Source organism: Dromiciops gliroides, chromosome 5 (assembly GCF_019393635.1).
Source record: "Dromiciops gliroides isolate mDroGli1 chromosome 5, mDroGli1.pri, whole genome shotgun sequence".
Lineage (NCBI taxonomy): Eukaryota > Metazoa > Chordata > Mammalia > Microbiotheria > Microbiotheriidae > Dromiciops > Dromiciops gliroides.
The window spans coordinates 173,750,522-174,038,879 of NC_057865.1; the positions used below are offsets into that span (position 1 = coordinate 173,750,522).

The window sequence follows — 288,358 nt, forward strand, 5'->3', positions numbered from 1 at the left end:
ATGGTTTTGATTTCATAATACAGTGTTAATTCTAGGAGTATTGTGCTCCCATATTCTGAGTTGTTTGTTTTTGTTATTTTTTCTCAACTGATTATTTGATCAAACTCTTTAAAGCATTTCCCTGGCAAATTGTTTGCCATGGCAAGTGTAAATTGATTCTAGAAGTATTATTTTTGATAAGCATATTCCAAAAAAAAAAAAAGAGGGGAACATTTGTAAAAGTTTTCTTTTTTCAGAAAAAAGTTTTCTTTGATATTCTGTTGTGCTTTAACTTGTATTTAAATATGTTCTGATTTTTCACAAAAGTAATTGTATACTAAGTGCAAAAAAGGGGTATTATTTGAAATTGTTGCATAATTATATATTGTGTTCTGAGTCAAGATGTATTCACATTTTTTGCAATCATTTATTATCCTCAATTTTTAAATCCATATGAGACTTGGATTATGGGAACTTATCATTTAAGACATTAATTGCCTTTATTCTGAGTTATCAGATGCCAGTTGGCCAAGATGCCATCCAATCACAAGAGGAATACATGCAAAGAGCAGACATTGAACTGTTACATGAGGGGAGACATGCACGAAGTTAAGGTATGGCCGAGGGAACGGCTTTTGACAAATGTTGAGGTTGGATTCTCTTGGTTTAATATTTATTTTATTTTTCCCCACAATATTGTACAGATGGCTGGAAGTATTCATCCCACCCATCTCACTTCTACACCTGGCTTCTATGCTCCCTCCTATATGCCTGATGCCATGGACATCTCAATCCCATGCATCTGATTAAGTCTGACTCAGTTTCTTCCAATATGTTCGGTGGCTTGGACATATATTCCATCCACCTATTTTAAGCCTGGCATACTGTATGAGCAGTACATATTGCTCAAGTGTGGGAATGCTCATATCCCATCATTTCTCTGTTCTTTTATGGTAACCCCCATAATTATCTCAGGTGTCATGATAAATACAGTGTTGAATTTGGCCTTGACACCTGTTACCAATTATATTAGATTTTTTAATTTCTCATAATGGCATGAGGATAATTAGGCAGATGATGCAAAAAGTGATGAAACAAAGATAAAAAAATTATTATTAATAATTAATATCGCAGCAATTGTCTTCTCAATTACCCTCCATAAGGGGGGGACTATAGTAATATTATAATTTTAAAGAATGGTTCAATTTTTGTTTTATTATATGTTTCATGTGTAACAACTAAGATTATGAATTCCCTTAGACATGTTTTTGAGAACTTTCATTGTTTGATTTGATTATTGACAAAGCTATTTTAAAGTTGTGTTAAGCTCGATTTTGTAGGAAATTTTCCTGGCTGATTACCAGCATCCACACATCAACCCCTGAAAAGACTTCCATTCCACGACTACACCTAGAGGACATCTGAGAAAAGACTTTCAGAGATTTTAAATGAACAGTTTTGATTTGTTGTTGTTATTGGTTTTTTCTCTTTCTGTTATAATATACACCATCTGTAACATGTATTCTCTGCAGAGGCCCTCCCTTTGCAAGACTAATGTCAAAGCGTCGGTTCATGAGGACAAAAAATCGCCCCTCTGGACAAAACTTTCCTCTCTTCCTTGTCTATATTGTTGTTCACATATTATTAGTTAGCAATAGTTATTATATTGTTTTTACTGTTCCATCAAGGAAACATTTTGTTTCTTGAGGAACAACAGGGGGGACTGTAACGATTGGAATGACGGCACCTGCTGGATACTTACTGTAGAAGAGTTCTGCCCATGAAGCGAAGGTCTTTGAGGGCAAGACCAGGAGTCTTTTCTTTGGGAGGAAGTGACGCGGACTAGTGGGAGGAGGAAGGAAGAGACTGGCGCTGAGTCTGGGTCTCTTTCCTGAGGACGCTGGCGGAGAAGGGAGCTAGAAATGTGCTCTCCCTTTAATAGATAGGAATCTAGGCCTTTCTCTCTCTCTTTACCAAATTCTTATTCTCCTTAATAAATGCTTAAAAGTCTAACTCTTGCTAAAGCTTGTAATTGATTGGCGACCACTCATTAGATATTTTAGACAGACTAGCAAGAATTTTAGCCCTTAACATTGGGAAGTCACTTCAGCTGTCTACACTTATGTTTCCTTACCTGTAAAATGAGGGTTTGAAGAAGATGGCCTCTGAATTCACTGCTTGCACCAAATATGATCCTGTACAATCTGTGGCCTTGTGTCTATAATGCCAATACGTACATGTATTTTGTTGTTTAATCATTTTTCAGTCATATCTGACTCTTCTTGACTCTGTTTGGGGTTTTCTTGGCAGAAAGTAGTGGCTTGCCTTTTCCTTCTCCAGATCTTTTTAAAAATGAAAAACTGAGGCAAACAAAGTTAAGTGACTCGCCCAGAGTTACACAGCTAGTAAGTATCTGAGATTAGTTTTGAGTGTCTGAGACTTACTTTCTGGCTTTAGGCCCAGCACTCTATCTACTGTACCATCTAGTTGCCCCAATGAATGAATAGAAGGGGCAATATCTAAATTGGTGATTTATACCAGGCACTCCATTTTTAGTTGGTAGCTCAGAAGTATGTCTGTGGATAAAATAATCTGGAAAAAAGATGTGGCAATGCCAAAAGCATATCCGTATCAGCTTAATATAGACTGGTAACAAAGATCATGTGTCATTCTTTTTAGTGTTATTTATATCTACTTGACCAGAACAGGTCTTTTAGAACGAGGACAACCTTTCCTAGGTCAGTACTTTAGAAAGACTATAAAATTCTGTATATTTCAACTTGCCTTTTTCCATATTTTTCATCAGTCATCAAATGCTTCTAATTTTATACTATCTTTTCATGTTGTGATTTCTCAAACTGTGCTTTATCTCAGCTGGCTTTTTATTATAGGAGCCATTTAATGGTCCTCAAGTCTACCTCCAAATCTCAGTATCCAGTAGGTTCTCATCCTGCGGTTTTGTTTTTATTCTCATTAGTTTCAATTTCAGAGGAAAGTCTTAAGAGGAAAGGAGTTTGGAAAGAAAATAAACATCACATAAGAAAATTCTTGAATTTTCATTTTGACATTTCTGGTCACAGAAATAGCTAAAGGTCAAAGGTCATCTCCCTAAGAAGTATTCTTTCTCTCAAGGATGTGAAAACCCTCCGATTCTTATTTTTTGGGGTTTGGATCTTATTTTCAGAAAGTTTTTTGTTCTTTTACTAAATCTGATTTTCTTACCCTACACCAGCCTTGTACATAAAAGGGAATTTCTGTGGCCTTGTTCCCAGATTGGAATGTACCCTCTTTGGAATTCTAGGAGTCCCTCTATACCATATTATCTAAACTTTTGTTCTTTTGTTTGTTTTTTGTAAAAATAAACATTTGTTTTGTAAAAACAGTAAGGTCTTATCTAAACATATTTATTAGTCATGTACTACATCTGTAGCACTGCACTAAAGGCTCCTAAGGGCCTTACAATCTAACTTGAAAGCCAAGACTAATAAATTCGAAGAGTTATATAATGATACCATGGGTATCACAAAATAAATTATAGTAATGATAATAATTATTATAGTAGTCAACATTTATATAGTTCTTTAAAACTTGCAAAACACTATACAAATATTATTTCATTTGGGTGCTATTATTATTATTCCCATTTTACAGATGAAGAAATTGGGGCAGAGAGAAGTTAAGGGACTTGCCCAAGGTTACACAGCTAGTAGTGTCAGAGGCTGGATTTAAATTCACTTTTTCCTAAATTCAAGTCTAGATCCCTGTCCACAGTACCACCTGGCTACCAAAACACAAATGCTTCTCTGATTCTAGCTGGCTTTACTGAGAATATCCATTAAATTTAATGTAATTTAATTTAAAAAAAACTTTTACTAGGGGCAGCTAGGTGGCCCAGTGGATAAAGCACTGGCCCTGGATTCAGGAGGACCTGAGTTCAAATCCAGCCTCAGATACTTGACACTTACGAGCTGTGTGACCCTGGGAAAGTCACTTAACCCTCATTGCCCTACAAAACAAACAAACAAACAAAAACTTTTACTAGTATGTGTAAAACACTGAGCCCTAGGAATTCTTTAATGGATCTATAATGTCATGATGGGATCATTCCCTCCAATCATGCCTTTTTATCCTTTGTGATCCTGGGGATATAAAAATGAAAAATTCCATAGTTTTTGTCCTCAAGAAGTTTGCAGACTAAAGAGGGAATGAGAAATAAATAGATAAATGAATTGAAGATTGAGGAGGGAGAAATCTCTTCTAATCAAGAGGATAATCAAAGCTGACATTTAATCACTTAGAAGGATTGAAATTGCTTTAAATACACAATCTCTTTGATCTTCCCAACCCTCCCATAAAGTAACTACTGCAAGTATTATTTTACCCATGATGAAGCTGGTGCCCTAGTAGGCCAACCCCCTAGTAGGTTAGGTTCAATTTTGGAACAAAATGAAAGACTCCTAGGTAATTCAGGAGCTAACAAAAGGAGATTTACTTAACCATAGAAAGAGAGGAACAAAGACTCCTAGAGTTGATTTAGCTGGAAGAGTTCCCTAGAGCTAGTTCCTCATGGCATTTTTGGATTTAGGCGAGGAGGAAGTGATATCAACAGCTTGAACCTTTAATGCCCTGAGACAAACAAATTTCCAAGATGTATGAGCATAGAATCTTTTAAGGAAAGACCTAGCCTAACTTGCATGGGGGGAAGGGTTAGGGTATTACTCCTGCCACAGTCAGTGACTTGGCCAATGTCAAAGCTAGTGTCCAAGGTAGCATTAGGGGGCCTAGTGTTTCTTAACTCCACATCCAAAATTCTTTCTGTTTTACCATTTAAATTCTGAGGTCACGGAAGGATTCTTGATGGGGATGACACCTGACTTGGGCCTTGAAGAAAGAAAAAATATTTTAATACATAGATATACAAAGAGACCAGTGTAGTTAGCAAATTTTATCTTGTTATATTTTAATATAAAGTTTTTCTTTCATTTGATCATAAATCAGGATTATAAAATATTTGAAAATAAAATGCAGTCCTGAGGTTCAACTCTATGCATTGTTAGATTATGAATCCATCAAAGAATTTCCAGGCCTTGGAATTAGAAAGATTATATATAAGTAAAATTTAGAGAAGAGCTAGTTTAAATCAGTAAAACATAAACCTTAACGGCAACGGGAGTTTGGAAAGAAAATAAACACCACATAAGAAAATTCTTGAATTTTCATTTTGACATTTCTGGTCACAGAAACAGCCAAAGGGCAAAGGTCATCTCTCAAAGAAGCATTCTTTCTCTCAAGGACTTTAAAACCCTTAGATCCTTGTTTTCTTGGGTCTAGATCTTATTTTCAAAAAGGTTTTTTTTTCCCTTTACTAGATCTGATTTTCTTACCTTAGACCAGTCTTATACATAAAAGGGAACTTTGTAACTATTAAGATTTCATCCACTTTTTTGCATCTTCCAAAAACCTATAGAACCTATGATTTCCTGTTCTAAGATCACTGGACTACACTGCATGTAGCCTGATTTAAGGTGTTTGTCCTTCATTATAGCACATCACGAGGTAAAACTAAACAAAACTTCAATTTTGCCAGGTAATAGTGAATTTTTTCTCTTAGACTGACAAAGCAGGTGCTTAGATCCATCACAAATACCTCTTAAAAAACAAAGACCTATGATATATGATCATTGTAGTACCTCCAAAAAAAATTTCTTGAACAGAACCATAAGGACAGATTTGTAATAGAATGATTTAAACCAGCTACTCAATAAGATACGTTTTTTTTTCTTTCAGAAAAAAAAATTAAACAAAAACAAGATGTAACTTGGACTTTTTTAAAGCAATTAGAGTTTTCCAATTGCCAGTCACTTGAGCCTCCATAAAAAAAAAAAAAACAACATAATAAATCTACTCAAAAACATCCACACACAAAAAAGCAGTCCCCTGTGGCTAGATGGCATGGTAGATAGAGTGCTTGGCCTGGACTCAGGGAAACCAGAGTTCAAATCTGACCTCAGACACTTACAATCTATGTGACACTGTACATGTCACTTAACTTCTGTTTGCCTCGTTTTCCTCTTCATTAAAATGGGAATAATAATAGCACCTACTTCCAAGGGTTGTTGTGAAGATAAAATGATATATTAGGTATAAAGCACCATACCTGGAACATGTTTGGCACTTAATAAATGCTCAGGACCATAAACTTTTTTTTTTTGCAGGGCAATGAGGGTTAAGTGACTTGCCCAGAGTCACACAGCTAGTAACTGTCAAGTGTTTGAGGCTGGATTTGAACTCAGGTCCTCCTGAATCCAGGGCTGGTGCTTTATCCACCATGCCACCTAGCTGCCCCAGGACCATAATCTTTTGAGTCGCAACCTATCCATTGATCAACAGATATTCATTAAACTCTTGTTATATGCCAAGCACCATACTAGGATGGTGAGGATACAAAGGTGAAAGCTACCCTCAAGAAGCTTACATTCTATCAGAGAAAATAACATGTAGATATATAAATAAATGCAATATATACACAAAATAAATCCAAGGTAATTTGGGAGTGTTGAGAGGGATCATTACCACCTAGAAGTACCATCACTCATCACCTTGGAGATCAGGATAGACCTGATGTATGCTGGGACAGTCAAGCTTTAAAGGAAGTCATTTTAAGAAGTAGAGGGAGGAAGAAATGCATTCCAAGCTTGGGCAACAACCTGTGTGAAAGGAGAACTGGGCAATGGAATGTTGTGTATGACATGCTGCAAAGACAGGTTGTCTGACCCATACAGTATACCAAGAAGAGAAATATGTAAGAAGCCCAGAAATGTAGGCTTTGAATAGGAGTTTATAATTGATCCTAGAATTGATAGTGACCTACTGACATTGATTGAGCAAGAAAGTGACATAGAATACCACTCTGCTACTTATGTGTGACAGAGGTGTCAAACTCCCCACCACCCCCAAACTCCAGAGTGGACCTGAACCAGATTAAAATGTAACTGGGAAATATTTAACAAAATAAAAACACAATGCAACCTAGTGTTGATTTGTGCTTTCCTAAGTCAATATGCAGCCACTAGAGACTTCTTTCTATTTGAGTTTGACATCACTAGTGGGGAGGATGAGTTGGAGAGGAGAGAGACTCAGAGAACGGAGACAAATTAGAAGGCTATTACAATTATGCAAGTGAGAGGTGATAAAGGCCTGATCTAAATTAAAGGGGCAGTCACAGGAGTGGAGAGGAGGAGATAGATACCAGAGAAGTTGTGGAAGATACAAAGATGTGAAAGAAGAATCAGCAAGACTTGACAACTGAGAAGATTTGTGAGATAAGAAAGAATGAGTTGAGGATGACTCAATTCTGGAAAGATGTTAGTGCCTTCAGCAAAAATAGTGAAGTTCAAAATAGGGGTGGTTTGGAGGGAAAGATAATGATTAAGAAACTAGTCCCAAGTTTAATTTCAGCTACTCTCATCATTCCACTCTCCTATGATCAAGTATTTTCTTCTCCTTTTAAATGTTCTTTTAACATCTCTGACATGTCCTCATGTTGAACTATAAGCCCCATATAACTATACTTTGCTATGAAAAAGCACAATAAATGAAAATAAATCAACACATTGGCCATACCTAAAAATGTTTGCTTCATTTTACACCCATAGTCTACCACCTCTCTGTTGAGACTGAAGGCATGCTCCACAGTTGGCCATCTCAAATTGTCATTGATCAGTCAACAAGCAAATACTACAAGAGACATTGAAGAGTGAAATGCAAAAGTGAGATGGTCCTTACACTCAAGGAGCTGACATTTTACTGGAGATCACTCTATCCCAGCATATCCTAAACATGTCTTCCTTTACATTGTGGTCATCATGTAAATTATTCTCCTAGTTCTGCTTTTTCTATGCTATATCAGTTCATACAAGTCTTCCTAAGTTCCTACTAAGTTTTCACATTCACCGTTTCTTATATATTATATATCACAATTTTGTTCAGTCATTTTCTAAGCTAGTATGTTCACTTTTCTTTGCTATTACTTGGAGGGTGGAGCCATAAACTCTTCCATTTTAGGAAGAGAACAGGATTGATATCTCCTCATTTCCCACCTGTCTGCACTCATTTAATACTTCTTTGACTTTCTCACCATGACCCCACATCAGGTTCCTTCCCTCCCCACTTTTCATATTTGTTTTGCATGTTGTCTACCCCCATTAGGTTTTAAGTTCCCTGAGAGCAAGGACTGGTGTTTTTTTTTTTTTTTGTATTTGTATCCACAGTGCTTAGCACAGTGTCTGACACATAGTAGACGCTTAACAGTTGTTTATTGAATATTATTGTTTACTGAATATTGAATTCTTTGCTACTAGAAAGTAGCAAAGTAGCTACTAGAAAGGTAACCTTGTTACCTTTGTCAATTTTATGGTGTTAAAATGAAACCATAAAGTGTTTAATTTGCATTTCTCTTATTATTAGTCCTTTGGAGCATTCTTTCATATGCTTCTTTATATCTTAAAATAAATTTATCTGATCATACCATTTAAAAATATTTCAATTAGGAAATGGTTCTTGTTTGTATTACTTATAATCCCCATAAATCTTAGATATTAGACTTCTATCAGAGACATATATCTTGAAGTTTTTTCCCAAATTCTCTTTTAATTGATTTTTTGTTGATTTTACTTGTACAAATTTTTTTCAATTTTATATAATCACAATGATGTGGGATTTTATTTGTGATCTATCAACCAATCAGCAAATATTTATTAAACTCCTTCTACATGCCAAGAACTCTGTTCTCCCTTAGTCATACTTTTGCAAGATACTATCTTCCATTTTCATTTACTTGTTTATGGTCTTTATTCTTCAGGTTATATATCCATTTGAAGATATCTGTGGTATATGGTGAAAGTCAATGATCTAACCAAACTTCTGCCAAATTGCTTTCCAGTTTTCCCCAAAGATTTTCATCAAATACAGAGCCCTCTCCCTGGTGTTCTTGGTGTCCATGAGTCAATCATTCACTAGATTACTGTGCACAGTTGCTTCAGGATTTTGTTTATCTAGTCTGATATCAATTATATGAAAAAAAGTTTGATGATTCTTGCATTAGGTTGAAAATTGATAATGTTAGGCCCCCTTAATTCCCATTTCTTTTCATTATTTTCCTTGAGATTTTTTACCTTTTTTTCTTCTAGATGAATTTTATTATTATTTTTGACCATTCCTATAAATTGGTTGGCATAGTACTAAATCTACACATTAATTTAGGTAGTATTGGTTTTTTTACTGTGTTGATGTGGCCCAACCAAGAATGGTGAATAGCTATTTGCCTTCTTTTGATATTTAGAGTCTTTAGAATGGCAATTGTATTCATATAAATTCTGAGTGTAAATTCTTGATAGATTGGATCCCAGGCATTTTATAGTAATGTTGAATAGAATTTCTTTTTCTCTCTCTCCCTGCTTGATTTTGTCAGTAATAGAAAAGCTGATAATTTGTGTAGGTTCATTGCTGATTTTTTTTTTCACAGAATCTTTAGGATTACCTAAACCAATCTGAAAACAAACTTGTTTCCATCATTGTCTATGTTTATATAACAAAGGGATGGGCCAGTGAGTCTAATGCTTATTAACATGAGCAGCTTGGTCTGCTGCAATCCCTAAATATACTTCAGAGCAGGCACAAGTACTATATTTGATCTGATTACCACATGAAGAAGGAAATAATTTTGACCGGCTGCTGAGCCAGAATAGAGAATGAATTCAAAAGGCATTAACTAGCCAAGGAATTTTTTGTTCTCTCCCACATAACTGTATTTGAGCGAAGAGTGTTGTAAGCCTCCAGGTGAGAGGAAACCCATCTAGGCTTCTACTGTTTGGACAATTAGTGCATGGCCCTGCTGTTACTTTTGCCTGTGGTATCTATTCTTTCCTGATTTTAGGTAAGAGTATTGGAGATTTTTATGCCTTGTGAGCTTCAAAAGACCAGGAGAGTGAGCCAACACAATTTCTGTGACAGTGATCTAGGCTGTTGTTATCTACTAAAAACCCTAATTCTGAGGTGCTATTACAGCCCACAGGAACAGGAGCCAAGCTCCATGGAAGGTGAGACAGGGACTCATCCCAGGAGTTATACTGAATTTGGTAGGACAAATGGTTCATAAAAATTGCATTATGTGTGAGCCCACTCTTCCCAGGGACAGAGACGGGATAGAGGAGAATGTCTCCCCTGGGTATTGAGGAGAAATGCTTTGTAATTTCTGTTTTTCCCATGTCTCTTCTGTTAATAACCTTTTGTTAAAGCTAAGTGATTATAATTGATTAAATGATACTGGAGCACTAATAACTTCATAATTACATAATCTTCTCCTCTTATACCCCAAGTAAGATAAATAGTAAGTTTCCCCTCCTCTTCCTCTTCATTCCTCTCCTAGAGCATTCCTTCCCCCAACATTTTTTCTTCTTATCTCTTAAAACAAAAACAAATCAAAACAAAATGCACCCAAAGCGCAGAGTTTGCTTTTTGTTGTTGTTGTTAGTGTTCCCTGTGTGATACTCAAAAGAGGGTAAAATTCTGAAGGAACAATAGTCTCTTCTTCAATTAGGATATAAATACTTGAAAGTCATTTGAAGCTGCTCAAACATTACTTTTTTGTGTTTCTCTTATCTCTCACATTTGTGTTTCAAAGATTTTACTAGATTTGGCCTTCTCAATGGTAATTCTTGGAAGTCATTGATATTATCAAAGATCCATGTTTTTTTTCCTTTTAGGATTATATTCAATACTGATGGACACATTGTTCTTGATCATAGACCTTTTTCTTTTTTCTTTTGGAATATCTTTATCAAAGTTGTCTTTCTGCCTTTCTCATAATCTCCATGTGAACCTGTCTGTGGTTCCTTGGTATATGAACTCTTCCAGTCTGTTTATAGGGTTTTTTCCTGTTGACCTATAATCTCTGGAGGGTAGCAATCATTACATGGTGGGGGACAGGGATTAAATTGTCTTTAAAGTGGTGACAGTTGAATTCTATTTTCACTTTACCCTCTAGTTCCTATAGGTCATGGCAGTTTTCTTTTATAATTTCTTGAAATACATATCCAGGGTTATAGGTGTTTTGTTTTATTTTTTGCTGTGTCATGGTTTTTGATGATTTTTTAAAATTATCATTCCGCATACTATTTTCTATGTCAATTGTTTTTTTATAACATTTTTATCATATTTTTTTAAATCTTCAACTTTTTGTCTTTGTTCTATATTTCTTTTTTGTGTCTTTTTTGGTCTCTGTTTTTCTATGTATTCATTAATTAAGCCAACTCCAATTTTCTTTAGAATCAAACATAAACTCTCATTCTTTTGCATTTAAATACAGTTTAAATGACCCTTTCCTACTTTCCCAGTCTTTTCACTCATTACTTGTCTCCTTACAGTCTGGTCTAGCCATACTTGCCTAATTGGTTTTTCTCTCTGTTCTAGACCAGGACTGACTCAAGATGGTTCAGGTTCAAGACTGGAATTAAATAATATATTTTAAAAACATCTAGCAGTTTAAAAAAGGTTGCCTTAATAATAACACAGAAGGGATATTTGGCAAGGATATGGCACTGACTCATTTGGGTAAGGCTTCCCTGACTCGGCATTTGCCATTTTACCACCAGTAAGAAACACACGTCAAGTCTGAGAGAGGAACTCCTGGCTCTTGTTGTACTTGATTTTGAACTTAGGCAACCAGGAAGGATAGCAATGGTTCAGGCCTTAGTCCCCTTGACCCTAATCATACAGGACAATCCAGTTCCCTTCTCCCCCACTTAGAGAAATCATTATTAATAACCAATTAATATCAGAGGATCCGAGGGTTTTTTCCCTTTCTATTTCCTCTACTAGGTCAAAGCAGCCTCTGAAGGACTGGGCTGATAATGAAATTGGGTTAGAATTCTCCTCAATCTTGGGTGAGACCCCACCCAACTGGGACACAAGTGGCTTGGGTGGAGGTATATCCCTTTGTCTAGATTGCAAGGGGAGGGGGGAGTCCTGGGTAGAGATAAGTAAGAGTAGCATAATCAATGTCATGTCCCCCAGACCCTCATTATAATATTCATTCTCTCATTAATTCTTTGTTTTTTGGTTTTGGTTTTTGTTTTTGTTTTTGTCCAGCAATGGGGGTTAAGTGACTTGCCCAGGATCACACAGCTAGTAAGTGTCAAGTATCTGAGGCCGGATTTGAACTCAGGTCCTCCTGAATCCAGGGCCAGTGCTTTATCCACTGTGCCACCTACCTGCCCCATCTCATTAACTGTTAACCAATCTGACTTGATTTCCCCATTCTGGGAACACCCACTCCTCAAAGGGTATTTAAACTCTCAGCAGCACCCAAAGTTCAAATTTGGTTTATGAGAGAAAACCACAGATGATCATTTTATTAATCATTTGCTAACTATAGAAGTTATGTCTCTTGGACTTTTCATTCATCACACTGCCTTTAAGGCACTTACATTCTAATGGGCAGACAATATTTGCATGTATTAGTGAAAGCAAAGTTCACATAACCTAAAAAGGAAGGCTCTGGAAGCTGAAGGATGGGGGGAATGGGAACCCTCACCTGAAGAATGTGGTGCTTCAGCTGTGTCTTAGAGAAGCCAGGAAGTCAAAGAGGTAGAAGTGAGGAGGAAAATCATTCCAGGAATTTTTTTCTTTGTATTTCCAGCACTTAGCACAGTGCTCAACACAGAGTAAGAGCTTAATAAATATGTTTAGATTGATTAGCTGCTTGATTGCTCTAATGTTTATTCTCTTTCCAAGTTTTTCCTTAAGAGTTCTAATTTTATTCTTCCTATCTTGCTTCAACTCTTCATTGCTTTCAGTGTCTTCCATCCATTTTTGGAGTCTTTGTGGCAATCCATTCTTTTATTGTCTAGGTCTACTTGTAATGATTGTAGCATGATTTTCTTCTGCTGAGATTTTATCCTGGATTTTCTTAAGCCATGGTAGTTGTTTATTGTATTAGGAAGTTTTTGCTTTCTGATTGTTCATTTCTGCCCCCTAGAGATGGATGTTGCCCCTGTCCTGCTATTCCTTTCAAACCTGTCTTGGGTCTGCCTTGTTCTTATGATCATTTTACTGTTTCAGGGTGGGGATTGAGCTACAGGCAATCTAGCCAGTAGTCATGGTCTGAGATACTACAGTTTCTCAGTAGTAGAGATTATCCTCCTATAAGGGGTAGCTAAAGGCCTGTCACCCTATTTCTGGTATTCTCTCATAGTCCTAAATGGTTAAGCTGAGCTGGGGTCATGGTAATCTCCAATCTCTGAATGAATGCTTGGTGCAATTCTGCGTTGTCATGCTCTGCCAGGCCCAGTCTCTGACTCCTCCAGCAGTCTTGGATAGTGTGGCCCCTACCATAGGCCTGAAATAGGGCACTGATGTTGAATTGGTCCTTAATATCTGACACAATATTAGATAGAGTAACCCAGGCCCTGCCCCTTGATACAACCTTGTATGGGTTGGAGAAATCTAGACTGTTTCCTGAATTGGAACCCTGATACAGGAATCCTATTTTCTGCATTCTGTAATATCACTCAGTCCTAGATAACGCTATGGAAGGGAGTATAAGGACCTCTCAGTAATGACTCTATGTTGTGGCTTGCAATTTTATGATTTTTAATTGTGTATGGTTTTGATTTTGTTTAGTTGTTTTGGTTGTGTCTGATTCTTCATAATGTCATTTGGTATTTTCTTGGCAAAGATAGTGGAGAAGATTTTTCATTTTCTTCAGATGAGGAAACTGAGGCAAACAGGGTTAAGTGACTTGTCCAGGGTCAAACAGCTAGTAAGTGTCCAAGGCCAAATTTGAACTCAAGTCTTTCTGACTCCAGGTCTGGCCCTCTATTCACTATACCACCTAGGTGCCCTTCGTGAGAGTTACCTTATTTATATTTCTTAGCTCATTTTCCTATAAAATCTCTACTTTCTTTGGTACAACTTTCCCTTTTTTCCATTGTTCTTGAGGTGGTTCTGGAGGGTGCTGGAACCTTTCATGTCATCTGTGTTCTCCCTTCTTCAAAATGAATTGTTTGAAGCTCATCTATTTCAGTAAATGAAGAAGTAGCAAACAGCACAAGCTGATGATGATAGCTTCTAAGCAGACAAGGATTATATGGTGATTTGCAATATATTCTCTGAAAGTTAGTCACCCTTGTTTTATTACAAATCAATGCAAATTATGTCCAAAATATTATCTTACTAAATACCTTGTAATCTTAGAAACATCATTCTATGTATTTCATTCTTCCCAGTTAGATCTATAAGCTCCCTGTGGGTAAACCAATCAAAAAATAATTATTAAGTCTGATTTTATTATTATTTATTATTATGTTATGAATTTATTAAGTTCCCACTTTGTGCCAAGCACCACAATAGATGCTGGGGATAGAAAGATAAAAATGAAAGTCAAGGCAACAAACATTGTTAAGCATTTGCTATGTGCCAGGCACTGTGCTTGGCACTAAAGAAAATCAGAGCCAGGAAAGGAATAAAGGTTGGCCAGCCTGAGGCCCTCCCCAAAATGGCGATCCCTGAGAGAAATTCACCAATGGACAAAGGGTGATAGCATGGCAGAAGCATGCTCCTAAAAGAGGAATATATGAAGTCTTTTTGTCCTTGACCTCCCTGGGCTATCTGCTAAACAAGGGACTCTGTGGGTCAAAGGTTGTGGACAATATAGTCATTCTCTTTGCTTTTCCATAGTGGAGCAATTCACAGTTCCACTAATTCACAGTATACCTATCTTTCAAAACCCTTCCAATGTTGATTATTGCCCTCTTTGGTCATCTTTGCCAACTGGTCATCTTTGCCAAGGTGTGAGGTGAATCTTCAAAGCTACTTTGGTTTACATTTTTCAAAATTATGAGTGATTTGAATCATTCTTTCATATGGTGGTTAATAGTTTGGGTTTTTTTTCTTTTGAGAAGTTTATTCATATCCTTAAACCATTTATCTATTGGGGAATGGCTTTTGGTCTCATTTATTTCCATTGTCTATACATATTTGATACCAGACCAGTATGAAAACATCGACTTTAGTTAGGTCTTTGAACAAGTCCACCTTTCTGGAATCTTTTAATTACTCTAAATCAAGGCAAATATATCTGCCTTCCTTCAAAAAAGAACAGTGGAAAAATGTTCTAAAAACTCAAAGGACTCTAAAAATGCCAAAAGTGATCAAGAAACATTACCAATAACTGCATTTTCTAAAATAATATATTGGAGAAAATATTTCTTTTTAACAGATGAAGTTATTGTGTGTGGTTTTTTTCCCCTTCATAATATGGAAAACCTGTTGAGAATGTTCCTCCTGTTAACAGTGCTCCAGGGATGTTTATTTAATGAATGGCAGGCCAGTTTTTGCTGTAGGGCTTCAACATCTGTCTCTGGAGACCATCATTTCTAACTTTCAAGGGGCTGCTTCAACATTTAAGTCTCTAAGATATGTAACCCTGGAAGGAGAGGGAGAAAAAATATCTCTCTTTTTCTTTTTCAATATATAAAGTTAAAATACAGAATTTTATTCAAATCTCGGTATGAGATACAGCCTCTAGAAAAATTTTGGATGCTTCTTTTCTGTTAGTCAGTACACATTTATTAATCACCTACTATGAGCTAGGTACTGTGGTAAGTGTTGAAGATACAAAAAGAGGTAAAAGACAGTTCCTGCCCTCTAGGAGCTCACAATCTAATCAGAGAGGCAACAAGCAAACAAATACAAAAAACTACATATAGGATAAATAGGAAATAGGAGATGGAAGGTTCTAGAATTAAGAGGTGTTAGAAAATGTTTCCTGTGGAAGTTAGGATTTTAGTCGGGACTTAAAGGAAGCCAGGAAAGACAGTAGATGGAGATGAAAAGGGAGAGCATCCCAGACATGGGGGACAGCTAGAGAAAATGCCTGGAGTAGGGGCAGCTAGGTGGCACAGTGGATAGAGCACTGGCCCTGGATTCAGTAGGACCTGAGTTCAAATCCGGCCTCAGACACTTTACATACTTACTAGCTGTGTGACCCTGGGCAAGTCACTTAACCCCAATTGCCTCACCAAAAAAAAAAAAAAAGAAAAAAAAGAAAAGAAAGAGAAAAAAAGAAAATGCCTAGAGCCAAGAGAAGGAGTGTCTTATTCCTGAAATAGCATGGATGCCAGTGTCATTGAATCAAAGAGTACATGGCAGGTGTCAGAAGTCTGGAAAGGTGGGAGGCAGCAGGTTATGAATGACTTTGAACACAAGGATATTGTATTTGATCCTGGGGGCAAAAAAGAGCCACCAGAGTTCATTGATTAGTGGAGTCACATGTTCAGATCTATGCTTTAGGAAAATCACTTTGGTCGGTGAATGGAAGATAGACTGGCGTGGAGAGAGACATGAGCTAGGCAGACTCCCCAGAAGGTTATTGCAATCATCCAGGTGTGTGGTGATGTACTAGAGTGGTGGCTGTGTCAAAAGAGAGGGCATCTTTATGAGAGATGTTCCAAAGGTAAACTCAATACATTTTAGCAGCAGATTGGATGTGGAGGGTGAAAAGGAATGAGAATGTGAGAATGACACCTAGGTTTTGAACCTGAGAGACTAGAAGGATGGTGTCACCTCTTACAGTATCAGGGAACATTGAAGTTGAGAGGGTTAGTGAATAAAGCACCAGCCCTAGGTCCAGGAGGACCTGAGTTCAAATCCAGCCTCAGACAATTGATACTTACTAGCTGTGTGACCCTGGGCAAGTCACTTAACCCTCATTGCCCTGCCAAAAAAAAAAAATGTCAAGAGAGTTTAGGGTAAAAGATAATGAGTTCAGTTTTGGAAATGTTGAGTTTAAGATATCAACTGGACATCCAGTTCAAAATGTCTAAAAAATAGTTGGAGGTGCAAGATTGGGAAGTCAGTAGAGAGTTTGGGACAATATATAGATCTGAGAATCATCAGCATAAGGATGATAATTAAATCCATGGAAGCTGATGAGATCACCAGTACGGACTGATGAGTTTACAGACCAGTGAAGTAGTATAGAGGGAGAAGAGAAGAGTGGCCAATGTTCCACCCATCTAATCTATTGACTTAATTGGAATTTCTTTTTTTTAATTCTACCCTGGTTCATTGGGTGTCTGAGCAGATGCTGCCTTCCACCATTGTCTTGCCAACTATGAGTGGCTTGTTTACTTAGAAAATGGCCACATTTCAAGGTGGCTTCCTCAAGGGGATCTGGTAAATGTGTCTACTTGATTGTTTGGGGGCATTTCCTACTTCTACCTCTTCTTATCAGCTTTTTAGTGTTTCCAACTCTTACATGATTCCAGTAAGGAGGTCAAGTGCTATTCTGACCCGTAAAATTCCCCCAAGCTACACCAGTCTCACAGAAAATGGCCTCTTGGGGGTAAAGGGGCAGCAGATCTGACATCATCTCCAAATGGCATTAGAGACATGCTTGTAGGCCAGTTTCAAAAATAAGATGACATCTTACACTTGTGATTCTGAATTCCAAGCTTCATGAGCCAGAGAAAATGTCCTCCAATGGCCTCTAAAAACTCGAACTTGTAGGATACCCAGCTATTAGGTCATAAACAAGAATTATTTCACCTACTACTGAAAAAATATACAATAGGTGCTCAACAGCTCAGAGTCTGTAGGACAGAAAAAGGGAAAGAGTGAAACAGAACATGACTGAAAGCTCACAGTATGTTTACAATGTCAGTAGAATCTAACTGCCCATATTTGGTCCCCTCCAGGAAATGCCATTTCCTCTTCCAGGAAACAAAAGTGCCTCCACTTCTGAGTAGCAACAGTTCCTACCCACTATGAGTACTCTCACATCGCCTTATGAATATTATTCATGTCAAGCCATGAGAAAATATGAAACACAGAAGCAGAAGCATTCTTGGAGGTAGGTGGAGTAAGGGAGGAGGAGGTTGGTGGTCAGAGGCTTAGGATGCTGAAGTTGAGTCTAGGACTCACTTAAAAACGACCCAAAGGAGAACTATAAGAGATATTGAAAGATGATAGCTTGTATATGAGAACTAAAATCCCCTGCAGCTCAAAAAACACCACCACCCTTTTGGAATGATTAAGTTAAAAGCATATGATCATCTCTCTGGCCCCAAATGTGGTCTACTCTTCCCAAAGTTCTGTCACTGATATAGTAATAGGGATACGGACTGAATCTGAAATTTTATTACTGCTAGAAAGACAGGAAGACCTGGGTTTAAGACCTGCCTCTGACACATTATGGCTGTGTGACACTGAGCAAGTTATTTAACTTGTCAGTGCTTTGGGCCACTATCTGAGACCATTCATAAACCCACTGAAAAATCCTATTGTAGGGCAGCTAGGTGACACAGTAGATAGAGTGCCAGGTCTGAAGTCAGAAAGACATCTTCCTGAGTTCAAATCTGGCCTCAGAAACTTACTAGCTATTTGACCCAGAGCAAGTCACTTTACCCTCATATTTTTATGTTTTATGGTTTATCTGCTTCATTTAAAGAGGGAGAAGTATTAGAATTGTTGTCAGTTCTGTGTGGCCATGAACAACTCTCAACTTCTCCAAGCCTCACTATTTTTATTTGTATAACTTTTTTTTTTTTAGTGAGGCAATTGGGGTTAAGTGACTTGCCCAGGGTCACACAGCTAGTAAGTGTTAAGTGTCTGAGGCCAGATTTGAACTCAGGTACTCCTGAATCCAGGGCCGGTGCTCTATCCACTGCGCCATCTAGCTGCCCCATTTGTATAACTTTTTAAAGAAGAGGAGAAGGGTTCGAACAAATGATCTTTGATGCCTTCTAGTTTTAAATTCTATGATTTTCTAATTCTAGATTCCAAAGTTCAATAACTTCGCAACCTGCATATTCAAGGTGGATAGAATTCAGGACTTGGATTCAGGAAGAATTCCGTTCAAATCTTGACTCAGACACTTAGTAGTTGTGTGACCTTGGGTAAGTCACTGTAACCTGTCTTCAATTTCCTCATCTTTCAGTGGAGCTAATAATAGCTAGCACCTGGGGTCAAAGGAGATAATATATGTAAAGCATCTTGCAAATCTTAACATGATCTACAAATGCTAGCTATTAACATTATAACAATATAACCTGTGTTCGCTCTCAAAGGGGACATTATTATTTTTGTTTCTCAGATTAGTCTAAGTACATTTATTGCTTAAAAAAGTCAAAAAACATGAAGTTCCTCTATTATGGTGCTTCAAAAAAATCCATTTTATATAACAAATACGCAGAAATACTACCTCCTGAATCAAATAATACAATAATTTTATTGCTACATACAAAATTACTCCTCATTTGATGTTCTTGTTAAAGCTGTTCAGTCGTAAAGTTAACAAGTCAACGGTTGAAGAAGCAATAGGATCCAAACAAAGGTGCTAAAAAGAATTCCACACTGTCGGTAAATAATAAACTCTACAAAGAAGATGCATCCAAGATATCATCCTTAAGCAAAGGATGACAGGCAATCAAAAGCAGAGTGTTGCGATGGGAGGAGAGGTGGGGGCTGGGTTTAGGGTCAGAAAACCTGGGCTTAAATCCTGCCTCTTCAATTTACTAATTGTGAAACTCTGGGAAAGTCATTTCACTTGTAGCGCTAGATTAGATGACCTCTGAGGTCCCTTGGAGCTTTAAATCTATGATCCTACGATTTATTCCTTGAATAGTGACTCATTTAAAAAAGAAATTCTTCATAGCTCTAGAAAGGGTCTAACATCACCCCTCAGAGATAGCAAGTTTTCTGTCAGACCTTAAGCCTTCAAACTGCTATTAAGTGTCTTTTCGTGTAAAAATTGCATTGATTATGAAGAACATCTGGTGTAAGATTTGGGCTGAAAGCTCCGCCTTTGACATGTTTTAGTCCGACCTCCTTATATTACACGTGAGGAAATTGAACTTCACGGGTTAAAAGACATGTTCAAGTCACTCAGGTAGCTAGTGACAGAGCCCAGATTTGAACCTCGTTATAAACAAAGCCCCACTTGTTTTTCACCAGTGTCATGAACTGCATTTCCTATCTCACCCCATCCTACCTCCAAACCCCTTGCTAAGTTGATCTAAATCTGTCGTGGGTTTTGTTTTGTTTTGTTTTGTTTTGTTTTGTTTTGTTTTGTTTTGTTTTGTTTTGTTTTGTTTTGTTTTACGCCTATAACATCCCTGGCAGGGAGAGAGCAATACACAGAGCGTGAAGAAAAGACGGAGTGGGAGAAAGGGGGCTGTCAGGGGGAAAAGTCACTGAATACTTGAAAAGAGGAAAGAGTTTGTAGCCCGTTTTCTGGAGGTCCTCAAACCCTACCCTTTCTGTTCTTAGGAAGACGAGGATCCCAGCTGGAACTGGAGAGGATCTCAGGGTCCAGGGGGGATGTGGAGACAGTGGTAACTCCCAATCCTACGACCTCCCTCCCCTCAGCCTCAGAGGCGGTGCGCGCAGCCCACACAGAGCGCAGCAAGCTTTGCTTGCGCCCGAGCTGCCACTCTGGGCTTGGCCGCCGGGGGAGCAGCATTGAGCTTGTTGTGGGTCCCCTCCTGGAAGGGCGCACCAGACGCGGCGTTCAGACGGGCTCCCCTAGAGCGCACCAAGGAAGACGCGCAGCTGTCCAGCAGCCGGACACCTAAGAGGACAGGTCTCCAGCGCACTCCAGCTCTCCGCTAGCCAGCCCGAGCAGGTGAGAGCACTCTTTCCCTGGAGAAGCGAGGCATAGGGGAGAGTAGAGAGGCGCCGTGGCTCCAACTTTTCTGTCAGAGTAGAAGGTGGTTGGTGAGGCTGGGGAGTGGCGAGGCCGTGAGGGCTCTGCGCTGTCCTGTGCGCCCTGCTGGCTGGTCGGTTAGCTGAATCCTGGGGACTGGCTTTGGAAAAAGCTTTAGGGGCCTGAAAGAGTGTAAGGGGAAGGGGGGGGGGGGGGGGGGGGGGGGAAGGGTGGAGGCAAACGCGAAGAAGCCTTTGAAACCTTCCAGGAAGAGGGTTGAGGGTCTGAAAGAAGCAGGAGTGAGAACGAAATTGAAAAATAAAAGGGGAGGGGGGTAGAAAACACCCTTTTGCTTCTTTTTGATAGTTGCACAGGATGCTGCTTACATATATTGGGGGTAGGGGGGAAGCTTGGGTTTAGAGTCAGAAAACCTGGGATTAAATCCTAACTCTTCAATTTAGTAATTGTGAACTCTGGGAAAGTCATTTCACTTGTAGGGATCGTCTCCTCTTCCCTCTTATCCTCCCCAATGTCTCATTCAGCTTGCATCATCTATCCATTTAGTGTGGTTGGTTATGTCCTGGAGGAGTTGTGCAAATCCTTTAAAAGTATTTGTGAGAAGAGGAGAGGGGAATAAAATTCAGATACACTTCGTTCTGTCAGAATTCATTGGGGCAGCCAACACTCCTTTACCACAACTACCCTTCCCCCTCTAAACCAAATTAATTTCCGTCTCAACTGGTAAACTCTGGTGGCGGTGTGAGGCGGGGTCTTTGAAAACATTACAACCCAGCCAGGTTGCCTACTCAGAGATGCAACCAATGTCACTGTTTTTAAGCCTGGGTTGTTGAATATTTAGAAAATGAGCCTGTTTCTACACATGCAGGATCACATTTTGAGCCTAGAAGATTAGGAGATAATAAAAATAAGCCTTTGAGATTCTACAGTGGAGGCTGTCTTGGTCCCATTCGAAGGATGACATGTTGTGGTCATTTTCCTGGGAAACAGTCTCACCAGGAGGTATCTGCAAGGACGTAGCCCCACCAGCACTGTCGTCTTGTCCCCACAGAAGCTGAGTCAGCTAACAGTTATGGGGCTAAGAGATTATTTAGGAATGTCACTAACTGAAGAGGAGAATTGAGGCTGAGGCAAGGAAATAGCTAAAGGAAAGGCAGGGAAGGAAGGAATTTTACCAATGTATGTTGAGGAAGAGAAATTGAGAGTTAATTATTGTAATAATGTCCTTTAAAATGTCCTTGATTGCATAAGCGATATAAAAAGAGAATTACATTCAGTTTTTCTGTCCCATATCTATCTAATGATTTACAATGCCCCCCAGACTGTTACTTTTCTAACTACTTAGCAAGATGCAACTTATTTGACATTTTACTGTCTTTCTGCTCCTCAGTTTCAGAGATGGTCCTTATGCTATATTTCCTTAACTATTCTGTTAGTGTCAAGCGTAGAACAGTTTTTACACTCTAGTCTTAGTGATTGAGAAGCCTCCCTGAAGGAAGCTGGGGGTATAGTAGCCACCTATATTGCTACCTTTCCTCAGTTCTCCAGAAGTCAACTATTAATGGCAGAGGGGTGGCTGGGGGGAGGTATCAATAGGGAATATTTTGCAGACCAACCTCATCACTTTGCAGAAATTATTGGGTCACTCTAAGCTTTAAGATGGTACCTATTCACTTTGTTCTGATGATTTCTTTGTTTCCTCAGCACTTAACACAGTACCTGGCACATAGTAAATCCTTAGTAAGTGTTAACTGACTGACTATGAAGTCAAGAGGGTGCCGTGAATGCCCTGTACCAGCCCATTGTGATACCCCATTGTACTGAAGTTTGCTACTCCACCATGGTCCTCTATATTCTCCAAATGTTGTTTTTTAAAAGTTGATATATTTCATCTTTAAATTACTTTTATTTCTAAATATACCCTTCCTCTATATCTTAACCATTATAACTAAGATTTTTTTAAAGAAAAATTTTATACATAGTACAGCAAAATCAACCTACACATTAGTGGAGTCTGAAAATATACTGTATTGTTAAGTGGTTTCATTTGTGCTTTACTCTGTGAACTGATTTGGGGTTTTCTTGGCAAAGATACTGGAGTGGTTTGCCATTTCCTTCTCAAACTCATTTTACACATAAGGAAACTGAGGCAAACAGGGTGAAGTGACTTGCCCAGGTCACACAGCTAAGAAATGTCTGTTGTTGTTCCTTCATTCTCAAAGAGGACCATGACATGAAGAGGTGATGTCATGATTTGCAGTGAGTTGGATTTAAATGAGGGAAGGCTGTACAAGGTTACCATCCTCTCTCTCTCTCCTCCAGAGCCATCTGGGTTCAGTGACAAGATATATTTATACACTGGACAACTGGAGATGGCCCTGGATGTTTAAGGCAATTGGGGTTAAGTAATTTGCCTAGGGTCGAATAGGTAGTAAGTTGTCTGACGTGAGATTTGAGCTCAGGTCCTCCCAGTTTCAGGGCCAGCACTCTATCTACTGCACCACAAAGCTGCACCAGAGTATCTGAGGCCAGATTTGAACCCATGAAAATGAGTCTTCCTGATTCCAAACCCAGTGCCCTTTCCACCGCATCACCTAGCTACACCCTACCTCTGCAAAGAAAGGAAGGAGGTACATTATCATCTCAATTATTCTCTAGGACCAAACTTTTTGCAAAACTTAACTCTAGTATAATTTTCCAAGTCTACTGCATATGCAGAATCTACCATTGTAAAATGCTATATCAAACAGGATGGAGGGTAATATTTGTTGTTATCGTAACCAATTACATTTAGGGTTATTCACAGCTGTTTTAAAGTCTCTAGTTTCCACTGATCCCCACATTTTAGTTCTATTGTTTTCAAGCAGGTGTTTACTGCCAATTTATCTTGTTCATCCTTTTATTTTGCTGATTTTGTGCTCAGCCATTTAAAGACAGGATGGAAAAGTTTTCAGAGACCTTAACAAAAAACCTCAGCTGTGAAGCTCCTCCTTCAAGTTTGTAATTATGCTTTGCGTTGAGGATTTTTTTTTGTCTTGAAAACATTTATCTGAGATATAAACAGTAACTCAGGCTTGTTCCTCCCTTTGATTTGCTTCAGACAAGCTATAGTTTTTCTACCTATTTTCAAACTGAGAAATCGTCCAGGGTGACTTAGGGGATATTTTTCTGTTGCCATTTTCATTTCCATCCCATTATTTTCAGATAGCAATTTTTACAAGGCACCAAACAGGTCATGTTTTTTAATCCTACTCCTCCATAGGATTACATATTTGGATCTGGAGAGGATATCAAAGGGAATTTAGCCCAACTCCTTCATTATACCAATGAAAACTGATGCCCACATCATCTAAAAGGATCTTCTGGAGTCTAAGAAACACTAGCATCATTTTGGAATGGGTGAAGGTGAAGCACATGATTTTTTTCTAGGGCTCCCAATGTGGTCTACCTTTCTCAATTTCCTACCATTCATATAAGGAAGAGGGTTAGGGACAGAAATAAAGACTGAAACTGCAGTTTCCTTACTATAGAGAGCTAGCCTTAAAGCCAGGAAGACCTGGGTTCCTGTCCTGTCTTTGACACACACTGGTTGCATGGTCCTGGGCAAGTTATTTACCCTGTTTGTGTTCTAGACATCTCCTTTTCCACCCACCGTAAGTCACCCTAACAAACCAGAAGATAAATGACTTGCCTGTCTAGGTAATGAGCACCAGGAGTAGTGTTTGAACCCAGGACCTATTGTTTCCAGAGTCAGTGCTCGAACCTTTGATTATCTGTGCAGAAAGGAGCCTCTAAGTGGCACAGTAGATAGAGCACTGACCCTGGAGGCAGGAGCATCTGAGTTCAAATCTGGCTTCTGACATTTGACACTTACTAGCTTTGTGACCCTGGGCAAGTGACTTAACCCCAATTACCTCAAACATCTGAGACCATATCTAGTTGTCCTGGTTTACATCTTGCCACTGGACCCAGATGGCTCTGGAGGAGAGAGTGAAGTTGGTGACTTTGCACAGCCCTCCCTCACTTAAATCCAATTCACTGCAAGTCATGACTTCACTTCCCCAATGTCCTTCAATAATGAAGGACAAACAACAATCTATGCAGAAAGCAGATCCCCTCTTTCTTATGAGTGTGTGCGCGCGCATTCTCTCTCTCTCTCTCTCTCTCTCTCTCTCTCTCTCTCTCTCTCTCTCTCTCTCTCTCTCTCTCCCTCCCTCCCCCCTCCATGTGACTTCAATTCCTATATCTCCTTTATTAGTGTTGTTAAAGTACATACCTTTAAATTCTTTTCATCCGGATCAAGTATTTGCAGACAACCCCTGCCCCCATCTCACTTTTTCTGGCCCTATCTTCTATGAGGGTTCAATATTCTCCTTCGCTACTGCTAATATTAGAAGGTCAAATCCTTCCTTACTGAGCAATGAAGCAGTTGTTTTCCCTAAAATCCCCTATGGATGTGGTCCAAGGTCTGAAGCTTAGGGTACAAGTCTGTAACTGGGATTCAAGAAAGCTAGATGTTTTGATCCTAAAAGCATTCCTTAAGCAAAACAATTGACATGATATTTCACGAGAAACTTTTTTATAGTAGAATATTCCTGCTTTTAAATTAAGGATTAATATCCTCTGGTTTAAAACTCGTCCTGTATATCTGAAAGGGTATATTTGTAAAGACTTCTCTAAAAGCTTTTCACTACATTAGTCAGTCTGAGATGACAACCCCTTAACTGAAGCTTTATTTGGCTGCAGGTGACTTCTCCATTGTTGTGGTCAACTTTTCAGTTCTTTTATTTCCAACAATTTCCACCAAATGCATTTTAGAGTGTGGTTTTACTATGAAAATTGAGAAGACAACTGCAGGCAGGCAGGCAGTATGTGGTTCCACATTTATTTTCTCTTGGTTTTGCCCAGAACCTAATCTATAGTTGAAAACAAGGAAAACTGCTTCTTCATTTAAGGCCATGAAAATCACAGTCTTTCTTCCTGCATCTTTCATTTAAAAATCTAAACTCTCCCAGTTAGAATGTCCTTGATTACATGAGTGATATACAAAGAGAATCACATCCAGTTTTTCTGTCCCATATCTATACAGCGATTTACAAGAACAACAAATGGCTGTGGTAGGGGAAAAAAAAGAAAAGAAAAGAAATGCTGAGTTGGCAGGGAGACTTAAGAGATGCTAATTTACACTGAAATCTCTCTTGCTTTGTTTAAGGAGCTGATTCTTTATTTCATGCGAATGAGTGACGACAGAACTATAGGGTGATAAGGAAAATGGGGGTGGGGGAAGGCCATAGGCATTTATAGACTGTGACATAAGGGGAAGAGCCAAAGATAATGCTTACCTTAGAGTGGGCTGGCAGCTCATGAAATGCTTTTTTACATATAAAAACCTGAATGCCCAACTCCAGTCCCAAGGCAGGCATCTCTAATTTGAGTAAACAGAGACTTCCCACTGCTCAGTTTGTATATGCATCCTCCCCCAGCCCAGTCAGAGTTGATCTTAGAAATATTAGAGTCAGAAGGGCTCTTGGAAATCTTTCAGTCAAATCCTCTAATATTACAGTTGAAAGTGTCGAAAGCCCAGAAAGGTTAAATAATTTGTTTAAAGGCACAGAGTCAGTTATTGGCAGAGGCGGCATTAAAATTCCCACCTCCTAACCCCTACTCTTGTGGCCTTTCTACCACATCAGCTGCCTTGGGTTCCTATTATTGCCTGGGGCTTTGATTCTCACCAGTCACAGACTGTGAACCTTCTTACCAGAGCCCGTGTTAGATCCTTCCAAGCTGGGTTGGGAGCAAGAACTTACTAAAGTCTAGTTGATCTGGGATATTCTCCTTGGTAATTAACTGGCAGGATTTGGTTTAAGTAAACCAAATATATAAAGATCTGGATTTACAAAGTAGATAAGTTAGGAGGAGTTTAAAATGAATAAATGGTAGGATTCCTCTCCATATACATTTCTCTAGTTGTTTGATGGTAAACTTCCAGAGGGTAGGTACCAAGCCTGTTTGACCTTCATGCGGTGGTCATTTCAATGAAAGGTAAATTGGGGTTTCCTGCATTATCATTTATGTTTTTATTCTAGTTCTTAGTTATAAGAGTAGTTCCTATTTACAGACTTGGGAATCCAGAAGTAGGAGCACAGGCTTCAAGATTGCAATCATTTGAAAGGGGAGTTATCAGAGTCTTCAACTGACAATATACATTACTGATTGTGGTAGAAGTGCTGCCCCTTGATCTGGAAAATTCATGTCAAAAATTTTGGCCCTCCCTTCATACCAGAGAAGTCATCTGAATTTTTTCTTTTTCTTTTTTGGAGTGTTTATAGTACCTTATTATAAAAAAGTGGGTTAATATTATACAACGCTATACATATATTTTATGCATTTCTTAGTTTTTAAACTTTCTTTGTGTTTCATCCACTGACCTTCACATGTCATCTTCAGCTTCTGCAAAACTCCCCAAACAATTCCCATTTAACTTCTTATGCGTACCCATGATATATGAAAATAGCGATGAGAAAAATCATGATGTGGAAGGGATAATTGTACAAGCTCATAAACTTGCTGAAGTTTAGTTGCTTGATTTACTAATAGTTTGTAGGTCTGGTCTGCACAGGGAAAGGACAAAGGAGAAGAAGTATGCTGATGTTACCTATTTGGATACTAGTGACAGTACATGGAAAAACATTTATTCAAGACCTATGTACCATGTGTTAGACACTATCCCTAAGACAGAATCAGCAAACCGTTGAAAATCCAGTGGTCTCTTAACTGTTAGTACAGTAATGCCTGTATTTAGGCTTATTCCCAAAGAGATTTTTTTAAAAAGAGAGAAAAACTTTGGACCTAGAATCAGGAAAGCTGGAATTGAAATCAAGCACCTGGTCTCAGACACTTACTAGCTGTGTGACCCTGGGCAAGTCACTTACCCTCTGCCTCAGTTTCCTGGTCTGTAAAATGGGGATATTATTATAGCACCTAGTGTCCAAGGATAAAATGAGATAATATTTGTAAGGTGTTCTGTAAACCCTAAAGTGCAATATAAATATTAGCTATTATTATTGTTACTTTAGGTACAAAAATATTTATAGCAGCTCTGTGACAAAGAACTGGAAACTAAAAAGGTAACCATCCATTGTAGAATAGATGAACAAATTATGTGCTATATATTAATGTAATGGAATACTTATTGTGTCATAAGAAATGATGAAAGGGATAAGAGAAATCTAGCAAGTCCTGTATGAACTGATGCAGAGTGAAGTAGGCAGAACCAGTAGAACAATTTACATCATAATAGCATTGTAAAGACAAACACCTTAGATGAACTTAAAGAACTCTCAACCATTGGTTATGACCAACCGTGATTCCAGAGGAGTGATGTTATGTTATCCTAGTGATGGATTCAAGATACAGAATGAAATGGGTATTTTTGGATATGGACAATTTGAGAATTTGTTTTGTTTGACTCTTTGTATTCATTGTAAATTTTGTCATTGTTTCTAAGGAGGTAGTAGGGAGAGAAAATAAATGTTTGTTAATCAAAAAATAAAATTAAAAAAAATGTTAAAGAAAAAAAACATAGTGGTATGCACAAATACTGGGCTTTTATATACTACATGAGGACTATGATAGTCAACAAGGATTTATTAAGTATGTTATGATCCAGATACTGTGGTAGGTAATGGCAGTAGAAAGACAAAAATGAAACCATTCTTTGCCTTAAAATGTTTGCATTCTATTGGAGAGAAACAACACCTAGAAACACATGTGAGAAATACAAGATTATTGGCTTTTTGTTTTTGTTTTGGCCATGGGGAACAGATGGGGGGCATGGAGAAAGCACTGCCAGCTATGGGGTATGAAGAGTCACATTAAAAAGGATTCTGAGAGGTAGAAGCAAGGATAGAGTGCATTCCAAGCAAAGGGTATGACCAGTAAATGTTCAAATATAAAAGATGGAAAGTTATGGATGAAGCATAACAAGGTAAGTTTGGTCATACCATAGAGTATGTAAACAGGAGAAATGTATGATAAAGCTGGAAAGGTATGTTGGGGCCAGGTTGTAACTGGATCTTCAAGGTAACAGAGAAACAATGCAGGTTATTAAAATAGGGAAGTGATATGGTCAGACCTGTACTATACAAAAAATTCAATTAGGCTGGTTGAGTATATATTTATGTGATTTGCTAAAAGTTCAAGAGAAATAATTTCTGGGTAATTTAATCATTTTATTATTAATGCCAGAATGTTTATTAATAAAAGGATAGTCATTTGGAAATCTCTCATGTAGACCAAAGACCCCCTCATGGTGGTGGGCTCACAGTTTATATGCCCTTGAAAGAGTGGGTGTTCTTGAGGATGGCAGTCAACTCTAATTGGTTAACAATGAGAGTGAACATTTTAATAGAAGATAGGCTACATTACAATGAGGGACTTGGGATACATGACTTGGATCACCCAAGTTTTGGTCAAAGAGACATTAATTTCCATATCACCTGTCTTACAAAAGGGAGAAACCACATTTTCCCAGACCTGTCTGAGCAAACACAATGAACAGCAATGCGCCCATTAGACTAAACTAGGAATTTCTTATCCTGTCTTTCATTACATCTCAGCCATCCTGAGTGAGTAAATCTTTGAGAGATTTCCCACACTGGTTGCATTCTGGATGAGAATATAGAAATGAGGGGAAAACCTGGTCCTAATTCAACAATTAGTTATTAATACAAGAGAGGAATAATCATTTCTCTCACTCTAAGTACTAAGTATATGCCTTATAAATAACTAACCAAGAAAAATTGTATCAGGAGAGTTCTGTACGGAAAGCAAACGGGTATGTGGTTAGTATTACTAGTATATCAACCCCAAACAGCTTGGATAAGGAAGGTATGGTAGATAGAGTACACGTCCTGGAATCAAGAAGACTCATCTTCCTGAGTTAAAATCTGGCCTCAGACACTTATCAGCTATGTGAACCTAGCCAAGTCACTTGCCTCAGTTTTCTCAACTGTAAAATGAGCTGGAGAAGGAAATCGCAAACTACTCCAGTATCTTTGCCAGGAAAAGCCCAAATGGGGTCATGAAGAGTCAGATATGACTGAACACCTGGACAACAACAATATACTCTTCCTCAGAAAACAAACTGAAAGAATGACCTTATTTTCAGGTAGAGGTTCATCTTCACTGTGCATTCTGAGACAATTAAGACAATGCTTTTTATTCTTTTCCATTTTGTGGCTGGCCTCTTTATATATATACAAAAACCATATCATGTTAGATCTGCATTTGCTTGAGCTTCTATAGTTTCTCCCAAAACTGATTTCCTATGTAGTGCATACTGTCTGTAACACTTCTTTGTAGGCCCAGTCATGGACCTCAGCCTACAAAAGGGTGCTGTTATTTATAAGTCAGTGGCTTGGAGAATATGAAACCATTTTCCCATGGAAACAGTATCATAAATAGAGGTTACAGTCCCAGTCATGCTATAAAAGCCTATTTGGCTTAAAATGTAGTTGAGGAGTAGTACTATTATTTCAATTGTCAATTGTTCAATAAGTATGTATTAAACATGTACACACTGGGACGATATTGTTGGAGATCCACAAACAGTAATGGAAAAACTCCCTGACCTTACAGAGCCCATAATCTATTAGGGAGACTCCTTCCTCCCTCTTCCCTCCTCCCTCTTCTGTCCCCTTTCCCCTCTCCTTCCTCTCCCTCTCCTCCCTCCCTTTCCTCTCCCCCTTTTTCTCCTGTCTATCTCCTCTCTCCTGTCTCTCCTTCCCCCTCTCTCTCCCTCTTTCCCCCTTCCTCCCTCCCTCCCTCCCCCCCATCCATATATGCACACATGCAAAAAATAGGGATTGAACCTCTGATTTCATTAGCATTGGAGGAAATTCCTGGTACTTTCTTTTCAATTTGCACTTAAAGACTTGCCTTCTGTAGTGATATTTTAAGCTTGGGGAAAGGCCATGGAGTCAGTATGTGTCAGAAGTGGGACATGAACTGTCTATGTGAAGAACAGCTCTATCCATCACACCAAAGCAATTTGTGGAAGGAGGGGCATAATCTCAATGACATACAACCAGTATTAATAACAATTTCTAATTCATTCATTTTGGACTCTTTATAATGACAGGATTCTGGACTTGGGGTTTGGGTTTTGTTTTGTTTTGTTAGGTGGGGCAGTTGGGGGTTAAGTGACTTGCCCAAGGTCACACAGCTAGTGTCTGAGGCCAGATGTGAACTCAGGTCCTCCTGAATCCAGGGCCAGTGCTCTATCCACTGTGCCACCTAGCTGCCCTTAGACTACAGGGTTTTAAGTTCTAGTTCTGCCATTTGCTAGCTCTTTTTTAAAACTTTAGGTCATTCACTTTATCTCTCAAAATCTCAAATTTCTCCTCTTTAAAGTCAGGGGAAAGGATGAATTAGGAGATCTCCATGGTCCCTTCCAATATTGACAATCTATGATTCCCATCTTTAAGATTATACCCTCGTCCATCCTTCCCTCCCTTCCACTCCACCTCCTTTAAAGAAGAAAGAGAAACAAAAATCTTGCAACAAAAAACATATATACCTTTAAAAATTATTACTAATTATTGTCCCTTACATTCTTTCATATCTCCAGAGATCTGAAATTTCAGCACTGAGAGTGTGGAGAGGTTATATATCTTCTGAGGTATTGAAGAACAATGCAATAAACAATGAGTCAGAAGTAATTGCAAAAAATTATTTTTATGCATTATAGGGCAAAATGCCTTCATGAATTGTTGTGTCCAAAAAAACCTTTTCACCAATTGACCAGCCTCCAAGCGAGGGGCCTCTTCAAACTCAGGCTGGTTCCCTGATGATAGGTATATAGTTCATCCCTAGGTCCCTCCTGAAGACATTTCCAAATGATGAAGCAACTAGATGGCACAGTGAATAGAGAGCTGGTGCTGGAGTGAGAAAGACCAGAGTTCAAATTTGACCTCAGACACTTATGAGCTGTCTGACCCTGGGCAAGTCACTTAACCACTGTTTGCCTCCGTTTCCCCATCTACAAAATGTGGATAGTAATAGTACATACCTCCTGGGGTTGTAATGATTAGCCCAGTGCCTGAAACATAGTAAGTGCATATAAATGTTAGCTATCAGCTAATCTGCCCAAGGCTGTAGTATGCAGACAAAGCCTTTAAGAACTCAGAGCCACTTTCATGCCCCAATGATGTTAATAGTATTCAGAATTATATAAGAAGTATTCTAGTTTCTGAAACAAATTGTTTCCTAAGAAGAAGAAATTTTTTTCCAAAGCAGTTATTTATTTATATGTTTTTGTTTTTAAAATAGCCTGCATTTCTCCCTGTGTCCCTTCCCATAATCCTTCCCAGAGAACCAGCCCTCATAATGAAGAATTTTTTTAAAGAAGAGAAAGAAATTCAGCAAAACCAGCTGTTACTTTAAAAAAGCCTGACCTATAAAATATTCCACAACTGTGGCCATCCATCTCTACAAAGGCATGAGGACAATGGGGCCGAGTAGGGTAGAGGTATCAAGGTAACTTCTGCCTCTTCTTGAGGGCCAAACCTGACATTATCATTTTGCAGCATTCCATTTTCATTATTTTGTTGCTCTTATTTGTTCCATTGATGTTATGGTCACTGCACATGTTGTCTAATTGACTCTGCTTGCTTCTCTTTGCATGAATTAATATGTCTTTTCATACCTCTCGATATTTATCATGTTTGTTATTTTTCACAGCATAATATTCCATTACACTTATGTGTCACATTTTGTTTAGTCATTATATCTATTTTGTTTCCAGTTCTTGGCTACTAGGACGTTTGTTGAATGAATCAAGATGGATGGATGGATGGATGGATGGATGGATGGATGGATGGATGGATGGATGGATGGATGGATGGATGGATGGATGATGATAGATAGGTGATAGATACATAGATAGATGATAGATATACAGATGATAGTGTGTCATGTGAAATATTGGGAGGACCAGCCCTTTTCTGTCAAGATTATTGGGGAACTTGGCCGGGGTTTCTAATATATTGTTACTTATAAATTAGAGGCTATTGCACCAGTTTTTTGCAGCAAGCATTTATTATTAATTTGACCACGTGGCTGAAGAACTTCCCCACTAGTAATACACCCAACATGGAGTCCCAGGAAGGGGCCTGGGGAGAGCCAGCCCTGAGTAAGAGAAGTGTGTAAGAGTATAAGAGAGTAAGAGAGTGACCCTCTTGTCTCCAGGGATTTTTATCTTCTCTCAGGTAGAGGAGGATCACCACACACTGATCTAAGTTGATTGGTTAGCATCATTCAACTCCACTGATTGACATGACTTTGGGAGTAGTCAAGGTGAGTTTTCTTCTCCTGAGTAGTCAGAAAGGTCTGTCTACATTCCTTTTGTTAAGCTGCAAGCTTTAGGAAAGAGGAGAGAGCAGCTTATGGATTTCTCCTAGAAAACTATTATTAATAATAATTTTCTCACATTAGATGATAGATGATAGATACATAGACAGATGATGGATAGATGGATATAGATTTGTTTATATGCACATATACACCATATGTATGTATGAATGAAAAAGCTTTTATTAAACACTTATGCAGTGTGCTAAACACTGGAAATACAGATTAACAAAACAAGACGTTCCCTTCCTGCTTTCAAGAAACTCATGTTCTGATTAGAGCAACCATGGTTCATAGTTGAATGGTTCAGCTGCAAGCCAAATGGAGTTTTCTGTAGTGTTATTTCCATTCCTAAAAACATCCCTGTTTCTGATGTTGAGCCCTTCAACAGTAGCAAGGATTTGGTGCCTACAAAATGAGTGCAAAATGAAATAGCTAAATAGGAACCATGTTTCCATTTTGTGGTGTTCTTCTGCAAAGGTGAATAGTGATTTAGAGTAGAATTGGGCATAGGGATCAAATCCATAATTTCATTGGTATAGAGAAATCCACTCTACCAGTTCATGCTGAAGCCTCCTTTGACTTGAGAGTTGCCTAGAACAGTATGATTTGAGAGTTGACTTGCCTAGGATCACACATCCAGTACACATCAGAACAAGACTTGAAATGTCGTCATGGACTCAAACGCCAGCTCTCTATCTCCTATCCCATGCTGCCACAAAATAAATCTGATGATAATTCAGAATAAATAAGACAATGTCTTTTACATCTATGAAAATGATGAACAGCTATCTGATTTGTATCTGAGGCAAGGCTACAAAATTCCTGATCCTCCATCCTCAAGGATGTTTTTTCTATGACCTTCCCCCTATTGCACCTCTTGAAGAACTTTTCAGGTAAACTCAAGCACTCCAATGAGCCATTGCCTTCATTTTTATTACCTACTCGCATTTGGAGAGCAAATGCCATACAGTGAATATAGCCCTGGGTTTGGGGTGGGTTAGACCTGGGTTCAAAGGGCGTCCTCTGACACTTGCTGACTACAGAAAGTATTTCTCTCTCTCAACTTCAGGAAAGCCTCTAAGCCAGGAGTTCTTAAGCAGTTTTATGTCAGGTACCCATTCAGCAAGCTGGAAAAATCTAGGACACTTGTCAGAAAGATTTTTAAATATACAGAGTATAAAATAAGAGTACAATGGAAACCATTATAGTGAAATATGTTATTGAGATATTTTTTAAGTTCACAGACTCCTAGCTCAGAAGACCTGCTAAAGACAGCCCCTGAATATATAAGGAGAGGGAATTCTCAAGATCAGAGGAGTTTCCTTGACCTATCTTGAAGTAACTAAATTATGTGGTGAGTTATTTGGATAGGGGTGACGGGCAGTGGGAAGAGAGTCCATTTTACGATTAGAGAAACAGAGAGTAGAGAATTCACAACTTACACAATTCTACCTAGTGGCGTAGTGGTCAAGGTAGTGAAGAGCCCTGTTGTGAGCTCAAGGAAATGTTAAATGTTTACCAAAGTATACTTAACTTCTTCTACTTCAGTTTTCTTCTCTTATTTTTGAAAAAAAGGGTTTTTAATGATATCCCTTCCTTATCAATGGGCTTCAAGATCCATATAATATTTATAGAACACTTGAATTCTTTGGACAAGAGTACTCAAGGATAAAGAAAAGTGTCTGAGACAGGAAGAAATTTAATTGTTTAATATAATATATCTACAATTCAGAATTCAGCAGTCACTATATAACACTGAGCTAATATTAGATCATTTTATTAAGAGAGAAAAAAACAAGAACAACTAGATTAAAAAATCATAAACAGTGATCTCTAGATGAGAAGCTAACTGGAAATAGCATCAAGAAATAGGCACAGTGGAAGCTGGACCCAAACTGAGGTCTCTGGGCTGGCATAGGACACTGGACTTGGAGTCAAAAAGAACTGGTGTCAAATCCTGCCTCAGATAGTTACTAGCTGTTTGACCCTAGGAAAGTCACTTATGCTCTCTGTAGCAAAATAGAGGTGTTAGATTCTGTGCCTCTAAGGATCTTTCAAGCTTCAAATCTGTGGTAGAATTCTTTCCACTACACTGAAATTCTTGTGTTATTCCAACAGAGTTGATAGAATAGCAGCCAACTATGAAAAAGAGACTGCAAGAATCTATTAAAGTGTTCGTTAATCAAAGGGGAAGCTACAAATGTGCTCTGTATAGGCCTGGCATGCATGTATTTAGATATATCAAATCAATGATCTTTTCCATTGACAAACTGTTCCAGATTTTCCGGCACCACATCTAGCCAGAGATGAAGATATTTTTCAAATCATTTAGCCAGTCATAACACTGCATCCAGGAGAACAAGTCAGATTTGTGAAAGAGAAATTGCAATCCTCTTTAGCAGAAAAATCTTCTGAATCAAGAAGAAAAAGATCTATTCATTTAGTCAGTACTTTTCTAAAGAGGCAACTCTGGTATAGTGGAAAGAACACCAGATTTGAAGTCACAAGATCTGGATTCCAAAGGGTTCTAAAACTGTTCACCCCCTTTGACCCAGCAATACCACTGCTAGCTCTGTATCCCAAAAAGATCAAAGGAAAAGGAAAGGGACCTACATGTATAAAAAATATTCATAGCAGCTCTATTTGTGGTGGCAAAAAATTGAAAATTAAAGGAATGTCCAATTGGAAATGCTCAATTGGAGAATGGCTAAATGCATGGTACATAAATATAATGGAATATTATTGTTCTATGGGAAATAATGAGCAGAACGAGAACATTGTTCACAGGAACTGCAATATTGTAATGAAGATCAACTGTAAAAGACTTAGCTACTCTGATTAATACTAGTGATCCAAGACAATTCCAAAGGACCCATAATGAAAAATACTATCAAAGTCTAGAGAGAAATCCAATGAATTCTGAGTGCAGATTGAAGCATATTTTTCCCACTTTCCTTATATTTCTTGCTTTTTGTTGTTTGGTGGGTTTGGGTTTGGGGGTGGGGTGGGGTTTTGTTTTTTGTATTTTTGTTTTTTGGTAACATGGTAAACATGTTCATGCCCTGCCTCTGCTTAAAGTATCACAAAGGAATCACAAATTCCAGTCTGGAAAACTCAAATTCAAATTGATTCTTAATTACTCAAACCAAATCCCATTTCAAATTTATTTCATACCCAACAGATTGAATTTAATTTTAAAAAATAGAATAGGGGCAGTTAGGTGGCACAGTGGATAAAGCACTGGCCCTGGATTCAGGGAGGGCCTGAGTTCAAATCCGACCTTAGACACTTGAAACTTACTACCTGTGTGACTTGGGCAAGTCACGTTAACTCTCACTGCCCAGCGCAAAAAAAAAAAAAAAATATTAGAGATGCTTCTTCATTGTAAAGCTACCTACAATAGACCAAGTAATCTCTCAATTAAAATTCTCCAGAAATCAGCTCAAAACTACCTTTTGTTTATTTTAATAATAGTAGGTTGCTTATAATGCTTTGCAATGTGATATATATGCACATGCATAGTTATGTATACGTGTCTATATATTCTCATTTTATCCTCTTTATTCTTTTTATTGTGTGTTAAATAATATCATAATTCTTATCTGCATTTTACAAATGTTTTCCCCATCCATTCTCCAATAAGACTATCTTCAAAGTACTAGATTTCTTTCCCTTATTGTTTTAAGATCTAATTCCAGGAAAATCTTACTGATTTTATTGGCTTAGGGCTCAAATATTGAATTTGTATCTCTCAAACTCAGTTGGACAGCTAGGTAGCACAGTGGATACAGCACCAAGCCTGGAGTCAGGAAGACCTGAGTTCAAATATAGCATCAGACATTTATTAGCTGTGACCTTGGGCAAATCATTTTACCTGGTTTGCCTCAGTTTCCTTTTCTGTCAAATGAGCTGGAGAAGGAAATGGCAAACCACTTCAGTATCTTTGCCAAAAAAAAAAACAAACAAATTCTTTCACAAAGAATCAGACATAACTGAAACAACTAAAAAACAACAAGAAGAACAAAATTCAGACATAAAATTCCCTCAAATGGAAAAAGAAAAAGATTATAACCACACTGAAAGAAAATATTATGGTTAACAAATAGAATTTACTATTCCTTCATTCAATAAACATTTATTAAGCATCTGCTTTTTGCAGAATACTGTGCTAAATCCTGGGAGAGACATGAAATTTTGAATGACTACCTATGCCAATATGGCATTTATATTCTAGTAGGGAGATAAGCCACAGATAGCTATAATACAAAGGATTATATAGATAAGTGCATTATTGAGTTTTGAAATAAAGTGCTATCTATCTAAGGACTGAAGAGGAGGGTCATGAACAAAAGATGAGGTGAGCAAATACTTCACAGAAGAAGTAGTATTTGAATTGTGCTTTAAAGGGTAGCTAGGATTCATAAAGCAAAAAAAGAAAAGAATGACCTTCCATATATGTCAGACAGCATAATCAAATGAATGGAAACAAGCTAGTGTGTGTGGCCCATTTGAATAAAGAATAGACAAGTCTGGTGGGTCATAGAGAATTGGAAGGAAAACAATTTGGAGTATGACTAGAATAAGAAATCAGCACCAGATTCTCTAGGCCCATAAATTTCATTCATTCATTCATTCATTCATTCAAGCATTTATATTAAGTACCTTACTAGAAGCAGTGCTAGGCACTGGGTATAAAAAGACAAAAATGAAAATCTCTGCCCTCAAGACAAAAAGCAAGACAAAGGAGTTTGAACTTTATTATAGAAGGTGGGGGCAAGAAGAAGATTTTGGTTTTTCCTTTATCAAGCATTTATTGAGTGACAAGTGTGTGGTTAGCCCTGTACAAGGTACGTTAGGCATATAAAATAAATAAGACATGATCCTTTACTCCAAGGAACTTAAAAGCAAACTGAAGAGATAGATGTACCATATACACATGAAACAATTCACCCTTCATAAAGCAACATGCCACAGAGTATTTGAGCAGAAAAGTGATATGACAAGATCTACGTATAAGAAAGATTATTCTGACAGCAGCTTATAGGACAAATTGCAGGGGGAAGAGGTAATGACAGTGGAAAGAGACAGATGGGGGAGGTGTGGAGCCGGAATCCAACAGGCCTCATAGTTGATCGCATATGAAAGATGAAGGAGAGAAAAGAGTCCAAGATAACTCCAATGTTGTGGATTTGGTAATATGCTTGGCTTTAGACATATGCTTTTTAGATAGCAATGGATACATCCTGAAGTCAGTTGGAAATATGGATCTGAAACTCAAAAGAGAGGTCAGGGCTATAGGTGCAGATTGGAAATCATTCTTTATAGAAGTGCTGGTTGAATTCATGGGTGTGAATGAAATTGCCAAGAAAGAGAATATAAAGAGAGAAGACTGCAAGGACAAACCCTGAAAGAAATATATCTTAAGGTAATAGAAAAAGGAAAAGAAGTCAATAAAAAACAATTGAATTTGACAATTAGGAGGTCATCGGTGACTTTTGTGAGGGTAGATTGAGTCAGGTGGGTAGAATCCGGATTTAGGGCACAATGAGTAGTGAGGAAATAGAAGCATTGTATCTAGGCAGATTTTCCAGTTGAGAAATTTAGAAGCAATATGGAGGAAGTAAAAGGAAATAGTGGGGGAAAAAAAGTTGGATGGGACCTCAGAGATCATGTAGTCCAATCCATATTTGACCATTCCTTGAAGGAGTTTAGCAAAGGAGAATTTACTCCCAAGCACATTCCACTTTGCATTAGTTTTGCTAGAAAGCTTTTTCCTTACTTCAAGTCTAAATCTCCCCTTTTTCAATTTCCACCTATTGCCTCATGTGGCCAAAAAGAAATCTGACCCTTCTTCCATATGGCATTGTTTTAAGTATAGGAAAGTTAGAATGTCCCTTCCTAAGCCTTCTCTTCTCCAGGCTTAACATCCTTAGCTCCTCCAACTGGTCCTTAGACTTTATTTGGCCCTGATCAGACCATCTCTGGAGTATTCAGTTCTGGTCATTACCTTTTAGGAAGTGGGATAGAGAACAAAGGGAGATAGATTAACTTTAGTGAACAGTGGGGATATCTCTTGTGTAACAAGTAGGAAGGAAGTGGTGATGCTGAGTTTGGAGAGGAAATGGAGTAAAAGAACTGTCAGATGGCCTCGAACTTTTTAGTAAAGTAGGAGGCAAAGCCACTGATATAAGTGCAGAGGTTGGGGAAGAGGAGAAAAAGAAACTTTGGAACAGACATTGAAGGGAATGAGATAGAGGGGTCAATTAGGGTAGAACTGAAGAGCACTTTGCAGGCAGCTAGGTGGTACAATGGGTAGATCTCCAGGCCTAGAGTCAGGAAGACAATCTTCTTGAGTTCAAATCTTGCTTCAGAAACTTATTAGCTGTGTGACCCTGGGCAAGTCACCTAAGCCTGTATGTCTCAATTTCTCCATCTATAAAATGAGTTGGAGAAGGAAATGGCTAACCACTCCAATATCTTTGCCAAGAAAACCCCAAATGGGATCACAAAGAGTTGGACATGACTGAACAACACTTGTCAAGCGGTAGTAAGAATCTATGTGAAGTTATGTAAGAGATATGGACTGGACAAAGTTGGCTCAGCTTTGTGAATTTGTTGTTGTTAATGTTGTTAACACTCAGCAGCCTTGGAATAGAGGGAGAGAAACTGTGTTTGTGGTTATACAAAAATAAGTATGTGATGGATGAGAATTCCTTCCAAATTATGAGTTCTCCAAATGAAGATTAGCCATTCTCCTAAAAGATTTCTCTAATCTTCATTCTGTATCTATAAGCCTTCATCTTAAGTTGAAATACTCATCTACTTTCTTTAATCTTATATTATCAGGTTTTATTTCACAAGTGCCTGGTTTTGGTTTTTTGTTTTGTTTTGCTTTGTGTGTAGTGGGGGAGGAGAGATGAGGGGATGGGTGTGAGTATGTGTGTATATGGGAGGTAACCAAAAAGGCAACATGTAATTGATAGAGAGCTAGCCTTGGAACCAGGAAGCCTTGAAAAAAATGTTTGTCTTCTGGGTCATCTTAGGTAAATCATCTCAAGCTCTCAGTTTTCTAAGCAACTCTCTAAGACTATATAGCCTGCAAAGAAAATGCCAACCTGCACCAGTGAAGGAACGTACCTAATTTGAGAGTTTCCTATATCAATTAAATCACAGATTCAAGCCCTAGCCCTATTTGGTCTAACCAGTGTTCTGGGAGTTCTATCTCTTGTAGGGTTTTTGCATGACTCACTTCCATATGTTTAGTAAATGTTACTGTAATTAGTCTTATGTGCCTGTTTGCTTCCTCTTACATTGGAATGACGATCTCTACACAGCTGTGTGAAGACAGATTTTTTTTTCAAAAGCTTTCAGACAAATCCAAAGCTGTTTATAAGTATACTTTTTTTTAAAAAAAAAAAAGGCCAGGATGAGAATAAGAAAATAATCTAGTTGGAAAATGCTTTGTGAATCTGAAGGATTTTAACTACAATGTAATTTCCTTGAAATTTTCAAAGTAGCTTAACCACAGTGGGTCCATCACACAGCTCAGAAATTTAACTTTAGGACTTGAGGTCAGGTCTTGAGTAATCACAGAAGTTTAGGGCTGGAAGGGTCATCCAGTCGAATGCCTTCATTTTACAGATGAGGAAATAAGGTATGTTGAGAAAATGAATGATCAGAAAAAGGAGACAACCAGACAGAAGTGAGGATGGACAATAATAGATCTCCTTCTGGAAGGGCTCAGGGGCCATCTACTCTAATTTTACTGATCTGCTCTGGAGAATCTATGGAAGAACATGGATAAGAATCTCAAAGGAGAAGGTGTGGCTTGGTCAAAATGCACACCGATGGAGGGAATACAGACATTGAAATTACATATGCATTGAACTACATATGCACAAACTTTTACTAGCTATGTGACCCTGGGCAAGTCACTTAGCTTTGTTTGCCTCAGTTTCCTCATGTGTAAAATGAGCTGGAGGAGAAAATGCCAAACCGCTTCAGTATCTTTGCCAAGAAAACCCCAAATGGGATCACAGAGAGTCATACATGACTAAAACAATTTGACAGTAACTAAGCTCATGAATAATATTTATAAAACACTTTTTAAACCTTAAAATCCTGCGTAAATGCTAACTATTATTAGTTGGTCATTCAGTAAACATTTATTAAATTCTTGCTGTGTGTCAGTCAATGGGGAGAAAGAGAAAGGCAAAAGATAATCACTGCTCTCAAGAAACTCACAATGTAATAATTACTATTACTATTACTTATTAAGTTCTATTTTCTTATTAAATATGAATAACACTGAGGCCTTTCTAAACTGGGATTTTTCCCAGGATAGACTATACATCTGCCATAATTAAAATAAAATAAAATGTTTGGTAAATTCATAAATGGGGAGAAGAGTAAAGTAGATTCTTGGATTATATGGTACCTGTAAAGTTTCAGTGAAGGGAAAGGAATTGAAATAATAATTCACATTTTTTGGAAATCAAAGGAATGCCCATCAATTGGGGAATGGCTAAACAAGCTGTGGTATATGATTATAATGGAATATTATTGTGTTATAAGAAATGACAAGTAGTATGACTTCAGAAAGGCATGGAAAGACTTGTATGAACTGATGTATAGTGAAGAGAGCAGAATCAAGAGAACATTGTGCACAGAGAGACCAATATTGTTTGATGAACTGTTAATGACCTAACTATTCTCAGCAATACAAAGAACTTTTGATGAAACATGCTATTCACCTCCAAGGAAAGAATGGATATTGATGGAATGTCACATGCTATTTTTCACAAATATACAAAATGACTAATATGGTAATGTTTTACATAATTGCACATGTATAACCTACTATCTAATTTCTTACCACCTCAGGGAAGAGAAAGGGAGGGGAGGGAGGAGAGATAGAAATTGGAACCCTAAAACTATAAATAAAATGTTTATTACTTCAAAAATTAATAATAATTCACATTTTATTAATGTTTTATATTTTACAAAATGCTTTCTTCAAACCTATGAGAGAGTACAATTATCATTATATCCATTTTACATATAAGGAAAATATCTCAAAGACAGTGAGTGATTTGCCCATTTACCATTTATGAACAGGGACTTGAAGCTACCAGTTCTCCCAATTGAAAATTCCAGCACTCTTCCTACAGTACCTTACTGACTCAATGAACAAAGCAGGAAATGGAGACCTGACCAGAAAATAGTAATCCTTACTCTACCGCCTTGAAAGCTAAAGAGGACAATCTTCACTTATTCCATATTTTTTATCCATGAAATATGCTGCATCTGTGTGTTGGTTCTTAAAGTTTTCATCAGTCAATTAACAAGTCCCTTGATAAAGTCCCTAGAGAACACCAGGCACTGTGTTAACTGCCAGAGATACAAATATAAAAAATGAAACCCCTGCTCTCAGGTAGTTACATTCAAACAAATTTACATAGCAGACAGTGGACATAATGCACAATCCTTACAATATTTCCAGTTAGCTACAGGATTTGGAGCACTCAAATGTCATCCTCTGGTGCTCATTCATAATGGTCTGTACCTCATTCATAATAATCTACATTCCTATTGATGGTTTCTTTGAAGGAGGTGGGATACCATTTTCTCCGTTCTGGTGTCACCTCAGGTGACACAAGGTCCTAGGAATTAGAGCTGAAAAGAACATCAGAACTCACTTGGGACAACAGCTTCCTTTATAAAAATTAGGGTATGAAGGACTAGGGAGAAGAGACCTGCAAGTCTCATGAGTTGATTAACTTAGCTATGATTTTTCAGTTGCTGACCCAGTATGTGAACCCAAGTCCTCTTACTCCAAATCCACTATTGTTATACCATCTCCTTCTGTTCAGCAGTCTGATTCAAACGATCAGTTTACTCATCTAGTGAGGTTATGTTGTCTGAAGTGGCTGTTTCTAAAAATAGCCTTGTATATTCATCTTTTTAAAGTAAGGGGTTTCACCAAAAAGATATGCAAACAAACAAAAGTTCTGCCTTCTTCCAGGAAGATGATATTAACAGATCCCACTGAAGAGTTGAAAAGTGTAGCATTCACTATACGAGAGTAAAGTGATTTACTCTAGTTGCACATGGTTTTCCTTTACAATGAAAGGAAATGTTGTTGAGAGACAGGAAAATATCAGATTAGTTCTCGCCGTAAGCAGGTCCCAAATGTTGGGATCTTCTGCTCTGACCAGCACTGACAGTAGTATCTAGGGTCATAGGGGAGTTCTGCCTCATTCTTCAGCAGTATACAGCGGATGTGGGCTTCGTTGATGCCTTCTATCTCTGCTTTAAAGGGCACTAAGGGAAGTGACAGTCAGCAACCACAGAATTCACATTAAACCCCATCTCAGTCTTTATAGCATTACAGCCATCCCTCATAAATGGGACAACCAACCTTTTTCAGTCAAAAGTTTGTGGCAACCAACCTTTACTCTGCTGATCCAAATTTTATCCATCTTTCAAGTCCCAGTTCAAGATGCCAAGCTCTTTAACGTACTCAGAAATGCTAATTGTGCTCTGAGTAATCACACCCCTTGGCACTTGATTAGATACAGTTCTCCATAATGTGATGGTATTATTAATGTCCATTCAACGAGACTATACATTCCTTTAGGGCAGAGAACATGTTTTAAATAAATGATCATAGAGTTTTATTTTAACACTGTATAGGTAGATTTATAGAGTATTTGAGCTGGAAGGGATCTTTGTGATTGTCTATTCTGATCCCCTCATTTTACATAGGAGAAAACTGAGTACCAGGGAGGTGAAGAAACTTGCCCCAAATCACGCATGAGTTACTGTAGGAGTTCTTCACCTTTTTTGCATCATGGACCTTTTGTATAGCCTTGTGAAGCCCTACAGACCCCTTCCTAGAAGAATGTTTTAAAATCCTTAAAATAAAATACATAGAATTACAAAGGAAGCCAGTTATGTGGAAGTACAGCTATGAAACTATTTTTTAAAATATGTTCACGGTATCTCAATTTAAGAATTCTTGGGTTAGTGAAATAGCTGGGACTAGAATTTGGTTCCTCCTGGTTCCTAATCCCAATATTCTTTCTGTTCAAAAGCCAAATTTGCTTCTTTGTCCATCCCCATGGTGCCTATTCGACCAGTTCAATAAAGAAACTAGGATCTGGAGCAAGATGATATGAATTTCAATCCTGGCTCTTCGCACTTGGACATTTCAGTTGTCCTCTTGGGTCTCAGTTTTATCATTTAAAGGCGGGGGGGGGGGGGCCGGGAAAGCTTACTAAGTGCTTGCTATCTGCAAAGCACAGTGCTAAGAGCAGAGGGTAAAAATAGAAAAGGAAGATAGTCCCTGTTCTCAAGAAGCTCACATTCTAACAAAGGAGACAACACCTATGTGGGTTTTAGCTGCAAGTCAGATGGAAAGACCTCATGGTCCCCAGTGTACCAGAGCAAAGCAGGTGGTAATGGCTTGTCTTTTTGTCATTTCCACTGATAAAATCATTTCAGTTTCTGATGTTGAACCATTTGACAGTGCTAAGGACTTTGGTGGCAAGACTTTTTCCCCCCTGGGTTTTCAGTAGCTTTACCTGTAGTAACTGCAGGAGCAGTTGCCAGGTTGAATATCCACAATGGTTGCTTCCCAGGATCATGGCTCTGGGCACTAGGCTGGCAGCACTGCTTTTCCCAAGGCTCCAGGATTCAGGGCTTTCTCCATAAGAGTCTAAGGGGAGATGGTGGTAAACATGGTGGTGGTTTGACTTGACTGACACATGCTTCCTCCTGTCTTCTTCCCAGGGTGCCTTGCTGCTTCAACTATTATATAAAATGAGGAGACTGAAATAGAAAAGGCCTTAAAGGTCTCCTCCAGCTCTGAATCAATAATCCTATGATCTTTGACCTTAAGATTTTACTCATCATTATTATGATTTCAGTGCTAGCTTGTCTTGGGATCATGGTCTCAAAAACTCCCTTTGTACCTGTGATTCCCCTTGTACCTGCTGAGGCAAAAATCCCCTTCCCATGTTACTACTCCCCACTCGACTTATATCCCCAACCAACTCTACTTTGGCCCCAGCTTTCTTCATCTGCACCCATTGGAACTCACCCTCTATCATCAAGCAACTCCCCCTCATCTACAGCTCTTCCTCTCACAATCTTAACATCTTCTTGACCCCAAGGAGACCTGACTTTCTGTAGAAGACATTTCATATTATATCAAGTCCTAGACTTAAAGTGGAAAGGGATCTCAAAGGTCCCCTCATCACATCTCTCCCCAAGTCATGAATTCTATCTACAACGTCACACTAAATGTTCTTCTTCTTCTTTTTTTTAGTGAGGCAATTGGGGTTAAGTGACTTGCCCAGGGTCACACAGCTAGTAGGTATTAAGTGTCTGAGGCCAGATTTGAACTCAGGTACTCCTGACTCCAGGGCCAGTGCTCTATCCACTGCGCCATCTAGCTGCCCCACCAAATGTTCTTCTTGAACAAAACTTACTATCCCCAGAGGCAGCCCGTTTTTATTTTTGGACGGTCCTTTTATTAGGAAGTTTTCTCTTATATCAGCAATTCTTGATTTCTTTCCTTCTTTCTTTCTTTCTTTCTTTCTTTCTTTCTTTCTTTCTTTCTTTCTTTCTTTCTTTCTTTCTTTCTTTAAGTGAGGCAATTGGGGTTAAGTGACTTGCCCAGGGTCACACAGCCAGTAAGTGTTAAGTGTTTGAGGCCAGATTTGAACTCAGGTACTCCTGACTCCAAGGCCGGTGCTCTATCCACTGCGCCACCTAGCTGCACCTCTTATATCAGCAATTCTTTTTTTTTTTAATTTTTTTTTTTTTTGCAGGCAATGGGGATTAAGTGACTTGCCCAGGGTCACACAGCTAGTAAGTGTCAAGTGTCTGAGGCCGGATTTGAACTCAGGTACTCTTGAATCCAGGGTCGGTGCTTTAACTACTGCATCATCTAGCTGCCCTTTTAAATATTTCCCAATTACATTTTTTTTTGGTGAGGCAATTGGGGTTAAGTGACTTGCCTAGGATCACAGAGCTAGTAATTGTTAAGTGTCTGAGGCTGGATTTGAACTCAGTTCCTCCTGAATCCAGGGCCAGTGCTCTATCCACTGCACCACCTAGCTGCCCCCTTATATCAGCAATTCTTAACCTGGGGTCCACAGACCTCCATAAACTTATATGTGAACAAATTGCATCTTTGTTTCCATATAATTCATTTTTTTGGTAATCCTTTGTATTTTGTTTTATGCATCTTAAAGCATTATTCTGAGAAGGGGGCCTTTAGTCTTCACCAGACTTCCAAAATAGTCCATTACACAAAAAAAGTTAAGAATCCCTGCCTTATGTTGAAACAAAGTTAGCCCTCTTCCACGTTAGTCAACTAAATATTTAAAGAAAGCTATCATATTCTCCCCGAAGTCTTTTCTTCTCCAAGCTATATAAACAAACCAAGTGGTTTCAGTATCTCCTTGGATATAACATGTTTTCTACCCACCTTACCTGATGTCCTTTGTATATGTTCCAGTTTTTCAATGTACCTTCTAAAATGTGGTATACAGTCCTGGACACAGTACTACAGATGTGGTCCACATAGAAGAGAACACCTACTAATTATCTTCCTTGCTCTGGACCCTGTACCTCTGTTAATGAAGCCTTAGTCCATAAGAACCTGCTTTGATGCCTGGTTGTGGTCTAGAGGTGATTCTAGGTTCTTGAAGGCACATACCTCCCCACTCTCATCAATACCAGATGATGCCCTTCCACCCACTGACCTCTTCCACCCCTTCCCCCATACTGACACAAGAGAAGTAGACATTCATGTATCCCACTACTATTTTTAAAATACCCTCCTGGGAGCAGCTAGGTGGCACAGTGAATAAAGCACTGGCCCTGGATTCTTGAGGACCTGAATTCAAATCCGGCCTCAGACACTTGATACTTACTAGCTGTGTGACCCTGGGCAAGTCATTTAACCTTCATTGCCCCACAAAACAAAACAAAACAACCCTCTTTCTACCACCATGCAACAACCTATTCCCCTTTGATGTTCATTACATCTATGTTGACCTGTCATCATTGAAACCATCTTCTAGCCTATGGGTCAATCTCTCCTTTCCCAAGGAGCTCAGAAACTATTTTACACTCTTCCTTTTAACCCACATTCCTGCTACCATAACAAGGGACTCTATTGATGTCCCTTCAAACACCCTGGCTGCCCATTTCATCAACCTCTTCAGTTCCTATGACCTTTACTTTCATTCCACCTAAGCCACCCACAGGGATCTTATCATCACCCATTAATGTTCTACTTTAATGGCTCTGAATTCTGAAGTTTCCCTTTCATCATAACCCTCTGACATTTCTCTCTACTTCACTCCTAAATCTATTTTTTTTCCTTCCTGTGTGTTCAAGTCACTCTCCCTCCCTGTTCTCCCAATCATCCCTATTCATTCTATGTTTTTCTTCATTCTCTCTCTCCTTTGACATTTTATTAAAATATACCCCATGCATACATGCATACCTCCATTCTAGTCCTCTTCATCCCAGAATCCTTCCTTTCACAAATATTTCTACCTTCCTTTCTTTACCTAGACCCACCATGAACTTTAAAAAGACTCAGCAGAACAAGCTTCTCGATGTTCCCTTCTTCCCTGACTTTCTTAGCAACTTTTCCCTCCCTTTCCCAACTCCTGGACTGACATCTTACCCATGCTCACCCCGCATGTGAAGGAACCCGGAATTCCTGCTCTACTTGCTCCCTCAGGGCAAATTCTTCTTTCCCCATTTGTGAGCTGAGGGCTTCCAGGCCCTCCACCCTTTGAATTGGACATGCCTGCTAATACCTCTTGTGTATAATGAGTTCTGTTTTGGATACATTGAGTTTAAAGCATTTGTGACTTAGCCACTTTGACTTCAATACATTAGTATCTCAAGGACATGTTTTCATCACTATGAAAACACCAAAGATAATTAAACAACTCCTGGGAGTTGGGTTTTGAATGAGTTGACATATTCAGTTTCCAAAGAATCTTACATTTGAAGTAGATATATAAAGAATAGAATATGGCTGGAGCAAAAGGCAACGAAACATATCTATACCCTCATGGCAGAGAGATAGTGGACTACTAAGACAGAATATCACATATCTTGTTACACAGAGTCTCCGTATTAGATTTTTTTCTGTTAAGTTGTTTTTCACAAGAGAGGTTCAGTGTGCAGGGGCGCATGGGAAAAAACTGTAATGTAAAGATCGTATTTATAAGCCGTTTTGAAAAGAATGGAATATAGATTATTGAAATGCTTATAACAGCAACCATCCAGTCCAGGTATAGGTATGATCAAGGAAATAAAATTCCTTTGTGTTTAGCCAGCCTAAGGAATACCTGTTGAATTCCTGATGGATTTTTGTTTGTTTGTTTGGTTGGTTGGTTTTGGTTTTGGTTTTCTTTTTCTTTGTATTCCCAGGACTTAGCACCATGTAGGCAAATAGTATGCACTTGGTATGGTTGACTGACTCCTAGAGTTCATTTGTTTGAATGTTTCTTTATAGTAAAACATGGATAGTGTTACCATTTGCCCCTAGCATCAGTAGCCACCCCATTCCATGAAAGAGACATAGAAGGAAATTTAGGCAACAGCTAGATATATCTGGGGGTAGCTGGGTGGCACAATGGATAAGAATACTGGACCTGGAGTCAGGAAGACCAGATTTCAAATGTGACCTCAAACACTAACTACGTATGTGACCCTGGGTAAATCACTTAACCTCTGCCTGCATAAAACTAAAGAAGGAAATGGCAAATGACTGGTATCTTCACCAAGTCCATGGGGGTCACAAAGAGTCAGACACAACTAAACAACAACAATAACAACAGAAATGTATGACTCCAAGATGAAATTCTTGGCTTCCATTTTCATCGGAACACTAGCTGAGAAAAAAGCAATATTGTCTTTGCTTTTTAAAAACAATTTTTTTTAACTTTAAAAATAAAAAGCAAAGAATACATGGGGGTGCCCCAAGTCTGCTAGAAAAAAATTGTGTTGTAATGTTATGCAATATTTTTAAATTATATAAATTAAAATTTTGTATATCAAATGATGTTTCAAGGTCCTTACATTGGTTCTCCACCTACAGCAACCCACTAATTAATTCTTTGGGGATATTCATATCTAGCCTCTAATTTTGCTATTGGTCAACTTGGACTTTTGCACAGGTTATTTGTTTTTCTAATTAAAAACAGGAGACATTTGTATAGTAGAAAATCTGTCCTTCAATTGGCAATTGTTCAAATAGGTTAGAAATTATACAATGCAATATTGATTCACACAAATTCCTAGTGAAGAACTAGACTAAACATCAAATGTAAACTTCTTGAAGACAGGGACTTCTTTCAGGTTTTGTTTTCTTTATTTTGGATCTAGTGTGTCTCATTCATAGTAAACACAGAATTCATATTTGTGGAATTGAATTGAAATACTCTTGTCATTAATGTGGTATTTCATGCTTCCAAACAACTTCTTAAAATTTCTTACCTTTACTTCTTCTTGTTATCCATACATAGTTATCTTATATGTGTGGGTGTATTTTGTTTGTACATTTTTTTTGCATGTTGTCTCCCTATTAGATTGTAAGTTCTTGAGGGCAGGGAATGTGTTTGCTTTTCTTTGTCTCCCTAGCACTTACCACACAGGGCATAGCACATAGAAGGTGCGTAATAAATGCCAATTGACAACTCATAATTAACCTATCTATGAAAGGACAAAGAAAATGCCTCCATCTATACAGTGTGCTTACATACTAAAAAGGTCTTCCTTGCAAGAAAGTCAAAGCCAATATTAATAATAAGGTAATAGATTTATAAACTTTGTATAACACATTCATAAACACATAACATATTAAATATATGCTAAGGTATAATTCACTTATAACTTCAGGGTTACAAAGCACTTTTACATACATTTATCTCATGTAATCTTCACCATAAATCTGTGAGGAAGGTTGAACAAATATGATTGGTAGTTTTACAGATGACAAAACTGAGGCTCAGCAATCTTTCTAAGGCAGCATTTCTCAAACTTTTGGTGTCAGGACCCCTGACACCATCCACCAAAGAGTTGTTATATGGATTGCATGTATGAGTATTTACCATATTCAAAATTAAAACATTTTAGTATTATTAGAAAAGTAATTTTTATCTTGTGGATACCCTGTGAGGGTCTTCAGCATCCCCAAGGGTCCTGTATTACCCTTTGAGATCCCCAAGAGTACTGGATCAACCTTTGAGAACCACACAACTGTTAGTAAATAGTTGAGCTGGGATTTCAAACCAGGCCTTCTGATCATAAAGATATTAAACAGGTTTAGGCTTTCCATGCAATTATTGTCAATTAGTATTGATAACCACTTTATGGTTCTGCATAACTTGATTCCAGGTACTCTCTGAACATCCTCTTTCCTGCTTTAGAACTGTGGCATATACTGTTTTCTCCTGCTTGTCTTTCTTACCTCCAGCCATCTAAATCCTACCTATCCATTAAGGCCCAAATTAAGTCTCACTTTTTCCAGGAAGCTATCTGTCCAATGGTATTTCTTTCTTTTCTCTCCTTCCTTCCTTCCTTCCTTCCTTTCTTTCTTTCTGGCAGTGAGGGTTAAGTGACTTGCCCAGAGTCACACAGCAGTAAGTGTGAAGTGTCTGAGGCCGGATTTGAACTCAGGTTCTCCTGAATCCAGGGCTGTTGCTGTTCCACCTAACTGCCCCCAATGGGATTTCTTAATAAATGTATATTAATTGATTGATTTCTCTCTCCTCTGAACTCCACGGCAATTCTATTCAACAAGCCTTGTCTTAAGTTCTGTTGATACAAGACAGTTCCCTGCCCTCACAGAGCCTGATTCTATTGATGTCTATTTACTTGTTATCATGTATCCCTATGTATTTCCATTTATTTTCTCTTGATTGTATATATTGTTTTCCCAACTATATTCTATATTTATTAGTTGTCCCCACATGCCTTACATAGTGACTGACATGGAGTAGTAGGTACTCAAAATATATCTGAATGAATAATTAATTTTAGCTCTTTTATAGTTTTCAGGTAAATAGCCTAGTTGATTGGAAAGGGGCTTGAGCTGATAACTTTTAGATCAACCTGGAATTCATTGGCACTATACAAATATGTAGCTTAATCTCTCTGTATGTCAATCTCTTCCTTCTTCCCCTCCCCACCAAATTGAAAAATTAAGGGGAATAAACCTGTCTTCAAGGCACTCAGAGAAATGTGAATTAATTATTTCTTCCAGGCAAGTCTTCCAAGGGGACTGAATGTTTATCTGATAGATTAAGGCACTGAATTGGGTTGCATAATTCAGATGAAAAAACAAAGTTTACTACTAAATTATCCTCATTGGTTATCTGCTTTTGGTCTTGACCAATTAAAGCTAAGCACTGTGAAATTATAGTTTAACTTCTTGGAAGGAAGGAAGGAAGGAAGGAAGGAAGGAAGGAAGGAAGGAAGGAAGGAAGGAAGGAAGGAAGGAAGGAAGGAAGGAAGGAAGGAAGGAAGAAAGAATTATTTAGACATTACAAGATTAGAATGAGATAATAGTATATAAGATGACAATAGACACATTGGCACTAATGAGGAACCTTAATTAAGACATTAATTTGCAGCTTTGAAAAAGACAAAGAATCCTTTGAGACTATGAGGAAAATGGGGTATTATCTTGCTTTTAAAGGGACTGGCCAGAAAACAAAATTCCAAATGCCTCAACTTTCTTTTATCCACGCCCCTATCATTGATTTTCTGTGTAGTCTCTGACAAAGAATGAGCTATTAGGGCAATAATTCAAAGTCCTGTCAACTATGAGTCAGAATATCTGAGTTCTGGTTTTGTCACTGCCACGAATGAGCTGTATGATTTTGGCTTCTATTTCCTTATCTGCATATTGAGCCGGGATAGATAATCTTTTCCAATTCTAAAATTCTGTGATCCATATGTTTCCCCCATTGGTAAGACATATATAATGAAAGAAGCTACACATACATGTCTATTTTGTACATCAAGCTGTGATGTAATTTAATCAGTATAAAAAAGTTCAAGGGTAGGAATGCCAACAATTTGGTGAAGTATGATTTTAGGTTTATTCTTCTTTCACACTGGGAAAGTAACAAGATAAGCTGGTTAAATAGAAATAATCCCCAATTTCAATCATGTTCCTACCTAAGTACCTCCTAGAGAGAAAATCAGACTATTAAACTTGTGTATATTTCTTATTTATAAACTTATTTTAAGTAATAGTTTTCCCCCCAGTTGACTTATTCAAATGTATTGCTTATTTCTTTCCCCCCAAAAAATTGATATATATTTTGGAAGTTAATATTGGAGTTCTAGAAAAAACCTCAGTTGGTGGCCATGTAGTTCAATTTCTTCATTTTGTAGTTAAAACTGAGGCACAAGTGACTTGGACCTCAGTGACTTTCCCAGGATCACATAAACATCAAAAAGTAAAATTTAAACCCAGGTCCTTTGAATCCAGAGCCTGTCCACTGTGACACTCAGTCTCCTGGGGTAAAAAAAAAAAAAAAAAAAAGGAAGGAGTGTTTCTTTTTGCTCCATTCAACTCAAACCTTTAGTAATTGTATCACTAAATATCTATTAATCAACAAGCATTTTTAATTACCTACTATGTGCCAACTGCTGAGGATACAACACAAAAATGCAAGTCCTTAGCCTGAAAAGACATTCTACTGGGGGCAGGGGAGGGAATACAAAATATTCACAGATAAGTAAGTTTAAGATATATTCAAATAAGTACATAGCAATTTGAGGAATTGGGGAGAACTATTAACTGCAAGAATCAGGAATGGCCTATTGAAGGAGGTGGAGCTTGAGCTGAACCTTGAAAGGAGACGTGGGTTCCAAGAGGTATAAGTAAGAACAGAGAGCATCCCATATATGGGGATTAGTAAGTGACCAGTTGGGCTGGAACAGAGTATATTTGGTGAGTAGGAAAGGATGGGTACCATGGGGTAATTTGGGGGGTAAATCTGGAAAAATAGTATGGAGCCAGATGAAGAAGGTTTTAAATACCAAACAGAGGAATTTCTATTTGTTTGGTTATATAGACAATGGAAAGTTATTGAAGCTTCTTGGGCATGAGTGACAATGTCAGTTCTGTGCTTTTGGAATGTCAATTTGGCAGCTGTACAGAGGATGGATTGGAGAGGAGGAGGGGAGACTAGATTCAGGGAGACCAATTAGGTAGTGATTGTAAAAATCTAGGTCAGAGGTGATGAGGACTTGAACTAAAGTGGCTGTGGTGTGAGCAGAGAGAAAGAGGTTATTTGAGAAGAACTGTTGAACAGGTAAACTCCACAAAACTTGACAACTGATTGGATGGGATTGGGGGGAAGGAGGTGGAGCAGAGCAAAGCATAATTCTTGCAGAAATACCTCAGAAAACTGGGAAGACAAGAAGGAAAATGGACAGGTACAAAATTGATGATAATCAATAACCATTTATCAAGTACTTACTATGGGTTGGGCACCACACTAAGTGCCAAGGATACAAAAAGAGAAAAGACAGTTCCTGCCCCCAAGTAAGGACATTGTTGTAATCGTCATGATTATGATGCTTAACTTGACCCTTCAACAAAAGGTATTAATGACTTAACCTTCTGCTGTGTCTCATCACAGCGCTCTGCAGAATTCACATTATTGACTTAAAATATTAAACCAGTATTACTTAGAAGAACAAAAATGGTCATAGCCATCTTAATGCCTGTCTCTCCTAGGAGATGCACAAATTCTGCCAGTTAATTTGAATTAGTGATCAGCTTTTGGGGATGGGGTGTATATATAATGTATGTATAGGTACACATATATGCATATATACATGTACACCTGTATATATTTACATACATAGATATATGATGTATAAAATGTATATTGCAGTGGATAGAGCACTGGCCCTGGATTCAGGAGGACCTGAGTTCAAATCCAGCCTCAGACACTTGACACATACTAGCTGTGTGACACTGGGCAAGTCACTTAACCCCAATTGCCTCACCAAAAAAAAAAAAATGTATAGTCTTACATAAAACACAGGAATAGAATCATACAATCATAGAGTTGGAAGGGACCTTAGAAATAATCTGGTTTAGTAGTTTAGTAGAAGGTGTCATGATTTAAGAAATAGAAAAGAATGAAGTATGAGGCAGCTAGGTAAGACATGTATAGAATGTGTGGAAATTTATTTTGTTTTGGGGATCCTACCTTTGGGCTGAGATGAGAAAGCCTTAGGCCCTCTGGTTTTTCATCCACTTCAGCTGAGCCAAAAAGCCCCATGAGCTGAGACGCCAGGTCAGACATCTGGGAGGGAAAAGCCCCAGCTCCCTCCACCCTGAGAGAATCTACCCCAGAGATCCCTGGCTCGTCCAGGCCAGGCTCTGGCGTAGCCCCTGCCGAGGTCCCAAGCACACAGCAGGGGTCACGGGCCCCTGGAGCCCTGGGTATGGTACCCACAAGACACTTGAGCATCCCCCCCTCCCTGGCCCTGGCCACAGCACTAGGGTGGCTAGCAGATTAGCTTGGTGTGTGGGGGGGTGCAGGAAGCCTCAAGATTTGAGTGGAGAGAAGGAAGATATATATACCTGGGTGTTAGACTGCGAGGGGGGGCTAACAAGATTAAGGGAATGGAGAAGGACACAGGAGAAGGCTAAAGGACTAGAGCAAGAAGCAGATGTACAGGGCTTGGGAGGGGCCAGAAGATTAAGAGAACAAAAGGACACTGGAGCACTAGGAGAACAGAAGGAGAGGTCGATGAGAGAGAAACACAGGGGTTCATCAGTGGCAGTACAGAGAGGAAAGTTAGATGCAGGGCTATCCACAAAGTGAAAGGGACTTGGAGTTAGAAGAAAGGAGCTGAGCAGTGAAAATGGAACATACCCTAAGGCAAGAGGCAGCAAGGGCCCTTATTAAAAGCAGATAGGTTGTATAATTTGCATTTCTTAACCCTTATCTCTTACATTTATTTTTATAAATAATCTCTGCTTTGATTATTTAGTTAAGAGGCTTCTTAATCTTTTGTTTATCAATTTGGGAGCAGTGTGGAGAAATTTTTAAACAGCCCATATTAAAATAATAGCAGTCAGATAGCCATTTAGTCAAAAGTCCCAGATTAAGTACCCCAGTCAGATTAGGCCCCCCAAATTAGGCCCAACAAGTCAAAATATTTCTACAAATGCAAGGCTTGGAGTCAGAAAAACCTGAGTTCAAAGCTTGCCTCAGATAGTGACTAGCAGTGTGACACTAGGTTAACTCAGCCTCAGTTTTTTCATCTGGGGGATGATAATAACAGCACCAATCTCGTAGGGTTGTTGTAAGGATCAAATGAGATAATGTAAAAAGTGCTATATAAATACTAGCTATTATAATTTTGTCTATGTTCAGTCATGCTCTACTCTTCATGACCCCACTTAGGGTTTTCTTGGCCAAGATACTTGGAGTGGTTTGCCATTTCCTTCTCATTTTACAGATGAAGAAACTGAGACAAACACGGTTAAGTGATTTACCCAGAATCACACAGCTAATAAGAGTCTTAGGCCAGATTTAAACTCAGGAAAATGAATCTTCCTGACTCTTTACCCAGCATTCTATCTACTGCACCACAATAATTGCCTCAACTATTATTAGCTAATCTATATCAGAATTCATTCTGTGAAGCCATTTAAACATTCCCTCAGCTACATTGTTATGATTCATCCAAGAACATCTCCCCTAAGTTAACAAATTACTTAAGCCTAACCCCTAACTGTGGAAATTGTTAGTGGAGTTGTTATTTAGAGGTTTTATCACTTGAACAGGAAAAAAATGAAAAGTCATATTTTATGAAGTTATATAAAGACGGCTAGCCTTTTTCATTTTATAATCCTGTAAGATTTGTTGCCAGATACCCTAAGGGGTCTTCTCTTCCCAAGACAAAGAGATTGGACACTGCCTATTGAAATACCCAATAGTTACACAATGTAGAGGTAAAATCTGGCTACTACCATCCCTAAGAGAGGAATTACTGTGGACAGCCTACCCTACCATAAACTTTTCCAACTGACCCCGTCCTGAAGTGGTAGATCCACTCAAAGAAACTCAGTTACACTGAAAGAATATTCTCTTTTGGAGTACAATCATCCCTTCCATATCCAGGAGTGCCTAACCCCTTTGATAAGGAAAATCTGCATAAAAAATTTTGGCCCTTCATACCAGAGAAAAAGTCTGATTTTTTTCTTCTTTTATGGCATATTTACAGTACCTTATTGCAAAATTGGGGGGTAAATATTTGGTCATGGGCTCTGTGTCATCTGCTGGCCTTTGGGTGTCATCTGCAGCTTCTGCAAAACTTTCCCCCAAAATTCCCATTTAATTTCTTATGCCAACCCATGAATTATCAAAACCACGATGGAAAAAAGTAAAGATGCAGAAGGGATGACTGTATACTAATTTAGTTCCCATTGAGAACAGTGGAATAATCAAACAGACATTGTGCCAAGCCCTGTGTTGGGCACTGAAGACATTAAGAATAGAAACAACTTGTACACAGATATACAGTAACTATAAGGGATTGGACCAGGGATTTCATTGACATAGGAAAGTTCTAGGTGAGGAAATGCTACCAAGGCAGATCATCACTTTCTCTTCAATTTCTAGTCTGAGAGTTACCTGGGTCACCAGGAGGTTAGGTGATTTCTTCCTAGAATCACCCAACCAGGAGGTCAGAGCCAGCATAGGTCTTCCTAATTTTGAGGCCAACTCTCAATGCACTCCACAAGTGGTGTCAAACTCAAATAGAAGTGGGGCTAGAAGGATCTCTGTTGGCTACATGTTGACTTAGAAAAACACCTATTAACATTACCTATTTTGTATTATATTTTTTTAAATTTCGTCAAATATTTCCCAATTACATTTTAGAACTGAACTCAGTGTTGTGGCACTATATCGTGCAGCCTATGTATATATCTAAAGTATATGCAAATGACTTTGTGTATAATTGATGATACATTATTTGCCTTCTTAATAGGTGGGGCAGGAGAGGAGAGAATTTGGAGTTCAAAAAAATTTTTAATGTTAAAAAAAATTGTGTATGTTATTGGATTTAACAAAATAAATTTTTTTAAATGTTAATTATATGCAAAATAAATGGAGAACAAGGAAGGCTGTTGTAAATAGACTACTAACATATTAAGAGTTGATTTGGGGGCAGCTAGGTGGCACAGTGGAGAGAGCACTGGCCCTGGAGTCAGGAGTACCTGGGTTCAAATCCGGCCTCAGACACTTAACACTTACTAGCTGTGTGACCCTGGGCAAGTCACTTAACCCCAATTGCCTCACCAAAAAAAAAAAAAAAAAAAAGTTGATTTGTTTGAGACAAGCATGAGTGTGCTTTGGGCCTATCAGGAGGCTTCATTGTTGTTTTTGAAAAAATGTAACCACAAAACCAGCATTACTATCTAACCTCTTAGATTGTTCAAGGTGTTGAGATGATGGATGCAGTCTCATTCTAAAAAGTCAAATCAGTCACTCTTTCTACTTCACATTTTTCTCTTCTTTTCTCTTTTTCTTCTTCCTTCTTTCTTTTTTGTTTTTTGTTCTTTTCCACTTGTTACAGAGGAAGGAGCTCCTCAGGGCTCCTACAGAAAGTCACAGGAAGCCGGAGCTTGCTGACTACAGGGTGTTAGGTATTTTCAAATGCCGAGGCTCCACCTGTGTGATTTTTTAAAAATTCTCTTTTTAAAAGCAAACCCAGCAGGAAGTGTGCTAACCAATTACTGAGTGTACAGAAATACAGGAACTGCTGGGCTAACGAACATGACTTCAAAGGGGATGAGCTGAAGAGCCATCTAGCTCACAGCCAGGCCATCCTGACTTGGAGGATGGCAGCAGTTAAAAGGCACCATTGAACCATTGAACTATTCCTTGCCTAGATGAGGCCTTCTAAATGAGTTAAAGGTCAGCGGGTTGAGATCACTTTTTTTTCCCCCAGTAGCTTTGTTGCCTGACAAAGGGCAGAGGAATAAAAACAAAGTGGGAACATTCATCATTTTTCCTTTTTTTAAAAAAATAGAAACAATAAAATGATAGGACTTTGATTTTTACTTGGTACCAAATGCAATTGGGTTTTGCTCCATTTAATCCTAAGAACAATCCTACCAGGTATATTGCAGCTGGCACTCCAACTCCTAAGTGAAGCTTTTTCTGCTCCCCTTGGTGTATGCTTACCAGCTTCAGAGTCCTTCCTCTTTGACCATGCCCATGAACATGTACATGCACATGCATGCACACTTGCACACACATGCACATGCTCACATACACATACATACATATATACACACATATTTGGATGTAAATGGATAGAACAGCTTTTTAAATCTCTGTGCCTCAGCTTACCCATCTGTAAAATAAGAGTGTAAGGTCTCATCTGACTCTAAGTCCATGGTCCTATGAATATAAACTTATAAAGATGAAGCATAGTTTTATTTCTTTATGTCCTAAACACCTAGCATAGACTCCAGCATATGACAGGCCCTCAAGAAATGCTTGTGATTAAACTGATTGATTTCTAGTTGAGGAATCTGTGGCAGCAAAGAATGAATCTTAAGCTCTCACATCAAGGCAGTGTTGAGTTGATCTCCTCCCTACATCTGTGTTGTGGACTTACTACCAAAACTTGGTTACTTCCTAGCATCTTAGGTGAGAGACAAGATAGGCTGGCTGTGTGCCAAGCCAGCTGCTGAAATATTACTCAAAGTATACTGTTGCCCTTAGAATTAGAGCTATTGATTCTAACATGTTTCTACTATCTCATTGGGCCTTTTATGAATACTCATTAGCATTAGCTATAGTACTGGGTATAACTGACACATGCTAGGAAGCAATCATGCAACCACATAGAGTGTTAGGGCTAGAAGGGAGACCAAAGATACCAACCTTCTTATTTCACAGATAAGGAAACTGAGGCCTGGGGCGATCAAATGACTTATACATGGTCACACAACTAATTAATAATTGAGTCATAACTGAGATTCAGGCCTCATTCCTCCCCTCGTGCTTTTTACAATATTCTAACATATTATAATTCATTGATAGGTCTAAAGATAACAATAAAACCAGAAATCAGTAGTTGAGATAAATGATTGTTTGGAGGGACCTAGGTGACACAGATGAGGACCTGAGGCAAATAGGGGTTAAGTGACATGCACAGGGTCACACAGTTAGTGTCTATGGCCATATTTGGAATCAGATCTTCTTTCTTGACTCCAGGCTTCATGCTCTATCTACTGCTGGACCTAGCTGCCCCCAATGTGTTATATAAACACTGGTTATTGTTATTGTTGTTATTGCTGTTGTTACCACTAGGGCAGCTAAGTGGAATAGTGGATGGTATTACCTGAGTCAGGAAGACTCATCTTCCTGATTTAAATCTGGTCTCAGACACTTACTAGCGTGTGACCCTGAGCAAGTCACTTAACCCTATTTACTTCAGTTTCCTCATCTGTTAAATAACCTTGAGAAGGAAATGGCAAACCACTGTAGTATCTTTGCCAAGAAAATCTCAAATGGAGTCACAAAGAATCAGATATGACTAAACAAAATTATTACTACTATTATTGTTTTTAGCCAAAATTAACTGAATACTTTTCTTTTTTACTAAATTTTATTTTTAATTTCTGCAATGACAAGCATTTCCATAACAGAGTATAATTTTAAAAAGACGATTGCACATGAAACGGTGAATCTATTATGTACACCTTGCTATTCCTTTTAAATATATAATAGTTATCATGTAAGTTTCTTTTTTTTCCCCCTTCTTTTCCCTTTTGGGATAAGAATTCATTATTTGATAAAAACAAAATTGTTCAGAAAACTGGGAAGCAGTATGGCAGAAATCGGGCATAGACCAATATCTTACACCATTTACCAAGATAAGGTAAAATGGATCCATGATCAGGATATAAAGAGATGTAAATTAGATCCGAAGGTCCATGAGACATATGACCTATCAGACTTACGGATAGGTGAACAATTTATGAATGAATAAGAGAGAGTGGAGTGAAGTATAAAGCAGACAATTTCAGTTACATTAAATTAAGGTTTTATACAAATAAAACAAATTTAGCCAAGTTCAGAAGGAAAACACAAAATTGGGGCAGGGGGCAGATTTTATAGATGGTTTCTAAGATCAGGTCTCATATGTCAAATATATAAAGAACTTTGTAAAATATATAAGAATACGAGTCATTTCCCGATTGATAAATGGTCAGCAGATATGAAAAGGCAGCTCAGTTAACAATGTATAGTTATATGAAAAAAAAAGTTCTAAATCATTATTGATTAGAGAAATGCAAATTAATTAAAACAACCTTGAAATAATAACTATTCATAATAACTCATCTTTTGCTTTTCTCACAAAACTATTCTGAGGTGAGTAGTACAATATTTACTATCTTTATTTTACAGAGGATGAAACTGAAGCTAAGAACAGTCAAGTGACTTGTACATGGTAACAGTTAGTTAATGTCAGAGGCACAGTCTGCTGACTCTATGCCAATTCATCTATTCCTTCATCCATTCAACAAATATCTCCTGAGTGTAAGGTATGGTGATGTAGCAGAGCTGTGCTGGGACTAGTCTTATCTTCTTGAAAGCTGATTGTTAAATTTTCAGTGTGAGTATGTACAGTTCAAAAATCAGCAAATGCTACAAATCAGGGTTTTATTTATTATATTGCAGATTATCTTGATTTAAAGTGATGGAGAAAATATTAGTAATCTGGGTAAAATTTCACAATGTGTTTTGTATTAAGTGTGTGTGTGTGTATTTCAATCAACCCACATTTATTATTAAGTGCTTACTATATGCTAAGTGCTGGGTATACAAAGGTAAGCAAAATACAATACCTGCCATCACAGAGTTTACAATCTAATGAAGAAGCAGTTGTTAAACATTTACTAGTCCTAGTAGGCACTATAGGAGTTACAAAGTACACCTGTCTGAATTGCATAGGAGAAAGAAGGCTAGATTTGAAATCAGAGCATTTGAATCACCTGCTGTCCAATCTACTACCTAGTGACCTGCTCATGGTCACTTAAATTAGCTGGGCCTCTGTTTTTTCTAAAATAAAGGAATTGGACTGGATCACCTCTAAGATCGCTTCTAGCTCTAAACCTATAGTCCAACAGTACAGCAGTTTGAAATTGAGTAGTACAAGACATTCCCAATTTACCAATGGGGAAAGATTTTTTAAATTTGTTAACTATAGTGGTTAAACTCCTGGGAAAAGGGGCAACTAGGTGGCAAAGTGGATAGAGCACCAGCCCTGGATTCAGGAGGACCTGAGTTCAAATCTGGCCTCAGACATTTAACACTTACTAGCTGTGTGACCCTGGGCAAGTCACTTAACCCCAATTGCCTCACACCAAAAAAAAAAAAAATTCATGGGAAAGTCCACAAAAAGGTTATGTAATCTATAACATCCCTGATGTTTATACCTAATAGAAATTGCCAGCCTTTAACAATGAAGATTATGAGGATCAAACGAGAATATGATTGAAATGGATTGAACAATATAATGTGCTCTTTAAATGCAATGTGTTGTCACAGGAAGAAAGTGCATTTGGACTTAAAAAGTATGGCTTTGAGTCCTAGGGTGCCTACTTGCTCTGTATTAGACCTTAGCTGAATCAATGAAATTCTCTAGGCCTCCTTTTCTTCACCTACAAAATAAGGAGGTTAGATTAGATAAATGTTAAGTCCCCTTTTTGTGCTAAGTTTTCATGAATGTCTTACTGATAAGTAGGGACAGGGACTAGACTTCTGATTTCATTGACAATGGAAACCCCTGGGTGAGGAAATGCCTTCTACATTGTGATGCTCCTCTGAAACTCGGTCTTTTTCTTGTTGTTCTGTCATGTTTCAGTTTTGTGTATGACTCTTCATGACCCCATTTGGGGTTTTCTTGGCAGAGATACTGGAGTAGTTTAACATTTCCTTCTCCAACTCATTTTATAGATGAGGAAACTGAGGCAAACAGGGTTTAGTGACTTGCCCAGGGTCACACAGCTAGTAAGTGCCTGAGGGAAGAATTGAATTTAGGAAGATGGCCAACACTCTATCCATTGTGCCATTTAAATGCCTTAGAGAGTTGAGGTTAAGTGACTTGCCTAGGGTCACACAGCCAGTGAGGATTTAAACTTAGGTCTTCCTGGCCTAAAGGTTGCTCTCTATCCACTGTCAGACTGCCTCTCTTGAGCATATAGTTATAATTATATGATGAACAATATCTAGAAAACTGTGGCTCCAAGAGGTTAAGTGATTGGTCATAGGGACATTCAGTGGTAGAACCAGTAATTGAATGGCAATGTCATAAATGACATTTAGAGAGCCCTTTAATGTACATAAAGCCCTTTCCCCGCAATGCAATGATGTTCCCACTGCTTCCCTTGGCCTGTTACCACTGGCCTTATAAGACTCCCGGTACAGTCCTGCAGTGCACGGTGTGACATGTGGCAGGAAATGAGACATGACTTCTTTGAAGAACCAACATTTTCCCCTAGGTTTCTACATTTGAAATTCAAATCTATCTGATTACTTGGAAAAGAGATCCAATTCCTATAACAGTGGGACTGAAGAGGGAAGAAATAGGGACAAACCTTGTGCCCTAAAAAACCTACACCATTCTCTTAAAACCTGCCCACTTTCCACCCCCACCTCTTAAAATTTTCATGAGTCCTTTTGAGCAGGAACTGTTTTATTCTTTGTGTTTATATTCCCACTGGCCCAATGACAAGGCCTGGTATAAACTAGGTACCTACTAAAAGGCTTATTGATTGATTGAAGTCATATAGGAATATGGGCTAATTGTAGAGGGAGTCTTGGTCCTGAAACCTTCAACCTTTTCTTGGTCTCTCAGATGATAAATTCCAGTTCTCTCTGCCATTCTTCACGAAGAGATGTGCTAATCCAGACATTTTCTGTCCATCAGCAGTCTGTTATTTTGCATATTCAGTTAACCATTCCTTTGTGAACCGAATGTTTCTGTTTTTCTTGCTGAGGGATTGCTTAAAAATTAGTTAATTTATGTGCAAATCATTATTCATCATCAGAAAGAAGGGAGTTTATTTGTTAGAGCAGTAATTCAGAATTGTGTGGCCTATTCTGCTATTAGTTTACCTATGGATTATAGATGGTCATTAAATATGCCATTATTTCATTTTACAAATGGTGAAATTGAGGAAACATTAATCACCTCAATTTAATCATGAAGTAGAGGCAAGACAAAGTATTTTAAGAATAAATATGGGGAATGTCTGTCTATTTAGCCTACAATTTAGGTGTCTTCCAACTGAGGTTATAGCCTACCAGCCTAGCTAATATAATCCAGTAAGCAAATTTACATTAACTTAGAGCTTCTGAGAAAACTGGGAGGAGTGAAGATATGACTTATGACTTTAGGGGAAGCTACAAGGAAGGTTTAGGAAAAGGAGTAATGGTAGACCGTGATGTCCTTGTACTGGTAGCATACCTGTAAAAGTCCAAATACCCATTCCATACTGGTTCTCAATGGATGCATGGGTTTCAGAAGTTAGTTTACTTTTCCTAATTGAGTAATGTATTGACAGAGGCAAGTGCATTTTTTCTGACAGACCAAGAAGATCAGATCAGATCCATTGTTAATTACAAATGCCGCAGTAAAAAATGTAAAGACCCTGGAGAGCTTCAGTTGAAGTCATTAGGTTAATTCAGAATAGATTGACAAAAGCTTTAAGTAGTTGGTGTCAATTTTGTAAGGATGCTTTCCCAGGTTTCTGAAACCTGAGAGCTTGAGGAAGATTGTTTTGCCAATAATTTCCTTGAAAAAAAGCTCTTGAGGTCTTGTCTTCTAATAAAGATGGCTTTTTAAAAGCCAATTTCTTTGCAAGTAATCAAATAATTAAACAGTATGTTTACATGGCCTTCATAGCCTGTAGATGATTGAACTAAATAACCATGGTTTTTTAAAAAATGATGCTAATGAGGCCAAGGTTAATGGATTCAACAACTTTAGTCACATTACAGAGCAGTTAGCTTTGTTCTGTTACATGGTAATAGCCTGCCCTGCTCACCTCCACCAGCCATTTCATATCTTTGTACTTCTGGCCACAGGGAACAAGTGAGAGAGAGTATGATTAGGTTTGGTCAAATCCACAACTCATTACTAAAGAAAAGAAACAATCTCAAGCATATGCCCTGCCCAAGTCAGTGGCATCAACATCATATTGAAAAGGGAGAACATTTTATTCTCTCTCCTTTTTTTAAGTTTCATTTCTATTTATCAAAATTTTGACAAACCTCTATTCTTCTAAACTTTCAACATAAAAAATTTTGCTGTATGTTAGTCTTAATCTTTTTTTTTTGTTTGTTTTTTGTTTTTTGTTTTTTTTGTGGGGCAATGGGGGTTAAGTGACTTGCCCAGGGTCACACAGCTGCTAAGTGTCAAGTATCTGAGGCCGGATTTGAACTCAGGTGCTCCTGAATCCAGGGTCGGTGCTTTAACCACTGTGTCATCTAGCTGCCCCTTTAAATATTTCCCAATTACATTTTTTTTTGGTGAGGCAATTGGGGTTAAGTGACTTGCCTAGGATCACAGAGCTAGTAATTGTTAAGTATCTGAGGCTGGATTTGAACTCAGGTCCTCCTGAATCCAGGGCCAGTGCTTTATCCACTGCGCCACCTAGCCACCCCCAGTCTTAATCTTTTTTAACATTCATTTTTTAAAATTTATGGAATACAACATTTCTATTACATAGTATAATAAAAAAGATGATTTGTGAAAGTGCAAATCTGTTATTTCCTACTTGCTAGTCTTTTTAAATATGTAATAGTTATCATGTAAATATTTTTCTTCCCTCCCCCCACCCTAGAGATGGCTACCATTAGACATACATAAAATTATTCTATACAAATTTCTATCAGTTTCTCTCTGGATGCAGATAGCATCTTTCTTCATATTCCCTTTATAGTTAATTTGGATATTTACAACAATCAAAATGACTTATTTGCTCAAAGTCATTCTTTAAAAAGTATTGCTGTTACTATATGCAGTGATCTCTTGGTTCCGCTCATTTCTCTCTTCATCATTTCATACAAGTCTATCCATGTTTGATTGAACAAGTTGTGGTATATGATTGTGATGGGCTTGGCCTTAATAAAAATGATCTATTTCCAAAATTGCCGCAGGTCCTAAAACAAAGTATTAAATGTGGGGGGAAAATCCACTTCAACATGATGTGATATCAAAAGCATTCAAATGCAAATTCAATATATGTGTTATTCAATAATATTTTGTGCTTCTCTAGCACTCTTTTAGCCTTGCTGATCTTCTTTCATAACTAAAATCTCATTTTATGTCCTTGGACATAAATATGTCTATATGTCTCTGGGCAAATCATTTAGTCTCAAAAACACTTTTGACGTGATGGAAAGCCATCCTGAAAGGCCTTCTATTATGCCTCATGGAGGAGAACCTGAGCTCTGGAAGGCTTTATACCAATGGAACACAATCTTTGGTGAGGTTTTCAGCACAGGACTAATGATGAGCTTCTACATGTCTGCTTCACAAAGACCAGACTGGCTAATTTATATTGTTCTTTCATTTCCCAATTGATATCTACTTTGTAAAAAAAAAAAAATGAAATAGCTACAGTTAAGAAATATCAGATATAATTCAATTTGAGTAATTTTAAATCCGGTGGGCAAATAAATATGTCTGTGATAGATCTCTTTGTGAACTGGGATAAAATCTAGCCTGAACAGATAACATAGGGCAGTTGATAGAGGGTACACCTTGGAGTAAAGAAGCCCCAGATTCAAGTTTTACACCTAGCTATGTGACCCTGAGCTAGTCACCTAATCTCTTGGTGAGTAGGAAACTCTTCAAATCTCAAGACTCTAAATGACAGATGAGCAGCTGGATCTGAATTAGTGGAAGAGAGAATTTCCACATCAAGGAGATCTCCACAAAGATAAAAATCACAGGTCTCAAAGAGACACAAAATCCACAAGAAATTATCAGACCTTATTTTAGCCATTCATTTCAGCCTCCTCTCTCCTGATAATCTTCCAAAAGAAAATGACTGGTAGATGTTTCTGTGCTCATTCTGCCTGTCATATCATTGAGAAGCAGCAACAAGCCATGAATGAGCCCCAAATGGGCAAACTGAAGTAGAAGGAGATGGATCGGGCTGGAAAAATCTACAAACTAGGTGGCCATTGCCTGAATTATAAAAAACTGATTGACCTCCCAAGAACCCTTGTGGTGAACTATGCCACAGACATAGTGATGATAGCAGCAATTTACATTTGTACTGATTTTTACACTGATCTTATTTTATCTTCATAACAACCTTGTATTGTGTAGGCATCACAAGTATACATTATTGTTTTCCATTTTATAGCTGGGGGACAGAGTTGTGGTACAATGAAATCAGGAAAAGTCCTTGATTTTTAGTCTCAAGGCCGTAGTTCAAAACTGCTACTTACCACCTATATGATTTTGGAAAAATGAAGGCAGTGTTGCTGAGTGGTTCAAGCAGTAGACTTCAAGTCAGCTGACCTACCATCACAGTCTTCCTAAGAAACTTGTGAAATGTTCAAACATCTTCATTTTTCAGAGCCTAAAATGAGGTTAATAACATCTATGTCATCTACCTCATTATAAGAAAAGTGCTTTCCAAATCATAAAGTTCTATATAAAGATGAGTTGTTATTCTTATTTCACTGAGCTCTCATCTGCAAAATGAGAAGGTTGGGCTAGGTAATTTATTTATAATTTTTTCAGTGCTTTAAATGATTTGTCCATTATCAAATGTACAAAAAGCTGTAGAGCCAGGAAGTTATGCCAGATCTCCTTGGGATTCAGTTTTGTTGTTTGTTGTTGTTCAGGCTTTAGGTGTAAGGCAGTTTTCTAAAGCTTTATTTCAATTTAAACAATTTTTTTCTTCAAGCATGGGTGCTCGATTTTGCTGAACCTAACTTGAAATTATTAGTCATTCAGCTTTGTGAATCAGATCTTACTTTCCAAAAACCATTTCCTGTGTGTTTCTCCTGCATTTGCCCTCAATTAGCAGGTCATTTAGCAGTAAAGTCTAGGATTGCAAGCAGTTTTTAACAAATCTTCCACTGATGTCTTCAATGGTCGGAAAGAATGTGACATACTTAGTCATTCGGCTTGGGTCCATGGGGTAATTATAAAGACATAAAATAGAATTGTCTTATGTCCCTCATAAGATTTTTTTTTCACAGAACTTATATACAATTTTAATTTCAACACAAACATTTAAGGAAGAGGACAGCATTAGGGACTATGTGTCAGGAAATATAACACTACCCATTTCTACCACAAATGATTACAGAGTTGATGTCCTCTAAGCTCCAAGAAAACTCACTACTCTTTCCATTTGTACCCAGTGATGGTATAGTTGTAATGATCATAGTCAGATAATTTATTTCTTTCTTCTATAGGACTACTTTCCTTACTCAGCTCTAACCTCTGATTTAACATATTCCCCTGTCAAAGCTCCTCTCTGCTAAGCAGATTTCTTTTTTTTTTAGTAATAAACATTTTAATTTATTGTTTTGAGTTCCAATTTTTATTCCTCCTTTCTTCCCTCCCCCTCCCCCTTTCTGAGGCAGTAAGCAATCAGATACAGGTTATACATGTACAATTATGTAAAACATTACCTTATTAGTCATTTCGTACAAGAGAACTTGAATAAAAGAAAAAATGAAAGAAAGTGAAAAATAGCATGCTTCAGTCTCTGTTCCATCAGTATCAGTTCTTTCTTTAGAGGTGGTTAGCATGTTTCATCAGTAGTCCTTTGGGATTGTCCTGGATCATCGCATTGTTGAGAATAGTTAAGTCATTCACAGTTCTTCATCAAACAATATTGCTGTCTCTGTGTACAATGTTCCCTTGGTTCTGCTCACTTCACTATACATCAGTTCATATGAGTCTCTCTAGGTTTTTCTGAAATCATCCTGCTTGCCATTTCTTATAGCACAATAATATTCCATCACTATCATATACCACAGCTTGTTTAGACATTCCCCAATTGATGGGCATTCCTTTGATTTCCAATTCTTAGCCACCACAAAAAGAGCTGCTATAAATATTTTTGTACAAATAGGTCCTTTTCTCTTTTTGGGGATGAAACAGATTTCTTAGGGAAGCTTACAGTAAAGAAGAATCAGCAGACATCCATCCAATCAAAAATTATTTATTAATCACCTACTACGTGCCAGGCATTGTACTAAGTGCTGAGGGTATAACTGCAGTGACTGAAACAAAAGTCAGGTAGAAATGAAGGTACTCAATAGGGATTCATTTGCTCCATTAAGAGGGCAAATAAACCCTGACCTGGACATAGCCCTAAGTTGGACAGTCGCTTATGGAGTAAACCCCCCAGATTGTCAAAAAAAGAGTTCATGGTCAAGGGGCAGCTAGGTGGCACAGTAGATAAAGCACTACCCCTGGATTCAGGAGGATCTGAGTTCAAATCCAGCCTCAGACACTTGACACTTACTAGCTGTGTGACCCTGAGTAAGTCACTTAACCCTCATTGTCCTGAAAGAAAAAAAAAATAGTTCATGGTCATACTGTAAAAGAGTAGATGTCCTCTCCTCTGCTCATTCCAGGCTCTTCTTTTTTCCTATCCTTCTAATGCAACCCTGATAGTCCCATTCCTTATGATAGATACATGGATGGACACATGGATGGGTGGATGGATGGATAGGATAAACCGACATGTGAGGGGGGTGAGAGGGGGGAGGGGGAGAGAGAGAGAGATCTAGAAACCATCATAGATTTAAAACTGAAAGGGACCTTAAAAACAATTGAGCCCAAATTCCTCCCATTTTTCAGAGGCCTCATACTTGTTTGAAGGCAGGTGGCAAGAAATGATGTTTTTGCTTTTCTTTGTATCCCCAGTGCTTAGCACAATATGTGGCACATGTTAAACACTTAATAAACACTTGTTCATTGGTTGGTTGATTGAAGGTCATTATTATCAGCCATAGTAACCCAAGTCCATCTCTCCCTATGGGCCAAGACTTTTAGGCTAGTAGATGGGCATTTTCAAAGAAGAGAATCATTCAGCAGGTTTTTAACTTTTGAAAGTGAAATCATCTCATTCTTTTGTGCTTAACATTTCTCTCTCTCTCTCTCTCTCTCTCTCTCTCTCTCTCTATATATATATATATATATATATATATATATATATATGTGTGTGTGTGTGTGTGTGTGTGTGCATATACATATATATATATATATATATATATAATTGAATCTTGTTACTTTCTCTCCTGAGCCTCCTACACCATTTCCTCCTTCCAAATTCTCCCTCCTTCCAAGAAACCCACAACTAAACATCATCTGGCAGGTACCACCATTTCCTTGGCCATGCAGAGTACTGTGATTATAGTTTCACTTCAATTCTTAAAGACTAGGAGGGAATAAACGAGGGAAATATTGGGAAAGCCCCTCAAAGGTTTGAGAAGCCATATCGCTCTAATTTTTCACTTTGCTACACAGAGATCACTCCTCTGATTAAAAAACTTCAATGTCTGCCACCTTGACATTTTCAACCTTGGATACTTTCATGAAAATGACCCTTCGTAGGAGACTTTTTTGGTGGGTGGGGCAATGAAGGTTAAGTGACTTGCCCAAGGTCACACAGCTACTAGGGGTGAAGCATCTGAGGTCACATTTGAACTCAGGTCCTCCTGAATCCAGGTCTGGTGCTTTATCCACTGAGCCACCAGGAGGCTTTCTAAGGAAACAAAGTTGGCTGCCCATTCTCTTTCTTTTTTTTTTGGTAAGGCAATTGGGGTTAAGTGACTCACCCAAGGTCACACAGCTAGTAAGTGTCACGTGTCTGAGGTTGGATTTGAACTCAGGTCCTCCTGAATCTAGGGCTGGTGCTTTATCCACTGCACCACCTAGCTGCCCCTCCCATTCTCTGTCTTGAAGAATCAAATCAAGTCAACAAGGGTCTATTAGGCTTTTATTATGTTAGAACTTACATTCTAATAGAGGAAATAATATGTAAATAAGAATGATATGTAAAGTAATTTATACTGAATAGGTAGAAGATAATCCCAGAGGGTCAAGTACTAACACCTGGGTATTGGGAATGGCCAGAAAAGGAAATCATTTAGAAGGTGGGATTTGAGCCCTTTTGAAGGAAGCTTAGGAAATCCAAGCAGTGGGGTTGAGAAGGGAGAACATTCCAGGCATGAGGAACAGCCAGTGCTAAGACGTGAAGATGAGAGGTGGATGGAGTAGCAACCTAATCATAGCTGGATCATAAAGTCCCTGAAGACTCCATGTGCAGTGCAGGAAGACAAGAAAAGTAGAAAGGGAAGGTGTTTATGAAGAACTTTCAATTGCCCAACAAAGGAGTTTCTATTTGATCCTGAAGGTAATAAGTCAGGAGACACTGAAATCTGTGGAGGAGTCTGGGATGAGGGGCCTCTGCTGGACAGACACAGAAGAGTAGAAAGCTGATTAAGTGTCATCATTTGCAACTTGCTTGTGGATTTTGAATGAAAGGATGTTTGGAACATCTGTGTTATGCTTTTGTTTTCAAGATCGAAATCATAAAAGCCACCCCTAGAAGGTGTTTTTTTTTTTCAGAATACAAAATTAGTAACATGATAGTAGCAGGAAAATGACATAACTCTTCGTTCTTCTATTTATAGATACCTCCCATCCCACAATAATAGCAGCAAGGTATCATAGGATGCAAATGATCATTCATTTTACAAGATTCTGTTACTTAAAGTGTCACAATTGGTTAGGCAGTTTTAACATTGGTGTTATTAGATACCTGTCAACTCTGATTAGATTATTTTTATTTTAGTCACCATTTAAAAAAAAAGGAGTTGGGATGTTGAAAAAATAAGCGAGTTGTTGTATGGCATTTGAAAGGATTTTTCCTATAGAAAAAGTCTTGTCAATGGTGATTAGTTTTCAAGGTCAGTGTAAAAAAGCCTATTTGTCCCATCATTTAACTGGAACGTTGTGCCCAAGGTTTTGGCCAAGATTCCTGAGCTCCTTCTCATCCACTCAAGTGCCAAAAATAATAGCAAAATTAAACTATCTTTTGCACAGAAATCCCCATGGGGGAAATTTTTTCTAGAAAATTATAGACCAATATCATTAATTAACATGTCATAATAATGTTAAATATGAGCAATGAAGTCACAGTAATATGTTAAATAATTAATCTTTATGATTAGGCTTAATTTATACCAGGAAGGCAAGGATGGTTCAATAAAGAAAACTACAAACATAATAAATCATGTCAATAAAAAATAACAAAAAGATAAAAAATAGCTTTTGACCAAATAGGATTCTTGCAAATGTTTAAAAAAAACAAACGTAAAAAGTAGTGGAATTAAAGTACTTGTCCTTACTATAGGATTAGTTGTAATTGAGAAATACCTAAAAATTTCCCATTCAGATTGGGAATTTTAAAAAGGATACAGTCTCCATTATGTTTTAACATGGTGTTAGAAATGCGTAGCTAGGGGCAGCTAGGTGGTTCATTGGATAGAGCACTGGCCCTGAATTCAGGAGAACCCCAGTTCAAATCTGGCCTCAGACACTTAACAATTACTAGCTGTGTGACCCTGGGCAAGTCACTTAACCCCAATTGCCTCATCAAAAAAAAAAAAAAAGAAATGCATAGCTAATGCTTGCTAAGAATGCAAAACTGTTTATAATTGTAGATGATGTGATTGTTTATTTAAAGAATACCAGTATAACAAGAGGGAAAAAAATGAGTCAAGATAATTAATAGAGTTTCGGTAAAGCATCAGGAAAAAAAATAAATCTATATTTAAAAATCAACTTTTCTATTTATTACCAATAAAAACCAAAAGGAAAAGCTAGTAAAAAAAAAAAAGAAATTCCATTTAAGATAACAAAATACATTCAATATCTTAGGCTTAATCTACCAAGATATGTATAAAAGCAACCACAAAACACTTTTACAGACATACAAGAAGAAATTTTCAAGATATGTTCATCACTACTCTCCATCAATAGAGTAGACCTGATAATTTTGTCTAATTATTCTACAGACAGAGCTGGGATAATCCAATTTCCAAAGGGATAATTTGTAGTAATACTATGCCTGGGTGATGAAAAATAATAAATAATACCACAACATCATATTCTACAATAAATCCAAAGTATATAGTCTGAGTATTAAAAATCATACTGGAAAATTAAAAGAGGGGCAGGTCATTTACATTTGATGACTATGGATAGGATGTGAATTCTTAATAAAACAAGGAATAGAGATGATTACGAAGGGCAAAATGAATAATTTTGATTATGTGAAATTAAAAAGCTTTTGTCCAAACAAAATTAATACATCTGGAGTAAGAAAGAAAGTGGTTGGGGCAGCTAGGTGGCTCAGTGGATAAAGCACTAGCCCTGGCTTCAAGAGGACCTGAGTTCAAATTCAGCCTCAGACACTTGAAACTTACTAGCTGTGTGACCCAGGGCAAGTCACTTAACCCTCATTGCCCTGCAAAAAAAAAAAAAGAAAAAGTGGTTGACTAGGGGGAATGTCTTTGTATCACATGTTCATACAGATAAAAGTTTGTATAGCTAAGATAACAATTTGCAAATGATATGATTGTTTACATAAAGAGACCCAGAGTAATAAGGATAATTAACAGCTTCAGTAAAGTAGTAGGATACTAAATAATTTTTTAATATTTTTTTAAACCTTGAGTCAATAACAATTAATAAAAATATTTAAGATCAAAAGCCATTCCCAGATAGACAAATGGTCACTGAAAATGAACAGACTTCTCAAAAGAATCGCAAATTATAAATAACCACATGAAAGAATGCTCCAAATAGTTAATAATAAGAAATTTCACCTCACACCCCGCAAATTAATAAAGATGACAAAAATGTTGGAGGCATTGTGGAGAGACAAGCACACTAATGCATTGTTGGTGGAACTATAAATTAGTATAGCCATTCTAGGTAGCAATTTGGAATTAGGAAAAGTGACTAAAATATCCCAGAGATTCCATTGGTAGGCATATACTCCAAGGAGATCACTGACAAAAAAGACTCAGTTTACACCAAAATATTTTAGATGCCCATCTTTTGGGAGATGGCTAAACAAAGTGTAGTACATAAGTGTAATGGATTATTATTGTCCAGTAAGAAAAGATGGATATGATGAATTCAAAGAAGTATGGAAGGATTTTCATGAAAACTTTCATGAGCTGTGACAAAGTAAATTTTGCAGAGCCAAGAAAACTATATATACAATGACTGCAATGATGGAAATGGAAAGAATAACAACTGTAAAACAATAAAAAATGAAGTTCTCAAATTATAAAGAACAAACTTGGCCTCAAAGAAAAGATATGAGAAGATACTTTCTCCCGTTTCTATTCAGCATTGAGGATTCCCATGAGTGTAGAACATTGTATATAATGTCAGATTATTTTTTTGATGGATTGATTGATTTTGCTGATTTTTTTTCTTCCTTCCTCTCTTTTTTAAGGGGTGGCTCTCTGGAAGAGGAAGGGAAGAAAGCACAGAGGGAAATCTGGGCAATATCATAACAAAAAATCTAGAGGGAAAAGGCAGGAGAAAAATACTACAGCAATTATGCGATATTTTAGTATGGGTACAAGAAGGTTAGTCTGGCAATCTAAACACCAGTTGAAGCATTTTTAATAGGGAAAAGTGTGTCCCATGGGACATGAGGAAAAGGAAATATGAAGGCTCTATACATCCTCCCCATCTGGTCATAGAGTCTTAGGTTGTCGTAGCTGGAAACTTTCATTGTGTAGATGTGGAAATTGAGGTCAAGACAAGTTAAATTACTTCCCTGAGGTCACATAGTTAAGGCTAGTTTCTCTTTGAGATGAAGACTAATCACAACCCTATCCATGGGTTCCAAATGGTCCTGTGCCATTATAAATCTCCAGAGACAATCATTATTTTCCCCCTACCATTCAGAACCATGCCTTTCTTTGGGGATTCAGAGGAAAGCTACTCTTTCTTACCCCTTTGCACCTCTGGCTCCCTCTGGCAGAACTGAAATAAGATACACCCCTGGGTCTGGTTGGTGAGTTTACTGTTTTCTTCCCTAACCCCTCCCCCGCAATTCTCATCTGATTCTTACCAAAGTTGGCAATCTGGTATTTATATAAACAACTGGGTGACACAGTGGGTACCAGCCTCTCACACTTACAGATAGCATGACCTGGGACAAGTCATTTAACCTTTGTCTGACTCAGCATCCATATCTGTAAAATGGGAATAACAATAAGACCTACCTCCTAGGGTTGTTGTGAGGTGTAAAGGGCTAAAATTCTAGCTATACTATCTAAAATCTAATGAGTGGTCACCAATAAATTATAAGCTTTAGCAAGAGTATTTAAGTGTTTAAGTATTTATTAAAGAGCATTAGGATCAGAGAGAAAGATAAAAATCTAACTGTTTCTAAGAGACCCCATCATTCGGCCCACCATGGTGAGGTCAGGAACAAAAAGGGAAAAAAACCCTTTGCCAGCATCTCCTTCCTACTTCACTTCCTCCTCCCAGAAATGGGAGGCACCTCAAGTTGATTGACTTTGATAGACAGTACCCACGAGCAAATGTCACTTCCTGACGCCAAGGAACTGACCTCATGAGGGAGCTTTCCTACAATAGCTCTCCAGCAGGTGGCGTCATTCCAATCGTTACAGGGGATAAAATGAGATAGTATTTGTAAAGTGCTTTGCAAATCTTTAAGTGCTATATAAATACTAGTTGTTGTTATTAAAGGCTTACAAAACAATTCACATGCATTATCATTTTTTATCTTTCTGACAATTCTAAGATAGACTCTATAAGTTCTGAGAGAAGATATAACTTACCCATGGTCACATAGCTAGGGGGTGTCAGTGGTAGGTCTTTCCTAACTTCCTAATTCAATCCTTTTTCTACTTTACCATACTTCTTCGATCAATATCATAATATCATATTTTAATTGTGCAATAACATCAAAAATCCAGATATAATAAGGGATGATTTATTTCATCATAAGCTCTAGACCTCCTTAAAACATTTTAGATTCAAACCGTATTTGGAAGAGATAATAAAGGCATGTTACCTGAAATATCAAGTTAGCTAAAGGGAGAGGTAAATTGAATGAAAAGCCTTCACTTCTTTCTATCTCTGTAAATTATAAAACTATATAGGGGCAACTAGGTGGCACAGTGGATAAAGCACCTGCCCTTGATTCAGGAGGACCTGAGTTCAAATCCAGCCTCAGACACTTGACACTAGCTGTGTGACCCTGGGCAAGTCACTTAATCCTCATTGCCCCACAAAAACAAACAAAAAACCCCTATGTAAATGTAGATTATTGGGAGTACTATTAGTAGATTAATCATTGCTAATTATTTAATAAGAGAAAGCACTTATATAGCACTTTAAGATTTGTAAAACACTTTACAAATTCCTTATTTGCATATCATATCAACCTTGTGAGATAGGTGTTCTTGTTATCCCCATTTTACAGATGAAGAAACTGAGGCCAAGAGAGGTTAAATAATTTGTCCAGGAGTACACAACAAGTAAGTGTTTGAGGCAGAATTTGAACTTGGGTCTCCAAGTTCTTCAGGTCCAATGCTCTATTGTACTACCTAGAAGCACAACCAACTAGAATGATGGGATGACTCTAATAAGATGAATTTTAATAGGAACAAAATGTAAGGTCCAACTCTTTTAACTGAAGTTAAAAAGATTAGCTTCAAAGATCAAAGAATTTTAGTGGAATGTGGTTATATAATATTTAATTATAATCATATAGTAAAATAATGAGAATTCGTAATAACCAACACCAGAACATGATAGCTCCTAAGAATCAGATTTCCTATCAATCAAATGATCAGTCAGCAAATACTTATTAAGCATTTCCTATGTGCCAGGCAGCATTCTAGGTGCTGGAGATACAGAATGAAAATCATAATAGTCCCTACCTTCAACACTGTTGTGGGGGGGGGGGGTACCTATGTACATATGAGCATAAACAAAATAAATGCAAGGTTACTGTGGTGGGAGACACTGACAACTGGGAGCATCAGGAGAGACCTTGGGTTGGAGATTGTTTTGAGCTGAACTTTGAAGGATTCTAAGAAGCAGAAATGAGGAAGGAGTGCATTACAAACAAAAGGGACAGACAGCTTGTTCAAAGGCATGTAGGTGGGAAGCGGAATGTTGTATGTGAGGAACAGTTGAAGTGAACCACAGTTTTTAGGGAAATGATATATAATAAACTTGTTGGACCCAGGCTTTAAATGCCAAATGAAGGGGTAGAGCCCGGGACCCAACTGAACTCTCTCTACATTCCCCTACAAACAATTCTAAAATAATGCTCTAACTAAATGTTGGAGTGACAGAACCAACTAAAGGCCAGAGGGCAATACTTTTCTAGCCAAAAGACAACTTTGGAGGTGTACAGGAAAGGTCTGTAACACCAGGGTGGGCACAGGCATGGGGCACAGCAGGAGTAGCAATAGTGGGTCTTGGAGGCAACTAGGACAAACAGCTTTTGGAGTTCTCAGCCAAGAGATGGGCTGGTATGGAGGACTGACACCTGGTCAAAAGGAAATTACAGGGAACGCTTTGCTGGCATTGGGTGCAGCTGGAACTGATTGGCAACTCTATTGACAATAAGAAGTTCTGCATCACCACTCCAAAGTGTAGAGGAGGGTTTGTGGTTAGTCACAAGGGAGCAGAGGCATTGGAGCATACCTGGAAAGCAACACCACCTTGAAAGCATCAAAAACTTTCAGAATCCCAGAACTAGCTCTGAAAACAGGAGCATCAAAAAGCCTGAAGCTTGACACAATGGCTCTCCACCTCCAGATAAGCAGAACTTAACTTTTACATAAAGTTCAAAATGGAGAAATAGGCTGGGAAAACAAACAAACAAAAAAAGAACTTGACCATAAAAAGCTACTATGGTGTCAAGGAAGGCCAAGACATAAACTTAGAAAAGACAACAATGTGAAAACAGCTACTAGCAAAGTCTCAAAGAAAAATGCTAATTAAGACCAAGGAAGAGTTAAAGAAAGAGATGAGTGGTAGCAGAAAAATTAGAGAAATAAATGACTAATGCAAGAAAATTGTGAAAAGAGAATTGAAGTAAAAGAGGCACAAAAAATACTGAAGAAAATATCATCTTAAAAATAGAATTGGACTAATGTTTCTTTTTTTTTTAAGGCATAGATCTTCATGGAAGAAAAGAACTTTAAACGTAGAATAGGCCAAATGGAAAAGGAAGTATAAAAATTTCTCTGAAGAAAGGAATTTTTTTAAAAAGAATTGGCCAAGGAAAAAAAGGTACAAAACCCCACTGCAGAAAATAATCCCTTAAAAATCAGAATTGGGCAAATGGAAACTAATGACTCTAAGAGACTTTAAGAAACAATAAAGTCCAAAATATGAAAAAATAGAAGAAAATGTGAAATATCTCATTGAAAAAAACAATTGGTCTGTAAAATAGATTGAGAGATAATGAAAGGATTATTTGGATCTATTATGTTTCAGCCAAAGTGATGATTTTAGACAAAGCAAAAGCAAAATTAGATCTAATTGAAAGAGACAATCAGAAAAACTGCATTTTGACAAAAGTTACCATAGATAATGAAATAATATCAAAAAATTTTACAAGTTTCTCTGATAAAGGCCTCATTTCTCAAATACATAGGGAACTGAATAAAATTTGCAAAAAATAAAAAATAAGAGCCATTCCCCAAGTTATTTGGTCAAAGGATATGGACAAGCAGTTTTCAGAAGGAGACATCAAAGCTATCTATGGTCATCTGAAAAAAAGTGATCTAAATCACTGTTGATCAGAAAAAGGAAAATTAAAACACCTCTGGGGTACCATTTCACACCTATCAGAAATGACAGATGATGAAGGGGATGGGGGGAAATAGATATGCTAATGTAATGTGGAGTAGTAAACTGATTTAATTATTCTGAAGAGCAATCTGGAACTGTGTCCAAAGTGCTATAGAACTGTGTATTTCCTTTGATCCAGCAATACCACTATTAGGCCTATACCTCAAAGAGAGAAAAGAAAAAAGAAAAGGAACTATAAGTACAAAAAATATTTATAGCAGCTCTTTTTCTGGTGGGAAAGAATTGGAAATTGAGGGGATGTTCATCAATTGAAGAATGGCTGATGTGTCAAGATTTTGGAATGTGGTAGATAAGGGGATTTTAGCAGATACTCAAAGGCCCACCTGGAGATTAATCTAAACTGATTGAATTAAGTGAGAGTGATTGACTGCTGATTAGCCTAGTTCCTGTTAACTAGATTGTAAGCACATCTGTCTGGCCCTTAAGAGGGTATTGTTCTCAGAAACTTAAAAACTTTGAACTTTATATTGAGACCACCTTCCAGGTCCAATGAACCAATGAATTTGAATGACGCTAGCCAATCAGTTTGAAGAACCTCCCATTTCTGGGAGGAGAACACGAAGTAGGAAGCAGATGCTGGCTGAGGGTTGAGGTCCTCTTTTGGGTTGGAGACATAGGTGTGGTGGGAGTACTTCACGTGGGCTGGTAGGAAAGCTAGGATTTCCATGCTATAAGAAATCTGTTCTCAATATTTCTCTCTTTTACTATCTTTTAATAAACCCTTAAAAAAACCTAAGCTCATTTATCATTGATTTTGGCCAGTTTCCCCCCAAAACTGGGGGGGACAGATTAGAACCCACATTTAGAATTTTAAAAATACATACTGAACAAGTTGTAACATATGATTGTGATGGAGTACTATTGTGCTATAAGAAATGACAAAGGGCAAGACCTATATGAACTGATGCAAAGTGAAGTGAGAATAACCGAAAGATCACTGTGCACAGCAGCACCAGTGTTGTAATAATCACCAACTGTAATACTCTGATCAATACAGTGGTCCGAGACAATTCTAAAGGGCTCATGTTGAAAAAACACTATCCGCCTCCAAAGACAACTGATGAATAGTGCAAATTGGAGTTTAATTTTCTTTCTCTTCCTTTCTCTTCCTCTCTCCCTCTTCTCCCTCTCCCTCCCCCCTCTCTCTTTCTTTTTGAATGTGTTTTGCATGATTTCACATGCTATATTGTTTGCCTTCTCAGTGTGTGGGGGAGGGGTAGGAGGAAAAGAATCTGGAAATCAAAATTTAAAAAGAATGTTTCAAAATAAATATTTAAATAAAAAATAAGTGCCAAATGGAGGCATTTGTATTTTGCCCTAGAGGTGATAAAGTATCACTGGAGTTAATAGAATAGAGAAGTGACATGGTCAGACATGCACTTTAAGAATATCACTTCAGGGGCAGCTGGGTGGTGCAGTGGATAGAGCACTGGCCCTGGATTCAGTAGGACATGAGTTCAAATCCAGCCTCAGACACTTGACACTTACTAGCTGTGTGACCGTGGGCAAGTCACTTAACCCCAATTGCCTCACCAAAAAAAAAAAAAAAAAAAGGAATATCACTTCAAAAGCAGTGTAAAGGATGGATAAATAAGGAGAGAAACTGATGGCACAAGCCCTAACTAAATATTAGTCTTTGTGTTAGAAGTGCTTTCATACATATGTGAAATTATTCTATTCCATTCACTTGTTAATTTGACAAAAAAAAAATTCTTAAATATGTCAAGAAAACAGTGGTAAGAATTAGAGGAGGTATAATTTTTTTTTTTTGGCGGGGCAATGGGGGTTAAGTGACTTGCCCAGAGTCACACAGCTAGTAAGTGTCAAGTGTCTGAGGCCGGATTTGAACTCAGGTACTCCTGACTCCAGGGTCAGTGCTCTATCCACTGCGCCACGTAGCTGCCCCCGAGGAGGTATAATTTTTAAGCAAAACAGTATTCCTCCCCCTCATGGAGTTTATAATCCAAGCCAGTGGTATAAGAAAGAAACATCACATAAGCACAATATAAAATATTACATAATGAGTGCCTTAGGTGTAAAGCAATGTTACTTGTGGTCTGAGAAATAAGACAATTACCAATTATGTTTAAGGGAAAGCTTCTCATAAGAAGTGATGTTCAAATGAGGCTTTAGCAGCTATATATTCAGAGAAAAGGGGAATCCAGTTTGACCAAATCTAGTACAGAGTATTTATAATGAAATCAAGATAATTCTAAAAAGGTGAGTTGTTCCAGACTTTGTAGAACCTTGAATGCTGGGGGGAATTGTTTGGGCACCATTGTGGAGAAGATGTAGATCCACTCATGAATTTTGAGAAGACTGTCATGAATAAAGATGAGTCTGTCAGCAATGTGAAGTATGCATTGGAGTGGCGAGTGGGGCAGAAAGATCTCTGAAAGAACTACTACAATAGATCAAGGAGGTGGCATGGAGGTCCTACATTAGGTTGGTGGCCATAGGGATAGAGTATAAGGAACAGTTTGAGGTTTTAAAGGAGGAAAAGCTGTGCAATAGTCACGGTGTAGAATAGCAAAGGCAGCCAATTAGAATAGAGCAAAAGGATAATAGAACAGCAGCATTGGCCCAGTCAAATTTATACATCATAAATTTGTAGTGGGTGAAATCAGTTAATTAATTACTCCAATGATGTGATGCTCCAGAGTGAAATCAGATTTGGGTGGTTACTCAACAATGATTAGCAAGTACTGATGAGAGGATGCAAGAAAGGGAATGGAATTCTAGCTACTAGCTCTAGTAGATCTTGAGATCAAAGCTAAGTATAGGAGGGGGGAAAAGCTATCATGAAAGTGAAATCCCAAGAAAATAGCATTGGGTTAAAGGAATGGCTGAACTGGAGATGGTGAAGAAGAAATTTAGTAAGTGGAAGAGATAAAGAGATAGGAATTTGTGGTCAGAGAAGGAAATTTAACTCCAGGATCAATCAATCATCAAACATTTATTAAGAACTTACTCAGGCCAACTACAAAGAACCTATGAAGCAAGGTGCTAACCACCTCCAGAGAAAGAACTGATAAATGGAAGTATTTGTGGTGTGGTTTTACATACATTTATAAATCTGTGTCAAATAGTGGTCTTCTCTGGTGCAGAGTAGAGAGGAAAGGAGGGAGACAGCTGAGAACTTTAAATGTAGCCAAAAAATAATTTTATTTAAAAAAAGAACTCTCTCTGAACCAGACACTGTGCTGGGCACTGGGATACAAATACAAAGAATGAAAAATCATGATTCTCAACAAGCTTACAAGATTCATCCTTGACTCTTTCCTCTCCACTATATCCAGTTAGTTGCCAAGTCCCATAAGGTCTATTTCTGCCACATCTCTCACATACATGCCCTTCTCTTTATTCTCATAGCCAATGCACTGATTCAGGCCTTTGATACTTCTTGCTTGGGCTATTTCAATAGCCTCTTTTTTTTTTTTTTTTTTTTTTTGCTGGGCAATGGGGGTTAAGTGACTTGCCCAGGGTCACACAGCTAGTAAGTGTCAAGCGTCTGAGGCCGGATTTGAACTCAGTTCCTCCTGAATCCAGGGCTGGTGCTTTATCCACTGAGTCACCTACCTGCCCCTCAATAGCCTCTTAATTACTTCCCCTACTTCCTGTCTCTCTTTTCTCTAATCCATCTTCCCCAAATTTATTAAAATATTATGCCTAAAGCATAGGTCTGACGATAGTGCTCCCTGGTTTGAGAACCTTTAATGGCTCCTATTAGTTATAGAATGATATATTTGATTGACTTAATTGAACCTCCAAGGTCATTCTATCCATTCCACTCATTTTATAGCTAAGGATATTCATGTCCAGGTTGCTCAATTGACTTGGTTTGTGATCCTATATATAAGTATCAGCTTTGAGATCTGAATACTAATGTTTCAACTTGCCATTTAACACTCATCTTACTATGATTTCAGTCTTCCTTTCCAGACTCATTCTTTTTGTACCCATTCACACATTAAGGTTCTGAACACCTGTATAAGTAACCAAGAATTTGTGAAATCGTCAGTCACAGTGTTGTGCTACATCCAGCTCCTACTGCCTTGGGACAGATGAGTGTTAAATTTTCAATGTTAGCATTTACACCTCAAATTGACAAATACTATAAATCAGAGCTTGATTTGTTGTCTGTTGATTGTCTAGACTTAGAAAAGTGATGGAGAAAATGTTAATAATGCTAATTAAAATTTTAAAAATGTGTCATACATAGTGGTGGCTGGGGGGAACCAGTTATTAAACATTTACCAGTGCACCCTTGGTTAGTCACCTCCAGCAAAACCATACCCTGATGTCTCATCATGGCCTGGAAGTGATCCTGGGTTCCCAAAGTCTTTGGCAGCAGAACATAAGCTCTGGCAGGTCCTACAGGACTGGAAGGCTTTCAACATGCCCTCCAGTGATCATCTGTGTCAGTCATCTGATCATCCTTTATAAGCCCCTACCAGATGGTTGGCCACCAGCTAAAGATTTTTTTTTCCAGTATACCAGCTAATTAAACCATCTAAGACAGAGTTGTTCTGATACACAGGCAAAGCATCTTGCATGTATTATTGCCATTTGGGCCTTTAACAATTATGTGAGGTAGGTCCTACTGTTATCTCTATTATACAGATGAAACTGGGTGGCATCTGTATTGATAAAATCTCCAATAAGATTATCTTTCCCTTTAGATTATGGGTTCTGGGATCTGTGAGTTTGGTTTTTTATATTTTTATAACTATTTCAATGTCATTGGTTTCCTTTGCAATCCTACATATTTTCTACAATTAGAAGCATTATTTTGAGGAGTCCATAAATCCTACCAGATTTGTAAAGTCAGTCAGGGTGGCAGGTAAGTCAAACTGCCACCACCACTACCTTGACCACCATTTTCCCTCAGATGCTAATGGACACCATCCAGGACTCTGAATCCAGTAACCTTGGGATAGCAATGCTTCCATCCCAACATTGGCAACCATCATCTATATAGAGATGCAGCCTTACTGCTATTCCTAAGGGTATTACAGTCACATCTATTGAACACCTAGAAAAGAAATTTCTCAAAGTCTTTGGCAGTCTGATGTTTCAGCATCAGAAACTGGTTTGATTTTATCAGTGAAAATTACTTTAAAGAAGAGGCATGACCATCTGATTTGCTGTTTCACCCTAATGATATTGGGTTGTTTTCACCTGACTTGAAGCTACAGGTTGCCACATGTGTTGTCTCACTTATTAGAATATGAGCTTCATGAAAGTAGAGGCCACCCTATTTTTCTGTTTGGATCCCCAGTGACTAGCCTGGGGCTTTGCACACAGTAAGCTCTTACTAAATGTTTTATTTGTGTAGTCATTCAAAGGAGCCAAGGACACACACAAAAAAATTGAGTCTCTACTTTAGATATTAATTTCTAGAGAAATAAATTTTCACATATATTTTTCTCTGTTTAATTCTTGATGATGTTGAGTATATAAGAATCGATGTTTGGGATTCCTTTCAACTAAAAAGGGAGTTCTAAAAACTTAAATTTTTTATTAAAATATTTGTCTTCAAATAGAAATAAAAGATTTTTAATTTAAGATGCAAAACCTCAAAGATAGAAAAGTCAGTATCATATCAAAATACCATTTGTACGAGCTACCTCACAAAGCTATTTTGAGAAAAGGACTTTATAAAACCATTTATAAATGTACTATTATATAGTCATCATCTTCCAAGTCCTAGAACGGTTTTGATCATTGTAGGTCAAGGAAGTGTCCCAGCTAATGTGCTCACAGTTGTCCAAGTATAATGTCCATCATCAAAAAGTATTTATTATTAACCAGTTTCCAAAGCAAAATGAAGAGACAAGGTCTTTTCCTTCTCAAATCTCAAACTGCCCATCAGATCCAATGCCATAGCTAGATATTGCAAGAAGGCAAAGAGACAACTACTAAAGTATGAGACAGATAAATAAATGAGATTAATAAAATGTTTATCCAGTGATCAAGGAATGGTATCAATGATTCTGGTGAACGGATGGATGAGCGATGGTTAAACTCCAGAGATAGAACTGGGGGTCAAGTAAGTCAGCCAATTAAAGTTGAGAAGAGGAGGGGCGATGATATCAGAAACTTGCTCCCATGCAGAGCAACTTAATACCTTGGTAACCCTAGATGTTCCCTACTATTCTAAGGCCAGGATTTCCCCATGTCAATCATGAAATAAGATTGCCCAATTAGGAGCACATCATGAAATGGCAAACTGCAGTTTGGCTAAAGGTCACTGTAATAAAACGACCTACAAATAAATGACTGCTTCAGTATTTGAGTCTGTTTCAAGGATTTATTAATGAAACACATCTCCTCAAAATCCCTAATGTGGCAAACTGTCCAGCCAAAGATGAGGGTTCTGCTCCCCATGGTTTGTCTTGAGTTGTGGAGTAATGACCTACCTGATGAAAATACTGTATCTAGAATTGGTGTAATTTTCCCTTAAGGAATAGAGTGAAGAATCTCTTTGGATTTATTTCACCTACAAGAATGGTAAGTAGCTAAGCAGTCGCTGAAGGATTTATGGGCTTAGGAGCTGAATGAATACCAAACCCTAGAAATCATAGGACTAGTAATTCAACCAAAGCCCACACTTACATACATTTCCTACTTCAGCAAAAGCCCTCTAAATTTGTAGAATATGCTGATTGCCAAGCAGCCTTGGAATCATCAGGAGGACCTGGACTCAAGTGCAGCCTCTGAGTGGTACTGACTATGTGACCTTGGAAGACTCAGTTAACTTCCCAGTTCTTCCAGGTGGCTCTCAAAGAGTATATGCTACTTATTTCAGGGTATTACTAATGGAAGTGGCATCCCCTGCCAGTAGCCACTTCTTTCTTGCTCTATGGATAATGATACTATTTAAGTAGCCTTTGAATTAGAGGGCAACTGGTGACAATTCCCAGTTTATAGCATTTGTGTCTTACAATTAACCCAGGAAGGAGAGTACATAATGCAAGTAATAATAATTAGCATTTGCACGGCACTTTTAGGGGCAGTTCAGTGGTACAGTGGATAGAGACTCCAGATCTGGAGTCAGGACGACTCCTCTTTCTGGGTTCAAATCTGGCCTTAGACTAGCTGTGTAGAGAAATTACTTAACTCTGTTTGTCTCAGTTTCCTCATTTGTAAAATAAACTGGGGAAGGAAATGGCAAACCATTCCAGTATCTCTGCCAAGAAAACCCCAAATGGGCTCATGAAGAGTTGTACATGACTGAAAACAAGTTGAGGACTTTTTGGTTTGCAAAGCACTTCACAAATATTATCTTATTTGATCCTCACAACAACCATGGAAGGTAGGTACCAATATCCTCATTTTACAAATGAGGAGACTGAGGAAGATAGAGGTTAAGTGACTTGTATAGGGTCACACAGCTAGTGTCTAAGGCAGAATTTGAACCTTGGTCTTCTGACTCTAGGCCCCAGTTCTCTAGACGATGGGCCACCTAGGTGCCTCTTATTTCATTCTCATGCTCCTAATGATGAAACTGATATACAGAGGTTAAGTCACTAGTACAGAGTCACACAGGTAGTATGTATTAAGGGATGTGATTGAAACCCAAGTCTTATGATTGCAGGTACTGAACATTTTAGGAGCATGGTAGAAAGAGTCCATGACTTGGATTTAACCTCACTCAGATTCAGTTTCATCTTTAGCAAAATGGGGCTAATTGGATTGTGGTAAAGATCAAATGAGCTTAAAAAAAAGTTTAAATTTTTTTTTTAAAAGATCAAATGAGCTGACCCATGGAAGACCCCTTACCAATGTTAAAGGGCTATAGAGATGTTAGCTCTTAGCTACCATTTTTCATGATCATGTAGGCCCTTATCTCTTTTGCTGTTAAGAAAAGGCAAGAGAATCTCTTTGTTAAATTGTCTTTGGAGTACCCAAGTTTCTAGTTATTGTTCCCCTATTTATAATCCTAAAATATGATTACTCTCAATCTTCTCCATTTACATGAAGATGGAAGGTAAGTTGAATGGGCAGCTATGATTGTCTTTGACTATCATGAGAGTTGAGGAAAGGTTTCCTTGGAAAGCACACATTGGGTCAAGTCCAGAAGCATTTATCAAGTCCCTACTATGTTCCAGGCATTGTCAAGCACTGGAGATACAAAGAAAGGAGGGAGAGCATCTGAGGCATGGGGGATACCCAGTGAGTCAGGAGGTGGGGGTCTCGAGTGTAAAATAGCAAGGAGGTCGGAGTCACTGGCTCATAGAGTATGTGGATGTAAGATGACTGAAAAGGCCTGGAGGAGGGGGAGGAAGGGCAGATTATTATGGGACAAATTAGAGGACACATTTCCGGAGGAAAGAGAAAGAGAGTGACTTTTTCCCATTAAACAGCCAATGATTATTTTAAGTATAGATATAAAAGGACAAGGCAGCTAGGTGATGCAGTGGATAGAGAACCGGGCCTAGAGTCAGGAAGACACCTCTTCCTGAGTTAAAATCTGGCCTCAGAGAGTAGCTGCGTGACCCTGGGCAAGTCACAACCCTTTTTTGCCTCAGTTCCTCATCTGTCAAATGAGCTGGAGAAGGAAATGGCAAACAACTCCAGTATCTTTGCCAAGAAAACCCCAAATGGGCTCATGAAGGACATGACTGAAAATAGAAGAAGGGCCAGACTGGATAGATAGAGAAGAACCAGACAGAAATAAATGCACTCAACTGATATGCAAGGCCCAGATTGGTCAAAGTTAAAAGAAATCATGTGTCTTGACAGGGTCATGCAGGGAGGTATTTCGAGATTTGGGATTGTTAGAATATTTTTAATGACTAACTTAATTTGAGGGGGCTAATCTGACTGGAGGACTAATCCAGGGACTGTTGACTATTTGGCTATCTGACTTCGTTAATTTAATGTGGGCCATTTATAAAGTTCCACCACACTGCTCCCAGACTGATAGACTAAAGATTAAGAAGCCTCTTAACCAAATAATCAAAGCAGAGTTTATTTATGAGATACTATTTCAAATTAGGAATACAGGGAAATAACGTGTACAACCTGACTGCTTTCCTGTGGTCTCTTTGCACTGCGTCTCTTTCGTCTCTCTTTCTTTCCCACCTGCTGCTCTTCGAACTTCTTGAATACAATAAGGGCCTTAGCCGCCTCCGGCCTCAGGGCACGTTACACTTTCCCTGGTTTGTATTAAGGCCTGTAACCTTGTCAGACCCAGCTCTCCTTTTCTGAACCGAACTCTCCTCCGTCCGGGCTCCCCTCTAGTCAGCTTCTCTCCTAGTCCGTCCCCCTCCTTTTTTTAGTCCGTCTCCTTCCTCTAGTCCATCCTGGCTCCTTCTTTTTCTAGTCCGTCTCCCTCTACTCTCCTTCCTTGCTCTAGTCAGCCGTCCTTCTCTAGTCAGCCTTCCTCCGTTCCCCCCCTCCTAACTCTCAGGTCTATATATACCTTTTCTTCTCTCCACTCAAATCTCAGGGCTTCCTTCGCCCCCACAGACCAAGCTAATCCACCAGCCAGAGCTGCGGCTGGGGGCGGGGGGGGGGGGGGTGCGCTCCAAGTTTCACGTGCCTCAGCACAGGCTATCCGGGATCCGCTCAGGTCAGAGGGAGCTGGGGGCTTTTTTCCCCCCAGCTGTCTGACCTGGGGTCTTGTATAGCCCACAGGGCTTTTTCACTCAACTGAAGCTGAGGAGGAGGGGGAGAGACCCTGAGGGCCTAAGACTTTCTAATCTCAGCCTAAAGGTAGGGTCCCCAAATCAAAATAAATTTCCACAGGATCGAATTCCTGGGAGTCCATGTACTAATCCATAGCCATGCACTAATCCAAACAACATTTGTATAATTGATTTATATCCATGGGAGAGGAATATTTTTGGTTACTTAGCATCTATGAAACTTTTGATGATCCTTGGACTCTTATGATATCTTCTACTGTCAGATATTTCAAGTGATTTTTAAGTATATCACATTGTCCATTAAGAAATTCCATTTTATGTGAAAAAGTCCAAACATTGTGGAGAACAATTTGGAACTATGCCCAAAGGGCTAAAGAACTGTTCATACCCTTTGATCCAGCAATACCACTGCTAGCTTTATATCCCAAAGACATCCCCCAAAAGAGAAAAAGATCTAGTTGTACAAAAATATTTATAGCAGCTCTTTCTGTGGTTACTAAGAATTGGAAATCAAAAGAATGCCCATCAATTAAGGAATGGCTAAACAAGCTGTGGTATATGATGGTGATAGAATATTATTGTGCTGTAAGAAATGACAAACAGGATGATTTCAGAAAGGCCTGGAAAGACTTGTATGAACTCATGTATAGTGAAGAGAGCAGAACCAGGAGAACATTGTACACAGAGACAGCAATACTGTTTGATGAAGAACTGTGAATGACTTAACCATTGTCAGCAGTACAATGATCCGAGACAATCCCAAAGGACTAATGATGAAGCATACTATCCACCTCCAAAGAAAGAACTGATATTGATGGAACACGGACTGAAGCATGCTATTTTTCACTTTCTTTTTTTTTCTTTATCCAAGTTTTATTGTATAAAATGACCAGTATGCTAATGTTTTACATAACTGCACATGTATAACCCATATCTGATTGCTTACCACCTCAGGGAGGGTGAAGAGAAGGAGGGATAAAATTTGGAACTCAAAACTATACATTAAAATGTTTATTATTTTTTTAAAAATTTAAAAGAGTTGGTAAGAAAGTATTTCCAATATGATATGAATGAGTGGCATAATACATAGGACATGGCACCTCATGTCAGGAAGATCTGGGTTCAGATCTCTTCTCAGACACTATGTAACACCTGGGCAAGTCACTTTAACTTCTGTCTGCCTTAGTCTCCTCATGTGTAAAATGGGAATAATAATCATAGCACCTAAACCCCCCAGGGTTGTTGTGACAGTAAAAATGAAATATTTGCAAATCTCAAAGAGCTATATAAAAGCTAGCTATGATTAGTCACTGAATGGCTGGAACCCATTCTACCAAGTACATAAATAGGTCATGCAAAAATGATGTGGTATCATGTTTACATGTCTATTTCAAGTCAGCAGGCAACTTCCTAAATTCATTTCTTTCTTGCTGTCTGTTTCCTGAGTATATACTCAAACACTGACTGAAGAAAGAAATGACATGGCAATAATCAACACCCCAAGTAGTTCAACCATTGAAATACTGCTTTTGTCATGGGCAGTCATAATCCCATGAGATTATTGTCCCCACTCGGTGAAAATTGTCCTTTCTGATGCATCCCAGTAACCTGAATAACAGGTTAGACAAAGAAATACTAGCCCCCAGCTGTGTGTGGTATTGTGGCTTTGTGTTAGACCAACAAAATATGTTTTGCAGAAGGGGAAATAAGAAGAAATTGCCTGCTCAGATGGATTATCAGCCCTATTTGGCTCTGGCTGTCAATGATAAGGCACTGGTCACCATGCGGGTAGGAATAAGTTTGAGAACTCTGAAAGAGTCTTTGTCCTTTGTCTTTGCTCAAGGAGCCGCTATGTCGCCTTTTCTTCGAATTGGTTTGTCCAACTTTGACAGTGGGCCCTATCAGCCGTGTCAGGGAGAAGTGGTCAGCCCTTATTGTGCTGTGCTCGTCAAGGAATCTATTGAATCAGGTAAGCAACTGGGGTAGCTTATTAGGGGAAGGGAGGAAGAGGAGGTGGCTCTGGTGCTGGAGGGCTCTTGAGGCCAACTTTGGGGCATGAAACTAGAGGTGATGTCAGAGTTCAACTCGCCCAACTCCTTCCTTTTGCAGATGGGGAAACCAAGGCACAGAGATGTAAAATCATAACAGAAATCATCCAATTAATTAGTAGCGTACTCAGAACTAGAAATCAAGTCATACAACTCTTGGTCTAGGCTCTCTTTGTTATAAATTCTCTTTCTGCCTTGAAACCTCCATGCCACTGTCTACACAAAGACAAAAAGAGAATGTGGTAGATGGAAATTCTATTGGAGAAGTAGGAGAGGACCTGCCATTTTTTTGTTTGTTTGGCGGGCAATGGGGGTTAAGTGACTTGCCCAGGGTCACACAGCTAGTAAGTGTTAAGTGTCTGAGGCTGGATTTGAACTCAGGTCCTCCTGAATCCAGGGCCAGCGCTTTAACCACTGTGCCATCTAGCTGCCCCAGGACTTGCCATTTTTAGAAAAAAAGTTGAAGTGAGATTGGACACCTAAATTATCTGGTCTGACTGTTTGCCAAACAAATTTATTTCCTTCTTCCTGAGTAGAATGTGTGACTGTAGGAAGATCTATAAAGAAAGAACCTTTACTTCTCTGGATGTCACTCAATCTCCCTGGCCTCAGTTTCCTCACCTGTAAAATAAGAAGGATTAGACAGCCTCTGAGGTCACTCTCAATTCTAAATTCGTATTCCTCTATCAAATGTCTAACTTCTGACAAAATAAAAAATAATTTTGCATGACCTGAGCCTCGTGTGTGTGTGTGTGTGTGTGTGTGTGTGTGTGTGTGTAACATGATCATGACTTAAGATTCCTTTTGTAAGCACAATCAATCAAAAAGTATTTATTAAGCACCTACTGAGTGCAAGAACTGTGCTAAGTACTGGGGATCCAAGTACAAACAAGGAAACAAATTCTGTTCCCAAGAAACCTACATTCTAACTGAAGAATACAATGTAAAGAATGCTGTTTACTTAGTTATATGAAACCTGAGTTCTCTTCGTCAGCACATCTATCAGTCTGTATTCCCATTAGATCTTTGCTACCCTCCCGTTAGGTCTTTGCTACCCTCGTTTCAAATCTAAATCTTCTGTTGTTTTGAGCCAGAAAGGAGAGGCCGCATGCCATAGTGGAAAGAACATTGACTTTGGAATATGAAACAGCCCAGGTTTGAATTTCAGCCCCTACCCTTTACTGTTTCTGTGACCTGGGGCAAGTCAGGGAGAATCTGGACCTCAGATTCCTTGTTTATAAAATGAAGGTTTTGAAATATAACATCCCTGAGGTCCCTTCCAATGCTACATCCCATGAACTTTAATCCTAAACCCTTCCCAGACTATCTTCCTTTCATTATTCCACTGATTTTATTTCTCACATCAGCAAAGTGTGATTTGGGGAGATTACTCTGCCAAGAACTCACTGATGTCAGCCTACAATAAATCTTTCATGATTCTACAACAGAATCACAAATTGAGAACTCAAGGGAGCTTTAGAGGCCATTTAGTCTGATCCCCTTGTTTTATAGATGGGGATACTGAGGCTCCCAGAGGTTAAGAGATTAGTTTAAAATCACACAGTAGAGACAGAATTTGAACTCATTACTTACTCCAAATCCATCGCTCTTTAGACTGGGAGTCAATGTGATTCTACTTTAAACTTTGAGTTTGGTAAACACTAGCTAGTATGTCCTAGACTGGTTTCCCTAGGTGCAAATTCTAGGAAGGCTTTGTTTTCTTCTCTGCTCCAAAATTAAAAGTTTCTTGCTTCACAGAGGCCTGCATTGTTGCAGTCACTCTCAAGCCACCCAAACTGAAGGGAATGGATCATTGGCCATTGCTTGCCTGTGTTCTCAGCTGAGTTTTCTTCTGGCCTGGTCTTTGATAGGACCACCAGAAATGAGTATATAGCTGCTCCTAAATGAAAACTTTTCAGATGTCACTGAAGTCTTTCAAATGTAAAATGCCTGCCTTTTTCAAATCAGCTTTTGACCTAATGGGCCTCCTGGATCTAGTTCCCTTTATAACCACAGGTCTCACTGACATTTGCCTTCCAGGGGGAGTTCTCCTTGGCTGAGTGTTTGAACTTGGTCTAATCAGTGGTGTGGATCAAAGGACCTTGTTAGAAAAACAAAGGAAATTTTACTTTTTTGAAAGGTTAACCTGTGGAATTGTTAAAGGCCCTTTTTCTTTTCAAAGACCTAGTACAAGATTGCACTGAGATTAAAGTGATACCCCCAGGCCTCAAGACACATCAGGCTATGGGACCATACTTTCCATGATAGGTCAGGTCCTGGCAGGGAAGAGGTTGACTGAAGAGTCCCAGGAAAGGATAGGACAGTAGAGGTCAAGCTGGTATTTAGGCTCTAAGAGTATGAGACTTCAAAAATAGTGGTTGGTGTTAGATATTTTTATAAAATGAATGCGTACAAAACTCTGGTTGGCAGTGTTTTTGTTGGTGGTGTTATTTTTATGGTGAATGGTTTGAAAAGAGAGAAGAAGTAGAAGGCAATAAAAGCCAAAAGCTTATATTAGTACTGAGGACTTCGAAGTGGAAAAGGCCTTCCTCAGAGGTCATCTAGTCCGTTGGTGTCAAACTCAAATGGAAAAGGAGAAGGGGGTGGGGATTTAATCCTGCAGGCCACATAGTGACTTAGAGCCACATATTAACACTATTTATGTTCTATTGTGGAGCAACTAGTTGGCTCAGTTGATAGAGCACTGGGCTTGGAATCAGGAAGACTCATATTCGTGAGTTCACATCCAGACCCTACACTTACCAGCTTTGTGATCCTGGTAAAGTCACTTCACCCTGTTTGGCTCAGTTTCTTCTTCTGTAAAACAAGTTGGAGAAGGACATGGCAAACTATTTTATTATCTTTGCCAAGAAAACTCCAAATAGGGTCATGGAGAGTCAGACATAACTGAAATGACTCAACAACAACAATAATATGTTCTATTGTATTTTTATTAATTTTGTTAACTATTTCCCAATTACATCTTAATCTGATTAGGCTGTACTGGGAGTGTAAAGGGCCACCAACCTATTTGACATCTCTGACGTCTAACTACTTTGTCATGTTACAAATAAAGGAAACTGAGGTTAAATGACTTGCCCAAGGTCATACAGGGCCAATCCTATTTCCTGCCTATCAATAAAGGTAGCCTTGAATATCAGCTTAAAATAACACAGGTAAAACTAAACTACTTGCCAACTCATAAAACACCTCCTTTTTGTTCTACACTTAAAAGTATTGTGGCTTATGCATCTTATGGCTCTGTGTGTCCACAGGAGTAGAATAAATCCTATAAATCATAGTTTCCATTTTTACTGAAACTCATATCCACCCCACATTGGAGAGGCACTATGGTGTAGTAGATGGTGAAATGGAAAAGGAGTTCACACCCCATCTCAGGCACTTATTGACTAGTGACTGGGGCAAGTCTCTTCATCTCCATGGACTTTGTCTCCAAGGGTCTCAGTTTCCTCATCTGTAGAATGGGAGAGTTTGCCTTAATGTCCTCCAAGTTCCTTTCTAGCTCTAGATCTATGATCTGATTCACCAGTTATTTCTTGATCTAGGTGCAAGGCACAGTCCTCTCCTGTTGAGCTTTTAAAGTCCTTCCTGACCTCCCTTCACTCTTTCTTTTGAGCCTTTTTTTGTGCATGTCTCTCCTTCACAAATTCTCCAGGCTAGGGGCAGCTAGGTGGTGCAGTGAATAGAGCACCAGCCCTGGAGACGGCAAGACTTGAGTTCAAATTTGGCCTCAAACACTTACTAGCTGTGTGACCCTGGGCAAATCACTTCATTCCAATTGCCTCCAAACCCCTCCCCCCCACAAAAAAACAAATTCTAGATGCTGGACAGATTGGCCTGCATACTCTTACCAGTACATGACATTCCATTTCCCATGACTTTGTCCCCAATGTCTAGTCTAGAAAGGTACTTTGTTTCCCTCTTTTCCTCTCACAGCTTAGATAAACATTCCATAGGTGGCCCATCCTCATGTTCTCAACTCCTGCGTGGAAATTACTTTGCATAGATTCTAGTTTTTCTTTTTTCTTTTTTTTTTTTTAGTGAGGCAATTGGGGTTAAGTGACTTGCCCTGGGCCACACAGCTAGTAAGTGTTAAGTGTCTGAGGCCGGATTTGAACTCGGGTACTCCTGACTCCAGGGCCGGTGCTCTACCCACTGCGCCACCTGGCTGCCCCGATTTTAGTTTTTCTATGAAAAGGCAGGTTGTTTTCTCCAAGGAGAATGTGAGCTGCTTGAGGACAGGAATTGTTTCAGTTTTGTCTCTATATTCTTAGAACCTAGCACATAATAGGAATTTAATAAACACTTGCTGGATTGAATCACTATGGAGGATACTTGGATCCTATCCTCCAGAACTTTATATTTAAGTAGTTTGTTTTTAGGCCTTGAGTCTGTCCTACCAAGGAGGATCTTTATCTTTGGTTTTCTTGGCTCCTTTGAAGGATTTAATTTGTCATTTTTATTTGCTTTAAGTGAGAAATCTCCACTAAATCTTTTCCAATGCCTCATCATGATAAAAAGCCCTAGATTCTTAAAGGTCATATGGACAGCTGGATGCCACAGTGTGGATAGAGTACTGGCCCTGGAGTCATGAGGACCTGAATTTAAATCTGGCCTCAGACACTTACTAGCTGTGTAACCCTGGATAAGTCGCTTCACCCTGTTTGCTTCAGTTTTTTTTTTTTCCTTTTTTTTTTTTTTTTTTTAGTGAGGCAATTGGGGTTAAGTGACTTGCCCAGGGTCACACAGCTAGTAAGTGTTAAGTGTCTGAGGCCAGATTTGAACTCAGGTACTCCTGAATCCAGGGCCGGTGCTCTATCCACTGCGCCACCTAGCTGCCCCACAGTTTTCTCATCTATAAAATGAGCTGGAGAAGGAAATGGCAAACCTCTCCAGTATCTCTGCCAAGAAAACCCCAAACAGGATCACAAAGAGTCAAAAATCACTGAAACAAGTAAATAATCACAAAAGCAGAGCACAAATTCTGGAAGACTGGGGAATCCTAGTAGGACGAGCTGAAAAGGCTTTGAGTATAGGCGGGAGAAGGAGAAGGGAGCAAGCATTTATTGAGTACTTATAATATACCAGGCACTATAGTAAATGCTTTGCTATTATTATCTCATTTGATCTTCACGACTACCCTCCAAGGTAGGTACTATAATTATCCCCATTTTGGTGGGGGGGAAGGGGTTGGGGGTTTTTTTTGGTGAGGTAATTGGGGTTAAGTGACTTGCCCAGGGTCACACAGCTAGTAAGTGTTAAGTTTCTGAGGTCAGACTTAAACTCAGGTCCTCCTGAATCCAGGGCCGGTGCTCTATCTACTGCGCCACCTAGCCGCCCCCGATTATCCCCATTTTACAGTTTAAGAAACTAAAACAAAAGTTAAGCAATTTGCCCAGGGTCACATAGCTGGTAAATGTCTATGGCTTGATTTGAACTCAGATCCCACAACTCCAAGCTATCTCCATGCTTTAACTACTGCATCACCTACTGACAGAGCCTTTGTCTTTTATACAAGGACCAGCATAGATAAATTCAGGTAGATTTCTCACCTGAAGATTGTCTGGGAGGTGACAAATTCATGGAGAATGCCAGTCGAGGCTTAGAAGGACTGCATTTTGCCCTAGTGGAAAAACTCTAATATGTACATAATGAAATTAGAGATCCTTGAAGGACTGATATGTTGACTCGAAATCAACATTTAAATATTGATTTCATTTTCTCCTTCTATGAAGGAGAAAGAGGAAGTACTGGGAAATATCCAGAGTAAATGAAAGATATTTGCAAACAATGCAATATTGTGAGATCTATCTTTCAATTATATTGTAGGAATTTGGAACTCAACATTTTTTTTAAATGAATGCTCAAAAAATAGATAAAGTATGTTGTAGGACATGTTTCCAAGGAACAATAGTTTTAGGTAGCTAATCCCATCTGAGTTTTATTCTTTAATAGACGCTATCACCCAGGGTTATACTTGCTAAGTGAAATTTTCCCTGGATTTGGACCGCCATCTTAAAAGTAATCCAATAGCCCTCTCTCTACTAATTTTACCCACTTCAACTATCACTGTGCTGAAGTGCCATGCAGTATAGCAAAGGTTGGATGGCAGTTGTGTATAGAAGTGTTCTTATCCAAGGAAGGTATACTCCTAAAGATGTTGCCTGGAGATGGTGTAGTCAACACAGATTGTAGAATAGTTTTACAATTTACTCATTGTAAAAGACTTTTTTAAAGCCACAATAAAAGAGTGCTTATGTTGGACTCAAAAGTATGCTGCTCTGTCTTTCAAACGGATACATAATCTTTTTTTCGATTAGTCATTCTTCCTCAGGTGTCAGTGAGCTGGGTCAGCCACATGGTCTCCCTATTACACATCAGGAAACCGAAACCAAAAAAGCTTCAGTAATATATTCTAGGTCACAAGTCAAGTAATTGGTTGAATGGGAATTACTTTGCCAGTAGCTATAACAATATTTCAGGCCGGGTCTTTATACAGGGTGGGCCAAAAGTCACAAAGGGTTTTCGATATCAATTTTTTGTTTTTATTTTTGTTTTTTTGTTTTTAGTTTACAATACCATAGCATCATATGCAGTACATATAGGAAGTAAATTTACATCACATGAGAAAAATCAGATCTTGTAACTGGGGGCAAATAAAGAAAAATAATTTTCAAAAAGTTATTAAAACACTGTGACTTTCGGCCCCCAGTGTACCAAAGGGAAAGCAATCTGCTGATAATTCTGCATACAGGAAAGGCAATCCAATCCATATAATATAGAAAGAAAAATAGATTTCAAGATTTTTTTTGAGAGGCAATTAGGGGTTAAGTGACTTGCCCAGGGTCACACAGCCAGTAAGTGTTAAGTGTCTGAGGCCAGCTTTGAACTCAGGTCCTCCTGACTCCAGGGTCGGTGCTTTATCCACTGCGCCACCTAGCTGCCCCAGATTTCAAGATTTTTATGGCTAGAATCATCCAAATTGATAATTCAGATGAACAGCTTTACTGTAGATCTGATACTTGACTGCATGCTGCCCTATGGGTTAATCTTGTCTCGATGAGGTGTTTCAAACCAACTGTTATACTGATCTAGTGTAAGGGAATAATGTGTAAATATCTCTCTTTTCATAGAAAATGGGCAAATCTACGTCCAGAAGAAGCCTACCATGTACCCACCCTGGGACAGTACTTTTGACGCTCACATCAATAAGGGGAGAGTGATGCAAATCATAGTGAAGGGGAAAAACATCGACCTGATATCTGAAACTACCATAGAACTCTACTCATTGGCAGAGAGATGCAAGAAAAACAACGGAAAGACAGAAATCTGGGTAAATGTATTGTGTATATAAAGTCAGTCAGTTAAGCATTTATTAAACTCCTACTGTTTATTAAGTGCTGGGGATACAAAGACAATTCCTACTTTAATAGGCTTTTGATAGACTCACAGTCTATTAGGGAGGACAACATGAAAACACCTGCACATAAGTGTGCACGTGTGTGTATGTGTGTGACTGAGAGAGAGAGAGAGAGAGAGAGAGAGAGAGAGAATGAATGAATGAATGGATGGATGGATGAATGGATGGGAATAAATTTGAGTTAATCAACAGGGGAAGGCACCAGCATTAAGGGTAATGTTAAATTTTCATACTGGGAACACTAACATTGTTATTACTGGGATGTGGTGATCTCTATCTTGTAGAAGTTCATTGAGATCCAAAATGTCTGTTGTCTCATCAAAAGATAAGATGGTACTGGCTCTGGTTGGGGAGGGAAAGCATTAGTATAGTTTAAATGTGATTTCTTAGCCATAAATATGAAGTAAGGATAAACAGGTATGGTATAGAACAGGAAAACATAAAAGCTTGAAAATGTGATGTGTATCAGCTGGGGTTGGATTTTGCTCAAAAGGAAAGCAGCACACCAAAGACTGTGCCCTAGAAAGAGTCCTGGATTTGGAGTCTGAGCATCTGAGTTCTGATCCCACCGGTCACTTTGTACCTGTGTGACTTTGAAGAAGTTATGTCCCTTCTCTAGTCATCAGTTTACTCATCTGTAAAAGTAGGGACTGTACTATTTGAATGCTAAGGTCCCTTTCAGCTCCAAATCTATGATTCTATGAAGTTGGTTTAGAACGTGCTGCCACTTCCTCAATCATTTATATTATCTAGCTGGAACTTTTTCTTTTTGTTTTATTTGGGGCACTTAGGACCTCTTTTTTTAAAGGGGTGGAGATGGGAATAGATCAGGGTCAAGTGAAGTAGAGAAATAAAGGATGGAAAAAGAAGGTAGCTTTTTAGATTCACTTTTACCTAATCTTTTTATGTCTACCCCTAACTAATTAACCATTCCACCATTCATTCCATGATCCTGTAATTATTTCAGCTAATTTCCAGTGTTTGTCCAGCAGCCCCAAATGGGATCACAAAGAGTCAGAAATGACTAAACTAATGATATTCAATTTTTTTTGTTTTGTTTTTCTTTGGTTTTGTTTTTGCAGGGCAATGGGGGTTAAGTGACTTGCCGAGGGTCACACAGCTAGTGTCAAGTGTCTGAGGTCAAATTTGAACTCAGGTCCTCCTGAATCCAGAACTGGTGCTTTATCCACTGCGCCACCTAGCTGACCCCCAGATATTCAATTTATTCCAGATGTTTATGCCAGATGTTTTATACACATCTCTTCTATACTGATTTTTATGTTTTAATTAAATGTATATACATTGATATAATACTTTAAATAATCTTTCTTTATTGTTTACAAAAAGAGCCTTTTTTATGCTGCACATTAGGCATAAGAACCAGAGAGAGAGGGTCTTCTTTCATTAGCACATTAATGTAATGAGTTTGTCAGATTATCCAATTGTCATCATGGGAGGCAGGGCGAAGTAGAGCCTAAGGAAAAGAGGGAGGAATCAGAACTGAACTGAGGTCAGAGGATTTACATGGCAGCAGCAAATACAAAAGTGAGGGAGAAAGTAGTGCCCAAACAGGGACAAAGACTAAGGAGGGCAAGCCTAAATGAGGTGTATATGTTAACTTCTGTGCTTGAAGCAGTTGGGAAGGAAAAGCCAGTAAATATGAGATCTAAAAATGTATTTTACTTGCTTCCTAACTCTGTCTTTGCTGATAATTTATATTATACATTGGGAATTTCAAGAACTGTATACCTTGTTATGTTCAGTTCTTCATGTAACCAATTATGTGGTTTGTTATCTTTTCCAACTTTGTCCTGCATGGCAATTTTTTTAAAAAGTATTGTTTAAGCTCAGTGACTCCCTATTACCTCTAGAATTAAGAACAAACCCCTGTGCTGTTTAAAGCCCTTGACAATCTAACTGCAGCCTATTTTTTTAGTCTTGTTTATTACACATTATTCCCCTTCATTCACTCTTTGATTCAGCCAAACTGGTCTACCTAGTGTTTCTCAGACAGGACATTCCATCTCCAAGCCTTTGTGTAGGCTATCCTATAATCCTGGAATTTACTCCTCACCTCAGCCTTCTAGAATCTGTAGCTTCCCTCAAAGCTCAACTCAAGCACCACCTCCTACTTGAGACCTTTTATGATCCCCCAAATTACTAGTTCTTCATACACATACCCCAAGAAACATTACCTTGTATTTACTTTGTATATAATTTGTAGATACTTCTATGTGTACCTCTTGTTTTCTCTAATAGAATGTTAGCTTCCTGAGGGAAGGGACTGTTTGATATTTGTTTTGTGCACTCCAATGCATAGCACAGTACCTGATACATAGCAGACTCTTAAAAAATGCCTATTGATTTATTGGTGTCATTTCTCTGTAATAGTGAAAATTAGTTTCTTAAAACTAATTTTCATTGCTATTTTCTCTTGGCTTTTCTTGGAATCATAAATTTGTGTTCCTTTTCTCAAGTTTCTCATTTGCCTATAAGCCTTCAACTGTCTCTTCCTTTCTAAACATCAAACCCAGTCTCTTTACAAGTTACTTGACCTTTTGTACCAAAACCCTACCTTTTATGCAGTAACAAAAATTGATTCCATGTATAATTCATTAAAATATAATGCAATGTTTTTCTTTTTAAATTTTCTTATTCTAAACTTAACAAACACCTAATACAATGAGCATGTTCATATACAATGTAGAACAGAAGGAAAGGGGGCTTGCACATAAAACTGTGAATTTTTATTATGTAGATTTTGCTCTTCAAGTACATAATGAATTTGATGTGCAACTTTCAAAGCCTCCTTGATTGTATGTAATTCCTTCTGGCTTTCCTTCTGTTCTCTCATGGGGTGAGGGGGGGGGAGAAGAGGGAGTGAAAATCAATGTCCCTTCTCCCACCTTCTCCCCAATAATGCATTTTTTCCAGGGAATAACCCACTTAGTGAGGTGTTCAAAGAATACTGTTTTTACCACTTTATTTTTATATCATACTCATAAGCATAAACTTCATCATTTAGAATTTAATATATATTTACTGAGATCCACTAGATACAAGTCATTATTTTCCCATTTTGGTATATGTTTCTGTTTTGTTTTCTGTCAGTGTACACCTGATACAGGCAGTTAGGTGGCCCAGTGGATAGAGTACCAGCCCTGAAGTCAGGCGGACCTGAAATCAAATCTGATCTCAGACACTAACTATATGAACCTGGGCAAGTCACTTAACCCTGTTTGCCTCAGTTTCTTCATCTGTAAAATGAGCTGGAAAAGGAAATGGCAAACCACTCCAGTATCTTTGCCAAGAAAACTCTAAATGGGGTCACAGAGTCGAACACAACTGAAATGACTCAACAACAACAAAACCCCTAATAACCTGGTCCAAAGAGTGAGTTTCAGCATCCTCAATATACAGACACTTATTCTTTTACATCCTCAACAATCTAGTCTAGGCCAGACTTCCATATCCTAAAAAGAGCATTGTCCTCCCATTTTCCTTATGCTACTAACAACTCAACTCTTAACTGTGATCATGAACTAAGACCTTCAACATATATTTTTTAAATTTCTTATGTCAGACGTATTATTAGAATAATGATACAATCTGGTTCCTTTTTGTCTTTGCTCTGACAAAATAATCTTCCTTAAGCATGAATGTGACTATGCTTAGGAATTTTCAGTGGTTCCCTTTGCCTCTCTCATAAAGTACAAACTACTCAGCCCGGCATTTAAAGTTTTCCATAATCTGACTCCATCCTACCTTTCTAGTGTTACTTCTTATTTTCCCCATGTCTCACACTCTTATAAACAAACTGGAACACTAGCTCTTCCCGGAACTTGGCATTCCATCTCCTGGCTCTGTGTTTGAATAGGCTGTCCGCCATGCTGCCTCATTTTAGTCTCTTAGAATCCTGAGCTTCCTGGTTGCAATTCTTTTGCTAAGCCTTCCCTAACCTTCCTGGTGATTAACATTCTCTCCCTTCTACAGATTGCCTCCTATTGCTGTTAGACTATGAGCTCCTTGAGAAGAAAGACTGTCTTTTGCCCATTTTTATATCCCCAGCACTTAACATGGTACCTGGCACAAGGAGGCACTTGATAAATGTTTATTGGCTATTTACTTGTCTTTTCACCCGATGTATACCAAAATAGAACACAAACTCTAGGAGGGTGGGAACAGTTTCATTTTTTGCCTTTTTATCTCAAGTGTCTAGCATAATTTATACATGGTTGATGCTTAATAAATGTTTGTTTGGATTTTCCAATTATTTATTTATTTTTAAGAGCCTTTTAAAAAAAATTCCGAATTCTCTTCTTACCCCACCCATTGAAAAGACAGACAATGTAATCAATTATACATGTGAAGTCATGCAAAACATATTTCCATATATGCCATTAAATGTTTGTTGAACTGACTTTAATGATTTCCTTCATTTTCCCTAGAAGTATGTATATATATATATATATATATATATATATATAAGTACTGTATGCTAGATCATTGCATCATTTCCTTGTGGGAATTGTTTCATCATCTCCTGGACCGATCTAACTTAAAATGTTCCCTATTAGATCACCTGGTCCTGTGTCAAGGAGGTTCTTTTGATTCTTTGACAACTTTCCTTTGCCCATTTAATACCCTTTCTGTCTGGAATGGTCAACCATGGTGAAAGAAGTTGAGTTTATCTACTTACAAGGTCAGAATTTATCTGTCCTCATGCCCTTTCCTTTGGCCTAAAGAATAAAAACTAAAATGTGCGCCCTTTACCTAGTCCTTCCATTATGACCAGGATCTGACCTGTTAGTACACATCAAATAAAAACTTTAAAAAAATCCGAGTCAGGACGAAGCCAGCCACTGTGAACCTCTCTTAAAAACCTGGTATACTTTTCCGCTTCCCCCTTCCTTTTAAATTTTAACTTCCAAAAAAAGAGCTGTGAATTTTGAGGTGTTCTAAGTATCATTGGTGAGAGGGCTGACTTTGAGGCCGTTGCTACTTCTGATGGTGATAATGAATAGAGAGGATGTAGAAAACTGAAAAGTCTTCCTCCCAGAGTCCAGTCACTCGCTACAAATAACCAATCTTTACTGCCAGAGAACTTTAAAATGCTTAGCCCAAAGTTCTCCTCTCACTGTCTGACTGATCTTTCTTTCTTTTTCTCAACCAGTTAGAGCTGAAACCTCAAGGCCGCATGCTAATGAATGCAAGATACTTTCTGGAAATGAGTGGCAAGTGACATTTTTTCCTTACTTATTTGGGGGTGAAAAGGGCATGTCTTTTCAGAGATGTGCCCTTTTAATATCACTATAATGGTGGAAAAGGATGGGGGTAGTAATGGAAATGAGGAAACATTTCACATTGTTGACATCTCCCTCTGTATAAATGGACTAGAGATAGTTTTATTCTCATTCTTTCTTTTCAAACTCTAGGTAAACAAAGCTTTTCATTCAGTTTCTGAGTGTGGTTTTGAATCCAATTCTAATTCAAAAGGAATTAATACACATGTGTATACTAGCAAGTAGGATAATAATATATCATCAACAACAGCAACAGTCATAGCAGCTAGCATTTATGTACCACCTACTACGTGCCAGACACTATATTACGCACTTTACAATTGTTATCTCATTTGATCCTCACGGCAACCATGGGTGGTGGGTGCTATTATTATCCCCATTGTACAGATGAGGAAACTGAGGCAGACAGAGGTCCAAGGACTTGTCCAAGGTCACACAGCTAGTAAGTCTGTTCCTAATTCTAGACCTACTGCTCTCTCTACTCCATATCCAATGCTCTATTCACTGTACCACCTAAATGCCTCTTTCATACCACAACAATTCACAAAACAGCCTAAAAATATAGCTGGATTAGGATTTGCTTCAATGCAGGATGTAGCCATGTGACTGAAATCACACAGCCCAGAACTGGTTAAAAGTATGGGTTTATAGTAAGTATGTATGAAGACACAGTGAATATGTGGATGTACATGTCATATGGATGAAAGTAACATGACATAACATCTGAATTTATTTCTAAGCAACATTGATCATCAGGAGTATGGTGAAAGAGCTCTAGATTCAGAGGCATAGGGCCTGAGTTGAAATCATGTTTCTGCTCCTACCTGTGTGACTATGTGTATCATTTCTTCATCTGTAAAATGGGGGGGGGAGTAGGAGTGGATTAGGTGATCTCTAAAGAGCCTTCTGACTCTAAATTTATGATCTATGTATAACAGAAAATGTTCTGAACTAGGAAAAATCCTGCTCTACCACTAACTAGCTGTGTGACCTTGGGCAAGTCTTCTCACTATTCAGTTCCTCACCAAATGACATAGGTGTTAGATTAGACCAAGGGTTCCTAATGTGACACCCACAGACCTTTTCTGTGGCTACATTCAGGGGATCTTTGAACTTAGGCAGGAAAAAGAATCTTATCTTGATTTTCAATGATCCCTTATTTCCCTTGTATTCCTATGTCAATTATTTTGTACATTTAAATACATCATTCTGAGTGGGGGTCCATAGGCTACACCAGATTACCAAAGGGGTCCATGACACAGAAAAGGTTAAGGACCCCAGAATTAGACCATTTTAAAGCTTCTCTTCCAGCGCTGTAATTCTGTGTCTACCACCATATCAAGTATAGTACTAATCATGTTCTATTTAAGAAGCAAAAAAAAAAAAAATCAAATGCTATCCTGAGTTTAAACTACATGTGTAAAAAGAGGCTTGTATCATGAAAGTCATATTTACATATGCATTGTTTCTGTAGCATGTGGTTATTTTCTTATGCATGCATATTTATACTGAGTACTCGAATTAACTACTGCACTCATAATATCCTAAACCTAGAAATATATAAAAGAGTATTCCTATGGTAATCAGATGTCACTTAGCCATAATTTCTTTCTTTCCTTCCTTCCTTCCTTCCTTCCTTCCTTCCTTCTTTCCTTCTTTCTTTCTTTCTTGGTCAAAGACAAAGGAAAATTGAATTTAGGCAGGTCTTGAATAGGGCATCTAGGTAGTGCAGTGGATAGTATACTGGCCCTGGAGTCAGGAGGACCTGAGACACTAGCCTCAGATACTTACTAGCTGTGTGACCCTAGGCAAGTCACTTAACCACCCTCCCCCACACCCTTCCCTCCTCCCTACCTCAGACCAGAGTCAGGAGGACCTGAGAGACATAAGGGCAGCTAAGTGGCACAGTGGATACAGTGCTGGGCCTGGAGTCAGGAAGACATTTTTCTGACTTCAAATCTGGCCTCAGACACTTACTAGCTGTGTGACCCTGGCCGAGTCACTTAACCCTATTTGCCTTAGCTCTTCATCTGTAAAAGGAAATGACAAACCACTCCAGTATCCTTGCCAAGAAAACCCCAAATGGGGTCATAAAGAGTTGGATACTACTCAAATGACTAAACAATAACAGTGACAAAGCTATCAAATATTCTGGATTCAGAATTGGTTCAAAGCAGCTAAGTGGCAAAGTAGATTAAGAGTAGATCCTGGAGGGGCAGCTAGGTGGCACAGTGGATAGAGCACTGACTCTGAATTCAGGAGGACCTGAGTTCAAATCTGTCCTTAGACACTTGACACTTACTAGCTGTGTGACCCTGCGCAAGTCACTTAACCCTCATTGCCCCACAAAAAGAAGAAGAAGAAGAATAGAGCCTGGAGCCCGAAAGACCTGAGCTCAAATCCAGCCTCAGATACTTAACAGCTGGGCAAATCACTTAACCTCTTCAGCTTCAGTTTCCTCAGCTGTAAAACTGAAATAATAATAGCACCTACCTTGCAAGGTTGTTGTGAGAATCAAATGAAATAATTGTAAAGAACATAGCACACACACAAAAAGAACTTAGCACAGTGTTTACCATATAGTATGAACTATATAAATAATAATTATTATTGAATAAATAAAAATACTTATGAAAAATAATTTAAGGCTTTCTATCTTTTTAGGTTAAAGATAAATAACATATAATTATAATGTTTTTAATATATTTTATTACATATATTGATTTGAGGAATCAGAAAACATTTTCCATAAATATAAAGAAATTTCAGTTACTGGCCTAACATACTAATGTACATATATGTGTATTTTAAAAGAATCTTTTTCAAATATAAGAAAAACTACACTGTTATCACCACTTCTTTCAAAATGTAACATTATGTAAATTGAGAAATGATTTGAATGCGAGTTATTTTAGGAAAGAATTTAGATTTCTCTTTTAAGAAACACCTTCATGAATATTCATACTGCTACTGTGGAATTTGAATTTGTCATTTGAACAGAGGAACAAATGCAGGTGAGAAGGGGAGGGGAAAAAAACAAAGTTCTAGCTTAATTATATATGCCCAGTAACATTTTCAAAGTAAATTTTTATTATTTTTTTTTCTCGTGTAGACATAGAGAGGCAGTAGAGATTTGTAGAGTGCTAAAGTCAGGGAGACAAGAATCCAAATCCTGCTTTTCACACTTCAACTATGTGATCATGAGGAAGACACTTATCAAGCTCCCTAGGTGGAGAGAGTTTTCACACAGATAAAATTACAAGTCATATATTGATGCTAATGTAGGATCTGCATCCCCAAGGCCATAGTTAGTGGTTTTTCACCCATATTTTCAACACATACTAATTTACCATGTGATGCTAAAAATGGATGGCAGAGGGTGCTTGGTATGAAGTATTTATTGCAGTGCTAGGCACTGTGGAAGTTACAAAGAAGTTTTTCACATAGTACCTTCCTCCTGCCTTTGAAATGTAATCGTCCCCTACTGCTAGATCCTGAGTTCTTGTCTTTTCCTCTCTCTGGGGTCTTCCCACTGGTAATCTCATCTACTCCTACAGTTTCAGCTACCCTTTTCATATGTATGACTTTAAAATCTTTATCTCTAGCCCTGATAACTCTCAAGATCCACACCTAAATTTGCCATCTGCCTCTAAACCTAAATGTTTCATCAGAATCTCCAAATAAACATTCTGAGTTTACCTAATTTATCACCTCCCTCTACCTCTTGCCTTCCTTATTCATATTAATGAAATCAACTTTCTCCCAATCACCAGCTCATATCTTGGAATAGTTTTTTGATTCCTTCCTCAGCATCAACCCTCATATGTTGATGTGTGATTTCAATGGTGTGGATACCAAATCCTACCAGTTCTGTCTCAACAATACCTCTCAAATCCAGCCTCTCCTGTTTACTACCCTATTTTGAGTCTTTAATACCCTTCCTCTAGACCATTTTTATAGCCTTCTAACCAGTTTCCTTGCCTTCAATATATCCTTCACGATAAGATCAGATCCATCTTCCTAATGCACAGCTCTATTAGTCATTTCACTGCTTAAAAAACTTTCTGATGGTTCTTGAGTGATGTATGGCTTTCTTAGCCAAGCATTGAAAACCTTCTAAAACCTGGCCCCCATCTATCTGGCTCAGTCTCACTGCATACTACTTGTCAGAAATGTTATCCCTTTTCTTATAACTATCTTATACACTAGTCTTACTCAATTTTTAATTATAATCATTTGGGTATATATCCTCTCCCTTACTGAAGTTTAAGATCCTTAGAGGTAAGGATATATTTCCTTCTTCATCTTAAGTGCTGAGAGAGAAACAAACATTGTAAATAAATGAATGATTGAATGGAAAAGCATTTATTAAGTATCCATTATAGACAGCTAGGTGGTGCAGTGGATAGAGCACTGGGCTAGGAATCAGGAAGACTCATTTTCATGAATTCAAATCTAGCCTCAGACACTTAGCAGCTGTGTGACCCTGGGTAAGTCACTTAACCCTGTTTGCCTCAGTTTCCTCATCTGTAAAATGAGCTAAAGAAGGAAAATGCCAAACCACTCCAGTATCCTTGCCAAGAAAACACTAAATGGGGTCATGAAGAGTCAGACATGACTGACACAATTCAACATGTACAAAGAGTGTACTGGACTAACCACTGGGGATACAAATAGAAAATGTAATAGAGTCCCTGATGTCAGGGTGCTAGCTCCTTGGATGATGTAGGGAATCAATCACTGTTTGCTAAATTGAAGCATAAGAGGTGTTCCCTGCCCTCAGGTAGCTTATACTCTTGTGAGCAAGTTGGGAGGAGGGAGACAAATAACATAATTAAAACAAATAAGTAGCTGTGTGACCCTGGGCAAGTCACTTAAGCCGAATTGCCTCACCAAAACAAAAAACAAAAAACAAACAACAAAAAAAAGTATTGAGCAGTATAATACTGACCATAACTATAAATGGAGCTCAGAGACCAAAGAGGGCATTGTGGATTGTAGAAATTCATTTGGGAAATGGGATTTAAACTATGTTTTCAAGAATGAGCAGAGTGTTTTTAGGCAGAGGGGATAAATGTGGTAGATGTACAGTATCCAGTGAGGATATTGATCCTCTGGACCCTGTTGGGGAGTAAAAAGAAGACAGACCCAGTGGAGAAAAGTGTTAGAGAAACTTCTGAGCCAAGCAAAGGACTCTGAGCCTGATGCAGAAGGCAAGGGGAAACAATTCATGAGTTCTGAGTAGAGGTATGATGTAATTAAAACTTTGTTTTAGCAAGTTGGTCTGCCATCACTGTCAAGGTTAGAGCAGAGAATGGAAATATTGGAGATAGAGAGACCAACTACAAGACTGTTAAACTCATTTAGGAGTGAAGTGATGAGAGCCAGGACTTTTTTGATGGCAAGAGAAATGGAAATCTGAAAGCATATAGCAAGACTTGGTGACAGGTGGTTGTTGTTCATGTGTGTCCAACTCTTTGTGACCGTGTATGGGATTTTCTTGGCAGAGATGCTAAAGTGGTTTGTCATTTCCTTCTCCAGTAGAATAAAACAAATAGAACTTAAGTGATTTGTCCAAGGTGACATAGCTAGTGAGTATCTGAGCCTGGATTTGAACTCACATCTTCCAAATTTCAGACCCCAGCATAGTATCCATTGAGCCACCTATGACAGGTTATCCATAGGCAATAAAGGAAAAGTGAGAGTCAAAAAGGACTACAAGATTTCCAGCTTGAGGGCAGAGCAATACCACTGACAAAAGTTAAATAGCTAGAGAAAGAAGTCAGTTTCAAGAGAAGAGGAATTTAATTCGTGAAACATTGAACATGGAATGAAATGACACCACATCCATACCTACAAAGAGCCATTTCCTTTGGAGGACTTAAGCTCTCCCACTCTCATCTCAAAGGACATGAAGTCTCTGCTTTTTCTTTCTCCCTAATCCTTCTAGACCACTGCTCTGCTGCCAATACTCTGTCTTCTCTAAAGTCCATGCCTTCTCCTATCACCCTCTCCACATCTTCCTTGCCAGCAACTTTCCCCCACTATGACACATATGGAAGCTTCTCTACCCTGACTCATGCTACCCACCTTGGTTTTCAACATTAGCATTCATATGAATGGTCCATCCGGCGTCTTGACCTCACAGTCCTTTGTTCTTCTAGGTGCCAGTGACCTTCATCACTGTGCCATATTAGCTAACTACAACCACATTTATACTTTGTCATAACTTGATTTTCAATGTCAGACTCAGAATTCACCCTTTCTGACCACAACCTCCTTGCCTTAGAACAGTTCTCATACTTCTCGACCTCTCTCAACCTCTCTCAACCTTACTCTTTGTCCTCATCACAGTCTCCTGTTACTTAAGACCTCCAACTTCACCCTTCATAATGTCAATTGATTCTTACCTAATTGCAATCATTTCAGTGTTGTCCTCACTAGGAACATATGTTCCCCGGCCACCTTGACCCTCGACTGTGTCTGTTGTGCCCAACCATAGTGCTAAAGATGTGCCCCACCGTTTTGTCCATTGCTAGAAAAAGTCACAAACCTGTGCTGAATGGGATCACTACCAACATGAGCCCTCTCTGGTGCTTAAAAATCCTTTTATTCATCTCCAATTAACCCACTAACATGTTCTTCATAGTGGTCCTTCCAAACATATTCCATTCCCCTCCAAACCCTCCACTCCTTGTTTCCTTATTCTTGGCAGATGGCCTCACATCCTGAAACAATCAAGACCTACTTCACCTACCCTTTCTGCCTCAAAAATCTTTCATTCCTCCTTACTCTGCACCTCTAAATATCTTCTCAGTTTCTTCATGTGCAAAATGGAAATAATGATACCCAGCCTGCAATACTTACAAAGGTTTCATCAGGATTGGTGCTTCTCAAGCCTTAATGTCAGATGTTTTATTATTATTATTATTATTTTCTATTCCTTCCTGACTCCAATGTCTTCTATCTTTTTCAAGGGCCAAGTTGTTTTTTTTCCCACCCCTTGTTTCCATCTTTCTCACTGCCTCCCACCTTGCTCTATTGTCTTTTCCCTGGGCCTTCAGTTTTTCCTTTTCCCCTGGCTTTCTCTTCTCTTTATATATACTTAAATATGCTTAGGTATCCTCTATGCTGGGGGGGGGGGGGGCGGTAAGCCTTGCTTTGAATCTTTTACATCTGTAGCCAACATCCTATATCTCCTTCTGCTACACTCCCAAAAGTATAGTCTGCTTTTTGCCACCATGCACTTCTTAACTCTCTGTAATCTAGTGTCCATCCTATTGAAATTCATTTCTCCAAAGTCACTGATGATCTTCTGATACCTAAATCCATTTGCCTCTGTTTCCTCTGCCTTTATGCAACTTTTGATACTGTTAAGAACACCCATCTTCCTGAAATCCTCCAACAGCTTCCAGGATATGATATTCAAGATATCATCCTACCTCTCTGGCTATTTCTTCTTTCTCCTCCATTGGCCCCACTTCCTCCCCTCGTGCCCTAAACATGAGCAAACCCCATTTCTAGGAATTCTCCTTATCTACTGCCTTATATTGGTAGTTATCTATTATGTGAGCTCCATCTCCTTAAGGGCCGGGACCATCTTTGTGTCCCACTGCAACAATGGCCACAGTGTTTTGCATCTATATGGTAGGCACTAAATAACTCTCTGTTGACTCGCTGATTCATTGAAACACGGGTAATAAGAAAGGCCTAGAGGTGTCATTTTGGAGTCATTCATGTGAAAGTTGAGTCTCTGAAAGTGGATGAGCTCATGATCATTACCATGACTAATAGATAACAATCCTGAAAAATACAGGAAAGTTGCTATTTAAGTAAACAGACATATTAAGAAAGAAGGATGTGGAAAGCATAGTGAAGAACAAAGACATACATTTCCAGGACACACATGTACTGTTTAACAATAGATGCAAATTATTTTTTTTACAGAAGTATAGGCAGGATGCTTATGGTGAGTCATTTCTATTCATACTACTGAGTTCATATGTTTCTATTTATTTCTACCCAAAAAGAATAGATCTAAATATTAAATCTCTCTATACTAGCCCAACACAAGCTATAACTGTATCTGTATTATGCCACAATTAAGCAAATGACCCTTCATCTTGAACCCCACATCCACAAATTCTGGTTCATTTTCAGCTCCAACCCAAACACAAATGTACAGGTTGCTCATAGTCTGAGATTATAGTAAATCAGTCAGTAAACTTTTATTAAGTGCCTACTAGGTATCAGGCACTGTGAAAAGCACTGGGGATACAAAGAAAGACAAAAGACAATTGATGCCATCAAAAAGCTCCCAGTCTAATGGGGAAGGCAACATGCAAACAACTGTGTACAAACAAACTATGTACAGGATAAATTGGGAATAATCAACAGAGGGAAGGCACTAGAATTAAGAGAATTTGAAGAATCCCTCCCCCATAATACACACACACACACACACACACACACACACACACACACACACACACACACGCTTACACAGGAGCACATACCTACTCCCACCACCATCATTACTTCTCTTTCCTGGTTGAGAACCACAAGGTTTACCTAGGAAACTAGAGCAGTCCAGGGAAAATAAGGAAGTTTATGTATGCTCTGGACTACCTGAACCTTCCATTTATGTGAAGGTTCTGAGGTTGATGGGAAATACTGTTTTCTGGGATATTCACACAATAGCATAAAAGACTGATCAGACAAAACTTTTCCTTAACTATAGTGGAAGCAACTTAATTTAAATATTTATTTACCAAACCCTTTCCTTTGGTGAAAAGCTGTCAGCCCAGCTCTGATGAACCTTTGCTCATCATCATTGACTTTTCCTTTTTCTCCCTTTTTCTCTTTCTGCAGATGCTAAAGACCCAAGTACATTTGACACAGAAGGCTTCTTTACCTTGCACCACCGCCGGGGAGCTATAAAACAAGCCAAAGTTCACCATGTCAAGTGTCATGAGTTCACTGCCACCTTTTTCCCCCAGCCCACTTTCTGCTCTGTCTGCCATGAATTTGTCTGGTAAAATTATTTGGGTATTTCAACCTTTGGGTTGGCCATCTTACTGTGTTCCCTTCACCCCACCTATATAGAGAACATGGAAGGCATGGAGTGATCTGTGTAGCTTAGGAGACTTCCAACTGCTTCAATGGAATCACAATGGAATGCAGAAAATATCATGGGCTAATCTTCACCAAACCTTTTTGGTGATGTTGGTTTGCAGAAGACAAAGGCTAGGTCTATGAGTTGTAGGCTTATGAGTTATAAGAATTGTTAAGGGTGTGGAGCTGGATACAAGGGAACAGGTATCTCAATTACAAGCATATTTTTGCATTGAAACCATAAATGCCCCATCCCCACAATTCAAACTTACCAAAGCTGACATTTGCATTAATCAGCCTTTCCCCACTGGAACTAAGAGAAAGAAATGTTTAAAAGACTCTTAAGTGCCCTTTCGGTATTCAATTGTTTCAGTCATGTCCGACTCTTTGTGAACCTATTTGGGGTTTTCTTAGCAAAGGTCCCTCTTGGCAAGGATACTGGAGTGGTTTGCCATTTTCTTCTTCTCCAGCTCATTTTACAGATGAGGAATTGAGACAAACAGGGTTATATGACTTACTGAGGCTCACACAGCTAGGAAGTGTCTAAGGCCAGATTTGAACTCAGGAAGATGAGTCTTCCTGATTCCAAGGCCAGTGCTTTATCCACTGCACAACCTATCTGCCCCAAATGCCCTTTCAGTCCTCAAACAGATATTGGTTTGAGCCTCATTGACTTCATAGGAAAAACTATGGTAGAACAGAAACTAGAATTTACTCCCATATCTTTGAGTCTTAGTACCTTCACATGTAAAAAGATTACATTCTTCTCCTTTGTGGCACTAAGGTCATTAATGACATGAATGTGAAGAATGAAGTCAATAGGTATAACCCAAAGGTTGAATAGGTTCTACCAGTAGATCAGTAGTCGTTGGTCAGTTTTCCTCTACTCACAGGGATCGTAGATTTAAAGATGGGAAGGTCCTAAGTGATCAACCGATCAGACCTCATTTTTAGACTTAAGTAAACTAAGGCTCACTGAGCTTAATTCACTTACCCAAGATCACATGGGCAGCAAATGCCAGAGCAGGGATTTGAACCTAAGGTCAGACTTCTGATTTCAAATCCAGTGCTCTTTCCACTATTCCATAATGCCTTGTGCAATTAAGTGAGTATCTCCATTTCTCAGCAAACATCCTAAATCATTTTTGGAAGTGGGGAGGGAAGCAAATGTCATCAGTGGACAGAGCTTCTCTTCTAGAAACTCCCTCTACCAATATAGATCAAAGACTCACCTGAAATTAGAATCTTAGAGAATTTCCTGGAATTCTGAAACATGAAATGACTGATTCTGAGTCACATTCACTAGCTTGGGTCAGAGGAAGGGCTTGAAACCAAGTATTCTTGACTCACAGGTCACCTCCCTGTTTTCTATATTCTGTTCCCTCACTTGATGACACTCTCCCTTAACTCTCTTTCTTTTAATCATAAACATTCCCAGGGTACTGAATCAGTCTAGGTACCTTGGAGAGTTACATGCTCATGAAGTAAATGTAAATCATTTCATAGTTAACCTACCTTTGACATGTCTGAGACAGGTAGTACAACATATTAGCCTGGAAGGTGACAATTTGCTATGAGGATCTGGAAATGAAGAACAGCTAGGAGGCACAGTGGATAGAGTGCCAGGCTTAGAGTCATCTTCCTGGGTTCAAATCTGGCCTCAGACACTTCCTAGCTGTGTGACCCTGGGCAAGTCACTTAATCCTGTTTTCTCAGTTTCCTCATCTGTAAAATAAGCTGGAGAAGGAAATGGCAAACCACTCCAGTGTCCTTGCCAAGACGCAAAAAAAGTGTTAGACATGACTGAAACAACTAAATATTCCTCAGATATCCCTTTCTGCTTTCTCGCTTTTACTTTGTTCAGACCTTTCAATTTCTACTTGGTTGTCTAGACGATGATTAAGCAAACTGTAGCACCCCACAACCACCAGATTCTTCAGTTATTTAATTCCCCAAACAATAACTAGCATTCCCCCCCCCAAATACCATGTTGACAGTTGCTCACCAGTCAAATGATGTATCTGATAAATAGCTAATCTGCATTTTGGGATAGTAAGAAACAAATTGAGAGACTCTGTGTGTGTGTGTGTGTGTGTGTGTTTTGTGTGTGGGGAGACTTGAACTGATGCAACTGGGAAATGTTTAAATAAAATGTGGCTCTGGCAGTATTCTTGGCATCCAATATAAACTACTTTGTGTTTTATTGCAGGGGGCTTAACAAGCAAGGGTATCAGTGCCGACGTAAGTAAGGAAACTTTATGTCTTGTCTCCCTCTTTCTTTCTTTTTTGTTTATTTCTGACCTCTTTTGGTACTTATGCAGTATTTCTTTTTCTTCTTAGAATGTAATGCAGCAATTCACAAGAAATGCATCGATAAAGTTATAGCCAAGTGTACGGGATCAGCTGTCAACAGCAGAGAAACAATGGTGTGTATTTTGATTTGTAGCAACCCTGAGTTTGTTGCCAATTTAGGGATCTAGAGTCAGAAGAAATGAGCTGGAATCCCATTTCTCCCACTTATTAGCTGAGAGATCCTGGGTGAAGCACTTAAAGTCAAGGTGAGGATGGTAAAAAGATCAAAGAATACAATTAACAACAAGAAAAAGAATAAAAATTAATTAATAGCTTTTAATCAATCCACCAGTCAGTAAACTTGTATTGAAACCTACTATATGCCAAGCATTGAGCTAAGCAATGAGGATACAAAAGAGGCAAAAGATAGTCCCTGCCCTCAAGGAACTTACAATCTTATGGGGAAGACAACTATGTAAACAAATATATACAAAGCAAGTTATATACAAAATAAATAGGAAATAATCAACAAAGGGGAGGCACTAGAATTAAGGAGGGTTAAAGAAGATTTCCTGAGAGGGATTTTAATTGGGGTTTAAAAGAAGTCAGGGAGGTTAGTAGGTAGAGAGGAGGGAGAATATTCCAGAGAAAATGCCTAGAAGCTTCATTAAGTTCATGAAACATCCAGGAGGCCAGTGTCATTGAATCTATGAATATGTGCCATGGAGTAAGGCATAAGCAGACTGGGAAGCTAGTAGGGGCCTAGGTCATGAAGGGCTTTGAATGCCAAGTGGAGCATTTTATAATTAGGGAGGCACTTGAGATTTAGGAAAATCACTTTAGTGACTGAATGGAGAATGGATTACAGTGGGGAGAGATTCCAGGTAGGCAGACCCACCAGCAGGCTATTGCAGCATTTAAGGGATGAGATGATGAGGATCTACACTAGAGCAATGGCAGTGTTAGAGGAAGGAAGGGACTGTATTTGAGAAATATTACACGACAGTACAATCAACAGGTTTTGGCCACAGCTTGGATATTGGGTGGAGGGAGTGGAGTAAGAGATAATGAGGTGTTGAGGATAACTCCTAGGTTGTGAGCCTGAGGAACTGGTAGAATGGTATTGTCCTATATAGTAATAGGGAAGATGTGAGGCAAGACAGGGAATGGTTTAGGGGAAAGGCAATTAAGTTTAAAATTAAGTTATTAAATTAATTATTAAGTTTAAAATGGCTACTACTGAACATCCATTTTGAGATTTCTGAAAGGCAATTGGAGATGTAAGATTGGAGATCAGCAGAGAGATCGAGGCAGGAAAGGTAGATTTGAGAATCATCAACACAGAGATGGAAATTAAATCCAAGCGGGGTTGATGAGATCACCAAGTGAAGTGGTATAGAGGGAGAAGAGATAGAGGGTCCAGGAACAAACCCTGAGTGTCACCCAAGGTTAGAGGGTATGATCTGGATGAGGATCCAGCAAAGGAGACTGAGGAGTAGTGATCAGATAGATAGGAAGAAAACCAGGAGAGAAGAAAGTATCAAGAAGAGGGTGATCCCTGGTGTCAAAAGCTTCAGTCATAAAGAATTTTAAGATTTACAAAGTACTTTACACGTATTCTGCTGCTCCTTCAACTGATTGATACAAAGCATTTTACAAATTGATAACTGCAGGGTGGCTAGGTGGCACTGTGGATAAAGCACTGGCCCTGGATTCAGAAGGACCTGAGTTCAAATCCAACTTCAGACACTTGACACTTACCAGCTGTGTGACCTGAGCAAGTCACTTAACCCTCATTGCCCTGCAAAAACAAAACAAAACCAACAAAAAAAAAAACCCAATTGATAACTGTAATGAGAATGTAAAATAGTACTATACTATCCTAATAAACCATTCCTCCTACCCCTATCCCCAAAAAGACACTTTTGTGGTGAATTTTAGAACCTCTTTTGAGGCACCATCTCTGGAGCCAGTCAGCCAATAAACATTTATTGTCTACTGTATACCAGGCATTGTGCTAAGTGCTGAGGATGCATACAAAGAAAAGCAAAAGATAGTCCCTTTTCTCAAGGGGATCATGATCGAGTAAAGGAGACAGCATGCAAACAACTAGGTATAAAGAAGATAAATACAGGATAAATAGGAAATGATTAATTGTAGAATTAAGAAGGATCAGGCTTTCCTGTAGAAAGGGGGACTTTAGTTGGTACTTTAAGGAAGCCAGGAGGCAAAGATAAGGAGGGAGAAGCATTCCAGACATGGGGAGAGAGAAACTTATAGAGGGAAGAGGAAACATCTATAGAATAAAAAAGCATAGTGAAAATTGTGCATTGTAGCTAGAAATGAATGGAAGAAGGGGCAGCTAGGTGGCACAGTAGATAGAGCACCACCGGCCCTGGAGTCAGGAGTACCCGAGTTCAAATCTGGCCTCAGACACTTAACACTTACTAGCTGTGTGATCCTGCGCAAGTCACTTAACCCTAATTGCCTCACTTAAAAAAAAAAAGAAAAAGAAAAATGCTATCATATCCCCACCTGTTTTTTTCTTGGGTTTGCCACTTAACAAAGAGGTTTGGCAGTGTTCATCTTTCATGGATTCTCTGTTGTAAGATGGTGAGAAGTGACTGCTCCGCTCTTAGCAAATACGAAGTGATATTGCAAATACTAAATTGAAATCTAACCACACTGTGGTACTTTGCTAGCCCTCTGGAAAGTTAGGCATTTCAGTGACCCCATATGTTTGTTTCATTTTAGTTCCACAAGGAGAGATTTAAAATCGATATGCCCCATAGATTTAAAGTCTACAATTACAAGAGCCCAACTTTCTGTGAACACTGTGGAACCCTACTTTGGGGACTGGCAAAACAAGGGTTAAAGTGTGATGGTGAGTATAACCCCAAATAAGGGACATATATCTATGAAACACAGAGGGAAAAGTGAAGGGAAATGCATTGTTTTCAGGGGAGGGATGATTCAAAGGGGTATAGCTTATGGGGAGAGGAATAGAAAAGTGGGGCAAGAAGGGTGGGCAAACGTTGAGAAAACTAAGAAATCAAATTTGCAAATGTGCAAATTTGCAAATGTGCAAAAGTGATGCTTTGTAATTGGATATCTTCCAAGGTTGTACTCATTGGTGTTCTCTTATTACCATAAACCCCACACCTCCACCTCTCCTGTATTTGAATAGGACAGGAAGCAAAGATGACTCAATAACCAGTGAATACCCAATTGCCCTCTGCTAGCCTCAAGCCTAGGGTAAAGTTGGAAGGTATCTTTTATTCATCCCTAACTCCTCCTCCAATTTCATTCCCCCCACATCTGGTCAGTTGCCAAATTTTGTCCCTTTATAACATCTCCAGGTCCGAGTTGAGAATCTAGCTTCAGACTATGAAGGAGAGGTGCCAAATACATTTCCTTTGGAGTAAAGGGAATGTGTCCAACCCTCATTTGTTTCTCTGTTTCACTATGAGAAGGAAAGAAAAAAAACCTCTTAAAGCCTCTTTAATCAAAATACAAAAGAGCAGAACTGGTGGATCTTTCTTCCTTTACAAAATTAGAGAACTAAAAAGTATCCTTTGGCTACTAACAGTACTAGCATTCCCCCACTTCTGACTTAACTTCATAAAAGGATTACAATATTCCCACCAGTCATTAGTGCAGCAAAGCATGCCCTGAAATGCTCTCTCCTTGGTACCAAAACTTCACTGTAATTGCTGCCCTAGAGCAAAAAGGATGGGATACACAGGTTACTCTTTTTTTTCCGGGGCAGTGAGGGTTAAGTGACTTGCCCAGGGTCACACAGCTAGTGTCAAGTGTCTGAAATCAGATTTGAACTCAGATCCTCCTGAATCCAGAGCTGGTGCTTTATCCACTGCACCACCTAGCTGCCCCTTACACAGGTTACTCTTAGCACTGATGCTTGTACCTTGGAATCATCAAGGTGTGGTAAGATGCTCATAAAAGGTGTTTCCTTCCACCAGAGCTTTTTTTAACTTTTATTTTTAGAACCCACTCTTTTCAGCTTATTTATTTGTTCCCTTGGAACCCTGAATTTAAACTTACATCAGTGTCCAATATAACCCATTTGTTTCTCTTCGATGAATCAATTGTGGTAATTGATCTAAGATATCACAATTATTTTTTAGCAGTTTCCTTGATTTTTCCTCTTGTGCCTCCATGATACACATACACAGCATTTGCTGGGCTTCTAAGCAAAGACTTCCTCCCTATCTCAGGATCCCTCCTTCTCTAGGCCTTGGAGAGCAAGCACACATTTCTAAGAGCTCAGAATCTCTAGAAGAATTCCTTCATATTGTTTCATAGATCACATGACCAACTTCCTTCTGTTCTTTTTTGACAACATTCTTTCTTTACCAGTTCCATTCTTTTCTTTCTCCCTTCACCTTTCCCTCCTTTTCCACCTCCCCTTTCTTATACTGATCCTTCCCCTTTTTCTTTCCCCTCCCCTATCCCCTCCCTTTCTTCCCTTTCTTTCTCTATTTCTCCCCTCCCCCCTTTTATCCCTGGAGTCCTTTCCTACTGTGTTCTCTCACCTCTTTCCTCCCCCTCTACATTCAATTTGCCTCACCTCCTTATGCCCTTGTTCTATTCTCCAGTTGCCCTAAACCCTTTCCGCGTCATCTTTTTCTCCCTTTTCTCTCTACTCCCATTTCTCCCTATTTTGACCTATAATCACCCCCATCTTCTCATATACTGTCTCTATTTTTACCTATTCTTCTCTTCTTTTTTTTCTGCATTTCCCATGAAAATAATCCCAAAGAGGGATCTTATACGCAAGCACAAACCCAAACACCATCTGCTGGGTTAGTAGCAAAGCCCCGAGCCGTCATTATGGTCGATAGGATTGCCTTTCTTTATAACAGTGTTCTAGCTAGACACAGGCATAGATCTGTCCACTGCTATAAAGAGTGTGGAGAAATATTCATCAGTGTGGCCCTAATACCTGCGACTCTCCTGCTGTGTGTCTTTGGGCCACAGGGCATAGGCTAGAGAGTGTAAATGGTACCACGCGAGCCATAACCTCCATAGACGACTCAAGCGTAAGTCCTGCTGACAGTGCAGAATCCAAGAGGGGTAAAGCCACCATCCACAGCAGTATCTTTGTTTTTGAGAGGGTGATTTTTACATGGATATTTGATTTCATTTTCCTGATTATGTACTATGAGTAGACAAGGATTTTTGTTTTATTTTGTTTTTTTGTTAAAACATTTTTGATCTCGTAAAAAAAAATATATATATACATATATATGGGACATACATATATATGTACATATTGCTTCACTTTATTCAAACACATACATATGTATTTATTGTATGCATTTGAATGGGAGACATGATAAATGCACCATTTTCCAAATGTTCTCTTGTTCAAGACAGTGAAATCTTTAAGCCTCTGGATGGGCAGATCCAATTCCATTACAACAAGTCCCATGGGGGTTGTTCATATTTTTTGTTGTTGAATTATGATTTTGTTGTATTAAATATTACTTTAAACAAATAGGTTTTTCCATTGAGAAAATGAATCCTTTTGAAAGACTTTTTTTAAAAAGACTTAAAAAAAATCTCCTCAGTGCAGGGATTAACAAGGGTATCTGTTTCATCAATGATGAAGAACATTACCCACCTCCTGACAGAGACCTGATGAACTGAATGTGCAGAATGAGACACACTTTTTTGGACAGGGACAATATAGGAACATGTGTTGCTTGACTACACTTACTTCTTACAAAGGTTTTCTTTTTCTCTTCCCCTAGGGGTCAGGGAAAAAAAGGTAGGGAGAAAAAAAATAAATGCTTAGTAACTGAAAAAAGTTAGTTTTTAAAAAAGTTAAATGACTAGGTTCTCATATGGTCCTTGGAAATCCTTTTTGTTATATGGAGTATTTTTTTATTCTTTGGGGGGGGCAATGAGGGTCTAGTGACTTGCCCAGGGTCACACAGTAAGTGTCAAGTGTCTGAGGCCAGATTTGAACTCAGGTCCTGCTGAATCCAGGGCCACTGTACCACCTAACTGCCCCAGAGAATTTTTTTTCATAATAGTGAGTTGTCTTTTAAGAAAAAAAAAAGAGAGAATTCTATCTATATGAGACTATATTCTACCACATAAGGTTAATTTTGTCACTCCATTCTCTTAATAAAAATAGATACCCTTGTTCAAAAATGGCCACTCAGGCCTTGAAGGTGAGGTTTCAGAGTAGGGTGCACAAAACATAGATAACATCAATCTCAGACTTTGATTAGAGAATTAGAAATCACAGAGAATTATAGAATTTTAATCAAGAAGAGACCTGAGAGGTCATCTTGGTAAGCTCCCTTTATTTTAGGAATGAAGAAAATGAGATCTCCAGAGGAAAAATGGCTTGCCTGAGTGTGCAAAAGTGATACCTGGCAGTAGAATCAGCCCAGGTTCCTAATTCCTAGGTTATTGCTTACTGACATTTTTGTAGATTCTTAAAGTTTGCAAAGGCCATTACATACATGATCTCATTTGAGCCACTTAACAACCTTGTGAGGTAGGCATTTCAGGTCTTATACATATTTTACAGATGAGGAAACTAAAGCCCCTGGAGGTTAAGTGACTTGGTCATTAACACATAGTTACTAAGTCTCAGCTGGGTTGCAAAGTAGATGGAGCACCAGGCCTAGAGTCAGGAAGACCTGAGTTCAAATCTTGCCTCAGACACTTACTATGATCCTGTGATCCTGGGCAAGTCACTTAACCGTGTTTGCCTCAGTATCCTCATCTGTAAAATGAGCTGGAAAAGGAAATGGCAAACCATTCATGAATCTCTTTCAAACAAACCCCCAAATGGGGTCACAAAGAGTTAGACATGACTGAAATGACTGAATAACAGCTAACTACATTAAGTCTCAGAGGTGGGACTTCAACCCAGGTCTACTTGACCCCTGGTCCTCTACACTATCCTCTATGCCAAGTAAAAGAATAAAATAATGGCTTTGTTGTTTGAAAAAAAAAAGAGAGATTTAAGAGGCACCATATATGGCTGTAGATTTCCACTTCATTGACTCACTTCTATGCCTTCCATTATTTTGCTCTCAGAAATCCCTGCAGTGCATGAAGTAAGTCCAGAGATGTCTCATTTGTCTATGGCTTTATCCTAAATTTGATCTTAGAAATTGACCTTTACTGGGGGCAGCTAGGTGGTGCAGTGGATAAATTACTGGCCCTGGATTCAGGAGGACCTGAGTTCAAATCCGACTTCAGACACTTGACACTTACTAGCTGTGTGACCCTGGGCAAGTCACTTAACCCTCATTGCCCCACCCCACCCCCCAAAAAAAGACCTTTACCAGCTATACTGGGGGAAAGGAAGTTTAAAAAAATAATATGCTAAGAGGGTTTTTTTTTTTTAGAAAAAAGTTAGTTTATTCAGCACTTGTATATAGGGTTATAGATTCAGAACTAGAAGGGACCTCATGGTTCAGCTAGTCAAATCCTCTTATTGTAAACAAGAGGAAACTGAGGCCAGAAAGTAGCTTGTGGAAAGTTACACAGGTAAGACCAGAGCTGAGATCAAAACTCTGGCTGGGTGACTCCAAGTTCAGCACTCTTAAAAGGCAGGATTTGAACCTCTATCCTTTGTCTCCAAATTTTGCACTCCCTAGAAGCTTCCCAAGCTCCCAACTCTTCTAAGAAAGTACTGTCTGGTTAATTTTGTGTACTTCATTGCAAAGCTGCCTAAAAGTGATAGCCCATAGGGCCTATGCAAAATGCAGCCCAAGACTGAATATAATGAACATTTCCAGTATTCAAAGAGTTTGTGTTTCTGTTATTTGTTGTTAAATCTAATCCAATAAAAACAGTTTAACCACCCTCAAATCCATCTTGGACACAAATAGTTCTAAAATAGATGGATGGATGGGGAAAAAGGAAAAAAGAAATGTAATTCAAAGTCTAGAAACATGACAGCTAGTCCTTCAGGGGGGTATTACTCATCTCACTACTCTATTACTTTCTTCCTTTCAGCATGTGGCATGAACGTTCACCACCGATGCCAAACAAAGGTGGCCAACCTTTGTGGGGTCAACCAGAAACTGATGGCTGAAGCTCTGGCAATGATTGAAAGCACCCAACAGGTAGGAAAGGCTCTTTACATTCAATGAATTCACTTCGAATGAAATCAAATTAGAGAAGTATTTAACCAGTAGGGGCCTTGTAGCCACTGCTGTGCTAAGGACAAAAAAAAAAAAAAGAAGTCCACAATATGTTCCAAAGATCCTTGTAGTCTCATTTGGAAGGCCTATCACAAGTGAGAAAAAAATGCATTTGAGTGTTTTCATATTTCTTCAGCATTTTAAATGCATGATTGCATCTATGTGGGTATTCACGCTACCAACATAGATTACCACCTCTCAGTGCCCTACGATCAGTCAATCAATTAAGAAGCATCTATTGAGTGCCTGGGGCACTGGGTTAGGAGACAAAACAAAACATTCATTGCTTTCAAGGAGTACAGGTTACAGTGGAAAGGGGGGAAAAGATGACAACCTCACGGCTTGAGCAGCAGGAAGGGAGAGAAAGGCCTTTTGAAAGAGGTGACATTTGAATTCAGTTTCAAAGGGAGGTAATTTAAAGAGGCAGAGGTGAGGAAAAAGGAGATACCAGGCATGGGGAATAACTCAGGTAAAGGCTCAGAGATGGGAAATGGAGTATCATGTAGGTAGTCTCCATGACTTTCTAGGGCCAAAAAAAATTAATCTCTCAGTGGTGAGGCTCTCTGAACTTGGGATTGTCTTTGACAATAGATACAGCCTAAGCTTATACACAGAAGCCCTTCAGCTCTGCCTAGGACCTGAAACAACTTTTACTTCACTGCTATCATCAAGTCCCCAGAGTTACCTCCATGTTGTGATAAACTGAGTGTAACTTTAATGGAGGAAATTGAATGATATTTTATTAATTTAATACACACCCAAAATACCATATATTTGAAATGGGTTGTATTCTGTAGTATGTTTTTTTTCTATTCAATATGCACCTTTTTTCTCCCTTTAAATAATCCTGGAATCTCTGCTTTAGTTCACATCAATTTGAAAACACTTCAGATTTTGTATGTTATACCCTTGGTGTTCTCCTCGTGACCACATAACATTCATTTATATTATCTAGAGATTCTTGTCCTTTCAAGCCCTTTGGTGTGAATCTCAGTTCATGTATTGTCAAAGGATGGAGCCGATCCATTAGTGGTGTTTCTTCTTTTTTGAGTAGCACACTAAGGCTGCCTGACTTGATAAAAGCTATTTATTTAGGGACTCAATCCATATCTAGGGATATCCCTGAACTGTTGTAGGTGTTGGTCCAGGCCCCACTAGTCTTTTCTTTCTTGGCTTTGCTAAATGTTGCTGCCCCCACCCCATATGTGTCTTACAGGTTGTATGTCTCTTATTTTCAGTGATTAATAATGTATCGAACTGAATACAAACCAAAATAGCATTGTCTTTTTTTTTTTAAGTGAGGCAATTGGGGTTAAGTGACTTGCCCAGGGTCACACAGCTAGTAAGTGTTATGTGTCTGAGGTCGGATTTGAACTCAGGTACTCCTGACTCCAGGGCCGGTGCTCTATCCACTGCGCCACCTAGCTGCCCCGCATTGTCTTTTAATATTTTTTTATTTTCTTTTTTCTCATTTGTCATAGGATTTATGTGGGAGGGCCAGTTAACTATCAGAGAATATTGAGGAAGACAGATATATCTTCAATTTAAGAACAGAGTATAGGAGTAGACTTCCCCAGGCCTTGGGATTTCACAAATAGGATCGTGGGAGAAAATGATGGCTCTTCATGGATAATTGGAAATGATACTAGGAAAGTTGCCCTCTCCTTAGACATCATTCTTTTCCTTCCCCACAAAAGGAAAGATCCTACAAGCGTCCAAAAGGATCTCCCAGTCTATTAATCCATCCAGGGTTCCAAATATGGGAACTTACTATGGCTAGTGTTTAACTGCCACGTTGGTCCTTTAACAGAAGAGAGAATAACTTGATTATTTGTAACCCAGGCTCGATGCTTACGTGACACAGAACAGATCTTCAGAGAAGGTCCGATTGAAATTGGCCTCCCCATCCATATAAAGCAAGGAACGATTCCATATTTGCCCATATCTACATCTGGGAAAAAAGGTAACTTTAATGAGAGATAATGGTACTAGTCAACATTTTAAGACTTGCAAAGAATTTTACATATATTATCTCATTTGATGTGATGTAGGTGCTATTATTATTCCTATATTAATGATGAGAAAACTGAAGCATGCAGGGTCAACTGACTTGCCCAGGGTCACACAACTAGTAAGTCTAGCATTCCACTCATTATGCCATCTAGTTACCCTTGGTGGGATCAATATTAATGATTCGCTCTGACCTCATACCTTTCAAGTTTTCAGACTATGTGGCCACTGTTTTTTATGCAGTACAGCATATTGTAATGAAAAGAGCACAGCCGAGGAGGCAAAAGGCCAGACTTTGCATCCCGGTTCTTCTACTTAGTAGATCAGTGACTAAGAAAGTCCCAATTTCTTCATCTGTAAAATGAGAATCATAAACATGACTTACCTCATAGGAGTGTCTTGAAGATCATTTCTGATAAGATACCATGCAAATCGTCATAGGAGTGTATAACTTCAGGTAAACTATTTAACTTCCCTTGACCTCAGTTTCCTCATTTATAAAATAATAGGTTTGACTAAACTCTAAAAGAGGATTAGCTATTCTCCAAGTGACTCCTGCTGTAATCAGATGATTAGGAAGGAGATAAAGATGAAAGACCTCCTCACAAAGAATAGTGGGGCCTTCCCTTGTAGCAGTGGGTTGGGAGAAGACAAGATGCACAATTTTGCTTGAGAACAAAACTGGCAATGGTTTGTGGAAACAGTCAGAAAAAAATGGGAAGACCAGAAGAAAGCTCTGAAAACCAATCAGAAGAAGGAGGTTTGAAGTGTCTGATAATTCAACCAGATATGACCTCATATACATAATTCTGGGCTCCCTGATCTTTTGGCAAGATGCTTCTAACTGCCAATCAAAGGTAACACTTGGGCAAACTTGAGGACAGGTGACAACACTGTTAAAAGAGCCTGTCTCAAAAGTTTCCAGTTTTTCCCTGGTAATTTACCCCAGCACATGCTTTTGAAACACAACCACAAGCTATCAACAAGAATGACAGAACATAGCATCTCCTTTGTAGCCAGTAGTACATAGGACAAGGAGAATTTTTCAGTTTCTTACTAAAATGTACAAAGTTTGTCTTTTTGCCATGGCTGAGTGAGAGCTCTCTGGGATCGAGGTATACACTGCTCTCCCTCCAGAAAAGGGTCTAGAGAAATATGTCTTTACTCTCCAGCATTTGGAGAATGGAAAAGTTTCCTTGAAAAAAAAATCATTTCAAGGTTAAAATAAATTTTTTAAAGTTGTCCAAAGGAGGAAAAGGGAATGCTGACCTGTGTCAGGAGGTAAGGAGATTGAAATAATGAGATACAGAAGAAGAAAAAAAAAGAACACAGATTTTAATAATGGGGATGAGGCCTTTCCCACAGAGGGGAAATCTGGACCCTCTAAGAAAGAAGCAGCTATTTATTCAAAGGAATTATGGACATGATGAACATATGCTAAGTGTTCAATCAATGTCTGTTGAGTTAGACTGATTGTCATGTGTTGTAGGAAGAGAGAGTACCCTGGACTCAAAGAAATAACAGAGGAATAGTAATGTCCCTGATTCTTTGCTGAGGAGTATCATAGCACCTCTTTTCTCCCTCACCCTAAAGAGGCTGCTATCTTCTTGGTGCATGTATCTGGGTCATGCCTATGAGACCTTCCCAAGATTTTGTAGACCTGATGACCACAACCCACTTCCAGTAATTCACATGACAGCTGATACTACCAGAAGGAATCTAGAAAATATAGAAAACATTGCAAGAGAAAAATGAAGTCCTAGGCAAGAAATGAAGGACTTTCCATATCCTTCTTTTTCCCCCCCAGGGCAATGAGGGTTAAGTGACTTGCCCAAGGTCACACAGCTAGTAAGTGTCAAATGTCTGAGGCTGGATTTGAACTCAGGTCCTCCTGAATCCAAGGCCAGTGCTTTATCCACTGCGCCACCTAGCTGCCCCCCAGAAATGAAGGACTTTAGGGGAAGAGATGGTATTTTCATCTCTGCAACCAAAAGAAGGCAGGGGCTTCAGAAAAGAAAGGCAGATTTGGTAAATGAATAGTTAGCTAGGAAGAAAGAAGCTGAGAATTAGGATCAGGATTTTTGGAATATACAAATGATGGCCAGGAATGGTCTAATATTAATAGGGACTGGTAAAAATATATTTGTCTAGTTTCATGCAAATCTAATCAAAAAGGCTTTAAAGTGAAGAGAAAGAAAATTTTCTTTAAATCTGATATCATAGAGTCCTGACAACAAAGGAAGAATAGTGGTAAAGATCCCTTTAATTCACCAGAATATCCAAGAATCAGCAATAAAACATACCCTCATATGTTTATACATAAATGCTCAATATATTGGTAATAAGAAAAGTAGATGAACTATATACCTTAATAGAAAGAAACAAATTGATCTCATGGATATCATTGAGACTTAATGGAATGAGACTCAAAATGGGAATACATAGCTTGGAAAGGTATACCTTAATTCAAATGAAAAGAAAAAAGAGGGCATGGGGGAAGAATATAGCATGTATTAAGAGATACTCTTGTGAAGAAATCTAGAAACCAGAACAGGGAAAAATTATAAGGAATATTTGAGTGAATTCCACACAATAAACCTTTGTTATATACCTACTATGTGCAAAGCACTGACCTAGGCACTAGGGATAGAAAGATAGAAATGAGTCTCTTTCTTCAAGAAGACTATATTCCCCAGAAAGGTCCTTGGAGGGAAAAACAGAAAAGATATTTCCATAGAGGTAAATTATAGGTCCCCTAGGCAGGAGGAAGTAGGAATTTGGGGAGAAGGTAACAAGCCTGGCATAGAAATATGATTTTAAAAATGGAGGCAGCTAGGTGGTACAGCTAGGTGGATAAAGCACCAGCCCTGAATTCAGGAAAACCTGAGTTCAAATCCAGCATCAGACAATAGCTGTGTGATCCTGGGCAAGTCACTTAACCCTCATTGCCCTGCACAAAAAAAAAAAAATCAATTAAAAAAAAAGATAAAATAGGGATGGAGAACTTCAGTTATCCAGACATCTACTAGCATTCTCCTTTCAATTGAAATAATATGTGTAAAGCACTTAGCACAATGCCTGGTACATAGTAGGCACTACTCCCTTCCCTTTTATAAAAGCATAGCAGCTAACAAATTCTTAGCTTGCCCTAGTAATTACAACCTTCTAAGTTCAGGAAATCTAAAGGGAAATTGTTATTCTGGACCTGAAGCTATCTGATATGAAAAAACTGGTTGCTGAAGAAAAAAAAAATGATAGAAAAATCTTTGAGGAAAAGAAGTGTTCCATATTAGAATTCATGGTGAAGAGAGAGAAGGAAGCTGAATATAGTCCAACATGCACCCTGTGAGAAAGTTTATTTTAAAGGGTCTAGAGCTAAGACAAGTAGAATCCCATGGCTTAAAATTGTATAAGGGAGTGACCCTGGGCAAGTCACTTAACCCTCACTGCCCTGCCAAAAAAAAATGTATAAGGGAAGACACCATAGAAGGATTAGGAACCCTCAAGAATGAAATTTAAAAGATATTTCCAATAAGGGTAAAAAGGTGGCATTGTCTAAAGGAAATAATGTGGATGCACAGGGAATTCATTAGTCAACTTGGATTTTTAAATATATGTGTAAAAGATGGTAACATTGTGACATGATGGGAGATTCATACAAAATTATGGCACACTATTGTAGGAAGAGTGTTATAGAGGCTCAAAATGAGCTGAGGCTGATGAGGAATGTCAGACAGCAAAGCAGGATTTTTTATAAATAGCTTGATTAAGAAAAAGAGGACAATGAGAGAAGGAATAGGACGGCTGTTGAGCAATGGTGGGAAGGTGATAAGGAAGGACAGAGAGATGGTACAAATACTCCAAAATTACTTTGTTTTTGTTTTCTCAATCAAGAAAAATGATTTTTGCCTTGGAAAAGATAGAATACAGAATAAGTGAGGGAGTTGGAAATCAAAAATAAGAAGAGAATAACTTGTTGCCTTTTATGAGAGTTCTGCTGAATCCTACCATCTAGAAAGAACTAGTGGATGCTGTTTCTTAGACATAGTGAGTGATCTTTAGAAGACTCTGAAGGACAAGTGAAAACTTAGAAAAAAATAAATGTATTATTTCTCAAAAAAGTTTAAGACAGTATAACCTGCAAACTGTATGCCAGTAAACTTGACCTCAATTTTTGGTAGAACTCTATATGAGTTGGTTTGTGAGCACTTAAGGAAAGGAAGGACTCACCACTAACAGCCAGCATAGCTTCATGAAGAACAGGTCGTGTCAGACTAAACTCAAGTAATTTTGTTTTGGTTTGGGGCTTTTTTGGTTGAATGGCTACACTTATACATTAGATATAGCAACAAATCAGTCAACAAGCATTTCTTAAAATGCCTATCATGTGCTGGATACTGTCCTAGGCACTGAGAATAGAAAGACAAAAATGAAACATATAAGCTCCCCAAGGAGCTTATATTCTCTCAATAGAAACAAGGTGGACATATATAAATATATGCAAAATATTTTAAAATTAAATATAAGATAATTGGGGTGGGGCACTAATAGCTGAGGGGATAATAAAGACTTCAAGTAGAACGTGGCACTTGTGTTGAACTTTGAAGGAAATTAGGAATTCAAAGAGGCAGGAAAGAGAAGGGAATGAGTTCCAGGCAAGGGAGACAGCCTTCCCAAAGGCCCAGACATGGAATGTCATGTGTGAGGATCAAGAAGTAGGTCATTTTAACTAGACTGAGAGCATGTGAAGGGGAATAAGGTATATAGTAAGTCTGTAAAAAGACCAGCTTTAAATGCCATTCGGAAAAGCATTTACTTGATTCCAGAGATAATAAGGAGCCCATGGAGTTTCTTCAGCAAGGAGGTGACATGTTCACACCTAAGCTTTAGGAATATCACTTTCAGAGCTGTATTGAAGAAAGATGGATTAGGGACTAGTTTGTAGGCTAGCATGGGAGCCATGTGAGTAGAAAAAGATAGACATATTAAGATGTTATAGAAATGGAGTCAGTAAGACTTAGCAACTGATTGGATATGGGGGTGAAAAACAATGAAGAATTGAGGATGATTCCAAAGTTGCAAATCTGGGTGTCTAGGAGGATGGTGGTACCCTTGACAAAAATAGGGAAAGAAGAAAGAAGAGGGAGTTAGAGGGGAAGATAATTTCCTTTTTTTTTTAGAATAATGAGGAACCTTAAAGACTATTGAGTATGACTCCCTTGCTTTATAGATGGGGAGACTGAGGCACATAGTGACTTTCCTAGGCTTACACAGCTAATGCATCTTGGGCTAAATTTGAACCCATGTCTTTAGGACTCCTAGTCTATCCATTACTTCATGCTACCTCATGGTTATATCATATGTTAGGTTGAGATACCAACAGAACATCTGGTCCTTATAGTTTATTTTTTCAAATTGTTTGATGAAGCCTTTCATGCAGATAGTGTGGAGGAAACAGAGAGGGGTGGCTTGGACAAAAATATAATTAGAGTCAGCACTGGACTCAGAGAAGTCACTAATGATTTGTTTTAAATTTAGAGAATTTTATCTGGAAAGGGAGGCAGCTATCCATAGTATCTGTCTCTGGCCCTTTAGTATTTAACATTTTTATTGATGATTTCTATGAAGGCATAAATGACATTTTTATCAAATGTTCATATGAGATACAAGTTGGAGGGATAGGTAACATCTTGGATGTCAGAGTCAGCATCCAACAAAATCATGACAGACTAAAAATGATGAGGCAAATCTAAGAAGATTAAATTTTAATAGAGATAAATGCAGCCCAGGTTAAAAAAAAAAACACCTCCAGTATAAGATGTGAGAAAAGGTGGATTCCAACTCAACATGAGGCAATAATGTGATATGGCAGCCAAAAAGGTAATATGTTCTTGGACTGCCTCAAGACAGCTCTGGCGTCCAGGGAAAAGGGGGTGAAAGTCTTGCTATATGATTTGCTAGTCCAACCACCTTAATTTCAGTTGAATAAGTATTAATTAGGCTCTTGTTATCTGTCAGGCAGTATGCTAAGCATTGAGACTACAAAGCCCAAAAGAAAATAGTCCCTGACCTCAAACAGCTTGCATTATTATTCAGGGAGGAACGACATTTACATAGATCAGCAAATATAAAATACATGGCCCCAAAAGTCATCTCTGGGTGGGGAAGGGAGGGAGAGCACCTGGGGAGCTCAAGATAGTCCTCTCTTAAGAAGCAATACTTGAGCTGAGACTTGAAGGAAGCTGGGGATCTAAGAGAGAAAGGTGAAGGGGATGGAGGGGAGGGGAGCGAGCAAGCATTCCAGTAATAGGAACTAGCCTGATCTAAAGCACAGAGGTGAGAGATTTATTATACATATGGGACAGCTAAGTGGTACAGTGGCTAGAGCACTGCACTGGGAATCAGAAAGATTCATCTTCACAAGTTCAAATCCAGCCCCAGACACTTACTAGCTGTGTAACTCTGGGCAAGTCACTTATCCCTGTTTGCCTCACTTTCCTCTTCTGTTAAATGGGCTGGAGAAGGAAATGGAAAAACCAATCCAGTATCTGTGCTTTGAAAACTGACTGAGCAATAGCATCAAGTAGGCCAGACTGGCAGGAACATGGTATGTGATGGGGCAATAATTTATATTCAGCCTAGAAAAATAGGTTGGAGCCAAATTTTGAAGGGCTTTACATGTCAAAGAAAAGTATGAATTTAATCATAGAGGTCCTAAGGAGCCCCTAAAACTTTTTCAGCAGGGGAGTAACATAGGTACTCCATGAATTGCAGGAGGGAGAATACTGGTGAAGGAAGACCTAATTAGGGGAAAGATCCAATGGATATTTTGGAGGTAGAATTTGCAAGACTTGATGACAAATTAGAGATGGGAAAGTTAGTGGAGTGTGAAGAACTGAGAAAGGTTCAAAGGCTCTGAATATGGGTAACTAGAAGAATTATGATGCCCTTGGGGGAAAAACAACAGGAAAGTTAGGTGAGGGATGCCTTTAGAGGGAAAGATGTTCTGTATATGTTGGATATGTTGAGTTTGAGATGCTTATGGGATATCCAGGTGCAGTTAATGCTGAGGAGAGAGATAAGGGTAATCTATGTAAATTTGGGAGTTATCTGCATTGGGTTGACAGTTAAATCCATGAGAACTTCTGAAATTATCAAGAGAGAGAGTGTAAAGAGAAATGTGAAAACAGTCAAGAGTACAAGCACAAGGATAGAACCCCCACATAGAAGAGGGAAGAGTAAATGTGTTTGGTTCAGAGCACTACATTTTAAGGAGGCCATTAAAAAGCCAGAAAACCTCCAGTTTATGGGGACTAGAATGATAAGATTATGTTATAAAAAGCATTAATAGTTTAATCTGGAAAAGTGATACTTTAAGGGGAAAGAGAGGTTAGAGGAGCACACAAAATAACTGCTTTTGGGCATTTGAAGGAAGTGAAAGAAATATTTGATGGAAATATTTGGATGGAGTTGTAAAGAGGCAATTTACAAACAGAGCAGTTACCCAAAAGCAGAATGGAATAGAATGCCTCAAAGTAGTGGGATACTGCCCTCCCATCACTTGAGGTCATTAAGTGGAGGTTAGAGGATTATAACCTTAAGTACGCTAGAAGATGGCCTCTAAGTTCCCTTGAATTTCTATTATTCTGTAAGCATCCAATTCAAACTTGTCACCATTAGCTCGGTTACAGAATTATACAGATATGAATCTGACTGTGATAATAGTCCATGGTTGGTTGATTGACATCAAAGTGTAATATATCTGCCTGCTACCTACAATTTACAAATTGTAAAAGGCAACTAGAGATATAGGTTGGGACTGGCAATGGCCCAATTATGCTTTAATTCTTCAACAAACCCATTGTATCATGTGGATATTCTTTCTATTGGTGAAGATCGTAACTCACCTATGCTTTTAATACTTGCTAATTCTTGTAGGTGTTCTGTGTGTATATGTACATAAACACACAATTCACCATCTAGTGACCAATTGTGTCTTTCCTTTTTTAGCTGGGTTAGAACTGGGACAGTTCTAACTGAGTTTATCAGTGTTTTTGAGACACTCAAATCCTTTCCAACATGGTAGAATCATCCATAGTTTATGCTTTGCGGGCAGTACATAGTCTTCTAGGACATAAGGGTCACCATACGCCATGATGACACATAAGAGAAAAATTTCATGAAGGAATAGTCTGTCACACTCAAAATTCAATTTAGCAAGAATCACAAGATTGCGGTTCGGCTAACAATTTGAAGGCAGTACAGTTTTCACATTGGAGTCAAATTGAAGGAAAATACTGGACCTATGACTCTCGATTCAGAGATCTAACAAAGGATAAAATTTGTGTTTTTCCTTAAAAGAGAGCAGGATGTCTGATGGCTTGAGCCATTAAGGATATTGTGTCATAACAAGGAAAGCAAAGGAAAAATTGTTCTTCATTTCTCCTGATAGCTCAGGGAGATGAAACAGACATGCTTTTGGTTACACCCCAATCTACAGCAGGTTAGAGCTCTGGGAATCCAGGCCTTTTCATTCCTATTCAAATGCTTGTGCCACTACACTACCTCCCCTAATTAGGAGGCAATGGCTTAAAATCTAGTTAGATGACTCCAAAACAAAGTTTGTGCCATGGGATCATAGATTTAAGGATAGAAAGGACCTTAAAGGCCATCAGAGAGCATTTATATGGTGTTTTCAGGTTTGCAAAACACTTTTTTTTTTTTACAAATACCCTCTCATTTGATCCTAGGATGCAGGTAGGTACTATTATTAACCCCCTTCTACAGGTGAGAAAACTGAGGCCAATAAATGTCAAGTGACTTGTCCAGGGTCACACAGCCAGGAAATGTCTAAAGCTAGACTTGAACTCAGGTCTTTGTGACTCCAGGTCCATTTATTCTATCTACTGTGCCATCTAATCCAACCTCTCAATAAATAGATAAGGAAATTGCGGTCCAAGCAGGTTAAGCTACTTGCTCAAGGTTACATAGGTAGTAATTGATGAGGGATAAGATTTGAGTCCAGTATTTCTGAGGTCCAGAGCAAGAGGAGGAGTGGTGAATTTAGCTTTTTCACTGAGACTTTGATGATTAAAAAATTATTGTGAATTAACAATAATGAAAGAGAAATGGTTTTGGTATTCAGGGGAGGACTTGGTTCAAATTTTGCCAAGACTCTATCCATGTGACATTGGGCAAGTCACTTAACTATTCGGAGCATCATTTTCCTAATCTATAAAATGGGGATAATCTTACAAGGGGTACCTATCTCATGGGGTTGTTGTGAGAATCAAATGAGATAACATATAAACAGTGCTTTCCAAACAGTGTTTGAATATTGGCTGTAATCATTTTCCCAAATTCACCAGTGGCATTGGGCTGATACCTTATCTGATACCCATCAACCACAATAACACAAAGGACAGTCAAGAATGAATCTTTCTTTTTTCTTTTCAGTTTTGGTTCAGATCCCAATTTGTCCATAGTCTAATTTTTGTTCTGCATTTGTAGGCAATGAGCTATATCCCATACATAGGAACACAGGGAAACTCAGACTGTACTTAAAGGTCCCTACCCCCTCATTAAATAGCACAAGCTCCTCAAGTGGGATATTTAAAATACAAAATACTCGAGGTCTGTAAGATTGGGAAGCCATTAAGTTTCCAGAAGTTCATTTTCAGTAACTGGCTTGCTCATTTCAGAGCCTCAGGGAATCTCCTGGGAGCTGCCAGTGGAAGGGATGGTGAACACGGAACCTATCTCAGGAGCAGTACTGAAGACAGAACAGCCATCCTCCTTCAGGATGAAATTCAGTATTGAGGATTTCATTTTGCACAAAATGTTGGGAAAAGGAAGTTTTGGCAAGGTAGGTCACAGGATGAGGAAGTTCATCCGGCCGATCCCAGAAATTAAAATGAACAAGGACTCTTCTCAGTGGGGTTAATCGTTCTGGGGCTGGGCTCCTTGGAGTGGCTCATTAAGCAGCATTCCAATAAGGATTTGGGTTTGGTATAAAAATTGAGAGCCCTTCCTCTGGACACTATCCAACCTATCAATCCCCCTCCAAAAATATGTCACCTATACTCCTAAAGCCATAGTCTTTAGAAATATTGGTTTAAAACAAGGATTAAAATTTCATTTGGTGAATTTTTATTAAATGTCTACTGTGTTCAAAGTAGGAACACCTAGGTGGCACAGGGGATAAAGTTCTGAGCCTGGAGTCAGGAAGACATCTTCCTGAGTTTAAATCTGGCCTCAGACACAAGCTGTGTGGCTCTGGCCAAGTCACTTAACCCTCTTTGCCTCAGTTTCCTCATCTGTAAAACGAGCTGGAAAAGGAAATGGCAGAACCACTCCAGTATCTTTGCCAAGAAAACCCCAAATGGGGTCACGAAGAGTCAGACAGAAGTGAACAACAATGTCCAAAGTACTGTGCTAAGTCCAGGAGATAAAAATGATTAAAAATAACATTGTCCCCGTCTTCAAAGAGTTTCTATGTAAGAGGGAAAATAAAAGTTTTTAGAAATAAATATAACACAAAAAGAATCTGAGGTAAAGTACTCTAGGAACATTGAAGGGGGAGAGATGGGAGAATCAGAGAAGAATCCTTTGGCCTGTGGTGCTATCAACACCATGAAATAATGCCCAAGGTCACAGAGGGTAGGCCTGGCTGCTGTGAAGCACAGGCAGGGGAGGAGGGAAAGAAAAGAAAAGAGAGAAGGTAGAGAGAACAAGGAATGTTTGGGGAAGAAGGGTGCCATTAACTGCTTCTCAGGTGCCAATCAATGGCACTTCCATTATATTTCCTACTTTGAGTATTTGAAGACAGGGCAGGGCCATCACAAAAGCGGGAACATTTACTCCTGGTATTAAAGAAGAGTATAGAGATACAGCAATGGCCTAGAATGGAAGGACATACCTACCTTTTTCATTGCCTAAGTGCTTTTCCATCCTGCCTTCCAATTACAATGAGGTATAAAGGCTAGGACTTTGATATCAATAGGAGATGCTTATCCTAAAGGCAAAATGACTTAGAGTCTACAAATGCAGCTTTCCAGGCTAGCAACTCCTCCTCAAGTACCCTCAGTTTTCCTGTGAGGATCAGTTAAGAAGTGGAGATATTTAACCTTGAGAAGATGGAGGTGAGGATACAACCGTCATCATTTAAAGGACTTGGCCTTTGGGAAAGGACTTTTTCCACTTGACCTCAGAGGGTAGAACCAGAAGCAGTTGTTGGAAGATACAGAATAAAATCTAGGCTTCTTAGAAGGAAGAGCTTCCAAATCACTACAGTTCTCTCAAAGCAGAATGGGCTTCCTTGAGAAGTAATGGATTTTCCCCCTCACTAGACAGCTTCAGACAAAGGCTGGACCATGTTTTGTCAGGGATGGTCTAAAGGGATTCTTGTTCAGGTGCAGATTGGAGTAGATGGATGCTGAGGTCTCCCCCCCCCCCACACACACACACACTCTCTCTCTCTCTCTCTCTCTCTCTAAGATTCTGTAAACCAAATAGGGGATCAGCAACCTTCTGTACGTAATCCTGACCAATTATCATGGGCAAGTGGAATATTTGGCAACTCTAATGTCTATACGGATAGGGGGTTTTCAAAATAAGACAAAAAAAAGAAAGATTCAAGATAATACATTAAGAATGGCCTATGGGAAAGTACAGACTTTATGTTCATAATATTATGTACCTAAACCCTTGAAAAAGTCCCCAGGACTGAAGCCACTGGCATGGGTCCTTCCCCACCTGGGAAGGATCACACTGCTTTATGCACTCAAGTAACTCCTATCAATGTAATATTTAGACACCTGTTCTCTAGACTTTGGCAGGAACACTCACCCAAATTATATCAAGCAACAAAAACATGAATTAGCCTCAAAAACAGCTGCATAAGCTACATCCCACTCAGAATTTGGGTCTCAATACCAGAAGTTGCCTTCAGCAAATTCCACTCTTCTTTTCAAACTGCAGCTGGTCAACCCTTAATTCTTTTAGATGTTCCCTGCAATAATATTACCTTCTACAAATTCATTTGGCTTTATTCTGGGAACAACAGTTTTATAGCCACTCTTCATTATAATTTGTCCTCAATTAATGTGCAATTATAACACGTTACCAAAAAACCTAAGCACATTATGTAGATTAAAATTGCCTTTTCAGCTGCTTAGTTTATGGCTGCTTTGGGGGTGTTTATTGAAAGAAATAATTATAGCAAGAGCATTTTTAATTGTTAATGAAATGGTTTTTCTTTTCTGTCCCCAACCCCATAGCTTTCCATATTTGAATAAGAAAGCCATTCAATTAAATCTACAAATTATGTCAATATCTGAAGGACAAATAAGAGGTCCAGTTTTACTCTGTTATATACAAGGATTAGCACCTCCAGGGCCTCATTTAATCATTCAATCCAGCAAGTATTTGCTAAGTGCCTACTGAGTGTGACAGGGATTACCTAAAGAGAAGAAAATTTGAACCCTTAGTTCAAACTTAAAGTAAGAAGGAAAATGACCTCCAGCAAAGACTTTCTCACAATAACAGAGATCCTCTTAAATTGGTTTTCCTTTTCTCCTCTCAGTTTTTCTGTCTTGAACTCCCTTTTATTCTATGTTCTCTCCCATCTTCCTTTCTAATTTGTTTCTCCTCTCCTTTTCATTGTTACTTGAAAAGGAAGTATTAATCACTAAGAATCAGTACGTCTTTATCAAGAACAGATCATGATAAACTAACTTCATTTCCTTCATTTAAGAAAAAGTTATGGGGCAGCTAGGTGGCACAGTGGATAGAGCACTGGCCCTGGAGTCAGGAGTACCCGAGTTCAAATCCGGCCTCAGACACTTAAAACACTTACTAGCTGTGTGACCCTGAGCAAGTCACTTAACCCCAATTGCCTCACTGAAAAAAAATAAATAAATAAATTTTTTTTAGGTTACTAGACTGGTGCCTCAAGGACTAAATGCCTCAAGGTGGTCTACCTAATAATAATAAAAGCTAATATTTATATAGTGCCCAGTGCATGCTAGGTGGTATAATATGATATAATATCATGTGTTCCTCACAACAACGCTGAGAGGTAGGTGCTATTATTATCCCTATTTTATAGATGAAGAAACTGAGATTAAGTGATTTGACCAAGGTCTCGATCGTTGCCCCCTACACTTTAGCAATGCATTTGACAGTCTCTCTTAGAGGCAAGATGGTCAAAGGTGAATTAAATAATGAAATAGGTAAATTGAGAACTAACTAAATGATCAGATCCAAAGAATAATTTTTGATTACTTAATGTCATCTTAGAAAGTAGGAGTCTAGTGGAGTGCTCTGGGGAATCTGTCCTTAACCTTAGGCTATTCAACATTTCTATCCATGAAGGGGCATGTTGTATTTTTAACCTTATACTTGTAGGAAGGTCTAGGTGAGATGCTTATCAAATTTGCTAATATCATGAAATGGGGAATTATAGCTAACATTTAGGTGAACAAATTGAATCAAATGAAATTGAAGAGGAACAAATGTAAAGTTTTACACTTGGAATTTAAAAATCAATTGCCCAGTACAGGATTGGGGGAGAACTGAAAGAGATCTGGGTGTTTCAATATACTACAAGATAACACATAAGTGAAAGGCAACCAAAACAAATCCCTACCTAATTTAATCAATCAGATATTGTTGTTCAGTTGTGGCCACTCTTTGTGATCCCATTTGGGATTTTGGCAAAGATACTAGAGTGGTTTGTCATTTGCTTCTTCAATTCATTTTACAGATAACGAACTCAGACATACAAGATTAAGTGATTTGCCTAGGGTCCCACAGCTAGTAAATATCTGAGGACAGACTTGAATTCAGGAAGAGTCTTCCTGACTTCAGGCCCAGCATTCCATTCACCTAGCTACCCTAAACATTTATTAAACATTTACTATGTGCCAGGCACAGTGCTAAACTCTGGGATTACAAAAAGAGACAAAAGACAGTCTCTGACCTCAAGGAGTTTACAATCTAATGGGGAGATGACATGCAAACAAATACACACAAAGTGAGCTATGTATTAGAAAATAGAAAATAATAGGGGGGGGCAGCTAGATGGTGCAGTGGTTAAAGCACCGGCCCTGGATTCAGGAGTACCTGAGTTCAAATCCGGCCTCAGACACTTAACACTTACTAGCTGTGTGACCCTGGGCAAGTCACTTAACCCCCATTGCCCCGCCAAAAAAAAGAAAAAGAAAAAGAAAATAATAGGGGGAAGGTACTGTAATTAAGAGGGGTTACTAAAGACTTCCTAGAGACGGTGAGCTTTTAGTTGGGACTTAAAGGAAGTCAGGAAGGTCAGTAGCTGGAGTTGAAGAGGGAGACTGTTCCAGGGATGGAGGACAACCAGAAGGCCACTGTCACTGCACTGAAAAATACATATTGAGGAGTAAGATGTAAGACTGCAAAGGTAGGAGGGGGCTAGGTCTGAATGCCAAACAGCATTTTGTACTTACTCCTGCAGGCAATAGTGAGCCACTGGAGTTTGAGTAGGCAGGGAGAGCACTTTAGTGGAGTAGGAAGAGACTTGAAACAGGCAGACCCACCAGCAGGCTATTGCCATAATCCAGGCATGAGGTAATGAGGACCTGCACTAGAGTTGTGGCACTGTCAGAGGAAAGAAGGGGGCATATTAGAGAGATGTTGCAAAAGGTGAAATCAGTAGGCCTTGGCAACAGATTGGATTTTGCAGAGGGCAGAGGTGTTGGGCAGTGTGAGAGATTCAGGGTGACTCCTAGGTTGTGAGCCTGAGGGACTGGGAAGATGGTGTTATCCTCTGTATGAATAGGGAAGGGGCGGGGTTAGGGGTAAAAATAAGAGTCCTAGTCATGAGCTTTATTAAGAGATTATTAATATCCAAAATGAAGCAAGTGATGGCCCTGATTCAGACCACATATGGAGTAGAATACTCTCTTCTGGGTGCCATGTTTTAGGAAGGGGCATTGACAAGTCAAGACGAGAGAAGTCAGGATGGTGAGCATCAATTGAAGAAATCTCCAGGATGTTTAACCTGGAGAGCAGAAGACATAGGGAATATATGATAACTATCTATAAATATGTGATGCTATAATATAGAAAAGAAATTAAATTTGTTCTTCCTGGCCTCAGAGGGCTGAACTAGGAGTGATAGTTAGAAGGCACAATGAGGAGAATTGGGGTGTGAGGAAAAACTTCCTAACAATTAGAATCATAGAATAGGCTAGTTTGGGAGAAATGCTGGAGCCCCCATTGTTAGACGTCTTAAAGCAAAAGAGATAAATGACAACCTATAGGTTAAGTTGTAGAAGTAATTCCTATCCATATTAGTTGGATCAGATGGCCTTCGAGTTCTTTTCCAAACAAAATTCTATGATCTCTCCTTTTGCTCAAGTGCCTACCTTCCTGTGATTTATGATCCCCCAGAGAAATCTCTACCCTTTTCCCATACCCTCATATAATAGTAGTTGACTCAAAGTGTTGGGGGATGGGGGGAGGAAGGTCACAAGCAGTTGGAAACAGATTGTGATCCTCAGGTCTTCTCTGTTTAATGGGCCCACAGTGACCTTAAGCTCTCAACGAGTGTGAACAATGAATCCTTTGAATCATTAACAGAATTCACACTATTCGAAGCTATAATTATGTAGAATATGGTCACTGGTTCCAGCCCAATAGAAATGTGCAATGTGGATTCTAATAATGTCTCCATTTCACAGGATTCATTGTTTCAACTAAATCAGAACCTAGCTGTAACCCTCATTGATTATTCCCAGGACTCCTGGGGTTAAGCATTTTCCTAATCCCAAAATGCATGATGCTTTTCACAAAATTCAGCAGGGAGGCAAGAGGTTATGAATGAGCAACCTACATATGGCATAATATACCATATCCAAATGGCTTCAAACTAGCAAGAAAAGTTAGCCACCTATACCAATGTTTGAGTGCTGATTAATCACTCAGTACCCCCCAATTCCTCAAGACTGAGGGTTCTCCCTAATCTGTCATACCCAAGAAGCAGTCTCCTTCCAAACTAAATTGACACGAGTTTAAATTAGGTGAGAGGGGGAGTGGACAGAGGATAATAGAACAGAAATACAGTTAGGTCCTATTTAGTGAGTGATTCATGTCCTGAAGTGGCCCCATTATTCCAATTTGCACTGCATATTTCCACTGGGCTGAAATCCATTACCATGTTTTACATAACTATGCTTCAAATAGTGCAAATGTGAATACATGTGGCCACTTCAGGAAATTGTTCATTCACACTCAGTTGGGATCTGACTATCTGCATTCACCACCTTATATGTCTATATATACTAAGGATAAAAATCAGGGGCCTTCTCAAAAAAACGTATGTACCCTTCATCCTTTAGCCCAGTGAAACTGGAATAACTAGTAATGGTTGCTGCATTTTTTTAGGTCCAGAGAATAATATTTCATGCCATGGCATTTTTAATACTGTGATAAATCCTGAAATGAGAACCAAAAAGTTAAATTTTAGAGCATTTGTTAGTAAAAGAAACTTCAACAAAGGTTAAGAGTATTAAAAATGTTAAGTAGGGGCAGTTAGGTGGCGCAGTGGATAGAGCACCGCCCGGAGTCAGGAGTGCCTGGGTTCAAATCCGGCCTTAGGCACTTAACACTTACTAGTTGTGTGACCCTGGGCAAGTCACTTAACCCCAATTGCCTCACTTAACATTTTTTTTTTAAGTAATACCCTGGGCCAAAGAAAGCAGACCTCTACTGTGGCTCAAGAGAAAGTCTTATCTGTTAGTTCTTATAAGAGTTTTGTGGACTCTATTTTCTTTTTTTTTAATGCCCAGTCTAAACCAATCGCTTGTTTCTCTCCAAGGTATTCCTGGCAGAATTCAAGAAAACGAACCAATTCTTTGCAGTAAAAGCCTTGAAAAAAGATGTTGTTTTGATGGACGATGATGTAGAATGTACGATGGTGGAAAAACGAGTTCTTTCGCTGGCCTGGGAACATCCATTTCTAACTCATGTATACTGCACATTCCAGACTGAGGTACAGACTGATACATATATTTCTATCATTCATCCCTAAAAGAGAATAGTAGCCATTACCTGTCCAGAACTGGCACACCAAATTCAGCGGTGCAGTCAACCCCTGGTCTCCAGTTCCATTGACTTCAAACTTTGGCGCAGAGGTTAAGTAAATTGCCTCCATTTCCTCAGTTGTACAATGAGGATAATAGCAACACCTACCTCCCAGGATTATTGAGAAGATCAAATGAGAGAATATCTGTAAAGTGCTTAGCTCAGGGCCTGGCATGAAGGAGGCACTTAATAAATTCTTGTTTCCTTCCTTATGAAACCAATTCATGGCATATAGGCAAAGTATGCCTTTAGTTTAATTTAAGACACTATGACAAGTAGTCAAAGGACACATTTGGGAGAGGCCGCACAAGTGGAGAAGACCTTCCTGGCACGTCTTGGGTCAAAACACTTATGCTTGGTAAATATATATACATTTGGTGAGGCAGTTGGGGTTAAGTGACTCGCCCAGGGTCACACAGCTAATAAGTGTTAAGTGTCTGGGGCCGGATTCGAACTCAGGTCTTCCTGAATCCAGGGCCAGTGCTTTATCCACTGAGCCACTATCTTTCTTACCTCTACCTCTTCTTTATCCTCTTTGCTGATTCCACTCCCGTAAATGTTGTGCTTCCCAAAGTTCTATCCTGGACCATCAATTTCTTCTTTTTACTTCTACTTTCTCCCTTGGTAAATATTCATTCCCAAGCCTCAGCCATCATCTCTATGCAAGTGCCTCTCCATTTCCAACTGCTGCTTCAACAACTCAGTCAACAGACATTTGCCAGACACCGAACTAAGCATTAAGAATAGAAAGGCAAAATCAGTCTCTGACCTCAAGAAGCTCACATTTAGATGAGAGAGACAAGATGTAAATAACCAGGGACATACAAGATATATGCAGAGTAAATGGAAGGCACTTTCCTGGGGAGACCATAAAAGGCCTCCTGGAGAAGATGAGAATTGAGCTGACCCTTGAAAGAAGCCAGGGAGACTAAGAGACAAAGGTCAGGAAGAAGCTCATTCCAGGCATGGGAGGATAGCTGGTGTCAGGCACAGAGAAAGAAGAAAGGATCAAAGTCATTTGAACTTCAAGTAGGCCAGTGTGACTGGACTATAGTGTGAGGAAGGAAGTAACGTACAAGAATAATAGAAAAATGGGGAAGGGGCCAGGCTATGAAGAGCTTTAAATACCAAACAGAGGAGTTTATATTTGACCTAGGAGGTAATAAAGCTCTTTGAGATTGGAGGAGGAAGTGAGATGATCAGATCTACATTTTTAAAAACCACCCAGAAAATTTTTTAAAAACAAATGTTAGGGGGCACCTAGATGGCGCAGTGGATAGAGCACCGGCCCTGGATTCAGGAGTACCTGAGTTCAAATCTGGCCTCAGACACTTAACACTTACGGCTGTGTGGCCCAGGGCAAGTCACTTAACCCCAATTGCCCTGCCAAAAGAAAAAAATGTTAAAAATTGTTTTTACATCTGTTTTCTTTCACAATGTGACTAATATGGAAATAGGTTTGGCACAATGGATAAAACACCGGCCCTGGATTCAGGAGAACCTGAATCCAAATCTGGCCTCAGATATTTGACACTTACCAGCTGTGTGACCATGGGCAAGTCACTTAACCCTCATTGCCCCACCCAAAAAAAAAATTGCTTGCTTTCTGAAGAGGAGGAGGGGAGGGTTAGAACTTGGAATTCAACATTTTTTTTTTAAAAAGTTAAAATTTGTTTTTACATGTAACTGGGGAGGGAATAGAAAAGGGCAAAGGGGAAAGTACCATGGTAACTGGATTGGAGTGGTAAAACCAGTTAGGAGCCAACTGCACTAGTCACTAGGTGATAAGGGCTCAAACTAGGGTTATGATTACATGAGTAGAGAGCACACGGGTAGAGAACGTTTGTCCACAGCACACATATGGTGGGACCACTTATACCTCAGGCAGTATTTTCTGGTGATGTTCTTGAGTGGGTCTCATGAGATATATAGTCTCTGTCAGGCAGTCCTTCATTAGTACCCTTTTGATTATTGGGTATTCCTCTGGAAGTCTTGTGATTTCAGCTGGAGTCCTCAGTTCTCAGCTGAGGTGCTGTTTCTACCCTATTGTTCATTCTTTTGCCAGCCCTACCCTTTTTTTTTTCAGGGCAATGGGGTTTAAGTGACTTGCCCAGGGTCACACAGCTAGTAAGTGTCAAGTGTCTGAGGCCATATTTGAACTCAGGTACTCCTGAATCCAGGGCCGGTGCTTTATCCACTGCACCACCTAGCTGCCCCACATTTCTACCCTATTAAAAAAAGAAATAGGCTCTATCATCCAGTATCAAACTAAGGGAAATCTTTGGATGCTGTTTCTGCCTAAGTCAAGGGAGATCTGTCAGTTTCCAGTCTTAGGTGTGGGCATCTTTTCTCCCTAGGAGAGTCTTTGCTTCTGGGACCAATTTTATTTTATTTTTTTTTACAACCCAGAACAGCCAGCCACCTAGATCAAGCATTGAATCTGTCCCCAAACTTCATGGTGCTGGAGTAGAATCTCACCTTTCCCAGAAAAGTATCTGAGTTAGCATTAACAATTCCTGCTTAATTTTTAATTGCCATCCTGAACCCCTTCAAAGTCATTTTTCGGAGCTGCCTTTCAAAAAACTACCAAGAGATACCTGACCCTTCAGTTTTTCCTAGATGCCAAGGAGAAGGCAAGAAACACAAGAGACTAGAGGGAAGCACAAGGAGGCACTGCCCCTCCCCCCAACTCAAATTTTTGTTCCAAATTCCTGCTTCTATTATTTATATATATATATATATATATATATGTGTGTGTGTGTGTGTGTGTGTGTGTGTGTGTGTGTCTGTGTGTCTGTGTGTCTGTGTGAGTGTGTGCGTGACTGGCAGCAAGCCTTGAGGGCTTCATGAATCCCTAAACTAATATTTTGGCAACTAATTTCTGCTTAAGAGTTTCCTCTTAACCAAAATAAACTCAATTTCTCAAGCAATTCATTCAAGCGAGTATCTTTATTGCTGCCTTTCTGGGTATGTTTTTCATTTGGCTTTTATGAGGCAATCAGACATTAATTAGGATTAATTAAAATTTAGTGGATCCTGGGTATCATTCTTCATCTCCTCTGCCTTTGCAATTATTTTTATTGATCTCTTATGAGCTCCATATCCAGAAGAATCTTAAGTATTTTTTTTCTTAGCTATGTATATTGCCATTTTCTTAAATATATGTTCTATTCATTAGTCCAGAACTGATATTAATGCTTTGATCTTGTTTTAATACTTGTTCTTAGGACTTTGTCCTTGTTAGGCACTATTTTATAATCCTAGAGCATTGGGAAAGTTGAGATTGCAGATCTGGATATTCAAAACCAAAGTCAAGTCATTCTCGTGTTGATTTCCACAGTGAAATTTTCCACTGTAAAATCATTCATACAACTGTACCATCTGACAGCACATTAGCCACATTCCACACAATTAAAAGTGTTCTTTCCACATAAGTTGTTGTTGTTGTTCAGTCATGTCCAACTCTCCATGACCCCATCGGGGGTTTTCTTAGCAAAGATAGTGGAGTGGTTTGCCATTCCTTTCTCCAGGTCATTTTGCAGACGAGGAAACTGAGACCAACAGGGTTAAGTGACTTCCCCAAGGTCACATAGCTAGTGTCTGAGGCCGAATTTGAGCTCAGATCTTCCTGACTCCAGGCCTGGTGCTCCACTATGCCACCTAGCTGTCCAAGTGATAATGTATAAAGTAACTGCTTTCAAAGGCCAGTCTCCCATCCATTCTTCTTGTACCAGTAGTAGCAGAATCAGTAAACCCTAAAATACTTTTGACTTCAGTCTTCTAAATTCCATGACATATTGTTTTCTAGCACTGCAGCTCTTGTTTATTTACTTCAATTCCCAGAAAAATAGTATTTTCTCCTGTTTGAATTTATTCTATTATTATTATTATAACTATTAGAAGTAAAATCAGTAATAATTATCAACTCCTTTTTCATTTTCTGTCAGCAATTTTTCTTTAGGAGCAGAGTTAAATTTTATTTTCTGGGTTGAATGAACTTGCTTAGGTCAATTTAGAAATTTTGCAAATAATTATCATCAGTTCCATAAAATCATTAGTTAATTTCCCTAATAATGGAAAGCAGTAATTCATTCATTCAAGCCTTGTAACCTCTATACCCCCAGCAGTGTTACCCTATTTGCTTAATATTTGGCTAGTTATTTTGACATGGTTCTCATTACTTTCTAATTTTCAACATTCTCTTTTTTTCATGTTCCTATTAAAAAGACATTTACTTATTCTCATGAGAAAATTGGATTTTCTATCTTGTTTTCTATCTATTTCTGAACAGCTGGACCATCTATCCACATACAAATTCTGAGATTACATTTTATTCAATTTTATTTCATTTTTAACTCTATAACGAATCAATGTGAAGTGAAATTTTAAACAAAAAATACCAATTCTCCCATTGTCCCTTCTCTCTCATTTATCTTTGTTCATTTCCCTTATGTATGTTTCTTCTTCAATACTTTATGAATCTGTGATTTTGTCCTTCAGCAATTTGTTCTTCTACCCTTTATTAGACAGTCTTCAGAAACCCAAGATCATCTCCATGCTACTAGGAGGCATCAGAATAGGACCTTTAATGAAAATAATTTGTTCTCTCTTCTCTCCTTCTCATAGTAACATTTATATGTGTGTATACATATTGACTATTTAGATATTATCATAAAACATTAATTGTTTATATAATAGATATTTAAATACTAAGGGAGTATATAGTTTTCTGATCCTATCTTGTACGTTATTTATTTTTTTGAGTTTAATATTACTTCCCTATACCCAACTCCTATTATGTCTGTAAAAGTCTATATCCTCCACTTAAAGAACTAGTGTGTTTTTTAATATTATTTTACAAAAGGGACAATACTTCGAGAATTTTTTCCCATTTCTAGGCATTTCTCTTCTATAAATTATAATCTTTTGTATCTTGTATGGACGTTTCTACTGTTAGATATAATATTCCTATTTTTAAGTATATTCAGTTACTCCTAGGACAAGTATATATTTCTTTAAATTTGTGGACATAAGCAGAAAAAATGTGAAGTCTTTATTTATAGGCCTTCACATTCATACTTTTTAATATTCTTGTTGAAAAAGAATAGAAAATGCAAATGAAAGTTACTTCCCTCCTCTTTCTTCAGTGTGTGATTTCAAGTTATCCATGTAGCGGATCTTAGAGATCATCATCTTTTTACAGGTGGGGAAATTTAAATGTCTACTCTATTTCAGGGACAGCTAGGTGACATATTGGATAAGGCACTGGGCTTGGAATCAATAAGACTTCTCTTTGTGAGTTCAAATATAGCCTCAGACACTTACTGTGTGACCCTGGCCAAGTTACTTAACCCTATTTGTTTCAGTTCCTCATCTGTAAAATGAGCTGGAGAAAGAAATGGCAAACCAATCCACTATCTTTGCCAAGAAAACCCCAAAATGGGGTCATGGAGAGTTGGATACTTTTGAACAATAACAACTTTATCTCAGGCATTGTGTTAGTCCCAGAGATGTAAAACCAAAAATGAAAGTCTCTGCCCTCAAGGTGCTTAGAGTCTTAACAGAGGAAACAATGTGTTCACATATAAACATCTTTAAGATGGTTACAAGGTAAGTGCAAAATAATTTGAGGGAGAAGTCTTTAGAGAGACAGGAAAAGTTTCATGTAGGAAATGGCTCTTGAGCTGAGTTTTGAAGAAATCCAGGCTTCTAAGAGGCAAAGGTGAGAATAATATGCCTTCTGTGCATGGCATCAGTGTGATCAAAGAAAAAGAGATGGGAAATGAAAAGTCATGTTTGAGAAGCAGCAAGGAGGACTATGGTGTGCATAAAGAGGAATAACGTTGAAAAATCCTGGAAAGATAGTATATAGCCACATTGGGAAGGGTTTTAAATTCCTCCAAAAAGATGAGGTTGTATATGACCCTAGAGACAGATGTCAAAGTTATGGAGTAAGGGAGTGACATGATCAGACTTGAGTTTTAGAAATAGCAATTTTGCAACTCATTGGAAGGAGAAAAGAGAAGAAAGACTGGACATAGAGAGAACAATTAAGAGACTATTGGGATAATAATCCATGAGGGAAGCGATGAGGACAAGACCTAGGTTGTGAGCCTAGGAGGAAAGGAGATGTTGTAGAGACAAAATTGTCCATTGATTAGAGATGAGGGAGAGTGGGGTGTCAAGAATGACTCCTGGGTTTTGAACCCAGATGACTGAAAGGATGGTGGTATCCTCAACAAAGAAAAAAAAATTAGGAAGAGGAGGGAGTGGAGTAGAAAAAAGATAAAGTTCAATTTTAAACTTGTTGAGTTTGAGATACCCACTTGCCATCCAGTTCAAAATGCCCAATAGGCTATTGGTGATGTGGACTTGGAATTTAAGAGAGAAACTAGGGCTCCATCTATGGATTTGTGAATCGTCTGAATAAAGATAATCCTTAAACCTCATTTTCTCTAATGAGATTACCAAGTGGAAGGAGAGAAAAGAATAGGGCCCATGTGACACTATAGTTGGGTGGAAGCAAGAGAATGGATAAGTTCATGGAGCCAAAGATGCTGAAAAACAGTCAAACAGGGAAGAGAACCAATAAGAGAGAAGTGTCATGAAAACTTGGAGTGAACCTAATATCCAGGAGAGAGCACTCAACAGTGTCAAATGCTACATATGGGTCAAGAAGGATGAGTGCTGAAAAAAGACTGTCAGATTTTACAATTAAAGAGATCATTTGGTAACTTTGGAGGGAGTAGTTTTACTTGAGTGGCAAGGTCAAAAATGTGATTTCCAAGGGTTTAGAAAAGAGGAAGTTGAGGCACTGTCTAGATAGCTTTACCTAGGGGTTTGGCTGAGAAAGAAAGGAGAGATATAGGGCTTGAGGAGATGGTAGGGTAAAGTGAAGTTTTTTAGGAATGGGGAAAAAGGTGGATGTTTGAAATCTGTAGTTAAGGAAGCAGTAAACAGGGAAAGACGGCTTAGAGAACTAGGAGAAAGAGTTATGTCATTAGTCTTTCAAAGGAAACAGGAGGGGATCAACAGTAGAGGTAGAAAAGCTGGTCCCAGTGAGAAGGGTCACTCTACCAGAGTATGGAATAAATTAGAAAAGAATAACAGATGATGTCAAAAGGTTTTGAGATGTAGAATAATGAAGAAGAGGAGTGCTCCTGGGTATCTTTTCTCAGTAAAATGTAAATCTAAGTAAAATGTACCATTAAAAAACTGAAAGTGTGGATGGAGGAAGTAGTAGGGAGAATTGAGGAGAAAGGGAAAGGTTTGGAACAGCAACTATGGAGAATGTGAGAGAGAATTGATTAAGGAAGAGTAATAGGATTGCCTCACTGCAGTGAAGGCCCAGATGACATAAATTTGCAGTGGACCTCATTAGCTGGTTTTGTGACATCCCCTAAAACCATTAAAAAACAAGTCAGTAGAAGTGAAAGAGGCAAGAGAGCAAGGGATTCAGGAGTGGAGGAGAGTATATTAGAAAGTAAATATGAAGGGGAAAAAAGAAAGAAATGAAATCAGAGAAGGGGTGATGGCCTAGACTGCCATGGGTTGGGGGGGTTGGAAGGTCATGATGACAACAAATGATAGGTTTAGGAGGAGAGAGTTATAGAGCAAGATGGATTGAGAAGAGGCTATGGTTCAATGTGAGAATTTCAGAATTCATGATTTTGGAAGTGAAATTCTCATTGGTGATGGGAAAATGACCATCAGAGTGGCTGAAGCGGAGTAAAGGAATAAATCGTGGGAGTAAAGGAGAATGAGGAACTAGAAGGCTAAGGCTTTTGAAGTGAAATCAGAGTTTTATACTGAATTCCACAAGTTGATAGATAGAAAAGAATGCTATGAACCAGGCACTGAACTTCTTGAAAAAGAAAGGAGAACAGCCAGTGGGCTAGTAGATAATTGCCACCCCAATCTGCGTATGGTGGTATATCTAGATGGAATGAAATTCAAAGGAGGAAAGTTTGTCATGTGATGGTGGCAGAGGGAGGGTCAAGGTGACAATGAGGAGCAAAATTCATGCCAATGTCTCCTCCAGTATCAGTGCTTCAGGAGTCAAGAAAAAAGCTGCAACCTGCACTGGAAAGGATGCCTTATACGATAGGAGCCTAATACATGTTTGATGAATTGAATATGACTTGAATAAGGTCCTACAATGAATTAGTAAAACCAGATCAGCCTAAGAATCCCATCTTCCATGCTTATACCCTGATCGCATCAACAAATGCTTTTTTGAGATATTATTTGATCCTGATACATTAACTAAAATTAAAAATCCATCTATCCTTGAACTTTCTAGAATTTGTATCTGAATAGATTTGAAATCTAATTTTTAAAAAGTTAGATTCTACCTTTTTAAGCCATTAAAAATAAGAATTGGAGTTAAAAAGGACCTTAGAGTCAAAATATCTAATTTTACAAATAAGGAAACTGAAATCCAATAAAGTAACTTGTCCAAAATTATATGACTAATAAGTGTCAGAGCCATGCAGTCATCATGAGCCCATAGCCTAATTTTACAAAGAGAATACTGAGTCCTATAAGAGACTAACAGACTGACCTAAGGTCACACAGATAATAAATAGAAAAATCCAGGAAATGAACATCAATCCTTATTTTCAATTCTACTACACCAGATTGCCCTTATTTGTCACTAATCCAGAGGTATTGCTTTTGAAGACTCAGTGCTTTGATGGTAATGGGGAGAAAATGTGCCTCATGATGATGTGGATTTTGGCCAATGTTTTTTACAACAAGAGCAATACAATTAAAAGGATCTGGTCGTGCAAGTTGCTGAAATTAGCATACATCTGTTGTTTGAAAAAGATGATTTTTCCAGTTCCTGTATTATTGCTTTGGCTTTGCATGTTAGAATACCTATGTCAAAATCTTTGTTATTGTGTATCCTTTTCCCATTGCTCAAGTACAAGTATGTTTTTAAATCATTAGTAAATATCCCTCAATTAAACATATAGATACGTATATTCACAGACATAGATATGTATATGTGTACATATGTGGCGTGAGGTATGAAAGAGAGCATGGTATAGTTGATGGATAGCTGGCCTCCAAGTCAAATTCAGCCTCTAATACATACTGGGTATGTGACCCTAAACAAGTCACTTGACCTCTTGGTGCCCCAGTTATCTCCTAAAAACTATATTTGGTAGAGAAAGTATCATCCGGCATTGATCAGTCAGTTCTTCAAAGGTGAAACCAAAGGTCTAGTCACATACATAATTTTTGCCAGGTCTGTGATTTCATCTATGTAAGGCATTCCTAGCTGAGGAAGACCTGTGTTCTGATCCTGCTTCTGATACATACTGCTTATGTGACTCTAGGTCTATCACAACTTTTTCCGGGTTCTATTATATGAGCTACAGAGAAGGTGCTTATACGTGTATGTGTATAGATGTGCACACACATCATATTCACACTGTGAAGAACTGGGTCCTGACATATGTGAGCTTTGTGACAATCATCAGATTACTTAACCTCTAACTGTCCCCTAGAAACTCCCTAAAACTCTTTGTTGCTATGTTACAGAGTAATTGCTAATCCTCATTAGAAAAGGAGTTTCCATACCAGGAAATGTCAGGCTAAAGTTACATACATACATACATACATACATACATACATACACACATATTTTTGCAAAATCTAAACATCATTCTGCAACTCTCAAAGATTAAGAGTTTCCACTCAGCAGTGCACAAAGAGCCTGGGAAAGCTGTCTAACTAAGTATTGATTATTGCTTTTATTGTATGGAAGATATAAATTCAAAGCTGTAAATTACTAGGACTTTTCAATTTTTTAATTGACTATAGTGCCCAAAATAGAATGCCGTGAGCATGTTTATAAAATTGGATGTTAATAAATAAATACAGTTTATTAAATAGTATGTCAAATGCTTTCTTGTTAGACAGAGGTACTTCAGCATTACTCCATCATGTGCTTCTTTCCAGAGGCCTTAATGTAATTGTGCTGTCAGATATAAGCTAAAAATGACCTTCCTTATAGAGTGGAAATTGGAACCTCAAACCCCACAAGACAGTTAGTGTTTTATTGTGTCATTAGTACAGGCTGTGAATCATGGGTAGATATTCAGAAAATGCACTCTGATGACAGTATACTTTATTAATTATAAGGCCTGGTGGGAAAGCTTTCTGTAAAAGCCAATCTGTGATTTAATTGACACCATTAATGCCTCTAGGAACCCTAACCCCGGGGTGGCCTACGCTGCAGAAAACTGGGGTATAACAGTAAAATTAAATTATGAAAACACAAAGAAAAAAATATTCTAAGGAAGAGGAAAGAGAGCGATTGGGAGGCTGAGGAGCCTATTCAGGGAACTTACCAACCAAGTCAGACTTTTAAACGACACATACAATCTTCTTTTAGAAAGAAGATTAAAGTGAACACAAAGGCATGTCTTGGTTCTGTAAGAAAATGTCCTGTCTAAGCTCAGAATGAGCTAGATATGACAAGGATTGCTAAAAGCAACAAAGGGATTGTTTTCTTTTGGCAATAGAGGGGAAAGTAGCTAGAGAGGTAGCTCTGGTGTCTGGAGAACAAATAGGAGAATGGACAAATAGATAGTATCAGAGGACAATAGAAGGGAAGGTTTCTCAATTTTTATTCTGCTTCTCTTTTCTCAGCCAAGAAAAATAATCTTTGTGCTGGAAAAGACAGAACACAAATGGCTTAGAGAGGATTGATAACCAAGATAAAGAGAGAGTATGTAAGAGAACAACTGTAGCCTCTCTTGATCAGTTGAAATCACCAGGTCATGACGGACTATATCTTAAGTAACTGAAAGAACTGATGGGTATGATGCCTGAGCCACTGTCTGTGATCTTTAGATGATGCTGGTAAATGAAAGAGGTGCCACAAAGGGAGAGAAAATGTAGAGAGAATTAATCGATGAACTTAGATTTATTTTTTTTAAAAAGATGTAGAAGGTGGAAGTGAGGACTAATCTTATAATGTTTCAGGAATGCTAAGAACAACAAAGAGGGGTTTGGGGGGTTTGTTTCTGTTTTTGTAATTTATGGAAAGGCAGTGGGCACAGAGAGCTAGTTATTTAGGAAGATGAGGGATCAATTCTAATGTCTGATACATACATACTGGTTCTGTGACCCTAGACAAACCCCTTAACCTCTTGGTCTCTCAGCTAGTGGTTTCCAACTCAGACAAGGATCCCTGCAAACCCCATATTGACTTTATTGAATTTTATTTTATTTTGTTAAATATTTCTCAATTACATTTTCACCTGGTTCTGCCACACTAGGAGTCTCAAGTTCACACTTCTGCTCTAGGAAACTCTCTAAGCTGATCTACCTTGGAAGAGGGAGTTTCCTTCCTGAGAGTTTGCTATCCCCATTAATTCCTAGGTCCAACTTACTCCTATTTTTAGCTATATTGGGAAGAAGAATATTGGACAATTATGGGGAATATCATCTCATAAATATGAAAGAAGTAGAAAAAGATAAAACCAGTTTACCTATCTCAATGGAAAGCTTGGCGAGTGATATAACTAATTCCAAGAGCATTCAAGGTTGAAAATGGAAAGAGAACTACAAAAAGAAGAAAAATAGAAAAGATTTGCAAAAAAACATTTTGACAGATTGGTTATTTGTTCCTTTCCCCCATCAAGGATAGTGAACTAACCATCACACTTAGACCCTAACATCATAGTCCCTAAGGTGATAACAGAGGAAATAGAAATGGTACCAGAGAGAGCAATGGCAGGGAAAGCAGCAGGATATAAAGAGGTAATCCATCCTGGAGGTGATACAATTATGAGGCAATTGAGAGTCTATTATATAAGGTATCTGAAAGAAACATTCCAAAGGCATGGCAAAAAAATTCTCAAACCTTGCCTATATGCCCTAGCATAAAAAAGAACATCAGTAACTACAGACCCATGTGCTATATATGCAAAATTTTTATGACAGCCATTTACACATGAATTGAGGGCATCCTGGGTGAAGGCATTAGTCGAGAATAAGTGTGAGTCAGTCAACAAACATTTATCAAATACTATGTGTCAGGCATTCCTGGGGATACAAAGAAAGACAAAAATAGTGCCTGTGTCCATGAAATACACAGTCTAACGAGGGAGATGAAAGTAGCTAGGTGGGGGCAGCTAGGTGGTACAGTGGATAAAGCACCAGCCCTGGATTCAGGAGGACCTGAGTTCAAATCCGACCTCAGACACTTGACACTTACTACCTGTGTGACCCTAGGCAAGTCACTTAACACCAATTGCCTCACAAAAAAAAAAGAAAAGAAAAGAAAAGAAAAGAAAAGAAAAGAAAAGAAAAGAAAAGAAAAGAAAAGAAAAGAAAAGAAAAGAAAAGAAAGTAGCTAGGTGGTGCAGTGGATAGAGTGCTGAGCATGGAGTCAGGAAGACTCATCTTCCTGAGTTCAAATCTGGCCTCAGATACTTCCTAGCTGTATGACCCTGGGCATATCACTTAACCTTGTTTGCCTACATTTTCTCATCTGTAAAATGAGCAGGAGAAGGAAATGGCAAACCAGCCCAGTATTTTTACAAAGGAAACCCCAAATCGGGTCACAAAGACTTGAACACAATTGAAAACTACTGACCAACAATGAGCGAAATAACATGCAAACAACTATGTGCATATATAGGATAAATTGGAGGGAAGGCACTAGTAGTATGGAGGATGCAAGAGATATTTAACAACTTAACATCTCCATTATCTGCCAATTGACTGAAAGATATCAAGAATTTAAGATTCATCCACTGTGTTTATTATTCATTGATTTTTTTTAAAAAATAGACTCTAAAGAACAAAAATCCACCTTACAGGTTCTTTTATAACAGGGCATCTCCCATCCACACATCAAGATAACTCATAAATCCTTAGAGAAAACAAGAAATAACCCTTTTCCATAATCCTCTGAAGATAAACATTATGCAAATCATAAACTAGGGAAAGAGATGCTCACCAAAAGTGTTTGCCACTAAGATTAAAGAGATATATCGGGGGCAGCTAGGTGGCGCAGTGGATAGAGCACCAGCCCTGGATTCAGGAGGACCTGAGTTCAAATCCGGCCTCAGACACATAACACTTACTAGCTGTGTGACCCTGGGCAAGTCACTTAACCCCAATTGCCTCACAAAGAGAGAGAGAAAGAGAGAGAGAGAGAGAGAGAGAGAGAGAGAGAGAGAGAAAGAGAGAGAGAGAGAGAGAGAGAGAGAGAGAGAGAGAGAGAGAGAGATCATGATCACAGAGGCCAAGTCAAGGAAGTATTTCCTAGAGATTATGAGGGGGGTGCTCTAGATATTTCTGCTTGTGGGTGACACTACGTTAATTACTTAAAATTCCAAGACACCACAAAGTTCTCTAGAAGAGATCTGTATTCAGTCAACGAAGATTGTCCTATTCACTCAGGAAAGACCAAATGTGAGAAGAAAGTTCATGGACAGGTTTCAGTTTGCATCCAAATGGACACCTTAGAGAGTTTGTCTAACAGTGTTGTCATTATGTTTGTACATATATATGTGTACATGCACATACATACAAGTACACATACATGTGTGTATCATGTACATACTTGTGGGAACATGCCTGTGTGTGCACATGCACATGTGTGTGCACATCTGTGTGTGTTTATGCACACTCATATACACACTCCTACATCATATATATATATATATATATATATAAAATCTCACACAGTTCAGATGAACCATAGCTAGGCATGGAGTTGAAAAGGAAGAGAAAAACTGGCTGAATTGATTTCAGGAAATTTCAAAGCACTTATCTTAACTCCAAGCTCCCTATAACAGCCAAGGCCCATTTTTACAATGCAAACATTTTATCAGTGTCTCTGTATAGCAGACAGAGAAGGAACATCACTACCTTCAAGTAACTAATCATGATCACAGAGAGGAATGGAAAGACAGATGTCCGTTGTAAAGAGGCTGCAACATCTACCTAACAAGGCACACCAAAGGAGGACAGGAATAAGAACATCATCAAGAAATTATATGACAGGAAGAGAATGGGATGTGTGACTCCAAGGATGTGAATTTGAGTGAATGGGAAGAAAAAGAGAAATAGGGAGGATTGGGGGTTAAAAATAATGAGTTCTGTTTAAGGAATGTTGATTTCAAGATAGCTACAGAACAATAAGTTTGAAATGTCCAAATAGGCAGTTTGTAGGCCTGTTCTTTGTCACGTAGGTCTGTGGCTTGGGAAAGATTCAGGCTGGATCCATGGATCTGAGAGTCATCTTCACAGAGATTATGATTATACCCATATGAGCTGATGAGCTTACAAAGAAAAAGAGTATAAAGAAAGAGGAGAACAGAATCCAAGACCACCTTATGCTACATGAGAGTTTAGAAATCATCTAATTTACTTTCTATATGACCTTGATGATAGCTAATCATCCTAGCTAGCAATTATCTAGCACTTTAAGCTTTGCAAAGCCATTTTCCACTAAGCCACATTTCTTCACGTGGACATCCCCAGTAGGGAAGTTATTGTCAATGGCCCACGGGAGCCCAAATTAGCCCTTGGTCTTTCCCTATACTGAAAGCTTCCTTGGGTTTGATTTCTTTCCATCCCTCCAACAAAGGTATGAGTCTGCAACATTTACCATTATTTTGGAAGTCTGTAATTAAAATTGTCAAAAAGTTCATAAACCTCTCAAGATTTGGCCCTACAGTTATGGGCACCTGCTATCAGGTGCCTCAGTCTTACAGTCATAGTGTCTATGACCTAAAGCTAGGAGCAACTGAGGGACCATCTAGTCAACCCTCTCATTTTATAGATTAAGAAACTGAGACCTGGAGGACTAGATAACTTGCCCACAATCCCAAGCATCCAAGGTGGGATTCAAACCCAGATTTGATGGGTCTAATGTCAGTGCTCTTTCCCCTATACCATGAAACTTCAAAATTCACATTTGTTTTTGTTTTGTTTTCTGAACACAAATTTCAATTGATTGTGGCAAATTCACCAGGGCTGGAGTGGCCCTAGGAAGGCCTTGGCTGAAGAACAGGTTTGGTAAACAATTATCTGAACACCTCACAAGTGAAAACCAGAACCAACCTTGTGATATAATTGTCATACCAAATTTTCTCTGGACTTTGCTTTTCCTTCCCATTGTTTCAAGAAATCCTAGAATGCCTTGCTTTTGGTCCAAACCCAAGTATTAGAGAGAAATAAAGTACCCTCAAAAAATAATGACAAGGGGGCCGCTAGGTGGCGCAGTGGATAAAGCACCCACCCTGGATTCAGGAGGACCTGAGTTCAAACCCGACCTCAGACACTTGACACTTACTAGCTGTGTGACCCTGGGCAAGTCACTTAACCCCTCATTGCCTTGCAAAAAAAGAAGAAAAAAGTGATGACAAACAAGTGATTTGGCTTATCATGATGCCCCTAGCTTAGTAAGGAATGAGGACCAGACTGAGCTGTTTTGACAGATTTAGTTTGTAGCCAAAGAAAAGTGTCAGTAGTATTAAATGTGACATCTAACATGCCATGCGTCACCATTCTTTTTCTGTTAATATTTATTGTGACAACACATATTAAATAAGTATTATCACTGAATTAAGCTTGGATCCTATCTCAATTCCCAGGTACATATCCTAAATTACATATGGGAAATGATGAGAAGTTGAACTGAGATATTTGGAACATGCTGGTTAGGGTTATTTATCCAACACCTGTCTGTCTGTCTCTGTCTGTCCCTGTCTATCTCTGTCTGTCTCTCTATCTCTCTGTCTCTGTCTCTGTCTCTCTCTCACACTCACACACACACACACACACACACACACACACACACACTTTAATAATCCTTTGATGATTTATAAATTCTTAAATAGGACCGAACCTTTCTAGGAATTCATTAAGATCTGTAAGCTGCTTCTTTGTACTTGCATAGAATTTTTCAGCTAATATTGTCATTATTAGTATCAGTGAAGAGTGGAGAAAGACTTGAAAGGGGGGAGGGAGCACATGATCAAGTATTTTAAGTGTGATTACCATTTGTTCTCTGCAGCACTTAAGAGATTCCACCTACTCTGTCTTATATAAAAGCTATTGTTATTTTGAACAGAGAGATAAGGTGAGAAGGTTTTCTTATAATACTAATGAGAGTAAATGTTACTAGAAGAATCTTGTTCTAGATTATTCATTTTAGGAAGGATGCCTGAAAGCTGGAGAGTATCTAGTGAAAAGGCATCTAGGATGGTTAAGAACCTCATGGCTATGGTACAGAGGAAAAAGTGCCAACTCTAGACTCAAAGTATCTGGGTTCTAATCCTGACTCTGATGTTTACAACTTGTATGACCATGGGCAAGCAACTTCATCACCTTGGGCCTCAGTTTCCTCATCTGTAAAATTGGGGGTGGGATTGGACTAGAAGAATTCTGAGGTTCCATCCAGCCCTTGATGTAGAATACTATGATCCAGATGAAGATGAAGATGATGAAGATGAAAATGAAGAGAGTGTGGGATTGTTTAGCTTGGAGAAGGGAAGGCTCACCATGGAGAACATGGTAGCTATCTTCAAATACTTGGAGGGATGTTACATAGAAGAGGGATTATCATTGTTCCTTTTACTCCAGTAGACAAAACTAGGAGCAAGAAAATTTATACTTGAAATCAGGAAGAAAGAAGTAGTGCTGTGCAAAGTGGAATGGGCTACTTCAGGAGATGGTGGATTCTCCTTCACTGGAAGTTTTCAAGAAGAAGCTTTCAATGGGTATACTTGTAAGGTATATTCTTTGGGGGCATGAGTTGGAACACTGAGGGCTTGAAAATTATGCTTGAAATCAAACAATAAATATTTATTAAGTGCCAGGCACTGTGCTAAGCACTGTACATATAAAACAAGGGAAAGACAGTCCCTGCCCTCAAAGAGCTTACAATCTAGTGGAAGAAACAACATGCAAACAAATATTTGCAAAGCAAGCTATATATATAGGATAAATAGGGAATGAATGAAAGAGGGAGGGCACTGGAATTAAGAGGGATTGGCTTCCTGTAGAAGGTGGGGTTTTGGTTGGGACTTAAAGGAAGCCAAGGAGATCGGTAGTCAGTGTGGAGTAGGGAAAGCGTTTGCTGGCATGGGGGACAGAACAAAGAGTTGGAGTGTCTTAATTGTGAAACAACCAGGAAGCCAGCATCACTGGATCAAAGAGTATGTGTCAGGAAGTAAGGTATAAGAAGACTGGAAAGGTAGGAGGGGCTCAGTACCAAAGAGTTTTGTTATATGATTCTAGAGGCAACAGGAAACCACTAGAGTTTATTGCAGAAGAGGGTGGTGTAATCAGACCTGCGTTCGAGGAAAATCATGTTAGTAGCTGAATAGAGGATGGATTGGAGCAATGGAGGAGAAACTTGAGGCAGGCAAATCCATCATCAAGTTATTGCAAGAGTCCAGATGTAAGGTGATTAAAGCCTTCTCTAGAGTAGTGGCAGTACCAGAGGAGAGGAAAGGGCATGTTCCAGAGATGCTTAAAAGGTGAAATCAACAGACCTTGGCAACGACGCATGGATATGGGGGAATGAGAGAGAGTGAGGAATGCAGGATGCATCCTAGGTCATAACCTGGGAACTGGGAGGATGGTGTTACTCTCTACAGTAATAGGGAAGTGGGGACAGAGTTTAGAAGGAAAAAATAATAACTTTTGTTTTGAACATAATTGAGTTTAAGATAGCTACTGGACATCCAGTTCAAGATATATGAAAGGCAGGGGGCAGCTAGGTGGTGCAGTGGATATAGCACCAGCTTGATTTAGGAGGACCTGAGTTCAAATCTAGCCTCAGACACTTGACACTTACTAGCTATGTGACCCTGGGCAAGTCACTTAACCCTCATTGACCCACAAAGAGAGAGAGGTAGGGGAGGGGAAAGGCATTTTGAGATGAGAGATTGGAGGTCAGTAGAGAGATTGGGGTAGGATGGGAAGATTTGAAAATCATCAGCATGGAAAAAACTGATGAGATCACTAAGTAAAGTAGTATAGGGCCCAAGACAGAACTCTAAGGGACACCTACAATTAAAGGACATGATCTGGTGGCCGATCCAGCAAAGGAGTAATCAGATAGGAAGAGAACCAGGAGGGAGTGGTGGCCCAAAAACCTAGAGAGAAGAGAGTCTGAGGAAAAAGAAAGTGATCAACACTATCAAAGGCTGCAGAGAGAACAAGGAGAAAGAGAACTGAGAAAAGGACATTGCATTTGACAACTAAGAGATCATTGGTAACTTTGGAAAGAGCAGTTTTTGGTGAAATGATCAGGTCAGAATCAGGAAAAACTTCCTAACAATTAGTGCTGTCCAAAGTGGAATGGGTCTGCTTCAGGAGATGGCAGATTGCCCACCATTGGAAGTCTTCAGGAAGAAACTAGAGATGAGAATATTTAGGGGTATGTTCTTTGGGGTCATGAGACGGCCACTGAGGAGCCTTCAAACTCACAAATTCCATGATGCTGTAAGTTTTTCATGGTCTGTGTCTCTTATCTATAATTGGGGAGGAAGATAGCAGGAGGATGGGGAAGGTATAATTCTGACTTTCAACTTATCCTCTAGGAGATTTAAAATACTCAGGTTTTTGTTTTGTTTTGGTTTTTTCAAAATAATCTATGAAGAGGTATTTGTCACAACTTCAAAACACAGTCTCATCATCCCTACCCATATACATAATCCTGACTCACACACACCACCCACTTAAACCTCCCACCACACACACACACACACACACACACACACACACACACACACACACACACACACACACCACAACCAAACATACAGGCCTACATTCACCACTCCTACTCACTGTCTCTATCACATACACACACGCTCCAGCCCCACTGATCCCTGACTACATGCTTCATAAGGCCAGTTTTAAAAAAATAATAATTGTAAGCCTTGAGAATACTCTGTATCTACTTTTTAAAGAAATACAGACTCCCCCATAATGTAGAAGAGCTAGTTTTAAGAGCAGCAGAGCCACACTGGGATGGTAGTTAACAAAGTTTATTACTACTCACAAGGGCAAGAGGAGAATAAATGTCAGTACGATACAGTCTCAGTGTGCAGCCACCATCACCCTCAGCCCAAGGCAACTTTGCAACAGCTTTTACATTAAGGTCAAAAGCCTAGGGCCTCTTTGTCTAAAACTCTATTTAAATTTTGAATCCTAAGAGCCAGATGGCACCACTCACAGACTGTCCTGTCATCCAGGGGGAAAAGATAGTAATGTAATAAGAAGCAGGAAAACTAGGCTATCTCCTAAACTGCAAGGAAAGATGGTCAAGGGCACTGGGGGAACGTAAGTCTAACTGTGCCAATCCAGCAAAAGGCTGGGGCAGTGGAGTAAGGTAAAATGCCCAGTCTCTCACTTTATCATCCTTGGTATACATGCATCTTGAGGGATAATGGCTGTACTAGTCAAACCTGTTCACTCAATATTATAGTTAACTCATATCCTAGATTCCATCAGAAAAAGAAATCATATCTGAAAGAAGATAGGAAAAAGACAGAAACATTCCACTGGAGGGAATTTCATAGGTCAGCTACCCTTGTCTCATCATGACAGATCATGCTCATACCCAAAGTCATATAGAGCTGAATTTAGAGCCCAAGTCTTCAGATTCCCCATCCAATATTCTTTCCACCATATCATGCTGCTGTTTAGTCATTACTACAGGTGCTTATTCATCTTAAGATCAACACATCATAAATTTCTATCGATTCTAACTTTCCCCCCATTTTACAGATGAGGACACTGAGGTTAAGAGAGGTGCAAGCAATTGTCCCCACTGTAAGCATTGGAGGTGGGGTGTGGGTCTTGTAGTCGAGAAGACCTGGATTTAAATCCTACGCCCTATACCACACTGCTTGTAAATGTGGCTATCATTTTCCTCTTGATGAGGAGCAAAGGTTATCACATCTGGCTTCTTACAGATTATTTTGGGTCTTAACTAGGATGATTTGATCCATAGCTCAATGTTGATATGTTAATCAGGACTGGGGGAAAGGCTTATTCAGGAAGTGATGCAGTGAATCAGGGAACAGTAGGGAGCAGTGAAATGACTAGTGACTGGAATCACTGTTTATGCACAACAGCAACTTTTAGAATTTCATGCCCCCAGTAGACTCCAATTATCTGTCCTTAGCCCTGTGCTGTTCAACATTTTTTGAGAAGGGCAAATAACACATTGGATGACAGTCATGACCCAGAAACATCTTGACAGGCTAGAACATGGGGCTCAATCAAATAGGATGAAACTTATTAAGGATAAATGTAAATGCTACACCTAAGTTCAAAAAGTTAATATCAATCAGCAAAAAAATTATCAGTATGGTGAAGTTCCTCAAGGCATTCTATATGAGGGTTGGCTCAAAGAATTTAGCCTAGATAAGAGAGGACACTTTGGGGAAAATAATCAACAAGTATTTATTAACTACCCACTGTTTACCAAGTACTGTGCTAGGCACTGGAAATACAAAAAAAAAAAAAAAGGACATACCCCTGCTCTCAAGGAGCTTACATTAGGTCTTCAAATATTTGAAAAGAGGAATCTGATTTGTTCTGCTTGGCCCCAGAGGACAGAACTAGGAGCAAGGGGTGGAAGTCACAGAGAAATAAATCTCAAATTGATTTAAGGAAAAATTTCCTAATAGTTGTTGTTCAGTCATATTTGACTGTTACTCCATCCACCATAGCATGCCAATACTGTCTATGAGATTTTCTTGGCAAAGATACTGGAGTGGTTTGCCATTTCCTTCTCCAACAGATTAAGGCAAACAGAGTAAGTGACTTGCCGAGGGTCACACAGCTAATAAATATTTGAGGCTGGATTTGAAGCCAGGTCTTCCCAACTCCAGGTTCAGTGCTCCATCCACTGAACCACATAGTTGCCCTCCAGCAGAGCTAAAAAAGTGGAATGGAATGCCTCAGGAAGTAATTAGTTCCCCTTCACTAGAAGTCTGTAAGCATAGACTGGATGAAGAGAAGTTGCAGTTGGGATTTTTGTTAAAATATGAGTAAGACAAGATAGTCTCTGAAATATCTTCCAACTCTAGGATTCTGAAATAATATGATCTACAAAATTTCTTCCATCTCTGATATTCTAGATTACTGTATGTTCATACTACCTATTTTTTCTATATTTATATAAGATGATAAGTTCCTAGAGGGATGGGACCCCCCTCTTCATCTTGTAACTTTCTCAACAATGTATTACTCTCCACAAGCTAGGTGCTCAATAAATGTGCTGAATGAATGAATGCCTTCCTCCCATAGTCAGGAGTTCCAGGCTTCAAGAGTTTCTTTTCACTGGGACATATACTATCAATTAGTCATCACCAATTAATAAGCTCTCCCGTGTGCTCATGAATGCTTCGTCTCCCCTTTGTACAAATTCAATTAGATCTACACCCTTGCCAAATCCCATCTTTCTGTTCATTCCACTTAGTCCAAACCAAAGTGTTTCCCAGTGGGGCACACATTATTAGCAAGAGAAGTGAAAAGATAACCCTCTAGCTATAACTGCCACCCTTTTGATTTATTGAAATCAAATCAAATGCTGTAGAACACTTAGGTGGGATGAGTGCTTCATTTAACTTTGTGTACTTTTCATAAAGCTCCTCAACATTTTCCCTTCCTTTAAAGATACTTAAGTAATTTTAAAAGAATTTCTTAAATTTTCTTGTATTATTTTGGGAAGGAAAAAGTCACGGTTGTTTTCTTTTTCCTTAGGAAAACCTCTTTTTTGTGATGGAATATCTCAATGGAGGAGACCTGATGTACCACATCCAAAACTGCCACAAGTTTGATCTTTGTAGGGCCACGTAAGTGCCTTCCATGTTTGGAATTTTCCTCATTGCCACAGCTACTAAGTGTGTATTAAGTGACCAGAGGGCAGAGGGTACCAATTCAATCCAAACATTTTGGATGAAAAAACTGTCCTAAGTCAGGAAAACCTTATCCTGCCTGTAACTTTGGTCCAGTCACTTGCTTAGTGGCACAGGGAATTCTCTATGACTATAATAATTGCATAATAATTCTTTATTTGCATTGATAATGAGGCCTTTGTTGCTGGGAGTTTCCAATGTAAATACAATCACAGGTCTTGTTCAAAATTCATCTCTCTCCTTAACTGCATCTCCAGAAACTTTCTGCACACCTCCTACTGGATTCTCCATAGTCATCACAAACAATGTATCCAAAATCAGAACTCATTATCTTCACCCCCTGAATCTGCCTTTCCCCCAAATCTCCCATTTCCTTTGAGGGCAACACCATCTACCTCGTTATTATTTCCCTGGTTGCCATAGCTGAAATGCTGCATCTAGACATTCCCTGATCTGACTCTCTTTGTGACCCCACTTGGACTTTTCTTGGTAAAGATACTGAAGTTGCCATTTCCTTCTCCAACTCATTTTACAGATGAGGAAACCGAGGCAAACAAGCTAAGTGACTTGCCTAGGCTCACACATCCAGTAAGTGCTTGAGGCCAGATTTAAATTCAGGGAGTCTTCCTGATGCCAGGTCCAGCACTCTATCCACTGCACCACCTAGCCTATTGATCTGCTTGGCCTAGTTGTACTGGACAAAAGGAAACAAGATTATTCTGTCAAGTCATTATGACCCTCAACAATTACTTTTCTAAATGCCTGCCTACAAGGCACATCTTTAAAAGATATTCTTGAATTTCTCCAGGTGTCAAAGTCAAACATATCATAGTATAATTTACACACTCCACCCTCTTTACTTTTTTGAAATTCATAACATCTGCCTGTTACCAGCATCTTTTCCAATCCTCCATGATCCTGCAGAGATCATTGTTGGTGGCTCAAAAGCACATCTGATCCTTTTTAGTACTCTGAAAATGTAGTTTAAATGCAAGCCTAGTAAGCTGAACTCATTAAGGACAGCTGTGGTACTTATGTGTTTCTAAGAACTGTTTAAAATAATAAAGATAATACTTTTGATATTTCTAATCATAAGTGGTCCTATCTGAAAGTCTAATTTAATTTTTATAATTTTATTAAAACCACAAAAGGAAAAAAACATGTGTCCTTCAGTTCGAAAGCTGCCTGGAAAAGCAGTTGTTTAAAAGACATTAATGGGGCAACTAGGTGGTGCAGTGGATAAAGCATTGGCCCTGGATTCAGGAGAACCTGAGTTCAAATTCAGCCTCAGACACTTGACACTTACTAGCTGCGTGACCCTAGGCAAGTCACTTAACCCCAATTGCCACACACACACACACACACACACACACACACACACACACACACACACACAAATGAATGTTTAAAAAAATAAACATTTTTTTTTAAAAAGACATTAATGATGATTCCTGGTTCTCAATCTTTCCCCCAGGTTTTACGCTGCTGAAATCATTCTTGGGCTACAGTTCCTTCATTCCAAAGGTATCATCTACAGGTATGTTCTGTTCCTTTAAAAGGAGTAGCTTTTTATTCTGCTTCATTCATCAGAATTGCACTGACCCAACTGGCTGACCATGTATCTGCATTGAAAGGAAGCAGCATGCATTTGTGGTTGGATGTTTGTTGTATGTTTGTGTCTTGTGTACATACATTAGTACTTTAAGGATCTAGGATTTTTTTTTCAGTTCAGGACAGACATTTTGTCAGTCCATCTTACAGTCTTAGCCCAGAACTTAGAGAAGGTAAGTCATTTGGTCCATGATGATACAACACAGCAGGACTGGAACCTAGATTTTCTTGATTCTGAATTTAGCACTCTATCCACACAGCCACTCTGTCTCTCAGACTTTGATAGCTATACAGAGACATTGTTGTCTTTTCCATCATTTTCTTCTCTTCTTACCCCTCTCTCATCTTGTTGCTGGCTACTTCCCATCATCTATTTATGCTGGAGATAATTTCTCTATGCTTAAATTCTATTCTTGCTTCTTTATGTGCAAATCTATAAGGGGCCAAACTTTATAAAGGTGGGAGGGGGAATGAAGGAGGTAGACATCACTGGAAGAGGCAGGCAGAATTGTATGAAAGCAAAGCACAAGGATCAATATTGACAATGATCATCTCTAAGTCAACAATGGAGCAGCTAGGTGGCACAGTGGATAGAGTGCCCAATTGGCAGGAAGACTCTTCCTGAGTTCAAATCTGGCCTCAGACACTTACTAGTTGTGTGACCCTGGGTAAGTCACTTAACCCTGTGTACCTCAGTTTCCTCATCTGGAAAATGAGTTGGAGGAGAAAATGGGAAACCACTCCAGTATCTTTGCCAAGACAACCTCAAAAGGGGTTATAAAAAAGTCAGACACAACCGAAAAATTACTCAACAAGTCAATTTTTTAAAAAAGTTTTTATATTCACCACAGAAATTCTGTGCTTGGCACCTTAGGCACAAGCCTGCCAAAAACATTTTTTATTAAATTTTAGTAAACATTTCTGCTTAGAGAGGAATGGGACTAAAGACAGACAGAACCTACCCCGTAATTATGAAAAGCTCTACCACAAGCTGTTTCAGAGTTACAGTTATATCACTCCCAAACAGTTTTTTAAAACCCACAGAGAGGTAGAACATAGTGTAGCACTCCAGATAAAGTTTAATCGACAGGCTGCATCATAAAAAAATAAATAAGTAAAAAACAACAGTCATTTAACTTTTTGGCACAGCCTTAGAGAATCATTTTCCTGAAACCATTCAGGCCTTTTTTGATCACTCCCTTTAAGGATGCTCCTTTCCAACCAGTCCAAGGTGAATTCAAGAGAAACTTCCCCAGAAGTAATCAAGATTTCTTCTTTCCTTGGTTTGATGATTACCATAATCTCATTAATGTGGATCAAACCAGAGCCCCTATCCCTTGTGCAGTCCCTGCCCTAATTACTTCATATTGGTGTCCTTTCCTGGGATGATCTAGAGAAAAGGGAGCAGGCATCCTTTTGGAATTAATAGTTAGAGAAAGAATGATAAGATTTCTCTTTCAGATTAGTACAAAGGCTTCAGATAATTTAAAAAGACTTAATGTTTCTAAAAGATGTAGGGAAAAGAGAGAAGAAGGGTAAGTCTGCTTCCATAAACATCAGTGTACTCTATTTAAAGAGAAGTTTAAAATGAATTTTAGAAAAGATTTCCATCAAGAACAGCTAAATGGAACTTTGGGTCACTTAAGGAATCTAGTTTTAATTATTTGGGAAACATGTGGAACACTGTTTTTACAATAAACTTTCAAATTTTTTTTCATGTTTGTGCTATATACTACGTACTATAGTAAGAACTGGGGGGAGGGGGGGCAGCTAGGTGGCTCAGTGGATAGAGCACTGGCCCTGGAGTCAGGAGTACCTGAGTTCAAATCCGGCCTCAGACACTTAACACTTACTAGCTGGGTGACCCTGGGCAAGTCACTTAACCCCAATTGCCTCACAAAAAAAAAAAAAAAGAACTAGAGATAGAAAATACTACAGTCCACACTTTCAAGGAGATTATGCTCTACAAGAGCTAGGAGTGGGGAGGGAAGGAGGAAATGAACGTAAATAAGTATAATATTAAGTGGAAGGGAACAGATGCCAAGAAAAGTTGTGGAAAGAGAATCATTAGAACTTGGGAAGTGATGATATATAGGGAATGGGGGGGCAGGGGAGGAGAGAAGGGTCAAACATGACCGAGGTTTCAAGATTAAGTAAATGTCTGGGAATTGCAATTTCTTTAGTAGGAAAGCAGAGGAGGAGTTCGAGGGGAGGAAATAGATAATTTTAGACATTGTTAACAGCCATTTCCAAGTTCTAGAGACAATTACAACCCACAATCACAGAGAACTTTGCTAAGTATAACTGTTGGTGATAAAGGGCAGGTCCTTATACCAATATAGAACATACCACAGAGTACCTGAGATCAAACTGGGATATGATTGGCTCTACAAGACCTGTAGACTGCCCTTAATGATGACCAAACTTTGGGGCTTACACTGTTTTATACCTAGGGAAAAAAAAAAGGAGTTGGTACACTTTGCCACCAATCCAAGAAGACCAAGAGAAATTATGAATAAGGTATGTAAGAGGGAAGGCAAGGGATTTATGCAATTCCATTGGTGATTACTGATTTGCACCTATGGATTGATCAGTTGTTTCTACCATCACCCCAACCCACTCCCTACAGGAAAGGTACCTAGTCTGACCAAAGTGCCATAGAGAAGTTAAGCTTGTGGTGGTTCTGGGAAATCAAGACAAGAATGTCTAGAAGACAATCAGCTGAAGACATGGAATTTAGGGCAGAATCTGGAACTAGGAGTCATGCACATAGAGATGATCACTGAATTCCAGGAAACACAGGAGATTACCTAGGAAGAGAATAAAGGTGGGGGGCAATAATCAGACCTAGGACAGAGATTTGAGGACACCCCCTCCCCATGATTAGAGGTCAGAAGAAGATGATGAACCATAGGAAACGAAGACTCCTTTTATCTGGTCAGACCAACAACAGAAGGACTGGGAGAGAGAACTGTATTGGAAGCCGTGAGAGGAGAAAATATCCAAATAGAATGGGGGGGAGGTTGTTAGTAGTTTTGAAAACTGAAGATAGATAAAAAGGGATGAAGATTTTTTAAAAGTCATCAGATAGGGGCAGCTAGGTGGCGCAGTGGATAAAGCACCGGCCCTGGAGTCAGGAGTACCTGAGTTCAAATCCGGCCTCAGACACTTAACACTTGCTAGCTGTGTGACCCTGGGCAAGTTACTTAACCCCAATTGCCTCACTAAAAAAAAAAATAAAAAGTCTAAAAAAAATAAAAATAAAAAAGTCATCAGATATAGAAACTGAGATTGTTGATGGCCTTATTGAGCAGTTACCATGGTAGGGTTAGAGACTAGATTATATAGAATTAAGTGAAAGGAATAAAGTAAATTTTGCAGGGCCAGGGGGCTGTTTTCAGTTTTGACTTTGTATCCTTAGGCCTTTATTGGCCCATCACAATGCGTGGCACATAGAAAACACATGCTTAATAATGCTGTTGAATTAAATTAAATTGGGGGAGGGGTAGTGAAGGACTAGACACAGATTGTAGCTGACTAAAACACTATGGCAGCAAAAGGGAGGAGACATGGAATGATAACTTGAGACTTAATGGCAGACTCAAGGGAGGGTTTGTTAAAGGTAGAGGAGACTGGAGTCTCTTGGTAAGCAGCAGGAATGGAACCAATAAATGGAGATTGACAGTGAAAAAGACAGAATAATCAATGGGTCAAGTTCATGAAGGAAACAGGAAGAAGAGAATCAAGAGCACAAGTAGAGGGCTAACATTGGCAAAGAGTAAAGCTCTTTCCTCCTCTGAGACTAGAGCAAAGGAGGAGAAGATTGGGTAAGGTACACAGAGGTTTTGGAATAAGCAAGAGAAGTGATGAGGGCCTTACAATGATTGGTCTCAATTTTCTCAGTGAAGTAATAAGTCGGATCCTACACAGAGAGAAGCAGTTGAGGGTGGTCCTGGGAATTAAGAAAAGAAAAATGTAGGGAACAATGCATTGCAGGTGTCACTATGCTAATCAGACTTTGACAAGAAGTAAATGAAGCAAAAGTTCTTTGAATACAGATCATGAAGCTATTCTTATGGTATTCTTTTATAGCTTCACAACCTTTAAAAAAAACACAGGGATTAGCTAGGTGGCACAGTGGATAAAGCACCAGCCCTGGATTCAGGAGGACCTGAGTTCAAATCCAGCCTCAGACACTTGACACTTACTAGCTGTGTGACCCTGGGCAAGTCACTTAACCCTCATTGCCCCGCCAAAAAATAAAACCCACCCACTGAAACAGTATTTGTCACAATCATGTAACTTTGCTATGAAAAATGCAAACCCCCAGAACAAATTTCTAATGATGGTTAGCAAAAAAGGATTATATATGTTATAACTGAAAAGTACAGTTGAGAACTAAAGACCAGAAAAGTAAAATCAATTTTCTAAGATCTCACAGGGTCAATTAGAGAAATAACTAGAACTAGAATATAGAGGATCCTAACTCCCAGTCCATCATATCACACTCCAATTGTTATATTTAGGTTTGACAATCACATGAAATCTTCATATTTCAACTGATGAGCATGTGTGTGCATACACACAGAGAGACACACATATATTTTTAAAGATCAATTTTAAATTATAAAATTATAAATCCATCTTTCTGTGTAGTGTTTTTTAAAAAATGCATGAGTGCATCATACAATATGTTTTTGAAGCTTTAGTAGCTGCTGAAAACTAATTAAATTGTCAGGCAAATAATTTAGTGTTGATATTGTAATTGAGGCTGTTGGGAAGAATGACTTGTTAAGAAATTACAGTTTCCTAAATACATTCTGACTCATCTAATCCGTTTTGTTTTGGTTTTAGTAGCAGACTGAGCGAAAGCCTAGCTTCCCTAACTACTCTCGATTCTTTAAGCACAAAATAAAAATTAAGTAGTACCAAGGGTGCAAGAGATAGGGAGTTTTCACAGAATATAAGGATTAGAATAATAGATTTTGAGATGAAAGAGTATAGAACTTCTTCTCCAACTCCTGGCTAAGTAACGGATTCTGTTTACAACATTCCCAAGAAGTGGTCAGCCATCCTCTCCTTGACAACCTCATATGATAGCGAGCATTACCACAAAGCAGTCCATTCCTCTCTGGGCTATTTCCAATGATTAGGAAGTTTTTCCATAAATTGAGCTAAAATCCACCTCATTAAAACTACTGCCCATTTGTTCTAGTTCTATACTCTGGGCTAAGCAGAATATTTCTAATCCTTCTTTCCCATGATGGATTTTCAACTCTGAAAATTTCTATCCTATCACCCTCTTAAACAAAACCAGTTCTTTCAATGGATTCTTATATAAAATATTTAAAGATGCCTTACTACCTTGGTTCACCTTCCTCTGGATGAGGTTCAACTTTTTCAAAGTATTTTTCCTAGAGGCAGCTAGGTGGAGCAGTGGATAAAGCACTGACCCTGGATTCAGAAGGACCCGAGTTCAAATCCGACTTCAGACACTTGACATTTACTAGCTGTGTGACCCTGGGCAAGTCACTTAACCCTCATTGCCCTGAGGAGGGGGGAGTATTTTTCCAAAAAGAGGCACAACAGAATAGGAAACTTCTCCAAATGTTGTCTAGCTAGGGTAGCTATTGCTTCCCTTGTAGGTGCCATACTTCTCACATAGCTAATAGATCACACATCTCCCTCCAAAGTCCTAATTCAATGACTCATGGCTGTGTGGATATTATCTAGAACCCTCAAAGGCTATGCTAATGGATTGTGAGCTCTGGCAGGTTCTAAACTTTAAATACCTTCCCAGTGACAGTTCATGTCTGCCTTCTAAAAAATCAACCTAAGTACATATAGGCTTATATTAGTAGCATGGCCACTAGGTGATGAATTCTTTGGCTATGGCAACCCATGAAACAAAGAAAAATATCTGGTGGACTCATCTCTGTGAGGCTTCATTCTGTCTTTTCAGTAATAGAGGCAGAATGAATGAAAAAGGAGTAGAGGGTACTAACAATCAAACTATTTTTAGGGCGTCTATTAACATTAACAACTCTTGGCATTCTAAATATGAGACTTTTGTCCAGGGAATCAAAATATTATTGAAAGATCCAAGTTCTAATGATCAACATTTCTAATATAAATGAGACTACAAGACAAAAGGGAATTACAACTAATGACAGGATGGCTCACTGATTCTTACTGAAGAGACAAATAAAGGAGTTCCTTTTTATCAGATATCCAAAGATAACTAGAAATGTAGGTTATCCTGCCTTACTAATGATGAGCGTAAGTAAAAACACCACCATGGAGATAATTGCAGCCTGTGTGTAAACATCTGTTGAAGAAAATAAGGATGTGTGTGTGTGTGTGTGTGTGTGTGTGTGTATTTTTTTAAAGCCCTCCTCCAACAAGGAGTATCCCAAATGTATGTCAAAATATACAAGAGTCCTTGAAAGATGTAACAACAAAATTCTTAGTTTAATGACCCTCTGATTATCAATATCCACTGAGGCATAAAATAGTGAAATTTGTTCAAAGGTGGTTGCTGCTACTGTGGAAGTCACAGACAACATGCTTGGGGTTTTTGCGGGGCAATGGGGGTTAAGTGACTTGCCCAGGGTCACACAGCTAGTAAGTGTCAAGGGTCCGAGGCTGGATTTGAACTCGGGTCCTCCTGAATCCAGGGCCAGTGCTCTATCCACTGCGCCACCTAGCTGCCCCACAGGCAACATGCTAAGGCCAGCAGATGACATAAAAAACATTTAGAAATTCAGAAATGCATAAAATATATGTATCATTATATAATATCAACATATTTTATCATTTGAAATACCATAATAATTTAGACTTCTTAATAATACAATATTTTAATACGATAATGATTTAGACTTCTCTGGTACAAAGGAAGGGTCAAAAAAATTTTACATTGATTTTCCAGATAGGAGGGGAGGGGGCACCACACTTCTACCCCTGGCAATGTGGAAGGGATGACTGTATATGAGTGTGTATGTGTATACACACACACACATAATATATATACACACACACACACACACACACATATATATATATATATATATATATATATATATATAGTGTCTTGGGGCTACCAAAATAAATGTGTGTGAATGGATAATATATGTGTTTGTACATACATGCTATTTACCTTGGCCTTTTCATTCACTCCCATAGCTTTAGGTATCACCTATATATAGGTAACACCCACATTAATACTGCTAGCCCCAGTTTCTCATCTGAGTTTCAGAGCTCCATTTCATACTATATCTTCACCAGGATTTCCTACTGTTACCACAGACTCAGTATGCTGGATCCAAGGGATTTATTTTCTTTTGTTTGTTTTTTTGTTTGTTTTTTTTTTGCGGGGCAATGGGGGTTAAGTGACTTGCCCAGGGTCACACAGCTAGTAAGTGTCAAGTGTCCGAGGCCGGATTTGAACTCAGGTACTCCTGAATCCAGGGCCAGTGCTCTATCCACTGTGCTATCTAGCCACCCCCCCCAAGGGATTTATTTTCACAGACCAAAGAGTTTATCAGTCTCTACTACTTGTTCCTCAACATTTACTATCAACTGATCTCTAAATGGATAAATTTGTAGTCTCTAAGCACCATAAAGAACCCAAAGGACTATCCACAAAACATACAAATCCTAGCTCAAAAGAGAGTCTAAAAATGGGGGAAGAAATGCAGGGAAAGTGGGGCTTATCCCATGGCTAAGGTACAAAAGGTTAGCAAGTACCTCCCCTGACAGATAGATAGATTAGATTGGTAGGTAGGTAGGTAGGTAGGTAGGTAGGTAGGTAGGTAGGTAGGTAGGTAGGTAGGTAGGTAGGTAGGTAGGTAGGTAGATAGATAGATAGATAGATAGATAGATAGATAGATAGATAGATAGATAGATAGATAGATAGATAGATAGATAGATAGGTAGGTAGGTAGGTAGGTAGGTAGGTAGGTAGGTAGGTAGATAGATAGATAGATAGATAGATAGATAGATAGATAGATAGATAGATAGATAGATAGATAGATAGATAAGATTAGATAAAGGGGGAAAGTAACTGAAAGTTGGCCTGTTACCTTATACTTCCATATAAGACATTTCAACTCTCCTGAGTTTCTCTCCAAACTTTAAATAAATTCATTAGACAGAATAACATTCATCTAGAGTTTTTGTACAGTACTTCATATATTAAGGCATCTTGCACCTAAAAGATGGATCAGCAGGTAAATATTAATGGACTAGAAAAAATCCTCCCAATACATTCTGACCCCCACTCCTAAGACAAATTACAGTAGGGTTGACCAAAGTCCTATGCTTGCTCTACAGGGGCCCAGAGGAAGAGTCCCCAGAGCACAGCTTTGGGGTCCTCTAAGCCAGCTTATGACTAAGGATCACCTGCTCTGTTCCTTTAATAGCTGCCATACTCCACATTACCTTTCTTGACCAACTGGTGCCAATTTTTACATACACATTTTTTTCATTTTAGCAATATTTTTACATATACAATATCTGTCAGTTATCTGGATTCAATGAGAAATTCTTGGTCATGCACTCTTCCCATCACTGTGAATAGCCAGAGCAGAGATGTCTTAAAAGTGTTCTTTGTTCTAACCTCTCTTTTTTCTGGCTCAAGTTGGCTCTGCAAATAGTACCAGCTAGGTGGTGCTATGGATAGAGCACTGGGCCTTGAATCAGGAAGAGCCAAGTTCAAATCCCAATTTAGACACATTAGTTTTGTGATCCTGGGCAAGTCACTTAACCTGTTCATTATCAGTTTCTGTAAAAATGAAGATAATAATCTGAATTGTTGTGAGGTTCAAATGAGGTAGCAATTGTATAGTTCTTAGGTAATGCATGACACATGGTAGCTGTTTTATGTTTATTATTATTACTACTATTATTTCCATCACTGGCAATTGATAGAGCTACTCCTTGGAGCAATTGGATATATTCTTTATTTTGGAGGTGTACATCTTTATGCATTAAAATGTATTGCGTGAAGGGGAAAGATTACATTGATCCTGTCCCGTTGGATCTGAGTCAAAGAATTGCAAGGTAACCTTTTTTTTAAGTAGCACATTGGGCCTCCTTTCAGCCCTCTTTGATCCTGATAAAAGTTTGAGTTATATGAAATAGGAACATAGGTTTAGAACTAGAAGGGACATTTCAGGTCATCTAAGCCAGCCCTCTCTTTTTGTGGTCATTTTATGCACTAAAAGTGAATAGGATTCAAGAGGGGCAAAGCTAAGGCTGCGGTCAGCAAGGTCCTCTCACTAACTTTGTGAAACTATTTTCTGATCTTCCTCACTGATCCCATTCGTCCACCTGAAGCTGATTTAATATGCAAAGATCTCCTTCAGAATACTCTGACGGTGTAAGTACTAAAAAGTCTGGTGAATAGTCTTTAAACATTCTCCTCCTACATGGTGGTTTGGTGATTGTCATGAACAACATTTTAAAAATAAAATAACTCCCAATGCCAATTTATCTTCTAATTCAGTGAATCTGAATAGAAGTGTCTAAGGATCACAAAGAATCACAGGCAAGTGGTAAAAGTAACTACAGTCTTACTGAGCCCAACCCTATACTGTAAGCACCACAATTTACAATGTTACAAAATGTTTCATGCTATGTTGTTGCTGACTTGTTTCAGTTGTAATTGACTCTCTGCGACTCTATTTGGTGTTTTCTGGGCAAGGATACTAGAGAAGTTTGCCGTTTCCTTCTCCAGCTCATTTTGTAGTTGTGGAAATTAAGGCAGCTAGGATAAGTGACTTGCCTAGGGTTATGCAATTAGTAAGTGTCTGAAGCCAGATTTGAACTCAGAAAGATGAGTCTTCCTCACTCTAGGACTAGCACTCTATTGCACCACCTAGCTGCCCTGCAGTCAATAAGTAGGATTCTCCAACTGTTCACTCCCACAACCCATGCTGTACAAGTTGTGAAAGTCTACATGTATCATTTCAATCTTTACTTTAAGCATCTAGGAAAGAATTCACATATTTCAGGTTCCAAGCCACAATGTAGGTGCTTCTTTCTAGACAACAACATCAAAAAAAGATAATCAATTACTGCAGATCTGTAGTAGCATTTGGTATTAATAAACTCATTCTACCCAAGTTTTCCATTTTGATTACATTTCAAATATTCCATCCTTGTGATCTGCATTATTTCTTTTTTTTATGTGGGACAATAAGGGTTACGTGACGTGCCCAGGATCACACAGCTAGTAAGTATCAAGTGTCTGAGGCTGGATTTGAATTCAGGTCCTCCTGAATCCAGGGCCAGTGCTTTATCCAATCTGCATTACTTCTAAGAGGATTCAATTTCCATGCTCCTGTCTTGAACACTCAATGCCACCACTGCAAACTCAGCTTTTCAAACAAGTTGTTAGAAAATGTGAGTGAATTTAGAAGCAAATCAGCTCTTCATTAATTAGCTATTAAGTTCCCATCCTTCCACAGGAGAGACAAAGATAACAAATTTTATAATCCAAAATTTAATTTCCTTATTCTTATATGTAGACAAGTTCTGAATTTCACTTCAAACATACAGCCATTCTTCTTTTACAAGCACACAAAAGTTTAATGGAAACTTTTTCCCCCACATCAAATCAGAATCTTGACATTCTTTCTAACTTCCTAAACTTTCTTCTACTTTCCAATTACTAAGGGAAAAAAGTTTCCCAAACCATGACACATCAGCTGGTATGCACACATTTAAACATTAGACACCCCAAACCACAAAAATGTCCACAGGAATCATTCAAAGGAAGGATACCAACTCCCTCAAGAAATGTTCCCAATACTTGTTGCCCCAACAAAAGGATTTCTGCTAGATTTCCAAATCCACCTCAGAATTCCAGAGTCTATAAAATTAAGTTTAAAAATCATTACAAGTTTTCCCAAATCTCAAGAAGTAGAACCAAAAGAAAAAAGACAATTACAATTGACATTGATATAGTAGCTGAGTGGAGAGAAGACTCTTCACACTTCCTATATTTCACTCTGACCTGTGAGTTAGGCACAACACAGTATAGATAAGGGAAATGAGGACTAAAAGACCAGGTGACCTACCTATGTTCACATGGTTGACAAGCAACAGATTCAGGGCCTAAACACAAATCTCCCATAAGTCCAAGTCCGGTGTTTCCTTTCTTATTTTTATTTCACATTCTTGCTGGTATTATCACTGAACATCAAGGCAGATAAAACAGGACTCTAGGATAACATGGTTAACAAATGAGAATTGCTCAATTCTCAAGGCTAAAACTTATTTTAAAAACTGAAGTTGGCACTTAGAACTTCTAGATCTAAGGTTCTGCCATTTTTCTTTTAGCCTGGAATTTTTTTTTTAAAGAAGCTTTTGCATACTACTGAGATTCTAAATTTTCCCAGGCCACTAGTTATTAACAGAAATTCCTATATTTTCAAATCTCAAGGCTGTGTTTCATTTACTTTTACCTTCCTATCGGGGGCACACAGACTTATTCTGGTTAGTGTCCAATTTGTCACTCAGGACTGCTTACTTTCCAATTTCAAAGTTAAAGCCCAGGCATGCTGAATGTTAGCATTCAAAATTGTCTCTGTTCACACTTGCAAATGCAGCACTCTGCAAATTAGTGCTCTGACAGAAAGAGAAAGCTGAGTCAAACCTAGCTAACACTGCCAGCACTGTTCAGAGATATGCATGAACACATGCTTATTTTATAGGTATTCCCAAAGTCTTGTGAATTTTGAGCTCTGGCAATAGCGTGTCTTGGCAGATTATACCCAAAAACTTGCATTCTCACAAGTCTATTTTGAAAACAGTAGTGGAAAATTATAGCATTACAATAAAATACACATTATTCATATAGCAAAAAGTTTAGCTATAAAATAATCATACAGATTATCGTTAATTACAATGAGAAACTGTTTAATCAGAGAGGTGTTCACACCAAGGGTTTAAATTTAATACTTCTAATAATAAACTAATTATAAGGTATTGGAGTCCAATGAGAGCAGCATGGCTTCGTGGAGAGCTGAACTCATAGCTAGGATGACTTGGATTAAAGTCTTCCTCTGACACACAACAGTGATACTAGGCAAGTCACAGATTCTCAGCATTCTAGGCAACTTCTATGACAATGAGTTGCAGAGAAGATGCTGGCCTGCCTTGGTCGAGGGAGTTCCCTCACTCATAAATTCCCTATAACAATGAAATCATCTATCAAAACCTTTCTCCCATCTCTATCCCAGACCTGTTCTAAAATAATACAGAACAATAAAAAACAAAAAGAAGAGATTCTCTAAGCCTACAGAGAAGGGAACATCCTTTAAGCGTGAGTGAGTGTCTATTGTAAAGGAGATAATCATGTAAGGTCACTACATGATTTGATACAACATCCATATCCCACAATATTTCCACTTCCATAATAAGGGGCATTCATTGTGGAGGTGGGAAAAGAACAAAAGAAAATGCTAGCTTGCATAAGCATTCTGGGAGCAAATGTCCAAATTCTTTATAATCTCAGTTCCTGCTAAAACATAGAGAAGCATATTCTAAGGAACTTAACCATGATGTTTGCTATATGTCCAATATAATCATATTAAAGTCCATTTTTTCCATCATAAATTTCACAACCCATCAAATTCACATTTAGACAGAGAATCATGCCTGATGCTTTGATTTCCTGGGTGTGAGGAAGTTTTTATTCTGTTTTATGAATTTAGTTTTTCATTCAGTATAATAAATTTTGAAAGCAAAAGATGGATTCTTTTTTCTCATTTTCTTCTCCTGCCTATCCCTGATTAAAAGGAGAAAGTAGACAAAGTAATACAAATAAATATGCTCAAAAGAGATAGATGAGGGCAGCTAAGTGGTGCAGTGGATAGAGCACCAGTCCTGGATTCAGGAGGACCTAAATTCAAATCCAGCCTCAGACACTTGACACTTATGAGCTGTGTGACCCTGGGCAAGTCACTTAGCCCTCATTGCCCTGAAAAAAACAAAACAAAACAAATAGATTAGAGTTTTCTTACTGAAAAATTGCTTTTTTTTTAATCCCTGACTCCAGTTTATTAGAAGCTATTTCCCTTCTCACTCATATATGTATATGAGTGCATACATACACGTACACACATATACATGTATATATATATATAAATTCACACACAAATACACGTATTTGACACTCATATAAAGAGGGAAAATAATACTTTCAAATATTCACAAGCCAACTGTTGTGGTTCCATGTTAAGTGATATCTTTTTCTCTGCTCCTTTCCCGAAGATAATTTGGGTATAGTGATGGGAGGACTCTTATTTCTGAATTTCTCTTATACATTCCCAATCACCTTTTCAAGCCCCAGTACTAAACTGAAGTTTGTGGTATTCTGTCATTGAAATGGTATAAATAGTTAACTACACATCATTTATAACAGACTCAGTTCCCATGTCATCCAGTTGTAATATTTTTCTTCAAGTTTAACAGGAGTTCCTAAGTATGCAGAAAAGTAGAAGACATATCTACAATTCTATAATGTTATCAAGAGACAGTTTAGATGAGCATTAAGCTATATGCTTATAGGAACTAGATGTGTCCTATGCTATCCCTGGTATTTCTTATACCAAACCATTTTGTGTCTGGGGGTAGAGACGGGGGGGGGGGGGGGGGGGGGGAGGGTGGCACTTTGTACCTGTTGCTTCAGGATTTCTAGTACTAGGCTTCTTATTGTAGTCCCTATCATAGTGTTTCCCTGTGCTAAATTTAGCCTACAGAAGACCTTCCTTTGTCCTCTTGGTTGGCTGGTTGACAATTTAACTCTTATTAGGATCTATTGGGAAACACACAGGATTTTTGACTCTGATAAGATATAGCCCAAAAGATCTCAATTCACGATTTGTAATTGAACCTAATTGAGTTGATCATGGGAATTCTGATGAAGCAATAGTCACATCCCAAAGGTTCCCCTGATTTATGATTTAATTACAGGGATAATGGATTTTCTCTAAATTGGGTGACAATCTCCCAAAATTGAACCTACTCAGACAACCAGTAAAAGAATATGAATCTTCAAGTCAGGTTCCCGCTTTCTAAATACCATGTTCCTTGACTACTACATCTCTTCTTGCTCTAGGAGTAATTATGGGATGTCCACAATATTTACTTTGGTGGTGGGTTGCGGGGCAATGAGGGTTAAATGACTTGCCCAGGGTCACAAAGCTAGTGACTGTCAAGTGTCTGAGGCTGGATTTGAACTCAGGTCCTCCTGACTCCAGGGCCGGTGCTTTATCCACTGCACCACCTAGCTGCCCCCAATATTGACTTTTGATACCTGCAAATGACTGAGAGTGATCTCCCAGAAGTTCACAAATACCCATGCTCTGGTGCTTTTATGTATAACAGAAAATAGGTAGTCATATATTTGAAGACCAACCAAGAGTCATGGGGGGACTTCCAACTATTGATATCAAGTTTATCTTTTACTCTGAGTGACAGGTTACCATGAAACAACCCTGCTCAATGTGCCAAATGTTATTGGTTCAATTGACTTACTGTAAGAGACATGATAAGTCTTTCTTCTTCTTCCCTACCACTTAACGTTCTTTAAATGCTCTCTGAATGAGTAGTTAAATTTGATAAGTCTACCATTGTGCTATAGAAATTAAAAGACAGTCAATGCACAAAACACATTTCCTAGTAAAGTTTATGAAAGGATATAGGAAAAATCTGGCTAGGATTCAGATAAAGAATTGAGAACAAAAGACACAGGTGCTAAATTTTTTTCCAGGTACTTCTATAGGAGAGAATGTGTTCTCTTTTTCTTTTTCTTTCTTTCTTTTTTTTTTTTTTGCGGGGCAATGGGGATTATGTGACTTGCCCAGGGTCACACAGCTAGTAAGTGTCAAGTGTTTGAGGCTGGATTTGAACTCAGGTCCTCCCGAATCCAGGGCCAGTGCTTTATCCACTGCACCACCTAGCTGCCCCGAGAATGTGTTCTTATGTAGGCCTATAGATCAACTTGGAGGACCCAGGGTTCAAGTCTCAGCTCTGCCACTTACTACCTACATGACCTTGGGCATGACTTTCACATTCTTCAATTGTAAAATAAAGGTGTTTGACAAGATGACCTCCAAGGTCCCTTCCAACTCTAAATCTCTGAACTATAAACCAACCAATCACCTGTGCCACAAAAGCCCCAGCATCCCCACATCGGTACTGTATTTCATGCTGAGAATATAGAAATAAAATAATCCTTGCCCTCAAGGAACTTACATTCTACTGAGAGGAGGGGGGTGATATATACAAAATTAGCAAAGTAACATAAAATCATCTACCTCACAGGATTGTGATGGTCAAGTGAGATAATCTTTGTAGCACTTTGGGAAAGGGCAACATAAATGCTAGCTATTAATATCCTAACGTCTAGACTTTTGTCCTACCACTGGACTTCAGTGACTCTGGAAGAGTGAGGGGAAGAATTTTCAAAACTCTTCCTCACTTAAATTCAATTCATGGTCAAATCAAGACCCTCTTCAAAAAGTGAAGGACAAACAACAACAACTCTTGTTCTTACAAAGTAATTTTAAATCAGTGATGTTAAATGCAAATAGAACCAGGGGCCACTAAACCTAATATAAGGATCCCTGGACCACATATTGACTTAGAAAAACGTATATGCATTACCTATCTTCTATTAGATTTTTATTTATCTTGTCAAATATTTCACAATTACATTTTAATCTGTTTCAGGGAACACTCAGAAGTATGACCTGTAGGCCCTATCTTTGACACCACTGTCTTAAGTGGAGGCAGGGATTCTAGGAGGGGGAAATTAGGAAGAAGTGTGGGTGGTGAAGGAAAGAGTTAGAATGGCATAGATGGGAAAAACCAACCAGGACAGTTCAACTTAAATGAGAGTATGTCAAAGGGACTAATAGGAAATAACTAGAAAACTGTGGGAAAGTCAAGTTGTGAAGGATTTTAAATGCCAAGCTAAAGATTTCATATTTTACCCAGGAATCAGTAGGGAGCCATTGATGTTTTTGGGGTAGGCAGATAGAATGGACATATCTACATCTTTGGAAAAGTGATTTGTTAGGTGAGAGAACAGAGCAGCTTATGCATGAGCATTTATCACATGTCTAATCACATCCATAACCTTGGAATTCAGTGTCTTTCTCTGATGTCTAAACTTTATGTTTTTCTTCCCCAAACACACCTAGTATTTAAAAACTAGACTGAGTCAAGATGACTAATAGATCTTCTTAGGCTAAGGTGAAGAGGACATCTATTTTTAGAACCAGTAGACTGTAGACTTGTTGCTATGATATTGGATATCCTGGCCATCTTGGTAGAAAGGAAATGACAAGAGTCAGCTGATGGTAAATCGCAGCTGGAGTTGTGAAAGAAGGCTCATGAATACTCTCCTGCTACAGAGTCCTGAATACCCAGGCACAATGCTCCTCTGGACATCTGAAACATCAGGATCCATCCACAGACCAAAAGTGTCTTTAAACACATTCAGATATATTAGAAACATATGTATGTGTGTAAAAGGAACACACATACAGGCTGTTATCCATAGCAGGAAAGAACCATAGGCAAATTTTTATGAATTACTATTCTGCTCAGAGTTCCTTTTTGAAGAAAAATTATTCATTGCTTTAATTAAGATCTTATATCTTAGTAAGAACCAATATAAGAAAATATTTCCTAGATTTCTTCCTTTATCTTCAGGGCTTCAGGGTTCCATGATTTAGTCAGTGTGGGTATTGTGATTCCCCAGTAGACAGTCTTTGAGAATTTCAGGTGGCCAAAATAATTCATCGCCCCAGATCCCACCTGGTGGCAATCCTCTGAACTTACCCAACCTCAGGCAATAGCATAGTCTGTCATCTGGCCCACAGCTTTACTTAGTAGGACCCGGTGGAACTTGCTCTCTACTGGCCTCCTTCAAGCATCCAGGTCACCCTATTGCCACAAAGAGGTGCTAGGATTAAAATTATCATTTGCTGTTGGAAATTTAAGTCCGTTCCAATTTGCCAACGAGCAGTAAAAATTAATGAAAGTTAATTAAGAAACCTCTTGATGAGGGTGAAAGAGAAGCTGGCTTGAAGCTTAACCTCAAAAAAAACCAAAACACCTAAGATCATGGCAACTGATCCCATTACTTCCTGGCAAATATAGGAAGAAAAAATGGAAGTAGTGTCAGATTTTATATTCTTGGGTTCAAAGATCACTGCTGATGGAGACTTGCAGCCATAAACTTATGAAAGAAAGCTATGGCAAATCTGGGCAGCATACTAAGAAGCAGAGACATCATCTTGCCAACAAAGTTTCATATATTCAAAGCTATGATTTTTCCAGTAGCAATCTATGGTTGTGAAAGCTGGACTATAAGGAAAACTGAGCACCACAGAATTGATGCTTTCGAATTGTGGTGCTGGAGAAGACTTTTTTTTAAAAAATTATTTTCTAATAATAAATATTTTTATTTATAGTTTTGAGTTCCAAATGTTAGCCCTCCTTCTCTCCCTCCCCTTCCCTGCTCCCTGAGGCAGTAAGCAATTAGACGTGGGTTATACATGTGCAATTACAAGAAAATTTGAATAAAAGAAAAAAATGAAAAAAAAAGTGAAAATACCATGCTTCAGTCTGTGTTCCATCAATATCAGTTCTTTCTTTGGAGGTGGATAGTATACTTTCTCATTATTCCTTTGGGATTGTCTTGGATCATTGTATTGCTGAGAATAGTTAAGTCATTCACAATTCTTCATCAAACTATATTGCTGTCTCTGTGCACAACATTCTCCTGGTTCTGCTCACTTCACTACATATCACTTCATACAGGTCTCTTCAGGCCTTTCTGAAACCATCCTGTTTGCCATTTCTTATAGCACAATAATATTCCATCACCATCATATACCACAGCTTGTTTAGCCATTTCCGAATTGATGGGCATTACTTTGATTTCCAATTCTCGGCCACCACAAAAAGAGCTGCTATAAATATTTTTGTACAAGTAGGTCTTTTTCTTTGGGGGGATGTCTTTGGGATATAAAGCTAGCAGTGGTATTGCTGGATCAAAGGGCATGCACAATTCTATAGCCCTTTGGGTATAATTCCAAACTGCTTGGAGAAGACTTTTGAGAGTACCTCAGACAGCAAGGAGGTCAAATCAGTGAATACTTAAAGAAATTAATTCAGGCAATATTGAGGCAGTAAGCCCTCAGAACTCATGACATGATCGCTCCAAAAAACGAAAATCAAACACTGAAGGTGAACATAATGAGAAGACAGGACTCATTGGAAAAGACAGTGATGTTAGGAAAGATTAAAGGCAAAAGGAAAAGGGGACAGCAGAGGATGAGCTGGATAGATAGTACCATGAAAACAATGAACATGAACCTGACAGACTTTGAGAGATAGTGGAGCATAGAAAGGCCTGGTGCAATATAGTCAGTGGGGTCACAAAGAGTCAGATATGACTGAATGACCGAAGAAAATATTTCTGTTAAAATTGGCAAATGATTTGTGTTGTCAGAAAACCCTAATTAATGAATTGGTAGATAGAGTAATAGACCTGGACCTGAAGACATAGGCTTACATACCACCTCTTCTATTTGCTAGCTGTGTGTGTGACTAAGGGCAAACCACTTAATCTTTCTTAAATCTCCCTTATTTGTAAAAATATAGATAATAATACTTATTATATCAACCTCACAAGGTTGTTTTAAGGATGAAATGAGGTAATGTATCGGGCACCCTAGAAGTTTTAGTACAGTTTTAAGCTTTAATAGCTTATTAAAATAAGCTTATTTTTAAAATATTAAAGCTTAAAACTACTAAGACTTCTGGGGCACTTTGTCTATGTAAAGTACCCTGTAAGCCTTAGAAAGCTACATAAATGCCAGCTATTATTTTTATTAATTTCTTAAGTGATCTTCACTGTTAAGATATTAACTCTGGTCATGAGTCATGATACAAACACATTATATACATGCTAATATGTTTTTTTTAAAGCTCATAAGGGCATTCTCTTTAACACAAGAGTTTCTAATTTCAACCACATTTCAGTTGGTCCTGTTCCTCATCTTGGTGATCTATATGACACCATCCATAATCTCTCTCCTATCCATGTCCCACCATAACAAAAACTATAAATCCTTAAAGGAGTTCAGATGCTAACACATGTTCCAGGTTTCAAATATCCCTATAGTGTTGATACACTGCTGTGGTACATGCACTGTAGTTAATAGAGACATAGCCAAAGTCGTAGATCCCATTATATTGGGATCCCAAGTATCCCTTCTTGCCACAGGACTATGCTTAGGACAGGTTCTCAATAAATATGAACTGATGACTATATACCATGACTTTTTCCAAAGCACTGTTGAAAAGAAAGCCTAGACCCATTTCATTTATGTTAAGTAAACAGAATCCTTTTCTTTCTTTCCTTCTTTTGTCTTAAATATAAAGAGAGTGAATCAGAGGATACAGAAGTGGTTTGTACCTGGCATATAAAATGACAGTAAAAACCACATCCTCTTCATTCTCCTTCTGCTCCTTTCCACCCCCAACCAGAAAAGGCCACAGCCGAATAAAGGTCCCTAGTTTAAGCTCTTCACTGAATTGTGCTAAAGTTTTACATCATAGTACATAGAATCATAAATTTAGAGCTGGAAGGAGACTAAGAGACCATTGAGTCCAAACCCTTTGTTCTGCAGGTAAGGGAAACTGAGGCACAGAGAGGTTAAGTAATTTGCTATGGGGCACTTATCTGGTAAGCATCTGAACTTAAGTCTGCCTGAAAGAAAGTAAATGCTTAAAAAATGGTTGTTGAGTGACTCGAAGTCAAACACCCCAGCCACCATGCCATGCTGCAAAGAAAGTACCAGCACTCAGCCACTCCCCAAAAGGTCAGGGTCAAAAGTCATTTGTCACATGATGTGATTCAAATAATGTCAAAGTGCTTTCTTTCCCCAAATAAGATTGAGAGAATGTGAGTGGTCCACCCAAGACTACACAGAGTAGCAAAGCTATAATTTGAACCCACTTTTTATTTTAAATCCATTTCTCTTTCCACTATACGAAGTGTTCATCAGGGGCCCCCAGCTCTATGAAACTTCTCTGGTTCCCTTAGTCACAAGTGATCCTCTTTCTTAGAATTTTCTCCTTTCATTTTGTTTGGACCTCTCCTAATTATTTATATTACACACACACACACACACACACACACACACACATATATATGCATATACATGTACATGTACATATACATATATATGATGGGAACTAGTGCTACTCAGTATATACAACTTGTAGTAAAATCACTTTTGTTAAGTGGTTTTTCAGTTGTACACAATTCTCCATTACCCCATTTGAAGTTTTCTTGGCAAGAATACTTGAGTTGTTTGACATTTCTTTCTCCAGCTCATTTTACAGATGAGAAACTGAGGCAAATAGGGTTAAGGGACTTGGCCAGGGTCACACAGCCACTAAGTGTCTGAGGTCAGATTTGAACTTATGATGATGAGTCTTCCTGATTCCAAGCATAGTGCTCTATCTACTGTACCATCTAGCTGCCCAAGTAAAATCACTACTTTAGGCTTATTTTTTCCCAAATATAAATACTTTACCTGGAAAGGTAAAAGATTAATCTGTTGGTTAATATTCACTAACACAGTGACATAGATCAGCTTATTCCTGGAAAAGTACAAGGCCCAAAAAGGAATACCACATAGCACAAGTGAATTTTGATGAGGAAGATAAAAGTCTAAAACATAGACAGCCCCCCAGGTAGAGTCTAGAAAAAGGGCCACCGGTTTTCAATCAATGGCATGCATTCATTCATTATATATGGGTGTGTGTCTATGTATTGTATGTGTGTGTATACACAAAGCACTTATAAAGAGATAAGTTAGAATTCTTGCTTTCAAGGAACTTATTATAGGTGTTTCAAGGAGATAAAATACAGGTAATTATAATATAAAATAGAACATTATAACTTTATTATATATTTAAAAGGAATCGAAAGTTGTACATAAAAGATTTGCAGTTTTGGGGGCAGCCAGGTGGCGCAATGGATAAAGCATTGGCACTGGATTCAGGAGAACGTGAGTTCAAATCTGGCTACTTGACACCTACTAGCTGTGTGACCCTGGGCAAGTCACTTAACCCTCATTGCCCTACCAAAAAAACAAAACAAAACAAAGATTTGCAGTTCCATGTACAATCATCTTTTTTCTATTCTATTATAGAAATGCATATTTTATTTCTTAAGTTTAGAATAAAAATTTAAAATAGATATATAAAATAGAACTAAGTCTATAAGAACAGTGTAACATACTATTAATCCAGATGATTTCAGTTGGAGGAATCAGGGGAAAGCTTCACAGAAAGAGGAGGGGGGGTTTCACTTGGATCAGGGCATGAGGACAGGTGTATTATGGGTGAGCAAGGGAAAGAAGCACAGAAAAGATTTCTTCTTCAGAAGATCACCACCATCTCATCATCTCTCACCTGAACTATTGCAACAGCCTGACAGGGTTCCCTGCCTCCAGTCTCTTCCCTCCTTCAAGTAGTCCTCCCATCAGTCCACAAACTCCAATCAATCCACAGCTGCCATATTTCAGGTCCTTAAGTATAGATCTGACCATGTCGCTCCCCTACTTAAAATGATTTATTGGCTCACTATTGACCCTAGGATAAAATACAAACTCCTCTCAATGGCATTTAAGGCCTTGCACAGTATAGTATCATTCCAGACCAATCTCCCATTAATACCTCTTACGCATATTTTAACCAAACATGTCTACTTGCTGTTCACCATGCAACATGTTCTATCGTTCACCTCTACCTTTGGACAAGCTGCATCTTCCTACCTGCTATGTGCTCTCTCTTTAACTGTGCCTCCGGCAAATCTGGGCTTCTTTCTAGGCTCTGCTTGAGAGTCATTTCCTACTTGAGACCTTTCCTGACCTCCACCCAACCTTCCCCACAGCTGTTTGCACCCTCCCTCCCAAAATGACTTGGTTTTTATTTTGCAAGTATGTTATACCGGTTTATCTGCATAAATACTATTTCCTTCAATATCCATAACATAAGCTGTTTGTCTTTTTATCCCCAGTACCTACACATAGTAGGCATTTAATCAATGTTTGTCGAATCGGTCAGCCTGATCCTGTTTGTCAATTGCTAATCCTGTTCTGGGACTAACTGTACTACCCTGCTTAATGGTAATAACACAGCAGCTGAACTAAAAGCAAACATTGCATTCCCTTTTGTTTTACAGGGACCTGAAACTGGACAACATTTTGTTAGACAAGGATGGACACATCAAAATAGCTGACTTTGGCATGTGCAAGGAAAACATGTTTGGAGACATGAGGACAAGCACCTTCTGTGGAACCCCTGACTACATTGCTCCAGAGGTAATTCTCAGAACACCTGTTCATTAGCTCAAGCACTGCCAATTCTCTTTCCTCTTAATGTTGAAGGTGGGAGGATAGGGGTCGTTTAGGCTCAGAACATAGGAACTTTATCTTCTCACAAAGCTTTGATATCAATGCTCCCTAGAAATCGTTTCAGTAGAACTCTTTTCCATACCTTAATAAAGCTATTTCTCAGAGAGTTGTTAGGAATCCAGCTTTATTCTTCAACACTCATTCCCAGAATACAGCAGCCATTAGTTAGTGAAATCAACCAGAAAGGGAAACTGACAAGAAACCAAATGGAAAGTGGCCAAGTCTAGCTTCAAGCATACACTTTGAGTGATCAGAAACCTAATATACTTTTACAGTGTGCCCTTTTAAAAATATTTCAGTAATTTAAATTAAATGCAACAAATATTTCTTAGGTGCTTACTGTGTGCAAAGCACTATGTGAGGTACTAGAGAAGATATAAAGTTTTGTTAAGACAGTCCCTACTGTAATGATTGGAATGATGCCACCTACTGGAGACTTGCTGTGGGAAAGCTCCACCATGAGGAAAATGCCTCAGAGGCATTGTGGCTTTTCCTCGGCGTCAGGAAATGATGTTTACTCATGGGTGCTGTCTATCAAGGCTACCAGTCAATCAACTTGAGGAGTCTCCTATTTTCTGGGAGGAGACAGGAAGGAGGAAAGGGAGCCTGCGGAGAGCTCTCGCGCTTTTTGGGTTCCTGACTTGATGGTGGTGGCGGCGGCGGCAGAGGACTTCACAGGAAATTTGAGGAAAGATAGGAATGCCAGGCTGTTGGAATTCTGTTCTCAATCTTTTTCTTTCTATTTTTCAATAAACCCTTAAAAACCTAAACTTGTTTTATCAGTGATTTTAGTCAGTTTCCCCAAAAACTGGGGGAACAGATTAGAATCCACATTTAGAATCTTAAATTACACACTTCAAACATGAAGCAAATCAGTCAACAAATATTTATTAACTGTCTAGTAGGGGGGAAAGGCACATACACAGATAATTATAATGCAATACTTCAGAGGATTTATGATTTCCTCCTTCCAGTGGTACAGAATGTGATACATCTGTTCTTTCTCAACCTATGAGATTTGTCTTCCCATAAATCCTCCACAGGGGATCTACCCAGTATATTGGAAATCTTCCTCTATGTCTCACATAGAGTGGATATCAATGAAATATGTGGCCTGGCCATCAGTTATCCTTCAATCTTGCCCCATGGCCAGTCTACCTCCATTTTCAGTCATATAGCTCTCTCATCATATCCTTTATGCCACTTTTCTATATTATCTTCATTGCTAATATTTTGTTGTCTGCTCATACACACCACATGCATCTCCAGTGCCTTTTAGGCAACCAAAAACTATAAATCTCCAGAGACTGGAATTTCCTGACTTTCAGAAACACAAGGATCACCTGAAGAATAGAGTTGCTTAAAAGATAGGAGGAGATGTTAAGGTCATTTAAAGTGTTGAAGGAAGGAAGGGAGGAAGGGAGGAAGGGAGGGAGGGAGGGACTTATTAACCACTATGTGCCAGTCACTGTGACAAGTACTTTACAAATATTATCTCATTTGATCCTTATAGCGTGAGGTAGCTCCATCTTAGACATAAAGAAACTAAGGCAGGCAGAATTTAAGTAACTTGCCTGAGGTCAAACAACTAGTAAGTATCTGAGGATGGGTTTGAACTCAGATCTTCCTAACTCCAGACCCGGTATAATATCCATTATACCATCTCACTGCCTGCTCTCTTTCTCACAACTAATGTTGGGTGCAATTCCTTTTCCACCTGTAGTGTTTGTTCAAGATACATGTGTTCATGTTTTGCCAACAACACTTTGTTGATTGCATTGAGCATGAAACATTGCAGTCTCCTACATTATATTATTTTAAATACTCAAGCTCATGACCTGTAAATCTCCTGAGTGCCAGGACCAGATTAAAATGTAATTAGGAAAAAATGTAATTAGGAAATATTTAACAAAATAAATAAAAATACAGTACAACATAGATAATGTCAATAGATTTCTAAGTCAGCATTCAGCCTGCAGGAATCCTTATGGACAGCCCTAGGTTCTGTTTGTCACTACCACTCAAGAGTTCAACCTTACTATCCCTCCAGGAAAAACATAACTATAGGACACAATAATAATGATGACAAGTATGATAGCACAACACCATTTTGCAAAGCAGGAGTAGAAGGGGCTGTTTATTGACAGTGGAGATCAAGAAGGCTTCATAAAGGAAGCGCTGTTTGAATGGGGCTTTGAGGTATGAATAGTAATTCAATAAGCAAAGATGACATTCCAAGCAAGAGAAACATCAAGAACAGGGGCACGTGGGTTAGGAAGTGCCGGCATTTTCTGTCTACAGAAAGTGGTCTGGGACCCTTGTCCTAAATGCTGAGGTCAGTTTTGCAAGGACTTATGACCTTCCTACAAAAATAACCCTAAGGTAAGGTTACTCAATCCAGCCAGGACAGTAGCAAGTACTCTGTGGGCATGCAATAAATGTTCATTGAAGGTCTTCACAACTGTGACCCCATGGGGAATTCAGATTCAAAACAAAATTCCTTTGCCTTAATCTCCTGCCCCTTGGATACATATGTGGACCTAGCTTAAAATTATGTGGTTTCATGTTTTAAACCCTCTTTATTTAAACAAAGTTCCATATCTGTTAAACAAGAAATGACAAGTTTTAGCTTTTAAGAAACTGTTGGACCAGCTCAGTTCATTGATTTCGGTTCATTAGGAATGGGAATCCACTCCATGCATGTTAGCATGTAGATATCGATGCATTTAAAACTTCTGACTAGGAGTATACAGCAAGGGGCCAGGAAACGTCCCAGACCAGAGTTCTCTAAACAATATGGATGTCTCTATACCCTCTCCCTTTCCCTGGTTCTATGTGCCTCAGTGACTATTGTAAAACTTTTCCACTCTGTTCAACAAGCCATTCTCAACACATGTTCCTGTCAGCTAGTCAGGCATGGTGGCTAAGGTTGCTGGACATGGAGTCAGGAAGACCTAAACTCAAATCCAGCCTCAGACACTTACTAATTATGTGACCCTGGGGCAAGTCACTTAACCTCTCAGCCTCAGGTTCCTCATCTGTAAAATGAGGGTAAGAGTACCTACCTCACAAGGTTGTTGTGAAGATCACATGAGATAATGTCTATACCATACTTTGCAAACCTTAAAGTACTATAGAAATACTAGTTACTATTGTTATTATTATTAGCATTATTTATACATATTAGTTTTATTAGACATCTAATCCATCAACCTCTCTGCCTCTCACCACAAAATTTCTCTGTTTCTTTACTCATTTGCTGCATTTTCTTCCTTACCCCAAGGGTCCCAAAAGTGTCTCCTTTTATATTCTACCTATAAGACTACACCATCAATCATTCCCCTCCCGTCTTAAGGGAACTTTTTCCATTGGCATACATGGACTTAAATCTTCAATGTTTAAAAAAAAAAAAATAAGAATCTTACCTCAATTTTTCTACCCCACTTAGCTACTGGCCTAAATCTGTCTTTTCCTCTGAAAATTAGATTAGACTAGAAGAGCAGTTCTCAAACTCATTGGTCTCGAGACTCCTTTATTCTCATTCTCTCTCTCTCTCTCTCTCTCTCTCTCTCTCTCTCTCTCTCTCTATATATATATATATATATATATATATACACACACACACATATACATGTATATGTATATATATGTGTGTGTGTGTATATATATATATATATATACATATATATATATATATACCCACACACACACACACATATATATATATATATATATATTGAGGACCCTCCCAAAGAGCTTATGTTGATATTGGAGACAGAGAGTAAAGACAGAGAGACAGTGTGTGTGTGTGTGTGTGTGTGTGTGTGTGTGTGTGTGTGTGTGTGTGTGTGTGTGTGTTTTCATGTGGGGAGAGAATGGGAAGAAAAGAGGGGGAGACGGGGAGACAGAGGGAGAGGGAGGGAGAGAGAAACTGTATTATAAATTAAAATATCTTAGTATTATTATGAAAATAGTTCTGACCTCACAAACCTTCTGAAAGGTTCTCAGGGATGCTAGGGGTCCCTGAACCACACTTTGAGACCACTAAACTGGATGATAGGTGGTCATCCAGAAGAACATAAGCTCCTTGAAGTCAGGGACTATTTTTATTTCTGTTTTTGTACCCTCAGCCCCTTGCACACAGTAAGCATATAGTAAATGCCAGTTGGATTTGATGATCAACAAGATTTCTTCTAGCTCTCACTACCAGTTTCTGAAGTGATGGTTCCTCACTGGCAGATGTTTCTTTACCATCCACTCACTCCTTAATAGTCTCACATCCACGGCCATGGCACCACTGAAACCTCTTAATCACCAAATCCAGTGGCCTTGTCAAAATCCTTATCCTCCCTAACTTCACAGGGGCAGTTGACATGTTAGACCATCAGCTTTCTACCCTTGGTTTCCATGACATTCTTGGTTTTCCCCCTGGCTTTCTAGTTGATAACTTTCTCATATTTCACTGGTGCCTTGTCTTACCAACTTTTAAACACAAGTATTCCTCAAGGTTCTATCACTGGTCATCTTCTCTGCTCTTTTTATACATTTTCCTTTTTGTGATTTTCACTTATTCCCCAACTTCAACTAGGGCCTGCAAGAGAATGACTTCAAAACCTATGTCTCTGGCCTAATCTCTAGTCCCCATTCCTGACTAGCTGCTGGATACTGCCATCTGTATGCCTAACCTACTGATACCTCAAACTCCACATGTTCAGAACAAACTCTTGTCTCCCCACCCCAAAAAAAGCTCCTTCTGACTTTCCATATTTCTATCAAGTGTGTGATCTTTCAGTAACTCAGGCACAAAATTCAAATCATCTTCATTCCTGCCCCCATCATTTTCTCCCCCTTTCCATTCCTATCACCCTACTTCAGACCTACTGGCCTACTACAATAATTTTCCAATTATTTTCCCCATTTCAGTTCCTCTACCAATCCAATCTATCCTATACACTTCTTCCAGACTAATCTTCCTAATGCACAGCTCTACTATAAGTCCTGTGCTCACCAAAAACAGTAACACCTCTGAGATGTCCCCATTGCCCATAGAATGAACTCTAAACTTCCATTTTCCATTCCAGTTTAAACTTCCACTATATCTCCTACCATACCCTTATTTCAGATCCCTACCTTGACTTTCTTCCCTCTTCACATTAACTTATACTTTTCCCTCCACCTCAAATACTTCCCATACCTCTTCAATCTCTGCCTACACAAATCTTAGGCCATCATTCAGTATCCAACCAAGACCCCACCTTCTTCATAAAGGTTTATCTGATGCCCCTAAGCCTTAAGGAATCTCACCCACCTATGACCTTCCATAGTATATTGTTATATTTCTCTAATGCATTTGTCTTATTCTGTCTTGGATTCTATTCATTAACATAAATCCTTTTAATATCTCCTCGAAGGCAGTGGAACCTACAATGTTCATCTTTGTATACTCAATGGTACCTTGCACAGAGTAGATTTCCAATTAAGATTTATTTGATTGATTTATCAAAGACCAACCCCTCAGCTATTTTGAGTTTCAAAATTCGGGATTACAAATAAAGTTGATTGATGTGTGAGGAGGCCCAAGGAAGGGATCATAGCCAGGTTGCAAGATCAAGATAGGATTTTTTTAAATGAATGAACAATTGAAAGCCAACTAAAATAAAATAAAAGTGAAGCCAGCCCAGTGAGCAAAGGGTCAAGGAAGCCATCTGGCAAGCACAGATATCCATCAAAGTACTTCTCAAACCTTGTATCAGGCTCTTGGAAGGAAAATAACTCCATTTCTGAGATATTCCAGATATGATGCATGAACCCTTACAGCTCTCCCCATAGCGAGGAAACATTTTCATTAGCCCTAGTCGACTATAGACCTCTTCCGAACCTCTCAAGGAAACTTGTACAGTATTTGATTTCTTTGATTTTGACAACAAAAATACCAGACCTTTAAATTTTCTTGTCACAGTCACAGAATCTCAGAGTTGGAAGTGACTGTAAAGCCCAGGTAGTCCAACTCATATCTGAAAAATAATCCTCTACAAATGGAGAATGAGCCTCTGCTTGAAGATCTCTAATGAGGAGAGGTCCCTTATACACCACATGCTGCCTGTTCTAAGCTCTCTGGTAAGTCAGGAAGTTTTTCCTGATACCAAAACAAAATCAGCTTCTCTGAAAACTTTGCTGATTGATTGCCCTGTGCTCTGGTTAGACGAGCCTAATTTCTCTTTTTTATGATATCTCTTTGGATCTGTGACAATGACTATTAGGAGGCTGATTGATCCTGGCTTTAGAATCAGAGGACATGAGTTCATGTCTTAGCTTTGCCACTTGCCACCCCCTGCATGAACTTGACCTTGAGCAAGTTAGTTAATTGCTCTGGACCTCAAAGGTGTCTATCTGTAAAATTAAAGAGTTGGGATTAGATGCCCTTCCAGCTCCAAGCCCCAGTGCATCCTTACCCTTCTGCTCTAGGCTAACCTGCCCCAGTTCTATTAATTAGTACCTATATGGCACAATCTACAGTCCCCTCTCCAGACTAGTTGATACCCTCCCTCCTCCACCATGAGCACAGCCCAGCTTGTCAATGTCCTCCCTAAAATGTGGCACATATAGAAATGAACGACTTCTGATGGTAGTCAAGGGTGCTACCATCGTCCCAGTTTCCCAGGTTTGTAATCTCATTGTCAACCTCAACTCTTCACTCCCACACCATGTATCCCATGGTTGTCGAATCTTGTTGTTTCTACCTCCATAACTTCTGTCTTCCCTGTTCCCTTCTCTCCATTCACACAGCCATCACTAAACCAGGCTCTCATCACCTCTCACTTGAGTGGCCAAATGTCTTCCAGTTTGGTCTCCCTCCCTGCCTTTAGTATCTCCTTAATCTATTCCATCCTCTGCACAACCATCAAAGTGCTTTTCCCACAGCACAGGTCTATCTCACCCACTCTAATTCAATAAACTCCAATAATGCCTGTTACCTTCAAGATCCACTACATCTTTGGCCCCATTTAACCTTTTCAGCCATATTTCTCATTCCTCCCCTTCATACACTCTATTGACTAGCTTAACTGACCTTCTTATTTATTTATCACATTCTTTTAATGAAAATTTGTTGTTGTTGTTTAGTCATTTCAGTCATATCCAATTCTTCATGACCTCATTTGGGATATTCTTGGCAAAGATACTGGAGTGGTTTAGCATTTCCTCCTCCAGCTCATTTTACAGATAAGAAACTGAGGAAAACAGGGTTAAATGACTCGCCCAGGGTCATACAGCTAGTAAATGTGTCTGAGGCCAGATTTGAACTCAAAAAGATGAGTCTTCCTAACTTCAAGCCCAGCACTGTATTCACTGTATCGCCTAGCTGCCCATTACTAATTGTCACATCTCTCTTCTTCTTTATAATTGTCTTTTTTCTGAAGAAGTATTTTATTTTAAAATAAAATTTCTTAATTTTTGTTTTTGTAAGGTCTGAATTTTTCTCTGTAATTTTTTAAAATATCCTCAATAATCATATCCATCAAGTTGTTCAGGTCCATGAATATAGTTTGTCCAGGCCTTGTAACTTGAATTCATTGAGAGCTAGGTATTCTCCTTCTATCTCTTCATTTACCTTGGGTTCTAACTCGGTTTATCATTTTTTATTTATCCTTCCCAGTTCAAAGATCAATCTTCTTAGCAGAGAAAATAAAAGCAAAATAAAATCTGATTCATTCTGCCTTTACTCTGAGAAATGGTTCCATCCATTGTTTAATCTATGTTAGATTAACAGAATCTGATTTCCCAAGGTGATCAAGAAAAAAAGAAAAGAACCTACATGTTCTAAAATTTTTATGGCAGCTCTCTTTGTGGTGGCAAAGAACTGGAAACTTGAGAGGATGCCCATGAATTGGGGAAGGGGTAAACAAGTTGAGGTATATGATTGTGATGGAATACTACTGTGCTGTAAGAAACAGTGAGCCAGTCGATTTTAGAAAAACTTAGAAAGATTTGCATGGAATAATAAAGAGTGAAATGAGCAGAATGAAGAGAACATTGAATATACAAACAGCATTTTTTTCAAAGAGTAAATGTGAATGACTAAGTTATTCTGAATTATATGAATATTCAAATTAACTACAAAGGACCTATGAGGGAAAATGCTATCTACTTCCAGAGGAAGAACTGATATATGGAATTATGTATTGGACATATTATATATATGAATATATATGCATGTGAATACATATATGTGTGTGTGTGTGTGTGTGTGTCTGTGTGTGTGAGAGTGAAATGCTGGCCTTCTCTAGTATAGAGTTGAGATGGAGGGAGAAACAGTTTGGAACTCAAATGTAACAAAAATAACAAACACTTTTAAAAAGACAAAAGAAAACAGATATGTTATCCCAACATAGCTTTTTAAAAAACACCTTTTTGGGAGGCAGCTAGGTGACACAGTGAATAAAGCACTGGCCTTGGATTCAGGAGGACCCAAGTTCAAATCCAGCCTCAGACACTTGACACTTACTAGCTGTGTGACCCTGGGCAAGTTACTTAACCCTCATTGCCCTGCCAAAAAAAAAAAAAAAACCACCTTTTTGTTGCCCTTTACCTCATCACTTTCTGAATTTACTTATGGAGAAACTGAGGATCAGAGAAGTTCAGCAACTTATTTGTGACCATACAATTCCATTAGAATTTGGATTCAAATCTAGGTCTCCCTATACCAAGTCTAGGGTCCTTACTGCTCTGCCATACTGCGTTTCTGATAAAATAATCACAATAACAATAAACTTTCATTTATTTATGTAAATTATGTAAGTCCTTATGGTTACCAAAAAAAAAAAAAGCCTTTTCTATGTATTATTGCATTTGACCCTCACAACAACACTGTGTAGGCAGTTCAAGGATAATCCTATAAAGAATTAATTGTTATTTGAGGTTTTTATGCCTCAGTGTGGGGCTCCGCAAACCGCACGGTGCTCCACCCACTGGTTGTTGCCAGGGCTCTGGCACCTCAGGTCATCACTACTCGCAAATGACTACATGGGCCTGGCAAAATTATAATGATTGGAAGCTTAGTGAGGGCAGTCATGTGACTGTCAGAGCAGCCATCCCATTGGTTGGGGCTGTGTGGGGTGTTTCTAGGTTTGGGGGAGGAGAATTGGGCATTCTAGGTGGAAGCTGGAAAGTGACAGGCGTTCTGCTGTGTATTTTCAGCTGATTCCTGGGCCGTGGTATTTTTTCAGGTCTTATAATTTCCCTTTCCCCATTTTATTTCCTTTCCCTTGATCCTACTGATCCTGTTTGAGTTTTGGTTTTTTTAAGTTCGTTCTTGTTAAAATAAATCTTGTTCTGTTTTGAGGGAGGCTGCCGGTCTCCTTCCTTGCCCCAATATTGCAGCGAGCCATTTAGCTAGCACTCCCCAATTAAAAATTGGTCCCCACAATCCTGATTCTAAAGTATGTAGAAACAAATTCAGAATGACTAAGTAATTTACCCATGGTCATGCCAGGAGATAATGGAATCAAGATCTTAGGCTCTGAAGGCCATCCAGGCCAATGATATCATTTTACAGATGAAGAACTGAGGCACCCATAGGTCAAGTGACTTGCACAAGTTTATACAGGTAGTTACCAGAGAAAGAAAAACTTGAACCTACATCATCAGCCTCTGCTCCTAAACTGAGTTCTTGGGAATTTAGTGCCTAGTGTAGTCCTTTGTACATAGTTTACTATTAATAATATTAATATTATATAATAATTAATATATAATTAATTGATATATAATTAATAATATCATAATATTAATAATAGTGTTTACACTTAATACATTGTTATCATACTGAATTTATATTGAACCACCAAGAACAAGTTCTCTAGTCTTTCCACTCCACACTACCCATTGTGAAATCAAGCATATACCCTGTGCTGTCCTAGGATATTATCTTTAATACAAATAGAAAAACTGAGGTTATTTAGTAATTAAATTGTTTTCTTCAAGGTCAGTTGAAAAGCATCTTTCCATTGTTATATGCCCCATAATTTCAGTTTCTCAGAGTTTGTGGTAGCATCACTGAAAGGAAATAGTATACAGCATATACTAATGGTGTAGTGGATAGAGCACCAGAGCCTGTAGTCAGGAGGACCTGAGTTCAAATGCAGCTTCAGACACTAGTCTTATTACCTTGGGCAAGTCATTTAAGCCTGTTTGCCTCAGTTTCCTCATAAATAAAAGGAGCTGGATAAGGAACTGGAAAACTGCTCCAGTCAATCTACCAAGAAAACTCCAAATGAGATCACTAAGAGTTGGACACAACTGAAATGACTCAATAACAACAACAAAGTACTATCTAGACATATTTTGCCCCTACATTCTCAAAGACTTTGGAGCTTTGTGTAGCTAGCATTCATAAAGTTCTTTAAGGTTTGCAAAGCACTTCACACATATTATTTTATCTTTACAACTACCCTGGGAGCTAGGTGATATCATTATCCCTATCTTAGAAATGAGGAAAGTAAGGCAAGAAGAAGTTAAATGACTTGCCTAGGGTCACACTGCTACTGTCTAAGGCTCAATTTGAACTCAGGTCTTCCTGACTCCAACTCAAGCATTCTATCAACTGTCCCTCCTACCTGCCTACTGAATTAAGTTCAATATGAGTCAAAAAGTATAATTCACCTACTCGCAAAGTAAATTTTTAGACTGAATTTTCATTATAATTAATAATTATATTTAGACTTACTATAATTAGGCTAAATAATTTAAACTGAATTCTTATTATCATTAGTAATAATAGATCACATTTATATATTGTTTTTCAGTCCCTAAGTGGTAAGAACTCCAAGATGATTATTATCAACCATATTTTATAAATAAAGAAACCAGGACTCAGGTGGATCAACTGATTTGCCTGTAGTCATGTAGGAAATATAAATGAAAAGTGGGGTTAGAATCTACATCTTCTGATTTCCAAATCAATTACTCTTTCCATTCCCTCATGCTCTCCCTCCCATTAACTGAAATATGAAGAACAAGGGAGGTAGTCAGTCAATGGACCCCATTTGGAAGGCTGTATTCAGTTCCAGGGTACCATGATTTAAGTAAATATTGACCAGCTAGAGTATGTCTAGTGAAGGAAAATGGGGATAGTGAGAGACCTAGAAAGCATGTCATCTAAGGAATAATTGAACATAGAGAACACAATGCTGTTTTCTTTAATTAATTGAAAACCTATAATGAGAAAGAGGAATTTACTAGACTTATGCTTATGTGATTCTAGAAAACAAAATGTGAGTCGGAAGCAGATTTTATCTTAAAAGAGTGAGAGCTGTCTGTCCAAAAGTAAAATGAGCTACCTCAATACATAGTGAGCTCCCCAACCCTAGAATGTTCAAAAAGTGACTGCATCCTTCAGGAATATTACAGAAAGAATCCTTGTGTTGGATGAGAGACTGGACTAGATAATCAGTCATTACCTTTTCCACTCTAAAATTCAATAATTCAATAATATTCTTTTATGACTATTCCTTGTGGTCATACAGATCTTGCTGGGTCAGAAATACAACACTTCTGTGGACTGGTGGTCCTTTGGTGTCCTCCTCTATGAAATGCTCATTGGTCAGTCACCTTTCCATGGCCAAGATGAAGAAGAGCTCTTCCACTCTATCCGAATGGACAACCCCTTATACCCAAACTGGCTTCAGAAGGATGCCAAGGATCTTTTAGTAAAGGTAAGGCATCAAATCAAAAGAAGAAATTCTTGAGCATTTTCCATGTTTGAGAATAGATGTTTGACTGCTGACCCTTTTATTTGAATGTGTTCTCCCTCCTCGTCTCTTTCTACTGTCTTCTGTGGCTTCAAATCCAGTCTTCTATAGGAAGCCTCTCAATCCCTGTAGGTTCTAATGCCTTCTCTCTTTTAATTATTTCCTATTTATCCTATATAAAGCTTTTTGTCTAAAGTTGTGTGTTGTCTACTACATTAGATTATAAGCCCCTTGAGGGCAGGAACTGTCTTTTGCCTCTTTTTGCATCTCCAGTGCTTAGCACAGTACCTGGCACATACATAACACTTAATAAATGGTTATTGACTAAGATGGAAAACTCAAATGCAATAAGAAGTTAGTTATCCTGATTTAAAAAAAAAATCCAAAAAACTTTTATTAAGCACCTATTGTATGGTAAGTATTACAGTAGAAGAAAGGGATGTAAAGATGAAAAATGACAGTCTCTTCCCTTCAATAGTTTATATTGAAATATACATAAATAGTATATGAAAAAAAGGCAGAGCATGCTAAAAGCAAAGGAAAGATCTAGACAAAGGATCCTAACAAAGGATCACATATGGTTAGAGGGCATGTCAGGCACGCCATCTCCCATGCATACACTGGCTCTCCCTTCTCACTCACAAACTTAGTTTTCCTGACTCCTTTGAAGACTCAACTAAAGCATTCTCCTGGAAGCCTTTCAGGTACAACCACCCCCTCAGTCCCTTCCCTCTGAATTTTCCTTTTATTTACAACAGAATAGACCTTGCATGGATGTGGTCATTTGCATGTTATCTCTTTGTTAGAATTGAGCTCTTTGGAGGGATTGGAAGGGAGCAGTGCAATATTTTTTTCTTTGCCTTCCTAGCTCTTAGCACAGTGCCTGGCATATATTAAGTGCTGGGCCTGGAGTCAGGGAGACTCATATTCCCGAGTTCAAATCTGGCCTCAGACACTTAGTAGCTGTGTGACCCTGGGCAAGTCACTTAACCCTGTTTGCCTCCTATTCCTCATCTGTAAAATGAGCTGGAAAAAGAAATAGCAAACCAGTCCCGTATCTTTGCCAAGAAAACCCCAAATGGGGTCACAACAAGTCGGATACAACTAAAAGGACTCAGCAAGAAAACAAAGTGCTTAATAAATGCTTATTGACCAGCTGACTTAAGGGTTTGTTAACGTGGAAATAAGAATAAAGTAGAATTACAATTTTATTTTAATTCTAACCTGATTTCTCATTCTTTGCATGGTGCCTCACACTTAATAAATTCCTGAATTGAATTTATAAATACAAAAATAGTACCAGCCTAAATGATGTTTTTCACCAAGAGTAAAGAAAATGCTGTTGGAAATAAAATTATATCAGTGCTATTTCCTATTTGCAAAACACAACTCAAAACTTGTCCAGGATGCTTGAAATTCCTATGGGTCTTCACTTCTCTTTGTGAAGCCAAGACATTGGATTCGAGGAATCCTGGACTCTGCTTTCTGCAGAAGGCCCAGATCAAACTTAAGGGAACCAGGGAATAAATAGTACATCTCTATTGGTGGTAAATCATAGGCAACACTGAACAAACAAAAGCTCACTGGATTTGAAGCAGAAAAGCTATATTTAAATCATATCTCTGCTCCAGCAGTTAGCACACAGTCGGCTTGATGCTGCTTGATGATGATGGTGAGATGTACTACCTCTGTGACTGGCTAAATCCATCTTCCTTGCCTTCTGTTTCCTCATCTATATAATGGGGATTGGGCTATCTAACCTCTAAGATCCCTTCCCTCCAGTTCCATGATCCCTATGACAAACTGGGAGGACAGAATTGAATCTATCCCTAAATAATTAGGTCTTTTTAAAAAAGGCCTGAAAACACTATAAGCCAAAATTCAAGGACAGTGTATTATGTTAAGAAAAGTTTTTTTAAAACATGTTTTTCTAACTGTGTGACCCTGGGCAAGTGACTTAACTAACCCTCATTGCCCCGCCACAAAAAAAAAAAACAAAAAGTAATTTAATTTAAAAAAAAACGTTTTTTTCAATCAGAAGACCTGAAGTCTCAGAGTCACCATAATATAACTTCTCAAAGTGTTAGTTTCTTCCTCTACAAAATCAGCATAATACTTGAAATATCCAGCCCCTAGGGTTATTATGAAGATCAAATCAAATCAGATAATGTATATAAAGTTTTGTAGCCATGAGCACTATGGTAATGTCCTATTATTGTTATTATTAACAAATTAACCAATAAAACAGCAAAATTCCAGTCACATGAAATAAGCTACCAGAATTTGAAAAACAAGTAGTACTTTTTTTGCATTAAAATATATAGACATTAATCCAAGCTCTATTTTCAACTCTGGTTTATACATGGTTCCCTAGTAAAAAAGAGCCAACCCTAGGGGCAGCTAGGTGGCGCAGTGGATAAAAGCACCGGCCCTGGAGTCAGGAGTACCTGAGTTCGGATCCGGCCTCGGACACTTAACACTTACTAGCTGTGTGACCCTGGGCAAGTCACTTAACCCCAATTGCCTCACAAAAAAAAAAAAAAAAAAAAAAAAGAGCCAACCCTGAATGAGCCCTGGGCAGCCTACATAAGACATAATAGGTCTCTGAGGTCCCTCCCAGATCTAGATCAGTGATACAATGGACTCTAAGAAGGGAATCCCCATGCCAATCCCTTCAAGGGCTAAAATTATGTCTACGATGATAGGCTGGAAATGATCCCCTTTTGACACATCATGATGAACCAGTTCTAATAGAACTTAGAAAACACAAAGAAATAGAATTGATTTTCCCTAAAATCCATGCATCCCCAACAGACAAAGAGTGCAGGACCCAGGATCAGGAGAAACCAAAGTCTTGTCCCAGTTCCATCATTAACTCCTTCTTTATAAGACACCTTAGGTGATTAACCTGAAATCTTTAATACTTAGTTTTCCCATCCAGTAGAAGGAGAAAATTGAACTAACTTCTACCAACAACCTTTATATGTCCTACTGTGACAACTCATTTGATGACTCAATGGGCTCTCAATGCCACAAATTAGTTGGATTCTTTGGGAACATAACTGGGCATGTCTCATCATTTGTAAAATAAGAGAGTGGGGTTATATAACTCCAAGCTTCCTTCCATGTCTAAAATCATATTTCTATACTATAAATGGCAAACACTCAGGAATAACATGGTTCAGTAGAAAAAGCAGTGGCTCTGGAAGCAGGTAGATCGATAGAGTACCTGCCCCACAGTCAGGAAGACCTGAGTTCAAATCTGGCCTCAGACACTTACCACCTGTGTGACCCTGGGCAAGTCACTTACTCCTATTTGCCTCAGTTTCCTGATCTTTAAAATGATCTGGAGAAGGAAATTGCAAATCACTCCAGTAACTTTGCCAAGAAAATCCCAAATGGGATCATGAAAAGTCAGACATAACTAAAACAACTCAACAGTAATACTATAATCAAAGTACATGGGTTCAAATTCTGATTGTGATAAATGCTGCCTATGTGCCTCAAGACAGGTTATTTAATATCCCTAGGCTTCAGTGGCCTTGTCCTTAAATTGAGGAACCTCAAGTCTCTTCCAGCTCTAGCTCTATGATCCTATGAGAGCTCAAAGACCACCTTGTATGAACTATAACTGAACAACAATCCTTTCTACAAACTCCTGACAAATGATTACTTAGCCTTTGGAATACCTCCAGTAATGGGAAACTCAAAAGTGGCCTCCAGGCACTGACAATTGAAAAGACAGGATAGGGGCAGCTAGGTGGCACAGTGAACAGAACGAATGGCCTTGGAGTCAGGAGGACCCGAGTTCAAGTCCAACTTCAGACACTTGACACTTACTGGTTGTATGACCCTGGGCAAATCACTTAACACTAATTGGGAAAGGAGGGAGAGGGAGAGGGAGAGGGGGAGGGGGAGGGGGAGGGAGAGAGAGAGAGAGAGAGAGAGAGAGAGAGAGAGAGAGAGAGAGAGAGAGAGAGAGAGAGGAAGAGGAAGGAAGGAGAGGGAGGGAGGGAGGGAGGGAGGAAGGAAGGAAGGAAGGAAGGAAGGAAGGAAGGAAGGAAGGAAGGAAGGAAGGAAGGAAGGAAGGAAGGAAGGAAGGAAGGAAGGAAGGAAGGAAGGAGAAACTCCTAAATATTTGTACTGAAGGGATGTGAGTAGCTGATGACAGGTGGAATTAATTAGTGATCACGTCCCAAAAAAGGTGAACTTTTAGTATGTTTTTAAGAAGAAATCCTTTGCAGAGGGTAGGAAAGAGTTCACTTCAGGTCATAATTATATAATTTCCAGAGGCAGAAACCAGCATGAAATCTGAAGAGTACAGAAAATAGATGATTTACCCTAGGGTGGAGCACCTATTCAAAGGACTAAAATAGATAGATTGAAGATATTAATTGGTGGAGGAACATGAAACTCAAGCTGAGATGTTTGTTTTCATTCAATTTTGCTCCAGTTGATGAGGATTTCAATGACCTTTCTCTATGCATAGTTAGTACACATTGCCCCAATCACAGGTTCTAGCAACTCTAACCTAAAGTATTATTCACTATACACTGTGATGGACCATGATATTGCCACATGATCCCACCTCTGCCTTCTACTTAACTAGGTGACTTTAAACAATTAACCTCATATCTTTGGGCCTCTATTTCTGCCTTCATCAAATGAATTTGGATGAAGTCACTGGGTAGGAAAAGATATATTAAGAAACGAGACTGATGTAAAAAAATAAAAGGTTTCAATAAAAATGAGATTTTTTAAAAAGTGATGAGTTTGAACCCCAATTCAGTCACACATTAACTGTACGTTGTTGCTCAGTAAATTCAGTCATATTCGATCTTCATGACCCCTTTTTTGAGGGTTTTCTTGACAAAAACTGGAGCAGTTTGCCTTTTCCTTCTCCAACTCATTTTGCAGATGAGGAAACTGAGGTAAACAGAGTTAAATGACTTGCCCAGAGTCACACGGCTAGTAAGTGTCTGAGGCCAAATTTGAATCCATGTAGATGAATCTTCCTGATTCCAAGCTCAGTGTTCTATCCACCCAACTGCCCATATTTTAGCTGTATAACCAAGGGCAAATCCTTTGATTCCTCTGAGCCTCAGTTTTCTCATCTATAAGATAAGGATGTTAGAAAAAATGTCTAAGACTCCTTTCAATGACAATGATGATTATATATAGTATATACATTACAAAATATGTGTTATTAAAAATAATACATATATTTTATATGTATCATGAAAATTATTCATCATATCTGAGTACATATATTTACTATTTTATTGCATGCATATAATATACATATATATATGTATATATATATATATATATATATATATAAAATCACTTTAAAGCTTGAAAATCACTTTCCTCACCATCCAGTGAGCTAGGTAATATAAGTATATCTCCATTTTACATATTTGGAAACAGGCTCAATGACATGCCCAAGATCATGCAAAAAAAAAAAAAAAATCTGAACCCAGGTCTACTGATTCTATTTCTTTTTTTGTTGTGTGTTTGGTTTTTTGTTTGTTTGTTTTTAGTGAGGCAATTGGGGTTAAGTGGCTTGCCCAGGGTCACACAGCTAGTAAGTGTTAAGTGTCTGAGGCTAGATTTGAACTCAGGTACTCCTGACTCCAGGGCCAGTGCTGTATCCACTGAACCACCTAGCTGCCCCCTACTTATTCTATTTCAATACTCCTTCTTCAACATTATATTTTTCCTGATTCTGCATATCCTATAGAAAATGTAAGCCTAACCACATAAAATCTCCCAGGTGTTGGGTCTTCTAGATATGCTAAGACAGAATTTTCCCCAAAGGAAACAGCACTGGATAACATCCATAACAGAATTGTACAACTTTCAGCATTTACCAAGCATTAATTAACATAGTATAGCAAAGATGGATGTCAGGAGTGAGGAATACAGAAATTCTGGAGTCAAATCCAGCCTCAAACACTTACTAATTGTGTGACCCTGGGTAAGTCACTTAACCCTCTTTGCCTCAGTTTCCTCATCTATAAAAATGAGCTGGAGAAGGAAATAGCAAACCACTCCAGTATCTTTGCCAAGAAAACCCCAAAATGAGGTCACAAAGAGTCAGACATAACTGAAACGACTGAACAACAACATATTCAATTATCTAGTGTCCTGTCCATCTATTTGGAAAATGATGGAAATTGAAAGTCCCAGAACAAAACCTCTTTTTATAAAAACATTGAGGTTGGGTTTTTTTGGGAAAATCTCTTATGAAAGAGATACTCCTGAGAAGGGGTGAAAAATAGAGGAGAAAATTTCTCAGGCACTCATATGTCACCAGCTGACAAGGGCCGAGCACTGGTGGCAGACTTCAATAGCCTTGAGCTGATTCCCCCCACCCCCAGATAGCCAGATAAATTTAACAAAACCCAAACTGCATGCTGGCTGTTTATGTAAGAGGCCTACTATTTCCTATAAATGTAAACCACCCTTCTTGACAGCCTTTATGGACAAAGGCAAGTCTTTCTTCATGAGAATTTATTTCTCCAGCACAGCTCCCTGCCCCAGATCTGCCTATTCCAACCAACAAGTGAAGCCTCCTGCCAAACCCAAGACCCCAGGGCACTCTGATTTGCTATAGGGAGGACAGCAATTTACTCTGCTGTATAGAACTAGAAAGAAGACTAGGCATGGAAATCAGCCTCAGAGTACCCCCCTGCTTATAAATTTTATTTTTATTTTCCCTAGAAGATAAAGAAATCCAGGAATAAATATATTCAACTCACAAGACAACTTTTCTTTCTGTTGAATAGATTCCGAGTATAAATTCAACATGTTGAGGAGCTGTATCATATATGATGGAAAGCACAATGAATTTGGAGTCAAGACACTTGAGTTCATGTCTCAGCATAAGACCTAGCTTAATCTAGCCAAACCTCAGTTTCCCAGTCTGTTAAATGAAGATAATAAGACTTCCATTATCTTTCCTCATAGGGTTAATATGAGGAAGGTGCCTTTTAAAACTTAGAGAATGAGGGGGCAGCTAGGTGGCACAGTGGCTAAAGCACTGGCCCTGGATTCAGAAGGACCTGACTTCAAATCCAGTCTCAGACACTTGACACTTAATTAGCTGTGTGACCCTGGCAAGTCACTTAACCCTCATTGCCCCGCCAAAAAACAAAAACAAAATAAAACTTAGAGAATGAGAGAGGCAGTGTGCATGGTAGATGGAGAGTTGGCCTCAGAGTCACCCTCTAAGACATACTGTGTGACCCTGGGTAATTCTCTAAGGGAATTCTCCAAGACTATAAGCTGAAGAGAAGGTGTTTATCTATGTTGCTAAATGAAGCTTTTTTTTTTAACAAGGCATTTCCCATACCTTTCTTTGCCTCAGTTCCCTCTGTCAAATGAAGTTGAACCAGATTATCCCTAAGGTCCCTACCAGCTCTGAATTCTATGATCATATGATTCATGTTTATTCTTGAGTTACTTGTAAAACATCTTATGAGGATCAAAAAGAAAAAAAATAATTTTAAAAAGGAAAGGACAAGGAGGGATGGAAGGCTACACAAGACAGAAAAGAATAAAATATAGGTTGATTAAAAGAGGATTAAAAACAATTTTAGGGGCAGCTAGGTGGCGCAGTGGATAGAGCACCGGCCCTGGAGTCAGGAGGACCTGAGTTCAAATCCAGCCTCAGACACTTAACACTTGCTAGCTGTGTGACCCTGGGCAAGTCACTTAACCCCAACTGCCTCACTAAAAAAAAAAAAAAAAAAAAAATTTAAGGTAAGGGGTTCCTAACTATCAGTATTCCTTCCCAACCCAAAGAAAGAAAAATCTGGATAGGGAAGAGAGACTAGTGGCACCCAGAGGAACAGAGAGAGACACAAAGCACTATAGAAATCAAGACTGAAGGCTCAAGCCAAGGTGGACATCAGTCCATAGCATACCAGTCAAGGATTCACCTTTCCACCTTTTTCTAAGAAGACAGATCTTGGATGTGCTGGGGGAGGTGTGCAGATGCTTACAATAAGGTTTTAATTGTCAATAACAATATTGCCAAGATAGCTAAGTGGGCTGACTTCTAATAGAAGAAAGCAGAAATAAAAGGGGAAAAAAACAAGAAAGATTAAAAAGGAGAAAATAAGTACCTATATCATCATCATAGGTATTATCTAAATAGGTCTTAAGATTGTGAAAGTCCTTTATAAATATCATCTCATTTGATCCTCACAACATCCCTGGAAGATAGACAGTATTCTCATCACAGATGAGGAAATAGAGGCAGATGACAATTTGACTTGTCCAGGGTCATACAGCTAACAAGTGTCTGAAGCAAGATTTGAACTCAGGTCTTCTGCGCAGCTCTCTTTCCAATGGGCCAACTACCTTAAAGGCAAATCAATATTAGATGGGGAATCATCAATTACCAAATATTTTTGTAGGCTCAGATAATCCAGATAATACACAGAAGAGGTGTTACCAGAACTGGGCTATAAAGAATTAACAGGATTTGGAATGAAGAGCACCCTAGGCAGGGAAAATAGAATGATTAAATGCAGAGGCAAAAATATGCATTATATGTGGTATACAGTTAAGCATACTAATATGACTGTGGCAAAAGATTCATCTAGGGGAGTAACAAACAGCACAAGATACTTTAGGGCCAGACTGTGGAAAGCCTTGAATGCCAGGCTAAAAAAAAAAAAATCACAAAATAATCGAATAAGGAATCACAGAATAACAGCATGTTAAAAAGCTGGAAGGAGACTTAGAAATTACTTTATAAATGAGGAAACTAAGTTTCTGTCTAGTCACCTGTCCAGGGTCACATAGCTAATTAGGACATAGCTGAGACTGAGCAGCATTAGTGATTGGACTTCATTCTCTAGGAGAGGAGAGCTGTTGAAGATTTGAGAATGAACCACACTGCAAAGTGCAGAACAGACTGGGGAGAGAAGGCAAGGTACAAAAAGTGAAAATAAAAACTAGAATTTAAGTGTCAAAAGTGGCCATCTCTGATTACTTTCTTTTTCATATTCCTGCCAATTACCCATTATCCCTAACTTAAAAAAAAAAGTCATCTTTATAAACAATTGAGAATAACTTTAAGAATAATTTTTTAAAACCTGATTTAAGACCATCAGATAATAAACCCAGACACCCAGGAAACCTGTTATTTTTCTAGGTCTAATGTTTAGACTTTGTTCTTCCTTAAGATCCTAGATATGTTTTATTTAAATTTAAAGTTTTTGAGTTTCTTTTTTGTCCTTTCCGATGTTGGCTTTAACACCCTAGGGGAAATCAAACAGATAAAGGACAATGGGAAAAGAGGGAATACATATGAAGCCCCTGGGAGATTATGAAAGAGGATCTTTGACTTATGTTTCTCATATAGACAGGTTTGCAAGCAAGAGCCTTAGTGACTTAGAGGCCTGGTACACGCTGTATGAAATTCATCTCTGACTATCCTGCACTACACCAAGAACATTTGAAAAACTGCCAAATTGTATTCACACAATGCCCATATTTTACCCAAAAAGGAGGGAATTGAGTTAATAATATTTTTTTTAATCCAGCTTTGCAAAGAACTCAGTTCAATTCAACAAGTGTATCTCATATACCAGACATTGTGTGAGGCAGTGGGGACATGAAGATAGAAATGAAACAGTTCCTGCCCTCAAGAATCTTCCTCTCTAAACAAGAGAACCATGCCACGTACAATGGAAAAGGGCAAAAAAAATGACTATGTTAAAGCCAAGTGAGAGAGCCCAACAATCGACTCTAGAGAAATGTGAAGAGGGAAAAGATCATTTTCAACTGGGAATGGAAGGAAATCAAAGAAGAAAAAAAGGATTTTCGAGTTCAGAGCTGTGGAGAGAGTATATTTCAGGCATACAGGATGGTCTATGCCAAGGGTTCTGAACCTTTTTTGTGTGTCCTGGACCTCCCCCGCATCCTTTGCCAGTTACTGAAACTTATGGACCCTTTGTCAGAATCATGTTTTTCAATGCATAAAATAAAATTCAAAGAAATTACAAAGGAAGACAATTACATTGAGTTAAAGAAGTCATTTTTCCCACCCACATGCACAGACCCCCTGAAATCATGGAATTAAGGTTAAGAACCCCTGGCCAATGTGAATGCCCAGAGGGAGGAGAATGTAAGAAAAGAGCTGGGAACAGCTGATAATTGTTAACTTGGACTAGAATGTCGAGTGTGTGAAAGGGAATATTGTGAAATGAGTCAGGAAAGGTAAACCAGGGCCAAATTGTAGAAGGCCTTTAAATATCAGGATAGCAAGTTTGTATTTTATCCAAGAACCACTGAAGGTTTTTGAGGAAGAAAGTAACAATCATATCTGTTAAATCAAGAAGATTAGGATCAGAGATTTAGAGTTTAAGGGTAATCTAGTCCAATCTCCCCACTTTACAGATGAGCAAAGTGAGGCTCAGAGAGGTTAAATTGATCAAGGTCAAAACAGTAACAGAGCTGGGACTTGAACCCAAGTCTTCTGTGTTCAAAGCCTGTGTGTGTGCGTGTGTGCGTGTGTGCGTGTGCTTTAAACCATGTAATGACACGATTTTATCTTTCTGTTTGATTGCTGGAGGAAACAAATGCTCCACACTTTACCTACCTTTGCTTATGTTGTCCTCTATGCCTTGGATACCTAACTGAACTGAATTCAGTAATTTGACTTTGGTAGTCAGGAGAGGCTGGGCATTAAAGAATGGATAAGATTTTGTAGATGAATGGGAGAGTAGATTTCCAAATGAAGCAAAGAGCATAGGCAAAGGCATAGAAACAATAATGCACAAATCATATTCCAGGTCCTGGGGAGAAATTCATTTCACTGAAATATCAAGTTTGTCCATGAATGCCACACTTAGGAAATGGTATTTGATTCTCTAGGCCAGAAATTCTTAACCTGGGGTTCATAAACTATTTTTTGTTTTGATATCTGTTGTTAATATAATTGGTTTCCTTTGCAACCCTGAATATTTTATTTAATATATTTATTATTCATATGCATTTAATATATCTTAATATATGATATATTTATAAAATTCATTTTATATATTATTCTGAGGAGAGATCCATAGCCTTCACCAGAATGCTGATGGTTACCGGTGGCAAAGTGTCTGCGACACATTAAAATATTAAGAACCTCTTCTCTAGTTAAGAGCTACTGAAGGTTTCTGAGCAGTACAGTTATGTGAGAAAAGCTATGTTTTAAGATTAATCTTTTGATGGTAAGGAGGGTGGAATAAGAAAAGGTTCACCTTTAAGAAGAACAATGAAATCAATTACAAGTATATTACATTATTCCAAGCCTGAATTGATAACAGGGTCATGACCTGCAATGAATTGAATTTAAGTGAGGGAGGGCTGTGCAAGGTCACCAACCTCACTCTCTCCTTTAGAGCCATCTGGGTCCAGTGGCAAGATATATACATCAAGACAACTGGAGATGGCCCCAGATGCTTGAGGCAACTGGGGCCAAGAGACTTGCTCAGGGTCACACAGCTAGTGTCTGAGGTGAGATTTGGGCCGGTGCTCTATCCACTGTGCCACCTAGCTTCCTCACAAGAAAAATTACAAAGAATGAACAGGGAGGGCAGCTAGGTGGTGCAGTAGATAAAGCACCAGCCCTGGATTCAGGAGGACCCGAGTTCAAATCCAACCTCAGACACTTGACACTAGCTGTGTGACCCTGGGCAAGTCACTTAACCCTCATTACCTTGCAAAAACCAAAAATAAAGAATGAATAGGACTAATGGGAGGGAGAACAAGAGAAAAGAACAAGTACAAGATGTCTGAGATCATAAGTTTGGATAGCTTGGAGAATGCCTAATAAAAATAAGGAAGTCAGAGGACAAAGATAACAAGGTCAGTTTTAGATGTGTTGACCTTGAGGTAATGGCAGTGAGTTCCAGTAGACATGCTCACCAAACAACCTTATCTTATACATTGGAGACTGTATTTTGCAATCAAAAGGCACTGAGTTTGGAGTCAAGAGCCAGGTTAAAATCACACCTCTTCCACTTACTGTGTGGCCTTGGGCTAGTCATTTCCTATGTTCTCATCTGTAAAATGAGGGGATTTATTTACATGAACCCCAGCTCTAAACCTGTGGTCCCATTCCCTTCCACATTCTCTTTGCTTGGGTCAAACTGGACTGTTGATCATCTTCTGTACGTTGGCCACACTTCCATACCTTTGTTCACGCTGTTCCCTTTGCCTAGAATGTTGTCCTTCCTCTCTCCCCACATCTCTACGCAATTCCAGCACATCCTTTAAAGCCAAATTCAAATGTTACCACTTCCAGGAAGCTTTCCCTTATTTCCTCCTTGGATCTCACATAACATTTTATAACTCTCTGATGCACTTATCATCTCTTGTTTTCTTTTCTTTTTTTTTTTTTTAGTGAGGCAATTGGGGCTAAGTGACTTGCCCAGGGTCACACAACTAGTAAGTGTTAAGTGTCTAAGGTCGGATTTGAACTCAGGTCCTCCTGACTCCAGAGCCGGTGCTCTATCCACTGCGCCACCTAGCTGCCCCCATCTCTTGTTTTCTGAAGCTATTTGTATATGTGTCACATCTCCCTTCTGGCCTCTAAGCTCTATCAGGAAAGGAACAGTGGCATGGTGAAATTTCCTCTCTCTCTCTCTCTCTCTCTCTCTCTCTCTCTCTCTCTCTCTCTCTCTCTCTCTCTCTCTCTCTCTCTCTCGATGTCTAGCAATACACTCCGTTCACAGAACAGTATTTAAAAATATCTCGGGGGGGGGCGGGGGGGGGGAGGTATTTGATTGGGGATTTTTTCGGTTTGGCTTGGAGGGATTGTTTTTGGTTTTGGTGGAGAGGCTAAACTGGTGATTTCATTGGTAATAGATGAATATTTCTAATGAGGAAACTCCTTCTATAATTACAGATTGGCACCAGCTCTGCAACTTATAGACTTAGAGGATTACCTGAAATAGTGAGAAAATAAGTGATTTCCACAGGGTCATACAGACATTATGTGTCAAAGGCAGAAATTGAACACAGATCTTCATGACTGACTGACTTTATCTACTATGCCACATTACCTTTCTCTCTTTTTTTTCCTCCCTCCCTCCCTCCCCACCCCTCTCTCTCTTTTAGAGGCAATCTGAGTTAAGTGATTTGCCCAGGTCACCTAGATAGTGTCAGACTGCATTTGAACTCAGGTCCTCCTGACTACAGGGCCAATGATCTATCCATTGTGCCGCCTAGCTGCCCCTAGTATTCAAATATTTGTTGAATTGGATTGTACTTTGTACATGTGAAGAACTTAATCATCTCCATCCTTTGCTTTTCACATGATGGTCTGGGTTGCCAAATTAATATTGAGTGCTCCGTTTTCTAAGAACAAACCAAGGCCTAGTGAGGATGAATAACAGTGATGGGATGTCAGAGAACTGACTCTCAGGAGATCTCTAACTTTGGAGTTGGCCTCCCCAGCTCTGAATCCATCTCAGTGTGGAGCCATGGTGTTACTAATGCCAAGAAGGGATACACTTGCCAAATGAGAAATAAACTGCTTCTCTTTCTACAACTTCCCAGCTTTTTGTAAGAGAACCAGAACGGAGACTGGGGATAAAAGGGGATATCCGCCTTCATGCCTTCTTCAGGGAGATCAACTGGGAGGATCTTGAACGAAAGGAGATCGAACCACCATTCAAACCAAAAGTGGTAAGGACTTACACCCCTTTTCCACTTCCCCATTGTCCTACAGTTTGATTGATAAAAGCCTCTACATGACCCTGTTTAATATCATGCCCCACCATTTTAGCTCATGGTAGCATTACTGGTAGTGAAAACAAGATGGTGGAAGTTTCTATCACTGGGACACTGGGCTGATTCACATCAGCTAATGTTTCGACCGCATACAGAGTACATGGCCACGAACAAGAAATGAACAGTGTATGCCTACCTTGGACTATATATATTGGTTCATAACATGACTATAGGGCAACAAAATGAGTTTGCCTTATGGGGTTAATTTCAATATTCTATTGTCATAGTGTCTCTTACCCAAAGTTACTAGATAGAACTCTGCTTCTCATCTCATACCAGAATCTGTAGTTATTTTCTTTCTACTTATATACAGAGTCTGCCTGCATCAGATAAATAGACTTTGTGTTTACAAATACCAACTCTGCCTTAATTGACTTCAGGAGTATCCATTGGGTGAAATAATATGAAAAGGAGGATTTAGCCATTCAGTGAATAACAAATTGCTAAGTGTAGGTCTCTGTGCTAAGTATTGGGGATATAAAAACAAAGGAGAAGAGTTCCTTCCCTCAGAGAGCTTACATTCTACTAAGTGAAATATCACATACACAGATGGATACAGTGTCATTTCAAAGGTAAGGCACTAACTAGGGTGGAGGATCATAAGGTATAAAGCATTGGACCTAAACTATGCCTTCCAGTGACCTAGGAATTTAAGGAAGTGAGATTTATGAAAGAGTGCACTCTAGCTGTGGGGAATCACTTGTGCAAAGACCCAGAGAAGAGCAAAGGAACTCTGAATGTGGGAAATAAGTAGGTCGCTTTGGTTAAAACACAGTGGAATGCGTGAAGAGAAGTAATAGGAGATCACCATGGAAATATAGTTTGGAGGCAGGCTGTGAAGGGCTTAAAATATCAGGCACAGGAGTTTATATTTTATCTTAGAGGCAGCAGGAAGCCAGTGAAGCTTCTTGGGCAAGAGGGTGACATGGTCAGACCTGTGCTTTAGGAATACAGATCGGAAGAGCGAGTTACCGGCAGGGAGACCAAATATAGCTATTGCTCTGGTCCAGCTGAGAGGAGATGAGAACCTGAACAATAGTAGTGATTCTATGAGCAGAAAGGGAACAGGTACAACAGATGTTGAGGAGATAGATGAAAGGACATGAGCTGCCCTTCAAGCCAAAAGTGGTAAGAATTTAACATCTCTTTAACATTTCCCCATTCTCCCACAGTTTGATGGATAAAACCTCCATGGAGCCCCATTTAAAATCATGCCCCAACTAAACCCATCCCTACATAATTTTAGCTCATGGTAGCATTGCTCTGTTCCAAGCTGTTGCCATTTCCTTCTCCAACTCATTTTACAGATGAGGAAACTGAGGCAAACAGGGTAAAATGACTTGCCCAGGGTCACACAGCTAGTAAGTGTCTGAGACTGGATTTGAACTCAGGAAGATGAATCTTCCTGACTCAAGGCCTGGCTCTCTATGTTCTGTGCCACCTCCCTGCCCCATAAATCATGCATCATTCAAATAGGAAATAAAAGAGTCAGGACTTTAACTCAGGTCCTCCAACTTCAAACCCAGAATTTTCCACTATGCCATGTTGCCTATAAAGGGTTGTGCAAGTAAATGTTTAATAATCATTTGGGGGGAGGCAGGGAGTGTGTGTGTGTGTGTGTGTGTGTGTGTGTGTGTGTGTGTGTGTATATATATATACACACATATATATACATATATAGACTATATACTTTTGTTTAACCTGAAGTATTAATATTTTCTTAAATCTAGCCAATCCACAAAACATTAAATCAAGCTCCGATTAGTAGCGTTTGCTGATTGACTCATTTGAGCCACTAAGAGCCAGCTCTAGCACATCCCTCTGCCTATCCCTTCCACTTCCTCCTTTAGGGCAGAGACCAACTGATACTTTGTGTACACAGCCCTTTTACTTAGTATTTGCAGAAACAACAACACAGTCACATATCTAGAGGCAACTGCAAATTTCTCCCTGCCCTCCACACTAGCTTGAAGCAAAATGCTCAGTCCTTTGTCTTCTTGTTGATGGCTCTCTTGCTTAAAGCTCCTGGATAACTGCCTACTTCTTGCCATTTGTGTTCCGTAAATGGAAAGCTCAATTACCAGGGGATGCTGAGGGAGGCTTAACTTATTTATGATTGACTTCCCCTAGTTCTAGGGATAGGATGACAATCTTTGCTCAGCTTCCTTTAATGAGTGACTAGCACCTTCTCTCCCTGTCCTGAAATAACTAAAAGCTACTCTAGAAGCAGAAACTTGATTGCTTAAGTAGATCTAATTGGATCCCCCTTTGTTTCCCCTTTCCCACTTGAGTTCCTGACAGTCCCTTCCTGATCTCTAAGGTAGCCTACTGTGCCAGGTGTTATGATGACACAGATTCACCTGTACCATGATTAAAAATCATCTCCCTAGCCATAGAGCAATTGCATTCAGTAAAAGAAGGTTGTAATATGTTTAATTAACTTGTAAAACAGGCATCAGTCAGGACCCCTGTCACCAGGGAATTGTTTCAATATAGAGATTTTAGGCCTGGTTAAAAAAAATAGAGTTAATCAATTTAGTGTCTAATCAATCTCTCCCTCTCCCTCTCTGCCCCCCCCCTCTCCCTCTGTCCCTCCTTCCCTCTTTTCTTTCTTTTTTGCTTCAAACCTGCTGAAGAAATCTCCAAGCGACTGCAGCAACTTTGATAAAGAATTCCTGAATGAGAAACCACGGCTATCATTTGCTGACAGAACACTGATAAACAGCATGGACCAAAATATGTTCAGCAACTTTTCTTTCATTAACCCTAAGATGGAGAGGATGTTATCCTGAGGATTCAGTCTCCCCAGAACCTTTCTGGCTGAAGGAATTCACCTTCTTTCTTTGAACCAGCTCAAGCCACACTTACTTATCACGTCCCTTTTTCATCTCAGAGAAGAAAAGCAACACTCAACAGTGAGGGCTCAGTGTTTCTCCCAATACTCCCAACATTTATCTGTAGAGTAAACCAGCTCTACTTCACTAAGGACAAATGTCTTTCGTTCCATCTCCTGCGTCTTTTACAGAACGCTCTCGAATTTCAGAGCGTTAGAGAAAGGACTCGCCATGAGGTTCAGATCTGCCACCTCACTCCCTGCACAGGAGTAATTTACTTGAAAGATGGTACTGCGTACTGTGAAAGATTGAACAACTTAATACTGCCCTAAATTAGCCCCTGCGCTTGAGTACAAAGTGTCGATCAATGGACTCCTTGATGAATCAAGGCACAAACTGCAAACGAAACGTCTCAAGACTATAACGGCACATTGCCAGATGCCGTAGCAATTTTCCTCCAGCCTCAGACCAGGAGCTGCTGACCTATTTTACCCCGTTCACATCTGTGGAAGCTTAAATGGCCAAAAGAAAACTGAGAACAGTAACAAGGTTTTCATGGGAATCCTTTCACAATAAATGTAGCCTGTCACTTGATATTTTCAAAACCATTCATTCTGATTATCCACGTCCCCCACACTGTTTTGCAAGAGATAACATCGGTAAGTTGGAAGAACATGTCACCTGGTGTAGTTTTTCCCTGAAAGTAGAAGAGACTGTTTCATCCGATTGTCCTGGCAATGAAGAAATTAAATGTAGAATCTACTAAAGATGCTATCAAATTATTTCCCTCAATTAAAACTTGCCTCGACTTTCCACCAACACATTTTTCACTTGGCACCATATTTAATGGGGCCCATCTTCGCTTTATAAAAGGAAAAGGAACAACCATCATGACAAATGCAAACATCCAATGTCAGCAAACTCCAGGGAGGCTTTGCCAGCCTGTTATCTCTTACATCTCTTTCTGTGCAACATTCAAGATAAAGAACCATGCGTGTTATTTACAGTAGTCTCCTGTTTAATTAGAAGTCTTAACCAGTGCACTCTGAAAGTGTCATTGCTGTTTGTACAGTATAATAAAATGTTGTGACTTAATGGCAAATTGTATGTGTGTGAAAATGTAATTTTAAAAAAGAAATCCAAAAGGCTTTTAATTTTATCACCCTCCAGTAAGTATGCCTCTCCAATAGTGAATTCTGTGATTTTGCAGTCACCAAAACTAGTGACTAGAGTCTGACTATTAAAAAAAAATCTTCTAGGTACTCAAATATGTTCATTGTGGGTTTGTTGTAAAAGAAAAACATAAATATGTATCGTGATGATAATAATAGTTCACTTTATAAAGTATTTTGTCATTTACAAAGCATTTTCCTCACAAAAAGCAGAGATAGTATACATGTGGTTATCCTTATCTAACCAATAAAGAAACTGAGGTCCCCAAAGTAGTCACAGGATTCATAACTGGAAATGACCCCAGAGATAACTTAGTCTGACCCCCTCTTTTTACACATGAAGAAACTGAAGTTCAGAGGGGTGAATTCCACTGGTAGTAAGCATCCGGGACAGAATTTGAAAGCAGGACCTTGGATTCCAGAGCCCCAGGTCTTTGCCAAGACCACATTGCAAATACGAAGTGGCAGATTATGAGCCTTGCTGGTGACCTAAACCCAGGTTTCCAAACAAGTCCAGAACTCTTTCCATAACCATATATACTATAAGAAGAAATCCATAATACATTATTGAAAGAGGTTGAGTGAGATGGTCTCAAGTGATACTTGACTGTCACTGCCCATCACTATTTCAAACACCTTATGTCCCGAAGAGAATCATAAATTTCCATGCCTATGGGGCAGCTAGGTGGCACATTGGATAGAGCACTGGCCCTGGATTCAGGAAGACCTAAGTTCAAATATGAACTCAAACACTTGACACTTAACTAGCTGTGTGACCTTGGGCAAGTCACTTAACCCCCATTGCCTCACCAAAATAATAATAATAATAATAATAATGTTTCCCTGCCTGAACCCTATAACTTACCATTAGTAATTTAGCCTTCTGTTCATTCTGGGGCAATTCCTTTCACTTAACTCTCCAATTTAATTGTTCCCCTCCTTTGTCTCTGGCTCTATCCCTCCTCCCCACCCCCCACACCCACACACACACCTTTTCTCATTTTCTTTCTCCTAAGATACTTTCCCCTTATCCAAGCCCTTTTCTATGGCTGCTGAATTTACATTCTGCTTGCCCAAAGTCTCTCCCACTTTTATTTTTTATGAATCAGCAGCTGTTTCCTCCTTTAGGTGAGGTATCCATATTGTAAAGTATTTCTTTTTTTTTTTTTTGCGGGGCAATGAGGGTTAAGTAACTTTCCCAGGGTCACACAGCTAATAAGTGTCTGAGGTCAAATTTGAACCCAGGTCCTCCTGAATCCAGGGCCAGTTCTTTATCCACTGCGCCACCTAGCTGCCCCTAGTTTGGGTATTCTTTACACCAATACAGACTGCAAGCCCTCTAAGATGGTCTTAAAAAATGCTGCAGCCAAAATATTCATAACCCTGCTGCCCACTTCCTCCCACCTTCCCAAGAGCCAAGCTGGTGATGGAACCACCCTGACCTAAGGTCACTTCTACTACATTAGAAGGTACCGACTGTATTGGCTGAGATTTTTTAAAAATCAGGTTTGGGGAAAGAGAATACAACCTATTCTTGGGCCACAAAGGTCATTGTCCCACATAGTTAGATCTACCTCCTTACAAAGAGCCTTTGAATAATAGACCAGATGCTAACAGGTTTTGTATTCCCAATCTTCCCCCTGAAGAAATCACTTCTATAACACCTGAAAGTCATTCTATTAACTGCTTGAACAATTCTAGTAGCTATGCAGTTCTCACCTATAGTCACATAAAAGGGTCTACCCAATGTAGGCATTCTTCTTGATCCTTTACCATTCTATGCATACCAGTTATATACCTCTGCTTAGAAAACTCTTGGGGCAGCTAGATGGCGCAGTGGATAAACCACCAGCCCTGGATTCAGGAGGACCTGAGTTCAAAGTCAACCTCAGACACTTGACACTTACTAGCTGTGTGACCCTGGGCAAGTCACTTAACTCTCATTGCCACCAAAAAAATAAAAAAATGTATTCGTTGAATACTCATAATAGTCAAAATGACTATTCACTCAAGCTAAAAAGATAATCTGGCATAGAGAGCTGGGTTCAAGTCACACTTCCTGATACCTACAGGCTGGGTGATACAGCACAAGTCTCTTAACTTCTCAGTATCCCAGGTAACCCTAAGACTAAGTTGCAGCCCAGGTGTCAGTCTGCCATACCAGTTTCCTCACTGAAAGGTCCTTAAGCCAGTGAAATGACACATGCAATGCAAAAGACAATATAACTGAAAGCTGCATCTATTTACAGATTCTACACCACAGTAATCCTCGTTCTGCTCTTTGAAAAATACAAAATAAATGTACTCCATCTTCCATATGATAACCTCTCAAAGGTTTGAAGGCAGCCATTGTGTTTCCACAATGTTCTATTCTCTGGGCTAAACATCCCTAAATTGCTTCAACTCTTACTCATATGATACAATTTCCAAATCTCTTACAACCTGTAGAGTTTTTTTAGGGGAAGCATTCTAATTTATCAATATCTCCTTTAAATTACCTGGAGCTATGGGGCAGCTAGGTGGCACAGTGGATAGTACACCGGCCCTGGAGTCAGAAGGACCTGAGTTCAAATCCAGCCTCAGACACTTAACACTTACTAGCTGTGTGACCCTGGGCAAGTCACTTAACCCCAATTGCCTCACCAAAAAAAATTTTTTTAATTACCTGGAGCTGAATACAGGATAGCACTCCAGATGGGGACTGAACATAGCAGAGCACAGGGCAACTATCGTAGACCTTGGCACAAACACTAGGTTTCCATTAGCAAGAGCATTAGGGAATTTGCAGACCTGGATTCAAGTCCCAGTTCCACCATTTACTGTGACCCTGAGCAAGTCATAACCTTTCTAAGTCTTAGTTTCCTCATCCATATAATGGGTAAAATAATACTTCTATTACTTTTCTTATAGAGGTAAGTCAACAAGCATTCATTAAGTGCTTAGTAGCCTATTCCTTCCATGCTCAGACCTGGACTTTACAAATAAAAGCAAAAACAAAGTCACTGTCCTGAAGGGGTTTATATTCCAATGGAGGAAGAGGTGTGAGAGTGCAATGATGGTAGAGAAAAAAGTCCAGAGAATCCAAGAGTGGAGCCCAGAGAGAAATAAAGGAGTGAACATAACTGGCCAAGAGAAATTAGCCACAGGGATGAAGTGACCTTCCAGAGTGAAAAGGCTGTAAGGTCATGGTGGAAAATGGGGGCAGCTAGGTGGCACAGTGGATAAAGCACTGGCCCTGGATTCAGGAGGACCTGAGTTCAACTGTGGTCTCAGACATTTGACACTAGCTGTGTGACCCTGGACAAATCACTTAACCCTCATTGCTCTGCAAAAAAAAGAAAAAAGAAGAAGAAATAGAAGAAGTCTAAGAGTAAAAAGCAGAGCCTAGAGTTGAAGGAATGAACACAACTGACTGAGGAATTTTCCTTTAAATGAGGGTCCTGGGAAGAATAAATCAATCTGTATTTGTGCAGTTAATTTTTTAAATTTAGTACTTTAGTAAATATAGTACTTTAAAATTATGCCAATTAAATTTAATCCTATTAGGTTAGCAGATCATTCTAGACAGTCAAGATTTTTTGAGATCTTGAATTTGTTCATTGTCCTGTGTTAGGCTGCCCTTCAAAGTTTGTTTTATGTGCAAATTTAATAACCATTACAACCACATCTTTGACAAAGGCACTGATAAAAATGTCAAACAGCATTAAGGCCAGAGACAAATTCCCATGGCATTTCACTAGAAACACCTGTTTAGGTTTACGCTGATACATATTTAACCAGGTTTGAATCAGTTTAGATGTACTAAAATCTAGACCACATCTCTCCAGCTTGACACAAAATTATCATCATAAACTTAGGATAGCTGACCTCCCACGAGTCAATGCCTTTGGCTTGCCCCTATCTACTACCATATACAGTACTGTGAGAAGATGAAATGAGATTAGTCTGGAATGACCTTTTTTTTTTCCTTTGGAATGACCTATTTTTAATGAAGTTATTCTGACTAAATTATTTCTTCTTCCCCTTCTAAATGTTCACAAATGATTCCTTTAATAATAGGTTCTGGGGGGGTGGGGCAGCTAGGTGGCACAGGGGATAGAGCATGGGCCCTGGATTCAGGAGGACCTGAGTTTAAATCTGGCCTCAGACACTTGACATTTACTAGCTGTATGACCCTGGGCAAGTCACTTAACCCCAATTGCCTCATCAACAATAATAATAATAGTAATAATACTAATAATAATAAATTATGGGATTTTGCCAGAAATCAAAGTTAAATACATCAACCCATAATTTAAATTCACCCTCTTCTCTTTTTGTAGATTGGGAACATTTGCTGCTCTTCCATTTTGAGGAATCTCTCCTATCTATTTCTAAGATCAGCAACATCAGCCCAATTGTTTAACTACTTGGTACCTTTGGTAAACGTTGACTGCTGTCAAAAAGGTATCTTAAAAATATTCATAAACATCCCACACTAGAGACAATCTGCTTCAATGGAGCAAATTGCAACACATGGGGGGCAGCTAGGTGGCACAGTGGATAGAGCACTGGCCATGAATTCAGGAGAACCTGAGTTCAAATCCAGCCTCAGACACTTAACAATTACTAGCTGTGTAACCCTAGGCAAGTCACTTAACTCCAATTGCCTCACCAAAAAAAAAAATTGCAACACATGCAATCAATACCTTCTTATGCTATGCAGTTCTCACCTACAGTCTCATAAAAAGTGTCTACCCAATGTAGGCATTCTTCTTGATCCTTTACCATTCTATGCATACCAGGATAGAAGAGCTATGCTCTTCATCTTACTTTCCCCACATGACCAATAATGGAAAAGCAATGATGAGTTTAAAAAAGTAGAATAAAAGATTTCATCCTGGAAGTCATACCATATGCAAATTAAAATCATAACATGCTGGAGGTTTTATTCTGGATTCTTTTACTATCTTAAAGGAATCATTATGTGCCTTGGGCTGGCCATCTATTGTCTTTTTCATGATTCATCATTGTAGCCAGCATTTATATAAACTCTGCTGTGTGTGAGGTACTGTGCTAACTACTTTACAAATATTATCTCATTTAATATTCACAATAATTCTATGAGGTAGGTGCTATTATCCCCCATTTTGTTGCTATACTTATTGAGTAAGTGTTCAGTCATGGCCAACTCTTTGTGCCCCCATTTGGGGTTTTCTTGGCAAAGATACTGGAAGGGTTTGCCATTTCCTTCTCCATTTCATTTTACAAATGAGGAAACTGAGGCAAACTGGGTTAAGCACCTGCCTAGGGTCACACAGCTATTGTCTGAAGCCAGATTTGAACTCATAAAGAGAAGTCACCCTGACTCCAAATCTGGCATTCTATCCACTGTCCCTTTTAGCTACCCAATAATCCCCATTTTACAGATGAAGAAACTGAAGCAGAGATTAAGCAACTCACCCAGAGTCATACAGTTAGTAAGCCTCTGTTCTTCCTCACTCCAGGCCCAGGACTCCATCCACTGTAGCCCCCAGATGCCCCATACACAACTGATCAAAGTCCTTTCCCATTCGTATAATTCCCTTGGTGATGTCTTTTATGATCTATTTAATCCATAATTCATTGTTGGTACCACGTGGCTGCCCACATAGCTATGAGTCTTTCCATTGCTGTTTGGATAAGTTGTAATTTTAATGTGCTGTTGATAGACAAGTTACATTAAGTACTAAGTTCTTCAAGTTCAGAAAAGCCTAACGTTCAATTCATGGGGCGGAGCCAAGATGGCGGAGGAGAGGCTGTGACTCCCAGAAGCTCCAGATAAACCCGTCCATTCACGCCCAAATAATGCGGTAAAAATCAAAACCCAGAACAGCCTAATGCACATAAGAACAGAGTGAGACTGTTTCTCCGCAAAAGAGGACAATTCTGATCACCTACTGATCAGGCTGAAAAGCTCAGCGCGCGGCCCGGACCCAGCCAGGGACAGTGCTTCCAGCACATGTCAGAGTCTTCAGCACCAGCAGCTTCTGAGGCTCCGATCTCGGACTGGTGAGGGGGTTCGGAGGTAGGCCGGGGTGAAGTGGAGGCAGTATCTACTGGAGTTGGGGCAAAGCGCCCTGGGTCTGAACCAGTGGGCTGAATCGAGTGGTGGTGGCCCAGTGGGGGAGGGGTAAAAACACGCCAAGCTTCCGGCCATAGAGAATCAGAGCTCAATCAGACTTCTGTTTCCGGGTCAAAGAGAAAGCGGCTGTGATTACTCACAAGCCAGGCAGGCTGAGAAGAAGCCCAATCACCCCCTGGGCCACGCTGTAGCACGAACGGTGTGTCCGGGAAGCAGCACTACACTTTAAGGAGTAAAAAGCCAAGAAACAGTAAGCCAGCATGAGTAGGCAGAGAAAACAAGACCATCGAAAACTTCTTTGGGGGAAAGGTAGACCACAATACATCCTCAGAAGAAGAAGATAATAATAGGGTCAAAGCTCCAACATCCAAAGCTTCCAAGAAAAATATGAACTGGTCTCAGGCCATGGAAGCTCTCAAAAGGGACTTTGAAGAGAAAGTAGGAGAGATAGAATGAAGATGTAGAGAAAGAGAGGAAGGAATGGAAAGAGAAATGACAGCAATGCAGGAGAGTCATGAGAAAAAAGTCAACAGTTTGAAAAGCCAAATGGAAAAGGAGATTAAAAAACTGTCTGCTGAAAATAATTGCCTAAGAATTAGGATTGAACAAATGGAAGCTAGTGACCTTTTGAGAAACCAAGACACAGTAAAGCAAATCCAATTGAATGAAAAAATAGAGGGCAATGTGAAATATCTCCTTGGAAAAACAGCTGACCTAGAAAATAAATCTAGGAGAGATAATTTGAAAATCATTGGACTACCTGAAAACCATGACCAAAACAAGAGTTTAGACACCATCCTCCAAGAGATTGTGAGGGAAAATTGCCCTGATATTCTAGAAGCAGAAGCTAAAATAGAAATTGAAAGAATCTACTGATCACCTCCTGAAAGACATCCCAAAAGGAAAACCTCCAGGAATATTATAGCCAAATTCCAGAACTCCCAGGTCAAGGAGAAAATATTGCAAGCAGCTAGAAAAAAGGAATTTAAATACTGTGGAGCTCCAATAAGGATAAAGCAAGATCTAGCAGCTTCTACATTAAAGGACCGGAGGGCATGGAATATGATATTCCAGAGGGCAAAGGAACTGGGACTACAGTCAAAAATCATGTACCCAGCAAAAACTAAGCATCATCTTTCAGAGGCAAACATGGAACTTCAAGGAGAAAGGAGACTTTCAGGCATTTGTTATGAAAAGACCTAAACTGAATAGAAAATTTGACTTTCAAATACAAGACCCTGGAGAAGCATAAAAAGATAAACAGGAAAAAGACTTCATGAGGGATATTAAAAGATCAAACTGTTAACATTCCTATATGGGAAGATAATACAGAGGACACAGGTCTGAACTGAATACAAAGGGATGTTATGTTTTGTTCTTTGTGGGGTGTCTTATGTATGGGGCCGGATTTGGGCTTGGGGCCTCCTGGGTCCAGGGCTGGTGCATTGTCCACCTGCCACCTAACTAACCCATAATGACATCCTTAAAATAAGGTTGAGGGGTAGGAGAAATAGACTGGGGGAGGGGGAAGGGGAGAGATGGTCTGGGTTGTTCACATGAAGGAAACAAGAAAAAAGCTTATGGAGGGGAGGGGAAGAGGGGGAAGGAATTGGGGAGTGATTGAACCTTAATATCATCAGAATTGACTCAAAGAAGGACTAACATACATACTCAAGTGGGTATAGTAATATATTTTGCCCTGAGGGAGGGGAGGGAGATAAGGTGGGGGGGGGGGAAGAGGGGAAGGAGGGAAGGGCAGATTCTGGGAGAGAGTAGTAAAAAGCAAAATACTTTCAAGGAAGGTGAAGATGTTCTGCATAAAGCACAAGTATGAAATACTGAATTGCTTGATTTCATAGGGAGGGTTGAGGAGAGAGGGAGGAAGAAAATTTGGAACATAGAATTAGCTCAAAGACCTTACACTCATCAGAGTTGGCTCATGGAGGGAATAACATTCACACCCAGTTGGGAGGAGTAATCTATTTAACCTTATAGGAAAGTATGAGGGGAAGAGGATAAGGAAGGAAGGGTGAAAAAAAGGGAGTGCAGAGTAGGGGAGGGGACAGTCAGAAGTAAAATACTTTTGAGGAGGAATAGTTTAAAAGAAGATAGAAAATAGAGTAAATATCATGGGAAGGGAATAGGATGGAGGGAAATAGTTATGATGACTTTGCTGGGCTAATATGAAGAAAATTCTTTGTCAAGTTTAAGGTACTTTATTTAGGTTATGATGAACAGGATACTATTAGAAAAACCTGGAAAGACCTACATGAACTGAAGCAGAGTGAAATGCACTGTATACAAAATAACAGCAATAGTGTAAAATGATCTGCTGGGAAGCATGTGGTTATTTTCATCAAGGCAATGGTCCAATATAACCCTGAAGGACTTATGAAAATGGCAACCCATCTACAAAGAAGTGATAGTATCTGAAAATAGATGGAAACACATTTTTTTTTCTTTTCTTTTTTTTCTTTTTTGGTGAGGCAATTGGGATTGGGTGGCTTGCCCGGGGTCATGCGGCTGGTGGGTGTTGGGTGTCTGGGGCCGGATTTGGGCTCAGGTGCTCCTGGTTCCAGGGCTGGTGCTCTGTCCGCTGCGCCACCTAGCTGCCCCTGGAAACACATTTTTTAAAAAAATGTTTTTTCCCTTTGACAATTCCTCAGTCTGAAGTTTTGGGAGTTTTTTGACTGTTTTTTTTCTCACAACCTAGCTAATGTGGGAATGTTTTCCATGACTACTCATGTATAATTTATTTTGAAATGCTTGAGTTCTAGTGGGTGGGGGTGGGAAGAGAAGTTGGAACAATTTTTTTTAAAAAATTGATGTTAAAATATGTTTTTACATACATTTTGGAAAATAAAATTCTATTCAAAAAAAAAAAAAAAGAAAAGCCTAATGTTTCTGTGGTCTGGATTGGGAAAGCTTCATAAAGAACACTGGGCTTGAATTAGATCTTGAAGTATGGGTAGGATTTAGAGATGGGAAGTTAGGAAGAGAGTAAACAAAACCACCAAATCACAGAATTTGAGAGTTGGGATATAACTCATTGGCCAGCTAATATAACCCATACATGAAAGGAATTCCCACAATAACATACCTGACAAGTGATCATCCAGCATCTGCCTACAAGGAGACAGAACCCATCACCCCGTAAAAAAGCACGGACCACTTTGGGGGGGGGCACTTTTTTTTTTAATAATTCTAATTTTTAGGAAAATCTACACTGACATCAAGCCCACACTGACCTCTTTACAGCTTCTATTCATCACTTCTGGTTCTGTTCCTGCTTCTGCCCCTGCTTCTGCCCCATAAAGTCTAATCTCTTATCCTCACAGCAGTCATTCAAATACTTAAAGACAATTATCATGTCTTTCCTGAGTCTTGTGACAAATAAAATAATTTCAAGAGACAAAGTTTTGGGGTAGAGTATAATGAATTTTATCAATCATGGCAAGCAAGTGATTGACAAAAAGGGCACCTTAATCCTCTCCTTGGTCAAATGTCCACTTCTTGAAGTTTATAAGTCCTTGGTGTTCCAGCAGACAGCAGTCAACTCTGATTGGTTAACAACTAATGAGGGGTTTGCCTTAAAAAAAAATCAACTAAGGAGAGGTAGAATTTACAAAGACAAGTTGCTCACTTAGGAGAGGGGCTGAGAGTGACATCATGTCACTCTTGAACAGAGAGGCTATCTCTACACTCAGACCACCCCCAGGCTTGGGCAATCTAGACTAAAAGGATCTCTCTCCACCCAAGCCTGATTGAATGGAATTCACCTTAAACTAGAGATTCCTTGTAAGGTTGCATGGGGTTGGATAGAGGAGAAAGTCAGCTCAAGCTTCATTTTTTGCTTCTTAATTGTTAGAAAAATCTACACCAACATCAAGCCCAAATGAGGATAATAGAAAAAAGGGAACTCTGGATCTCCCCAGGTCATTGGTTATTAGTAATCATTTCTCTCAGTCTTGTCTTCTCCAGGCTAAACACACCGATTTCTTTCAACCAATCCTAACGTTATGTTGACTCAAGACCTTTTGCCATTCTGATTGTCCTCACTACACTCTTCAGTTGATCCAATATCATTCTCAAAATGTGGTGTACAGAACTGAATACGACATCCCATGTGATGGGTGAGGATGGAAGAGTAGTGTGGGATTACCACTTCCCTATTCCTTTGAGCTCTATGCCTTTTTTTTTGTTTGTTTGTTTTTTGTTTGTTTGGTTTTTTTTTAAGGGAGGCAATTGGGGTTAAGTGACTTGCCCAGGGTCACACAGCTAGTAACTGTTAAGTGTCTGAGGCCGGATTTGAACTCAGGTACTCCTGACTCCAGGGCCGGTGCTCTATCCACTGCGCCACCTAGCTGCCCCTATGCCTTTTGTTTTAAAAAAGAAATACCATCTGCCTATGTCTACCTAACACGGTAGTGGTCACTTTGCCTCTTCCCATCAACCCCAAAGCACCTATTTGTGTGGTTAGCTGTGTTTGCTTGGACAACTGCTAGGATTGTTTCCCTAATCCCCCATTCAAACTTCACCAGCTCATCTACTCAGATCTTTGTCTAGAAGGAAAGGACCATCGTTAAAGGCATGTATAGTCCAGGTGGGGCTCTGCCCAAAGGCAGAAATCTAATTGCACATGAAATAGGCTGGTCATGGGAAGAAATAGGCTGGTCATATGAAGAAAGCTTAGATCCAGTACACCAAATCTTGTCTCATAGATTTTATCTCTTCCTTTGCTGTGCCCAATTGGTTTACCAGTTACAGAGGGAATTCACAGCTGTGAAGCCAAGTATGCAGAATTCCCCATTTTAGCCACCTAAAAAAAAGGCAAAGGCAATCACTCTCTGAGATGCCTAACTGGTTCAGCTGAATTCCCAAGAACAAATCCTCCACAACTGACAAAAACTCTGACTCACCCCCATTAGACTTGATCATTATTAGCCATTGTTCTAATGATTCTTTGGCATGCTGTTTAAATGTCTCCTGCCCAAGTTCCTTGGTGGTAAAAGTCCATCCCTCTCCCCAGTTCTCCTTAAAGGAAGTCACTCATTCCTCAGGAGGTAGTAATGAAATAAGGCTGAAGTTTTCTTATCACAACACTTCCAAATTCTCATCGTTATGTTGCCTCCCATTCTATTCCCTTAGATCTCTTATCTGTCCAGGATTTAACACATCCTCCGGTGAAACTTCTGGGCCAGAGCTCATGGTACACATCTGAAACCTATCAGGGCCCACTCACATTATTCTTACCTTTTTCATCTGTGCTGTTGCTAGATTCATTAGTTGCTCTTCTATCTTCAAAGTATGGTCCCTAAAGATCAAATGTTCATTCATCTCTACCTCTAATTGCAAAAAGCACAAGAACCATTTATCTTCATCTTCCTTACTTGGCAATCCAATCTTCACAAAACCTTGAAAAAAGCCAAAGTATTATAAAATTTCACTATATTTGTACTTTCTCCTCTCAAGGTTCCTTAAACATCCATTGTAAAAAAAAAAATCTATATTCCTTAAACATCCATTGTTCTAACCATACTGGGTGGATGGGAACTTTCCAATCCTGATTCCACTGAGAAGGCTACCCAAACACCCCTAACAAAGCTTTGGTCATAGGATACAAGGGTCCCTTATCTAGTCATCCAATCACCCAAGGTTCCCTTTCTTCCATACCACCCTTCCCTCACTTCAACAATGAATTTAACCAAGAAGTCATTGCAAATAATGCCTGCCTACCCCAACAATTATTCTGGGCCAGGCCTAACTCACTAAGGCTTAAGGTTAGAAATCAAGGAGACAGGGGCAGCTAGGTGGCGCAGTGGATAGAGCACCAGCCCTGGAGTCAGGAGGACCTGAGTTCAAATCCGGCCTCAGACACTTAACACTTACTAGCTGTGTGACCCTAGGCAAGTCACTTAACCCCAATTGCCTCACAAAAATAAAAATAAAAAAAGAAAGAAAGAGATCAATGAGACACTCATGCACCATTAAATGCAATACAAAAATTGTATATTAAAAACAAAGGATAAAAAGGATTTCTAAAGTTTAAAAATTAGTAATCCTACTGCAGTGGCTATTCCCTCTACCTCTGAATTTACCATGGCAACTGGTCATGCTAAGTCAGAAAGGCATCCTCAGAGGGCAAGATGAATTCCACAAACACTTCCAGCATCAGCTCCCTATGGGCTTGGCCTTTTATGCTTTAAGGCACAAGGAAACAGAACCAATGATAATGCTAAGGACATCCTACCCACCTCCTTAAAGGGGAATCAACCTAGCCTAGACAAAGCAGGTGCTGCTCATACCACAGAATTGGAAAAAAAACAGACCTGTCACAAACATAAAAATAACAGCAATTGTATTCTACAATCCAATTTTCTAAAAGCCAGATTTGAGGCTTATATTTATTATATTTAGAACAATGTAATAATCATATCACTTAAGAACTCCCTCTTCTTTCATTTGCTCCAGTGGGAAAAGCAAAGGCAGACAGTGAGTGCTTGAGAATGTGTGCACCTCCAATTCTCTTGCATATTTTAACAAGCTTATCAGGTTCCCAATGGGAAAAAAAATACCAACAAAATAAACATGAACTTTTATGAAACTAAGGAGAGACATCAAAGGACTGAGGAAACATTGAGATCATGTACAAACTGAGCTCTTCACCTGTACCCTAGATTAGAAGAGAATACCAGGAGCAGCTAGGTGGCACAGTGCATAAAGCACCAGCCCTGGATTCAGGAGGACCTGAGTTCAAATCCAGCCCCAGACACTTGACACTTACTAGTTGTGTGACTCTGGGCAAGTCACTTAACCCTCATTGCCCCCCCCCCAAAAAAAAGAGAGAGAGAGAGAAAGAATACCGTCACCATTCAGAGTCATGCGAGATAACATATGGACAATGCTGCATCATTTGAAAAGCTACTGCGGGGGTGGGAGGGGGGGCAGCTAGGTGGCACAGTGGATAGTGCCCCAGGCCTGGAGTCAGGAGGACCTGAGTTCAAATCCGGCCTCAGACACTTAACACTTACTAGCTGTGTGACCCTGGGAAAGTCACTTTACCCCCATTGCCTCACAAAAAAAAAAAAAGAAAGAAAAACTATTGCCTCCCATTAACAGTGTCATAGAGAAAATTAACTTATGTGCTAACAGCTGTTGGAGTCTATCACCTGGCTGCTTTAACTGTTCCCTTAATGCTAATGTCTTCCCTCTGAGATTATGCCCAATTTATCCTGTATTTATCTTGTTTATACATGTTATTTGTATGTTGTCTCCCCCTGTAGATTATGAGTTTCTTGAGGGCAGGGGCTGTTTTTTGCCTGTCTCCAGTGCTTGGCACATAGTAGGTGCTTATTGACTGACTGACTAACCTCGTATATTCAAAGGCCTTTGAAGATAGAAGTTGGTTATGACTTTCACTAAGCCTACAAATTAGTTTTCCTGAAATTTTCTCTAGTCTCTCACCATCTCATGAACTCTGAACTTTAGTTTTTTTATCTTAAAATAGAGATAACACTCACATAAGTGTATTGTCATATACACTATATTGTAATAATAACATCTACCCCATGGAGTTATTATTTGTAAGCCTTAAAGCACCATATTATTTTTTCCTAAACCATCCTATGTGAAATATATTTCACTTTTCTGGGCCCAGATTATTCATCTGCAAAATTGTTTGCTGTTTGTCTTTCATTCTTAAAGAGGCCCATGACATTGAGGTGATGTCATGATTTGAACTGAACTGGATTTCAAGTGAGGGTGGGGCTGTGCAAGGTCACCACCCTCACTCTCTCCTCCAGAGCCATCTGGGTCCAGTGGTAAAATATACACCAGGATGACTGAAGATGGCCCTGGAGGTTTAAGGCAATTGGGGTTAAGTGACTTGCCCTGGTTCACACAGCTAGTGAGTATCTGAGTTCCTCCCAAGTTCATGTCCAGTGCTCTATCCACTGGTACCACCTAGTTGCCCCTACTCGTCCATAAAATAGGGAGGGATGAACTAAATTATTTCCAAGACCTTTTTTATCTCTAACATTCTATGGAGATGGTTCTATGGGACCAGGAATAAGGCTAGCCAGGAGACAATGTTGATCTACATAGTACCTTCTCTTCCCAAAATAACCTATAATAATCAACAATCTATAATGATGACGACAGGCAGAGCATAGAAAGGTAACTTCCACTGTGATCCAAAACAATGGTGTCAAACTCAAATAAAGGGGCAGCTAGGTGGCACAGTGGATTAAAGCACTGGCCCTGAATTCAGGGGGACCTGAGTTCAAATCCAGCATCAGACACTTGACACTTACTAGCTGTGTGACCCTGGACAAGTCACTTAACCCTCATTGCCCTGCAAAAACAAAAAGACAAACAAACAAACAAACAAAAAAACAGATCCCTGATAAGGCAACATATTGACTTTAAAAACCACAAATTCACATTATCTATATTGTATTGTATTTTTCTTTATTTTCTTCAACATTTTCCAGTTACATTTCAATCTGTCCAGGTACACTAGGAAGTTTTGTGGTCCATCTTCTGTCCAGTATTGAAATATAATTGGGATATGTTGAATAAAATAAATAAAACCTCCATACAACACAGATAATGTTGATTTGTAGTTTTCTACATCAATAAGCCACCTATAGGATTCTGTTTCCATTTGAGTTTGACACCATTGGTCTGGAGGACCATAAATCCAAAGTTGTACTGGAAATGACTTGAAAGCCACCTGTCAATTTCCAGTGGGTGTGTTCATGCCTCAGAAATTAGCACACGCTTTAAATCAGGGCCTGATTTATTGTTTTGTTCATTGTCTAGATGAAGGAACATGATAGAGAAAAGGGTCAGCACCTTAATATCAGCACATCTGAACGACAGGTTCCTGAGCTCCCTGTAGTCACCACATTAGAAAAGAGAGCATTCATGACACAGGGGATATCAAGAAGGTTGTGTGACAAAATGACCTAAAACATGGGGTGTGTATAACTGCCAGTGACAGGTTCATTATACCCATGACAAGATAATCAGAGAGCTTAGGAAGGGGAGGTTCTTACACCCTTCAAATCTCACCAAATAGGTAACCAGACACCTCCTGTGCCTGTGAGTAAACTTGTCCCCATGACACCATTTGAAACACTATCTCTTTTTACTCGGTTTTGCTAACACCTTGGTGGGAGAGAGGCAGGGAGAGAGATGAGAGGGAGAAGTTCTGTCTGCCTATCTGTGGCCAACCTAAGTCAAGTTCATATCATTAATACCTTCTCAAGGTCCAAAAAGACTGGGACAAATTAAGATAAGTGCATGGTAGTTCAAAGACGATGTGGTTTTAGAGGGGTGGCAAAGTCCTATAGCGTCCCCCAAATCCTCCTCAATGTCTTAATCTAGCTGAGGCCCAGCTCAGTCAATATAGATGCAAATATTTCTTAGTACCTTATCAAAAACACTAGAAAGATAGAGAACAATGTTGTATATTGTAGAAATATGTATTCTAACTCTTAGGGTCTAGGTTAATTAAAAGGTCCCTTTAGACTTCTATTAGATATCTAAGCACTCTCTTCAATTAGAGTTGCCCTGGTTTTAGTGAAGATGAGCTTAATTAGAATTTGGTGGTAGGGAAGGAGAGAGAAGAAAGCCATCCATTCAAGAATGTTCATTCACTTTGTAGTCAGAATACTGACAACACAAAGCTATAAAGGCTAATCTTTTCAGTTCAGCTGTAAGTTATTCCAAATGTTCATTTGTACAGCTAATAATAAGCACAATCCTTGAATAAAGGTAGTATAGAGGAAATAGACTAAGGTGGGACTCAATCTCATTTCCTTTCAAGAAGAAATTGGAAGCATTTTCCCTGATAGATTTGTCACTAATCCAGGCTACTTCGTGATTTCTGGTCCATCACCTATTTATGGTGTTACCTTGCCAAAGGTGATAATCAAGGTACATGATAATCACAAGGAGGTGCTAATGATAATCAAGGCAGAAATGTGTAAGACAACAGTTCTGCTGAAATGTATCCAGACATTACAGATTCCAGAATGTCAGACCCAGATCTACTTCAGCCTCCATTTGGGCTAATACATTCCTGGTCAGGAATCCCCTTTATTTTGCCCAACAAGTTGTCACTCAGCCTCTGCTTAAAATCTTCCAGGAATGAGAATTCTATATTTCTTTTCTCTGAAGTCTCTGAAAAAGAGACTTTCAAATCTAGGGTGCACACCCTGGACTCAAGATTAGAGTTCAAATCCTGCCTCATATACTTACTAGCTGCCCCTTAATCTCTGTCTGCCCATCCCAAAAAAAAGAAAAGAAAAAAAGACCTAATTGTACAGAAATATGTCTAGCAGCTCTTTTTGTGGTGGCTAAGAATTGGAAATCACAGGGATGCCCATCCATTGGGGAATGGCTAAACAAGCTGTGGTATAGGATGCTGATGGAATATTATTGTGCCGTAAGAAATGCCAAGCAGGATGATTTCAGAAAGGCCTGGAAAGACTTGTATAAATTGATATATAGTGAAGTGAGCAGAACTAGGAGAATGTTGTGCACAGTGACAGCAATATTGTTCAATGAAGAACTGTGAATGACTTAACTATTCTCAGCAATACAATGATACAGGACAATCCCAAAGGACTAATGATGAAGCATATTATCCACCTCTAAAGAAAGAACTGATATTGATTGAACACAGCCTGGGAAACGCTATTTTTCACTTTATTTCTTTCATTTTTTTTCTTTCATTCAAGTTTTCTCATACAAAATTACAAATATGGCAATGTTTTTACATAATTGCATATGCATAACCTTTATCTGAATGCTTACTATCTCAGGGAGAGGGAAAGGGAGGGTAGAAAGGAGGAATAGAATTTGGAACTCAAAACTAAATAAAAATGTGTATTAAAAGTTTTAAATTGCTTATTGAATTGAGGATTCTCCCGTGTCTGAATATGTCACAGCCATTGGAGTGTTTTTTACTACAAAAAAGAACATTTTACCCAGAACACTACTACATCTGCTACAGATGCAATCAATTACAAGAATTAAGGGCACAGAACCACTTAAACATAAAAAATAACACTTTCTATTTTAACATGTTTTATTAATGTTTTTTTGCTTTATATCACAGTCCGTTTATACCCATCCCTCCAGACTAAATACTCCCTTTTGAACAAGAAAAACAACTGTTGAAGAAATGTTGTCTAAAGACATAGATGATATCCTATGCTTGTAGTCTTCCATTTCTTTGGAGTGAAGGAGGGATGTGTTTTGTTGTATTCTTTCTTCTCTTGAAACTTTGTTGGTTTTTCCATTACTCAGAGTTCAAATTCCTTTCAAGGATCTTTTCATTTCGTATATTACTCTCTTGGTTCTATTTCTTCATTCTGTTTATCTCTACATGTTTCTCTGAATTCCTCATATCCATCATTTCTTACTACACAATAATATTCTATTGCATTTATAAACCATCGTTTTTCATCCATTCCCCAATAGATTTAGGGTGCAGAATGATTTATATACATTTTTGTTTGTGGCCATTGAGGGATTTGGTTTGCTTGACCATGAATATTTGTTACAAGAAAATTGTTTTTCTATTCTTTTTCCCTCAATGGAGTGTGGAGGTGGGAAAGAAAGAAAATAGACTTGGGGGGGGTGGTTAATGTTGCATGCACTCTCAGATGAAGTCATTATGTTATTATTTTGAATTAATTGCTTTAATTTTTTACAAGAGACTTCTCAACAAGTGTGAATAATCTATAATTCTTTTAATTAATAAAACTTTAAAAAAAAAGATGGGCACCCATTTTGTTTCTAGTTCTTGCCTGATACAAATAGTGCTATGATGATTTTTTTTGTTATATATTGAAACTCTGTGTCTGTCTTCTTTTTTCTGGGGGTATACGCTCAGTAATGGGGTTATTGTATAGAAGAATATAGACCACTTAGCTACTTTTCTTTCATGATTTCAAACAATTCCAGAATAGTTGGACCATTTCACAATTCTAAAAGCTCATCAGTAGCCAGTCTTCCCAGACCTTTTCCAATGTCAACTCCTGTCTTTTTTTTCATCTTTGCCAATTTCAAAGGCAACAATTGTCTTTAAAGTAGAGTGATTTTTTATGGGAAAAATAAAAACATGAATATCACTTATCCAGTTTGAACTCAGGAAGATGAATTTTCCAGCCCCTAGTGCAGCACTCTATCCACTGTGCCATCCAGGGAAATATGAATTCCTAGGCTAGGTCATCTTAGACTTTAAGTTTTAAGGACCTTCCACAATTCAATCAAATGCAGGTATACTCTACTGTGCTATAAAGTACATGAGAAACTATAGATGAGTATTAATTTAGGCAAGTGCTATTCCTTTGGAAGTTTCAGAGGACAATGTAGTGGCTTTCAGTTTAAGGGCTTGAGTTAAATATGTTAAGAGATCTCAGGATTATCACCCTTTGCAGGGCACATGGGCTGGGTATTCTTCATATTGAAACGTCATAATCCCAGGCATAGAGAGGGCTCTATTTGGAATAAAGAGAATATTAGAGGTTGAGGGCACCTTAACAATTATATAGTTGCCTCTTCTAGCCATGCCCAATTCCTACAAGAAATGCCCCCATCAAATATCAGAGGAAACAGTAATCGATGAAGCAAAGGATAAATCCTTAAAACTCCTCCAACCAGGCCAAGATGATCCAAGAAGACAGACAGAAGGTTTCAGAGTTCCTAAGTACCCAGTCAGTCAGGGTGGTTGCAATCAGCCAGAGCTTGGCCTTGAACTGTTGGAACCGGAGCAGGAGAAAGAGCAAGTTCTTTGTAGTTCACTCCACAAGGAGATAGTACCAGCAACTGGCATCCCCCAAGAGGCTTGAAGTAAGTCCAGGCATACCTCATTTTATTAGCCTTTGTTTTATCGTTTTACCTTATGGATATTATGATTTTTTTTTTTACAAATTGAAGGTTTGTGACAACCCTTCATCAAACAAGTCTACCAGCACCATTTTTCCAACAGCATGTGCTCCCATTATGTCTGTGTCACATTTTGGTAATCCTCACAATATTTCAAACATCAGGGGGCAGCTAGGTGGCACAGTGGATAGAGCACCGGCCCTGGAGTCGGGAGGACCTGAGTTCAAATCCTACCTCAGACACTTGACACTTACTAGCTGTGTGACCTTGGGCAAGTCACTTAACCCCAATTGCCTCACCAAAAAAAAAAAATTTCAAACATCATCATCATCATTATTATTATATCTGTTATGGTGATCTATGATCATTAGTCTTTGATGTTACTACTGTAGTTGTTTTGGGGTGCCACAAACCATGCCCATATAAGATGGTGGACTTAATAAGTGTGTATGTTCTGATGCTCCATCAACTGGCCATTCTTCCATCTCTCTCCCTTTCCTCAGGCTTCCTATTCCCTGAGACACAATAATATTGAAATTAGACCAAATGATAACCCTCCAATGGCCTCTAAATGTTCAAGTAAAAGAAAAAAGTCAGTCCATGCAACAGAGTTCATTGTTGTCTTATTTTAATAAATTGCCACAGACACCCCAATCTTCATCAACCACCATTCTGATCAATCAGCAGCTACCAGCATTGAGGCAAGACCCTCCATCAGCAAAAAGATTACAACTTGCTGAAAGCCCAGATGATGGTTAGCATTTTTAGCAATACAATATTTTTTGTGAGGCAATTGGGGTTAAGTGACTTGCCCAGGGTCACACAGCTAGTAAGTGTTAAGTGTCTGAGGCCGGATTTGAACTCAGGCCCTCCTGACTCCAGGGCCAGTGCTCTATCCACTGCACCACCTAGCTGACCCCAATAAAATATTTTTTTAAAATAAAGATATATCCACCAGGGCTGGGGGTGGGAGGTTTGACAGAATACTATTGCACAGTTAATAGATTACAGTATAGTATAAACAGAACTTCATATGCACTCAGAAACCAAAAATTTTGTGACTCACTTTATTGCAATTTTTACTTTATTGTGGTGGTCTGGAGCTAAATCTACAATATCTCCAAGGTATGCCTGTACTTCTGTTTGAACCACAAAAGGAGACAGAGCCAGTACTCAGGTTGACATGACTGAAAGAGGGGCAAGGTGCCTTTAAGAGGCTTAAAATCAGTGATATCTCTGACAGCTGGTTAGGGCATTTTCAGGCCACAGCAGAGGAAGGAACCAACTTCTGATGGCACAATGAAAAGATAGACATGGCCATGCCTAATCCCTGCATTGAACCACCAGAAAGCAAAAATAGAAACCAAAGACAAGACCTGACTACCCCATCTAAGAGTGAAGGAGGAGGCAGAAACTGTTCCAGGTTCAAGTTCCTATCTAGGAACTGAAGCTAGAGATATGAATAAACAGAATAAAACCCTGGATATAATGAAGAGATGCTTTGGGATTAAAAAAATAATAAGATAATGGTCACCAAGTAGCTCTCCAAGAATGTATGGAAGAAATAAAACAAGACATGAAGATGTAATTAAAGCTCCTGGGAGGGAGAGAGAGAGAGAGAGAGAGAAATAGAAGAATGAATAGATTTGAACAGAAGGCAGGAAACATTACCCAAGTCATTGACTCTCTAAAAAATGACACAGCAATAAATGTTATAACAAAAAGTTAGAAAATGTAAGCATCTACTATCTAAAACAACTGACCTGGAATCAGATTAGGAAAGATCATCTTAGAATCATCATACTCCCTAAAAACTAAAACTGAACAAATAAAAACCTGAATATCATATTTCAAGAAATCTGTGGAACCAGAGGGAAAGTAAAAATAGAAATAATCCACTGATCACCTCAAATTTAAAAACTACAACCAAACAAAAATTTTTAAAATAAAAAAAGTGAATTGATAAATAAAACTAGGAACTATTTTTAAAAGCTAATAAAATAGATAAACCAATAGTTAATTTGATTCAAGAGAAAGGGAAAAACCAAATTTCCATAATAAAAAGTGAAAAAGGATTCACAACAAATAGGAAATACATGAAATTATTAGAAATTATTTTGCCAAGTTATATGCTAATAAAACTAAAAACAAAGAAATGGCCATACTTTTTAAAATACCTAGGTTAGAACAATAAATGCCAATCTAATAACCCAATCTCAGAAAAATAAATTAAATAAAGCATCAGTGAACTTCCATGGGGAAAAAACTCATAGACACAAATCCAGACCGATTTTCAAGTGAATTCTATCATTCAAAGGGCAATTAACTCCAAAACTACATAAATTGCTTACAAAAATAGAAAAAGAAATCATGTTAGCAAACTGCTTTTTTGAGAAAAACACCTTCCTGATACATAAACCAGAGAAAGTTAAAGCAGAGAAAGAATACATGAAAATTAACATTTATATAACACTTTAAGACTTTCAGGGGGCAGCTAGGTGGTACAGTAGATAAAGCACTAGCCCTGGATTCAGGAGGACCTGAGTTCAAATGTGACCTCAGACACCTGACATTTATTAACTGTGTGGCCCTGGGCAAGTCACTTAACCCTCATTGCCCCACAAAAAAAAGAATAATAATAATAAGACTTTCAAAGTGCTTTACATACATTATCACATTTGATCTTCACAACAACTTTTTTAAGGGAGATGTTATTATTATCTACATTTTACAGAGAAGGAAATTGAGTCTGAGAGTGATTTATCCAGGTTCACACAGCTAGTAAGGAACTAAAAAGAGATTTGAACTCATTTTCCTGACAATATTTACTGCTTTATCTATTGTATCACATTGCATTTCTCCAATGAATGTCAATGCAAATATATTCAATAAAAGTTTAGTAAAGAGGTTATAGCAACATACTAAAATGATTTATACCAGGAATACAATGTTGGTCCTATATAGAAAAATGATTTAAAAATGACTGACTTTATTTTAAGAAATGACAATTATCTCAAGAGATGCATTTTTATTCCAGGAGATTCCACTTCTTCTTCTTTTTTTTTTTTTTTTTTTTGGTGAGGCAATTGGAGTTAAGTGACTTGCCCAGGGTCACACAGCTAGTGTCAAGTGTCTGAGTCTGGATTTGAACTCAGGTCCTCCTGAATCCAGGGCCAGTGTTCTATCCACTGCACACCTAGCTGCCCACTTCTATGTTTTTTTTTTAATTTTATTTATTTATTTTTTTTAGTTCTCAACTTTTGTTTATACATGCTTTACAATTTCAGATTTTTCTCCCTCCCACCCCCCTCCCCTAGACAGCAGGTAATCTGATATAGGTTATATCTATATATCTATATACATATACATATAGATAGATATATATATATACACACACACATATATATACACATAATAACATTAATCCTATTTCTGCATTAATCCTGTTACAAGAGAAAGAATCAGAGCAGTGATGCAAAACCTCAAAATAGAAAGAAAAAAAAAACCAACAGCACCCAAAACAAAAGAAATAATATGGTTCAATCAGCATCTATACTCCACAGTTCTTTCTTTCTTTCTTTTTTCTTGGATTTGGAGATCCTCTTCTATCATGAGTTCCCTGGAACTCTTCTGTACCATTGCATTGGTGAGAAGAATATAGTCCATCACAGTAGGTCAACACTCAATGTTGATGATACTGTGTACAATGTTCTTCTGGTTCTGCTCATCTCACTCATCATCAGCTCACGTAAGACCCTCCAGGTTTCTCTGAACTCTTCCTGCTCATCATTTCTTACAGCACAATAGTATTCCATTGTATTCATATACCACAACTTGTCCAGCCATTCCCCAATTGATGGGCACCCCCTCAACTTCCAATTCCTTGCTACCACATAAAGAGCAGCTATAAATATTTTTGTACATGTGGGTCCCTTTCCCCCTTCCATGATTTCTTTGGGCAAAAGACCTAAAAGTGGGATTGCTGGGTCAAAGGGTATGCACAGCTTTATTGCCCTTTGGGCATAATTCCAAATTGCTCTCCAGAATGGTTGGATCAGCTCACAGCTCCAACAACAATGCATTAGTGTTCCAATTTTCCCACAGCCTCTCCAACATTTATTATCTTCCTTTTTTGTCATTTTAGCCAATCTGATAGGTGTCAGGTGGTACCTCAGAGTTGTTTTAATTTGCATCTCTCTAATCATTAGAGATTTAGAGCATTTTTTCATATGGGAATAGATAGCTTTGGTATCTTCATCAGAAAACTGCCTGTTCATATCCTTTGACCATTTCTCAATTGGGGAATGACTTGGATTCTTATAAATTTGATTTAATTCCCTATATATTTTAGAGATGAGGCCTTTATCAGAAGCACTGGCCTCAAAAATTGTTTCCCAGCTTTCTGCCTCCCTTCCAATTTTGGATGCATTGCTTCTGTTTGTACAAAAATTTTTTAATTTAATATAATCAAAATCATCAATTTGCATTTTATAATATACTCTATCTCTTGTTTGGTCAAAAACTGTTCTCCTTTCCAAAGATCTGATAGGTACACTATTCCTTTCTCTCCTAATTTACCTATGGTATCACCTCTTATGTCTAAATCATGTATCCATTTTGACCTTATTTTAGTATAAGGTGTAAGATGTTGGTCTATGCCTAATTTCTGCCATACTATCTTCCAGTTTTCCCAGCAGTTTTTGTCAAATACTGAGTTCCTATTCCAGAAGCTGGAGTCTTTGGGTTTATCAAACACTACATTACTAGTGTCATTTACTACTGCATTTCCTGAGCCTAGCCTATTCCATTGATCTACCACTCTATTTTTTAGCCAGTACCAGATAGTTTTGATGACTGCCGCTTTATAGTAAAGCTCCAGGTTTGGTACCGCTAACCCACCTTCCTGTGAATTTTTTTTCATTATTTCCCTGGATATTCTTGATTTTTTGTTTTTCCAGATGAATTTTGTTATTATTTTTTCTAGCTGTATAAAATACTTTTTAGGTAGTCTGATTGGTATGGCACTGAATAAGTAAATTAATTTAGGCAGTATTGTCATTTTTACTATATTAGCTCTTCCTATCCATGAGCAATTGATATCTTTCCAATTATTTAGATCTGATTTGATTTGTGTGAAAAGTGTTTGGTAGTTGTGTTCATAGAGTTCCTGGGTTTGTCTTGGCAAGTAGACTCCCAAGTATTTTATATTATCTACCATTACTTTAAATGGAATTTCTCTTTCTATCTCTTGCTGCTGGACTTTGTTGGTCATGTATAGAAATGCTGATGATTTATGTGGATTTATTTTATATCCTGCTACTTTGCTAAAGTTGTTAATTGTTTCAAGTAATTTTTGACTTGATTCTCGAGGATTCCTTAAGTATACCATCATATCATCTGCAAAGAGTGATAGTTTTGTTTCCTCCTTGCCTATTCTAATTCCTTTAATTCCCTTCTCTTCTCTGATTGCTAAAGCTAACATTTCTAGAACAATATTAAATAATAGGGGTGATAATGGACATCCCTGTTTCACCCCCGATCTTATTGGGAAGGCCTCTAATTTATCTCCATTGCATATAATACTTGCTGATGGCTTTAGGTAGATACTGTTTATTATTCTAAGGAAAGCTCCCCCTATTCCTAAACTCTCTAGTGTTTTTATTAGGAATGGGTGCTGTACTTTGTCAAAAGCTTTCTCTGCATCTATTGAGATAATCATATGATTTTGGTTGGTTTTCTTATTGATGTGGTTGATTATGTTAATAGTTTTCCTAATGTTGAACCAGCCCTGCATTCCTGGTATAAATCCCACCTGGTCATAGTGTATTATCCTGGTGATCACTTGCTGTAATCTCCTTGCTAATATCTTATTTAAGATTTTAGCATCAATATTCATTAGGGAGATTGGTCTATAATTTTCTTTCTCTGTTTTTGCTTTGCCTGGTTTTGGTATCACCACCATATTTGTGTCATAAAAAGAATTTGGTAGAACTCCTTCTTCACCTATTTTTCCAAATAATTTGTATAATATTGGAATTAATTGTTCTTTAAATGTTTGGTAAAATTCACCCGTAAACCCATCTGGCCCTGGGGATTTTTTCTTAGGGAGTTCATTAATAGCTTGCTCAATTTCTTTTTCTAATATGGGTTTATTTAAGGATTTTATTTCCTCTTCAGTTAACCTGGGCAGTTTGTATCTTTGTAAATATTCATCCATTTCATTTAGATTGTCAAATTTATTGGCATACAGTTGGGCAAAATATTCCTAATTATTGCTTTCATTTCCACTTCATTGGTGGTAACATCACCCTTTTCATTTTTGATACTGGTAATTTGGTTTTCTTCTTTCTTTTTTTTAATCAAATTAACCAATATTTTATCTATTTTATTGGTTTTTTCATAAAACCAGCTCTTAGTTTTATTGATTAATTCTATAGCTTTTTTGCTTTCAATCTTATTAATTTCTCCTTTAATTTTCAGGATCTCTAATTTAGTGTCTAATTGGGGATTTCTAATTTGTTCTTTTTCTAGCTTTTTAAGTTGCATGCCCAATTCATTAATCTCCTCTTTCTCTTTTTTATTCATGTAAGCATTTAGAGCTATAAATTTTCCCCTAAGCACTGCTTTGGCTGCATCCCATAGATTTTGGTATGTTGTCTCATTATTGTCATTCTCTTGGATAAAGTTATTGATTGTTTCTATGATTTCTTGTTTGGCCCATTCATTCTTTAGAATGAAATTATTTAGTTTCCAATTGATTTTCATTCTACTTTTCCCTGGCTCTTTCTTACATGTAATTTTTATTGCATCATGATCTGAGAAGGATGCATTTACTATTTCTGCCTTTCTACATTTGACTATGATGTTTTTGTGCCCTAATACATGGTCAATTTTTGAAAATGTGCCATGTACTGCTGAGAAAAAGGTATATTCCTTTCTATCCCCATTCAATTTTCTCCAGACATCTAGCATGTCTAACTTTTCTAGTAATCTATTCACCTCTTTCACTTCTTTCTTATTTATTTTTTGGCTAGATTTATCTAATTCTGAGAGGGGGAGATTCAGATCCCCCACTAGTATAGTATTACTATCTAATTCCTCTTGTAACTCATTTAACTTCTCCTCTAAGAACTTGGATGCTATACCACTTGGCGCACACATATTCAATATTGATATTACTTCATTATCTATAGTACCTTTAAGTAAGATGTAATTTCCTTCCTTATCTCTTTTAATGAGATCTATTTTTGCCTGCACTTTGTCTGAGATAAGGATTGCTACCCCTGCCTTTCTTACTTTAGCTGAGGCATAATATATTCTGCTCCAGCCTTTTACCTTTACTCTGTGTGTATCTCTCTGCTTCAAATGTGTTTCTTGTAAACAGCATATTGTAGGGTTCTGGTTTTTAATCCATTCTGCAATTCGCTTCCGTTTTATAGCAGAGTTCATCCCATTTACATTCACAGTTATTATTACTGACTGTCTATTCCCCTCCATTCTATTTACCCCCTTTGTACTTTTCCCCCCTTCTTTCACCCTATTCCTCCTCACCGACGTTTTACTTCTTACCCCTGCCTCCCCCGATCTGCCCTCCCTTTTTATCACCCCCCCCTCTCTTTTCTTTACCCTTTTCTCCCTTTCTTTTGTCCTCCCTTCTATCAGTCCCCCCCCTTTCCCTTCCCCTTTTGTTTCCCTAAAGAATGAGTTAAGTTTCTTTATCCCAATGAACGTATATGTTATTCCCTCTTTGAGTCAAATCTAATGAGAATAGGGTTGAAACCATGTTCCCCCCTCCTTTCTTTCCCTCTATTGTAATAGGTTTTTTTTCCACCTCTTCATATGATATAATTCATCCCATTCCACCTCCCCTTTCCTCTCCTCCCCATAGACTCCCTTTTTATCCCCTTAATTCTTTTGTATCATCACATCAAAGACAATTTATATTTATACCCTCTATATAAAGTCCTTCTCTCTGCCCAAATACATTTACAGTTCTTAAGAGTTATGAGTATTATCTTCCTGTGTAGAGATATAAACAGTTTAACCTAATAGGGTAACTTTTTTTTCCCCTCTGTTTACCTTTTTAAACTTCTCTTGAGTCTTGTATGTTGAGATCAAATTTTCTATTCAGTTCTGGTCTTTTCACCAGGAAAGATTGAAAGTCCCCAATGTCATTAAATGTCCATCTTTTCCCCTGAAAGAAAATGCACATTTTTGCTGGGTAATAGATTCTCGGCTGCAATCCAAGCTCCTTTGCTTTCCGGAATATCATATTCCAAGCCTTGCGGTCCTTTAATGTTGAAGCTGCCAGGTCCTGAGCAATCCTGACTGTGGCTCCATGATATTTAAATTGCTTCTTTCTGGCTGCTTGGAGTATTTTCTCCTTCACCTGATAATTCTGGAATTTGGCTACAATATTCCTTGGAGTTTTCCTTTTGGGGTCTCTTTCAGGAGGTGATCGGTGGATTCTTTCAATGATGATTTTATCCTCTGATTCTATGATATCAGGGCAGTTCTCCTTAATAATTTCCTGGAATATGGTGTCTAGATTCTTTTTCTGGTCATGGCTTTCAGGCAGTCCAATGATTCTCAAATTGTCTCTCCTCGATCTGTTTTCCAGATCAGTTGTCTTTCCAATGAGGTATTTCACATTTTCTTCTATTTTTTCATTTTTTTTATTCTGCTTGACTGATTCTTGGTGTCTCATGGATTCCTTATCTTCCAACTGTCCCACTTTAATTTTTAAGGCATTGTTTTCTTCAGTGAGATTATGCACCTTTTTTTCCATTTGGCTAAGTGAATTTTTAAGGTATTGTTTTCTTCAGCTTCCTTTTCCAAGCTGCTGATTCTTTTTTCATAGTTTTTTTGTTTTGCTTTCATTTCTCTCCCCATTTTTTCTTCTACCTCTTGCAATTGATTTTTTAAATCCTTTTTGAGCTCTTCCAGGAAGGCTTTTTGTTCTTGCGACCAATTCACCTTCCCTTGTGAGGCTTCAGATGTAGACAATTTGACGCTATTGTCCTCATCTGAGTTTGTGTTGGCTTCTTCCCTATTGATACAGAAGCTCTCAATGGAGAGGGCTCTTTTTTGCTTCTTACTCATTATTGCAGCTTATTTATTTATTCTTTAAGTTGAGGTCTGCTCTGGGGGCACCAGGGTCCCTGTTTTGGGCTTCTTGTGCAGGTGTATAGGTGCTGTGTGACCGGGCTTTTACTCTGAGGCCTTTATGGTGTGTGGAGATCCCCCGCCCTGCACTTCCTGTCTGATTGTGCTCTGCCAGCCAGGCGCCAGACCCCGGCGTCTGATCCCGCCGTTCGTGGCCCTCTCGGCCGGTGCAGGTAGGTTTTTCCACTGTCCTTCTTGGCCACCAGATTTTTGAACCAGGTTCCGGGAGCCTCAGTTGTTCGGCTGTGGCCCGCAGCTCCTGCTGACTTGCCCCGACCCCCTCGGCGCTGGGTTGCTGCCCTGCGCTGGGGCTCCCTTTTGCCCGAGTCAGACCGACCTTTTCCTGAAGTCTTCGAAATTATCTCTGGTTGGAGGACTGTGTCTCTCTGTCTCTTTGCAGGTTCTGTAGTTTCAGAATCCGTCCAGAGGCTTGATTTAATGTTCGTTTTGAGGGAACAGAAGGAGAGCTCAGGCAGCTTGCTGCTTCCTCTCCGCCATCTTGGCTCCGCCGATCCACTTCTATGTTTTTTAAAAAATACTAATAAATGAATCTTTCCTTAATATGGTAAAAAAAAAAGTATCTAAAATCAAAGGCTAATGTTATCTGTGAGGGAGGAATGCTAGATACCTTTTGAGTAAAATCAAGAGTAAAGCAAGAGTATTCATGATCATTACTGTTATTTGAAATAGTGCTAGAAATGCTAGATGGAGGCAGAAATCACAACATAAAATAAGCCACCATAAGTCAACTTTTTCTATATATTGCCAACAAAACACAGGAAGATAAAAAGGAAAATCCATTGAAAAGAAGAGATTATATAAAATGCTTGGGATTCCACCTACAAAAACATACAACTCTACAAAGCACTCTTTATTTAAAGACCTAAAAATTTCGATTTCTCATGTTAGGTCCTGATAATATGTCAATAACAAGAATCCTTCCTAAATTAATTTGTAGGTTTAATGCTTTGATACCAAAGGTTGGCTTTATAAAACTAGAAAGAATAATAACAAAACAAAATAATAATAATCAAATTCATTTAAAGTTATAAAAGGTCAAGACTCTCCAAGAAAATTGGGGGGGGGGTTGGGGGGGTGAGAAAGAAGAGGAATTATCAGTATCAAATCTGGAACTATTCTAACAGTAGTAATCACCAAAAAAACTGTTTGGCACTGATTTTAAAATAGAAGGATGTTCCATACAACAGATTAGTCCAAGACTGAGAAGCAATAGAATATGGTATATAATGTTCAATAAACTGGATATCAAGTAATGAAGAACTCATTATTTGACAAAAACTTCTGGGGAAAATGGAAAGCCAGTCAATTGGTTCATGAATACTTATTAATATTTACTATGTTCAAGGCATGGTGCTAAGTACTTGGGATACAAGAAAGGGAAAAATAATCTCACAACATATGATTCAATAATTAATAAAAGTGTGTGAATATATGTGTGTGTGTGTGAGAGAGAGAGAGAGAGAGAGAGAGAGAGAGAGAGAACGAACTATAAAAGGTCATATTATAAACAAATTAAAGGAGCAAGGAAGAAAATACCATTCACAACTACAGATGGAAGATGTGTTCTTGACTAAACAAAAGACAGAAATTATTATAAAAGACAAATGGACAATTTTGATCACATACATTAAAAAGCTTTTTGTCTGAGGAAAATCAAAGTAGATAAAATTAGAAGAGAAAATGTTAACTGGGAAATCAATCAAGGAACATTTATTAGACACCTACTATGTGTCAGGCACTGTGGTAAGCACTAGGGATACAAAAAAGAGGCAAAAAAAAAAAAAAATTAACCAGGGCCGAGGAAGGTTCCCAGTAAAAGATAGGATTTTAGTTGGCACTTTTAAAGCAAGCCAAGGAGGTTAGTATTTGGAGGGAAGGAGGAAGTGTTTGGGGCCCAGGGAAAAGGCAAAGAAGTGTCTAGTTCAAGGAACAGCCAGGAGGCTAGTGTCATTGGATCTAAGAGTATGTGTTGCATAGAACAGATTTAAGAAGACTGGAAAGGTAGGAGAAGGCTTTACAGCACATTTCCCTTTAAAAAGTCTAATATGGGAGATGTACAAAGAACTGATATGAGTACCCCAAGAGAAAAATAATCAAAGGACACATAGGCGGGCAGTTTTCAAAAGAAGAAATGGAAGCTTTCAACCACTACATAAAAATGCTCCAAATAATTAATAAAAGTTAAATATATAAATGCAGATTTAAAACATGATGAGCTACTGTAAGATTGGCAATGAGAGAGAATAAAGTACAATGATAATTATTGGAAAAGTTGTGGTGAAATAGGCACACTAATATGCTATTGGCTGATCTGTAAATTGATCCAATCATTTTGGAAAGCAATCTGGAATCATACCTAAAAAGTACTGAACTATGCATGCCCCTTGACCCAATGACACCAATAATTGGCATGAATCCCAAAGAAGTAAAAGTCATTAATGGGGGAGAGGGGAGAGGAACCATATTTCTAGCAACAGATTTTGCTTTAATAAAGAACTGAAAATAAAATGGATGCCCATCAACTAAGGAATGAGTGAATATATCATGTCATATGACCATAGTGAAATGTTAATGTACTCTAAGAAATTAAAAGGAATATTTTCAGACAAACTTGGGGAAACTGGCTTGAACTGATGTCAAGGGAATTGAATAGAACCAGGAGAAGAATTTATATAGTGACTACAATAATCTGAATGAAAACAACTTTGAAAGAATTTAGAATTCTGATCAATGCAGTGACCAGTTATAGCTCCAAAAACTTTCTCATGAAGCCTGTTTCTCTCTTCCTGTGAAAGAGAAAATAGACCAGGGGGTACAGAATGACACACACATATTTTCAGATAAGACCAATGTGTGGATTTGTTTAGTTTTCCTGTGCTTCTCTGTTAAAAGGGAGGCCTTTTACTTGTGTAGAGAGAGGAGTAGTAATGGTGATATCAAAAAATAAAAGAAAAAAAAGTTTGTCAAGGAATTATTTTTTTAAAATATGCAGAAGAGAAAAGTTACTATCATGATAAACTTAATATACATTTTTCTTAAACTGTACCTAAGTTGACCCTTTCATATACAATCCTATTTTCCCATTCCTTTTTTATATTAAGGAGATCATGTTTAATTATGTTTGCTAAATTCATGATAAAAATTAAAATTAAAAATTATTTAGTCCCAATTCCTCCTTTTACAGATGGTGAGACTGATAACATGACATAGTGCTGTACATTATTCCATGAATTCAGATGTAAATGGGGCAGATCATGTCGCCAAACTAAACATTGTGACATATGATTAAAAAGTCTGTTATAATGTCTAAGGTCCAGATGTGTATTCACAGTTTAGGTCCTCCAGGGAATGACTGCCCCAGTTTTAAGGTACTCTGTGGGTCCATATTCCCTGACAACTCTCACTAATGTTTACCTTTAATAGCAAAAGCACACAATTAGCTCAGAGGAAAGGCATTTATCATAATGATATTGTATAATAATAACAAAGAATTCTCCCCTGGAATGTACTCTTCCAACAAATATACACAGAGCCAGGGGGGAAAGTGGGCATATAGAGGGAGAGGCATATCCAGAGGGAATATGCATTGTTAAGACATACTTCTGGCACTGCATGATCCCAAAGTTCTTTCAATTCTCCTGGTCTCTGCAAGCTACTCTTCTGGGCAGTTGCTCAGCTGGTCTCACCTGGGTAAAGACCTTCTCTACAGAGAAGTAGAAAGTCACAAAAATTCTTGAGTAACACGTCAAAAAGGTTGTTACCATTCATCTACAAATCTGATGAGCCACAAAGGACATAATTGGCTGTAATAATAGTGGGGATCATTTATTTTCCCTCCTGGAACACATCTGTCATCTTAGTGCACATCGTACCTAGGAAAAACTAGAAATTGCGGGACAGGGATAGGGTTAAAGGAAGAGGGTCAATATAAGCATATATTCACAGACTCTGGGCATCAAGGCTAGAGGTTCTTCATACACTGGTTCACCAATCATGCAATCTAATTAACAACCTCCCTTCTGGCAGGAAAAGATAAAATTCAGAGCTGTGAGCACCTTCCTCTTAAAGGAAATATTCTGCAGAGGTAGGGATCTGTAGTGAGATTATCATTACTGTTATTGTTGTTGCTGGCATGTGTATTTGTCTATTTTCCAAAGAATTAGAGGTTTTAAGCTTTGAAAGTCCAAAAAAGACAAAAGACTTGAATCTGAAAAAATTAGTGGAAAATCTATGTCTAGCATGTCTTACAGTAAGACACCCACACAGCAGAAACTAAAAAGGACCCATTTGAACTTGATTTCCACCGCAATCTCCTTACACCAAGTACAAAACCACTGTAGCCTATTCCTGTCATGCTATTTTTTTTTCCTATATGCTGCAGGAGGGAGTTTTTTTTAATGTGATGCTGTTCTGCCCTCTAGTGTTCCAAATGAAAATTTTCAAAAGGAGGACAGCCTGTGTTCTTGATGACTGCTTAGTCGTTTGGAGTTCTTAGAACGCTTGGAGAACAAAATGGAAGCAAAGTGCTAATTTCACATATTGACATAGCTGCTCAATGTTTAGGAGACCATTTTCTGGAGCCAAGTTCATAGAATTGGGAGCTGGAAGGAGCATTAGTCTAATCCTCTCATTTTATTTGTTCTTCAATAATTTTAAAAATAATTGTTTTATTGACACTTTTTTTAAAACATTGCTCCCATCTATCAGTGATTCCATCTTCCTCCCAGCTTCAGTAGAAACCTCCCTCATAACAAAGAGTATAGTTAAGGAAAACAAGGCAATATTGACTGGGTGTCAAAGGACTCGATCCAAACTCATAGTATACCTTCTCAGTTCCAAGGGGAAAGAAGCAGGTTTGCACCTAGAGCCTACCATGTCTCTACTGAGAGAGGAAAGCATGCTGTGACACCAGTCTTTTGAAGTCGAGATTTGTCTCTTGTTTTACAGATGAAGAAACTGAAGCAAGAAAGGCAAAATGATTTCTCTAAATGTCGCACGGGTAAGTTGCAAAAGCAGGATCCAAACCCAAATTTCATCTAGTGCTTTTGACATTACCCCATTTCATAGATAGAGTTGGACTATTCTAGATCGTGCTTGTCCAGGACTTTATAGTAATCTAGGATTTTCCAGAGGCAACATACATTAGCCACTGAGCTCTTACTTGTTCCTAACTGAAGGAGTGAGGTGGCACCATGTATTGGTCTTGAAGTCAGGAAGACCTGAGTTCAAATATGGCCTTAGACACTTTAGCTATGTGAACCTGGGTAAATCGCTTAACATCTCCTAGAAAATGGGGTTTGTAAGGATCAAATGAGAGAACATATGTAAAGTGCTTTGTAAACCTTAAAGTGCTATAATAATATTAGCTCTTAACTATTTCAATTCTAAATCTATGATCTACTAACCCCTCTTATTAGGGATAGCATATAGCACTCCAACCAATTCCCCAAAAATCCATTTTATAGTGAAAATTTGTGAGACAGATAGGTAAAAGGAGTTTAACTCTCCACTGATAATTTTTAAACTGTAAAAATAATAATTGTCATTTACTTTTAGGTAGCATTTATATAGCACTTTCTTGAAACAATCCCATGAGATTGGTTACCTCAAGTATTTTTTTCCTAGACTCGTGATTTCATTGGTATAGGGAGCTCTTGGTGAGAAAATGCCCTCTAAAAATAGAGATTGTGAAGTCTTTTTTTGTGAGGCAATTGGGGTTAAGTGACTTGCCCAGGGTCACACAGCTAGTGTCAAGTGTCTGAAGCTGGATTTGAACTCGGGTCCTCCTGACTCCAGGGCCGGTGCTTTATCCACTGTACCACCCAGCTTCCCCTAAAAATATAGATTGGCGAATAATCTGCAATTTATACTCTCAGAAAACTGCATAGGCCACTGAGAGGTTAACTATCTCTCCCAGGGCCATACAGTAAGTATATGATATAAGTAGCAGTTAAATCCAGGTCTTTTTAAATCGGAAGCTGGCTACATTCACTACATAATGAAGCTTCTCCCTGCCAATATCTGTAGTGTCCCTTGTTTTGCCACCCTATCAACTCAATTACTGAGAGACCTAATTATTCTGTGTATGTGCGCTTCTAAAACCATAGCTCTCAAGGCCCCCATCAGTGTTTACCTTTAACACGATTAACTCGCAGCAAAGACATTCATTGAAATGGCATGCCGTGGACAATGGTAACAATTTCCCCAATAAGCCTATGATATACTCTCCCAGAAATATACACAGAGTCAGTGGGAAGAGTGGGCACACACATAGAGTACACTAGCAGGGATGGCCAAGGTAACTTACACCTCAACTGCAGGTACCCAAATTTTTCTCTTCTCATAATGTCCTCATATTTTAACATAGAGATTGTTTGCTGGTGGGCTTGATCTTTATGGGACAGCTACTCTTCACTGCACTGCTTCTAGCTCCCAGTTCAGTTGCAGTCAGTGGCTGGATATTACTATATTCTTTCAGAAAGAGCAGGAACCTTTACCCTAGGACTAGCAGAAACTTCCTCAGGTCTGTTCTCTCTGGATCTAATCTCCGAAGTCAGTCATCTCCCAGCCACGAGATAGGAGAGTGGGGTTATCCTGGAAGATCAAGGTCCTTAGTCTTAACTTCTCCTTTCAATGACTTTTCTTAGTAAAGGACTGAGTACCTAAATGAGACTTCATCCTAACTTATGGTGTCTAGCCAGTACAGTTCCCAAATATTCACCTACTCAAATTAGACCTTTACCAGGCAACAGCCATTTGCCCAATAAATTACCAAATAGTTTTGAAGCTCAGGGTTCCCATTTTTTTTTTTTGCTGAGGCAATTGGGGTTAAGTGACTTGCCCAGGGTCACACAGCTAGTAAGTGTTAAGTGTCTGAGGCCGGATTTGAACTCAGGTACTCCTGACTCCAGGGCCGGTGCTCTATCCACTGCGCCACCTAGCTGCCCCCCAGGGTTCCCAATTTTTAACTCTAAGGCTCTACTACTTGTTTATGCAAATGAGTGCATTTGGAAAAATTACAATCTGTGCTCACCAGGCAAATTAATTGTCTTTGTTAACCTTTCCTTCCATCCTGCAGTTTCATCATAGTCTCACAGGATTTGACAGTTAGGACCCCAACAATCATCTAATCGAAGTCATACATGAAAGGAATTCCCACTATATTAGTGTGATCATTCAAGCTTTTCATAAAGACCTCCAGTGAAGGAGAGTCCACTGCCTCCTAAAACAACCCACATAATCCTTGGACAGTTCTCATTGTTAAGAAATTTCCCCATACATCAAGCCTGAATCTGCCTCTATTCCTTCCACCCATTTCTACCACTTCTGTTCTCTAAAGACAAACAGAACAAGTCTAATTAGTATTCTTTTCTAATAAATTTCTTTTAGAATTTCTTTTCTAATAAAGAATTCTTTTTCCATGTAGCAGACCTTCAATACTTGAGGACAGCTTCTACATTCACCCTTCTTCTCCAAACTAGGCATTCCTAGACCCTTGAACTGGTATTCCTATGACATATTTGTTACCCCATCATTTCACCAGTGTTTTTACCTTCCTGTGGATTAATTCTACCTTGTCTATGTCCTTTCTAAAATGTGGTACCCAGAAGAGAACACAGTACTAGAGATGTAGTCTGAGCAGACTACTATCACCTCCCTGAAACCCTTTCAATCCCAACTAAAATTCTACCTTCTATAGGAAGTTTTCCCTAAAACTTCTTCATTACAGAGCCTTCCTTCAATAATTATTTCCTATTTATCCTGTATATAGCTTGCTTTGCATATATTTACTTGTTAGCATGTTTTTTTCCTCATTGGATTATAAACTCCTTGAGGGCAGGGACAGTCTTTTACCTCTTTTTGCATGCCCAGCACTTTGCACAGAGGCCTGGTGCATGGTAGACACATAATAAATGTTTACTGATTGATTGAGTGGGTTCTTTCATGTGAACACTATGCCTATAGCTATCTCACACCCATAGGCTTCCTTTCCCTTTACATCCACAGCGCAGGCTGAGCCATCTGTCTTTATTTTTACTTCCATCTACAAAATATGTTTCTCATATTGTCACCAGAAATGGCCCCCTGGTAGCTATGATATGAACAACATTAACAGTAACAGTTATCCTTACATACTGCTTTAAGGTTTGCAGAGTGTCCAACATATGATTTCAGGTGATGTACAGCAAATCTCCATTCAGAGTCCCAGGAAGAGAGAGTCATAGCCAAAATTCAGAGATAGGTGACATCCTTTATCCAGTATATTCTAAGCCCACGGTTCCTTGCCATTCCACTCCCTTCCTCTCTTCTCATTCAGAGATTTGGCACCACATACACTTGTCCCATTGTGTGTAACAACATCTAATGGTGGTAAAGCCTTTTCTATTAACTGTTATACCAGCTCCTTCTAGGGAAAGGGGCAGGATCTATGTGTCAAGGAGTGGGGCGAAGCAAAACCAGATATAATCCTGGGGAATCCTGTGCTGATAAGTGTCAACAAGTATAGCCCAAGACCGTGAATGGTCATTAGATGTCCTTTACCATCATTGGGCAGATGAGGGAAACTGAGGCCCATAGAGGTTAAGCACTTAAAGGCACCCAGGAAGTGTAAAAGGCATAATATGATGCCTCTTCAGACTTGAAACCCTTTCCATGGCTCCCTAACTGCTTCCTCTTATTAACAGAGGACTTAAATGCAAAGATCAGAATGCCACCCTGTACCAAATAACAGTACCTTATCTCTATAGCATCTTAACAGTTATAAAGCATTAGTCCCATATTATTCTTGTGAAGTCGATAGTTCAAGTGCTTTTATTTCTTCTTCATGCAAATAGGGCGACTTAGACCCAAGTAAGTAAAATGGAATACTCAAAGTCACCCAGACAACAGCAGAACCAATCATCCACCAAGGATTTATTGAGCACGGTGCTACTTTGCCCCTAGCTGAGCCAGAAATAAAAACTAAGTCTCAGTTCCAGGTTTGGCATTCTCTCCATCACAGCATGCTATCCCCGTGTCACCTTGGCTCCTGACATCTAGAACTAAAACAAGTGATTTAAGATGACTCACTCTTCCTTAGCTCTTCCCCAACAATAACCAATATTTTTAAAATAATGGTCTTGCTGGTAAGCCACAGGAAAATCTTCCCTCCCCAATCTCAATATTCCATCATTATAGCACCATTCCTTTAGGTTGAGGCTTTATCTTTTTGAAAAATGCAAATCTCTCCCTCAGATCTTTTCAGTTATTCATACCTCAATACCAACACATTGTCAAATCATCTCAGAATGAAGAAAGGAACTTCTATGGGAAGTCTGGCAATTACTGGGTGACAGTAGAGAGGCAATAATGTGAAGTCAAACATCCCACTATTGTAAGTATCAGGAAAGACGTAAATGAGGACATATGCTGAGGACATCAGGTACCAAAGAATGCCTAAAAGATTGGTTGGGTCCTTGTCCCAAAGCCTGTCCTTAAACCCTTTACTTTGGTTTCTACCAATGTTTTTTAAAGAATATTTTTATTTTTTCTCAATTACAAGTAAAACCAATTTTAATATTTGGAGGTTTTTTAAATAATTTTTGAATTCCAAATCCCCTCCCTCTGTCTCCTTCCCCCTCCTTGAGAAGGCAAGCAAGCACTTTGATGTAGATTATACAAGTGCAGTCATGCAAAACATATTTCCATATTAGCCATGTTGCAAAAGAAAACACAGACCAAAACAAGAAGGAAAAAAAAGAAGAAAAAAAATTTCAAAGAATGTTTCAATTTGTATTCAGACCCCATCAGTTCTTTCTCTGGAGGTGGATCACATTTTTCATAAGTCCTTCAGAATTGTCTTGGATCATTGCATTGCTAAGAATAGCTAAGTCATTCAGAGTTGATCATCATACAATATTGCTTTTACTATTCTACCAACTTTCTTATAATGAAACAATCTTAAACAAGGCTGTATAAGTTTGGTGAATTTGTGTTGATCTCCACCACCATTTTAGCATACTTCATGAGGGGCAAAATGTCCTTACCAACTTAGGGAGTTGTAATTGTGCCATTCAACTAAGAGTATTTTTTTAAAAGACACTTTATTTATTACTTTCTCAGTTCACCCTTTTACTCTTAAATCTTCCTGGGATCTACAATGCTAATATCATAACCACAGTTTTGTTTTTGAGGGGTTTTAGTACTATATGTCAACAGTCATGAGATAGGAGCCCTCCAAAATATAAAAGGGTTGGTACTCATACGTCATTACTGGGATTTGAACATAGTCCTGGAAATTCTAGATTTTTTAACAGATGTGCCAGGAAGCCTAGAGGCTTGCGTGCAACACATGTGTATTGAAGAGGTGACATTGGTAGGTGGTACATAGAATCTGAGTGTAGAATCCAGGAGACCTGCCTCAGACACTTAATAGCTATATGATCTAATCAATAAAGTGAGAGGGTCTCTACCAACTTTAAATCTCTGAGCCTATGAAATATCTAATGACCCAAGAAGATCCTGATTACTTTTGAGTGAGGTAAAAGGGGAAAATGGCAGTGCCTCTGTTTGCCTGCTGATCACTTCACAGATATAAGATGACCCAATATATGACATACTGCAACAAAGACCTAAGGAAGCCAACATGTCTACTGCAACCTACACAGCATGAATTAAACTTTAGTTCAGGAGACATGGAAACCAATAACCTCTTGACTTGACAATGATAAATTCATCCTTCAAAGAAAGGATTCAAAATAGGGGAATTCTCTTCTATATCTGACTCTTATTTCTTATTAACTTATAAAATTATTATGTCCTGGGGTGAAAATTATAGGAATCTTGGGTCTATGAGAGTCTGTTATACAGGAGAAGAAAAATGAACAGGGTCTGTCATGAAGGCTAGAGGTGAGGGGGGAAAATGTCAAAGAGTTGAATAGGAGAAGTTGAATCCCATTGACTTGAAATTCTTGAGCATAAGCTAGCCCAGAAAAGATGGGAAATGCTTAAGAATAAAATAAAGAAGACAAAAAAGAAAAAGATCCCAATAAGCACTTTACTTAGCATAGCACCTAGCACAGGTAAGTGCTAATAAGAACTTGTTGACTGACTGAGGAGAAATAAATGGGAGTTATCTAAAGAGACCAATATAGATAATACAGGGAACTCACCAACCAGCTTAGGCTTTTAAAAGATGTATGCAGTAGGCATACTTAATAGGGACAACTTTGTTGTAGTCAAGTCCAACTCTTTGTGACCCCATTTGGGGCTTTCTTGGCAAAAATACTAAATGGTTTATCATTTCCTTCTCCAGCTCATTTTACAGATGTGGAAACTGAGACAAACAGAATTAAGTGACTTGCCCAGAGTCACATAGCTACTAAGTAAGTGTCTGAGGCCAGATTTGAATTCAGGAAGATGAGTCTTTCTGACTCCAGGCTGGGTATCTCTATCCACTGCTCCACTTCGCTGCAATATAGTATAGACTATACATATTTATGATGGGTGTAGTTTTTCTTAATTTTTCATTTGGTGGAAAATTTGGAACTAAAAATAAACTAAAATTTAATTTTAAAAGAAAAAAACAAAGGCTAAATTTAAATTCATGGTCCCCAAAAAATAATGTCTAGAGTTTAATAGCTCAGAATAAGCTGAGACTGAAGAAAGATCCAGAATATCCTCTCGGGACACTGTCAAGTATATAATTTAATTAATAATAAGAATAGCTAGAGGGCATATGGTGCTCTGAGGTCTGCAAAGCATTTGACATAAGTTTTCCCATTTGATCCTCACAACAACTCTGTGAGGTAGATAATATTATTGCCATTTGACGGTTGAAGAAACTGAGGCTAAAGATATTAAATTACTTAACTAGGTTCAAACAGCTTTTAAGTACCTGAGATATTTGAACTTGGTCCTTCCAGACTCTAGATCCACTGTTCTCTCCATTACACCACATGGCTGCCAAGTATGGGGCAAGAGCAGTATATAGGATCTCAAAAGACCTTGCTCTGCTCATCACTGTCTTTCTATTTTTAGGCCAGAATTTCTGTATTGTTTAGCCTTTGTCTGTTAAAATACGGCAGTTAGATGGTGCAGAGCATAAAGCACTGGGCCTGGAGTCAGGAAGACCTGAGTTCAAATCCAGCCTTAGACGTTTACTAACTACATGACCCCTGGGTGCCACTTAACCCTATTTAACTCCATTCCTTGTCTATAAAATGACCTGAAGAAGGAAATGGTGAAGCACTTCAGCATCTTTGCCAAGAAAACTCCAAATACAGTCACAAAGAATCGGATATGACTGAAATGACTGAACAACAACATATTTGTAAAATAAGGCATTTAGACTAGATAATTTCTAAGATGCCTATCAGTTCTAAACTTAAATTTCTCCTTTTACTAAATCCCCAAGCCATTCAGGCCCCAAGCCTCACGGAAAGATTGTACTTACTTAACAATTCATCAACAGCATGGCAGATGTTCGATTTAACAAAAAAATACCTTCGGCAAAAGCTATCTCATTTGGCCAATTATTCTACTACAAATCATTTAACAGCTGAATCTTCAAATAGGCAAATTATCTGAGGTTTTCTTTAAAATGATCTGTTAAAACTCACAATTGTCTTTTGGTTAGTAATGCAGATGCAACCTTGCCTCTGGTTTTTTAAATTAAGCTTAACTGATCATTCCAAAGGACTTCTCCTGCCCTCCAGGATAATGAAAGTGCTATGCTGTGGTTTAGATATTTGAAGTGTATTCCTTTATTTCAACTGATCATTATCTCTTCAAATCAATTTTTCCTGGTTTTGAAGTATGTGAATTTTTAATTGCCTTAGTTTTTTTCACATGTTAATTGTGTGATTAACTGTGATTAATCATCAAGTGTAAACTAAATATCTAACTTCATACCAGACATTTTAATTGGACTATATTCTCTCTATAGTTTAGCCAATGAAACCTGTGATTGGGGATTAAAAGTTTCTGCTGAAAGCATTATTTGTTTGGGATTTGTTGCTGTTGTTGTTTTGAGTTTGGGAGAATTTTTTGAGGGGAGATAGTACTTTCATGTTCATTTGGCTGCTAATAGTCTATATGGCCATATGAATCTGTGTCGACACACAGAACTTCAAATCATCATATATAAAATGGACATACTATCTATGAGAGAACCTACATTCAGAAAATAAAGCTTTTGGTATTTCTGAAATATTGCTATTGCAAACAAAAACCATGCTTCCTTTTTACAGAGAGTTCCCTTTTCTACCCAGATAAAATGAGGCCCTGGGAAATTTTATTGAGAAAAATATACAGATAGTAAACAATTGAAGGAAGAGAGTTGGGGGGGCGGAGGGGGGGAGTCTGTAAGACTCTTGGCTTTTTGTCTCTGTAGAGCTTTTCAGAGCCTGAGGAAATTATTCATGGAGGAAAGAGAGTAGAACAAATTCTGAGATGGACCTAGGAAAACAGATTTCACCTACTTCATGACCAGGGTCCCAGTGATCCCTTTGTGGCAAAAGTGGGAGTTGTGCAATAGAATACAAAACACTTTACTTTGTTGACATCTTCTGATTTGTGACTTTGGGGGATTTGAGATGACAGTACCAGGGGATGAGAGATAGGCAGCACCTAGCAGACATCAGATACCCAGACTAGGTTTAGGAGGAAAAAAAATGACAAGATAAATCATCACCCAAAGGTTGTGGAGAGCCATAGACAGCGGAAGTGAGGCCTGCTTAGCCTTCAACTAGCATCCAACTGGGTGAACGACAAGTTTTTGGGAAATGCTGCCAGTCTCTTCCTCCCCATTACTTACTCACATGAGACAAGGAGGGGAGGGGGGGCAGGGATGCTCAAGTATTTTTCAAGCCCTCACCAAAGATCTGGAGGGAGAGGTAATAAAGGAAAGTTAATGGTTTTGTTTTTTTTTCATTTTAATTCTTTCTTATTAAAGCAACATGGGAGTGGATAGAGCACCGGCCCTGGATTCAGGAGTACCTGAGTTCAAATCCGACCTCAGACACTTAACACTTACTAGCTGTGTGACTCTGGGCAAGTCACTTAACCCCAATTGCCTCACTAAAAAAAAAAAAAAAAAAAATTAATTAATTAATTTTTTAAAAAAGCAACATGGGGGCAGCTAGGTGGCGCTGTGGATAAAGCACTGGCCCTGGATTCAGGAGTTCCTGAGTTCAAATCCTGCCTCAGACACTTGACACTTACTGGCTGTGTGACCCTGGGCAAGTCACTTAACCCCCATTGCCCCGCAAAAAAACCCCAAAAAACAAAACAAAACAAAAAAAGCAACATGAATCTATGAATGCCAAGGGAAGACATCTGAGAGAGTGAAGTATCTCACAGGAGAGGGGCAGTAAGCAAAAAATATAGGATGTATAAAACAGTACATTTTATTTTTTATATAATTTAATTTTTTTCTTAAACAATCAGCATTGCATTACCTGCGACAGCTATGTGGCACAATGGATAGAGTACAGGGCCTGGAGTCAGGAAGACTTATCTTCCGGAGTTCAAATCTGGCCTCAGACATTTCCTGGCTGTGTAACCCTGAGCAAGTTGCTTAACCCTGTTTGCTCAGTTTCCTCATCTGTAAAATGAGCTGGAGAAGGAAATGGTAAACCACTCCAATATCTTTTCCAAGAAAACCTCAAATGGGGTCACTATAAGTTAGATGCAACTAAAACAATTTAACAGTTTTATCTCCTAAACTAGATCATGACCCAGGAACAAGGTGAAAATGTCTCATGGAGAGATGCAGGGAAAGTCCTGCTGGCTTGTTGAGGCTATTAGCCTGTAGTGTAGACAGGTGGTAGAGAGGGAAATAGATAACTCAGATATTGCACTCTGCTTTTTCAAACCATTTGACCAGATTTTTTTTTTTTACCTATGTGACCACACAAACAAGTCAATATTGCAAGAAAATGCCCTATCAGAAATGCTTACTTCCTCTCATGTATATGCCCCTTGTATTTATGTCGCATGTATTCACCTGCAGAAATAATGGTCCAGCGTATAGGAATCTGGTTCTTTTTAAAACTGTCGATAAATACTAATCAAGTTCCGACTACATACATAAAAGTTCTGTGGGAGACCAAAAAATTGTTTTTAATTCATGGGACCTGCTTTTTTTTTTTCTTTCTTTTTCTTTTTTTTTATGGGGGGGGGGGGACTGAGTGTCCCAATCTTGCCAAGGCAGGAAGTGCATCACCCCCTCATAGAGCTAAACTCAATACAGATCAGTGCCAAAGCTTTAATGAGCTTTGTTTTCTGACCCAACCCAGTTGATACATCAACCCCAAGGAGCCCACCATTTTGGTGCTAGATTTAATGAGGATACACCAATGATCTTGAGCTAGGGGTGTGCTAGTTTAACAACCAGCTTTCTTGGATGGGGAGGAGTGGAGAGGGAGAGAGAATTGTACTCGTGATACACTTTTAAGTTTAATCTGCATTTTTTAACATTTCCCCATCCCTTTCTTAAGTCTAGATTACCAACAAAACAATAAACTAGACCCTGATTTGTAGCATTCACTGATTTCCAAGTATAAAAGCTCACACTGGAAACTTAACAATCAGCTCTCCTGCTAGTTCGAGAGCTCTCCTGCTAGTTCGAGAGCTCTCCTGCTAGTTCGAGCACACTCCTGGACTTAACTCCTCCTGCAGCTTAGACAATCAATCTACCAGCCTCAGCCTGCCCAGCAGTAAGGACTTGAGGAGTGTTCCACCATATCAGGGTTCTGCTTTCAAAGATTACAACCTAGTTAGGAAGGTAGCACCTATCTTCTTTCCTGGAGGAAGTTGGTAGTACGGATAGAGTTCCAAAACAAGAAATTACTGCTGTTACATTTGAAAATTAAAATAAACTGAGAGACAATGGTCTCAGTATGATCAATTTATTGGTTAGACTAGCCAAAACCAATAAATTGGGTCAATGGCCTCGCTCAATGACCAAAGACTCTGAGTGAAGGCTGACAGGGTCTTTTAAACCTAGGTGTGTCTTCCTTCTGTTTGACCTGAGAGTACATCATTTAGACCTACCCTAGGAAAGGTCAGACAGTCCTGATTGGTAGACATTTTAAAAAGAACATGGGTTAAGAGTTACCTTATCTCCTCCCCATTACTTCCTGGTTGGGAGATGAAGTAATCCTCAAGTGATAGGATTAGTCAGCAGACAAGTGTAATCTGCCAAGGCTTTGGTTGAATCAACTTGAATGTGAGTTAGGCCTAAGGTTAACTGGTTAGCTAACTAGGTGAAGCTAAGTGGGGACTGCATCATAAAACAGCTGAAGAAGAGATGTAATTTCCTACCTTTACAGAAAAGAAGATGCATTGAATCTGAATACCTGAAGATGGCAGCAGAGGGCCGCAGCTCAGCAGAGATTTTCAGCAGAAAACTACAATTCAGTTGTTCAGTCAAGTATATGACCCCTTTTTGAGTTTTCTTGGCAAACATACTGGAGTAGTGTGCCATTACCTTCTCCAGTTCATTTTACAGACGAGGAAACTAAGGTAAACAGGGTTGTGACTTGCCCAGGGTCACACAGCTAAGTGTCTGAGGCCAGATCTGAACTCAGGTAGATGAGTTTTCCTGACTCCAGGCTTAACATTCTATCTACTGTCACCCGGCTATCCAGAAAGACAGACCTGAGGAATATTTCATCATATCTCCCCCCATAGCTGAGATCTCTATTGGCTACAGTGAATGTCCTTCAATAAACTTCCTGGATTGGGGGGCAGCTAGGTGGATAAAGCACCGGCCCTGGATTCAGGAGGACCTGAGTTCAAATCTGGCCTCAGACACTTGACACTAGCTGTGTGACCCCGGGCAAGTCACTTAACCCTCATTGCCCCACAAAAAAAAAAAAAAAAACAAAAAATAAACTTCCTAGATTTCTATGTTTTATGTACTTGTCCCTATTTTTTCCTCCCTTGAATATGGTGATTAATTTGCCACGAATCACTCATTTACAGGATAAATGTTGCTGAATGCAAAAACTCATGTGAATATATGAGAATTTTGTCAATCCTCCCTATTACCTTTCACAATTTCACCCTCTTCCTTGACTCCTCTCTTGCATTTCACAAATCGAATATATTGTCAAGTTGCTATTTCTTTTCTTTTCTTTCTTTCTTTCTTTTTTTTTTTTGGTGAGGCAATTGGGGTTAAGTGACTTGCCCAGGGTCACACAGCTAGTAAGTGTTAAGTGTCTGAGGCTGGATTTGAACTCAGGTCCTTCTGACTCCAGGGCCAGTGCTCTATATCCACTGTGCCACCTAGCTGCCCCCAAGTTTTGTTATTTCTACCCTCTATGTTGCCTTCTCTCCCCTCACGTAGAAGCAACCCTAATTCAGGCCCCCATCACCTTTGCTTGTTCAGTTACAATAGCCAATTAATTGATGTCCCTGGCTGATTTCTTCCCACCCTAATCCAGCCCTCCCGCAGCTATCAAGGTGATTTTTCTAAAGTATATTTCTGGCCATGTCACCTTGCTGCTCAGTGAACTTCAGTGAGTCCTATTGTCCCTGGCATCAGTAGAAACCCCTCTGCTTGGCATTTATAATTCTTCGTAACTTTACCCTTTGCAGGCTTATGCATGTCTTCTCTCCACCCCAGGCTATGACCAGGCAGCATTGGCCCACTCAGTCCTCAACCATAGCATCCCGCCTCTCATTTCATACCTTTTCCCCATTCCTGGAACGTGCTCATTTCTCATCTCTGCTTCCCTTACTTCTTTCAAGGCTTGGCTCAAATGCCACCTTTGGCAGTAGCCTTTGCCTGATCCTCCCTTGGATTCCACCACCCACCCAACACCCCACCCAGCTGTTAATAATTTCCCTTCTCAAAGGAGGACCTGAGTTCAAATCTCACCTCAGACACTTACTAGCTGTGTGATCGGGGCAAGGCACTTAACCCCAATTGCCTTAAAATATCGGGGGCCATTTCCAATCATCCTAATCTGTATCTTGCCACTGGACCCAGATGGTTCTGAAGGAGAAAGTGAGGTTAGTGACCTTACACAGCCCTGCCTCACTTAAATCCAATTCAGTACAAGTCACGACATCTCCTCCTGATGTCATGGTCCTCTTCAAGAATGAAAGACAAGGGGCAGCCCTGGAGTCAGGAGGACCTGAATTCAAATTTGGCCTCAGACACTTGACACTTACTAGCTGTGTGACCTTGGGCAAGTCACCTAACCCCAACTGCCTCACCAAAAAAAAAAAAAAAAAGAAAGAAAGAAAGAAAAAATAAATGAAAGACAACAATACTTTCTATCTATCCTGTATAGATCTTATAAATACCTAGTTATTTATGTTATAAACTGTAGCGATTAGAATAACGCCACCTGCTGGAGACTTACTGTAGAAGAGTTCCGCCCATGAAGAGAAGGTCTTTGAGGGCAAGACCAGGAGTCTTTTCTTTGGCGTCAGGAAGTGACACGGGCTAGTGGGAGGAGGAAGGAAGAGACTGGTGCTCGGTCTCACGCTCTTTCCTTTGGACTCTGGTGGAGAGCGGAGCTAGAAATGTGCTCTCCCTTTAATAGATAGGAATCTAGGCCTTTTTCTCTCTCTTTACCAAATTCTTATTCTCCTTAATAAATGCTTAAAAGTCTAACTCTTGCTAAAGCTTATAATTTATTGGCGACCACTCATTAGATATTTTAGACAGTTTAGCTAGAATTTTAGCCCTTAACAAGCCCTAAATTTAAAAGCTCCTTGAGAGCTTTCTTTCTATGTCCAGCACACAGCACAGTCCCTGGCACATCATAGGGACTTAATAAAAGCTTGTTGACTGACTTTATTTATTTATTTGTTTGTTTGTTTGTTTTTGCAGGGCCACAAGGGTTAAGTGACTTGCTCAGGGTCACACAACTAGTGTCAAGTGTCTGGGGTCAAATTTGAACTCAGGTCCTCTCGAATCTAGGGCCAATGCTTTATCCACTGTGCCACCTAGCTGCACCTGTTGACTGACTCTTAAATTATTTCCTACAAACCCCAACCCAAGAGTAAGTCTGACTTATCTGGGAAAAGGAAGAAGGCACTAAAACATCTCCAGAATAAGCACCCTCACGTCTTTCAAATGCAAACTTCCCTTACTATCCCGATAACACTTCCCAATATGCTTCACTTCATCAATGTCCTTCCTAAAATGGGATGCCCCAAATGGAACTCGGTATTCCAAATATACTTCAACCAAGGTAGAGTTAAATGAGGACAGACTATAACCACTTACTCTGATGATTAGGCTTCTTTTCACACAGCCTGAAATTGCATTAACTTTTGTTGACTGCCCTAAAAACTATACATACACATACACATTGTGAAATTCAGTCTGTCATTGAAATCTTTTAGGATCCCAGTTCTTTCACCAAAGGTGTTAGCTACCAACAAACACATTCGATTTGCTACCAATGTGACAAAGTTGAAAGGAAGGAAATGAGCATCTATTAAGCGCCTACTATATCCCAGCCTCTGTGCTAAGACCTTTATAGATATTATCTCATTTAATCATTGCAACAGCCTAAAGAGGTGGGTGCTTTATTATCCTATTTTATAGTTGAGGAAAGTGAAGTGGACAGAAGTTATGTGATCTGCCCCGGGTCACACAACTAATAAGTATCTGATGCTGGATTTGAACTCATACCTTTCTGACCCAAGGCCCAGGGCTCTATCCACTTAGCTGTCTCATGGGATCTGTGTATTTATTAAATTAACTGACTATTTAATAGAACGAGGTCTTTAAAGGAGAAAGCCTTGTAAACTTTCTCATAGGCAATTTTCTCCAGGTTAAAAATCCATAGAATCAGATCATAGAATCACAGAATCATTCCTGTTGCTCAATCAAACGTGTTCAAATTCACCTAAGGGTCCTAGGATCTAGCTCCCATCTCTCTACCTCACGTCCACCTGTTTAATACAAGAGACTCTGTCAAATGCCTTACTGAAATTCAGGTATCCTATATGGAATTCCCCTGAACCTTCAGTTTAATAAGCCCCATACTTCCTGAATCATCCACTCAAGAAATAATGTTATAAGTTGTGGATTTATTCCCATGACAATCCACAAAAGGTTACTTAATGAATAATTTAGCTGATCTCATAAAATAAAGAGAAGTAGTGAAGGGTAGGATCAATTTAAAGAAAGTTTGATGAGAAACCCTATTGTGTGGAGTCATCCTGAAGTCATCTAAGGATAAAATTCAAGGAGGACAATGAAGAGATATACAAATATTTTATAATAAAATTATAATTTTATCATAATATTTTATAATAAAAATAAATTTCTAGAATAAACTGATCTGATTTTTTTAAAAAGCAGAATGAAAACAACTTTTTACCTATGTCTATTTCCTCAACTATATAAAATTGGTATTTAAATTGTCTATACATACACAAAGGGAATGGGCATTGGCAGGGAACATGCAGGTTTTCACAAGTGATATTCTATGGTAGAAAACCTCTTTACCATCACACAATTGCCTGGAAGGTGTGTAGAATATAAGGTTTCATTCCTGATTAGTTTTTTAAAGCACTTAGTTCAGCAAGACAAAAGAGTCTCAAAGCATTTCTTCCAACCGATAGTCTCCTATCAACTGGGGGAGATGAGGGGGTTGGCTGGGCTGGACTCCGCAATTGTTTCCAGCTCTATATCCAAGGCCCTGTGGATTCAACAGCATCATGGCCCTGGAGAGCTTGATCTCTTGCCTTAAAGATATCTGTGATTAAAAAAGAAAAATAAATAATTAAAAAAAGATATCTGTGATTAAAAAAGAAAAAGAAATAATTTAAAAAGATATCTGTGATTAAAAAAGAAAAATAAATAATAAAAAAGATATCTGTGATTAAAAAAGAAAAATAAATAATTTTTTTAAAAAAGATATCTGTGATTAAAAAAGAAAAATAAATAATTTTTTAAAAAAAGATATCTGTGATTTCAAGCATCAGCCATTAGAGGGAGGCAGAGGAACAGTAATTACGGAATTGAAAAATAATTTCTGACTTGGAAGGGACCTTTATGATCATCCAGTACAGACTGAACAAGAATCCCCTTTTAATCATGTGACAGATGGTCATCCAGCTTTTCCTTGAAGGTCTCCTGTGAAAGGGAACCTACCACCTCCCAAGGCAGCCCTTTTCATTCTTGGAGACCAGACTAAAATTGGTAGAAAGTTTTGTCTTACTAACTAGCAAACTCAAGTAACCAGGCAAAGTTGTGAGATTGCCTGGATCGGTACGCATCTAGAATCACAAAAACCAATGTGGCAAAAATTTAATTCAAAGGACTTGCCAATCTTTTCAATATAGATGAGAATTTCTACCCATTAGAGATTTGATTGACTCGTTAGAGAAATCTGTTTTGTGAAGATAAAATATTTAACATGATTTTATCATGTGAATATATTTACACTACAGGATATTAGTAACAAAAGATGACATAAAAAAACCCATGGTATCAGGGCCAAGATTAAGCTATCTATGCTAACCTGCTCACATCACCTAGCCCCGATGAACTACATCTTTGAATTAAAATAACAGATAAACTCAAGAGCTGAGCCATTGTCAGTGATATTTTAAATAATTTGGAAAATGGGGGATGTAACAGAGAAAGGAAACAAGCTGATTTTCAAAATATGGAGGGAAGAGAATTTGTAAACTGTAGGCCAGTGAAATTGACTTTGATTACAAGGAAAACTCTAACGAGAATCATGGAAGAAAAGGTTGGAGACTGTCTAGAAGGGGAAGCAGTGATTACAAAGAGCTAGCTAAGCTTCATGAACAAGAGGTTATGCCAGACTAACCTCACATCCTTTTTTGAAAGGAAAACTAGGGGGCAGCTAGGTGGCGCAGTAGATAGAGCACTGGCCCTGGAGTCAGGAGTACCTGAGTTCAAATCCGGCCTCAGACACTTAACATTTACTAGCTGTGTGACCCTGGGCAAGTCACTTAACCCCAATTGCCTCACTAAAAAAAGAAAAAGAAAGGAAAATTAGACTAGTAGACAAGGGGAATGTTGTGGATAAGGTTTACTTAAATTTTTATCAAAACTCCTGATAAAGCATTTCATACTATTTTTGGGGAGGAGATGGAGAAATACAGATTAGACAAGAATATAATCAGAACTAGTTGGACAGCCAGATGCAGACTAGTTGTTAATAATTCAATGTCAACATTGACATTGGGAGGTTCCTAGTGGAGCGAATCTGTCCTTGCCCTGTGCTATTCAGCATTTTTATCAATAACTTGGATAAAAACATAGATGGTGATGCTCATTAAATTTGCAGATGACACAAAACTGGGAGGGATAGTTAACATACTAGATGACACAGTCAGAATTCAAAAGGATCCTGACAGGCCCAAACTTGGTACTAAATCTAATAAAATGAAATTCAATAGGGATAAATGTAAAGACTTACGTTTAGGTGTCAAAAAACCACAAATTTCACAAATATAAGACATGGATAGAAAGTGGGTGTTCTAAAAAGGTTTGGGGGGAGGGTGGTTAGTAGGCTGCAAACAATCTGTGTGAGCAGCATGAGTGGAAGGAAGGAAGGAAGGAAGGAAGGAAGGAAGGAAGGAAGGAAGGAAGGAAGGAAGGAAGGAAGGAAGGAAGGAAGGAAGGAAGGAAGGAAGGAAGGAAGGAAGGAAGGAAAGAAGGGAGGGAGAGAGGACAAGTTAATCCAATCTCTGACTGCATTAGGAAGGACTAAGATTCTCAGAATGGAAAGATGGTAATTCCACTATATTCTGCCCATTTTACCATATTGGAATGTTCTGTTCAGTTCTGGGTGGTCTAAAGGGCATTGATAAGATGGAGATTATCCATCCACACAAGGGCAATGGAGATGATGAAGTGACTTGAGCTCATGATAATACATAATGGTCATTGAAAGGAACCTGTTGTGTTAGGTAGGCTTTTTGATTCATTCAGAGGGGACATGATAGATTTCTTCAAGTATTTGAAGAGCTACCACAGAGAAGATATTGGATATGTTTTGTTTGGCCCCAGAGGGATGGATAGAAGTTGCAAAGAACTAACGTTAGGCTCGACTTCAGGAAAAGCTTCCTCACAAGTAGAGCTGCCCAAAAGTGAGTGGAGTGACCTGTTTCAAGAGGTGCTGGGAAGCCTCTCTTCAGAGGTCTTCAAGCTGACTCTAGATACCCACTTGCGAGATAGGTTATGGCAGACATTCCTTCACGCATGGGTTGGACTAGACAGCTGGCTAAGATCCCTTCCAACTCACAAGTTCTGTGATTCTGTGATTACCTAAAGAAATGGAAATGGCCTAACTCCACTTACTTACATACTATGTTGTATAATCAAACTCACTGTGTATTTTATGTCCTTCATATTCAACATCATCGGTATCTTTGTCCTATGTCCCCGGGTTCAGGGAGAGCTCTCTCTATGCTTCACTAAGTCTAAGCCCTTACATTTTCTTTCTCTTGCATTTTTGATCCCCCTCCCTCTCCCTCTCCCTCTATCTCCCCCTCCCTCCTCTCCCTCCCCCTCCCCCCCTCCTTCTCCCTCTCCTTATCTCTCTCTCTCTCCTCCCCCACCTCTCCTCCCTCTCCCTCTCCCCCCCCCAAGTTCTTTCCTTTTTTATTATGGAGGTGTCTGACCTATTGCTCAGCCCTATCAGAAATAACTCCATGTTTGAACACTGACTGACCCTCCTAAGTAGTGGGAAGTTCCCATGTACCCAATAATCAATTTAGCTAGCTTCATTTAGGCAATGAATGTAAGACTCTCCCGATAATAATCAGTTTAACAAACTTCATCTAATCCAAGTGTACAATGTTAGCAAACTTTCCTAATCAAAATGACCTTGTGGTCAAAAACCAAGGTCACCTTCTGCGCCACCCACTGATTGTCTGCCCCTAAGGTCTGCCCATTTAGTCCCTGTGATTCTGCCCAGTGACAACAATCAGACAGAAGTTCAGAGACTCAGAATTTGGGGCTCCCATCTGGGATACATATCTTCCTATGTTGGTGAAGCTGAAGGGATGGGAGGTGAAAATCAGCATGTCTGTGAGAAATAAACTGCCTAACTCTTGAGCATTTGTGTTCTTTCTCATTACCTCCCCTACTATCATCTCACTACTACCAACACAGGAAGCTGAGGCCCAAGGAAGGTAAATGAGTTTGCCAAGGTCACATATGTATCATCAGAGGTGGGATTTGAACCTGTTGATTCCAAAGATCAATACTCTTTTACTGTACCACATGAGACACAATTTGTTCCCCCTAATACTAAGAACACCTCCCCTTTACTCTTCTACCCTTTCCAGATATTGTATTCTCCCAGATGTCACTTGCTACCAGATGTGAACATTCGAAATAATCCTTGGTTCCCTAATCTGTAAAAAAGAGAGTTTTGGTCTAGAGAGCTGTGACTGTTCTTTCCATCTGGAGATTTATGATCATCTATGATTTGTTGTTGTTGTTGTTGTTGTTGTTGTTGTAGTGGTGGTGGTGTCATCATTTCAGTCATGTCCAACTCTCTGTGGCCTCATTTGGGGTTTTCTTGGCAAAGATACTAGAGTGGTTTGCCATATCCTTCTCCAGTTCAGTTTACAGATGAGGAAACTGAGACTAATAGGGTGAAGTGACTTGCCCAGAGTCACACAGCTAGTAAGTGTCTGAGGCCACATTTGAACTTAGGTCCTCCAGACTCTAGCCATGGCACTACCTGGCTGCCCTATGATTCTGTGAGCCTCCCCCTAAAAACTAAACTTCTTGAAAAGTTTATCTATAGGTAGCATGTCTACCTTCTTACTCCTCCACTCTTTCTTCAGAACTAAAACCTTTTCAACAGCCTGAAGTGGGGTTGACTTCTATTATATCCCTATCTCTAGCTTTCTACGTTAGAGACTTTGGGGAGTTTCCTCTAGGGTAAGGCCAATGCTTGAACTAAATTATCTTGCTCTCAATGGGAGAGCTCCTTCAACCTGTATTGTCTGGTATATATTCTCCTAAATAAGCCTGCTCTTATTTCTATTTTGCTATGCTTTGGATAAATGACTTTCTTTGCTATTCACTATGTGTGTTCACTTAGGGACTGGCATTTGGTGGGAAAAGGGGTCAAGCCTTGAATAGATCTTGGGGTCCAACTTCCCCCCCAATAATGACAAAGCAATCAGAAGTTAAATTAAACCCAATGATATCTCCTAGACTAACAATATATAAGGGAACAGAAAGATATCATTCTAGCCCACTACTCACTCTCTCTGAGGACAGCAGACTTTTGGGACTTCTCCAAATTCCTGCTCTTCCTCCTGGCAGGAATTAAAGTTTTCCTTTAGAGAAAAATGGAGAGAAAACTGGCTGCTTTCAATCCATATACAAGGACATTCTCAGGGCTCTCATTACACATGGCAGGGGCGGGGGTCCTCTTTGGTTATATTGGCTGTTAGAGATAACAACAACAACAAAAAAAAATGATTGCATTGGAGACCTGGAATAAGCCTCCCCTCCAGCATCTTCGTTAAGTTGGGTGGCCAATAAGGGATGGCAGGGACCAATTTGCCATCTGTGGAAACAACCCAAGACACCTTTATGAGGCTGCTACAGCTTTTTCAAGAAGTCTAGCTACTAAGGGAGATGATCATATATGATCATAAATATCATATATAATTATATATGATTATAAATTTAAGACTATAGGGGAACTTCAAGGTCGCCTAATCCAATGCCCCTCATTTCATAGATGAAAAACTTTTTACACCTTGCTCCCCAGCATGTACTCTTTGATCAAGTTGCACTGGTCTCCTGGCTGTTCCACAAATAAGACATTCCATCTCTCAGCTACAGGTACTTTCTCTGGCTGTCCTCCATGTCTGGATGTCCCCCATGTCCTCCATTCCAAATACTGACCTCCCTGGCTTCCTGTAGGTCTCAACTAAAATCCCCCCTCCTACAGGAAGCCTTAATTCCAGTGCCTTTCCCCTGTTAATTATTTCCTATTTATTATAGCTTGCTATTTATATACTTGTTTGCATTTTGTCTCCCCCCTCCCCATTAGATTGTAAACTCCTTGAAGACAGGGACTGTCTTTTGCCTCTTTTTGTATCCCCTGCTTAGCACAGTGCCAGGCACATAGTAGGTGCTTAATAAATGTTTTGACATCAGTGGTAAGTAGAGATCAGAGGGAAAGGGAAAGGTTCAGTTGACAAGCAACAGCACCATACATGGATAGCAGTTAGCAAAACTTTATTGCTACTCAAAAGAGGAGAACAGACACTGATGGGTATGTTGGTATATAACCTCCATTGCCCCTGGTCCAAGAACAGCACACAGTGGGATGGCTTCCAAAGAACATCCATGCAAAGGTATTTGCACTCTTATGGAAGGCCCAGAATACCTCATGGTTCAAATTTATATCGATTTTTAGATAAGGAACAGATGTGACACTAATAGGAAGATTGTCCCAACCTAAGTTAATGGGATAATCTGAACCATTGAGATAAGAGTACTTTCTTAAAGGCCTAATAAATAATGGGGAATGAGGGTCCGGGGTCCAGAAAACTTAACTCTATGCCACACAAACAAGAGTCTGGGGAGCTGGGGTTTGGAGGCATAATGCCCTGTCTCTGAGTTTATTAACTGTAGCATACAGACATCCTTGGAGGTAAAGCCATGCCAATCAAATCCATTTTCACCAGCTCACAGTAAGTGATAAAGCTGGGATGGGACCATAACTGGATGGGATAGACAGGTCAGTGGGAAAAAAGGGGAGGATTAGCATTAGTGATCAAAACGGAAATGAGTCAGTGGAGAGGGAGAGACTGAGGATTTGGGGAAAAATCTGGAAGAAGCTCAACCCAGGCTGCCATCTAGTAGATTCCTTGCTAACTAGTGACTAAGCTCTGTTGTTTCCATGTTGCTGAAAGCCTGGAACTGCTGTGGTTATCCTCCTGTGTCCCCCAGTGTCGTGGTAGCCTGGGGCAACCTGATATAAATTCTTAATAACTCCACCCTAGTTACAACTCTCCAAAATACTGAGAAATCTTATTTCAAGCAAATACAGAGGGCAAGAAGAATTTTGTGGTAATCTAGAGAGAATATGAAATATTTCTCCTTTTTCCAGGATGAAACAATAGCCAAATATACCTACAGTGGCCTCCAAGGAGGACAGAAGGACCTAAAAGAGAAGATAGAAGAGCCAGAGGAAAAAAATCTGTACATCTATAGATGATCAGAGAATAAAATATTCCTATAAAGAATGGAAGATGGAACTTTAAGGAAGAAACCAAGAAGAAAAGGATGTGGAGGGGCAGCTTGGTGGCACAGTGGATAGAGCACTGGTCCTGGATTCAGGAGGACCTGAGTTCAAATCCGGCCTCAGACACTTTACATACTTACCAGCTGTGTGACCCTGAGCAAGTCACTTAACCCCAATTGCCTCACCAAAAAAAAAAAAAAAGGATGTGGAGGAGGAACAGAGAGGTTTCCCCCTCTATTAGGAGATGGGAAGAGAGAAGAACAACAAAGAAAAGGAAAGGATGTGCCTTTGCATCCATCATCCACCAGCCTGGGCAAATTCCTCAACCTTTTTAAGGCTCACTTTCCTTGTTTGAAAAATGAAGAGGTTAGATTTAATAACCTCCAAAGTCCTTTCCAAATCTATGATTCCATGGTACAAATCTATGATTCCAAGATGGTACATTCTTTACCAGTTTTTTTTGAAGCCAGTATTGTTCAATGAATATTGAAATGTTTGTGTTTGTCAGTAACTATCAAATTTGTAATTTTTTAAAAAATTTTTTTCAAAAAATAAAAGGAAGGGAAGGGAAAAAGAATGAACAATGAATGACCTTTTGGAGTTAAGTAACAGGCATGACAGAGAGGAGAGAACTGAACCATCTCAGAGAGAAGCAGAATCTTTGCCCCTGGGAATAATGGTATGCATGCACAGGGTCTTTGGAAGAGATGTTATCCAGCAATGATCAGAGGAAGAAGAGATGAATAGGAGTAGTGACTAGTCGGTCTGGTGGTCCCTGTTAAGAGGACTAGGGCAGCTATTTTTTTTCTCTATAAACAATACAGAGTTTTGTTGTCTTCCTAGGGCATAGCTAGGATCTATCAGAGAACTCCTCAAGACTTCTTAAACCCAAGGGAATCTATGCACGGCTAATGATTCAAAATGGTTCTGCCAGAGGAAACGTAGAAGGCATTGCTAAACTGAAGGGGAAAAAAACAGTTAAAGTAGGCATTTTCATCATTGCTACCAATCTGATACAGGAGATTCAGAAGAAAAAAAGCAAATGTTGGTTATGAACTGCTGGGTATAATTTTTTGGTTTTGTTGTTTGTCCTTCATTCTTGAAGAGGACCATGACATCAGGAGGTGATGGCATGACTTGCAGTGAACTGGATTTAAATGAGGGAGGGCTGTGCAAAGCACCAGCCTCACTCTCTCCTCCAGAGTCATCTGGAGAGGGCCCCAGATGTTTGAGGTAATTGGAGTTAAGTGACTTGCCCAGGGTCACACAGCTAGGAAGTGTCAAGTGTCTGAGGCTGGATTTGAACTCAGGGGTACCTGACTCCAGGGTTGGTTCTCCATCTGTTGCACCACCTAGCTTCCCCTGCTGGCTAAGAAGATGTTATCTGAGAATGGAATTGGGGTTTTATCAATGCCAAATATAGCTGGTGCCATGGATAGAGCACCAGGCCTGGAGTCAGGAAGATTTAATTTCAAATAAGGCCTCAGACACTTACTGGCTCTGTGACCTTGGGAAAGTCCCTTAAACCCTATTTCCTCGGTTCCTCATTTGTATAATTGACAAGGAAACGCTAAGCTGTTCCAATATCTTTGCCAAGAAAACTCCAAGGACAAAGTCCATGGGGTAATGAAGACTGAATGACTAAACAACAACAAATATTAAATATAAGTTCAGAAACTAGATTTAAAATAAAAGCATGATGGTCTATTTGAAGGATGGAAGAGTACACTTGTAGCCAGTAAAAATGTATTTGGCTGGAGTATTGCAAATCTGATCAAAAGGGCATTAAATTTAAAATGGTGGAGAAAACTATGCATCATACCTTCCAAGCCAGAGACCACAGAGAAAAAAGCAGATAAAGTTTAGAGAGAATAGCAGAATAGACAACCAGGAAATAACAGGAAATAACATCCATTAAGAAGTCAGCAATCAAATCCATGGTTTCCTTTTGTCCTTTGGGTAACAAATCAAATAAAGTCTAGGTGATAAATGTGAAACAAATTTGATCACATAGGAATCACTGAGACTTGCTATAATAGGAATTATGACTGACATGAAGCTTTGGACTGCTATAACTTTTTTTAAATTATTAATCTAAACACACACAAAACATATTTCCATATACATGGCAGAACACAAAAATATAATATATATGAAATTATATTTGTAAAAGCATGTAATAAATTCTAAATGTCACTTTCAAAACTATCCTACTTGTCTGTGCTTCCTTTTGAATTTCCTTCTGTTCTCCTCTGTGTCCTCCTCATTCTGACCCTCCCCCATTTAGTAACCAAGAAGAAAAAACCCTTGTAACAAATAGGCAGTCAAGCAAAATAAATCCATATAATGGCTGTCTCCACAAATGTCTCTGTAGCTTGTGTTCATCACCTCTCTCTCAGGACATGGGTAACATGCTTCCTCTTTTGTCCTCTGGAAACATGGTAATTATTGCGTATTAAAATTACCATCATATAAATTATTCTCTTGGTTCTGCTCATTTCATTCTGCATTACTTTGTACTACCCAAGATACTCTAAAATGGTTGCTTTGGCATTTCTTCTTGCAAAATAATAAATTACATCCATATATCACAAAATATGGTATTCAGCCATTCACCCACTAAGAGGAAATCTGAAGAACTCACCCCCCACCCTATATTCTAACAGGTTTTACTTGCTTTTCTCCTCTCCCCTTGCTTTTAATCTTCCCTTCAGAATGAGGAAGTTTCTTTTGCTTGCAACTTTTCCCTCCTTGACATTAACTTCCCTCTTAATTTTCTCCTCCCTATCCTTGTTTGCTTCCCTGTTGAGTTTAATATGTTTCTATACCAACATTGTATATGCCTACTTGTTCAACCTTTTTTGTCCATTTGGCGGGGGTAGGGGGGTGTAATAAGATTTATCCGACACCCACTCCCTCAACCCTTTCTCCATGTTTTATATACTTTTCTTCTCGTGGGTTCCAGTTACAAAAAATGCCACTGCCACTGATATAAGTGGAAAGGGTACAAGTCAAGATACCCTAAGACTTAATCCAATGCCTTGCAAACGATAGGATATAGAGGATACTGATTGGGTCTGGGCTTTCCCAGGGAGAAAGATCCCTTTATCAATGCAAGTCAGCACTTTCTCTGAAACTTGTAGGACACTGAAGGGTTAAGTGATTTGTCCAGGGTCACTCAGTCAATATGTATAAGAGCTGGTACTTGAACCCAGAACTTCTTAATTCTGAGGTCGAGTCTGTATGCATTGTGCTCTGCTTCCTTCTGGAACACATGACAAATGTTTGTTGACTTGTATTAGGATCTGGGTTCATATATTTATTAGCTATATGACCATACATACTTAACTTCTCAGAACAGTAATTTCCTCATCTACAAAATTAGGATAAAATGCTATTTATCTCACTGGATTAGGAGGGGAAAGTTTGCTTCCCAGTCTCTGTTCATTCCCATATCCAGCTGCCCCAGTTTCTCTAAACTTCCCACCTCACAGAAAACTCTCTCAATCAGCATCTTCAGTTGGTGGCACCAACACTGCAGCCAGATATAAAGGGTAGTAGGAGTCCAGGGCACTTCTCCTAATAAGTGACACTCCATGTATCATGGACAATAAAGTTCTGGAAGCTTTTCTTTTTAGCTATAATCACTCAGAGACCTGGGTTCAGATCCCATCTGTGTAGCCCTGAGAAAATCATTCTATCTTTGGGGGCCTCAATTTCCTTATCTATAAAATGAAAACATCATCTTTAGTGCTTACCTAATAAGGGAGCTAGATCAGCTCAGTGATTTGTGCTGGCTCTAGAGTTAGAAAGAAAGAATCTGGCCTCAGATACTTACTAGCTGTGGGACCCTAGGCAAGTCATTTAATCTCAATCAATCTCTCTCTCTCTGGCAATTGGGGTTAAGTGACTTGCCCAGGGTCACACAGTCAAGTGTCTGAGGCTGGATTTGAACTCAGGTCCTCCGGAATCCAGGGCCAGTGCTTTATCCACTGTGCCACCTAACTGCCCCTCATTTAATCTCTATTTGCCTAAATCTACTGAAGAAAGAAATGGCAAAGCACTCCAGTATCTTTGTGAAGAAAACCTCGTAATGGGGTCACAAAGAGTTGGACACAATTAAACGATGATAACAACAACCTGCTTCACACAGTTCTGAAGAAGATTAAATGAGATAACATCTACAAAGTGCTTTGCAAACTTTAAAGCACTATATAAATGGGCCTTGGGTCAAGAAGACCAGAGTTCATGCCCAAAAGGCTATTGAACTGTGCATACCCTTTGACCCAATAATACCACTACTAATTAGGTCTGTATCCCAAAGAGATCACAAAGAGGAAAGGCCCCAGGTGTATAAAAATATTTATAACAGTTCTTTTTGTGGTGGCAAAGAATTAGAAATTGAGGGGATGAGGGGCAGCTAGGTGGTGCAGTGGATAGAGAACCGGCCCTGGAGTCAGGAGTACCTGAGTTCAAATCCGGCCTCAGACACTTAACACTTACTGGCTGTGTGACCCTGGGCAAGTCACTTAACCCCAATTGCCTCACTTAAAAAAAAAGAAAGAAAAAGAAATTGAGGGGATGCCCATCAATTAGAGAATGGCTGAGTAACTTGTGGTATGTGAATGTAATGGAATACTATTGTGCTATAAGAAATGATGAGCAGGCAGATTTCAGAAAAACCTAGAAAGATTTACATGAACTGATGCTGAGTGAAATGAGCAGAACCAGGAGAACCTTGTACACAGTAACAGCAACATTGTGTAATGGTCAACTATGAATGACTTATTTCTTCTCAGTAATGCAACAATCCACATCCAGAAAAAGAGCTGGGGGTGGGGGGAGCAAGATGGCCGAGGAAAAACAGTGACTTGCCTGAGTTCTCGCCCAAACCCCTCCAAATACTTTCAAATAATTCCATGACACTTCCTGGAACAGCAGAACCCACAAAAGGATAGGGCGAAATTATTTTCCAGCCAAGGACAACTTAGAAGCATAGCAGGAAAGATCTGTTCCGCTGGGGTGAGAGTAGAGCACAGTCCAGTGCAGACCCAGCTCTAGCCCCCGCCCCAGCAAACCAGGAGCAGGGCTTGGGAGCCCCTGAATCAGCAGCAGCAGCAGCAACTGCTTCTGGAACTCAGCCCAAAGAGGGTGTGTGTTGTGGGGAGAGGGGTTATAAGGGCCTTTTTGCTAGCACTGAGGTAGGACTCTGTTGTTTTGCCCATACTCTGATCCAGGTCACAGTCTTGGGTAGTGGTCCCAGGCCAGAGAAGAGTACTAGCATACCAGAGCTTGCAGCCACAGTGGAGCTGAAAACTCCTCATAGTTTCAGGGAAGAAAAGCAGGATTGTGGTTCCTTGCATACCAGAGCACAGGCCAGGAAAGTAGTAAACACACCTCTCTCCTTAAATCATACCATCTTGGGAGAACTGAAAACTTACAAATCCCTAGAAGTATCTCTGAAAACAGCTGCACAAAACCCCTGAAGCTTGGGACAGTGCACCTTCCACCCTGGAAGCAGTGCCTCACTTTAATGGAGAGTTAAAAGTCAAGAATTAGGCTGGAGAAAATGAGCATTCAAAGCTTCCAAGAAAAAATATGAATTGGTCTCAGGCCATGGAAGCACTCAAAAAGGACTTTGAAAATAAAGTAAGAGTGGTAGAGGAAAAATGGGAAGAGAAATGAGTGAAAATCATTAAAAAAAAGTCAAAAGAAAGAACTATAGAATCCGAATGTAGATCAAAGCATACTAGCTTCACTTTTTTTGTTGTCTTTTTTGTTTTTTCTTCCTCCTGGTTTTTCCCTTTTGTTCTGATTCTTCTTTCCCAACATGACTAATGTGAAACTGTTTAACATGATTGTACGTGTATAACCTATATCAAATTACTTGCAGTCTTAGGGAGGGGGGAAGGAAGGGAGGGAGGGAGAAAAATTTAGAATTCAAAATCTTACAAAAATGAATATTGGGGGGCAGCTAGGTGGTACAGTGGATAAAGCAGGGGCCCTGGATTCAGGAGGACCTGAATTCAAATCCGGCCTCTGACATTTAACACTTACTAGCTGTGTGACCCTGGGCAAGTCACTTAAACCCCATTGCCCTGCCAAAAAAAAAAATGGATGTTGAAAAACTATCTTTACATATAATTGGAGGGAAAATAAAATACTATTAAGTGCAAAAAAAAAAAACATTTAAAAAAAGAAAAAGACCTGAGTTCGAATCTATCAGACACTTACTAGCTGTGTAACCCTGGGCAAGTCGCTTAGCCTTTGCCTCAATTTCTTCCATTGTAAAATTGGGATAATAACAGCACCTACCTCCAAAGGTTGTTGTGAAAATCTGAGATAATGTTTGTAAAAGGTGCTGAGCACAGTGCCTGACACAGTACAAGCAAATGCTTATTCTCTTTCCCTTTCCTTAGTAGTAGAGATTGGTGCTGTATATTCCCAGAGGAGCAAAAATGTCCTGTCTCTTTGTTGATATTGCAAGTCGCATGGACTGAACAGATATTATTGGAAAGCAGCGTCCAACAGAGTAAAGGATTTCTTGTCACCCACAAGAGAAATGAAGAGTTTTTCTAATGGTTGGAGTTCAAACATAAGTTTATTTTCCTTTTATTTTTTTGAAGGGTATCAGGTTAAACAAAACCAATTCCATATTTGATATCTTGTTAACCTGAGTGCTTTCAGGGTGTCAAATATTAAAATATGGCTTTTGTATCTGCCTGTCTCCTACAAACAGATCAGAGAAATAAAGTTTAATCTCTCCTACAAATTAATAAGCAGATCAGAGAAATTATAATATCTTATAATCTCTCATACTAACTAGAAAGAGAACATGATATATCTGCCTGTCTCCTACGAACAGATCAGAGAAATAATGTTTAATTTCTCCTACAAATCAGAGACAGACAGAAAAAACATACCTGTCCTCCTATGAAAAGAGATCAGAGACAGACAGAAAAAACATAATATCAATTTAATATTTTGTTGTCCCAAGAAGAAAGATAACAAAACACATGATCATGTGGTGACTTCCCCCCTAAGAGAGAAGCTCGGGGGACTCCTCATTTCTGAGGGTATTTATGGTTTCAGTCCACTGATTACAAGGCATTGTCAGTTTCAATAGTATGATACAGAAATCAACCCAGAAGCAAAAAGGAGTTTAACAATTTCAGTTATAACAAGTATGGAGAAAATGCAGAAGCATAATAAGACTACAGAATTCCAAAAAAGGGTTTGGCAAGGATGAGGACACCCAGATGTTGCCATGAGATAGGGATTTACTATCCTGAGGGAAAAGAAGTCACTAGGTAGGGTCTTTGATCTGCTAACTATCTGGGTTCAGTTTGGAGTTCAGTGGAAGGGCATTTTGCTCCTATTAATCCTATTAATCCAAGGTTTCATAAAATTCCCCTTGGATAACAAGGTACCTCTATCAAATCCAGGTGATCCATATATTCATATTAACAAGGGAAACTGAGGTCACTTTTTGGACCAGAAATATGAACCAGATACTAATGTTTCTAATGTTTTCCCTGGGTAGAAGCATAACTCAGAACTTTGATTTGTTTGGTGAAGGAAGGGCTTAAGCACATACTGATGGTCTTAGGCATCTAGGTGGTGTGGTGAATAGAGCCCTAGGACTGGAGTCAGGAAGACCTGAGTTCAAATCTGGCCTCAGCCACTTACTGGCTATGTGACCCTGGGCAAGTTGCTTACCCTCTTTTTAGCTCAGTTTCCTCAACTGTAAAATGAAGATAATCATAGCACCTATTTCACTGGGTTGTTATGAGGAACAAATGAGATATTTGTAAAACTCTTATAACAGTGTCTGGCAATATAAATGCTTATTCTCTTTTCCTGTCCCTTCCCTAAGGTTTTCTTGGGTTTGATTATGAGCCAAAAAGATTATCACTAAATTGTACTGAAATCCACCCTTGTCAAGGGCTAGGGTCCAAATGACATATGAGTCACATTAGTAATTAACTTCAAGACCCACGAAGTTGCTTGTCTGCCTGGCAGAGCATCCCAATAATCATGAGTTCACACTTATACAGGGGATCCCAAAAGTCAGTGTCATTTTTAAACTTTTTTTTAATATTAGAGTTGCACTAAGACTTTTGGACACACTGTAATGATGTTAACAACAACTTTATTAGATAATCAGGTATTACTATTGCCATTTTACAGATGAGGAAATAGATTTTTAGGTAAAGAAGTTTTCCTAGTCACATGACTAGTGGCAATCAGGGCTTGACCGTCCTGTAAACCCAGTGCTTTTATTTATGTTGGGTTGGTGGGGAAACCACATCACATAGTACAAAAAGAATCAAGATTTGTTGATGGAAACAAAAGAGCTTCTCCTAATTCTGTGTCATTAAAACTACTACTGTCAAATCCCACCCCACCCCCAAAATTGTTAATTCAGCCACTCAAGGCTGAGAACTCTGTGTGACTGACTCCCCTTTACTCTTCCCTATGGGCTTCTTGCCTTTCCTGTTCTCGCAATGCTACCAGGATTCCAAATGTTTATTTAACCTGCCTGAAATCACCTTGTATCAAATAGCAAAGTCAAAGTGTCTACGTGAGTTAAAATATAAGCTTCTTTCACAGCTTGATCAACAAAACGATAATGAAAAGAACAATGTTGATAGCCTAGAGACTGGCTGGTTTATACAAGTTTATACAAGAAAATCTTCACGTTTGAGTCACGTCACCCACCCAGTCTTTAAATCATGTTGCTGTGACATTTACAGTTTTTACATTTGAGTGACATCTGTAGTTTTCACCCAAGTCACTTTTACTTTCTGGGCTTCACAGGATCATAAGTGTAGAGCCAGAATGAATTTCAGAAACCATGTGGTCCAGCCCACTCATTGAATAGATTAAAGGGACAAAGACCCAAAGAGCTTGTGGCTTACCCAAAGTCATGCAAGAAACAGGACAGGGGCTGAACTCAGGTCATCTGGATCTGGTGAGGACTCTTTCCATTGCACTCCAGTGGCTTTCTATTGCCTCCAATATCAAATATAAACTCCCATCTGGCTTACTAAGTCCTCCAAAACCCAGCCACTTCCTAAATTTCCAGTTACCTATTCATTATGTTCTTCTCCCCACCCCTAAACACTCACCTCCTTACTGTTCCTCAAACATCGCACTCCATCTCTAGACTCCAAGCATTTTCACTGGCTGTGCCCCACTGTTGGAACTGTCTTCCTCCCCATTCCAAGAGTCCTAGTTTTCCTGACTTCTTTCAAGTCACAGCTAAATTCTCACTTCTGCAAGAAGGCTTTCCTGATCCCCTTAATTCTAGTGCCTTTCCTCTGTTGATTATTTCCAATTTATCCTTCATGTATCTTGTTTGTACATATAGACTGCATGTTGTCTTCCCCAATTAAATTGTAAACTCTTAGAGAACAGGCAACATTTTTGACCTTCCCTTGTATAACTAAGCACTTAGCATCATGTCTAGAACATAGTAGGTACTTAAAACATGGAGGGTTTTTTTTTTTTTAATGACTGATTGCCCCATAATGTCTCAGTTTCTTCAGCTATTAAAAATAAAGCTGAATTAAATGGTTACTAAGGCCCCCTTCTAACCCTGATATTCTATAATTCTAGGATTTTCTGACATGGCACTTGTCAAGGTATTATGAGCAATCAGGCCAAGTTTGAATGGCCCATTGGTTACTGATTTGTGAGAAAATTTGTTCTAAAATTGCCCTATATCTTCTATTCAGAGAGTCAAGACCTTTCATGTCCTCGTTCTCCAAGCCAGAAGGTTGTCTGGCTCCCAGAAAAAAGTTTCTAAAACCTCAAAACATCTTCAAACATGCAAAGAGAGACTAAATGGAAAATATTTTATTTTTGAAATAGAGTTTTAATTTTACCATGTTCATAGACAAGGTAAAAGTTAAAGGAAAAAGTTTGGCAGGTAATGCCAAAACTTGCTCTTAGGCTCTCTTTTAAAATATGCCTAGGAAACAATTAATTATGTATGTAAATGTGATAAGATCAGGCTTTAAATTCCGCTGAGAGAGATAATCTCACCACTAAGGATATTGTGTATCAGACGCTTGAATTCAGGAGACCTGGGTTTGAATTCCAGCTCTGACATTTTCCAATTGTATAACCGTTAACAGGTGCCTTCATTTCTCAGACCATCCGTCAGTTTTCTCATCTGTAAAATGGAGCTAGCAACACTCAGTATTACTTACCTCTCAGAGCTGCTTGCTGTTTAGAAAACACTTTGTAATCTTAAAGTGCGACATAAATATGAGTTATTGTTTGTACCATATGGTGACCATATTTTCCAAACCAAAACTCAGGATATGTGGTTATTCCTTTGGCAAAGCCTTGATAAAAGGATGTTTGGGGTTTGTTTGTTTTTTAATTGGGACAGTCCCAAAAATCTAGACTATGCGGTTGATATAGCAATTTACATTTCATTTTTACATACCTTCTTTCATTTGGCCCTAACAACAATTTGATCCTGGACCTTTTATGTGTAACCTTGGGCAAGTCACTTGACTTCTTAGGCCTCAGTCACTCACATTTAATATGTTGTAGTTGTAATAGAAGACCTTTGGGGTCCTTTCCAACTTTAAATGTATGATCCTAATCTTTAAAAAACCAAAAATTTATGAGGTATAATATCCCTTTTTTACATATGGGGAAACAAAGTCAGAGAAGTCAAGTAATTTTTTTCAAGGTCACACAGAGCAAAGAATAGAGCTGGATTCAAATTTGAGTTTCCCCTGACACCAGATCCAGTGGTTTTTCCCTACTATATCACTTTGCTTCTACTCTATTTTTTTTTCCTACTCTTAAAATAGCTAACAGAGTATAATGAGCCTTAGGTCAACTGATAACACTGGAGATGAGCCCTAGATTTTGCACCAAAGTGCAGATGCCCTATGAGGACCAATCTGAGTTGCCAGCTAGCCAATAAGTAGTTCATTATGTGATTACTCTGTGTCAAGCACTAAGCTAAGCCCTGGAAATATTTTTTGAAAAGCAAAGACACAGTCCATGACCTCAAAGATCTCTCATTCTAAGGGAGAAGATGACCTGCAAATGACTACATACATGTATGTTCAGAATAGATGGAAAATAAACAATTCTGTCTATGACATATTGAATTTAAGATGCCCAAAAGACATCAAATTCAAGATATCCAAAAGTCGGGTATTTGATACCCTCTTTACTACCTTCTCACCATGGAAGTAATGGTAGCAATCACCCTTCCATGGGCAGCCAATAAACATTTATTATGCACCTACCACATTCCAGGCACTGGACTAAACACTGGGGAAAATGAGGTGCAAAAGGGGAATTTACTTATCTCAAACTGTACTGGTCAAGATCCCATTAACCCAGGTCTCCTAACTGCAGAGCTAAGCCTTCTCTTGTACCTGTCATACATTCCTGAATCACACCTCAATTTACCATTGTTCTTTTTCCCTCTGAGTTCTGGCTCTGACTTATTTATTATTTATTATTCTGGATTTCAGTGGTTTGGAAAGATAAGGGTCTTCCTTTCCTAATGCAAATCTGCACCTTCTCTGCAATTTATCATGGTCGTTCATTCCTTTTCAGTCGTGCACGACTCTTTGTGAGCCCATTTGGGGTTTTCTTGGCAAAGATACTGGAATGGTTTGCCATTTCCTTCTCCAGTTTATTTTACAGATGAAAAAAACTGAGGCATACAGGGTTAAGTGACTTGCCCAGGGTCACACAGCTAGTAAGTATCTGAGGCTGGGTTTGAACTCAGGTCTTCCCTACTTCAGGTCCAGAACACTCTCCACTGCACCATGTAGGTGCAATTTATTGACTTGGGAGTTGCCTAGAACACTTAGAGATTAAGTGACTTGCCCAGGATGACACAGTCAATATGAATCAGGATCAGATTCAGGTCTTCCTTGTTCTCTACTCTCTCAGCCATTGACTTATTGATTAGCACATTTTATTTTTGTTTTGTTTTGGTTTTTGTGGGGCAATGAGGGTTAAGTGACTTGCCCAGGGTCACACAACTAGTAAATGCCAAGTGTCTGAGACCGGATTTGAACTCAGGTCCTCCTGAATCCAGGGCTGGTGCTTTATCCACTGTGCCACCTAGCTTCCCCAGCACATTTTATTTTTCTTGGCATATTTCAGTGTCCAGTGAAGCTCCTAAAGCTTGATGCCCATCGTTGTATTGGGAATCTGGGGAAAGTTTCTCACACATCAATGGTACAAGGAGTTTACAAAGATTTACACTAAGTCATTTTCACTCTGGTTACAATTCCCCTATAAAAAAGCCATACAATTGAGTCTATCTGAGGAAAGGCATTGACTGAGGAATACCTGGGTCTGAAATTAAGCTCTACCATTTACTGTGTGACCCCAAGCAAGTCTCTGAGTTTCTTCAAGTCCCAGGATGATTGTGAGAGTGTATGGGGCAATTGCCTCAGTTAGCCCAAATAATTTGAGAAGACCACCAAGTCAAGCAGAGAGAGATTTATTTCATTCTCATGAGAATGGGTGACCTCATGCAAGGAATGAGGGGCTCAGGAGCAGGATTCTTATAGGGGTTTGAGGGGGCAGTCCCCTCCTGCACAGGGTGAGGTCACAATCTAACATCCAATTCTGTCTCACCCAAATTCGTGTGATTAACTCATGATCAGGGTATGGAGGCATGCTCAGCTAGGTTCCAGAGCTGGGAGGAAGGGGAGGGGGAAAGGGTAAAACCACTCCACCCATGTAAGGAGGGGACAAGGGGGAAGAAGGGAGAGATGGGACCAGGGGCTGGTACCAGGAGCTAGGGCTTAGGAATGCAAGAAGGGAGAGGTAGCATCAGGGTGGGTCTGCACTAAAAGGAGACAGCTCTCTTACTTGGCCACAGAACAAGGTGGGGGATGTGTGTTTTAACAATGGGATGGAATATGGACAGAATGGTCTAGCAATAACAGGAACTGGGGGCTGGGTAATTTCCAGACCTGATATAATGTACATAAAAGGAACCACAAAGGGATTCGGGGATACGGGTGATTATTTTCTTCTTTGTAAACACCAGCTAACATTACTATTGTTTTCTTCCAAGTATATAAGAGGGAGATAAAAAGGGCTGGCCAATCTAAAGCGAATCCAGATTCACCATCTCCCCTCCAACCTAATTGTTAGATGGTGTGACAGGGAGGATTGACACTTCAACAATGGGCATTCACAGAAATAACATACTCTTGTCTCTTAGATTATGTTCCCCAGGCACTAGACATTGGACCCTAACATCAGACAACACATTTCAAATGGAAAAGAGGAGGTGTCCAGTAGATACTAACCCTTAGCTGAGTATGTGATAAGCAAACACTGAGGGTCTTCCCCTCCCAGATTGAGTCTTTTGTGAAGGCAAACTAGGCCATCCTTTGCCTCCATTCTTACCTAGCCTTTAATCACTGAATAGGTGACATACAGACCTGGGAAAGACCTTAGCTTAAAAAGGCCAAGGTCTCCTCCTGCATCTGGGACCATCCTCAGTGGCTCTGACCTGTGGCTTGCCTACCATTGGACCCAGATGACTGGAGTAGAAAGTGAGGCTGGGGCAGTTAGGTGGGCCCTAGATTCAGAAGGACCTGAGTTCAAATCTGGCCTCAGACACTTAACACTTACTAGCTATGTGACCCTGGGAAAGTCACTTGACCCCAATTTGCCTCACCACAAAGAAAAAAGGAAAGTGAGGCTGTTGACTTTGCACATCTCTGCCTCATTTAAATCCAAATCCCTTGCAAGTGAAGACATCACCCTCCTGATGACAATTGATCCTCTTGGATGAGTGGGATATGGTGGACTTGAGTCAGTTCAGACTCTGTGGATGGGGTCTGGAAAGTCCACAACCCATAGTCCCTGTTATTGTTAGACCGTTCTGTCCATATTCCATCCCGCTGCTAAAACACACCTCTTACCCCCCTCCCCTTGTTCTGTGGCCAAGCAGGAGAGATGTCTCCTTTTAGTGCAGACCCACCCTTCTTGCATTCCTAAGTCCTAGCTCCTGGTACCAGCTCCTGGTCCCATCTCTCCCTTCTTCCCCCTTGTCCCCTCCTTACATGGGTGCAGTGGTTTCACCCTTTCCCCCTCCTCTTCCCCCCAGCTCTCAGACATACCTGAGCATGCATCCATACCATACTCACTCGCTGAACACACATACTGGGTGAGACAGGATTAGATGTTAGATTGTGGGCTCACCCTATGTATGAGGGGACTGCCCCCTCAAAACTTCCATAAAAACCCAACACATGAGCTCAACAGTGCACTCCTCATGTCTTACATGGGATCGCCCATTCTCTCTCTGCTTAACTTGGTGGTCTCCTCAAATTATTTAGGTAAACTGAGGCAATTATCCCATACATTGGAGAACAAAGGACAAAGAACAGTGATAATGTCACTGCCAACCCTATGTGAAATCTCAGTTTGAGCATTATCAGCAGCAATCCTGAAATCTCCAAAAAAAAAAATCACCAATCACCACTCCCCTCCCCTCCAAAAAAAGAGGTTAAAGAAATTTATAGAAGTCACATTCTGTGAAATTTCCTAGGCACAGCTGATGAAACACCTTTCTCATCAATCTCATTAACTTCTCTGTCTCCAGAGAGGATTAAGACCCGGCCTTTTCATATTCATGGGCATCTCTTTTCTTCCTGGGAAGGAGATTCCACAATCTAACTAGACCTACGGGGTACAACTTAAAAGAGAGACAGATAAGGGAAAACTTCCTAACAATGACTGCACAAAAACTGAAAGGCAATGAGTTCCCCCATCACTTAATAGTCATTAGATTAAATGATAACCAGAGGGAATCTTGAAAAGCAAGGATTAGTCTTGAGCAGAATCATAAGATATGGGTGAAAGTCACTGAAAAGGCCAGTTTGGATTGGAAAGACTTTCCAAGAATCTGAGCTGTCAAAAAAGGAGAGTGGGGGCAGCTAGGTGGCGCAGTGGATAAAGAACCAGCCCTGGAGTCAGGAGTACCTGAGTTCAAATCTAGCCTCAGACACTTGACACTTACTAGCTGTGTGACCCTGGGCAAGTCACTTAACCCCCATTGCCCCGCAAAAAAAAAAAAAAAAAAGAGAGTGAGCTACCCAGAGATGTGATGGGTTTCCCCTTCTTGAAGATCTTCACAGGAGAAGACCAATTGTCATGTGTGTACAGGGAGGATGGGCTGGCCCAGGTAATTGCTGGAGCCCCTTCCAGTTCTTAGGGCCTATGATTCTCTCATTTAATGCCATAAATTTACATTTGCTATGGCTTTTTTCAGTCTTCCTAATTGTTGCGTTGTCACTTAAGATAAAAATGAGTTGTGTAGATATTTTTTTTAAATAAACAGCATTAGTGTTGAGAATTTCAAATTGCATTCCCAGCAAGGATTTTCAATTCTAGGGAATGCTCAACAGCACTGGAACCCCTGAGGAGAAAGAACGATTTAGGGAGATTGGGAGTAACTGATACAGGAAAGCATTCAAAGCCCAGTCTAATCTTCAAGCTATCTTGCTTCAGAGGCACACCCTAGAGAGACAGCAGATAGATGTCACAGCAGATAGAAGACTAAGCCTGGCTGGAGTCAGGAAGACCTGAGTCCAAACCCAGCCTCAGACACTTGCAAGCTGTGTGACCCTAGACAAGTCAGTGAACCTCTGACTGACTCTGTTTCTTCAGCTGAAATGGGGATAATAATAACACCTACCTCCTAGGGATGTTGATCAAAGATCAAAAAAGATAATATGTGTAAAGCACACAGTAGGAAGTTAATAAGTGCTTATTCCCTTCCTTTCTTCTTATTAGAGTCAGAAAGAATTCCTGGCAGTTAGTTATTCATTCAGTCTCACAGAAGAGATATAGAAACAGTACTGTATGAGATGATTATGGATTTGAGTCAGATTAAACTCTGAGGATGGGGTCTGGAAGGTACCCAGCCCTGCCCCAGTATAGTTAGTTTAAAAATTTATTGCTTGTCAAATTCTCACTGT

The 288,358-nt window shown here is 38.9% G+C and overlaps 1 protein-coding gene across 2 annotated transcripts; it reads left to right on the forward strand.

The window, feature by feature from the left end:
* Window positions 1-20,263: 20,263 nt before the first annotated feature.
* Window positions 20,264-216,972, forward strand: PRKCQ (protein kinase C theta). 2 transcript variants are annotated; one of them, XM_043969322.1, is made up of 18 exons: window positions 20,264-20,662; window positions 89,666-89,791; window positions 97,025-97,224; window positions 102,485-102,545; window positions 111,486-111,648; window positions 113,938-113,969; window positions 114,069-114,154; window positions 116,775-116,904; window positions 122,028-122,137; window positions 124,058-124,178; window positions 133,927-134,090; window positions 141,081-141,254; window positions 163,112-163,203; window positions 164,741-164,803; window positions 187,166-187,304; window positions 198,917-199,105; window positions 212,708-212,836; window positions 215,578-216,972. In XM_043969322.1, the coding sequence occupies exons 2-18, from the start codon at window positions 89,674-89,676 to the stop codon at window positions 215,731-215,733; spliced, it is 2,127 nt and encodes a 708-aa protein (XP_043825257.1). In that variant the 5' UTR covers window positions 20,264-20,662; window positions 89,666-89,673; the 3' UTR covers window positions 215,734-216,972. The 2 variants fall into 2 exon arrangements, with proteins under 2 accessions (XP_043825257.1, XP_043825258.1); XM_043969323.1 differs by lacking the exon at window positions 20,264-20,662 and adding an exon at window positions 89,294-89,441.
* The last annotated feature ends 71,386 nt before the right edge of the window (window positions 216,973-288,358 follow it).

Bases quoted from the DNA above. Each gene is read 5' to 3' on its own strand.
- PRKCQ (XM_043969322.1), top strand. From the start codon at position 89,674: ATGTCGCCTTTTCTTCGAATTGGTTTGTCCAACTTTGACAGTGGGCCC. The intron at 113,970-114,068 runs GTAAGTAAGGAA...TTTTCTTCTTAG, and splicing joins GCAAGGGTATCAGTGCCGAC to AATGTAATGCAGCAATTCAC. The intron at 116,905-122,027 runs GTGAGTATAACC...TCTTCCTTTCAG, and splicing joins ACAAGGGTTAAAGTGTGATG to CATGTGGCATGAACGTTCAC.